This window comes from Tympanuchus pallidicinctus, unplaced genomic scaffold (assembly GCF_026119805.1).
Source record: "Tympanuchus pallidicinctus isolate F22 unplaced genomic scaffold, pur_lepc_1.0 scaffold1, whole genome shotgun sequence".
NCBI classification, from domain to species: Eukaryota; Metazoa; Chordata; class Aves; order Galliformes; family Phasianidae; genus Tympanuchus; species Tympanuchus pallidicinctus.
In genome coordinates this window covers 82636013-82923319 of record NW_026294618.1, presented here as the reverse complement: position 1 = coordinate 82923319, position 287307 = coordinate 82636013, and the positions used below count along the sequence as shown (strand labels likewise).

The window sequence follows — 287307 nt, the reverse complement described above, 5'->3', positions numbered from 1 at the left end:
TTGCATAAAGGCTTTAAGCTATTCCTGATGTCACAGCCACCTCTCGTTATCAGATGAATCTTCCAGTATTTGTTATTCAGATAAAAGTACACAGGGAGCAGTCTGTGATGAGGGTTTTTAAGCAAAGATCTTATAAGAAACATCAACAGCTTCAGGTTTTTTAATTTCTCTTTCTTTTTTCCTTTATTTTTTCCCCTTGGAAAGTTTTATCTTCATCCTGATTCTGTATTTCAAGGTGTCAGTCCTTATGCTATGTCTTAACAAGATAATGTTACTCTAGAGGTGAAGATACTTACAAGTAATTCCAGCACAACTTTCAAAAGAATCATTTCCAAGACTGGTATCTGTATCACTTTAAGACCTCCTGAATTTCTCCTGTGTCTGGTATCTCACAGGAATTTAAGAGTGGCACCAGCTCCAGAGATACAGTTGTCTAGAAAAGTTAAGTAGTGCCCTGAAACGCCACACTTGGCTGCTGCTCTTGGTAGATGCTTTGGAAGTCACTTTCCAGGAGGTCATCCCTTACTGCATGATGTATTTAGACATTGGTGCCCTCCAGAGGTCCCGTTTCCAACCACGTAGCTGCTTTCGCAGGTCCCATTCCTAATACTTGTATTGTGTCAGGTCCAGTGTCACCTAATGAAGCAGACTAGGGTTGTCTCAGGCTTTGAGTATGGCTGGAATGTCCTCTGCTTCCTGGGGAGACAAGTGGGCCATCGCAAGTGTTGATGTAGAGTTGACAGAGAATGGCCAGCCCTGCTTTTCACTCCCTGAAGCAATGAAGCTTTTGCTATCTTGTTGTAGCCAGAAGTTTCCAGTTCACAGGAAAAAATCTGGCTAGTTTCCTCTGCAAGTGAGGCTGCAGACCAAATTCTTCTGTCCTAATGGGGCCTAATTCTGCATCCTCCTTGTCACATACAAGAGAAATTCTACTCTGTTGCCTTTAAGGATGATTGAGCACTGCTCTCTGTAGCATCGAGGTGTTGTCTCTTCAGCCACACCATTAGCAATATGTACTCTGAGCTACTTCAGCTTTGCTTAGGAGACTTTCTGCAGTGCTGTTGTTCCCTTCAGGTCATTTCAAAGGGGCCTCTCTCGGTCTTCTCAAGAAAAGGTCTAGTTCTGATCGTATGTATTTTTAACTTAAATCAGTAATAGCTTTAATTTGTTTTGCTGCAACAAGTTCTGTCTAATAAAGCAGTTTGCCAGTCATTACCACTGATCCGGTAGACAGTGAGTGACGCTCCTGCTCACAGTTCTTCAATCAGCATCTCCACTCTCAGCTCCATCCATCGCCCTCAGTCCATGAGCCATGTGGGTTCTCAGTGTTAAATCACAGCTTTGATTTTCTGTGGTGAGATACAGTGATTAATAGTTGTAATGAATGACAACATTGTGCAAAACCAACTAATCAGATCTTCTTCTTGAAGTTTAGTCACTGTCATGCCTGGGGACAGTGCCTCCCATTTTGCTCAGGCACGCTGTCTATTGTTTGGGTTTCTTAGTGTGATAGAAGTTTGTCATCTATTTGCAAATAGATGTTTCCTACTCAAACACTGTTTCTCCACTTCATCCGACAACAATTAAAAGCCTTCAGGGTTTAGAAATGTTTCATTCTCTTTGCCTTTCTGGGTGTTTCTTTAGAATCTGTTTCTTTAGGGGATTTTTGAACTGATTTAGATGTCTGTGAAGATCACATCTTTGATCCTGTGGGAAGCCTACAGATGGCTGGCAAATCAATGGCAAGGGTGAGCAATGCATGCCCCAACAGCTCACCAACCCTGCACTGTGTTTTGACAAAAGTACTTTCTGCACTTATTCTATCAGAACTCAGGTGAGTTTTGTTTGTGCTAATTACCGTTTTGATTTTTTTGTTTGCAAACTGCAGATGTTTGAGTCCTCCCATTGTATCTCAGCTATTGAGGAACATTTGGTTCCCTATCTGAGCACCATGACGCTTTTTGGGACGCATGACGCATTTTTTCACAATGGTAGCCCAGGGCCCAGCAGTTCTGTTTAAGGGAAAAAAAAAAAAAAAAAAAAAAAAAAAAAAAAAAAGCTATTATGGCACCATCTATAACAAAAATAAGAGGATGGAAATACTAGAAGTGGTTAAAATGCCATCCACCAAAGCTTGGGCTATTTGGATGGGATCAGCTGAGGAAACTGGTTGCACCTTGACCAAAGAAGGTCCTCATGGATGTTTCCAGGTGCAATGTGTGATTTCAGCACAGGGGTACCCTGCTTCCCACTCTAAGAACTGCAGAATACTTAACCTCTTCATTTGCTGGGCTACAAAGAGTAGTGGAGTTGTCTGCCACGTGAATAGTCTGTGGAGATGGACATTGCTCCGGGCAAAATGATACTTCTGTGGCTGTTACATTAGAACTTTGCTCTAGGAGCGCTTTATTCCTTGTTGTGGTGGCTAAGTGAGCTGCGTGCTGAAGAGGTGCTGCTTTTCCCGCTCAAAATTTAGAAAGAATTCAATGCCCCAGAGTGAGAAATCCCAATAGAAGTTGGTGACTGCTGGGTGGATGGAGAGCATATTGCTCCACCAGAATCTGTTACCAGGTGTCTCGCTCCAATTTACAGGAGGGAGATGAGGTTCTTTTAATATCTATACCCGGCGTGAGATTAAGAAACAACGGTTCATACGTTAGTCCAACCAGTTTATTACCAAACCTAATCAAGGAGACGAGGAAGGGAAGGAGGGCGATAGAAAAGAGGGGAAAGAGGCAAGAATTGCGTAAAGCAGGGATGGTCACCAGCAGGATCCAGCAGCGGTCGCGTCGCTCGGCGTTTGAAGGTCCGAGGCAGAAGCAGCAGGGAGGGGGAGCAGCAGCGGCGGGCCTTGGGCAGCAGGCAGGCAGCAGGAGGCAGTCGCGGAGCCAAGCCTTGAGGAAGCAGCAGCTCAGGCAGCGGGCCCAGGAGAGTTCGTCAGCGTGCAGGAGTCACTTCGTGAGGAATCTGATAGTCAGGAATCCTCCGTTCTTCTTCATGAGGAATCTGTTGCCAGAAAACCTCTCCTCATGCTTTTCGGTTCCTCTTTTTATCCTCCTTGTTCTCCTGCCTACGTGACGCGACACGGAGCGGCCTTGAGCAAGAATCACTGAGTACCCGCTGAGATGGCCATCGTGCTGAGGTAAGCCCGCACAAAGGAGCACTTCACAGCTATTTAGCTGCAGCTCACCTCTCTCTCCTTGCCCCTGGCCTTGTCCATCTTGTCCCCCAGACAAAGGGTCTCACAGCCCTTGCCCAGGACTTGTCCATCAAAGCTCTCCGGAGAAAGGATTTCACAACCTTTGCTCAGGACTTGCCTGGATTTGTTCATCTGTGTCCCCACCGAGCTCTGAGACAAAGATGTAAAAGAATATGTGTTACTCCAGCAAGCCCAAGTAATCCTGGACTAATTTAGTAGATTAAAAGGTCTAGATTAGTTGCTGCTTCCGAGCCAGCCCCTCAGAAGACACTATTTTCTGCCAGAGCAAACCGGAGAGCATGGTACAGGCCCAACTGCTATGTCAGACTGCTCCTCCCTGCCCCACCTCAGCCTGACTGACTATTTAAGGCTTATAAAGCCAAAGTGTGGGAGCAGTTACTAACTGGATGAGAAACACCTCAGCTTAGCTGACCCAAGAATGCTGGGTGTGATTGCTCCTTGTCCATAACTCCATCTCTTGTTGGAGTGTTGGAGCTCTTGTCCAACAGCTCTGCCCAGCCCAAGGAGTATGAAGGACAGCACAGCCCCTTTCTCAGTAGTGTGACTGATAGAAGGCCTCTGAGTTGAAACCCTGCAATGAACCTTTATGCCAGCCCCATCCAAGGAGTTCCCCAAGGTTCCTCTCCCTTCGGAGAGGAGCCAGCTATGACACTGTTTGCTTCTTTTTTTTTTTTTTTTTTTTTTTTTAAGGAATTCCCTTGGCTGTGTTTGAGAATTTACCTCAGCGTCCTTTGCTTTCCTCGATTTTTAGTTGATTTATTTTGTTCTTTAGAAAGTTGTAATTCTATCAGTGACTTTTATTCTCTCTCTGCTTTAGAAAGCAGGGGGCAGATGACTGGAGTTTGCTAAATGGTGCTTTATGTGACTGTATCACCCATCCAAATCTTTCCCCTGAGAGCAAGGGGCTCTGAAAGGGTCTGAAAGTTGCAGACCTGTAAGGCATCTGCATCGCGGCTGATGGATTTTCTTGTGCTGACCACATTTTTCATATCAGAGATGAAATTTATCAAAAAATATAATTTCCCTTTCAGTTGAACTTGTACAGCTGTTGCAAAGACGGCTACATGCTGCTACCAAAAAAATACCATATTTTTCTGCTACAGTTTGAACGGGAAATAATTGTGGTTTCTCAGATCCCACTTTGAAGCTGCAGTTGTTTGTAGCAGACTGACTTTAATCGTAGTAATTGTACATGCAGCCCTACTCCAGCTGTGCACTGGGCATCATGAGTCACTGTCCAAAAACATCTCTTGGGTTCAAACCCCTCTTAAGAGAGCCCATTCCAATATCTCTGAATGTTCTCTGCTCTTCTGGGAAGTCTTTTTCTGTTAGCAGTCATGTTACGGTTGTTCTGGATGGAGAGGATCTCCTGGTGTTTGCTGTTTTATGTTGCAGGAACAGGAGAGAAGGAGAATGAGGTGTCCCCCTGGGAGCTTTGACCTGGCTAGTGTTGGGCATGAGTGTTGATCCCACTAAGCAGGTACTCAAGTCATGAGATGCTGTTGTCACCATTGTCATCCCAGACTCTCTCCTGAGGGCCACAGTTTAAACACCCCTGTATTTATATTGTTATAAAGTACATCATGCTTTGTAAATTCCTTTGCATCAACTCGGGTCACTCAATTAAGTGGCAAGGTATTGCAGGTTGTAACTGTAAGAATATACAAACTAAGGCAGAAACATGGAATTAATCTCATGTTACCACGTGGCCTGTAAGAAACCTTGGGGAAAAGCTCATCCAGCTTTCTTCCCATCAGCTTTAGCCATGCTGTAAATAAATTTTAAGTATTTAAATATTTTAAAAGTTCCTTTAAAATGATTATAACAAATGCCTTTTTATTTCATACATTTCCTGCCCACAGAGTGTATTTACATATTACATACAGTTGGAAGGTATTATTAGAGATCCCTGTTCTGGCACCTGAGTCATAGCACCTTTAGCTTGCCACCATAAATAGATATGTTTGACTGAGGCTGCTTGTGGTGGGATGCCTCAGCCTGGGCATCAAAAGTTCTGTTTCCTACTGATTGATGGGGCAGACCTCCAAGTCATGCTCCTTTTTTTTTTACAGCAAAATCCCATTTACCTGATACCTGGCACATGTTTGCGCAGACCTGGGAGCTGAGCCTGACCTTCAGTCAGTTGCTGGCCCCATCAGGTCAGGTGAAAGTCACCTTCAAGTCAAAATATCCACACAGTGCCAAGCTGGCTGAGTGAATTTACTGCATGGTGCTTCCAGCCTCTGCTGGACATGCAGAAGAGAATATGAACAGCCACTGTCCGTCCGGACAGACGTTCTGTGTGTAAAAAGGTAATCCTTTTCCCAGGAGATCCTGAGTATATCTGGCTCATAAACACGTTCCTGCATCTGCTTGGTTAGAGAGTTAGTCCTGGGTGATGTGAATTTCTATAGTTCATCAGATCTGGCCCAGCTGTTGGGCTGCAAGGAAACGTTTGCTGTAGACTCCAAGAGATCAGCAGCAGTCCTGGCAGGTTGTTGAACTTGGGCTCCGTCTTTTGACAGAAAGCCATCTGAACCTGATGCATGACAGGATGTGGTTTCTCAAGCAGAATAGCTGCATTCTTGCAGGAGACGATGGGCAGAGGGAATTTTAATTTTAGCAGTTTAACATGGAATCACTCATGTGCTTATGCAACTCTTAAGTCAAAAGGGAATGAGAGCACTGTCATTCTGCACAACTTTTTGTGGAAACTGTAGTAGCTTAAGTTGTCCTTCACAGAGCTGCCTGGTGAGACCAGGGAGAATTAAGTGTGAAGGAAACCTGCTTGGGACTGACCTGATCTCATGCTGCTGCCTATGGGAAACCTAGGACTTTTGTACCATCAACACAATCTTTGCTGGGTCTCAAAAGAATTCATTCTAGTAGCTTAGCAATCTATACAATGAATGATAAAAACAAAATTCTGTCTGGCAAAAACTGCTGCCAATGTGCAAAAATATCTACCGAATCCTCATGCCATTAAAACCATCTTGTTGAAGTCATCTGCTCCAGACAGAAAGATATTTTACTGAATGCTTTGTTCTGTGGTTTTCCTCCTCAGATTTCTGTGAGAGCACACGTTTCATGAGGCATGTCAAAGTTGTCTCATGGGCAAAACCACGTAAATAACAAATGTGTCAGTTTTTTAACATTTTCTGGAGGGAAATAGCAAGCCATGTTGCTTTAACTGTTCAGGCAGTTCTCAGAGATGTGAGAGAAAAGAAGGATTTTGTAGCATGTCCAAGCCTGGAGTAGGAGAGGTCTCAGCTGTGCCTGTAGCCCTTCAGATGACCATTGTGAGGTCGCGAAAAGTGTTTTCTATGCCTCAGTCTTCAGCTGTGTTTATAAGACAATGATTGTGTATCTGTTCTGGGCTCTGCTAATGAAATCTATAACACAAGGCCCACACGTTACTTGGCTGACTCCTGAGTTCCAGCCAAGAACTCAGTGTGTGTACTTCTGTGACAAGCAGACTTGGTTCATGCTCCTGAGAAGAGTTTACTGCAGCACTTCAGCATTTGAGGTTTCTCTGTTACACTGGATCCTCATCCTTAATGCAGCTGATACATGGAAGGAGAGCAAGCTTTCCTATTCCTTGCCTTAATCCCCTGTGTGGTTGCTTAGGGTGAATCATTAACCAAGCACCTAAGTATGGTGAAGCAGAAATGTTTGTTGAGTGTTTTTGCAGACGGCATGGAGTGGAGGCCTTCTGCAGGAGGAATGGCTCTGCTCTCCTGCAGGAGCTGCAGCACTGCTGCCTGCTCACTCACCCGCTTCCTCCAGCACAGCACCTCTGCTTACACACTGTTGGATTGAAGTTGCTCCTGCTTTTGGGATGAGAAAAAGGAACGGTGGATGTAACCTGGAGAAAGGATTTAAGAGGTGTGTTAAATTCTCCTTTGATTCCTCCTGTATAGCTGCACCTTACCTTTTTCTTCCTTTCTTCCTTTCTTCCTTTCTTCCTTTCTTCCTTTCTTCCTTTCTTCCTTTCTTCCTTTCTTCCTTTCTTCCTTTCTTCCTTTCTTCCTTTCTTCCTTTCTTCCTTTCTTCCTTTCTTCCTTTCTTCCTTTCTTCCTTTCTTCCTTTCTTCCTTTCTTCCTTTCTTCCTTTCTTCCTTTCTTCCTTTCTTCCTTTCTTCCTTTCTTCCTTTCTTCCTTTCTTCCTTTCTTCCTTTCTTCCTTTCTTCCTTTCTTCCTTTCTTCCTTTCTTCCTTTCTTCCTTTCTTCCTTTCTTCCTTTCTTCCTTTCTTTGTGTGTGTGTGTGTGTGTGTGTGTGTGTGTGTGTGTGTTGGAGAAATGACAGTCCTTTTCTCAGAAGCAGCTAATGAACTGGATCTGTCCTCTATCTTGATGCCAACATGCCTGCTTTCCATACATCCAAAACAGCATTTAAGATACCACAGAAAGGACTGTATGATCTGTTAAATATAATGGGGAAAAAAAATGGGATTATTTCCCTTCCTTGATAAATGGGATTGTTTCATGTGAAGGTTTACTTCATGCTCCTTCCACAGATCTTTCTGTTTGCCTTGGGCTGTGATTTCCTGTGGGCAGCAATGAAGGAACAGCATGATCTAGATAAACTCTACTTAACGTGCTTATTCTGATGGAGGTGGATTGGCATTGTCTTTTTCCAGGAGTCAAGACTGAAGAATTACAGAAATACTGCAGTGTTATCAAGTGGGTGAGTGTTTTCATTGTAAATCCTTAAATCCTCTTAATCCCTGTTTGTACAAGATGAATGGAAGCCCTGCGAGCGCCCTTTCTCATAGACCATGGGTCCATTCATACCGCAAACACAACGTCAATACCAATTTCTCCCTTTTACATGCAAGAGCATTTATCTGCCACTCCTCAAACTGCTTTTCTGTGCTGTAAGAATACAGTCGCCACTGCGTCGCTTTGAACAGATGTTCTTGTCTGTGCTTTAACGATAACGGTCTTGGTTTTGTATCAGTCTCACTGAGATGCTATCTGAATGCAGGGCGTTTGGTGTGTGAAGCTGCCTGCTGAATTAGGGCCTAGAATTTTTCCTCCAGAAAACTGTAGTGCGGATAAACCCTATTTACAGAGCTTTACAGAGACTGCACAATCGAGCCTTCAAATTTAGGAGGTGCCAGCTATGTTCCCACACTTATGCAGGAGGTGAGGGGCCCACAGCAGGAATAACAGGTAATTGCCATTGTCAGACACTTTTTTGAGCCCTTGATGCAGTTTGCCCCTTTTTCTGTTAGCTGGCCAAGTGTGGGCAGGTTTTAATATGGACAGACACTTTTCTGCCACAATGAGCCCCCTCTGCCAAATTTCAAAATTCCCCTTCTGAAGCTAGATATCCTCATATAAAAGGTTGTCTGGATTTATTTAACGTGTGCCAAGCAATATATTTTTCCTGTAATAATATTCCTGGAAATGGCTGGGCTGTTTTAGCTAAGGCAGATGCTGAACTATTTGAAATCAAATTCTCAGTGCTGAAAATTTAGCAAAGCCTAGGAACGTGCCATTCTCTGCCACTGACACTGAGGAAAGCTGAGCTCTGTAATGGTACAGAGGGGATGCAGCAGTGTAGGAAAACCAGCCACAAATACTGCTTTCAAGAAATGGTTGGCTGATGGGAATTGAGGAGCAGAAATGGCTTTAAACTGGAAGAGGGTAGATTTAGACTAGGTATCAGGAACAAATACTTTACTGTGGTGGTGGTGAGGCACTGAAGCAGGTTGCCCAGAGAGGTTGTGGGTGCCCCTTCCCTGGAAGCATTCAAGGCCAGGCTGGATGGGACTGTGAGCAGCCTGGTCTAGAGGAAGGCGTCCCTGCCTATTGCAGGGGGGTTGGAACTACATGATCTTAAAGATCCCTTCCAACCCAAACCATTCTATTATGATCCCCTCGTGTGTGCGCCCCATGCACCACGCAGCTGTTGCCTTCACCTTAAGCAGTGAACAGGGGAACACGTGAGCATCAGTTCTACTTCCAGCTGTCCCAAACTGCTTCAATCTGTCCCTTAACTTTGTGTTAGAACCTTCTGGAGCTGTGGGATGGATGAGAAGGCTCCCTCTCTCCATTTTGAGGACCAGCAGTGCAGTAAAACGCAGCACCTGTTCTCCTTCTTGGTTGTATGGAAACCTTTGGTACATAAGCGGACTGTTGGGCTCTGTGCCAGACTGGTTTTTCTAGTCAGAAAAGGTACCATTATTTTGGGAGCAGAGATGAAACCCCCATCTCTAGAATTCTTTGGTATTTCAGTTTAGAAGAAAAATAAATAAGTGAATTAACAAACAAAGACAGTTTTAAAAGAATTGCAAAAAAACCCACCACGTTTTATTATTTGCAGAGTTGTGAATGCTTTTTATGTACACAGCATTTGCGTGCTATGGCTTTGGGCGCAGAGTACTTGAGCTTTGGTGCAGTTCTACTAATAACCTCTGAAGGCAATTTCAGACATTGCTTACCTTTCCCCAGGGAGCAAGAGATGTCTTTGTGATTTCCTGCCCTTAGATACACAACCTGCTCGTAGGCTTGACTGCATCGCAAATGCAGTATGAGATTCATCCCTTCTTATTCTCTTCCCTCCCCCCTTTATGTACTGCTTTGCCTGCTGGGTTGTTTTCTGCCTGTTTTCTCCAAGGCTAATGATGTCAGTGTACATTCTGCCTATCCGTGGCATGTCATTGTTCATAACCAAAGTAAGGGAATGGGCACAGAGCAGTGGCAGTGCTGGGCAGTCCCGACTTACTCTTCCACTGTCATAGTAGGAGAAAGAAGATGTTTGAGAAGAGTGGAGTTGTTCTGTGTCTCTGGGCCCCCTGGGCATGTGAGTAGCTCAGATCATCCTCTTGACCCTTGAATCATCTCCTTGACCTCAGCAACTCAGAGTGATAACAATGAGTGCAAAAGTCATGGAACGGTTTGTGTTGATGCACTGTTCCCTGTTGTACAGAGAGAAAAATTAAAACTGCAGAATGACTAAGTGCCTTTTCAAAGGCCACATAATGAATCAGTGAATGAACAACAAACCCCAGCAGCTCCAGGCCCCCCTTCTCACTGCAGAACAATGCCTCTTTCCTTGTATCAGATATATGCATGGTCTATGTTGCATACAAAATTACATATTCAAAAAAAAAAAAAATTTGCAGATTAATATTTATATTGTAACGATTCCACTGTCCTCCATGCTCTGTAAATAGCAGCATCACAACAAAGTGAATCATTCCTTTTATGCAAAACCTGTCCAGTGAAATAGCTCGTCAGTGCAAAATAAAATTGCCGCAGAAAAGTTTGACAGCTATATTCGTTATATATGTCAGTCATAGAATCCTAAAGGCTTTATTGTTGTTGTACAATGTCTGAACAATCTGCTAGCCCAATATGCCGCAAAGTTATTTTCTCACTACTCTTTTCATTTAAAAAATAGCCACCAATAACTTTTGTCAAACAGGCTGAGACAACTGCATGAACAGCAAAGAAATCTTTAATTTCTCTTAGGTGTTCATGTGCTGCAGGCTCTCCAGTCTTAACTCGCTGCATTGTGCTAAGATAGGCCAGCATTTGCAGTGGATGAGTTTGATCAGAAACATAGGATGTTGAATTACTGCAGGAAACCTTAAGTAGGCTGAGGCCAAAGGGTGCTACAGTGAGTTAGAAAGGAAGGAGTTGCAGAAAAGAGAAGTGAAGGCAACACGAGAGCGCAGTGACTCCTCTTGGGATGCGCTGCTGCATCTGAGATGGGAGGTTTAGGTTGGAGGAAGTTTTTCACACAAAATGTGGTGATGCACTGAACAGGTTGCCCAAGGAGGTTGTCGGTGCCCCATCCCTGGAGGCATTCAAGGCCAGGCTGGATGCAGCTCTGGGCAGCCTGGTCTAGTGGTTGGCAATCCTGCACATAGCAGGGGGTTGGAACTACGTGGTCATTGTGGTCCTTTTCAATCCAGGCCATTCTATGATTCTATGAAAAGAGAAGTGAACGCAACACGAAAGCCTCATTTTCTCTCATGTTGGAAAGTATCAGATCTTCAGGCTCCACTGTGTGAAATCTCCTCCTGTCCAACCTTAGGATGGGCTGTTTGAAGCTGTCATGAGTTATTTTCTGAACTGCAGTTCGTGATACAGTCTCGATCTCCATAGATGAGCCTAGAACATGGAGGAGAGTTTTGTTTGATTTTTTTTTTTTTTTTTTTTCCCCTCACCTTGGTGTCTCTGCTGGACATGTCGGACATCACTTATCATTGAATCTGCTGTCATTGCTGCTGCGGCGGGAAGGGAACCGCGGCTGTTCCCCGAGCGATTTTATTCCCCCTCCGCCGGCCCTGCCCGTCGTTCCGGGGCAGGAGCGGCGGGGCCCAGTACGCCTTCCTGGATGAGTGCGGAGCCGCCGCCAGAGGGCGCCCTGCCGCTCTGCGACCCGGCGGCGGCGGCGAGTCCAGCGGCAAGGAGCCCGCGAGGCGACCCGAGGCCGCGCACCGCCGCGCTGCCGGCCCCGGTAGGCGGACCTGGCGGCAATGCCTCCTCCGCCTGCGTCTCTCCGGTGGCTTCTCTTGAGATGCACTGCTGGGATGCTTCTGGCCAGTGCTAAAGGCTTTTCTGTTGACCTAGAAGTGTGAGAGCAGTCTCACTCTTCTATTTGGGAGTGAACCACTGGGATGCTCCGTGGTGATGCACACAGAGATGTTGCAACAGAAATGTCAATCGACTACTATTTCCTCTGAAAATAACACGGCAAAAAATTTCCATTTTTCCGTTTCTTCAAGAAACACGTTGTTATTTCAGGTGCTGAGAGCTGTGCTGCCCATGTGACATCTCCGAGGTGTGTTGCTTGCTACATCACAGGCATATGTTTGATCACAGACAAAATTAAATATGTTTTTCTAATCCACAAGCAACTTAATGGTGCACAGGAGGTACATATACAGGTCGGCACTTTCCACAGTGTTTAAGGTGTTTGAAGTTTTTGCTGTGTTCCTCCCCACCTCCCCCCACCCCCCAGCCCCATATAGAGTTGCCCTCTTTTTGAAGTCCCTCACAGAACCCTTTTATTTGAGCTGTTAATAATTGGTGCTGGTATGGCAGTGGAATAAGAACCTTTCAGTGCAATTACTTTGTGGTGAGTGCCAAACATCGTGCAGCAGGGTGCCTGTTACCTGTGACAGCACTGAGCCGGCACAATGACCACCTTTCATTTCAGCTTTGCAAAGCTGAAATCAGCCAGGCGTAATTAGGTGATGCTGATGGGACACAAGAGGCTTTCTGTGAGCAGAATGGGCTGTGTTTATCTCACTGTTCCACCTCTGGCCAAGGGCGGGCTATGTAGCATGCAGGTGCAGTGATAAAGACATTGCAAATGCTTTTCCTACTGTGGTAGGACTGGGAACTCCATTACTGCATTTGGTACGGACAGGAAACCTACTCAACACCGGGTATGAAATAAACTGAGCAGCAAGAGGCAGAGATCTGGCCCCTTCTGTGTCTGTGAAGGCATAGGTAGCAGTGACTTGTTGGGGATGAAGCACCCACACTGTGCTTGGCTGCCCTGGGCTTCTCTGCCTGGTGCTAAAGCATTCTATCTTCCCCTGCACCCACATCCTTCGTCTGCAAATGCTTAATGGAAAGTATGTACCTATGCTTTTTACTGCTTTTGCCAGCTAGGAGCTGTTTTCCATTGTCATTCCCTTTCAGTTGTTGTGCAGAACCGCAGTGGTATTTTCTCAGTGTTTAATGTGACCTAATTGTGCACTTCCACTATCTGGGAGGATAAGCTCCTCTGGTGTGACAGCTGCCATGAAATTGGTGGCATTCTGGAGTCTCACTAGCATTTGCAGCTGGGCGCAAGGCTCATGTTCCTTAGTTTTTGCTGTATCAGCCCAGCAAAGCATTGCATGGCTGTGTGTGCAGCCAACTGCTTTGAATTATGCCTGGCAATGGATTGTCAGTTTTCAAAAGAGTTGTAACTTCCAGTTGCTTAATTTGCTCTGGAGAAAGAAAAAGAACGAGAGAAGTTTTCTAACAATCTTCGTTTTTATTGGCTACATTTTGTTTGAAGTAGATGAAGGTAACAAATTGATCTGGAGATCAATAAAGGAAGAAAGGCCTCTATGTTATGCCACCTATACTTCATCCCTGGGGACAGAGTGAATCCTTTTGCCTTCCTGAGCCAGCAGTGTGGGCGCTAGCACCAAGTGGTCAGTTCAGCTCCTCTGGGCCGGCTGGCTTTGGGGCTCTGGCATCTGGCTCCCTGTTGGACCCTGTGCCTGCTGCACTTGTGGTGCATGAAGGGGAATCTGTGATGGACCTTGCTGGAGATGTCCTATGTCGTAGGCCACATCCTCAGGAAAATGAGCAGCGTGGCTGCACGGGTGTTGTCAGACCACTGGTATGCACTGTGCTGCAGGCGTGTTTGCTCAGACCATCAGGCACATCCTTGGGACTGTTGTGCTCATCTGTAACTCAATCTACTATGTTACAGAAAAGCTTAGAGGCTTCAACAGATGCTGAAGTTCTGTTGTGTCCAGCATCATATAAAAAAAATCTAATTTCCAGACCAAACTAACACCATGTAAGCAAGCTTCTATTATGCTGTATGAAGGGATAGTTTAAGATATTGATCAGTCTCAAGCTGAAATGCGGGGTGCCAGTGTACAGATCTCAGTATTGCTCATTTTCAAAGATGTGTGGGTTTTGGCAATGTCAGTGGTTCAACCTAATGGCCCTGCACTGCTCAAACCTCAGCAAGTCTTAGTGAATGTAAGCTGAGAGAATTTCTGAGATCTTATGGTACAGTGAGGAGAGGACTCTGTAGGCTGCAGCTGGTGGAGAAATGCCTTGGGCACCTGCCCTCTTCTTCCAGCAGCTGCCAGCCCCACTGATACTTGCAGGCTGGGCAGGGGAATGCCCTGCTTTATAGGGAAAACAGATAAGCTGGGAAAGCCCAGTGCCAGGAAGGTCAGTCAGAGTTTCATTCCCAGCTGAACCAAGAGGTGCTGACACCAAACGCTAAATGGTAAAGTCAGAAGCCTCAAAGCCAAAAATATGTTTCATAATAGAGGTACCAAATGGAAGAGGAGTTTAAAATAGATATTAGTCTATGTCATATCTTTGAAGCTGGATGCGTGCCCATAGCTGTGGTTCTGAATTGCTTCTCAAGCTGGAAGGCATGTGGATGGGAAATCTTGCAAAATATCAAATCTCGTAGGATTTCTGCCATTTGAAATTAGTCATGTTGCAAGACTTTGGCACCATCAAGTCTTAGTCCTATTTTAAGTGAAGACGTACTTTTAAAACAAAACCAACCATTGGTTTGAATTGGGCCTTTGCACAGGCACCTCTCCCATCTGCTGCAGTAATGCCTGTTAATGGAGCTACAGCTGAAGAGTGGTTACTTAGAAAGTGCAAAAGCAGTGCGTGTCACCAGTGCTGAGCCCCAGCACAGCCACTCCAAGCACTGCTTGTGCCTGGGGGATCTTGAAGCATCTCTAGTACGGAGTGCCTCTTATGCAAGGGTGAGATGTAGTCTACCTAGAAACACCTTTTTCCTAAAAGTTCTGTTTGCAGCCCGTTTATGCTGCTTTTACTTTAGATGCAGACATTTAGAGGAGCATTTTGGTGGCACGGTTGCGTTGTTTTTTTTTCCTAATGTTTCTGTGTGAGGAGTCTGTGGGTGACCTGATGTACTTCATGTGATGTTTCAGAGTTATTTAATGAATTGCAAGAACAGGAAAGTAGCAGTCAAGCATTAGGGAATATCAGAACGAAAGGAATCAGATTAAATTACAACCTGCGTAAGTTCAGTCCCTTGTGCTGTGCATTACAAGGTGTTCTGTGGCTGTGCCCTAGAGAGAGATCTGTGCAGTGAGTCAGTGCAGCTGGACTTCAGAGGATTTAGCCCTGCATCACGAGCCAAGGGCCTGCCAGACTTGTGTGAAATGTGATTATATTTTGTCAGGCTCACGTCCTGATCAGCTTTGGGAGAATATTTGTGGGAATGCCAAAAAGTACATTCCTCACTGTGGTAGCCTGTGCCAGATTCCAGTCCTGAGCCTTAATATTTTGGAAGCAATAGGACTTTTCAACGAAATGGATAAGGCAGAGGACTTCTTCAACCTGGGCACAGCACAGTATTTGTGACTGCTGAGGGGTCTTACCTGATTGTGAATAAATAATGAATTGCATCAAACGTTGTATAAAAATTTGCCTGTGTCTTGGAAAAGTTATAAAGGAGAATGTGATGAGATACATCGGGCAGCTTGTGGTACCACATCAGAGCCCCATTACTAACTGTAATAATTCTTTGGTACAATCTACTTATTGAATGCCTAACGTATCATTGCCTACACCCACAAATAATGTTGGTTATTTAATGCTCAGGAGGACAAACACTAAGTGCAGTTAGGGGTGCTGCAGCCTGTTCCTATCAATATTATAACTTCTGGGGAGTGTCAGCTTGGTGTGCGTTGATGGCTTTGGCTAATATTAGTTTGGTTCAGAAAATCAGCCCTACTTGAGAGATTTCTTGCGCACAGACTTAAGTTTTCATGGATGTCCTTGGGACATTCAGTTAAGCCTTTAAGATAAGCTGCATTCCCTCGCATTCTCCAATGTATTTTAACACACGGTTACTAGCAGTCCACATGCGGCAGTGTCAGAATTAAATTCAGAATTCTGCTGAATGTGGACACAAGTTTGGTTCTATTTTGTTTTCTAATGCTAGATATTATAGCTTCTTGGGCCTTTTCTGAGTAGGCGTTGTATACAAAACTGTGTTCCATATAATCTATTTCTAGGAAAAGTAGCATATTTTCCTACCTATTATAGGGTGTTCTGATGCAGAGGACAGTTTATTTCTAGCTGTATTTTTTCTAGCCCTTTTTTTAGTGCCATCAGTCTTATCCTATGCTATTAGGACAGTAGTTTTCAGCACCAACCACTCCTACTTGTAAAGCAATGAGATCATTTAATTTTTCCTTTTGTGAGAAGTTTTGCAATTTCAATTTTTTCTTGTTGCAAGATGGAAAAAAAAAAAACCAACAAAAAGATTCATAAATCTTGCTGATTAAATGATACATAGTGAATTTTACTGTATTTCACAGAATCTTTTAAAAATGTTTTCAAATAGAAAATGGGTTTTTCCATTGTAGAAAGGTTGAAGTCAAGCATTTAAATCTTACTAAAACTTTGTTATCAAGTTGCAACTTTTTTTTTCTCTGAAAGCTGACACAACCTTTTAGCTGCTCAGCATTTTTAAAGTTGTTTGCAATCGCTCTCTACAACTGCCTGAAAGGAGGTTGTGGCAAAGTGGACGGTTGCCTCTTCTCCCAGACAACAGTGATTGGATGAGAGGGAATGGCCTCAAGTTGTGCGGGGGGGGGTTCAGGTTGGGTATTAGGAAAAACTCCTCCTTGGAAAGAGTGGAGATGCACTGGCACAGGCTGCCCAGGAGGTGATGGAGTCATTGTCCCTGGAGGTGTTCAAGGAACGTGTGGATGTGAACACTGAGGGACATGGTTTAGTGGGCGATATTGGTGATAGGTGGAAGGTTGGACTAGATGATCTTAGAGGTCATTTGCAACCTTAATGATGCTATGAACTCAAGTTGGTTACCCTACAAGTTTATTGTCAAACAAACCTGCAGGGTCTTCCAGGAAGACCTGTTTTCTAGGTCTTTGTATGGGCTGCACTGAAACACTCCAACACAATGTTCTCTTTATAGAGCAAACCGAAATTTGTATCATATCTCTCAACATTTCTGCATTATGAAGTGTGTCATTCCAAACAAGAGCATTCGTTAGAGACTTTGGTTTTAACTCTTCTGTGGTAGGGGCCATGTGAGGCAAGGTAGTGTTCCCAATTCCTCTCGAAAGAGCCACTCAGGGGAAAACAGTATTTCTAATTCTGTAATCTTAACAAAGATTGCTGTATTCCTTCAGAGTAAAATACGCATGACATCTGGAAGCAATCATTCCTTTAAAATCATTGCTGCAAGTCAACACTGAAAATGCACTCAGCACTGAAAATAAAAACTAATAAACAGTAAAATTTCCAGTTATCCCACAGTCTGAATGACCCACATTGGAACAAAGTCATTTCTAGAAAGCCTGAGCAGGATGGGCACACAGCCGGTCTTGGATCCTGAAGCTGTCCACGCTGTGCTGAGACAAAGAAGTAACATTTGTCTGAAATCAGATATCCAGGGAGCTTTTCATTTGATCATATTACAGGAACAATTGTGGTTGCAGGGAACCAGGTCACATTAGCAGACCTTGCTTGTCAAGGAAACAAGCACAGCATTTATGGATTCAGAGTCAAATTGTACCTTTTGGTGATATTGGTACGATAAGGTATGTTGATCTGGCCCTTTCAAAATCAGTCTGATGTAGTATCACCACTGGTCTGGAGAACCTATAGGTAAAGACAAGTGTGGATGGGTCTCCTGGGCTAGCGAGGAAGCACAGATGCTCTGGAGGTGTACTGTGCTGGCAGAGTGGATTTCAGGATATTGCTGAGGAGGTCAGATGTTGAGGCAAATACCAATTGGTTTAGATCTCACCAGATATTCCCTTCAATCTTTACTTGGCAGTATAGAAGATGGCTGGGAGCTGGTTTCTCCTCTTGCTAACTTTAAGGTATGCTCTGATACAGTGATTTCTAGATCAATTTTTCTTATCAATAACCAGGGAAGAGCGCGGGTCCTTACCAGGTTGGTATTGGTCTGATTTCCTAACAAAGCGCACATTTGTCCGGCTGCATGGTTTTGATCTGTCTGACATGTGCCAACTGAAGTCAAAAGTCTCATTTCCCACATCAGAGCAGGTCAGGGCAAAAGCAGAACTATATGTGGTTAAACACCCTCTCCTGCATTGCATAAGATGGGAATCATTTATACAATCAGGAGCTGTAGGAAACTCAACTCTTCAGTGATCTTGAAGATCTCTGAGTACTTACTGCTCTCCAGAAGGATTAGGTGGTAGTGTTGATGAACCTATTTGTGCTGATGAACACTGTGCCCAATTTGCACACCAGCTGGATCAGCTACTTACTTGCAATTCTTTCTGCAACGATAATTTTTTATCAAAGATATTTTCCAGATGTAGCTTATGTCGCTTGGCTGACAAGTCTAGAACAAATCTGATTTAGTAAGCCAGACTGTTTGTACAAAACAAGCTGACTGTGTACCCTAGAAAATGGTCGTTTCCTGCTGCCTGAGTCTCTGATCTCTTTCTCAGTACCTACGATACATCCGTGTGCAAATTATGGCAAGAATGTTACAGTTCTATGGGTGATAAAAGAGGAAATGGCGTCTTGCTAGTGTGCAAGTGTTATCAGCATTACAGCTCTTCCCAGTGAAATTCTTGTACAGTGAAATAATATCAGGTTTGGGTGTCAGAGGAAGAAATTTGGGCACCAGTTCTTAACCTCAAAACTGCAGATTCTGTGTGGGGTAAAACATGATATTGAAATATTGGTGTCACTCTTTGATGGACTGCCAGAGAAAGAGGATCTGATGGCAGAAGGCAACACCTGTATTACAGAGCTATGACCTGTGTGGGCATGGAAGGCAAAGAATGATGTGGGGTATGGGAAGGGTGATAAAGAAAAGGCAAAACTGTGAAGTGAGAAAAACATGGCAGTCGAATTGGAGCTGTTGGGCAGAAAGAGGAGAGGATCTAAAGGAAGTTGAAAGAGCAGGAAGGGTACAGGCTTGCGATGCAGCCTTCCTGGAGGCCAGAGCCAGGGCTCTGCTGTGGTTGGCACCATTAAAGATATTCTAGTAACAGTCTGGAGCAGAACCTTATGCAGGCAAGACGAAGTGCCAGCAGGGAGTCTTGTTGCTTGTCCCCTTCCAGGGAAAGGTAGGGATATAACTGCGCTGGAAAAGGTAAGGGAGGTGTTTTCCCAGTGAAACTGATAAGGGGACTGGAGTACAGGATGGAGTTTGTTCTTTCATCACTGAATCTTTGTTATACAAATGATTGGTTAAAAAGAACTAAAACTGCTTACATTAAAATGCTGCACCAGCAATTTGTTTCTGTTGGCTAAATTCACTTGTTTAGTGGTTCTATAAGCAGTGAGCCATGGGATGACTTTCCTTATTACCCCCTCTAGAACTGGACAAAACCCAGTTGTTTCTGCAGACTCCTCACTATGGATCTTGTTTTCAAGTCTGCTGCATTCCAGTTTCACAGCTGAACAAGCTCAATTTTAAGCAGTGCTTGTCCCCCACACGGTTGTTCTTACCTTTGCATTGTGGTAAGGACAGGTGGCTCAGAGCCAAACTCTTTTCAAGGCTGTGCTGCTTGTTCAGATGCTCAAACAAGGGGGCTGGACTCTTCTGAAAATGCTGGCTGTCTGCTGCAAGGGGTGCCTGGAATGTGGCAGCTCATGAACCTCTTCTTTCTGTCTCCAGCTGTGCCTCAGTGAGCAGAACTTTGCTCCTCTGCTTGCTGTTTCAGTTTCTCAGAAATTCTCACTTACATCATTTTCACATAGCTTTACTCTGGGTGGATAAGCAGCGATAAAAGGACTTATTTTATTTTTGTGCCTTGACTTGAGTGATTCACTCAATCTGATGGCACCCACAAGACTTGATTAAACAGCTATGATTAAATAAACAACAGTGGCTCCAGCCCTACATTGCGGTGCTATCTGCTGATAGCCGAAGTGCTATCTAAATGCTCTTTCGTAGGGGTTTGCCAAAGTGCAAAAGAGGCCATCTGAGAAATGCTGTGCTTGGGTCAATTTTTTAGCTCGTGGGTGCAGCGAAGAAACGGCTTGTCCAGTTCTAAATATACCCATCCTTGACAGACGTGAAATAAGTCCGCTGATTGAAATAGCTGCCTCGTTCCCAGTCTGAGATTTTACTGTATAACATCAGCGCTTGGCTGCCCCTCTGGTAAACTTGGAGAAGAACTAATTTCCATTTTGCTCCTTTTGAAATGAAAGACGTTTGAGGATTGTCATCCAGCAGGAATGTACCAATTCTAAGAACTTCTAAACAAGGCTCGCTTCATAATGAATGGCAGCAGGAGCCTGGATTTATGGTGAGATTATTTGGTTATATGTAGCCTGAAGGAATGAAAAATGAGCAGCCTGAATAAGAAATTTGTTGAATATCTTGGCAGAGAAATTAAGTGGCCCGATTTATGAGAAATACCGAGTTATCTTTCTGCAGGCACATTTGTGAGTGTGATTTTACATCTGTGCCCTTTGAAGGGCGGCTCTTGGTGAGATATACACTGTACCTATTCCTTCTGAAAAGTGATGGGGTGTGTCTGTCTTTATACAGCCAGATGGAGTGCTTGGTGGACTGCCAAATGCCATAAGATGGATGCTGGTACTTTTCTGCTCTTGGCCTTCCTGAGCTGGTGGATATGGAGGAAGCAAGGGCTGGTTTGGGGAGCACAGAGCTCTGGAAAGTGCAGTTGAGGGGACGGGTGATGAACTTAAAGATGGAGCTGTTTGAGATCCCAAGGGAGACCAGGAGTCATTTTATAGTGCCTTTGGCTTGGCATAGACTGCTGGATGGATAGCCCATCCTGTTCTACTGGTTGAGTGACTCCCTCTCCTAGGTGTCCTCCATAGACAAAAACGCATGTGGCTGGTGTCGCCTGGAGCTAGGGACCATTAGATGGCTGGAGTAAGAGGTGGTGATTCCCAGCCAACTTGTGTGAAGGTTAAGCATGAAACCATGGCTGTATTGAAGACTGTACGACTATATGATGTTGATGGTTTCAGTGGAATCCCCAACTTTCCTGTGATTATTTTTGCCTGAATCTATGTAAGGCAATGTGTATACATGAACCTAAGAGCTACAGAAAACTGCTTTTCACTGGCTAAGCATCCCGGAGTTGACAGTTTCTCTTAAATTTTCCATTCAGCTATCTGTACAAATCCTAGGTTATGCATGTGTCCAGAACTCTTGTTTTTGCCCAGGGGAAGCTAACTGGATACAATGAAATTGTTGCTTGACTAACTTCAAAATACAATGAAATTGTTGCTTGACTAACTCAAAAACAAACCCACAGCTATTTTTTCAAGTTCTAAAATAAATAATCATATTCCTTTTTAAATGAATCTGTCACCACTTCATATGATCTTGCAGTTCTGCAAGACACTAAAGGCTTTTTTCAGCATATGCCAATCCAGAAATCAGTGGAAGACATAAGTAAAGGTGAGCATGTATTCACACGCTTGCTGACTTGGGACAGAGCATCTACTGTTTTTCTGAATTGTGTCTTACATTTCAAAGGAGGGGCCTTCGTTTTCCCTAATGGTTCATTTATATATTGCAATGTGCTGAGAGCTCAGGATTATCCCATTTGGAGGAAGAAGGGAGGAGGGCAGGCTACACTTGGGAAAGCTGTTCTCAGTAGTTCTGTTTTCTCTAACCCCATTTTCCTCATTATGATCAGCTAATGCTGACAGACTGGTTCGGAGGAATTAAATCCCATTATATGCCACAGACAAGTCAATGAGACCTGGAGACAGACCCTCCTTTAACATAAGTAAAATAAAGATCCCCTGTGGCTTTTAATTCCTTTTGATTTAGTTACTTAATTGAACCTGCACTGTTCTTTCTTTGTAATTGATTACCACACAGAAAAGGTAATGAGACAGAAAACTTTATTTTCTCTCTGGTGATTTTTATGGTTATCATGCAAATGTTTTTCTTCTGCTTCTTTTTTGGATGTAGACATTCTCAATATAGGCAAAGAGAAATCAATGTTAATTAATTGAAGGCAGTTACATGGTTAGAAGATTGAAAGCTCTTTTGCTGCTGTTTTGTTTAGTTTTTGTTTTGTTGATAACTTAGCTCAGGTTTTGTAGAAAGACAGTGCATTTTACTGTCCTTTTTTCAAAGCTGAAACTGTTAAGATTGAGGACATGGTCCAAAACCCACTGAAGCCAAATGGGTATTGTTCCCTCTAATTTAGTAGCTTTAGGTCATGCTTTGGATGTTCATATTCAAGACATTTATATGTGTATACACACACACACACATACAAACATAGATGCTTATCTGCTCCATGTGCTGTTTGTCAAAATTAGAATTAATCTCTGAGCAAGATAAGGATTTTTTTCCCCCAGATTTAAAGAAAAGCTGATACTCAGTTTTCAATTTTAAAATTTCTTGTAAATCTAATTGCTCTCAGACTTTTCCTTATTTGCTTGCCAAGCTTGTCCTTCTTCCATCTGTATATGTTCCCCTTTCCATTTTCTTCCTTTTTATTTGTTATCCATCTTAGCTACCTTCTGCATGACCAAGGTCACGTGGGCTCTCTTCACCCAGAAGCCAGCTAATGCACCCAGCTTCTCCACCCTTGATGAAGTTATGGATATTTCTTTATGATGCACAGAGCTGGCTGAGAGTTAAACAACTCAAGTCTGAAAATCTTAAGGAGTTGCCAAGTTTCTCCACCCCTTGCCTTTGTTCATACATCTTTTTGCCTTGAAGCAATTTTAATAAAGACTATGCAACAACATTGGCATAGCATGAGCAGCATTATTCCATCTGTTTCTAGGGAAAATGTAAAAACGTGTTAGTATAACATTGAGGCTCCAATTTTCAACAGTTAAAAAATCAGCAATACTGAAGTTAAATGCTGCTTTTCAAAGCTATTTAGCAATTTTCATTGCCTTTGTTTTTTAGGAAGTCGAGTTCAGATGCCTGAGCACTCACTCTTGGAAACTAAGGCTCTACTTATTTTGATTTGGGCAGCCAAAGTCCTTGCTTTTTGTTGAAAATGTTGCAGAACTGCTATGTTAAAGAGTACTCAGTCTCTCACTGAATGCTTGGTATTTGCAAACATTCATCTTAACTTCTATGAGAGTTAGCCTTACATTAGACAGAGAGCTTGAGGATGTTAATTTTAATACTTTGCTAACCCTAGATTAGTATTAAAAAGAGCATGAAAAGAAGTATTCACTGCTTTTTGGAATTAAGGCCTTACCTCTTTTTTTACTTGTCTTTTTTTTTTTTCCTCCTTTGAATTATAATGATACACCAGGCAGAGTTTTTACTGAACCTCACATTTGAACCTCACACTGATGATAGAATAATCTGTCAGTGCAATAGTGATGATTTGTGCCAAAAGTCTCGTTCTAAGAGCAATGTTGGTGCAGTCAGGAAACAAAATGATGCAGCGTGTGTCTTCCTGGCATTCATACCTAGTGAGAACAGCTTTCACTGCCAGCACTGCAAACTCGGAACGGTGTTCACAGGGAGATGCTCACTGACATAGAACAGCCTTACTGCATAAGGTGTAGAGCAGAGGTGTAATCCTGTACAAACTGAGTGACTGAAGAGCAAACAAGGAGAACACAAGTAACTAATGCTACAAACAAGGAATAAGACATGACATATGGTTGGAGACATGAAAGTCAAAGGTAGCCTGCACTACAGTGACCATGAGATGTTGGAATAAAAGGTGGGAGAAAGGCAAAAAGCAGTACCATAACCCTGGATTTCATGCGAGCAAGCTTCAATCCCCGTGAGAATCTGCTTGGAAGAATCCTATAGGATATGGCCTGGAGAGAAGAGGGATTTGGGAGGGCTGGCTTCTCAAGAAATGTCCATCCCAAAAAGCATAGTGGGCAGGAGGCCTTGCTCCTGGAAAAGCAAGGAGTGCCTAAATGAATTCAGAATGTAAAGGAAGTATGTGAGGTGGAAGCAGGGGTAGGTGATCTGGGAGCAGCAGTGTAGAGATGGGAGAGAGAAGGCTGACCTGGAATTGAATCTGGTGAAAGATTGAAGGCCAACAAGAAAAGATTCTACAGGCATATAAGCAGTAAAAAGATGATAGGAGAAACATGGATTCATTGCTGAACAGGGCAGGGGAACGAATGATGTGGAGAAGACCATGGTACTCAGTGCTTTTCCTTCTTGCTCTTTACTTGATTTTTTGGTAAAATCAGCCTCAAGAAATCCCAGGCCACTGAGAAGAGATAAAAAAGACTAGATGGAAGATTAGGTGGTGGTGGAAAAGAGCTAAATTGGGAAGCGCTTACGTTGGGTATATGTACATCTGGGGGTTCTGATGGGTTGCACTCAGGAATGCTGATGGTACTAAATGATGTCATTGCAATTATCTTTGAATGGTCACGATAACTGGCAGAGATTCCTGATGAATGGAGCAGAGAAAATATCTTCAAGAAGGAAAATCTGAGGGACTACCAGACAGTCAGCCTCACCTCAGTGTCTGGGAAGGTGTTGGAAAACATTGTCCTGAGAATTTGGTTATTTCTGGACATATGAAGGACAAAAATGTGATCAGGAGTATTCAGCATGGATTTATGAAGGGGCAACAATGCTTTACTGACCTGATAGCCATCTGCAATAAGATGAAGAGGGCTGGACCACATGATCTCTCTTTCAACCTCTACAATTCTGCAGCTCTGTGATTTGCTAGTCTCCTGCTTAAATAATCATCAGTTTACAGAACAGATTCCACACAACAGGCGAGTCAGCAAGCATCACGGCTCTCAAGTTTTTAACATAGAGTAGTGAATGATCCATTAACAAATCTTAGATAAAATATATAATAATTATGATTAATGATTCAAGCTACTCTTCCACAGCTTTCTTTGCATGACTGTGTACAAGCATCTATGGCCTTTAATTTGATTTCTTTGTCACTGTCCAGAAATGGTTGAATTCAAATGACTGGCTCTTATAAAGATATTCTGTGAAAGTGTTGTGTAGTAGTCAAACAGTTCAAGGCCTCTTTCAGGATGGTCTTTGAAGTGTTCATCTGCTACATTCCACCTTATAAATACACATTTATAATACATGTTGCCACAAAGCAGTGGAGAAAGAAACTTGTTCTAAAGGAACGTGATATCTATGGTAGGTATGGATACCGCACTCTTTATGTGATAACGTTTGCTTGCGGTTACTCTATTTGACGCATGCAGTAAATTCAATACGTATGGTATTGTGTACTCAGGCCCTTCAGGTAGCACAGTTCTTTGGGGCATTAGGGAAACTGACTTTGGATGCCATAGAAGGCTATAGTGTGATGCAGGAAAATATCATTTTGCAATGGCTACTGAGCTAACATGCTTGCTTACAAATAAATCTAAGCACGTGCTGAGAAGCAGCTTCTTTTTCTCCTCACAGTTTCAACTGTATGCCTCCACTTTTGCTCTACAACATGGAGTGTGTGAGCCTCAATCATCCTCTGTGAGCAGGCCAACATCCCCAGCAGTTCTGAACTGGCCATGAGGCCAGCACAGATCCAGCACGCCAGCTCTTGGCAGAGTTTCCCTATGAGAGAGGCCACAGGGGACCCTTCACATCCCCCTGACCACCAGAGCTAGCCACTCTCAAATCTGCATTTTTTTTTTCATGAGGTGTGACTCATCAGAGTCATCAAGTTGTGACCTCGTAAAAATGGCTTTTCTAGAGTGATAGAAACCACAAGATCCCATTACAAGCCATTTCATTTTCAGTGACTAATGGAAGGTCAGATGTAATCAGACGAGAGGAAATTCTTAACTCTTTCTCAGATTCCCTTTTTCCACTTTAGCAAAAGCAAAGCTCACCAATAAATGAAATTCAGCTCAGATGGGTATTCTTTGTATGCAATGTGCCAGTACCTGGTTACACAACAGAAAACTGCCTAATGTCTGTCCAAGTCTTTTTTCTTCCTGCAAAAACTATTTGCTTCTTGTAAAGTATATTTTAGCTACTCTCAAAACAGCTTTATTATTATTATTATTATTATTATTATTATTATTATTCACATTTATCATTTTACAGATCACTTAAGTGAACGTGGTAGTGAGGAAAGTATCAAGATTACAGACTGGATTCCTGGAGCAGATGAGTAGACTTTCATGGCCAGACAACAGAACAAGCTGACCAAGTCCATGTAGCCAATTCTGCAGTCAAAACCAAGGTGCTGGGACTCAGAAGGTTTCGCTTGTAAATTTAACTGCGAGTAAATAAAGAAATGCTGTTGGCCCTATTATTGTAAGTGATTCAACATAGACTGACTCTCAGACCTATGCAGAGCTCCTGTAAAATGTATGTTCATTGTATGCTGAAAAATATAGGGGCATGGGACTCATGAGCAAGGCTTGGAAATTAAGCTCATGACTGACAGAAGGGGCAGTGCATGAATTGGCAGACAGATTATCGAGCAGCATGTATGCTTTGATCATAAAATACTTCTTGATATATGTTGGGGTCACTTCAACCTAGGACCAGACTAAATATATATGCAAGAGTCTGTTGTATGATGGGCTCTGTATTGCTCTTAAAATTGAAGGAGGACTATTGATGGAGTCAGAGATCTACACAGCTGAAGTTTCACTAAGTGACCTTGAAGTCAGCAGGAACATATGTAATATAACGCGAGCAATTATATACAGTATTTTTCTGCCTCTCTTCCTATATTGCTTCCTCCATATTGTTGTATCTATTTTCAGCACAGTGTAGGCCTGAGGGATAACGGCAGATGACTCATGGACCAGACACCAGTGACAGCGCGTTATTCTGTGTCTGCTGGCCAAGTGTTACTGACTGAAATCACTGGCTCTACCTCAGTTCACTGCAGCAAAATGTCTGGTCTTGTTTGGATTTGCTTGAGAAATGACCTTCATTGTTCTTATCCACATTCTCGCCTTATACAATGTCTGTGTGTGTGTGCCAGAGTCACCTCCCCTGCAAGGGTGGACAGATTTAGGGATGCTCAAAATGGCACAGGTAAGTGGGGTGAATTTTATTTTTTGAGTTCTTTATTTGTTAAAAAGCTTCTAAAAATGGCTTATAATTGCAGGTGAGGAGATAACTGTTAGCAACAAATGAGCATCTGTGCAGTTCCTCCAAGCCACAGTCTGGGGGAGTTTAGGAAGCTGTGTAACCACAGGGATATTTCTTTCCCAGCTCAAGTAGCTGATGTGCCTTTATAGGACTCATTTTCTGTAATTTTGCCAAAAGCTGTTTTAAAATCTTTACACATGGCATGGACAAAAAAAAAAAAGACTTTTAATACAGACGCCTCAACCCTACAGGGGTTGAATCAGGATAACGTGATAACATACGTAGAATGTGATGTGTGCTAGACACCTGATATTTTGCCTGGCCTCTAGGTCACAAGGAGATGTTCTCACTTGGCAGCACTGTCCCAGGTCTGAGAACCAACTTCCCTTTCCAAGCCTGGTGGTGCAGCCATCTGGGGTCACCCAGCTGGTGAGGTCTTGCATGTAGGGTAGTGAGAGGTACAGTACTATGATTAGGTTGTGACTGGACTTGACGATCTTGAAGAAGACCTTTCAACTGAGCAATTCTGTGATTCTATGATCATTTTGTATGGATTCTTGCCTAGGATTGTATACCAGCGTAGGCTATGCCATCTCCAAGGACACATGTTATGAAAGTCAGAAGATTATTCTCAAGTATCCACATCTTTAAATGAGCAAAAGTAAACAAAAAGAGCATTATCAGGGGGACTGAGCTGAGTCTTGGAGGTCCAGCTCAGTCATGCTAAGAATCTATATACCTGTCATTTTGCTTTAGTTTCATCAAATAAGGAAATGTGATGAAAACCTAGGAAATGAGCTGAAGTGACCCCTTGCTGGATTAATTGGATACAGTGACAGATCAGAGGCCCCGGTGGGTTCCCCTGCTTAGAACAATGTAGAGCTGATGTGTGTGATAAAACAAACAAATGCTTCCGTCCTATAGATTTTACTGGAGTTCAGATGTTTCCTGCCTGTGACAAGTGATAAGAACAGATTTTTCAGTTTTCTCATTATAAAATCTTTCATAATGACATCTTCCATAGTCATCAGTAGCAGTAAAATATGTACCTCTTGGAAGCCCTAGAGACAAGCATACGAGTATTGTGATAAAACGATGACTAACTCCATTCCCTTCTCTGCATGTTGTTATTGATCCCTTTAAAGGCTCTAATTTAATGACTTCCTTTCTGCAGTACAGGGGGTTGCTGACTGGGCATTTCTTAGTAGCTTGGGTCTAGAGGCTATTTGGCTAAAGATGAATGGAGTTATGTTTTCATTGGCTTGCTTCTGTTGTTTCGTGTTCCACTACCTAGGAGTTTTTTAAAGAAAATCATCAAAGTGAATAATCTGTTCCATACTGCAATTATAAATCCTGAGAAAAGTGAGCTACATCATTTTAAGTACAAATTGAAAAACCTTAATCTGTGGACACCAGAAGATATATCAAGCTGTGCTGGAAGTAGAATTAATCCATTCAAACCCAAGCATAAAAAGGGACTTCAGGTTTTTGTGAAACAGGGCTCAGATACTGCAGTTGGCTTTCTGCCAGGCTTTAGGCCATGTAGAAACTAACTTTTGCACAAAGTCTGTGCAACATATTGTGCAGTCAACCCTATATTAAAATATCTGTTCAAAATCCTGGTGCAAATATGGAGTATTTGAAGGCCTAAAGTAATTGACATCCTGTCAGGAGCAGAAATGGTGACAGTGTTAACATAAAGAATGTAAATTGGATCTTTTCCTGGGACACTGATTTATAGGGTTGAGCTGGAACAGCAATCAAAGTGACTTTAAAATGACCTCACAGTAATGGAAGAATATGTGTTGGAATAAAGAGTATACGTAACACACATAGCAACTCAGATGAAAACATTGATGTGGAGGTCAATAAGTATCTCGCTTCTTGCGCAGTCATCTTGGAGAAATGAAACATATTTGGAGACTGCCTTGAACAATTATGCCCAAAAATCTTACTTTGCCTTGACCTTATCAAATTCATTATTAATGCAAAAATGTGGGGAAAAAAGCTCATTATGATTCTGAATATTAATTTTTTACCTTGGCTTTTCAGCTCATGCAGGAAAATTGTATATGACTCTAAGGAATACTGCAATAAAAAACACAGCACAAGTCCAGAGTGAATACATCCATGAGACACAGTGATGACGAACTGCTTTTAGGTTGGCACTAAGCAGCTGCTCTGTGACAAGATGGTTTGAGAGATGTTTGCTTCAGATCCCGAGGCCTCATCACTTACTGATGTGTAAGTCAGTCCACAGTCCCTATTAAAGTTACGGATCCCTGAATCCTTTATGGCTTTGCTTTATGGCTTTGACTTGAGAAAGTGTACCTGAAGGACTCTTCCACCAAAGCACAAATCCTGGGCACCAAATGTTACATCTGGCTCAGCCTCCTGTTGAGTGTTTGTCTCGTGTAAAAAGGCAAGGCCACTGAGATGCTTGGTGTCACTGCGTGTGAGGCTGTTATCCTAGACATAAGCACCAAACGTGGGTGAGCTAAAGCTGTCCTAAATGTACAAAAACCTAAACTGTTGCAGACTGAGGGTGTGCTATGTCCATCTGTGGCTTAGCAGAACATATCACTCACCACCACCTGAAGCTGACACAATTAGTAGTAGGTGCTCCTTGGAAGGACTAGCACATATGAGATCATTGTGTTTCTTCCTGCAAACAGCTGTTGAACACTATGCACAGCAAACTGGACAGTTTATTTTTTTGTTCTTGAGAAGTGCAAAGGAGAACAGACATAGAAACATACACAAGAAAGATGTTTTTCATTCTAGGTGGGCAGGTGTTAGGAAAGAGCTATAAAGTTGCTGTTTATTGAGAAATGTGAGTACTGTGTATTTAAGTGGATGATGAAAATGATAAAATCATGCTCTTTTCTTCTTAAAAAATGTGGATAACATACTTAGCTGCAGAAATTATAGCACAGATTGGGTATGGGGCATTGGCAGCATACTTTTGTACTGAGCTCTACTACCTCATTTGCACTGAAAAAACTGAGAGTTTACTTTCTCTTTTTGCAGAGAAGGTGTTTGCTTTGCTTTCCTGCTTTTGCTTAACTGGCTAGCAAGTGAATTCAGAGTGAGCAGGTTGGCTCAGGAACAAGAAGGACCTGAAGAGATCAAAATAACAGTAAGTGTCACAAAATTATTTTTTTTATATGTAAAAACAGCAAAGGCCCCATTTTGTAAATTTGTAATTACTCATGGGAACAATGCAGACTTTTTTTCCCACTCTTCACTTTATCTCATGTGGAAGATGTGGCTCTGAGAGTTACACTGGAGTGCAATTGGTTTAGCAGTGTATGGGGATGTGATCTCTGATGTAAGTCATTTAAACAGGTGCCATGTCATATTAATTGCAAACAAAGGGCTTGCTGAACCACCTATCTGGTTGCATTAGTGGAAGTTAATGAATTATTTATTTATTAAGACATGTCCTCCGGCATCTGCACATTCTGCTGGAAATTGTTCAGATGGCAGCTCAGGCCCTTCAGCTGTAGCTTACATCTGGCTATGAAACACAGCACTGGCATCACCGCTGGGGGAAGGAGGCGTAGGGAAGGGTACTGGAACATGTTTCCTGTACTGTTAGTTTTCTAACCCTTATAATTTCTTCCTGTGTCTGACTGTGACACTCTCCTCTTATCTCCCCAGCAGCACCTGGAGCTTTGCTTCCCTCCAGTCAACAGCTGGGAGCTTATTACCTTTGAATCTTACCCAGTGTCACCTGACTACATCATACATTATTCCTCTGATTTGCTCTGTGCTGTTTTTGCATTTCTGTTAGTTGATTCATCATTTTAATGTTAAGCAAGCTCTTAAATCTTGAGCTTCAGGCTGTAACTAGTGAATTTGTAATGAGATAGATCACAGATTATTCTTTAAAACATTTTTCAAGGTTTGTTTACTACTGATATTAAGAAAATGCAGACATCTTTACAGTTATATCTCTTTTTATAAAGCCTCTGCTCTGTATCGTTTATGTTTGTTTTATTTGGTATTCAGCAGGTTCAAAGACAGCTCTTGCTGTCTTGCATTCTTTGCTGCCTCCATAAAGCAGGTCCTAGAGAGCATCCAAAGGAGGGCTATGAAGATGGTGAAGGTTCTTTCTAACTCAGAGTATTCTGTGATTCTAAAAGAGGGGCAGTGGCCAGCAAGGATGGAATCATCACAAAGGGGAGAATTTGCACTTAGTGGGAGGCAGTCAGGGTGCTGGGTGCACTTATCACACTTGCCCGTGTCATACTGCTTTCTCCTCTGCCTCTGCTTTTCCACATTAACTCTGCTACGTGAAGGGCAAGGAAAGAGGAGGTTATTGAACAAATAAGGTGTGGTGCTGAGTTTTCCTGAGGAGATGGGCAAAGCCTATGGCATGGGGCAGGAGGGGCTAAGGGCAGTGGAGCTTTTGCCCTGAAGAACAGGGAACTCCTAAAGCTCTCAGTCCCACAACGAGAAATGATCAGAGAAAGCAGATTTGGGCTTTCACAAAATGTGTCCAAACTAAAAGTGTCTGAGAATGCACCATGTTCGTTGTGAAGCTGACAAAAGCCACAGGCACGCAGCACTAGGCAGGACAAAGCAGCGCCTGAGGTCTCTGTCCATCACAAGTAGCACTTGTGATACCATGTTTGTGTTTGCCAAAGCCTTCAGGGAACTTGCTGCGTGCTCTGCCTGGGGTGGGGAGGGAGGGCACACCTTTGTAAAGTGATTTCGGAGGTTCTTCCAAGAAGGATGTCCTGCCTCTCGGTGTATTTTAAGCCATGTTTGGAAGCAGAAAAACTATTGCAGCTTTTAATGGTTTCTGTAATTTGGTCTGGGCCTTGGTAGTGAGAGTTGGGGTGTGAGAGCCAATCCTGAGCTCTGAGAATCTCTGCTGTGTTGCTCCACAGACTTTACAGAATGATGAGCGCCAAAAGCAGGCTTTGTCACCACAGCAGGAAGGCTTGCATCTCCTGTATTCACAGCTGTCCCCTGGGCATGAGAGTGTCTTGAGCATGGCCCATCCTCACTGTGTCTCCTGAGCCATCTTGTTGTTGAGGTGGTTGCATGAACCAACTAGGGAGTTAAATCATAGAATCATAAAGTCACCAAGGTTGGAAAAGACCTCCAAGATCATCCAGTCCCGCCATCCACCTACCACCAATATCTCCCCACTAAACCATGTCCCTTAGTACAACATGTAAACATTTCTTAAATGTTTCATTATAATTTTGATACTTGTGCTAATCTCCCATGGATTCATGACTGAAGACATCACAAAAGAAAACAAACCTCCTCCAAACAGTTGTGTGTGTATAAATCACCTACATATGTTTCTTGTTCCTTGCTATGCTTGGGTTTCTTTTTAATATAATTCTTGGCATGATGGAAACCATGTTGGTGACATTATTAGCATTGTTGGCCTGGAATGTTTTTAATAACATTGAGTTTGTTGGTACAGAGCGTGAATTAGTTGTCAGTTTTTGAGAAGTCAGAATATAATTGCTGATCAAACATTTAAAATATGATTTGTATTAGCGATGGTTTTCCCCATAAATTCTTTCTTATGTCCATTAGGCAGGAAGCCAAAAGCTGACAGTGTGGCAGCTCTGCTCAGCAGTCACAGTTTGGAGTGCAGCTCCAGGCTTCTATTCCTGACTGAATTTCTCATATTTTTCAGAGGGTTTTTTTCTGTTGTTTTTTTTTTTTCCTTTCTTTTTTGGCAAGAAAAACTGAAAATAAGTTTAGGCCAACCTAAAATACATCTTTCTCCCATTCTGCATTTCCAGGACTGCTGTCAGGCTGACAGATCAGTTACTGCACAGCTCTCTCTATTACACTCTATATAAATCTGTGTTTTCTCCCAGGCTGTTCTCCATCACCCTGCCTTCTTTCATAGCCATCACAAAACGGGTGTGGAAGCAAAGTACTTTTTGCAGACACCTCTACAAAAAGTGGACTTCACCTGTAAAACCACAGAATTAGTGAGAGTAAGCCAAAGCAATTTTTTTTTTTTTTTAACTGAGTTCAGATCCAAATATAATGTTGTAACAGATTAACCTACCCTTCCTTTCTGTTGGTGTTGAGATTATCATTCTGTGAGTATTGTTCCTCTCTTCCTCTGACCTGCACATGCCTCTTTTGACAATATAGTGTGCAAGTGTGCAATTATTTGGGCTCCACTGAAATGCTGGTCATCTAACACATGGAAAATTCTTGTCAGAGAAAGGGGAGGAGAAAGATTTCTGTGGGAAGAAACACCAGTGCTACACAGGAGCCCGCTAGTGATGGGGAGCAAAGAACAGTGATGCTTCCCATTGCATCAGCATCCCAACGACAGAACTTTCTTTCTACAGCTGTTGAGAAGGAAAATGCTGATCCAGTATTAATGATGTCAGATTATCTTAGAACAGTTAAGGATAGGTATTCCCAGGCAGCAGACTAAACGGGTCATTTGGCTATACTGTTATGGCAGATCAAAGCTTCATCACTCTCCTTGTTCAGTATCTTCTGCTAACTCTTAAAATGTGAAGCTTGTTTGTGCCAGTGGCTGACAAAGGAGCCTGGCTTCTTGGCCCAAAAACCCCCACCTCAGTGCTGAACTCCTCAGCAGGTTCCCAGAAGGCAAGCACCAGAGCTGGTTGAACCTGCATGACCAACTGAGCTCTTCAGAGCAAATTCCTTTCTTCTTTTGCTGGCTACATATTTCTCTGAGCTCATTTCTTTGCCTACCCTGTCATCATCTGGAGTTTGCCTTCAAGATAATACCATCAGTGAATGTTTGCACCATGTTTGAAAAGTCTGAAGTACCAATTCAGAAAATTTGTGTGTGTGTGTGTGTGTGTGTGTGTGTGTGTGTGTGTGTTCCTCCTGACACTCTTTCCCTATCCTGGCATGATAATTTTCTTCTGTAGCCTGTTGTCTTGCGTCCCAAAACCTGGTACCTGTTCTCAGATTCATCCATGCCTGTTTAAGTTCTGTGCTGCTGCGAGTATGGCGTGAAACTGGTTGATTATATGCTCTTAGTATTTTCATATTATAATAACAATACTGGCTTCATATGTGCTTGTAAGACCTCTTGAGAGTATCAAAGAAAGTGGGAACTTGCTGAATGCAGATGAAGTTTTGGGAGGTGGATTTGTTCTAGAACATTCTATTGAGCATGTTTAAACTACCAAAGAAGGATTTTTTTGGTTGTGTAGCTGCTTTTTACTCCTCTTCACCCCCTCTCCCTGCCTCCTCAAATACTGAAGATTTAGGGGAAATCCTTGTGGAGATTCTAACTCTTTAGATATAAAAGCCATTACAGTAACAAATATCAGGTCTGTATTCCATGGCATGCAGCTGAGCTTGCTCATGCAAAGATGTATAGACATCAAATCTCAAACAGTAGGTTCTACTTTGGAAATAGACCAAAAATTTTGCTCAAAATATTCAAAAATCTTTTGGCCTTACAGAGCCTTTGGGATCAATTAAGAACAAGAGGTTACAGCTTGGAAAAAGGGATATGATAAAAGGAGGGCAGAGAGCAGGAGTGTTGACTACCAGGGTCCATGATATGAAAGAAACTAGTTATGATGCTGCTTATTCTGGAGTGTGTGCAAACATCCAACAGTAATGGCCTAGCTAGGGCAGAAAGGCAAAAAACCCTTTTCTGTGGTAGTCTTGTCCCCCGAGGGACAGATCACTTTCCAGCTGAGATGAGTTCAAGTAAACTGCTCTTCTGATTATCAGAGGTAGTATTTTTAGTGGATGCAGATGAGCCTGGTTGCAGTGGAAAGAGCAACTGCCCAGTTTTTCTTTTCTGAGTTCATTGCAGCTGGCTTTGGTGACACTCCAAGTTAAGCGGGAAGAGCCAGTGGAGCATGGCATGGCATTACTTGTTTTCCTCATCTCTTAATTTTCCAGGCTGATAAACACGGTAGAGGAAATGCACACACGCAATTAATATTAAAGTATGTGGCTGGAACTGCTTAGCTACAGGATTTCCCTGCAACCACGAGAGCTCAGTTCAGAAAATCCCAAGGCAGCCTCCATGTTGGTCCTTGTATCATCACAGTGTTCCATGGGGAATGCTTCCCTCTAGAACTGGTGTGTCCTGGGCTAATCTGAGTTCAAAAACTCAGATCCAAAACACTTTCCAAAACTCAGATCAAACACTTATTCACCAGCACAGCTCTCAGCACCACCTGTGATTCCTGTGTGCATGCCCCTTAGGGTACTCTTGTTGTGTCCAATGGCCTGCTCTTATTCTGCCTTTGCTCTTCTTCCGCATTAAACCTTTACTTTGTCTCACCATCATGTCTGGATTCTCTTCAAGATATCAACAATCTCTTCCTCATCCTTAATGCTCAGACCTTGATTACTTTCACTTTATTCCCTCAAAGGAAACAGAGGAAAAAAAAGGCTCATGAAGCACTGAGAATCACTGCCAAAGTTATCCTGGCTATGAGCTCACCGGTTTTCAGAAAATAATGATGATTTAAAATATGGTGCTTAGATAGATCCGAGGTTGCATAATGGGTGTCTATGACTTCAGTTCAGATGTTTTACTCTGCTCTTGGATCCTGATTTTCCATTCCCTGACAACTCCTACCTCTGACTTTACTCTTAACGTTTCCTGTTTCGCCCATGTTTGCTTGCTGAGTTGCTTTGGTTGGGGAGAGGACCTGTTTTTACCAGCACCCACACGACAAGTTTTTTGTTTTTTTTTTCCCTCAGGAGATCAGCCAGTTGTGGCTGAAATTTCTCCACCACTGTTGTTCTGAGCTAAAAATAAATAAATAATCATCAGAATCAGTAAACATCCACCTGATGTATTGCACTTCAGTAAAGTTGTCTGTGGTCTGAGCTGAGATGCGGCTCGCTCCTATTTCTGCCCTTTGTGGCCCTCTTCATGCATGACAGCCCAGGTGTACTCCAGGCTCTTGCTATCTGGATCCTTGTGCCCTGCTTATCCAGCTCATGCCGTGGGACCACAGCCACACAGAAATTCAAGCTCTGATGGACATTTTGAGATGATTCCTGCTAGAGGACAACAGCTTATCAAAGGTATTCATTTTGGCTCAGAGATCTTTTTCCCCACTAATTGCTGTTTTGAACCCAAAGCGCCTCCAGCATAGAGAGTGATAGAAAATGTAGTGTACAATCAGAAAGAAAGGGAAAAACAGATCAGACTATTCTTAAAATTAGAAGACTGACCAAAACGTCTCGATGAGCCATGAAAGCACTAATGAGTCATATCACAGGATGGGCTAAGGAGTAATACAAAAAAGCTTCTTGTTTCAATCCCCTGCTTGTGTCACAGTGTTGACTCCTCACTGCTGATGTTTCTTTTCCCTCATCAGCAGGCTACTCTCTGCCATTTTGGATGAGATGATTCTTTTTGGAGGAAAAAAAAAAGAAAAGGAAAGGAGAATCCCTGCCTTGATATTCATCGAGTCAACAGGAATAGCATTCAGAAAATTCTGGTATTGTGAACTGGTTCACCCTTGCTTCCAACGTTGGCTGACTATTCTGAAATTTGATTCAGCAGCACCTTTGAGTTTTCTTCTCCCTTTCTCATTTTATATTAGCAAGTTAACTGTTTTACTTTGAGAAAAAGCTTATATTTCACAGGTGACTTCATCTTTGGCAAACAAGTTTTTGCCACATCTTTCTGAGGAAACAATCTTGCATTACTTAGAAGTTTACCAAAAGAGTTCTAGCTTAAATCAAATTGTAGCAAAAATGCTCTTGTGACCTGAAAATTCAGTGCTGCCATGGGTGGACCAGCTTTAGCTAAGGCGGAGGACTGGAAACTGGGAGAAAATGTGCCAAAGAATGAGGTCATGGCAGAGTTCTGGCATCTACAGTCATGGTTGTCAAGGACCTGAGTCTTGGAGAAGGAAGGCCTACTTTTGTCAAGCAGCCTTGGGGAAAAGACACGCAACAGCAACCATGCTTCTGCTGGAGCTGGGGGCTTTTGTCAGAAATCACATAGATGCTTGGCTGTGAGCTCTCTTGCAAGTGGGCAAGTTGTTCCATAAACATTTTGAGGTGTGCTGAAATGTATTCGTGACTTTCATTAAAATATTCAGCAATGAATTAAGTGCATGTGCAAGACAAATTAGATGTCTTCTTCCATCATCTAGCATTATGGGAAATTGTTTTGCTGACACAATGCAGAAAATGGAAACATGTCTGTCTGTGGGTTTGAGGGCCCAGACTACACTCCAGTCGGTGGTGCTGTGACTGGCATGCTGTTGTGTGGTGCGGGGGGAAATAATGATGACTACGTTTGGGCAAACAGTTTCCATAGTTTAAGAGCAAAAAACAGATTGCAGCTGGTCCAGATTTTTAATTCAGAAGTTCTCTGTGGATTTAGACAAAAGGCGTGTTGATGGATATTCAAGTTTCCCACTGCATGGGAAAGCGGTGTTTTATGGTCATCCTGGCCCACTGGGCTCACCTAGTAAAGCAGCTTACAAGTAATTCATAAGTTTTGGGGTGGTTTCAGTCACTCTTTAATAGCTCATATATATTTTTTTAAGTTACAGTTTAATGACATGTACAGCAATTGTCCAAGACATGGCTTGAATGCTATTAGGGTCATACCCAAATGTTGCCAGTGTCAGATCAGAAGCCTGAGCCAAGCAAAGAGAGACAGTTTTTCCTTCCTTCCTCCTTCTATTTTTCACTCTTTTCCTCATAAATGTGACTAAAAATAATGTGCCCTGCTTGCCTCATTTGCTAAGTAAAACATGTATACCTGCTTGTTAAACTGTAATTTTAGCTTCACTTTGATTGATAGCTCAACTAGGAAAGCTTTGAATTTTCATCTTGTGCAGACACATTCAAATTAGGTGGCAAGTCTGTTGGATGCATTGTTTTTGTACAGACTAGAGCTTCCAAATGACTGAAAAAAAGTTTAAATGAACTTAATGAATTTTAATTTATTTCCCTCTCTTTTTCTTTTTTAGCTGGTACTTTAACAAGGTCAATAAAGTACTTGATGTTTTGGAATGGTGAGGGCATACCTCCTGAGTGAAGTGCAGCCAAAGCTGCAGCTGCAGCTCTTTCTACATTGGCTGGGGGGATGCTAGGGCTGCAGGCAGGACAGCTTGACCGCTGGCTTGGGCTCACGATTCTTGTGGGTAGCTGCATGTGAGGGAGGTGCTGAGGTGGAGTGGCTAGAGAAATGCTGCCACTAAAGCACCATAGGGTGATATGGGACCCCTAAAAATATAATCATCTTAGTGTTTTGTCCAATTGTATGTTCTGGAGCTTCATGTTCTGGAGCTTCATACTTGAAGCAAAGACTGGTTCTTGTTGTGGTTTGGTTTTCTGTTTTTTGTGTCTTCATGCCTATTTGCAGCTGGTAGATGAAGAGCTCTGCATGTCCCCTAGTCCTTGTAGGGGCTGGATCCACAGCCAACCACATGCTGCATGAAATTACTGATCTTTTCCAGCCTTGATAATTCTGTGTTTCTGTGCACTACTGCCTGTTGTGAGCTGGCACGCTGGGCAGGGAAGGTACCTGTGTGACTTTGAATGCTTGCAGTGATGCACCAACGCTTCTGAGACTAATGGTGATTATTCTGTGTAGAAGTGGCAAGGATGAGTTTTTGGAAGAGTGTACCTGCAGCTGAATTCAACCTGGTGTGGGAGGCTGTTTCAGTCTGAACTCCTCCTTTGTAGGAAGACTGGGAAAAAGGAGAGAGAAGGAAGATGGAAGACAAGTAATCTAGATTGAGACTGAAGCCACTACTTGCTTAGTGGTACTTCTAAAAAACTAATTTGGAGCAACAGCGGCAGGATTAAAATGGGCCTGCTGGACCAGTCCAGTGCCCTGCAGGTGCTGAGTCAAGTAAGAAATGTTTACAGAATGCGTACAGCCTTTCAATAGTCAGAGGTCTTAACCTCAGCATCTGGACCATTGTGGTCCAGTGACGAATGGATCCACATTCCATCAACATATTTTATCTCTTGAATTCCATGTTAATTTTTTTTGCAAATCACAGCATTTTGTGGCAACAAGTACCAGGACTAATCCCACTCTCCATGTCAGTGTCAAGTAGCAAAATGAATTTGTTTTAAAGGTTTTAGATAAATCAGCTTCTCCATTGCATGCAGATTTCCACCCAGCTCTGTTGATGAGAAACCTCAATCTACTTCAGATAAAATTAGCTGGGAGACTATAACCTCTTGTTAGCAACGTGGGTAGTAATATCTTCAGATGGTAAAACCAGATTTGAAAGACAACATCTGCCTAAGCCTCAGGCTGTGAAAGCGAGCTTAAAGTGAAGTAAATTTTGAATGACTGTCACTGAACTTGTGCAGTGGAACCTGAGGGAGTATCTCTGTGTTAGAAAAACCTGGTTTGTTGTATCTTGTTTTGGGTTTGCTTGGGCTTTGCCCTCTTTGAGTATAATAATGTTCTGTGTGAAAAATCTTCAGTCTCTCTGGATACACAGTTGATGTCTCCTTGTGTCTTTATATCCAACAGTCAAGCAAGTAACTAAATCCTGATAATAAGTGGGTGAAATCACAAGTTGGTTTGCTTCCTTTCCTCATTTTCCTTGTAATCAGAAGATGAAGTCACTTCAGAAATGCAGAGGAGGCTGTGCTACCATTGGCATGCCACGACTGTGGTAAGCACACATTTTAAATCACAGTTTTAGAGCCTGTTTATGCAGACAAATGTCATGTGTTTAAAAATAATGAGTTTATTCAGAAAGAAAAATTCCCCCAAAAGTGATTAATTAATGGAGACTCATTCTCAGTGTAATAGCCAGCTAGAATTATTTTGGGCATTCTCTTGAAGTCAATTACCTGTTGGAAAATCTGTTCTCTACACCAAGTTAGTCCAAGTTCCACAGCAGAAATAATGAAGCACTGGTATAAAGCCAGAAACAGTAAATTTTTCATAGCTGCTTGTCCATTTCATTGTAATACATCAATAAGATTCTGAGACAGCAATCTGGTTTTTGAAGTTTAAAGTTAAAATAGAGACAAGGCAAGCAGTGGCTTTTCTGACCAGTAATGTAGAGGTGTCATCTATTTTTTGTTAAAAAAAAAAGACCTGGGATGCAATAATTTCAAGATGATTTACATAGTAAAATAGTTTGCTTTTTCAAATGCATATATGGATTTGTGAAAAGTGAGAGTGACAATCCATAGGTGTGACTTGTGACTTGATATTGCAGATGCTAACTCTTCAGCACATTACCTCAGACTGCATTTAGTGTGAAAGGGAATAGCTGTATCATAGAGCATTCTAACAGAATTGCAATTGCTGCTGTTCAAGATTGTCACTGCAGTTATGAAACATAGGTAGATGCTCTGCGGCTCTGCCATAAAAGCCTCTGTCATGGTTCTTTCCTGGTCCTTCAACTTGTACCAATGTGCAGGCATGTAAATCATTGCCACAGTGGGCTGCCCTGCTGGGCTGGGGCTGCAGCCTATCTTCCTTCCCAGTGTAGTTTGGTCTTTACTCCCTACTTTCAGAGTTTCATAATGAAGTTATAAAAACACATTTCACAATGAAACTTGGCAAAGTGACAGCTGAAAAATTATTTTTCCCTAGTCATTTTAAATGCATCAACTCAGTATTCTAAGAAACAGAAGATGAGAGAATAACAGTGTTTAAAAAGTGTGATGTCTCAGGTTGATCCTGATGGAAAGATGTCATTTGTCTTTTGATCATAAAAAGATCTGAGATCCAATAATTTCAAAATATTAATGAAATGCTACATAAGCATCAAATGAATATAGTGACTGGGGCTGGGACTGCTCTTTTCCTGTAGTTCATAACATGTCTTGTCTAGTTAAAGAAACAATATCTAATTGCAGGTATTTATGCAGTTGATGGACTAGAAATGCTTTGGTGAGATTGTTCTTGTCTCTGAAGTAAATTGAATGCATTTTGTAAAATTTTCTAATTATGTATTTACTCAAGGATCTGTTCTGATCTTCAGGGTAAGCACTACAACTAAATGTTGTAGTAGAAAAAGGGGTATTTTTTCTTTTTTCTTTTTTTTTTTTTCCCCGTGTTGGTTCACACAAAGAAAGCTATGCTTTACCATGCAGTATCATGGTTCACCTTTCCACTTACAAAGGTAAAATCCACGTCAGCTGCATAGGAACTTTCAATTGTTTGGAAGGGATTTCTTTGGCTTGCACCATGACTTAATTTGAAAGACATTCTAAATATTAAATTATTTATTGTATTGTTTTGTTTTTTCTTTTTTCAAATATACCAACATAATTGTTTTTGGAGGAGAGACATCCTGCAGTTGTATAACACCGAGTAAAGACTCTCTCTGAGTGTATGATTCTGTGGTTAGGGAAAATGAGGTGAAAAGGTGCCAGGGAGGAGGAAGTGGCTGAGAGGCCCTTGTAGTCTGAAAAAGCACAAAGTCGGATCCCGTGGAGTCCAGGCTGCTGGTGAAGCAGAACAGGGAAGAAATAGAAGCTGAGGGACCATTATACATATTTATTGTCTTCAGAGGACCAAACTTCTCAATTCTAGGGGAAGTACATAATCATTTCCTTCTCTGCTATGGAATTAATCCTACTTCATGCATTTTCTAAGATCAGAACGCAACCCTGAGTAGCAAAGAGGTTTGTTTTGAGGTATATTTAGCTTGCGTGAAAAATGTGTCATTTTTTCATTCTCTGGTTGTGCCTGCAAAACTGGAAGATCTTAAGACCCTACTGACTCACACTGCTGTGAGGCACAGCAATGTTTGTTGGTATTCTAAGGGGTGAATTGAAACAATCATATATTCTAGAGAAAACATGCTTAATAAACCCACACACTCTGATTTGCCCCCAGTAGAGATCCTTTGCAACAAAATGGGTCGTTACATCATGTGAAAACCATAAAATGTATGTTTTTTTGCAGTAAGTGTCAAGTGAGACAATGACAAGTGTTACTTATGGTGTTCCATTTTGTTTTCTTGACTTGTACCTGATGAGAAAGGAATGACTTGGCAAACAGCAGAGAGCTCCCTCTGTTTCATCCACCCAATTTTTTGTTATTGTTTGAAAGTAATTTTCTCAGGCAGATGTTATTTGTTGGCAGCCATACTGTTCTTAAAATATCCAAGAAACATACAATGAAGAACAGCAGTGAAAAAAGACTACGGAAGACACTTGAAAATATATTGTGTTATTTTTAACTGCTTTTCCAAAAGGACTATGTTTTTAATATAATCTGCTTTGCTGAAGCATCTCTTAGATGAGAACTTCAAAATGTGGTAGACAAATTGTTTCAGCATGTCTGTGGGATAGGTAAGGCCTATTAACTCCATTTTACAGAGGGAGAAATCTGAACATCAGAGAGCTGAGAGCACTGTTTTCCAGCTTTCGTGTTACTAAATGACTGTCAGAACTAAGTATTGTATTAAATTTCACCCCCTAAGTCCAATTTAATCCTCTGCCTTTCCAGCAGGAGGTTTATTAGAACTTCAACTTTTCCATTCACAGGTTATAAAATGAGCAAAGGCAGGGATGAGTGTGAGATACAGGCAGTCAGTCTTGAAATGAACAGCATGTCTCTGAAGTTAATTATAAGCCCCTAAATTAAAGCGTGTCATAAATATGTCAGACTGGATGTAGCCTTCTCAAAGTTGCTCAACTTGAAACTGCTTAACCTACCAGCATATCTCTTCTCTAAGTTCACAAAATGTGGGCAAATTCCCCAATAACTGATGACCTTAATATTATTAGTCTTCTGGTATTGTTGTTGTTGTGTTGTTGTTATTGTTTCAAAAAAATTTTAATCACATGTATGCTAGGTATTGATTACTGGGGATGTGTGGTCAGCAATGTTGCTTCATCCAGGGTATCAGAAACTTCAAAAGTACAAAAGTCTAATAAGAAAGTTAAGTTCGTGATGAAAAGAGAAACTTAAAAGCACAGCAGTCCATAAAGGGAAAAAGTCTAAAAGCAATTTTCAGTTCTCTAAATAAATGCTATGTTGGTATGAAATATATATTGAGGTAGGGCTTGCTTAATGAGTTGGAGATGTATCTTAATTGACTTTTGTTAGGTCCTCCATTGTTTGAAAGAGACAAAAACTATGGTTCTAGATACCTTAAACTCTGTTAGTGCTGGTCAGGCTTACACCAACCTGTTCTTCGCTTTTTTTTTATGACATCTTCCTGCTGGATGAACTTGGAACTGCAGACTAACTCACTGCTGCCAGTGGTCCCCGCCACAGCCAATTAGAGGACTGTGGAGGCTGCCCTGACGTGGAGATACTCATACCTTTCTATTTGGTAAGAGTATCTCCAAAACAAATGTTGATGCCATGGTGCCATCCCCAAAGGGCCCGGGTGAACAGAAACACATGCACTTGGAGAATCTACAATTGTTCCTAATGAGGGGCAGAATTAGAGACCAAAAAGAGCCCTTCTCTTTCCTTCCTGTTTCTCAGTCATCACTTAACCTTCATAAAAAGCTGGGAATGGTCACTTTTTGGAGTCATGCTTTACTCTGCCGAGAATCACTAGATCTTTGTCTTTGTATAAAATCAGCTATATTAGTAATTATCATCCTTGCCCACACTTTTCTGCACAGATAAACAGAGAAGCTGAGTCAGGACATGGCAGCTTTCAGTGTTTGCTCTCTGGTATTGGATGTCTAAAACCGAAACTCAGTAAGTGGCAAGTTACTGGGAGGTGTTGCCATTTCTTTAGACATTCATAGAATTGCTGAGGTTGGTAAAGACCTCCAAGGTCATGTAGTCCAGCAGTCCACCTACCACCAATATTTCCCTACTAAACTGTGTCCCTTAGTACAACGTTTAAATGTTTCCTGAGCTTCTGAGGAGACAAATGAAAGAATAATTTGGTTTTGAATGTCTAACATGTTTTATGACTACATCTCTCTAGCACTTTTTTGAAGCTGTGTAGTTCATTTCAAATTACATTATCGCAAAGGCACCAGAAACATGAAGGTGAGCCATTAGCTCATTAGTACCACCAGGAGAAGGTAAAAGAATTAGCAAAGTCTGTGATGGGCAGCCACAGCTAAAATACGTACTGTCTCTATGGAACTAGATGTGCTGCTAACACCAAGAACTTGTAATAATGCGACCTTTTAAAAATGTGTGTTTCATAAATGGAAAAATGAACTAAAGAGGCAGCTGGTGAAGATTTCAAGAAACTGTACTGCTTGATTAAACACTAGATTCATGTAAATGCAGTATATGTGAGTAGGAACTACAAGCACAGAGACTGCAGTGCACCTCTGACAAAGGCAGACAAATGCCAGCTCTGTCCACGTGCACGGCAAGTTACCAGGAGTTCAGTAAATTCCTGTGCTTGGAAAGCCTTGTGCCAGAAAGAAAAAATGAGCTGTGAAGTAATAACGGTGATAACAGCATTCAGTGAGGCAGGCGTAATGCCTCAGTTGATCCTGGCCTGCAGCACCATCACTCCTTGGCAGAACTTGGTGCCTGGGGATCTTCTCAGAAGTTCATTCTGACACTCAAGCTGATCTAGAGCAGAGCTTATTTTTTTTCTTGGCAGTCATATTTGCACAGTACCTGGGTAAGATGAGTACCTCAAAACAATTACGTGAGAATTAATACTACGGGGACGGGTTCCCTAGTCATTTATAAAACCTCTGAGTACATTTGTGCTCTTCTGGCTTACTGTCAAGAAACCTGGACAGTGCTGAGCTTTGTGCTTCTGTTGGTGGCAAGCAACCAGAGAACAGCAAATATTGTCCCTCTTGTGTCAGTAGAAAAGCAAGTGCAAAATGGGCTGCAGGCAGATCAGATTTCATTTTCAAAATGAGCATTTGGTGTATTCTTTCTGCTTTCAACCCAACTCTTCTTGTTGATACTAAGCGGCTGAAATCCCTGCTCCAGCAACTTGTGTCTGTGTAAGAGACTGCTAACAAGTCAAATCGTCTGGGATATGCAGAGTCTGGGCAGGCATCACATGCATTTCTTCTTTTTCTGACCCTTAAGGCCATCTTTCATGCTGCTTCATGCAGCTTCTTTGGGGCACACTTCTTTAACATTTGAATGCTCTAGAAAGACAGACGTAAAGAAGGCGTTGAGGACCTCAGCCTTCTCCTTGTCTTCCGTGGTCACATCCCCGCTGCATCAATTAAAGGATAGAGATTATCCTTGGTTCTTCTCTTGCCATTGATATATTGGTAAAAGGATTTCTTATTCTCCTTTACTGCAATCTAAGTTCAAGATGGGCTTTCGCCTTCCGGGCTTCCTCTCTGCATGCCTTAGCAACTTCCTTGTAATCTCCCCTAGTAGCCTGTCCCTTCTTCCAGAGGACATAGACTCTCTTTTTCTTCCTGAGTCTTGACAGTAATTCCCGGCTCATCCACACCGGTCTTCTCCCCCTACAGCTCGCCTTACGCTATTCAGGGACAGTCTGTTCTTGTGACTTTAAGATTTCCATCTTGAGGAGCGTCCAGGCTTCCTGGACCCCTTTACCCTTAAGGAGCAGAATGGAATAGCAGTCCCATCCTGGTTTAACATATCTCTGAAATTATGGCCTCACTGTGAGAATTTCTGCCTCAAGCACCTTCTCATTTGAGCCAAATATTTGGTGTCCATCTGTTTTATCTACAGAGATACTTGATGCAGTTTTCTAGGCGAGTTAGATGTATGTAAAGCTGACTGGCTTTTGATGGAGCAGACATGACAGTGATTTGCAACTCCAGAGCAGTTTTCTGTCCAGGGATACAGTGATAGATGGAAATCTCAAAGGTGTTGGAACCAGTTGCAGGATGAGGTTCAAGCTAAATGTGAGGCTTGAACTCTCTGCTTAACTTTCCAAATAGGTGTGAAGAGTGTTGGCAGCTGCCACAGCGTTACATTGCTGCCTGCTCAGCAGTGGAGAGGCATACATGCACAGACACAGGCACAAAATCATTGCAAGAGAGAAATTACACTTCACCACACATAATTTAATTGCCACTCACTGAATCATAGAATCGTTTGAGTTGGAAAAGACCATTACAGGTCATCTAGTCCACCCCCCTTGCAAAACAGGGATACCTACAGCTACATCAGGGTGCTCAGAAGGTTGTGATTCTTGATCACCTTTCCATGGACTGCTGAAGTTGTGTGGGTTACTAAATCCTTTTCTTCAGAAAATATGGTAAACTTGATTTAATTGCTACCATGTAGACAGTACCCACTAACATCACAGACAAGATTGGCCAGTGAAGCCTAGGGAAGTATGATGTGCAGTATGATTTTCTTTTCTCTAGGAAAATGCATTCTTTGAACCTAAAAGGTGAAAAAATACATGGTACTAAGCAGCATGGATTAGTGGGGAAATATTGATGGTAGATGGACAAGATGATCCTGGAAGTCTTTTCCAATCTTGGTGATTCTGTAATTCTATTGGGCAGGCTGGGCTGATGGCTGTATATGAAGCAGTGTGAGTCAGAAGTACAAATTAGCAATAAACTCTCAAGAAACACAACTTATATGCATAGGAAGAAAAATACCATCTCATTGAAGTGTTTTGTGAGGGATTAGGAAAATAAGCGAGATACCCGGAATAACTGAATGGAAGAAAATGTTCCAAGAGAACCAGTTTCACTTAGAAGTGTACCAGGTAGCAGCCCAAAACCAAGATCGGCTCAGTGGCACTGCTATAATGTCACTGTTGCCCCTGTCTAGGCAGAGCCCTGCTTTTGTGGGTTTTACAGGTTAGTAAATTTCCAGTTATGTAACTTTTCCTATTTATAAACAAGTCAAAGTGAAAAGGGAAACGCTGGCCCAGAGGATGCAACTGGATAAATGAAATATTAAATAAAAAAAAAGTCACAGGGAATTAAATCAAAATTCTGGTGAAGCCATAACCCTTATCCCTCATTGCTGTAACAGAGAGAAGTGAGACTCAAACAAATGTTGAAAAACTATTTTCTTCTTTCTTTGCAAAGGTTCAGCTACGGAGTGACACAGCCTTATGTAAGAAAAGTCTGGATGGGGCATAAATAAATGCAAGTCACTATAAAGAATTTTCAGATTTTCTGTGAGGATCTTTTCCTTGCAGGGTCTTTGTACTGGAAACGGAAAATGAAAGGGAAAGATTTGCATCAGAATTCTAATGGCTATAAATACAGATGAGATTATGCAAACCACAAGAAAATGTCATTTGCCTCCCTTTGCTTAAATGTGTGGAAAGGGGGTGGTAAGAGCACATACAAGGCGATCTTCACAGGAGAAGTGTAAGACTGTGGTTAAAAAAAAAAGACCAGACACACTACAGACATGGGATCTGTGAAAAAGCGAGAAGGAGGCAGTGATTTCCAATTGCTCCAGCCTTTCAGAAAATTATCACTTCAGTTCAGCCTCTGATATGTGAGGCACGCAGCAATCATGTGTATCTGAGGATGCTGTTCCCTGGCCGTGCAGGCACACGTCAGTCACCTTTGCTGCAATGGCCACCCATATCTGAACACTGGGTTGTAAAACTGTTGCTCCGAGCCCAGGATTATTTTATGGAGCCGGGACAGACAGTCAGTCTCCCTTGAAACCTGTTTATCTATCTGGAAGTTTTAGAGGGTGTTATTCTCCAATTCATGTTGGTTTGGTGCTCTCCCAAAGCTCTCTAATTTTTCCTTTCCTTTCCAGTTCCCACATTTGGGGTTTGGAATATCTCTTTCTATTGGAAAACAGTCATTGGCTTGGGTGACAGCTGAGTCATTCTCTAAAGACTCTTTTTTCTTAAAAGGGCTCTTTAGGTTCTATCCTGACTGTCCAGCTCATAAAAATCTGGCTTCCTTGGATTGGGTGATTCCCATTTACTTTTATGTGGAATGTGATCAATAAGCTAGTAAATAACTTCTATGTCCCACATCGTGTGCAATGTTTGACTTGCTCTCCTTATTGAAACTAACAGTCTCTTGGGATCAAATGACTGTTGCTTTTGTCTTTTTTCCCCTCCCAGATTAAAAACTATGGTCCTGTTCTTAAAGGGGAGCTGCCTGTGGCCATACCGAGCACTTCTCAGGATGAGACCTGCCCAGATCACCTCACATTAAAATTCCATGTCTGAAAGCAGTTTTAGAAAGGAAATGGCAAATCAATTTTTTCTGAGGAGGATAAACAACTGGCAACAAATGTAGGTAGGAAAGGGTAGCAGTTCAGAACATCCTGCAACAGGCTTCAACCTTGGTTTCTGCTTGCTTTCTGCCTCTTGAAGAATAAATGAAAATGTATATAGAGAAATGAGGTTCCTAGAAAGAAGTTCAAATTCCAGATGGATGATACCACCCAGGCACCAGCTGTTGAGGAGGTAACAAAGTCTGCTTTAAAAAAAGAAATCATCAGTGCCAAGATGCTATTGCTGCACTTTGGGGTTTTGCTTCTGTTGCTCTCATCTTGCTTTTAGGGCCACACGTGTCCAGGGTGTGTGTACAGTCCTTGGTATGAGAATCCTCCTCCTGATTACCATTGGATAATGTAGCATGTATCAATATAAGTATTGTTCTTTTAGAAGTGAAACCTTTGTCAAGCAATACCAAGGAGCAATCAAAGGTCACCTGGGCACTGGGAATGTTTTCCGTGAAGGCTGAAGCTCACAACTCTACAAGAGAATCTATGGTGATCTCTAAAGGTGAGAGGTTGCTTTACCTGGGTTTCCCTTCCTTTCAAAGACTTGCAGTCACTGCTCTTTCATATTCACAAAATGTGCTGAGCATGATGTGCTAGGATGTGGTGACCTCTAGGTTTAGCTGGTGGGGCAGAGGTGGGGTGTGCAGCAGGTAGAAGCTCTTTTTGCGTTGTGCTTATGTCATGTGGATGTGTTCTGGGCAGTGCATGCCAGTATCTGCTGACATGGTTGGAGGTCAGTCCAATGTGTAAATGCACACTCCTGTGCAACCACATGTGTGATAGGGTCTCTGGTGTCTTTACTAAAAGCTGCTCAGCAGTAGGAAACCAGGTTCTCTCTGGGTTACCAGCTTTGCTAATATTAGATTGCTGCAAGACTATTCAATGCTAGCAAGTGATCAAAGGCACAGAGCAGACTCCAAAAGAGATAAAGTGAAATGAATGAGACTGCCAGGTTCTCTTGCTGTTGTGACTATCACCAAAAAAATGTTACTGTTTGAAAGAATGCACTTCCACTCCTTCCAGTTCATCTTAGAATGCCCCAAAAATTTGAGTTTGTGAAGAATCGTACATCACCTAGAACACTCTCTGTTGATCCACAAAATAAGTTTTCTCTGTTGTTCCTTAAATGGAATTATCATTTCAAAACAAAACTTTATCTCTCTGTTCTAACATAGTGCTATTAAGCATATCAAATCTTTGTGTGGATTTTTTAGGAAACTTAGAAGCATTTGGAATTCTAACCCTTTTACTCTGAATTAAATGTTTCAGACTGAGCTGAAATAATGTCTGCTTTTCCTTTTTACACTGTTTAGAAAAATATATATATATAATTTTTTGTTCTGACAGAACCAGTTCAGCCTTCCCTCTTCCTTTGGTTAGAAACTTGAAGCTAGGAGTATTTGCCAGCTTTCAGTGAAAATTAATAAATATTCTTCAGACGTTGGGTGAGATCTTTAACTAGATTTGAGTGTTGTAATCCCACTGAACTCAAAGAAACCAGACTGATTTATACCAGATGGTTATCTGGACCTCCAAGGGGAATGTAATCAGCATCAGGGATTAAATTTGCCATTAATACACAATGATCTGTTTACATCAGCAGAATTACATCTGTGCTTCCTCACAGATAAATTTCTTCCAAGTTTCCACTAGTAATGTTGTCATCCTTGCACCGCAGGTCGTGGTTCAAACTGGTAACAGAAGGCCAGGAGGATTTTGCTGGAGCAGTGCTTCAGCCCTTGGGCCCAACATTTAGTCCAGCGTTTGTGCCATCCTGGATTTTAAACAGTTTGTCATCATCTGTTCGTTTTGTGTGCTTGCACCAGAACGAAACAGAATGAAAGGGAAAATCATTGCTTTCATTGCTTGTTTGTTTGTTTGTTTTGATGGGTGAACACAGTAGTATGAAAATGCATACATATATGTGTATGCACACACATATTGATGTCAAAGGAATGTTATACAATAGGGATGCTTTGTACAGCTACCAGAAAGACCACTAGCATGGACAAACTAGTGGGGAAAAGCTCACTAAGCATGTGCACTCATAAGAAGGGAAACTGCTGCAGTTTGTAGGAGTAAAACAAAACCTCTGATTTATGAGCACAAAGGAATTGGAGAATTTTGTTCTTCTCCATTTTTCTCCAGTGACTTTGACAGCTCCTCTGGGTTTGAGGAGATATAGGCTTTCAGGCTGGCGGGGTGCAGTGGTCCAGCTGCTCTCCAAAGCTGATGCTGATCTTTGATTTGTATCCTAGTATTTTCCTTTTTGGACCAGTTAGTACCATTAAGCTCTTGCCTGTCCTAGTTCAGTATGCTGAAGCCTGCATCTCTAGAAATACTTGAGGAGGGCTTGTTCTACCTCTCCTAGATGAGGCTACAGTTCCTCTTCTATCTTAACCCTGAGAGGATGAGTTCCAAAACCTAGAGAGATGTTTGAGCTATGCCTGGACCTTGTGCTGGTGCACATGTTGAGCATCATGCACTTGTCCTACACTTTCATTAAATTTGTGTTTGTTGCAGGTGAGGGATTGAGCATGTCAGTTTGGGTTGGTGGTATTGGTGAGAGTGGATCTTGTCTGTCTGAGTAGCTTGAGCTTTTCTTCCACCATACCATTTAGCCCTTTTCTAGATCAACATCAATTATTCATATGCTTGAAATGATTACAAATGATTAACATGGTGAAAACTGTCTAGGATTTATAATTTGCTATGAACAATTTAAACTAATTTTAGCAGGATTGTGTGGAAACATGGACAAGAAGAGGACCGTAGGAGAGGAGACAGCACTGCTGAAGTAGGGTGGGAAGCAGAAGTTTTCCAGTGTGGGTGGATAGCTGTGGGTCTGCAGCACTAACATAGATATTGGATGAAAGTGAGTTTTAGTCAGCCTTGTAAATATTGTCATAATTCCTGCAACCCACATGGGGTCTCGACCCTGAATTTGGAAACAACTAGATCTGTGCTCAGGGAAAGGAAGTGTCTCATGCCTTCTGGGCCAGCCCTTCCAGTGACTTATAGGGGACCTGCTGTAATTCACTGGACTTTTTGATGCAATACAGGCAGGGCTAGAAAATTCTCACTGCTCTCCTTGCTGAGTGACAAACCTCTGTTCTTGCAAATTGACAAACCTTTTCTAGACCAGGGAAGCAGGCAGCATAGGTGAAGGTGCTTCTCCTGGGACAGCTGTCCTTTAGTTTTCTTAATGTTAACAGTTTATCAGTTGTGCTTGTGCTATAGATTTCCTCTGAGAAGGGAGGGATGTCCCGTGAGGTCTGGCGCATTCCTGCCTCCCAAAGGAAGATTTGGTGTGAGTGATAGTGGGTCCCATGGGAAGCCGTAGCAGTCATGGGAGATCCCTGAACACCTGAACCTGCTGTGCTGGAGGGCAGCAGAAGGGCTGTGCAAGGTGTGCATGCCCTGGGCTCATCCTGCTGAGGTCAGGGGAAATTATGCCCATGGCAGAAAGACTTGGTCTTGATGCGTGTGAGAGTGGAGACATTGCACAGCTGTCTCCTTACAGGAACCCTGGCCTTATCCAATGCTCTGCTGTGTGTGCCAATTAACCTAAGGCTTGCTTTTGACAGAGCTTGCTTGCTTGTACAAGTCCTGCTTGTCCCACATTTCTGTTCGAAATGGCTAACTGCACAAAAGAGAGCTTTTTAAGCATTAATAGGATTTTTGAAGATCTTGACAAAGAAACAAGTCTTTTAAATGTCTGCCTTCTTGCGTGTGTGAGGACAAAACCTTGGGAGTTATTTAAAGTAATATATTTTTAATTGCATCTTCTAGCTGAGAGAGGCACTGGGATCTTCTGTATAATACCTTTCAAGGTGACCTTTGCACAGCTGCGTTGTCTGGACAAGCTGTGGTGTCACTGTTACTAAGGGCACTCATTGGAAAAACAGCATCACCCGTGTTAGGTCTATTTGCTCCCTGTAGAGCCGCAGCACTTAGGAAAGTGTTGGTGTCGCTGTGCCAGGATGTTCCTGTCCTGCTTTGATTTGCCATGGCCTCCTTGTATGGTCTTTGGTGGAGGAGAATAAGGGATGTATGGACAGGTGGGGGCTCCTTCTTTCCTTGCCTCGTGCATGCTGAGTGCTGTACTTATTACTGGCCTCAGGTCTTCAAAATCAGTCTTTTACAGGGATCATAGGTATAAAATCAATGTCTGTTGCTGCAGAGTTTTTCATGTGGTCTTAGAGACTGACCCGGAGACAGTTACCCCTCTCTATTAACCAACTTTATGTACCAAAGTTACTGATGTATGCCAGTGGAGGAGCCTGGTTTTCCTCAGCTGCCATTTTTGGCTAATTATTCACCTCCAGTTAAGGCTATGGAGAGGTAATCAAATGAGAACAGTGCATTCTCATGCTTTACAAGACATGGGTCTCTCCTACAGAAAATAAGAGTCAGCATCAAAGTTTCTGACCTGCAGGATGCTGGCTGCTCTCTGACCATGCTTCCAGCTGATGGCTGCCAAAGAAGCCGCTGGGTAGCAGATTGGTGAGTGAGCCTTGTTCCTGCTGACAGGTGTCCACCTTGCTGTCTCTGCAGCTGGCAGCCTCGATGGTAGGCATGGCTCAGAGCTCCAGGGCTGAAGGAGCAGGAAAAACAAACAGCGCTCGCATAACAGGATATGACTGCCTTGCTTCCATGATTCACATCCTGAGCTGCAATCCCCTGGACTGGTGCAGCCCAGCGGCCAGATCCTTAGCCGACTGATTTCTCTTTGAGGTCCAGGAGGCATTCTGATATTACTGCTATTTATAAGGAAACTACTTCTGGCCTGATTTAATCTGAAATCCCAACTCCTGGCTCTCTCCAGAGATGAAAATTTCTGCGTCATTGAGTAGCCCTCAATGAAATGGGCTTTGTAGCACTGCCAGTTTTACCTAGGATTTTGATGGAAAAGTCATTTAAAGTGGAGGCAGCCTCATCTCCTAGCATTTCTTGCAGAGCTGATCTAAGCATTCACTGGAGAGAGATGTAGTGAGACTTCTCCTGAGAGGTTCATCCAGTATGCACTTTTGCTTTGTGCAAATATCTCCTTTTCCCCATACCCTTTTTTCCCCTGACTTTCAAACCACCTTTGGCATGTTCCGGCTGCTGAATTTTATTGAGGTGCTTTTGGGATGGGACATCTTGGGAGCATCAGTTTCATGCTAACCCAGTGACACATTTTACTTTCTTTCAGAGCATCTGGGTGCAACCCGATAGACTCAGGTTCCTTTTGAATGACCAGAAAATTCCCAGATGCTGCCATACAAACTGTCTGCCACTTCCCTAACTTTCCCAAAGAATGGTCCCCTCTATTTATGGCAAAGGGAACATGTTGAGAAGGAGGAAGGATGCTTGTCATTGATGTCTGTGAAAAATGAGAAATGAGTGTTTGTGGTATGCTCACAATGTCAGAAGACAGCAGCTTTTATCTGATGCATCACTATCCAAACTCAAGTTCTAAAACACGCAGCTGTCTTTTCCCCACATCTCTGCAACCTGGAAACCTGAGAATTTATCCATCTCCCTGATAAAAAGATAGCGTTACTGCTGTTTTTCTAATTTCTTGCTCTTCTTTTAAAAAGACTAAGTCCCTGCAGCTCCCAAGAGTTTTCTCTGAACATGACAACAGTTTTTTATAGCCCATTTCCTTTCCCTAGTTAAGTTTAGCTCCTGGTTTTCTTCTGTCTTATTCCCCAGGCTGATCTCAAAAGAAGTTACGCCTCTTGTGTTTTCTTCCTGCCTGCATCAAGTAGTTTATTATTATAAAGTTTTATATCAAATTGATGAAAAAAAATATGGAGGAGAAAAACAAATTTCCTTTCTGAAGCTCTCATGCCATTGAAATGATCATAGCAGAAGGCTGGATGGAAGTGCTAACCCAGACCAGAGATGATGCAAAGGCAAATCACACGGTCTCTGTAGGGCTGTGGGGTCTGCCCAGACCTCTTGAGAAGACTAATGCCCTGATAAGGTGATTATATCTGCAAAACAGTAACATGGGAAAATTATTTGGGTAACAAAAAGTTCAAGAATGCCCCAGTGTGATTGCACAGCATGGGCTGAAAACAAGCCTGGAGCAGAGCAGCAGATCAAAAAAAGATTTGAGCTCTCCCAGCAGTTTGCTATCTCAGATAATCGTCTTCTATGACATTAATTTCCTTGGGCAAAAGATTAAGCACTTTTGACCGAATTATAGTGATTTTAGTTTCTGCTGTCCTTGCATATTACTGCAATTATCTGTACAGTCTCTCAGCTGCCCTGCTGCCATCAGAGAGCCCAAAAGGTTAATAATGGTTCAACGGAAAATTGCTAGGTCTGTTAAGTGTGGGAGGTATGTCAGTAGCCCATAGAATGAGCATCTCTTATGTTTATATGGAATTAAAATCATAATGTGCACAAACAATGTCTGGTCACCACTTAGCAGGGTTAGCAGGGGCATTTGGTGGTAATTTTTAGATGAAACTTCTGCTGTTTTTTTTTTCCACAGGGTAAATTCACTTCCTCTAGCAGTCCAGTTAATGGACAAGGGAGTATCTTAAAGGTTATGTGCTGCATTACTGAAGAAAAATGTGTCTAAACTGTGGACAAGGTGTGATTAAACCAAGACAACATTCAGACATCCTAGCTACCTCCTGGGCTAAATGGGTAAAGCAAGGAATTTTAATTCCAAAAGCAGAGATTGAGTAAAGGAAAGCTTTATTAATTTTTCTCATGCTGTAATATATATCCTTTCTTAGATTGCACCCCTTGAAAGCAGTACCACAGCCTGCATTACTGCTAGAAGCAGCTCTGTCAGATCTCAGTTGAGGGCCCTGTGTTAGTATAGCAAGCAAGTGTTGTGTGAATCTTGTTTTTGTTTGGCGCCAGCACATGAAGGGTGGCCCAGCTGTGCTGTCTAGAGGCCCTCAGCCCTAGGAGATGCTCTGACACTCACCAGGGTTTCAAAGCTCTGTTAATTGACACTCTAAACCAATTGAATTTAACAAGAGTCTTTCCACTGACATCATGGCTGTGATTTATACCCTTAATACATAACGCATTGTTTTGAATGTGAGACTTAATGCCTTCATCAAGCCTGCAGCTTTCCAAGTCAAGTATGAATAAACAGAGAGAGAGGAGGGGGAAAAAAACACAAACCACAAGACAAGTTTAAGAGATTTCTGAGTATTCGTTAGAGGCAGATCTTGACTAATGCCAGGAAGCAGCGGGAAAGGGTGTCCTTTGTCTTGGAAATGGAAGTCCACAAGTCTCCTGCAGCCAGAACACCACCTCGATGTGTTAGCTTCTGCCCAAAGAGGAACCTGAGCCTTGCGTGCAACACTTGGACCAGTGAGAAGGTTAACGGACTCGCCTTCGCTGTGAGAAACCTTGCCTGCTTACGTTAATTAAATCTGTCAGCCCCTCTATTTTCCATCTATTTTTAGTCTGGTTTTCTAGGGAACTGAGGCTTATGCAGTCACAGTGGCTGTCTGTCCATCTGTTGGTTCCCCCCGCTACTCCCCGTAACTTTCAAACTGTCAGCAAATTTCAGCCAATCTGGAAAGACGAAGAGGCATCTCAGAGACATTACGATGCTTATGAATTTCATGAGGACTGCTGGAAATTTGACAAGGACTTGATTAATGTCCCCTCAAGGCAAAGCTGTGATCACTCAGCCATTGCCCTTTCTGTTTGTCCCAACTAGGCGATGTACAGCAACCATCTGCACCATTGACATGTGAGTGGCTTTAAAACCAGCTACAGCATGTGCTGCCTCTTGCTCACCCCAAAGCAGTGGGAAAGCAAAGGTTCTGTGGGAGATGTGACTGGGGACTTGCAAGGGATGTGAGGGACTGTAGGGTGTCAAATGGAAAATACAAACAAGTTAGAGCACTGTGGTGATGGTGGCAGCAAAAGAGGGATTTAGAAAGTACTGCACTCAGTTTTTCTGGGATGCAGTTGTTTAAAGGAGCGGCAAACACTGAAAAAACTGGGAATGTTGTGACAAGGACTGAGAGGTGTGCTGTGATCCTGAAGTTGAAGGGAAAAGATACTGTGAAAAACGTAAGTTAAGGTCAGCTGTAGTATGAGGGGCATGGAAGCAATCGTTTGGACACTGAGAAATGTTATCTCAGCTGCTCATAGAACAGCTTACTTTATCAAGCACTTTTTTTTGGCAAGGTTAGAACAGGGAATGATTGAACTTATTCAGAAAATATGTTCTCGTGATTTCTTTTGGGCTTTGCGATTATGCTGATAGAGATAGCAGCTCTTTTTCATGATGCATTATGGTCAGAAAACATACTTATCTCCTGTGTTACTTGCAGCACCCATTAGATTTCTTTGATTCCAGGAGTTGGTTTTTCTTAAAAGGATGATTGTTTTGCCCACGCCACTGAGACAGAGCTGCACTGATTAATAGAGGCTTTATGAGTGTTCTTTGTTCTGTGTGAGGAGGAGCCTTCTTTACAGCTATGTGAAAGCTTACACTCACTTGGATGGCAGTCAACATGCCTTGGTAGATGAAGCATTGGTCGTCTGTGTATCATTAAGAAGCTCGAAGAGTCAATTCAGTCCAGACAGTAAACAATGAATTGCTGACCCTTTCAGCTCTGCTGGGGCTAAAAAATACAGTGCACACATCTGAGCCCTATCAGTGGAAGCACACAAGGATTAGATTATTTTGGTGATGGTTGCATTTTTATTGTGAATAATCTGATGGGAGCCTGATGGTGTCCAACACATCCATTCTTGCCTTGTGATTCTTTTACCGTCTGAAATGTTGTTAGTTTTAATGACATAATTATCCTTTATATATTCAGTTAAATGTGTGGGTTGGATTTTTTTTTTTTTTTGGTTCTTTTTTCTTTTTTTTTCTGAGTTATAATTAGTTTCCCTAAGAGGCAGCAGCTTTAATGCTTGGGTAGTTTTCTGAGAAGCTGGGACCGAAAGAAGCTTTTGGGAAACGACAATTCTAGGTCCATGTTTTTTTATTTGGTATGCTTTATTTCAGTCTTTGTCTGAGCTGAATGTTCTTGTTGACTGACAGAAGATGCATTGATTCAGTGAAATTAAGCAATTTCAGGCCTGCCTCCCAAACAAACACATACAAAGAACTTGTATATTTACTAAAAGTAAAGTTATTTTCTAAATTTTACTTACATGGAAAAAACAAATGGAAAAAATGAACACTCCATCCCCCTGTCCCCAGGGCACTAATTGGCCCTGATCTGAATTTTTTTTTTGTTGAACTTTACTGGGATTTTATCTCAACAGAAAATTTTGTAATAGATGTCTGTGCTGTGCAAGAGAACAATATCCTGCAAAGCAAGAGCAGTATAGGTTATTCATTATCAAGGTAATTCTAATAAGATGAGAGTACTTAGTGTATCTTGAAAAAATATAAAGGGAGGCCTGGGGAAAACAGTCATTGGCTTGTAAATTACTATGTTGTCTTCTCCTGTTTTCCTTGCTCCATGGTCAGCCTAAGGCAGCCCACACCTGACTCTAATACTGCTGCACCCACACAGATGTGGAAGGGCTGTGTAGTGGGCTTATATGTGTTATTCATGAAAGCTTGTCACAAATCACACAAGTAGTTGTCGTAAGAAGCTTAATACATGTGGTTATGTACTGATTATGTTATGTCCTGGTATTATGCCATTGTTAGGAAACAACAAAAAACGTTCTTTCATGTGCTTTACAGAGGGCTTGTGGCAGAAATGCACAGAGGTAGAGAGAAATTGTGATTTTGCCTGTAGGTTATGGCATCATTCTGAAGCCAAAAAAAAAGAAAACAACCAACAACTGAGAAAATAGTTTGGAGAGCATATGAAAAGTCTTGTATGATCTGCCTGTGTGGGAAGTTTCATTGTTGTTATGAGGTGGTGATGGTGGTATCACGTTTCCTCCACACCCCCTTACACTGCATACTGGGGAACATCCTCCTCAGAATAAGGGGAAAAGGAACCATCGCTTTTTTGGAATTACTTTGCCCATCCAGTTTCTCCCAATATCAAGCAATACCAGGGCGGAAGATCCAGGCTTTCATCACTTCTGTGAGACCTGGAGCAACTGGTTTCTCTCCATGAAAACCCATAGCAGGTAGAAATGGAAAGGTCCTGGCCGGTCCCTTAGTCTCTCCTCTCTCCCTTTCTACAGTACTTTTGAGAATGATGTGTCCGAGCTAGATTTGCCTCTCTGTTGCAAAGTATTTCCAATCCTCTAGTTTAGATGGAAAGCTGTTCCCAGCTGGAAAAGCTCATTTACTGGCACAGTCAGAGTTATAATTGGTTTGTATAGATCTAGTGCAGCGAAAAAGAAGAAGAAAAAAAAAAAAGAGGGAAAGAGAAGAAAATTCCTTTGCCATTCCATACTTGTTGTTTGTGAAGTTGTGTAAGTTGTCAGTAAAGTGTGCTCTTGAACAATCAGGAGTGCTGTGGCCCCAAAAGACCGTTGGTGGGAGTGAGGAGACACAAGGTCTGTGGCTCTGGCTTGGGCAAAATGTGCTACATAGTTTTCATTTTCTGCATGCATGATTAAAATTAAGGACCAAAAAAAAATCTTGGCTCCAGCAGTGGGAACCACACAGATGTGAACTGGGAGGAAAGCTGATTTTTTTTTGCTGCTATGTCACAGTTTCCTGTGACCAGAGTTTTTTGCAGCACAGGCAAAGATATGAGTTATCTTTTTTATAAGTAATGGGAAAAAGTACAATGTCCAGGATCTCACAGTGTTCTTTCTGTGCCTTATTTTGGGTGGATATAATAGTTTCCAGAGCTCCAAACCCATTGGAGATTTTCTCCCCTGATTTGACATTGATCTGATGATCTGAAAGGTCTTTTCCCACCTTGTGATTCTATGCAGTGTTCTCTCAAACTGCCCCGTGCAGTCCATCCTAAAGCCATAAGGCACACACACACACACACACAGTAAGCCCTGTGTGCTGTGTGGAAGAATACATGAATGAACCGCGTATGTATTTAAATGCTCCTTGTGGTCATGAGATTCACATATCATGGAATCATCATAGAATCTCAAATTGGATTAGGATGGAAGGCACCATAAAGCTCATCTAGTTCCAACCTCCTACCGTGGTCAGGGTTCACACTCACTAGATATTCTGTCATCTTCTCTTGTCAGGGGCCTTATGGATGCGTGCACATTGCCAGGTGATGGGATCAAACGTATATTAGAGATACACATTTCCTGAGGAGGAAAGCAGGCAGCTGGGCAAGGACATTACATGTTCCTCAGCCCTGCAGCTCTCTGCCAACGGATGGAGAAAGTTGTTGGCTGAAGGCTCAGGCACTTCTCATGGTGCCTCAATGCAAGGCTACTGGGGTGAATAGCGTGTCACTTCCAAAGAGCTACATTCGCATTCTGATTTTGGTTACAGAGGGGATTATATATAAAGGGTTTTTAATCCCTTTGGAAGCCTTCCAGTCCCTGGGGATATCACTGCTTAATCTTGCCACAATCCAGCACAGGGTCATTCTTTCTCAGGATAGAGCTTGTTCAGGGACTTTTATGGGGTTTTGTTTGCTTGCTTGCTTTTCAAGTGAGACTGTTTTCCAGTTTAATTTGGAACTGCTTGTGAAAAGTGTGTGCTTTCAGAAGGCTGTTGAGAGATTTTTGCCCAGCATCAGAAAATGCAGCACAGATAAGGAGCCAGGTGTGCAGTGAGGAATGGGAAGCAGGAGGGACCCAAACTAGAGTTGTCATAAGACTTTCAGAAGAATTTCCAAATTAAAATATTTTGCTTTTTACGTGTGTATCACACATTTCTTAGAAGAAGGAGGGAGGAAAGTGTTCGGCAGCATGGGCCCTTTTGACTGTCTCCCACACTGAGAGGCTTGATTACTCTCTGAAAAAGGAATTCACCCAGTATATAAGGAATGACACATGCATCAACCCTGCATGGACCGTTACATTTCAGCTACAGACTGAGCAGTCCCACACTTTTGATACAATGGGAACCTATTGAGTTAAGCTCCAGTAGCAGCACTGAATTGCATATTACTGGCTTGTTAGGATGATCTGTCTAAAGCTGTAGGCAAGGGATACATTTTCTAAACAAGTCTGGGGTGTTAGAATGATACCAGCAATAACAATCTGTAAATTATGATGAGGTTCATTGAGTGAGCAGTGTGTTATCTCTCTGAATATTTAAATTTTTGCACATTTTGGCAATTTCTTTAAAGAAAGCAAGAACTGGACTGTCAGCACTGATTTTAGTTTTGCAATGTTATGGCCTTCTATATATAATGGACACAAAAGAGGTCTTGAAGGCAGCGTGTCTTGTCAGTGAGTTGAAAATCCACTCATACCTTCAGCGTTTGCTTTGATTTAAATGTTTGTTATAGTTAATGAAAGATAGCCCAAGAAAGAAGGAGCAAGTTTCCCAGGTTTCACCAGTTTATTACTTCATATTTGCTGAAAAAAAGAAGCATTTTATATGAATGATTGTGAAGTTCTATGGATAGCAAAGTGGGTCGTGGTCTGTCACTAAGAGGGTTTCACTTCTAGTACTCTTGGATATTAATGTGGAGAGTCTGGCTTGTCTTATTACAGAGCTCTGACCAAGTTTCCAGTTGCAAAACTGCCCAAGGTTCCCAGTCACAAGAGATGTGTCACTGCAAATAAAAACCAGGCATGCTCAAGTCACTTAATAAGCACTATGCGCTTCGTTTATTTAGTTCTCAATGTATTTCTCTGGGCAACATTCAAACTCTCCAGCGCTTGCTAATTAGTTTGTTTTCTTATTGAGATTTGGATTGGCACTAAGGCCCAAAAGGGAAGAATCTAGCTGTCAAATGTGAATGTCTGTAACGAGTGTAAGGTGTGGATGGAAACCACATAGTTGTCACACAGCAGCTATGACATAAAAGATGCTATTGCTCCCGTACCATTTACCATAAGAGTGAGAGATATTTTTGGAGGGCAGAAGATGTGATTATGGGAGACATCTAAATGGAAGCTGTCATTGTATGCTTCATGCACTGAAATGGAATAATGTGCAGGAGAAAGGATGTTAGAAATATTTTAATAAATATCAAGTACGTGGATGAATAACAAAAATATCTCAGCATTAGTTAAACGTGGCTGGCTAGGCTGTGCAGCATTGCTCAGCTGGGGGAGCACAGGATTCAAAGTGGGCGGCAGGGCTTTTCCACCTAGCCCCAAAACCTGCTTTCTCTGAAATCTTGGCAAGTCATATTTTCCTGTGATTTCATGCCCTTTGGACCAGGTATGATCAAGGTATGACAGCAATGTGATCAGCAGCATTTCTAAAATGCTGTCATTGTCTGACATAACTCATAGACCAGTGTCAGATATTGTTTTTAAGTTATGATAGGATCGTGGATAGCTATTAAGTGGGGGATGATAATCAGTTGCCACTGGTTTCATGCTCCAGGCCCTTTGCAGGGATGGCAGACTTTACAGCCCAGGTAGAGACCAGGCTTTTTTTCCTGTGCCTGAGACTTGACCTGGCTGCATTATCCCACTTCTCCCCACACAGCAGTCTTCTGCCCATGCTTTCAGCCTAGAGAAAGGCTCCCACAGGCAGCCTGAAATACTCTGGTAACAAACTTTGGGGTAACCTCTCCACACTAAATAGTTTTAATGCAGTTTGGTGACCATAAACAGTTATTCTAACATATAGCATCTTTGTGCACACCAGCACTGCACCAATGGGTGCCTTCATTCTCCCTGCAGTCAGTACACATGGTGAGCTCCACCCAGCTGCTCTTGCAACATCTTAATCTTGCTGTGACATGGCAGGGACTCAACCAAGTCTTCTGGAGTGCCCTTGAAAATTTTCAAGAGAAGTAAGTAAATCTATGCTTTAAATATGTTACATCACTGAAATTGCCTTGTATGATGAAGGAAGAGAAGGAGTGTGCAAATGACTAGTAGATGGTGAAGGACAGAGAAGAGGAGGCTGATGTACAGCTCATTCAGCCCCCGTGAGTCCCCTGGTTGTGAAGTGAAGGGCTGTGCTCCTTGTCAAGTTGAGGCACAGAAACCTACACCTGAAGCCTCCCTGTAGCCAACAGAGAACCAGGGAGGTGGTGACAGTCATGTGCGTGACAGACTTTTGCAGTCCCCCTTGTGTAAGCACAGAAATACCGTGCTATTATCTCTAGGCCTGCACTGGAAATACAGCAACAGCCCTTTGCCGGGATGCAGTGGGAGGTGTGGGGGCTGCCTCCTGCTCCTTTTTAGCAAGAGAACATCTCTACAGCTCCCCGTACCACCTTCTGCAAAATGACAACCAGCATATGACTTGGGCTTGAAATCCTTGCAGCTGATGGAAAAACAATTAAGATCTCATTAAAATTCTATGTAGGGAGCCAAGAAAAGGAAGATAATGTCAGAGGAAAGGTGATACGTAGGACAGTATGGAGAATTCTCTTAAGTTAAGCCTGTCATTAGACGGGAACACAGAAGGTGATAATTGTACAGTGCATTTCATTCAACCCACAAAGAATAATTAACACTTTCCCTTCTGTCTCTCCTTTCATTGAAATGAATGGATTCAGTACATATGCTCTCATCTTAAGGCAGGAGATGTCATAGTCTGACTTTGTATGTGCAGTGGAATTTTACTGCTGGGTTTCTTCACCTGTTTAGTCATGTGAGGCTCTGCTGATTTCATTAATCTCTTTGTGGCTGTTGCTTTTACAGAAATTATTGACTCAAGATGAAGAAGAATTGGAACAAGAATGCACTTGCTTCCGGGTAAGCACAAAGCTTACACACTGCTCTGACTAAGGAAGGACTTGCCAGAGAGAGCTCCTACCCTGGAAGTGCTGGTGGGGATGGAGCACAATGCAAACAGGCACTGCTTCATCCCGTGCAGGCTGTCAGCAGCCTGGCAGGGTGCTGAGGGTTTTTCCTTAAGATCTATTTTCAGGCTGACCCAGCTGTTGACCGAGAAACCGAAGCTCTTGCAATGGGTGGATCTCTGACCTGCATTGCTGCCCTGACCACCATGAGCCCTGAGTGATGTTATTGTGGCAGCTGTCTTGCAAAGCAGATCTTAGCCTTTCCAGGCTTGCAGATGGCTTCCTGACCTCCCACACTTCTCATGAAATTTAACTAGAGATGATAGTCTTCACTTCCTTTTAAACTGGAGTGAGATATCACTGCACGTTACAATGCAGCTGATGTTCTCCGCTCTATTGGTGACTACACTTCAGAGCTGGAATGAAGGGATTCACATCCATTGCAGCTTTTCTACTTCACAGAAATCAATAATTAAGATTAAATCAGATTAATTAGCTAAAAATTACAAAGAACTCTGATATTCCTGTCAGAAAATGCTATATCTGAATATAACAATAATGTCACTTTACATCCTCTGATTCTTTTGCAGGAGTCCCTATACGAGAAACTGTGCATGCACATGCTATTTACTGAAGTTCTTCATTCAAATTCATATCAAAGACAGCCCAAACAAATACTTTAATCCCTCTCCCTTAGTCTGAGTATCTTCAAAGTTCTGAGAAGCTTGCCTTAGGATGCTTGATGCTTATACGCAGTGTGAGTAGATGGCTGGCTGAGGCTCCCTGGAGCTGCAGTGCAAATGAGGGATCTGCACAGTGACACAACCACCTGTGTCCTTTGACTCTCAGTGTGCAGTGCACCAGTGTGGCTAAAGGGTGCCCTTTCACCCCATGGTAGCTGTGCTTCTTTTTCGAACTCTGGGCATACAAGAGTAGGCAGTTGCAGAATATCAGCTTATTTTCAGGTCTGTAGACACCTGCATTTACACAGCATGTGGGCTCTGAAAGTGCCAAGCCTAGTTCCTTCCAAGTGTTTGCATGAGCTCTTGAGGGAAAGGGGTAACATGCTGTCCCATCTCTTTGTCCTTTGACACAACTTGAGGCAGCAACATCCCACCTTCAGTCCTGATATTTTCACCAAGGTGATGGCATTCTTGGCTGCCAGGGACTAGGGCATGTCTGCATACCAACATCTCCTCTGGCATCTACAGTCCTTGGTTGCCCTGTTAGCCACATGACTGGGCTGTCTGTGCTATACTGTTTCTGTGTGCCCTCTCCTGACCGAATTGCGCCTGGTCCAAGTTGGCACACAGGTAGTTTCTGACTGAAACTGGGTTCAAGGAAGAAAGGATAGAGTTCAGCAGGCTAAATGGGGATATGTCAAACATGGTCTCTCTCATTTCTCAAAGCACTGAGGCTATTCCTGTGCTAAGCATGACCAGCTATAGTTGAGGTCACTTACAAAGGTCTTCGGGCTGTTCTACCCGTGGATGTGTAGCCATTACTCTGACTTAGCCCAATTTATATTTTCATTTATAGACTCTTCATCATCCATCTGTGATTCTTACATTCATCTGACTTACACCAGAAAGCTAAAACGTAACCAAACGCAATAATCAGGCAGGGAGAAGAAGGGAAGGAGGTTCCTTTGGTGCTTTGCTGATGTGGATATGGTTGCTGATGATGTAAGAATTGATATGCTGGTTTGCCCAGGGGGACAGGAGATCATCAGCTTCCAAAATTTCAGAAGTGTCACTGAATTTGCATGCCTAACAGAAAAAAAATTCTCATGCTGGGCACCCAAATCTAGAGGCTACTTTTAAACCTTGTTTTGTTTTTCCTGGTTGGAATGGAAGAAACATTTCTAATATGCAGACCATTCTTAACAGACACATTAACTTGAAATTTAATCATAGTTCTAGCCCCAGATGGTTACTGTGCATCTGCTCCTCCATCTGTGGGAGTCTTTAAGGATACTTGATAGCTGTCCAAATAAGTGCTTAAAAACTGCATCATATAAAGGCAAAATAAGAAGATAGCATCATCCAGAATGATCCCAAAGGCAATGGAAGTTTCAGTGGTGTTTGAAGCCCTCAGCAGTGCCCTATGAATTTCACCGGAATGCAGACTGTTTTATGGCATGCACAAAGCATTACTCATAGCAGGTGTACTCTGAAGATATACCTACCTATTTTCATCAGGAAAATGTTGTAAGAAATACACCTCCTGCTTTGTTACGGACAGAAATTTTACTGCTAGGTAACTTGTAAACAAATGTAAGCAAAATACATTTCAGCCACACTGTATTTATTATATTATCTAGTATACTTCATTGATACTTTGCATGTACGTAGTTTGTTTTGTAATTTGGTTTCAATCCAGCCTGTGATCTTCTCCATATCAGAAGTCCTTGATAAATTGAGAAGAATGCTGCAAACTATTTACAGTCTCCTCCTGTCCTCCCTGTAATCCCAGGCAAGATAAATATAGAAATCTCTGGGGCCGAGATGTGAGATATATCATTGATGAGCACATGTGGAATAGGCCTCGCTCAAAACATAATTAGATCAACTGTTGAATTAAGAAGGAGATGGAGCTAATTGAAGTCATACTTAGGGGAGTCTTGCTAGGTCCCATTCAGTCTTGTGGAGAGTCCAATAGTGATGCAGTTAGAGGCCATGGGAAGTTTAAGATGATATGAAGCTTGGTCCAAAGCTCAGTGAAGCTGAAGAAAATCTCCCACAGTCTGTGAATATTGCATGTGTTATGGGACTTTCTTTTTTTTGAAGCACAGTTATCTCGAATGCAGAGGCAGAAATTCCACTAAACCTTAGCCTTATCCTGCATGAGGGTTATGTCAGATAAAAGGGAGGAAGGATGTGCTTTTCTTCTCAAGGTGAATATAATGACAAAGTTGATTTCTAGGTTATTTCCAAAAGTCATATCCAAGCAGATAGAGAAAGCAGTAAGTCTATCTATATTGGGTGGTGAGACAGGAGAAAGGCAGGATGCCATTATGCTGTACTTGCCATGAGCAAGCATAGGAAGAATAGGAGGAGATGGATATGTCTTTTTGCCTCGTTCTCACCATCTCTGCTCATGGGAAGAAGGCCATCACAGGCAGTTAGAACAGTGCATGTTTTTCACAGATCCTATATGTTCCCTCTTTTTCATAGCAAGTTGTGAGCACAAGGTTTTGCACTTGAGAGCTTTAATCATGGTTATGCTTTACAACTACATGGATAAAGGCCTTATAGAAACAGTCTGTGAACAGGAATCAGGTGTTTCTCTTCACTGTCACCAGAATCAGTGGTGTTTAGGAACAGATCTGCCATCACAGAAAATCACTGCTGCAGCCTGCAAAATCCTTCTTTTTCTAAAATGTCTCAAAGAAGGTCTGCTAAGCATGTATATGATTTCTGGTAAGAACATATGGCAGAAGTCCATTGAATAATAAGCAAAGTAGCTACACGGAAATCCAAAAGAAATAATATGCCAGCTGGGAATAAATACTTTGGTTTGTTGACACCACTGGGGACAAAATGTTAGGGCAAAATGTGGGCAAGATGTGTAAATAATACTGTGAGCAATACTAGGGGATAAGCATCTGTACTGTATGCTTACATTACTAATGCCATACTCAGCAATTCTGTATGAAAATTGGTGCTTGTTATTTAACACATTGTTGGGAATGATTTATGATTTGATTCCAACTCCTAAATGAATTGCAATTATTCTGGCAGTTATTAATTGTGTAAATTGATGTGCTGGAGTTTGTCTCATAGTATCCAATCTGTTTTTTATGGCTGCTATTTTATTACACTGTGATTGGTCTAAAATGGGCTATGCTTGCCAATACTAAGCAGTTAAAAACATGTTTCAATATATTCATTGGCTTAAAAGCAAGAATGGAGGCAACAGTATTTTCATTTATAATTTGAGGGTTTTTCCTCTTCCTAAGAATTTTCTGTTGCTTTCTAATCTGGTTGCTGCAAGTCTGTTATATTGTGTCTAATATAAAAGGAATAATAATAATTTTCTCAATATGTCACAACTATTGGTGATGCATCTTCTATTTAGGCAAGTCTCCAGAGAAGAACAGTGCTTCCCAGTGAGCGGGAGAAGCATCACCAGCACATCATAGCACTGCTATGAGCATTTTCATCTAATGGGGGTGGGGGGAAGGAAGATCTTGTCCTTTGCTAACACTGTAACCTCCTGTTTTGAATCTCTTTCTCCGGAAGGGATGTCTGCTCCAGGGAGGATAGCAGTCAGATCCAGAATCAGTATCACAGATCAAGAAAGCCATAGGAAATAGGGTACTACTAGTCTGCCTTCAGCAAAGTGAGAAGAATAGGACTAGCTGCCCAATTTAAGGCCATTCACCCCCTGAAAGAGCATTTGATCTTAGAGATGTTAGCTCATCTCTGAGGAGGAGAAATTTTTTAAGCAAGGAATGTAAAAGCCAGTCAGAGCTTTTCTAATTGTCACAGCAGTGACAATCTAGAGCTGGTAAGAGAAATAGGAGGAAGTAAGCTACCTGGTTTTAAAGTGGAGCTGGAGCAGATAATCTCATTTTTTTCTGGACACTGCTCATGATAAAGCATGGAATCTATACCTTGTTCACATGGCTGTTTGAAGTTCACCCAGAATGCCACAAGGCCAAGTGGCCACCTGGCTGTGCTGCTTGATGATCGTTAGCAATAGCTTCATGATGACCAGTGGATACTCCTTGAGATCGGTGGATTGGGCTTCCTGCACAGAGTCCTTCCAAGGGCAGGCTCACCACGAGGCATGGCAAGCTGCTGGAACTTTGTACAGTTTTCAGCTATCCTCCTTGAGCTTGTGGTGACAGTGTTTGGCAGAAAGAATTACCTGTGTTTCATCTTGCAAGAATCTTGGCCTTTCCAGAGGGTTCTGGCATTTTCTACGTGGGCTCAGACTGAACTGAGGCTGAGTCAGCTTGATCTGAGACTGTGGTTGTCCGATGCTGGAGATCATCATCTTCAAAGCACCTTAGGATGTACTGACCAAGTATGTGATCCTCAGTCCTTTGTGAGCTTCTCAGAGGTTGCTAATGGTGAACTGATGCTTTAGGTCTTGCTGATTTCCAATTACTTTTCCAATCTAAGATCTCTGAATTCTGTGTGTTCAGCAAAGCAAATAAATGGCCTTAGGCTCCACTGCAATATGAAAAACTTCAGACTAAGCTTCTGTAATGCTGTGTGAGCTTTGCTTTACTCCTGTGCCTGTACCCCGGTCCTCAGCCAAAATTTATGTGAGAAACAGGACTCTGATGTCAGCATAGAGTGCCTTGTGATTATTTTATGACTTGGGTGAACTATTGCTTTGACTATGAAGCCTCATAGGTTTGATCTGCCAAGAAAGGAAAACATACTACGCTCTTTCAAAAGGTTGTGGAGTTTCATTACTATCTTCTCTCTGGAGCTGTGTGGAAATGTAGTAAAGTCACTAAAATGCTTTCCAGATCTTCTGTGGCATGGAAACACCTTCAAGACTGTAACGTAGGATTTTTCTTATTGCCAGAATTATTAGTTCCGATAATAGTAAGCTAATTGATTACTGTCATCAACTCCTAGCTGCAAGAAATGATAAAGAAACTATGTTTCAACTAGTTATCTAATGAAAGGAAAGTATACAAGCCTTTCCATTCTGGGATAAAAGCATCAGTTAGGATAGTCCTGAAAACTTCACTGTGGAAAATTCCATGTTCAGATACTGAAAATGTATTAGAAAAATAGGAAAGCATTGTATAAAATGTGATGGTTTAAGTGACCCTAACCTTACTGGCTGCGAGATACAGAATAACCCTGTGATTAAGTGATGAGAAGCACTCTTTAGGTAGGTGCTACTTATCTCTGATGTCTCCATTAGGGCTGATCATGTCATACATGGCATTTTGATCTCATAACAAATCACTGTAGTATCTTTTCCTCTTGGGACGTACAAATCTCACCCTACTAGCTTCACCATAGAAAAAAAGTCCTGATACAAACAAATTCTCCAATGGGTACATCTATAACTGATCAAAACTGGAGTGTCAGTAAGCAGAACACTGAGAATGTTCTGTCGCTCTTTCATATTGCACTGCATGCTTTAGTTTCCTTTCATTTATATACCTTTTTTATAAGGAGAGGAAATGGGTAGGAGTCTCATATTTTGTTGAAAGACAACAAGACATGAGAATATTTATACCTTGTTGATCTGTTCTGGTGAAGAATAGCATTTCAGTCTTTTACTCTTTTGCCTTGAGCCAAGGCAGGCTCATGAAAGGAACATTGGCATTGCAGAAATGATTCCCACTGGCACAAACTGTCTAGGAAACAGACTGAGGAACTGCTAACAGAGAAAATAAAAGACAAAAGAGTGAATTTGAAATGTCTGGAGGAGAGAACGGAAATATGCCTTCTGCTGAAGGCTTAATCAAGTTTGGCCTGGGCTTTCTGTCTCATGGAAATTTGGATCCCGCTACTCAAGCTTCCAGAAAAGCTTGCCTAATTGTAGGGCACTGTTGATTTCCTGGCTTGTTTAAAAAAAAAAATGAAGGCTCAGTTTGAGGGTTGAACTCAGATGGTAGAACTTCTGCAATTGAGGTAGTGAAGTGAGAGTGGCTACAGGGGGGGATGAGGGAAGACTGCAAATCATGAAAGAGAATGGTAACAAGGAGGAGCTTGATCATCCTGACTGAACGTTTTGGAGATGCGGTCGTTTGAGGACAGGGAATGTGAGGAGACTGATGGTGAATGGGCTGCTAGAAGAACAAGCCCACATACAAAGATGGAGCCAGATTCTTCTGGGATGAGCATAGTGACAGGGCAAGAAGCAACATGCACAGGTTTCAATGTTAAAGATTCTCATCAGTTATTAGGATGTTTTTGCTGAGGATTGGTCAGCATGGAACTCTGGCTCGTGACTCAGCTGTATGACTGAAGAATTCAGCGTGTTTTGTGACAGTATGTCAAATTTTACAGGGACTTGGCAGCTGCAAAATTTTCATTTCTTCAAGATAGAAATGACTTGCTAACTCATATAAATAAATGCTAGTATACTTATCTTCTTCAGCACTGGCATTTGATCCTTTTGACACTTTCATGATGCTTTGGACCTGGGCAGGAGATTGATTCTCTTGAAAACTGCTTTTTCATGCCAGCACTGACCCAGACTTTCAAAGCCTCCAGCTCCCTAGCTGAGCCTTAGCCTGCAGGGCAGAAGCTTCAAGCAAATGGCAGCCAAATGGATCAAAGCAGCTGCTCAGAGCTACAGCCTGCTCTTGAGGGTTGCTCTGGGGACAAAGTTGCCTGTTGCTTCTTCTTTGCAATGGTAGGTTCTAAGCTGTAATGGAGGAACTGCTGGATTGCTGCTTGTATCAGTATTCTCTGGAAAAAGAATATTTCTGGTACTTCATCTGCTTTGTGTGGGAACATGGTCACAGATGTCTACAGTTGATACTACATTATGACTGGGACTCCGATGTGTTACACAGCATTACAAAGTTGAGAGTAACATCTTCAAGAGTTAGGTTCAGCTGTTGATGTGTTTTGTTACCAATGGAATGTATATGCAATGGCTTCCTTTAACTAAAGAATAAGAAGTAGACCTCTCATTAGCTAGATGGACAAATGCCAATAGCAAAGTGCAGATGTGCTTTTATCTGGACAAAAGCCTGTATTTCAGGGTATTCAAAATACAGAATTATATCTTTCCTTTTCATCTCCATAGTGTAGAAGGGAGTTTGGAGGTAATAACAATAGCATCTCAGATTGCTGCAGCAGCTGCTTGTATGTTTGTGCCTCAAAATCATATTGTTTTTTTTTTTTGTTTGTTTGTTTGTTTTGTTGCTTTTTGGGGTTTTTTTGTTTGTTTTTTGGTTTTTTTTTTCTTGGTCTTGGCATGAACAAGTGCACGTTTGTGCAATGTTTGCAGACTGTTTGATTACTCCTGCCGTGCATCGCCTGGCAGACACATGGTGTTTCCTAAATGAATTGCCATTTCTTCCCAGCTTATGAGTGAAAGGCTAAACATTAAGCAGAGACTAACAAGATTCCAGTTCTGAAGCACATTGTAATTCTCAGCAGTTTGTGCTCTGCCATATATCCAACACCGTCTCTTAGGGGAAAAAGCAATATAATTAACATGGGGTAGATTTGGTTCAGTGTACTCCTATTCCATTACAGTATCAATGTATTTGTGATTTTCATAGTATTGTGTACTTTTCTTTTTTTTTTCTTTTTTAATTTGTGTTGTTTCAAAAAGGCACCATTTTAGATGTTACATTTTCAGAAGCCATTGGATTTTGGCTATTTTGGATACATGGGTCAGAGGGAGGACACATTAAGAACTGAAAATTATAAACATGATTTTTTTTCCATTACCAGCAGGAACATCCTCATCTGAGTCCCATTAGAGAGGTAACTGCCTTCATTAGTAAAATAAACAGATATATAATCACAACCAGTCTAAATGCTCGGACTGAACGACCTAATTTAGAAACTTATCTGTGAGTAGTGAGGCCTTTCTTCTATTATCTGAGTAAACAGAACAGATGCAGATGTTTGCCAGTGGTTCTGAGTCTCACAAATTGTTTCTACAGGCTGGCTTAAATATGCTTTATAAATTCACCAGTCTTCACTTATTGTACTTAAGCTTCAAAGCAAGCATGAAGGTTAGAAATGCAATGTTAATACTTACAGATCCAGCTGCTGTAACTCAGACCACTCAAGCAAGAAGAATGACTCAGAAAGAGAAACAAGAGTAGCACATAAAACACCCCTTTTCCTAATAATTTTCCACTGGCTTTAGCCAATCCTGTCTTCCTTCAGTGTCTGAGACATGGTGAAGACAATCATCTCGCCATCATTGCAGAGGTGTTTTCAGTCTCTTACAGATCTAACTATCTAACCAAGGAACACCAAGGCTGCTGCAGTTCTCTCCGTGTCCATGCTTGCCCCATGAGCAGTTGAGAATTAATTCAATTTTTCCAGTTGCCTTTTTATTAGTTTAATTAATTTTCCTCTTCTTTCCATCATCAAACACGCTTTCCCAGATGACAGACAGGTTCTGTGCTGGAGGAAGTAATTTCTTCTCCGTCAAAAAAGGTTTTAAATCCACATTTTCTGAGTGCCGGGTGATTTAGGGGTCCTTGATATTTCAAGTGTTGAGATGGAAACATTGTAAAGTGACAGAAAATATTGTGTATTTATCCTCTGATCCCTGATGCTACTTATTTGAGGTGTCCTGAATTGCCATAGAAGATCACCAATCATTTTTGGCCCAGACCTTATCTCAGACATTCAAAAATCTTGTTCCCAAACTTCTGCTTCCCCACTCAAAAGACTGGCTGAAAGGTGTCAGCTATGAGTTTTAAAACAAACAAACAAATAGTTGGATCTTTAAAACTCCCTGTTCTCTGAGCTTCGTGATTCATGTTTTCCAGTGTAATCCCATAGAAATCTGATTGTTCTTGGCTTTTGGATAGAGAAGACCTCTTGCCTGCCTGCCTTCTTGCCTGTCTAATCCACAGGCTAAGGAGATAAAACATTGCACAACTGAAGGAGCTTTCCCGAATGGGATGTATCTACATTAATTCAGCCCAGGCCTGAGCTCGCCTTTACTTTCTACAACCATCCTAAAACCAACAAGCTGCTATAGAAGCAGTTCTGCAGATCTCATTCAGTCTCCTTTCTGTTTCCTTCCTGAACAGCATCTCCTGTGATCACACACATGACTGCATTGTGCCCGGCTGCTGCTGCTGTGCCCAGCCATTCCGCAGGCTCCATCATCTCCTTGATATCCCTTGATATTGGAAGGGACTGGGGGAGAAAAGGCCGTGCTTCATGTGTGAGGTACGTATCATGTACTGTAAGCTCTCCTGCTTAATGTTTCCATACTTTAGATTTGCTACTTACTCTTTTAGAAGCTGAGAGTGTTAGCACAATCTTCCTCTCTCTCCAGACCCGAGCACCCAAAGGTGCAGTGACTTTTTACCAAGTGTGAATATGAAAAACCCTCTCAATCCTCTCACAGGACCCACAGACATCCCAATATCCCCAGTCAGTACTGCCAATTTCCTGCAGACTGCAAACAGCTATAGACAGGATTCCAAACGGTTAATTTCAAATAGCTCCTTGTCTCTCATCTCTGCACAAATTTCTGTCATGTTGCATTACATGTAAACAACTCAGAAACTTAATGGCATGCCTTTCAGTCAAAAACTGGTATGGTTTTTCCATCTGAGCAGATAAATTGCAGTTAGTAGCAATATAGAATGATGCAATCTGATTAGGGTTTCAATTGTTTTTCAGGATAAAATATTTTATGTGAAAGTAAAGCCAAAATTCCTCCTGGCACAACATTGACTTCTGTGCAAAAATAAAAGACTCATGTAAAATCCATAATACATTATTTTTAGTGTGTTGTTACAGTAACTGACTTTGATAACTTACTGTAAACTAGGTGTCAGATCAGATTCCAGTCCCTATGGAAATGGTGTTGCCAATTAAGTTAGGCAACAGGAATATTTTGCTGTAGAGGAGACACTTCTGAGTGAGTCTTTCATCACCTTGGCATTGGACTTTTGTATTTCCATTTCACGTGGCCCATCTTCTTCCTGAATACATTTGACTTAAAACTTCTTGTCATTCCTTTTAGTTTTATTGCTATGTACTGTAGTGTTGTTCTTCAATTCCGGCTGCAAGCATTGTTCATGTTTGGTAGCAGTTCTATACATCCAGACTCAGGAGCTCAGCAGCATAAACCTTGTTAACTACCAGTGGGATTAATGTGAGGAACTCCATGAAACCCCTGAGAATGCATGCTTCGCTGAGCAATATGTCCCTCAAAACTTTAGGATGGGGTTTACCTCTTCCTTTTTTGGTTTCCAATTCCTTTGTCCTCTCCTTTTGAAAGCAAAATTCTATAAAAATTAATTCAAGTGGATAAAAGCACTTTCTGGGGGTTTTGTTCTCTTCCTTCCTTCCTTCCTTCCTTCCTTCCTTCCTTCCTTCCTTCCTTCCTTCCTTCCTTCCTTCCTTCCTTCCTTCCTTCCTTCCTTCCTTCCTTCCTTCCTTCCTTCCTTCCTTCCTCCCTTCCTCCCTTCCTCCCTTCCTCCCTTCCTCCCTTCCTCCCTTCCTCCCTTCCTCCCTTCCTCCCTTCCTCCCTTCCTCCCTTCCTCCCTTCCTCCCTTCCTCCCTTCCTTCCTTCCTTCCTTCCTTCAAGAATGGGGTGCAAAAACTCTCTGTGGCAGACATACTAATGCTTTGACTTAGTTTCCTCCTTTGAAATGTTTGTGCATTCTTGTCTGTTGCTCTGTCAAAAGAAAAACAACTCCAACAATTTTCTTAAGTTGCTGTTTGTTTTTCCAGTTTGCAGAATGCCATGAGCAAGGGTGACCACTGCTCAGAGAGGCCTGAAGTGTTCTATGATGTTTTGAATCCCATGAAACCACACCAGAGGGGATAAATTTTTTGGTGAGTGTGAACTTGCTAGTGTAATTCCATCCTGTCCATGCTGCTGGACTGAAAATGAAGGTCACAAATATGCTATAACAACTGCCAATGTCTGGTTGTTTTGTTATCAGGATTTCAACAGAACTTCATTTTTACAGGACTAGTGCATTTTATGGAATGGGATACATTTTTAATGTAATATTTGCAATACATTTTAGTATTACAATATTGCCTGACAACGATGACCGAAACAAAAATACCATATGGAAAAGTGCCAGCCAATGCACTTTGAACAAAAGCTGTTCATATTGAACAGGGCAGCATGTGGTTGGGTTGTTTTACATATAGATTACATTAAGGCAGTCTGCCAAACTGTAGATGTTTAAAATCCTGATGTAAAAATTAAGAGAGAAAATTACGTTATTGAAACACTGAGACACTGGTTTAATATCTTTGGAAATTCTTTCCTACAGAAGTAAATTCTTTATTCGTGTCCATTTCTATAAGACTTCCTGTTTATTTATATGTCCCCTTTGAGTGGGTAGAGGTTTTTAGGGTTTGGTATGAGGGGTTTTGAAAGAAGCTGTTTCCACATCATGCATAACAGCATGGTTGGAAGGACAATTACTGCAAGTTCTTCAATTTTTGGGTGTCTAATCCACAAAGGCAGTAGAAACCATTATTGCTCCCCATGTGCTTTGTCACTTGAGAATTGGGCTGTTTTTGGATTTTGATTTTTCCAGCCTATCAGCATTAAACTATCATTCCTTTGGCACATACATGGAATTCTGATCTCAAATGGTGTGCTTGCATGTAGTATTTTCTTACTATGAACAACTTCAGATGAAATACTACTAGATTGTTGAATAATTGTATGCAATTGTGGGACCAATTAATTGGGTGAGTTTAAATCCTTTGAGTGATGAATATTGAGATTTGATGCAGTATGTTCCTCCTATGAGAGTACTCAGCAGTTCTTAAGTCAGAGATTGTTGGGAATATAACAAAGCATCTGACAAAATCAGGTTTTCGTATTAAAAAAAAAAAACAAAAAAACTACAAATTCACTCCTCAAAAAGACTTTTTAAAAAGAACATCAGTGTCAGTTGAACATTACTGGTCATGTGTGCAGCTGGATAAAGTAAATTCTTCTCAACTGTGGTACGCAGATCATGAGAGAACTGGTAGTACCAAAAGCAAATGATTTCATTTTCTTTAACTGAGCTTTCTCAAAGCAATGTGAGTTAACAGATTGTGAGGTGACTGCATGTGGAAAAGGAAATAAAATGAAAGCAGATTAGTGGGTTAACTTGGTATGCCCAAGTTTCAGGCCAACACCTTTCACAAGCAAATAATGAGAAGGGCTCATCTGAAGCAATTACTTCTTTGTCCTCAAAGGAGAAAGTGATAGAACAGAAGGGGAGGAAGGAAGGAAAGAAAGAAAAACAGAAGAAAATGATCATTTCTGTACTATTCACAGATATGCTTACTGTCAGATCTATCATAGTAGTAGTGACATGAGTTCATTACAAATAGAGGCAAAGAATGCAGAAAATGATGAGTTTTGACCCTAAAGGTTGAAATACTCACAGGTTTAGTGTTTTGAGCAAGGCGATGATCCAAAGCCTATAAAACCAGAAGAAAAACAGCCTTTGGCTGCAGTGGGCATTGCATCAGGCTTTCATATGACTAACCATCAGCAGACTTCATTAAGCCAAGGAGGAATAAGCCACACTACGTGTTTGCAACTTTTCCTTCTGTTGAGGAGACATTCCCACTACTGAATGCAATGGAGATGTCCTCACACAACTGGTGGAAAGGGATCTATCTGTGCTTTGCAACTGCTGCTTCTTGCTAAGCCATCACAAGAGAGAGAATTAGTAGAGACTCCATTGTCACATACCCCAAGTCTGAACTCTAATTTATATTTAAACAAGCACAGGAAAGAGCTGAGAGACTCTAAGACCCCAGTGAACTGGGGATCACTTGTTCTAAATTGGAAGGCAAATGTTTGAAGATCAGATTACAAGTGTCTACCAGCATGTTTTCACTGTGTGGTGGGTCAGCTGGAGTTCAGGCTCTGCAAATACCAAGGAGGTGGTTCCAGAGCAGTAAGCACTCCTTAGCACCGGTGGTCCGAAAGTGGGAAGGATTTCATAACGTATCCGTAAGCCAAAGCTTCTTCAACTGTTAATTTAATAAAGAAGAGTGAACCACTGAGTAAGTCTCTGGAAGATAGACTAAATCAGACTAATTTGTTATATAATCCCTTTTTAATGTGAAGAATTAAGGTGACGGCAAGATGGCTGTGTTTAATACTTTGAATAATTACTGGCAGTTATTGACATTGAAGATGGGAGAGAGCAAGTTAATTTCTACTTGTTGTTTTCAACACGTGCCAAACTCTTACTTCACACCAGCAAGGAAAGGCTAGAAGTTGTGTATTCCATATGCATGAAGTAACAGTTGGCACAAATCACTGAGGGGAGAAAAATAAGAGCCACTAAAGCCCAGCAACCCAAACTGTCACTCGCTGACAAATTTTTGACTCTCACTGCTGAAGAAAAAATAACATAAAGACTTCATGTAGAATATTCCACCTACGTAAACCCAGGTTTCTGATCTTCTTTGAGGTAACTGTTTTGCTGAGGAAGCAACGATAGCTTCAGGTGTCCAACCTCTTCCTTTCGTGTCTTGGGAAAGACCATCACGGCCGGTCCCAGAGTGGGATGGGAATGAAGCAGCAGAGGCTAATGAGCATGCCTTTCATCAACTGAAGGCATGAAATAACTATTTTCCATTGCTAGGAATGGAGGTGTTGGATTAACATCAGCTTTGTGGGTAACATCTCCCTGCTTGGGACAACTCTACCTAGGTAGATTGAGGGAGTTTGCATCCTCTCTTCACTGGTACTGCTGGATTTGCTGTCAAACAGCTGGAAACAGCACAACCTTCTTCTGATTCCACAAATTGTGTTATCATGTAGGCACTTGGGCTATGTCAGCCAAAGCATTGGAAGTACTGCTGGGCCCTGATGTTTCTGTCCTCTCCCCAAGGCACCCCAACCAGTCTGGGCGCCACCTCAGCCCCCGTGCCATCAGCTTCTGACCCAGTGAGGTCACAGCAGGGCTGGGGTCCAGCTCCCCACATCCCTGCCTAGCCATAGGCCCAACTGGGTTGGGCTTACCCACACTCCCATGGCCCATGCTTATGGCCTATGTGATGCCCTAGCAATTTTCATGGATTACATGAGTTTTCTTAGGCGTCTTCTGTACAAGAAGACATCCTGTACTCACACAACTAGATGATAGTCTAAGTTTTCCCAGCCACTTTTGGAAGGAAATATGTAAATAAACAAACATTTAGTGAAAGTCAAAATGTGTATGATATGTGTGATATAAAAGCATTATATACTGTTCCTTCTTGTTTCTTTGTCCCTTCACTGTCCTGTAATACCTCCCTTTCTCCTTTCTCTCTCTAACCTGACATCTACTGAGGATGAAATTGTGCAGCCTGGAAAGCAAGCAATGATGCTGGCAAATACATATCAAGAGTTAATTTCAGCAAGTTTCATATAATTTTTTTCCTATTTTGTTGATGACTTAGAATAGTACCTGTAAGACAAAGCTTGCTTGTTTGAGTCACTCTCTCATTTTATTTTTAAAGTAACTGATTTTGCATTTTGACATGTTTCTTGTTTTCAGACTGTGTTGATTTTCTGTGTGGTTCACTCTAGACTTCCTACAACAGACAGCTTATTATCTCGCCTTGTGAAAATCATACTTGACTTCTGGGAGACGTCTATCAAAAGGAAAGAATAGACTGAGAAGCTGGTACTTTCGATCTAATTATCTAGGTTGGTGGTTGTTCAGTGAACCTATTAACTGCTTGAAGTGACTTGCATCTTTACAGGTACGCATAGTCATTCTCTGCACTATTTAAATGGGAAACGCTACAGCTGTTATGTGTCCCAGTTTATTTTCTCTTCAGTTGGTTCCCAAATGCATCTGGCTTCACTCATGATGAACAGTAGAGCCCATCTTGCACCTTCTTAACTAATGACTGCAGATGAGTGTTCCCAGCTCCCCTTATCTCTTATCCTTGACTAACCACCTCAGTTTATGCCTTTCAGTGAAGCACTCAAGCACACTCTTAGCTTTAAGTACATAATTTCATTGAGTAGGGATAGATTTAATTACATACTTGTAGTCTGTGGCTTGTCAGCACTTCAAGTTTCCTAACCAATTGCCGGACAAGTTAAAAGTTAGCAACCAGCCCTGACAGTTCTGCACCTTGGTGAATGGTGAGCTTCTCTGGTAGTGACAGACAACACTGTTCAAGCCTTTCACAATGCTCCAGAGTAGAGATGCATAGGGTCTTGGGCCCAACTGCTCTCTGGGAATGATTCTAAAAACCTAATTGTGACCTAGGAAAAAAGGGACAGGGAAATATTTCTCAACTTTCTCTGGTGGCGGCAGCATACTGTGCTGGGGCAAGACACCATCAGCACTGCAGGAAGCCAAGCCTTTGTGCCCTGGCTGTAAAATCTAGCTTCTACAGCTCAGATGTAGAGGAGTCTGTGCTCTACCCCTTTCAAATCCAACACCACCAACACAGTCAGCCCACACAAATCTGTTCTCTGCTGTGTCTTCTCCCAAGATCAGTTCACCCTTAAGTCTCAAGAGTATGTATGTATAAGGACAGCTCAGGAAATGGAGAGGGAGGAAAATCATCATTCATGGTGTTCAGCTTCTGACTGAAGTCTAACTTAATGAAGTTTGAGCATTTTGTCCATATTGGGATTAAGAGCTAATAAATAATTCATCACAAACGTAAGAGAAAAATAAATAGGCCATGTTCATATGAATGGCAGAAAACATCTTCGGGGGTGGTGCCAAAATGAAATGGAATTCACACCAGTGGCAACGCAGATAAGTTTAGAAGATGTGCATGAGGATGGAAGTGTTGTAGGGTAGGTAGCCTGTCATCTATGTCAGCCTTGGTAGGTCTAAGCAGCATGGTTCTGTGGAGGAGCTCCGTGGCTGTGCTGTCTTGTGCTGGCAGCCGCAGACAAACTGCAGTTATGACCTCATGTCATCCTGGTTAGAAAAAGCGTGACCAGCATGAGTAGCTTCATCTGAGGCCTACACCAGGCTTCACTGTTGATAAGTTGCATAGGTAATGAAGTTGTGGATGAGAGATGCAATCAGCCACCCTGGAAACCATCTTTCTGAATGTGGTTGATATCTTGTGGCACTGCTTTGGATAGCCATGTTGTGCAAAATCCTGGCTCTTTAAAGATCCAGCTGACTAACGGACTAAAAAAACCCACATCATATGTCAGTCTGGGTACGTTCTTGCTGAGAATGAATACAAAGACCTATTCATCACTCCCAGTGCTCTCCTAACAGACAGATTAAATCACTCTCTGGCTGTGAAGATGACAGTGGCCCACTACCTACGGCTGTGTAACAGTTTCCATTAGAAGGCCTTGTTTCTGATTGTTTATGATTTTGCCAGGCTTCAGCTCCTTGAGCTGAGATTTCCCCTGCGATATGTCACCACAAACTGAATTTCTGTGTGTGGAAGGGCCGAAATGAATATTCATGAAATTTCCAAGCTGATGTATCAGTGAAAAGTCACTCAGACACAATTTTTTAGAGATTAACTGTACATTTGCCTTTTCTTGAGTGATCAGGAGAAACATCTGGAGCTATGTGCTCCCCAGTGGTCAGTGCTCAACCTGAAGCTGGAATAGCAGCTAAACAGCCTGGTGCAAGAGGTTTCATATCCAGGTCTCTCAACTTGGTAGATATTCTTGACAGTTTTAATTTTTTCACAAATGACCAACCTTCTGAGGCTGTACTTTGGTGTCCTAATATATTTAATCCAATATTGAAACTCGTGATGTGTTGACAGAAGTTGCTTCTAGCAGACTGAGATTACACTAACAGGGAGTAGAATTTGGGAGGGTGACATCTACTCTTTTATGATTGAGCACATCCTGGGTTTGGGTATGTATGACTGCTTATAGCGCTCTTTATCTTATCCTTTACCTTCTCTTGTCCATCTGTTGTATTCCTGACCAACATTCCTTGTCAAGTGGTATCAGGATGGACTGTCAGATCTCTGTGCTGATCTGAGTACCAGTCTGAAGTTGCTAGCTCATGAGATGAATGAGCTGCATGGCGTTTAGGAAGAATTTTATCTGGTTCAGGGAAGCTGTTTTTCTCCTGCACTTTCAACCAATACTGGCGATGCCAGCAAGAAGAGTTTTCAGGCTAGACTGATTCGCCTCCGGATTAGGTTCTTATACTGGGAAGCTTTTTGGTGACCAGCAACCAGTGGCATGGTTGTGGGTCAGTAGTTGCATCAGATTCAGTGGGCAGATAATAATTTTGAGGGTGATGTGCAGTTTCTGGGAGCAGTATCTGCAGATGGAGCTCAACTGCACTCTGGAGGAAATGTGCTCTCTGATCTGCAGCTGGTATACGCCTATCTCTTTCCCTAAACTGTTTTTATTAGATGGAGCTTTACAAGCCCCCAGAAAGGACCTTTAACTTCCACAGGAATCTGAGAAGGCTTGTGTTAAACTCCTTAGAGGAGTTCTCCCTTAGCCATTGCACAAGCTAGAGAATTTCCAGATCTCAGCAAAAACTGTGTGAGTGCTGTGTTCAGACTGTGTAGAGCTTGCTCTTGCATACCTAAATCACCGTTAAACTAGCTACTCTGAGTCCAATTAGTAACATTGTCCCAGGAACAAAGTGTTCAGCATGGCCTGCTAAAAGGATAAGTTGCTTACCTTACTCCGTGTTTATATTCAGTTTTGCTGTTGTGCTGTGTTCTGTAATGCTATTGGTATGGTGTTAGCAGTATCTTAGCTGACTAATTTAAAGGTAGTTGGGTACCTCAGTAACATGTTGCAATTTTAATAAGGCCTGTGGTAGAGACACATCTGCAGTCAGAACTTGTCATCATTCTGAACTGCCAACATGGTGTAATAAGTCTTTGTAGAAATCCTGAAGCCAGACCATAGGAAATGAATCTGGATCCTATAAACATTTCAGTGGGAGGAAGCAAAAATATTTGCATGACCTGCCAGGACTTTTAATCTCATATGTAGGACGTCACATGGGGGAAGTGGTCTTTTCCCTTGTTGATAATAAAAGCACTTTATATTTTTGCTGCAATGAAAAGATCATGTATTATATAGATCACAGTGAACAGTATTCAGTAAACTGCAGATGTCCTTAAGTTTCCATTATAAACTTGATTTTATTCCTATTCCTGTCTCTGCCAAAATTAGCCTTATACACCTACAACTTCACAGGCATAATCTTATTCTGGGACAGATTTTTTGGAAGAGTTGAAGGAAACTGGTCAAGGTGTTTAAGAGATATGACAGCTAAAAAATGAGATCATCTGCTTGGAGATTTTCCTAAAGACTTTCTGACTTGTCGTATACTGAAAATTCATTTGCCTGGAGTTTCGAAAAAATATTTTAAATCTGTTGGTCTTGGCCAGAAATGGTGCCTTTGAGTAGTTTTAGGCTGTCTGGTGACAGAATTATTTGGTTACTGAAAGTGGTTTCCGCCTCGGTGTACGTATACGTGTTATGTGTTCTTTGGAGATCTTAACTTCACTAGTCAGTGCCAACATGTTCTTAAATTTACAATGGCAAATGTGAGGTGTCTAACAACTCCGCATGCATCCTAAATGTACACATTCCTTTTCTTGGACCAGTCTTAAATGCATGCCCTGCTGCCTAAAATCCTCACCAGTGCATTTCCTGACTCCCACTCCAATCCATGCTGAGGCTGACAGCGTGGTTTTACAGTCACTTCTGCAAAGTCCCTGAAGACATCTCCCAAAGGGACTGGCATTCAAATCTGATTTCTATTCATCTCAGTTCTCTTTCCTGGAACAAAACATCATACCTGCCATGATTTGTGGCAATATGTCAGTCTCCAATGGCTGTGAGCCATGGATGATGACACTTAAGTCAATATTTTTGTGTTTGTGGCTTCTTTCTGTTTTATGACAAAATAAATTCTGGAGCATATTATGTGTTTCTTAAAGAGGATTTATTTCAAAATACATGCTTTTACTTTCTCGAAATTGGGTAATTTTTAAATGTGGTTCTTGAAGTGTGACCAAAGCCAGAAGTAAACTGAACCATTAGATGGTTTTGAAAGCTTCCCCTTAGATAAGAAGCATGTGATATCTAGAAACAGTATAGTTGTGCTACACCACTGCATTAATGTGGTTCTCTGGGATCACTGCTGCATCATGCACTTAGCTTACACTGAAGGTCATGGCTTAGCAATGTCAACAGTAAAGTCTGCCCAGTACATACCACTGACTGTGGGACATAGCCCATGTTCCATAAGACCTTGTTTGCAGTTAGTAGTGTTGCCTGACTTTAACATTTAAGACTTGATCTTTCTGACTTTAGTGGTTTTTTTGTTGTTGAAGTCAAGTCCCTGAGCCACAAATTGCTGAAACCTGTGAATGTATTTGTGAGAAGTATGACCATATGCTTTCTCTATTCTTTATTATTCCATCTGTTCTTGGACACTACTGAGACAAGCTGTTGGGCTAAGTGAGCTTTTGCTTTAACTCGGTGTGGATGTTCTTGCACTATAGTCTCCATCTCAGCAAAAATAGTTGACTGTTTGCTAAAAGCAGGGCTAGGAGTTCACTTTGTCATTAAAAAAAAAAAGTCAGTAGCCTTTTTATTTTATTTATTTGTTTGTTTGTTTGTTTATTCTTGTCTTTTCTAAGAAACAGCTTTAGTATCTTTATGCTTGGGAGCTAGGGCTGAAGACCTAAGTGAAATATTATCTTAGAGTCAGGGCTATGTTTCCATCCCCACTTCTTTCTGATTCAAAGTGTCCACTTTTGGCTCTTGACAATCACACCTTGAATGTGCTGAGGAGAAACTTGTCAGGCTTTGCGCTTGGACTTGGCGGCAGTGGGCAAACTCTGCCAAGAATGAGCAGGAGATTTCTGGTTGCAGACTGCTCTGTCACACAGCACAGGAACTGAATGCAGCAAGATGGTCCTCCCAGCTGTTCTTTGCAACCGAACAACTGACTTCACTGTTGCTAGTTGAGGACTATTAATCTTTCCTTTTAAACATTATTTTTTAGGGAAAAAAAGAATCTTGCAATTTTTTTTCTCATGCTTTTTGGACTTGTGTCCATTTCTGTTGATCTCCTCTGGTTTCTTACCATCTAGTTCATGTATTTCTTGAAGTGCAGTGCACAAAACAGGTCACTGTCTTCCAGTTAAGTCTTCATCGGTGAAGATAAGACCACAAGGACTCTATTCATTGTCTTTAAGACCCTTTTAGACATCCCAATGTCATATCTGTGCTTTATGCAAAAGCACAGCTCTGCCACTCGTGTTCAGACTGTGTTCCACTACAGTCCCTAGATTTTTATCTTATGAACTAGACAGATGAGTATTTCTGCTTAAGCGTGGCATTTTATACTGTTGCCTTCCATCCGGTTTAGATGACTTCTCTAAATATATCAAGATCATTTTAAATTCTGATTCTGCCATTCATAATATCTCCACTTGTATGCCTATTTGCCATACTTCTCTTACACTTCTTCATACATTCATCTTCTATGCCTTCAATAAAAACATCAAATAAAACCAGATACAGGACCAATCTCCACTGAATTCCTTGTAGAACACATCTATTTTGAAATGTTACTTTTTAATTATGCTATCATCCAACCAGACTTGACCTCCTGCCCCTTCCCACAGCAGTTTCATTTAGATCACAACTCACTAGCCTGTTTATGAGGAAGTATTCCAAAGGCTTTGCAAAAAAACCCCTACATTAAATAAATAATTTTGAGTTATATGACACTTATGGCCATTACTTCACCCTCTTTAAGAGTACTAGAGTGAAGCTGATTGGGCCCAGGCAATTTAAAAACATCTAATTTAACGGGTTACTTTCTAGGCAGATTTCTCATTTTTTAGGCTGAAGTTTTAACACTTTTTTCCCTTGTACTCATTGCACTGTTTTCTTGCCTTTTTAGTAGAAAGGGCAAAAAAATTCCATTAAACTCTCACACCCTTAACATCCTCTGCTGACAGCTTCCCCCATCTTTCTTTCGTTTTTCTCTTCAATGCACTTGTAAAATTTCGACAGCTTCTAATATGTTTTGCTAGTTGCACCTTGTGCACTCTTTTTTTACTGACTGTATCTGTGATAGTCTGGGAGAACTCACAGAGAGCAGCCCTGGAAAAGGACTTGGGGGACGTGATGGATGAAAAGCTTTATGTGAGCCATCAGTGTGCTCTCGCAGCCCTGAAGGCTGACAGTATACTGGGCTGCAGCAAAAGAGGGGTGGCCAGCAGGGAAAGGGAGCTGATTGTGTCCCTCTGCTTTGTCCTTGTGAGGCACCATCTGGAGCACTATGTGCAGGTCTAGGCTCCCAGTACAGGAGGGTTTTGGAGCTATTGGAGCAGATCCAAAGGAGGGCCATGAGGATGATCAGAGGACTGGAACATGTCTCCTGTGAAGAAAGGTTGATGGAACTGGGCTTGTTAGCTTTGAGAAGGTTCTAGGGAGACCTCAATGAAGCCTTCCAGTGCTTATAAGCAGTAGAGAGACTGACATTTTACATGGTCTGATAGTGATAGGATGGAGTAAATGGATTTAGGTCAGATGTTAGGAAGAAGTTTTTCACTCAGAGGGCAGTGAGATGATGAAACAGATTGTGCAGAGAGATTGTGGATTCCCCCTCTTTGAAAGCATTCTACCCAAGGTTGGATGCGGTGCTGGGCAGCCTGAGCTGGTGGGTGACAGCCCTGCCCATGGCAGAGGGGCAGATGAGCTTTAAGGTCCCCTCTAACTTAAGCCATTCTACAATTCTCTGATTCTATGATACATACATACACACTTATGGATGACATATTGTTGTATGCTCTCCACTAGCTGACCTAGTTTCTTCTTTACAGATCTCTCTCTCATGCTTGTGGTCAATTAAAATCTTATACATTAGCTGACTTGTGCTGAATTTCCTTACCTTCCTCAAAAGTGGTATAGCTTGCAATTGGTTTCTTATTAGCATTTGTTGAAGGAGCTGACAGCTCTCTGTAATTTGTTTTTCCCCGAGGTTTGCCTTCTATGAGATCTTCCCTACCCATTCTCTGGGTTTATTGACATCTGCCTTCTTGACATATATTGCTGTCAGTCACTGGGATTAAGTAGCAGAGGTTGACACTATTTCATTGCAGAACTGAATTCTTGTAAAATGTCATACCTGACAGTATACTTTGAGTCGTGTGTTACACTGCCCTCTACCTAAGTGCAAAACTGCCACTCAGCTGAGCAAGGTAGTGACAATTAGAGCATGTATTAGCTCTTATATTTAGGATGTTTCAGAATTTAGAAGAGCAGGAACAAACGTAATCGAACTTAAACTTTCTGTAAGGCATAAATAATTGCTCTTATAATAGATCTGATTCAATACAGACAGCTATCTGTGCCAATGAAACATTTAGAGCACAAACTCTTTGTGATGGTAAATAACACAGACTAAAGTGTATAATGAACCTTGTTTTAATTTGTTGGCTAAAAACTTAGAATTGTTTCTTGATGCAGTAGGCAGACAGTGACAATGCCATGGGGGAGATGAAGAAAGTAGGAGATTGTACTTTAAGCCAACGCTTAAGCTTAACATCAGCTCACACTCTAAGTATGTCTCATAATAAGAGACTCTTACTAACATGAGATGCAAAAATGGTGAGGCTTCAGGTCCTACTAAAAACCCCTAACATTTTTTAACGTTGTTTGAGACTACTATTGATACCTCAGCGGTCCTTCTCATAGTGGTCAACAACTAGTGATGGTCAAGAAGTCAAGTCAGGCCTGGTGCTTGCCTTGTAAAGCCTTCTGTTACAACATTGTTTTTACTGACACTGTTACATCAGTTGCTTTACTGTCACTTCAGGCAGGTTTGAGTCCCTAAGCAATGAAAATGAATTAGTAGTAACCAGCATTGTATTGGCAACATGCTCTTGTTAAAAGACAGAGGAGCAGGCCTCGCCGGTATTCGCGATAGTGGTTGATGCTATGAAGAAATCCATTATGAATCACTTCAAGTTGCATACTGCCAAGAACAAGTTTGTGGTGTTGATACGCTATCTAGCGGCTGTAAGGAGGAGAACATCATTCCTGGATTACTGTTTCCACTCTAGCAAATTGCCAATATTAAGAAAATGCTTTAGATGAGATCAGGATTTGTAAGTTTAACCATTTTGTAATGAATTTAAGACATCTTGAGGCTACAAGTTATGAGCCAAAAGAAGATACTAAAGTTTGTGCGAGTTTGCAAACAAAACAGTTGCTGAAAGCATTTTTGGCATTAATAATTTGCACTTTTAAAAAAGGTTTCTCCCCTTTTGACTGTGATCTAGGTGGACCAGTGACCAATAGCTCAGTTTATGAATATTCAGGAATCAGTTAAAGTGTTTTCTTTAGCTGCTGATTAGGTAGTATTGTTTAAGGTTGAAGCAGACAATCTAGATGCTTTAACTAAACAGTGTACAGTAATGTAAGGCCAGATGTACCTCAATGGGGAAAACTAATTCTAGTTCCCTGAGATCATAGACTTGGAAGGGACGAAGACTGCACAGGTTTTATCCTAGTTTTCTGTTTCTGACAGGGATGCAGTTAACACTCAGTATATCAAACACTTCTCCTGCTTTATTATCCATTTATTATCTTAACTGTGAAATAGACAGTACTGTTCTTCAGCAGGTAAAGCAGCTTTTTAGCTGTTGAGAACTTCTGCCATAAAGGCCTTGTTTTCTCCATTAAATACTCAAACTGGAGAACACTGTATGTCTACATGACTTGTACCAACATATTTAGGGTATTGCATGAGTTACAACAAGCACACAAATTACTTAAACTATTAAAAAAAAAAAAAATTAAAAAAAATTGACTCAACCTTTTATCTTTAAGTGCACTTAATTAAATGGATGTCTTTGTTTTAGGATGATGATTAAACACATGATGCTGCAGGTTTCAGGTTGGATATTTCAAGAGCTGTGCATTTTTCTAGGAAAGCAGAACTTTTACTTTACTCTCTCTTAAAGCACTGTGAAATGAAAGGTGCCAATTTTATTCTCCATTTTTGGCAAGCAATTTCTCAATTTATACAAGCTTCTGACTCCATAAAAACACGTTTAAATTATTTGGTAAAAAATGCTATCCATAATATCTGTATTTATCATCATTACTCCTGATACAAGACATCCCTTGCCACATAGGATAACTATTAATAACCATGTAAACAAGACATTTATATAAATACATGCCACATAACTGGTTGCTAGACTAAGCTTAAGCATTCTTCTTAGTCTCTAAGACCACTGCACTTGATAAGTAAACAATGATTCTTAAGAGCTGGACACAGAAGTCAGTTTCTTGGTCCATTGTAATTCCAAAAAAAGCTTATGAAGTAAGCACGTAAGAGTTGCCAGGATCAATAATCTTTAGATGTTCAGAGCCCTTTGTCTCCCTTCCCCTCCTATCCATTAACAATTCTCTGTACTTTCTTCAGATTCAACTTTCACTCCAAATTTATTACCATGGAAATAAAAAATAATTATTTTGTTTTTAAGATGCCTGCTAGTAACACAGATGGGCTTTCTATTGGAAAATTAAGCACATGCCTCACTAGAACTTCCCACATGTTGGCTCCTAAGTGCTACAATCCCAACTTCTTTTTATTGTTTGTACAACCAGCATGAGCCTGGTCACAAAGTAGTTATTACAAAAAAAAAAAAAAAGTCGAACACAGGATCCATTGTGCAAACATTTAAACCAATGGAATAATTTCTTTTACAAATGTGTTTCTCTTGTATAAGAATAATTTTGTACAGAAAATAGCTCTTTATGCACTTTACAGAAATGCTAACATTTAGATTTTCTATTCATGGACAGTGTCTGAATGCAATTTAAGATTTCAGCTATGCTTAATAGTTACCAAATGTCAATAAAGCAGCAGTACATCATTGTACATCACTGTACATCACATCCTTAAACTGCTTGACCTAGCAAGTATTGAGGACAGTGAAAACATTCCTAGAACCATGTTTGTTTACAAACATTCAAGTATCCTTAAACAGCGATTAAATACCTCCTGAAAGTAACACTGTAACTTATGTGTCAAGAAATACGAAATTAAACCTCAACAAGGCAGCATTACTTGCTCTTAGATTATCCTGCTGGCTAATACTTTAAGAACCAAATTGAAAAGAAAGTTCAGTATTGAGCTGGTTTACAGTTAATGTGACCTTCAAAATGAGATAGCAGAAGGTATTCTAGTAGATGTTATGCAGCATTAATACAACATTGTATATGAATTAAAAATACTTTCATTTTCTTAACAAAAGACCACGAAAGGTAGAGAAAAATTTAAAAATAAAAAGTAAATTTGTGAAGGATGAGAAGAAACTGAAAAGTGTACATTTATATATAAATGTGTAAGGGTATGCTAGCAAGTACATATATTAAAAATACTCAATTTCTTTGGAGATATTATTAAAGTCCACACAGTATCAGAGGGACCTCAAACACAAACCACCTTCATCTTCTACAATTGCTGTTTCAAGCACCATACTTGTATGAATATTTGAAATTAGCAAAAAGGAAATGTCTTCTTTATATACAACTTCACACAGTCATCATCTTTTCTTTCTAGGTATGTCATAGATTAAAGTAGAAGACGTAAGCAAACAAGTTTTATACAACTCAATTAAAAAAAAAAGGAATTTGGGTTGTATTTGATTGTATTAAGTATTCACATTTAGCTTAAGAGTTTGCCAGCTGTGGCCTATGGAAATATTTTGATGCTTCCATCATTCGAGATTCATATACGTACCTACTTTTAGTCAAGCGTGGCTACCATTCTGAGATTAGCCAGCCTCTTAACACATGGAGTTTGCAAACAAATTCAACTGGACACTTCAGCTCACAAATACCTCAGCACAAAGGTTGACATGATTAATAAATCACATTATACTGGGTCACATTCCCATTCTGTTAGATGGAGAAACAAGCCCCCTTCAAAACCTTATTCCAGTGATTTTGCAAATTCTGCATAGTCAATGTATCCATCATTGTTCTTATCATCATCTCTTAAGACGTCATCTATTAGACTAATTAGCTCCTCTTCTTTCATTGCCTGGGTATTCTCACCACCTTCCTACAACAACAAAAAAACAAGACAACAGTTAAGCCATCTTTCTCATGCAGGGCACATTTGACAGATTACTGACAACTGGTTTTTGTTAAGCAGCTCATGTTTGATGTTTAATGTGGCACTAGGTGTTATGTAATTATTTATTTCAATATAAGCAAATTTTACCAGATGCAAGCTATTAAGTCTACATTCTCTGCCTTTCAAAACAATATACATTAAGTTATATTCTGAATTGTAATTTTTGAAAGGTCAGTGTGAGATATTGTGTCAGCATTATCTTTCCAAAGCAATTATATCTCCATTTGTCCTTAAATGTTCATAGGCAGGATAAAAATGTGTTTAGGAAAAGATAAAGGCACGCTATGACTGGTTCTTGTCACACTATGTACAGAGGTCTCCTGCACTTTGCATACTCACAGCACTGACATTTTGGAATTGAAAACAGCAGTCTCAGGACCTGCAGCAGCATCACCACATGCTACTTCGATAACCTTGTTTTAGCTTAATTCCAATTTGGATAATTTCCCTTTCTCCTCTTCCCATTTCTGCCAATTGAAGAATCCTCTCTATCAGATCACTTCCACTCTTCATTCACACTGAAGTTTAAACTACAGCGAAGTCTTCTTGAAAACTGTGATGTGATGAAGCCAGGACTTTTATAAGTCAAACCAAATGGGAGACAGTCTCAGACCAAACTGTTGTACTGTAACTGCCCTGAAGGTGTATTGTAGATGCTCTACATCGAACTGCTTTTCAGAACTTTTTCTAAGCACACAAACTATTACAATATTCATCTACCTCTTTGTGGACATGTGATATAGCAGTAGCAAGCTCTAACCCATCTAGCAAATTATTGCCATCGTAATCATGCATTTTGAAGTAATGCAGCTGCAGCTCTTGTGGAGACATCTCAGACTCCGGTTTTTCAATAACTCCTTCTAAATGTTCCATGATGTGGCTATGCAAAAAAGAAAAAAAAAACAACCATGACAAAACACAGTGTTAACAGTTAATTATTAATTCTTGATTTACGTAAAATTTAGTCTTAGATCAAGCAGCCAAGTACATGGATACCACGTATCTCTAAAGCACCCTGCACGCTGCCCACAGCTGAAAGGTATTTTATAATGAAATGAGGAGGGTACAAAGGTTGTTTGCTACGGGTGCTAGATAGCTGTCCCTTTTTCTTCTGGCCTACTTAACAGATTATAGGAAAGTGAAGCAGTGCCCTGAATCTCCTTCTGGCTGCCTTCCAAAGCCCAGTAACGTGAGGAAGATCGCTCCCAGTCAAACGTGAAGCAGGGAATGTCATTGCTGCCAAGTCTCTTTTATGTATGAAGAAGCAAGGAAGAATAAAACTCTCCCCTACCTCTTTAAAACACAGCTTTGTTTATGTTACGCTGATCTAGGTAGCCAAGATGCCTGTAAGGAATGATTCATGCTGTGAACGGGGCTAAAGGTCCAGTACGACCTTTCCATATACCTCACATCCCTACTAAACTTACTGAGCGAATGCCTCATCTCTGACTCCACCCGTTCATACAGCACCGCGAGGACAGAGGGTGCCCCAGGCTGCGGCCCAGCTCACGTAACCCGACTTCAGAGACGAGCAAAGCACGGAGAAGTTCGTACTGGCAGAGCACCTACTCTTTATCCTGCACCAAGTTCTTATCGAGGCGGCCGTGTGAGGACAGACTCTCCGCCGCGGGCTCCTCGGCCGGGACAGGGCCGAGCCATGCGGCCACCAGGCAGAACAGCAGGGGGCTCCTAAAGCTCATGGGGGCCATCGTGGTCTCCTGGAAAAAAGAACACACGCACACATACACTCCCTTAGACCAAAACGGGACGAAAACAGCCCGGCCGAACTCCAGAACGCAGCCCTGCCCGCGGTAACGGGGCCAAAGTTCGCGCTCAGCACCGCGGCGCATCGATCCGGACACTGCGAAGCCAGCACAGCCGTTGTTTACACTTATCCCCCGCCCTCCCCGGCACCCACAGAAGGGGGCCATGACAGCGGCCCTACGCCCGGCCCTGCCCGTCGACGCGGCTACACCGCGACCCGGCCGCGCTACGCACCCGCCGGCGGATAGCGGCCACCGCGCCGTGCCCAGCAGGTGGAGCCTCCCCGCGCCGGGCCCACCACCATCACACCGCCCCTCTGCTACTGCGCAGGCGCGCGCCGCCCATCGGCGGCACCGGACGTCACCGCCGCTGGAATTCCACGTGGAGCGTTCGCTGACGGCCAGGTAGAGCGGGCGGGGCGAGGGCGGGGCTTACAGTGAGGGGCGTGGTTCGCGCGATTGAGGCGGGCCCTGCTTGGCGGCCCTTAGCTCGCCCGGCAGCGCCAGGGGAAGCGTACTTACTGTTCCCGCCCCGCCCCGCCCCGCCGTGTCTGGGCGGCTTCGTGCAGGCCGGGGGCTGCCGCCGGACACGGCGGGCGCGCGCGCGCTAAGATGGCAGCTAAGGGCCCGCTGTCTCACGTGAAGCTGGAGGGGGAGATTGAGCGGTGCCGGGCGGAGGGGCACTGGGGGCAGCTCCGGCTCCTGGTGCAGCAGCAGCTGCTGCCGCCGGCGCGCACCCGGCGGAAAGTGGCGGCGGGGGGCACGGAGGAAACGGGTAAGCTTCTGTGCTCAGCGGGTCGGAGCCCTGCTGCGGCGGGGCTCGGGGGCGAGCGGGGCGCTCCGTGCGCGGGTCACTGTGCTCGGCTCGGCGGAGCGCTGTGCTGAAGCCCCCCGGCTCAGGGCTCCGAACCGGCCGTCTTCTGAGGATCCCGTCTGGGCTGAAGCGCGGGCTGCGCCTCGCCTGTCCGTGGGAGAACCGCTGAGGAGCGAGGCTGTGGCGCGTGGAGCTGGGACTTTGGCTTGTTCCCTTAAGCATAACAGCGGTTTGGTTGCTCTGAAAGCATTACCTGTTGGTTTGCAGCCGTGTCACTCTAGCGCGAGAATGAACTGTGCTGTCAAAGCTATAGGATCCTATCGGGGAGAGATCTTCAAGTTAAAAGGAAGTGTCATAAGGTTTCCAGTAGCTCGAAGTTAGTGCAACTTCTCTTCCCCCTTCCCCCCCCCCCCCATTATTCCTTACTGTCTCTAGGGGTTATTACTATTTCTGTCTCTTGAAGGTGGTGTATTCTTTAACGCTATTTAATTGCTAATTTAACACTATTTATATTATAAAAATAGCATTCTTGAGTGATCAGCTCTTAAGTGATGTTTCTTGTTGGTTGATGTGTGCTTTCAGAGGACTATGGGAGTATGCTGCTTGCAGAAGCTTTGCTGGAAGAATGCTTGAAGGAAAACTTTGCCAAACTGAAGGACTCTGTTCCACTGACAGAGAGGAATGAGCCAAAACTGAGTGAGGCTAAGCAGCATCTGACCAATGTCTTAATCAGAGGAAAACTGCGAGTAAGTGGGCTCTGTCACTGTGATTCCTGTTAATCTGATACTTTTCTTATGCACTGGTTAGCCTGATAGGAAGGACATTGCCTTATCATGTCCCTCTGTGTACCATGCTGTATTTGTAGGCATTACTGATGTACTGGTAATTCAGTGCCCCTTTGCAGTGTCTTTGTTTGGATGGAGTGCATCCAAACAGATGATGTGCTGCAAATATATACTGTTTATTTTTTATGAGAAAGAGGTAGAGCTCTCTGCAGTGTTGGGGCATGGCCCCAGAACAATGTTGCTGGGTTAGCCTGTCTGCTGGACCTCTTGCTGCTCGTGGGCTGAGGGAACTGTGTGCAGCTCCTGATGGATGTGAGACCTGCTGTGAGCAGCTGCTGGGTGTCTGAGTTTGTAGTGCAGGTCCAGTATTACAGCCTGTCATTTCTCTCAGCCTCTGCTAGAGAAGTTAGGTGAAATTGTGCCTCAGGTTTATTTCATGGTCTGGGTACATGGTTTGTAGCTGCACATAAGCTAAGCTGCAGAGCTTTAGGAAAGTTTCAAGATCAACAATTGCTGGCATCCTTGGAGACACAGTTATTTTTACAACTTTAAGAAGTCTATGAATTACAACAGTCTGAAGTTCTAGACTTGTATTACTTTTAGTCCTGAAACTTATGGGCTAGTTATCCTTGAAGTGTGTGTTATACTTGGATTGCTTGCTGTGGCACACATGCTTAGTGTTTTTTTTTTTTTTTTCCCAGGGGTGCTCCTTGTTAACTTCTTGGAAGTCAGTATATTTAAAAAATATATGGTTAGGGAAGGAAGCATAATGCATCCAGCTTTATAGTTCAACCCCAGTAACGGATGGAACCACTGAATTTTCTCAGGTCTTAGTGTTAGGTTTGGCTTCAGGAATTGCAATTACTGTTTCTTTCTTGGAGATGACTTAGCTACTGATGTAAGATTTGGCCTGTATTGATTGAGTGTGTCGAGAAAAGGAGGGCAAAGAGTTAGGAATCACTTCATGCTTTCTGAAGCCCAAGAAGGGTCTGAACATGAGTATTTTACTGAGATTTTTTTTTTTTTCTTCATCAGTTTGTATGGATGTTTTCAATCGTTAGGAAACCAGTCAAATCTTAAAAATGGTAGACATGCCTTCTTTTTTTCTACCTTGAGAAAGTTTGGGAGCTTTCCTGCTCTTTAGTTAAAGGTATGGAGGAGAGGATAGTAGCTGACTAAACACTTTCTCCATAGTTTCAATGCGGGGGATTTATGTGTATGTGGCTAGTTTTGACACTGGTAAGCTTTTGTGTTAGCAGAGGCTGGTGAATGAATAGAATAGGGTCAGCTACTTCAGAGTAGGTCCTTAACATCTGTGGTTTGCTTCTCTCACAAGCTTATCCCAAAAATCACTAGATGCTTAAATCCTTCTTACTCCGACCTGTGTAGTTGGCAAGGTTAAGAATAAAGCATTCTTAATTTTGCGCAGTTTGTTCTTGAGTACCTCATTTGTGCTGTCTGTTATTTACCGTGTATTCACTCTTTCCCCCACCTCCTTTTCAGCCTAAATACATGACCGAAACGATGCTGATCCTTGGAAAGCTTCATTATGTAGAGGGATCCTACAGAGATGCCATCAGCATGTATGCAAAAGCAGGAATTGATGACCTCTCAACAAAAGATGAACCTTTGTACATGCTGCGTCTGGTGGCTGAAGCCTTTGTTATTAAAGGTAAAGGATCACGTGTGTATATTTGAAGTATGCTGTTGAGGTTGAAGTTACATTTCCAAGATTGGAACAGAATTAGGGCAGTGCTGTACCTTTAGAAAATCCTACTGGCTGTGGTCTGTGTAGCTTAATTTTAAAGGCATTATGGAGTCTTAGTCCATGGTTTTTAAAACTGGCTGACTTGCAAAGAAAAGCTTGACATTGGAAATAGTGTGGTAACTGTTGGCTGTGAATCAGCAACACACCTATGCTATGTGTTTTTGGGAAAATCTAAATCAACCATTCAGCTTAATTGGGGCCTGTGTTTTCTCTTACTCAAGTTCATCCACTTGTAAATGTTAATGATTTCTGTGAAATAAACGAGGACATTGTAACCAAGTGTTAAACTCTGGACTAATGCAATATGTGCTTTCAAATCAGGGTAGTATGTTTTTGCAATGTATATCACACGGAATCAGGCCTGCTGTACAAACAGGAGTCTCCTTCCCTTTTTATTCTATGAATGTTGCACTGAGAGATTTTAATCAAAACTGCCTCTGTTGATAGTGAAAGTGTGTTTCAGTTTTGAGTGGGTGAAAGGAAGGCTCTAGTTGGATATTGATTTGGGAGGGGGAAGATCAGTAGCCTTCTCCTTCATTTGCTTTCAGTTTCTTTATAAATGTTGCTCAAGTACTGCTACCTATCTACTGCTTTCTACTCTTTTCAGCATGTCCACCAGCTAATTAGGTGAATGAGAACTCTGTGATGATCAGATACCTTCAACTGGTATGTAAAAGAGTGATGCCAAATCAACCCAACGTGCTGTTTGACTGGGCTGCTAGTATTGCTGATGATAATTGGGTGTTCTGTGAACTCACACATTCTCCTTTTTTTTTTTTTTTCTTTTTTTTTCTTTTTTTTTTTAAAAAAAAAAAAAAAAAAGCTGTTTTTGCTGCCTTGCTTGCTTTGGTTATGTTTGCTGTGGCACTGGTTGAATCTGCTTTGTTAATGAGCTTTTGTGGAGTAGGACTAATTTACCTGTAACTTATACTAATGCTTGCATGGTATAGAAGAGTGAGTGACTACTAGTCCATTTATTGTAGGGTTTTTTGTTTGTTTTTTGAGACTGACTAGTGGTACGCTCTGGGAATTGGATAAGGTCCTTGGTGAGATGAGAGTATAACAAGGTATGCGTGAATGCTGACAAAATGACATGGCTCCTGGAAGACTTCTGTGGTAGATGATGGCCACACTGCCTTATGAAGATGCAGGAGGTGGAGTTGTTTAGCTCAGAGGATCAGGCTTTAATTTTTTTTTTTTCAACAGGTTAGTGTGGAATACAAATATCTTTTTTGCACGTGTTTGTTTATAAACCGTAAGGCGCTCCCAGTATTGCAAAGTTACCTCTTTGCAGTCCTGTTTCACAGCATATATCCTCTATAATGATTACTTTCAGATTAGCCTGGATATCGGGGTATATAGTAAGTCACTTGATATCCTACCAGAGCTTTTGACCAAAAAGTCCAGCAGAATGGAGCTTGCCCAGCTAACTTTGAAGGAAGTGCTCACCCCTGGGATCATGGTTTCAGTATTCTGTGTGATCAACACACCAGTTTTACAGAAACAGGTGTTAGAAACTTGCACAGGAAACTGTGACAACAGAAGTGTGGATTTAAATTTTGTTTTCAAAATGTGTGTGCCCAAGCTACAGCTGCAGGATCAGTAGCAGAACATGAATTTGAATTACTTAAAATTTACTTAAATGTTAGTGTAAGGACTTCTTCCTTTTTTTTTTTTTTTTCATTTGGTGTCTGTGTAGAAGTTCTGTTGATCCATAATGCCTTTGGTTGAATTACTGTTAGCTTATACAAGCGGGAACCTTCTATAAGGTCACTCTTGAGAATCACTGATAACATTTCTGCAGGGATCATTAATGCAACAATCGAAAAAAGCCAGAACCCTATCTTTATTTTCTCTTTATTTCAGGAACTTAAATTTCCTGCTTAATTTTTCATTCTGATCTTTTGTAATGGGAGGAAGGGGCCAGAATACCCATGTTCACCCAGTAACACACCTGAGCTTGTTACCACTTAATGTAAACATGAAGCCATCTTGTTTTTTTGTGTAGGTAGTGCTGTTCTCAAGGATAGTGCAGGAAGGATCACAAGAAAAATAGCCAAATCAGAGCCATTCATACGTAACCATTTTAATGTTGGAGACAAACTAAAACACAGTGAGAAAGAGGATCTGTGCAAATCCAGGATGGGGTAGAAATAAAACATGAGACAGTGAAACTGAGGTTGCTTTCTTAGGGCACCTTTTGAATTCCACAATATTGAAGGCTGGATGCTGAGCTAAATCTGAGTGACCTCTGAAGAATGGTAGCAGGTGGTTGTTTGATGGTATGGTAAGAAGAGATACAAATTTGCTGCCCTACTAATTGACCTGTAGAAGTTGAAGAGCAGGAAAAGTTTCCTTGCTTGCCTTGCTCTGTTGGCTTCCACGCAAATGGAGTTCACGCATGAACTCCTGAAATTGTTTATGATTACTAGGGTTTGAGTTACCAACAAATTGCAGGATAAATGTCGGAAGTTAAGATTCTTTCAGTATCTAAGCTGATGGCTTCTGCTGCTTCTGTTCTCAAATCCCTGCATTGATGGGAGAGGAGTAGCACATGATAGTCCTGTGGGCACTGAGTGGAGCACTAACAACAGTTTGATTCTTAGCAATGACTTAACCTCTGTTATGAGTTAATGGGTGGTTGTGTGTCTCTCTCCTTCTTCCTCCTCTTCTGTGAGGTTAATTCCACCTTAAAACCTCTACTTGGTTTACAGTATGGCAGGTAATTGCTGATGCAAGCAGTTGTGAGAAACCATATTGAGTAATAAAACTTGCTTGTGTATTGCTTCTTATTCTTTTGGGATGCACTGTGGTTTTGTTACTTGTGTTGCCCATTTGAGATATGCAGACAGAACTACAGAACTGCACATGTAAATGTAAGTCCATTGGCTTGCTTTCCCTCTGGCAGCACTTGCTGCAGAAACTACAGTGATCCCCATCTGCTCCCAGTGGATAGATCTCTCTACTATGGTACAGTTGGTCACAACCTAACCCTTTCCAAAGCAAAGTATCTCTAGCCAGGACTTAAGCTCACCTAAATTCCTTATTTGTGGAATAGTTGTGTCTAAATAAATTAGTTTTTGTAGCTATATGAGGGTTATATGTTCCTATATTTTTGTGTTTGGAGGTTTTCATTCCCTAGCTCACATCACTGATCTCTGCAGAAATGTGAATGGAGTAATTTCTTGCCTGATGATATTGCTGCTTCGGGTATTTGCCTTTTTACAGTGAGTGTCATTGAAATAAACTTTGTGTAGACAAGTGAAGTTCATTAAGTTGGTTGTTCAGATAGGAATTTGGAGTTGTGGAGAACTGAAGTGAGCTGCTTCCTGTCATGCTGTGAGTCATTGGCAAAACTGAAAAAAGGAAGTAGGAAAAAGATCTCCCATAGCTAACTTGTCTGTTGACTCAGTCCTTTTCTGTAGTGTCAGAGCCATTTTAAGCTATTCTAGGGTAAGTTTTGTATATATATATTAAAAATATGAAAAAGATGTAATGTGAATTGCATACTTGCGCTGTTTTTTGTTCTTTTTAAACGCTTTTTGGATTAGTCCCAATGGAAATGTGCTCTCACCTCTTTTGTTTCCTAAGTACTTGGTGTGAGTGCAGGGAGGTGGTGCACCAAGAGGTCTGAAGCCTCTTTTGTTTGGGAGCTGCATGGTGCCCAGCTTTTTTTTGCAGCCTGTTGCCAGCCTGAGTCATGAAGGCGTGGACTTAATCGGCATGTGGGCCCTTGGCTGTCATGACTGGCAGTTCTGGAGACTTCTGCAGCACTTCTGATGGATTGTGCAGTGTCAGAGCTGCTGTGGGGTGAGTCACTCCATAGGGAGGAGCTCCTTGCATCCAGCAGGGCTGATGCCAGGCCACAGATGGACTTCCTGTCTGAATCTCTGCATGCAAATCAGTTGTGAAATAAGAATGCAAATAGTTTCTAGCTGCTTTCCTGGGAAGTAGGGCATTAACAGTCCCGCTACCTCTTTGTTTCCCTTTGTTCATCCTTAATGGTTTTTGTGTCTTTACTGCTAATTTCAGCAGTATCAGATCTCTCTGTGTGAGAGACCAGGTCTGAATCTGTACAGTCAGAAGCTGGCAGTGCTGGGCTGACTCACGGCCTCCTCAGTCGGTGTCTGATGCGGATGGAGTGAAGGCCTGGTTCGGTGGCGGCTGGAAGGAAGCTGTGGGGTGATGTGCTTGTGGGAGGCTAAGGAATGCTGAGGTGAATCTCTGCTACGTTGATTTCTGAAGGCTGTTGAGATATTTGAAAACCTTAGAAAAGGAGCCCTATTGTATCAAAAGGTTTCAATATGGAGCTCAGCATTTTTGAAATCTCAGAAAAAAACACGTGGAAAAGATAATTAAATGTTGTGACTGTGAGAAGCCTTGGGGAGTTTGTATTTTGTTACAAGTCAACCACAAATCACATATATAAGAATTTTTTTTAGTCCCATGGCTTGGAACGTTCTGTATTTTGTCCTATACCCTACTTCAGCCATTTGAAGGTGTTGAAGAGCAGTAATGTGACCCTTCTGCAGAACCATAAGGTCACGATGCCAATGCTTCTAGACCGAGCCATGCACGTGCTTCAAGTCAGCCACTGTTCTTTGGAGCTTTCCCAGGAGCTGTGAGTTAGACTGATGGTAGCAGAGCTCTGAGCCCAGCATGTGAGGGCTTTTCCAGAGTTTAAAAATCCATCTGGGATTCTCGGTTTAGATCAGCTCTGTGGGTTTTCAGATTTCTATGTTTAGTCACTTTTAGGACTGGTCTCACACTTTCACATTTCTTGTAAGGTTGTGTCTTTTAAAACTTCCAAGGTGAGGTCAGTATTGCTTGAAAGGATATTTTTCTGCTTTCTCTCCATGTAAAATGTCAATCTCAGATTTATAAAACCGGAACTGATTGCTTGCAGGTTATAACAGTGCTGTGGATGGAAAATGGTGGTATCACAAGTATGCAGAGAAACAAATCTTCTAAGAAATAATAAAAAGAAAGATAGAACTTTTAGTCAGATCATTTGAAAACTAACTTGGTTTTAGCATGACTTGTAGATGGATCAGTTTGTGCCTCATTTTTTTTAATCATCTATTTTAAACTTCCTTTTTGCTTCTTTGTATTTCTTGTTGGTTTGAGAAGTATTAAAAATGTGGGTTTGCATCCACTAAACATAGCTGTGGTATTACCATTATCTTTCATTCTACCTAATCAGAAGGTACTTCACCTATTCGTTCATATGCTTCAGGGAAGTCCTTTACATTTGCGTGTCATTCATTATTTTTTAATACTGTTTTCTACAGCATGACTAATTCTCTAGGTGAAATTTGTATTCAGCTGCATTTGTTTGGAAACTACAATAAAATGTCTGTTTACAAATATCTTATTGCAAAGCTAAGTAATGATAAATCTACTTTTTTCTTGCTCATTAAATAGCTTAAGAAAATATTTTCAGTTAAATGAATTTCACTTGAAACAGACAGTTTTAACTCAATGCTTGTGTAGAGTTAGAAGTGGTAGAGTTGGTGATAAGTGCTTTTTTTTTTTTTTTTTTTTTAATACATAGATTAAAAGTGGAAAGTAACCTTTCCCACTTGGTTTTATTTAATCAAAGCTGTGTTGATTCTTCAGCTTTGAAAAGCTGTTCATTAGATTAAACAAATGGAGTGAGATGAAAGGAAGAAAGAGAGGAGGGGTTGTTTTCTTTTTTTTTTTTTTTTTTTTTTCCCTTTGCCTCATGGAAGAGGGCCTTTAATTTCAAGACTGATTTCAGCATTTCATCAAATTCTAACTTCAGTTTGCTTTCTTTTTTTTACTTAATGCTGCCCATTGCATGCTGTGAAGATAAATTTTGTTCAAATAATTAAATAGTTCATGTTGTGGGCTTAACTCAGTCATACTTCTAAGGAAAGTCCTTCCAAAACCTGCATTTCTAGTTAACTTTAGTGGTGTGGCATTTCTATGTACTTGGTCTTTGTTGAATAAGATGGCAATACCCAAACTAGTGAGTGTGCTGGAACAGTGACTGAAGTAATTTCAAGAACCAGCAGTTTAAACAGTTGCAAGTGCAGATAAGCTGAGTTTAGAAATGCTGTGTAGTTTTGCAGAGTCATAATCTATTTTGTTATCCTCCTTTCAAAGTGAATTCAGACTTCCAATTTCTTTTTGCTAGAAACATGTTTCGTCCAGGTGACAGTTTACAAACATATTGCAGGCTAATTGTATACTTTCTCAGTTTGTCCTTTTTTCTGAGGACATAGAAGCTTGCAAGTCACATTCTCCTTTCCCAGACTAGCATTTAGAATGCTGTCCTGACTGATGCCAAAAAACCCCACAACCATCACATCTGTCCTTATGACTGTGTATTTCTGTGCCCGGTATTGTTCCATTGGCTGATCATAAGAGTTCAAGTTGTCCAAGAATAACTTTTCTGTAGAGCATAAGATTCCCACATCCTCTCCTTTTTGCTGTGTAAGGATATGACTTGTCTTGACAAGTAAGACAAATGTAGAAGAGGATTATTGGAAGGGTGATGACACTTTTCCATGTTCAGATAAATCATTTTCCTTGTCTTTTCTGGGCAGTAATAAGGGAAAGTAAAAGCATGTTGTAATTGCCTGTGTCAAGATAAAGATGATCCATTCCTGCATTACAGTTTGTTAGCCCTGTAAGGAACACTTAAAGTTTTGCTGTGGTACAAAGGGAGAATCCAGCTCTTCCTCTGTCCTTCCACCACTGCCTCTCACCTTACGTACATCCCACCTGCATTGCTGCTTCTGGCTGACAGGAGGGGGGCATCTTGCTGTAATGTATCCATAGAGCAAAAATGGGTGATAGGCTGTAAGGGGCAGGGAAAAATCCTGAGGGTGTGAATTCCATCCCTGCTTACACCAATTCATTTTGGTATCAATATGGCACAATTGTCAGCGTGGCCTGCTTACTGTAGGCTTTTACTTGAGGGATTCTAAAATTTTCTACTCTAATCCAGTTCAGACCAGGAAAGCTGTTATCTGAACATATTTTGACATAGCTGGGACCCCCATTCACTGCTCTGGAGCCTGGCAGCCTTGCAGATGGCATTGCTGGTTAATGCAAGAATGTGTGGTGTAGTCTGACGCTGAGAACTGCCTAACTGAGAGTAAGGCATTTTGTTTGCAGAGCTTGTTTGCACTTTTGCTTAACAAAAACTGTGTCTTTTAAATGCTGATGCACATCAAAGGAAGAGACTTGGTTCTGTACCTCATGTGTGCTTCAAAGAGCTACTGCCTACAATTATGTCAACTAGACAGGGAGCATGTAGTTTATTTGTGCTGACATCAGGGTAGCTGTCTGATAGGCAAAAGCTCTGCTTTGCAGATGCAGGTGCTTTGTTAAGTTGTAGTCCCTTTTTTTTCCTCTTCTGCTCCAAAAGTACATCACAGAATTACAGAGTGGCCTGGGTTGGAAGGGACCTCAAGGATCCTGAATCTCCAATGCCCCTGCAACAAGCAGGACCACCAACTTCCCCGTTTAATACTAGACCAGGCTGCCCAGGGCCCCATCCAACCTGGCTTTGAACACCCCCAGGGGCATATTGAAGTGTACTCTGATTCAGTGACTGCAGTTTTACACAAGAACTTTCTCACTGGTGCTGCTGCCTGGCAGTGATGCAGTGAGGCCAAACAGTACATCCCGGTGCTAGATCACCAGTGCAACCACACTCTGTTGTGCCACATCTGCTTGGCTTTTCTGCTTCTCCACTTTTACCTGCTGCATTTAGACTAGAGACAAATGTAGTTCTTTGTCTGTGAAAGTATGTGGATGATGTTGACCAAGTCAGCAAGTTGTGAGAGAATGCTGCTCTCACCTGTTTGCTGTAGTCCAGCAGTGCTATCTCCTTTTCTGCAGTCAGATGTATCATAGAGTGGAGGTGTCCTGGTACAAGCCAGGGATGTACAAATGCTCCATTGGGGTTCAGAAAGAAAATACGTAGGTTGCTCTGAAGGCAATGCCTTTTATTTATTTTTGTGGAAACTGGAACAGATGCAGAGAACACAATAGCACTGTCTGGCACAGCAAATTCTCAGCTGCAGAGTGCTATTTTTCAGTGTAGTTGCCGCCATTAGATTCTCATTTTTCCAGCAATAAACAAGAGTCTATGAAAATCTGCATCCATGAAGGTGATCCACTGTTTCACAGCTGCTATGATGGCATCATTGCTTAAATGCATCACTCACTACCTCAGTGTGCTCGCATGCCTTGTTCGGTCTCCATAAAGCTTCAGCAAATATTGATGAATGGCAGTGAGTGCCATTTTTCTGCATGGAGGAATTCAGACACTCCTTTGCTTCATCTGCACTTTCATGTCAGACACCATTGTGTGAGACTGCCCTTCTGCTGCCATCTGACATACAGCAACAACATGTAGTGGAATAGTGGCAGGAATGTTCAATCTCTACTGCCTATCACTAACACCTGCCTCTGATGTCATGGGCCAACATCATATAATAGAGGCATTACTTTTGGAGTAGCCCTTGTACCTTGAAGATTTCCATCAACATGTCGTGGATTGCTGATAATGCACGCAGAAGTGAGCAATAAGAAAATGGTGGAGCTGACACTTGTATGAGCCTTTCATTAGTCACATTCCGCAGTCCTTGCTTTTACCTTTGTAATTAGGTCACACCAGTGATGCTTGAAGTCCAACAACATTCAATTCAGTAACTAAAAAATTGAACTGAATCTCACAATACATTTTTAGCAGCCTCTTCTAGGATTTCTTTCTCAATAGCAGGAGGGCCAAACCGCATACCATTGCGGGAGCGCTTGTTCTTCCTGCTGTGGTAAATGGCTGAAATGATACGTGGAAGACAATACTTTCACAAGCTAAAATGTATTCCTTTGTTAGCAAATGAATACTTTGCTTGAGATTTGAAGGAAGAAGTGTTACAAACAAGCCACTGAAGGAAAAACACTGGATAATATGCTATAAGGTGTAAATGATTTCCTTAATAAAAGCAATGTTTCTGAAAAAAAAGTGCATATGGAACAGCTTTTGGAGCCCTCTTTGCAGTTAACGAAAAAGTGGTTTCTAGGATAAGGCTGCAGAAGTGGCATCACAAGAAATTTGTTATCAGTTGTAGGTAAGATTTTGTAGAAAGAAGAGAAACCAGGAGGTGCACAGAGTGATCCAAGGTGTTAACAGTTTGGTAGCTCTGTAAACACAAAACCTTTGAACAGTAGAATTGTTGCACTACTCTGTGATGCAAGGGGAAGTGAGCAGAAGCATCTTTCACTCACAGCCTCACTGGTTTTCTTGTGGACAAAGTGCTTAAAAGAGCTGTTGAACTTAAAGATGTTTAACAAAAGATGAGTGCTCCAAATTTGCTCACCTTTTCTGTGATGACAGATGGCTGTCAGTAGCATGCTGCCTAGCATGTTCTTAAAAAAAACAAAAACCCAACATGTTTTATCTGTCCTTTCAAGGTAGAGGTGATGTTTTAATGACAAGGAAGCGACTGAAGCTGTTTTTACAGCAGATGTTGGCGGATGTTTCCATCATTATCTGATTGTCACTATTTTTTTGTTGCAGTTGCTGAATATGCTACAAAAACTCTTACCTATACACAAGCTTCTAACCCATTTTAAAATTGTCCAAATAATGAGTTTGGGTGGGTTTTGAACCCATTTATTGTTAGCATTGTTTATGACCAACAGGAAAGAGGGAAATATACTAGGTGAATTTAAAATTAAAAGAAATGTAGTTGGTGCAACCTACATTGCACTACTTCCCTTTTGGTCTGCGTGCCTTTGTCAGCTATGGCAGCCATTAAAACTGAGTATGAAATTAAACCCAAGAACCGAACCTTTCAGTCACTGTTATCAGTGTAAACCAAAGATTTTTTTTGCCAAAAAAAGTGCAGAACCACAATCCATCACATGGCTCTCTCTAAAAATATAATTCCTGTTTTTCTAATGACGCAAAAAATATTTTGTACTGTTAGTGAAATTGAAAAATATTTTTAGTTTTCCTTTATCTCATTCTTCAAATTATATTTTAGTAGGTTTTATAACATGCACGTTATATTAGTTTAGAAGTCTGTGTATTATTTATGAATGTACTTATTGGAAAAGCTTGCTCAGTAGAATAAGGATGTATGATCAAAAAGATGGAGACTGCTTTGTTGTCATTTAAAGTCCAGGTTCAAAGATCTGCTGTGAAGCTGTAGAACAACCAGCCTGCAGGCGTCACATCTTGATATGCTCAGGAAAACAGATGTCCTTGGGTTGAGGTGGCTGACTTTTGTGTTGCAGGGAGGTGTGCAGAGCCGATGTGGAGCTGGTCAGGGGGAGGTGACTGAAGTGGCTTCTCACAGCAGTGCTTGCCATCCCCTGGCTACACGTGTGCTCAATCAGGAAGGTTTCCTGGTTTTAGAGATCAGCTAGAGCTGTAGGTGCAAGTCTAAGCTGATAATGTTCTCCTTTGCATAATGAGCGTAACAGTGTTAGGATTAGGTTATTGCATCCAAAAGTTGAATGTCTGGGAGTAGGTGTTAAGTTCTGCTTTGGTGCAGCTAAGCAGCCTTGCAGAGGCAATTTCCCTGTTTCATTTTCCATGTTGTGGATTAAAAGGGCTTTGCAGGGTTTCAGCTGAGGTCACGAGTTTTCTGCACTTGCTGTAAGATGCAAGACTTTTGTGTGGCAGTAATTTGAAGCAATAGCACAAGAAGCTTGTGCAGCATTCTTGCAAAACAAAACCTCTTTCCTCCTGCCCTTTCACAAAATGTAATATAAATATATGGATATATTTAAAATCCAGGGCTTCTAGGCCTTTCCTGCTCCACTTGTGTTTGCACTGCAAGAAAATGCAATTAAACTGATAGGCCAGTTGCTGGGAGGATAAGTCAAGACCCCTGGTGTGAATTATTCAAGCTGCTGTGAGTTGTGGCAGAAATAATACATAGCACTGGGTCTTGCTTATGTCAAGCCAATCCAGACAGCTTCGTTGTCTTGTTGAAGTTTGGGCTTTTTGCTTTCCAAGACATCATAATGTGATCGCTTGGTTGAGAGCTGTGCTCTAAAGTTGGCCTCTTGGCTGACAGTGGGGGAGGATGGCCGTAATACCAATTCTGCAAGGGTTTGGTTGTGCCTTTTAATTCTGCTGTCTTTGAAAGAGTGTTTGGTGCATCTTTGAATCATAGTTCATGTGTGTGTATGTGTTTCAGGAGCTGGTCTTGTTTTGGCGGGGGCTGACTTGCTAGAACTGTGCTGAAGTGGCTGCAGGTGCCCAGCAGAAGACATCCTGTGCTGGAAGGGCTGTGGGACTGAGGGTGTGCAGCTGCTGTGCTGTGGTTGACACCCTGGCTTACCTTGGGACAAATTATTTATGTTCCTGTAGTAACATCACTGCTTGTCCTCAGCTTAGCAGCTCTGGCTTCTGGCCGGGGTAGCCTGTCTCTGTGGCTGTGAGCATAGGTATGTCTTGAGTTGCAGGCTGGAACTGATGCTTTTGACAGAGTTACAAGTCCACCCTATCCCCATCTAGTCCACCTTAGGGTGGATAGGACCTTTTTTGAGTTCCTATCAATGTGCTTGACACAGACATAACACCAGGCCACATGGAAGCCTATGATAGAATGAAAATGATGAGAACTGTGATTAGACTGATATATCCCTCCTAATTAGTAGGACTAATACTGCTATGTGAGGAACTAGTTTATGAATTGGAAGAAGCAGGCTACCTTAGCGTGTTCTTCTCCCTAGCAGCTGTGCAGTCTCCATGTGTTCACAGAGGCTTAAAGACCTGCCTGGGTAGAGCCCTGATGAGGCTGTGCTGACCATTCTTCAAGCAGCAAGTCGGGCTATAAACCTCCCAGGACCCCATCCAACCTGAATTTTGCTGTGATCTCTTATGTCAGTTTGCACGTGTGTTTTCCAGTTCTTTTCATAACGTCACTTCAGAGCGTAGGAACCACATGACATGTTTTCTTCCTTTGGGAAGGACTGGATGAGATGAAGCTGGAAATAAACTTTCCTAAAATGTCCCCACTCAGGTTTTCATGAATGAAAGCAGTGCATTTCAACTTCAGGAAGGAATTTCTTCAGTCTGTGACAACTCTTATGTCCTTATGGTGTGTTTCTTTTCTGGCATAAATGCAAATTTCTTTAGAATGGCAGAAGAACAAGCAAAAATTAGAGAGATAAAGAGCCAGAGATGATTTTTTGGAGAAATAACGGAAGTGGATGGAAGCCTTTCCTTTATTCAAGAAAGAACAGTAGTGCTTCTATACATAGAAAGCTGCTGTCTCTAAAGTAGGTAGAAGGAGTTTATTTTTTTAATGAAAGATCTTTCTTTAACTTGAGCCAAATCCATTAGAAAATGGTATCTTCTGTATGTAAAATGTTTCTGTAATATGTATTTGTGTATATTTGTTTACTTAAATCTGGGCATCTGATTTGTATGAGAAAAATCATGGTATAGGTGAGTTATAAGTTGGTGTTGTCTTAAAGTAACTGGTTTTAAAAAATTCCTTAAGCAGCTATCCAGACAGCATGTAGCTTTATGCTTTGCCCAGAAGTGAATTCAGTCTCAGCAGGAGCTATGCTTTGCTAAGTCCAATGTGACACGTACCACACATTTAGTGGTCTTGTGTGTCTTTTGGGGAATTGAGTTGAATTAAAAATGCATGGAATTCTGCAAAGGATTGTCTTTGCTGATAACTGGAGAATGGAGAATAGTTAGTGGAATTTGTGCCGTCGGGGCTGGTGGCTGTTTAAACAGAGCTATCCACACGCAGCTGCACCTCAAGCAAATCTGTAAGTCTTGGGACTTTGCACTGTGAGAGCTGAATGGACGGCTGCAGAGTAGGAAACTTGTTTTGTCCTTCATTTTCGTCTGCTGCATTTGCTGCCTGCCTGCTCTGATTTTTCTTGTATTTCTGTGGTGAATCTGGTTCAGACTCTGCAGAAAATCTTATGCTCTGATAGCATCAGGTCAGCACATACAGTACGAGCAGGAAGCGCTGTGACTAATTTCACATCATGTGGGTCATTCCTTTTTGCCCTTTGCAAGTGGAAAAATGTGTGCAGTGTAGCATTCTGTCTCCTTTCAGTATGTTATGCATTGCTCTGTGATTACTGTAGCAAGAATTCTTTCTGGAAAGCTTGGTATCCCCATCTTCGTTCTGCTGCACCTCTGTTTGTGTGGCTGTGCGGATGGGTTTGTTTGTTGTCGCTTGGTGCTGGCAAAGGCTGCTTGCTTTCCTCCCCCACATCAGAGCTTAAAGATAGTCGCTCCTTGCAGTGTGCGGCAGCCGGTATGGAAATGGTTTTTGTCAGCCTGTTCTGTGTGTGACATCTCCCACGATAGCTGCCCCCACACAGACGGTGCAGCATCCTGATCAGAGTGGTGACTCTGAAATGCAACACTTTGTTGGTTTTATTTTTGGTTAGGGTGGATGGCTCGAAATTCAGAGGTGAGTTGAGTCAGATCTGAGAGTAATATTTGTAAGTCGATATAGCTTTACCACTGGATGTTTTCTCTTGAGTATTGACTTAACATCCTTTTTTCCCTCTTAGTATGTAGAAACAGAGTGAAGAGAAACTTTGAAATAGTAGGGAAAAAATCTTGACATAAAGCCAGAGGCTTTAAAAGTGGATTGGAGAACAAAATCTGTTGGATTTTCTTCTATGCAAGATGGATGTCAGTAGAAGGGAGGCAACACAGAATGGTTGTTAGTGATAAGCAGCAAGATAATTGTCCCCAGGATTTTCAAGGGTGCAGGATACTCACATGTGCTTCTCCTTGGTGGATCCTGGGGGGTGTGCCATGGATCTTTGATCTGGGACAGGGCAGTGGGGAGCCACCCCCTAAAAGGACATTGAGGTGCTGGAGCAGGTCCAGAGAAGGGCAACAAGGCTGGTGACGGACTTGGAGAATATGCCCTAGGAGGAGAGGCTGAAGGAACTGGGGCTGTTCAGTTTGGGGAAAAGGAGGCTGAGGGGAGATGTTATTGCTCTCTTCCAACATCTGAGAGGTGCTTACAGTGAGAGCGGGGTTGGTTTCTTCTCACTGGTGACAGGATGAGGGGAAATGGCCTTAAATTGCGCCAGGGTAAGTTTAGGTTGGATATCAGTAAACACTTCTCTACAGAAAGGGTTATTAAGCACTGGAATGGGCTGCCCAGGGAGGCAGTTGAGTCACCATCCCTGGATGTGTTTAAAAACCATTTGGATGTGGTGCTCAGGGACATGATTTAGCAGAGGGTTGTTGGTTAGGGTAGTATGGTTAGGTCATGGTTGGACTCAATGATCTTTAAGGACTTTTCCAACCTGAGGGATTCTATGATTCTATGTGGGGCTTCTTCCACTGAAGTAACTGCTCATGTTTGCCTCAAAGGCAGAGCTTGAGGCAGGGAAACTCCTAGCACAGTTACCAAGGGGACAAAATAGAAACTTTGAATGTGAAAAATAAACAAAGCTAAGAACGTCTAGGAGTCTCAGGCTCCTCTAGAATGAGTGCTTCTACACACTGTTCATCAAGGAGTAGCCTGGCTCCCCTTTGCCATGGAGTCCTAAGGTGAGCTCTGTGGGGTGCCCTAGATTATGTACAAGAAAGGTGTGGTTCCTGGTTTGAGCTGCAGCTCTTCACATGGGGCAAATTCTTTTGGCATGTGCTATGGTGGTCCTCATTGCTTCCCTGGAGAGCCTGTTCAAACAGCTCATCCTTTTGACCTTTGTCAGGAAGGCTAGGGTTTTGTATTACATCTTACAAGCTTTTCATTAGTATTGGGTGTTGTTATATACAAAATTTTCTGGGAAGTGCATACTAAACAATCTGTAACCTGTGTGGACTACTGGGCATCTATGCAGTTATTTGATGTAGAAGACCCAGGTTTCCAAGCAGTGTTGTGGGGGATAAGAATCTATATAGATCAGAATAAAATCAGTCTGCATATATATAGCCTCTCCAAAGGGATTTAGGGAAATAAAGGATATAGCAATGGGAGGTCAGGCAAGGACTGGATAATAAGGGATTTTTGTGTAGGGACAGCAGCTATGGGTCTCTATTTATGTGCTGTATGATTGTTAAAGGACCTAATGATAATGTTTCTATGGTACAAAAAACAAATGTGGGTTGGGTTTTTTTTTCTTCTCTTTGGAATAGAATGTGACTTTGTAGTTTTCTTGTGCTTTTCCAAGAACTCTCAGTGTGTCCATGTGCAATTTGCGAGTGCCTAGATTTTCCACAAAAGGCTTCAGGTCTTCCAGTTCTGTATTGTTGTCTTTCTCCAAGTTTCCTCCTTAAAACTGCTGCTATTGAAAGCTTCACTTGGAATAGTGGATGCTCAGAAATTCTCACATCCATTGCTAGATTGTTTCTGAAATAGCTTTTATATTGAATCACCTAAAATTTATAGCCATCTTTGGAAATATAGGCCATAATTTCTCTGCTTGCTCTTCCCTGACAGAGGATTTGTGTGTCCTTTCTTCATAAAATGTTTGAAAGGTGCTGTAGAAGCATGCAGTGGTACCATGTTAGAGCAGCATGACAAAAATGCCTTGCATGTGTAAGAATTTTGTTTTCTTGGGATTTTTTCCTAAAAGCCACTAAAACTGTGGGGAAATCTACATATGGAAAAACGTTGTGGTCAGACAATAAATGGAAGTATAACATGGCTGTGTTGCTCTTAGTGGACTCCAGTTAAAGAAGGTGTTGCTATTTTACAGGTCTGTCTCTGGAGCGCTCAACCAACTCAATAGCCTCACGTGCTCGTCTGTGCGAAAGGGAGGAAGAAGTCATGACTTGCTTTGAAACTGCATGTGTCATTGCTCAAGTGTACCTGCAGGAGCTAGAAAAGGTAAGAAATGTGCTCAGGGTGTTGCCTGGTGACTTGAGTAGAACATCCAGGAATTTTGGCTGCAGAGTGGTGGTGAAAACGTCAAGCAATTATAGATAATGAAGTGAATGAGAACAAGTCTGAAGGCGCCAGGTGTCTTAGCATTTCTGCAGGCTGAGTTTTTTAGAATAAGCAGTTGCAAAACAGCTGTTTGTCTGGTCTCTGCCAGTTTCTTTTGAAAATGTAGAAACCAGTTTTGCCTGCAGTAAAGTACTGAATATTTGGTGTGCTCAGATCCTTATCTCAAGTTCAGCTCTTACTAAGAAGGCTTACAGACTTTATGGAGCAACTGCTACCATGAAGGAGTCCTAGACATTTAATGTATCTGCCATTTATATGATACACAGTACTGGATATTGAGATCCCTAACAAGCTAGAAGTTACCTTTTGGCTTGATCATAGCACCTTAGCTGCCAAAGCTTTGCCATTTCCAGGTAAAAGTGGAGGAACCTGGATCAATAACAAGTAACTGCTCAACCTGATGTTGGCTAAGGATGCTGAGTAAGATGAGTACTGAGCTCTGTGCTGAGCTGTAGTACGTGCCAGTTCCTTGCTGGGTACATGCTTAGGTATGTCTATCTCTGTAACTTTGCCTAGCAGCATTTAACAGGGACACACCATAAGTTTTCACGCTCTGTCCTCTGCCACACACTGTGCTTGACATGAGCAGCAGTGAGGCAATGGACATTATCTGTTATTCTTTACAGCCTTAGACCTTCTGACCAGATATTTATCCTCCTCTCAGCAGCAAGGCTGCTGGTTTTGTTTTCAGTTGTGTTAAAACAAGAAAAATAAGCTTAAACCACACACAGAAATTCAGTAAGTAGCCAGCTAACAAATTGTTTGGTCTGTTTCTTTGCAAGAAAAAGCTAAATTACCTTTTTATTTAAAATGAAATGTAGCCTTTTCCTTGCAAGAGGACCACTTCCTGCAGTGCTAGGCACTGAGAGCTTGTGTCCACCAAGAAGGGAAAAAGTTTTAACGATAATTTGTTCATCTTCTAGACTCAGAAGGATGGAGGATTCCTGATTCACTCAGAGTCCATAGATCCTTTTCATTCCTGGAAATAAAATACTACTTTGGAGAGTATACACAGTGCAATTTCTAGCAGTGAAAGCTGTCTGTTAGCTGATCTGGAAGGTAGAGCTTCTAAGGAAGCCAAAGCAAGAAGACTCAAAGAGGAAATACTGTGATTCTGCCATCAAGACTCCTTGTAGGTTACTAACCCTTACAAACATTTGTCATGTTAAGCTAGGTATCCCCACTTAAACATTATGTTTCTATTTCTATGCAAGATGCTGGCTCTGTTGGTCAGAGCTGTACTTCTGAAGGCCTTGGTATTGATATGTAGCCTTCTGTTTTGTTAGAATGGAAAGTAGCAGATGCTGGGTTTCAAAGCTCACATTGCACATGGAATATTTCACAGAAGTCACTGTATAGTTTATTTTAAAGCTGTCTTTGGAAGGTTTTTCGAATAGAATAGAATACCTCATGAAGGTAGGTTATTAAGTAACCTGAAGAGGAATCTGATGACAGAAGGTAACATTTTATTTTTGGTATCTTGTGGGGAAGTGACTAGTTCAAAGAGGTGTCTGTAATCCCACTGTTTTCTTTCCTCACAGACTTTAAACAACACACATTCAAGGAATATGAAGGGCAGCAACACAACATACTCTGAGTTTGAACTGTCCTACTTCCTGGAAGCAGCTCTACAGAGTGCCTACGTGACTCATTTAAAAAAGGGGTAGGTGGATGCAGATGTTAGTAGAAATAGATAAAAAATACTGCATATTTTGTCTCAGAACGGATGAGACTTACGTCTTCATGTGTTCTCTTGTGACTTTTTTTTGCTGCTGTTGATTTGCTTCAAGTTTTCTCATATCCTACCCCTCCCATCTGCCTTTCCCTCTCATCCTAAGTCCAGACTCACAAGTAGGGTGGGGTTCGACTATTTTATTGTCTTGACTCAGCTCTGTTCCCTGTGGAGATGAGGAGTCTGACCATAGAGAGCGTGTGGAATGTAAATACTACTGAGTTCCTTCTGAATATTCAGCCCCAAGGCCTGGTGTAGAGCTCGGTGAAGTCTTAAGGGTTGTTTTGTTTTAGTTATTGAAGTTCTTGAATGTCTTGATCAAACCTACGAATCTGTGCACAAAGGCCATTGGTGAGAGCACAGCAACCCCTAGAATGGGCGGTATCCTCAAATCTATTTAGCTGATGGAGAGATTGCTGTGTGGGGAGAATGTCCTTTTATCATGTGTAAACAATACTTATACGAGTTCATCTTTCCCCAGTCCTGTGTTTGCAGCAAAGTATCACTTTTGTTCTTAAGGAATCAGATAATGAATTTCTCACTGTTCTGTAGAATATAATTGGTCAAAGTTTTGTAAACTTTTTTAAGCAAACCATCTTTGAAAGTATTTCATTTTGGTGGGTTTTATAATCTTCACACCCAAAGATGTTTTCTCTGCTTTTCTTTTCTCCTTTTTCCTTCTGAATGAAATATGGAGAGACAGAAAAGAAGAAAACGAGAAAAAAAAAATCACAGCAAAGATCATTTTAAATTCTTCTGTATAAAAAAGAAACCAAACAAATTTTGTTTCTGTTGTTGGACGAAGGACTGCTTCAGTTCAGTTTGTTTTTTTCTTTTTTTTCCCCAGTAATGATTTAAACGCATCGATGAATGTGCTTGATGTTCTCTATTGTTTTATCTGTAGCCAGGATTAAAAGCATTTGTATGCAGTGCAATTGTACTTACTATAGCATGTCCATGCAGGGTGCCTTGAGGTAAGCCTTATTTAACCCAAAGGCTTTATTCATTAAGACCAGGTGTTGTGAAATGACCCCTTTAGCCAACTGCCTGCAAGTTTATTTGTAAAGAAGTACAAGGTTCCAGGTGTAAGATGTAGTCCCAGTGATACAGGATACACATGTGGTTTTCCCATGAGAGACGATGGTTGACCATCTGTTGCTCAAAGAGTGGGCTTTACTGGCCCTTTGCCATTTTGGTAGCAAACAAAAAGCTCAGGTCTTGCCAGTAAACTCATTAACTATGTAATAAAATAAAATCTCATTTAGAACATATGGCACTGATGTCCTCTAGGCACCTTTTGAATAACAAATTCACTCATGTTCATTTATTCAGCAACATTTGAAATTAAATCTTCATCACTTCAATATATCCAGTGGGTTGTTTTAGCTATTACTGTGAGCCCTGGTTGCTCTCTTTCCACGTTATTATAATGACAGCCTTTTAAAAAAGAAAAAAAAAAACCAACTGTACAGGAAAACAGTTGGGAATCAAAATACATGTGTGAATTAAGCACCACTTTGATTACATGCTGAATCGCTGCAATAGCAGCAAAATGTTCTCTGTAGCTGTCTCATGATGAAAAAACAGCCTCATTACTGCCGTGGAGCTGACATGGCTGTGACAAGAACAAAGCCCAGTTCATTCTGCACCTCTTCCAGTGCAAATCAGAAGCAAAAGCCAGTGAAATTGAAGGACCGCAGGGAGGAAAATGAGACAAGTGGGAATCCCATGTTTGTGTCTGTGCCCCCTGCTTGTATATTAATGTGCAGTTTCTGCCACAAGAGGGCATAAACAGCTTTGGGATATGTGAAGGAAAAGGGTGGGAGGGTGAGAAGGGAAGAGTCTTTTTCAGATATTTTGTGCGTAGGTCCCGGGAGGTCCATGCCCTTCCCCTGGGCAGCTGTGTACAAAACAGGACTATAGGGGAGCTGAGGTGTCTCCCTCAGCAGATGATCTGGGAAAGGATCTGCTTTGTTCCTGCTGGCAACCTCTTGGAACACGGTCAGGGATCATAAAGTCATACAATGGCTGGGTTGGATGTGACCTTAAGGATCATCTAGATCCAACCTCCCTGTCATTGGCAGGATTGCCACCCGGCACGTCAGGTTAGGTCAGGGCCCATCCTACCTGACTTTGACACCTCCAAGGATAGGGCGCTCACAGCTTCTCTGGGCATCCTGTGCCAGTCCCTCACCACTCACTGAGTAAAACATTGAATTTAATGATCCTTATGTTCCCTTCCAACCCAGACCTTTCTTGGACGCTGTGATGTGACTTCCCTGTGTGCAGCTCTAGACAGCTCTCTGAGGGGACAGCCACCTCTGGAGAGCAAATAATCCAGGAGGCAGAGATGTCCTTTCCTCTTTCAGTGCAGGTTAAAAAGAAGGCACCTTCCTCACTCACATGCACCCATGCAAAACAAAGGTGCATGGTGCTAAGGAGCAAGCTGTGAGGGTCAGCAGGTCCTACAGCTGTGGCTATTCTTTTCCCTCTTAATAGATGCTAACTTAGAAATGCTGTGTTGCTGAAAGTGCATCTGCTGCAGTTGCAAATAGGATTCATCTGTATGAAGTAACAGTTATTTCTGTGTGACTCTTCTAATGGTATTTGAAGTATGCATGGAGTAGCAAAGGCAAAGGAAATCAAAACGTCAGGGCGTTCCAGAGGAAGTGATGGTTTTGGAAGCTCTATGTGCTTCTGAAAATAATACTTACTTTTCAGAAAACCATTAAGAGCTTAGTAAAAATCAGATTTCCTTATGATCCCTCATGCTAGGGACCTGAGATACTTTGGAAAGCCCTGATGAAATTGCCTGCTAGGGAAAGCTTATGCAGTTCTTTCTTTTTATCTTTTCCTGTCATTTTTGCAGAGCCCTCAGTTCCATTTTTTGAAATGTTACAGGCTTCTGTTGCAAGGGCACTTTGAAAGAGTAACTTCATGTACGTGTTAGTGTTACAGTACAATCAAACAAAATTTTTGCCAGAATATTAATCTTTTTCTGAGGAATTTGTGTGGATTTGCTTGTCATTTATCCCTTCTTCAGTCCTCCCGGTCTAGCACCTAATACAGGAAGCTTAGGACACCACAGCTGTTAATTCATAAGTGAGTCTTACTGCCTACTAGATGAGTCTATGAAGGCTGCTCTGAAACTAATGCCTCTTATTTTACTATGTTGGCTCATGATCTCAGAGGTGAATGTTGGTGGTACAGCAGTATCTGTAGAACCTTCCTGCCACTTTGCCATTACATGTTGTTGCTGTGTGATAGATGGCAGCAGAAGGGCAGTCTGACACAATGGTGTTTGACGTGGAAGCGTGTCTGAAGCAAAACTGCGTCAATGAATTCCTCCATGCAGAAAAAATGGTACCCACTGATATTTCATATATGCTTGCTGAATGTTTATGGAGTTCAGACACTGCTGCAGATTTTTATGAGTGTGGCATGCAGACTCTCACTCATTGCTGACCAAAAAAAAAAAAAAAAAAAGGAGAGATTTGTAGCTGAGAGTATGCTCTATCAAGTAGTGCTTTTGTGTTCTTTGTATTGGTTGTAGTTTCCGTGGGAATAAATATGAGACATTGCTTTTGGAGCAGCCGACCTAGATAAGTGCTAAGCTGTTTTCTTTAGTTGGTTGGTTAGTTTGGGATTTGGGGCTGTGGTTTTTTTGTTTGTTAATTTTGGTGGTTTTTTTGAGTCTAGCTAGTTTGACAGGTTGACATTGGGAAACACTGAAGTGATTTGTTGTAGTTAGTTGTCTTGTATCTTTCATAAGAATCTGAGGTCTAGTCCTTTGAATACTTTTTATGCCTGTGCATGAGCTGCTGTTTAAGCTCATGTTTAAGCTCAAGAGGAGAGGAGAGGAGATGTCATACGAGAGGAGAGGAGAGGAGTATTAATTCTTAGAAAGCTGGGAGAGATGTAGGAGCTTCACTTCATAGTGGGCATGGCATTCCCGCTTTTTGTCTGCTTTCCCCTGGACAAGTGACTCTGCAAACTGCCATGTAGCCATCTCCACATAATCTCTTCCATTTGTTAGTGGCTATTTTCACAGTTACTAAATGGGGATAAGAACATGATCTTTTGGGGTCCACTTGGGCTCATTATCTGTATTTTTTTTCCCAGTGATTTTGCACAGAAAACAATGTATTTCTTAATTTTCTTGCCTTAAAATTTTGTGTAGTGTTAACTAAATAATGTGACATAAAAGTGATATGACTATTTCCATTCATATCTGGTAATTACCCTATATTAATGAGGGTATTTCTACAACAAACAAACAAAAAAAACAAAGCAAAAACAACCAAAAAAAAAAAACAATCCATAGAGAACAAAAAACCACAGCAGCAAAAACAAAACAAAAAGCACAGATTTTCATTCCATGCTGGACTGAGTCATTACTCAGTGTGCTCTCAGTTGCTGTTTACACTGATGATTTTCTGCGTTCCTCTTTATTAAATTAGCTGTACTTGAATTCTAAAGCACATTTCATCATGACTTTTAAAATTTCTCTCTTACCACCTTTGTGGCTAAAACCACAGCAGTTCATTTAATGGCCAGGTGCTGTTTCTTTCTGGTTTCTCTTTTTTATTTCTGTGGCATTTTAGCAGTGCAGTAGGAGCCTACAGAATCTTTCAACTCATTATTTCCATGATCTAATGTTGACTTACGATGCCTTGATTTGAACCAACAGTACCTGAGATTTCCAGGTAGTCTGCTGAAGTCATGAGATGCTCGAGTTTTTTTAGTTCCTGATCTAGACAAGATCAAGTGGATTTGCAACGGATTGCCAAGGGCTATGATTACATCCTCATCCACTCGTCTGCATATACTTACTGCTGTTCAAAGACCTACTCTTCTTTTTTGTATTCTTCAGGTTCTATTTTCAAAAATCTCATCATTTGCATGCTTTGTATGTGAAAGGCTTCTGTTAACAGAGCTGTAAGTTAGTTATTGTTATCAGTAGTATTCATGCTTAAAGTGAAGCCTGTGCTTCTTGGCCTTCCAGTGCCTTGGAATGCAAAGGGGAGCTCCCTCAGTGAGGTGGATTTGCCAGCTGCTGGCAGGTGTGCTCCGTCTCTTGTGACTTCTCAATAATGTTTAGTAGCATTCAGAACATAAAAGCAAAGCCTTAGACCTGTAGAACTGGTATTGCTGTCACATGCTTTGTATGTTTCAGAGTTAAGAGCTTGGGGCGGGTGTTCTCAGAGAGGCTGACCACCATGTCCCTGTCTGGCTGTGGTAGGTGCAGGCTGCCTCTTGCAGCTGTCTGCCATGTGCTGCTACTCCTGTGAAGATGTTTTTGGTGTTTGTCTTGTGGTCTGTGTTCAGCCCCAAAGATCTGTGGAAGGGCCAGAGCTTCCCGTTTTTTCCTTCATTTGCCTCAGGTTCATATTCCTTACTCTTCCTTTCCCCATCAGTTCAGAACAGGATGGTCCTCCTGTGAGGCATCGGCATTGTTTATGGCCTTGTCTAAAAGCTGAAAGTTACACAATTCTCTAATGTTCTGAGGAAAACTGTCTGTTTTTTAGCACATTCTCTAGGTTTTCAGTCTCTAACTAAAAGCCAAATGTGGAATTAATTGGCTTTGTAAATGATCACTAATCTTCTTTCTGTTACTAGTGAATGGAATTCATTGATGCTTTTAAGACAAATACCATTATCATAACAAGAAATCTAAACATATGCATTCTTGAAAATGTCATGGAAATGTCATGTACAGCCTTTTTCTTCTTCTGAGCCTCGTAAGGAGCCCAAGGAAGCACAGGAATGGCCCATGTTTTTTAAGTAACTGAGGGGACCAGGTGCTTTCTGTTCAACCGAGGAAATGTCTTTTTGACTCTTCAGCATAAAATAGCCTGTGAATTATTCTGTTGGCTTTGGTGTGACTGCTTGTGTGTAAACATCACCACGTATCTAATTGCTTTCCTTAGTTTAAGATTCAGAAGTGCATGTATGTGTGAGTATTCTTCCCCGAACCCACAAAATGCACCAGATATCTTGGCTCTTTGTTTGGAACATTTGCTGAAAAAAAAAGCTTACAAAAACTTCCTCAAGGAAGTTTTCCATCCGAAGCTGAGAACATTTTTACTTAGGGGAGAGTGGAAAGAGAAAAAAGAAGAGTAAAAACTTGCATTATTTTTTAATCTTCCCTCTTTGCATGTCTGTAGATCACCCTCAACTGGATAGTTTTCAGAAGTCTTTTCTCTGAGTTTAAAACTTAAAGATTAAACTTGGTTGACAGGAAGGCCACACACGTTTGCGTTGTGTGACTTGACGACTGTAGGCCTTAGGATGGCATTTCAAGTAGCCAAGTCTTAAGACAAACAGCATCAACTTAATTTATTTTTTTCCCAGAAAATATTTTGCGATGTTTCTTCAAATATTTACCATTGATTTTAGAGCACAAGAAGATTTGCAGTGCATGAAACACAATCTGTGTAATTACCTTCAAAATTTAAACTGATTCACAGGGGTGGTTGTTATGGTGTGTGGCTTTTTAACAAAACCAAGATGCTGCCTGCACAGAAGATTTTCCTGGAATAAGTTGAAGTGGCAATTTAATATACCAGAACTACCACTGTCTGAATGTCTCTAATTCAGGGCAGCATTGCTCCTTTTCTGTTGGCTTGTATTTGTGTAGCTACCAGCTTTCAGTGAAAGTGAGCTAAGCTGTTTTGTTACTGTGGTGGTAAGGCCATATTCTTAACCTGGAGGAGCTTACAAGCTTCAGATGCTGATATGTCCAGTGTTTAACTGTTCCTCTCTCCATCTCTTTCAGCACTCAGGCACATGGTTAAGATATCATTTGGTGACTAGGCTGGTTTAATTGCTAATGGTGTATGCATAGTAATGTGAAGATTTTTTTTTTTCCAGCCTAGCCCTCTTTCACTGGAGGTTAAGCTGTGCTTGCAGTCAGCTGCTCAACTTAGCTACTGGACAATAAACTCTTTAAACTACTGTAATTTCATTATGTGTCTTGACTACCAGACACAAGATGCTTACGTACCACCTGAAAGTCATCGTCATTTAAATCATGTAAGCTCAGTATAATTCATACCAGTCCAGTCTGAGTGTGTGAAGAGGAGATGTGGATGCTTTTAAGAAGCAGCATCCGCTTTATAAATACGAACTATGAAAAGCTTCCAAATGTGCCCTCTGTTACTCAAATGCGAATGTGATCTTCTCTGAGGAAGCCATCTGGAGCAGGCATGCTACAGTCACTACCTCACTTGGTGCCATTGTCCTCTGCCTCAGAGTGACTCGTCTCAGTGCCGCACAATTGGTGTGAGGGGTTCCTTTCTTGGCTTCTGTGAATGTCAAGTTTGTTGCCCACCTTTGGGTGCACCATCAAAATATCTCCTTTCATTCATTGCTGGTTTGCATTTGCTTTTTGTTTCATGGTGTTTTTTTTCTGCCTTCTCCTTAGCGATATTGTGAAGGGAATGAGGAGTCTGCGAGAAGTATTACGGACTGTGGAAACAAAAGCTACTCAGACCTTCAAAATGGTAAGGGGAATGAATGGGAGAAGGGAAGGTGGGTGTAATGTGCTGTGCAAGGAATTCTGTTTCTTAACCATTGCAGTAGGACAAAAAATTTTCTTTGCTTGACTGCTTGGAATTTTTTGTTTGTTTTAATACTTCTGGGAGTTATATTTGTAGTGATGCACTTCAAAGTGTTATCTAATCTAAACCTCTGAGCCCTCAGGTCTGGACATACGGGTTACTTTTCTCTCACTCTCTCCTTTTTCTTTTTTTTCCCCTTGCAGTACTTTTTTTGACTGTGGTTTAAATAGGAATAGGAATGAATTTAGTTTGACAGTGCTGTCCCTTGTTTTCTTTGTCTCTTTTGTCAATGTGTGCATGCACAACTTTTCAGATTTGCATGTAGCAGCATTAAGTACTTCTAGCATTTGCAACAAATAAACAGCACTTTTTTTAGACTAAAGTGCTTCTGTGTTCCTCATATAAAACTCACTTCGATACAATGTAGTGCAGAGTGAGTGTTATTTTTTGTGTTGTTGTTCCATGTCTTATAAATCCTGAATACCTCTGATAAAGAAATTGTAGAGAAAGTTGTGTGCCTCATTAATTGGGTAGTTTAACTTAGATGGTTCTTTCGTACCTCCACTTTAAGAAATTTTGTCATGAAGTTACTCAGGATGTGATGAAATCAACAGCATGGAGAATAGCAGTCTTGAACGTGAATGAGAAGTTTGCAGCCTTAGAAGCATTGCACTAATATGGCTAAACTTGTTTTGTGTTTTGTTCAGCTTTCTCTGCGTTTTGCTTAACATTTTGAAGATGGGGAGCACTGGGTTCCAGTGAATGGGACTGATCTACATGTGTCTTCTTCACATACAAATGCAGAGCTGAAATGAAATCCCAGACAGAAAGGGTATCCTGAGGGCATTTTTGCTTAGGTTTCTCACATTTGTCTATTTTGGAACTTTTGTTCTAGAAATGTATCTTCTGGTTGCTTTCAGATCACCTTCCCTGCATAGTCAAGAATGCAGATGCACACACCAAAGTTGTTGCAGGGAATTAGAAGAGGTGACTTAATTGTCATGCTCAAATGGTCACATCCTTTCCCAGAGTGAGATCAGGACTCAGGGGATTATTCTTGCTCATCTGCTTTATTGCTATGCTGAAATGAACATAACCATCTGCTGTTTTATACCGTGACAGAATGTGATACTCAACTGCTCCTGTCCCAATGCAACGGCAGAGAGCTATACAACACCCTTGGGGAAGAATGTTATTCCTTAAGGGGAAATTTGAAGATGTCCATCCAGTAGTTTTTCCTGGGATTTCCATTTTACTGGAAGTTGTGTTTTCATTTTCTTGTTTAGTTTTGAAGAGCTGTCAAGAGGGCAAAGGGAAGAATGTGCTTAATTAAACAAATTTTTCATGCATGAAAATGAAACACAATTTTCTTTTTCCTAATTTGTGGGATCACAGTGTTCTTTAAGCATAATGATGCTTTTTTTAGCCAAAGGCAGTAATAACATAAATCACAGTCTTGGCCTGTTCTGGTTTGTTTGGTCTTATTCAAAACAGGAGTGAAGCTAATTTACACAGCTACTGTACTGTATGTTAAAATCAAAGAAAATGCAAGTATGTGGTTCTTTCCTTTTGAAAGGCTTATCACAAACTGTACTGCTTCTTTTGTGTGAAACAGTAAAGATCTTTCTGTTGCTGGCATAATACTCTTCCCTCCATTCTAAGGCTGTAGGAAAAAATACAGGAGAGTTGGCTCCTTGGGGTAAAACTGACTAAATAATTACACACTGAGACAAAAAATGGTACTGGCTAATGTTGCAGTGCCCTCAGCCATTTTGCCTGTGGTTGCTTGCTATAAAAAGCATAGAAAAGCTTAGTTAGAAACAGAAGGCTTTCTATAGGTTGTCAGTAGGAGTGTGGGGAAGGTCTCAGGATTTCCAGGGAGTTGTGTGTGACAATATTTCTTTAAGGCACTGCAGTACATCCAAATCAGTTTGCCATTTGCTAGATACAGCTATGAAACCTGTCTTTATCTGATGTTGAAGGGACAGTGTGTGCTAGTGTGGCTGCATTTTAGACTAACTCAGATTTCATGTGTGATGAGGCAAATGAAAATAAAGAATCTTGCATCAAAATAAGTTATTTTTCTGAATCTGATCACGTGGATTTTCTTTAAACTCAGGGTGATTTATTTAATCCTACAGATACAACAGCAAAAGTGGAGTAATGTTTCAGTTTATCAATCATACTTACTCTGGTATTTAAAAGAGAATGACTTTTGGCAGGCTCATACCATGTCATAGCACGTAAATAGCATAGAAAATAAATATGCAGCAAAGAAAAGTTAAAAGATGTTTACTGGTGTTAGGACAGGAGGGCTGAAGTTTCAGTCTACCTCAGTTCTGTGCTGTGTTTGCTGTGGTGTAGAGCACCATGCTACTGAAATTCCCAGAAGATACCCCTTGTTTTGATTTCTGCGCTTGTTCGCATGCTTATCTATTTACACCGGGGAAAAAAAAAATAATTAGGGGTTTAATTGGATGAGTCTAAACAGAGACAAATGCCAAAGACAGTTTCGCTAAGTCTGCCTTTTGGGCTCAACTTGACAGCTAATAGATATGAGCTAGAAAGCAAGTATTTAAGGACACTCAGTGGTCAAACGAGGGCATGTGACATTGCAGTCTCGATGTAAAGTTCCTAATCTTTTCTCTTCTTGCCACTATTACATCAACAACAAAAGAGAGGGACAAATAATACTGAGATGAGGCTATAAAGAGCTGCATTGACACCAACAGCTGAATGCTTGCTGTTTTAAACCTCTGGGCTGAGACCTGCTCACAAAATCTTGGTGCTGGAAAAGCATTGGAGTACCATTATACTCAAACGTAGTTACATTTGTGAGACTCAGCAGTCTGTGTGGCAGTCAGTTGTCTTCATTCTCTAACTTGTCCCTTGTTGTTAGGCCTTTGTGATATGTGTATGGTTGTTAGGTGTGTGGGGTGTGTGTGAAGGCTTCACTAATGCATCTTTCTCTGTTTACTGATCTCTAGACTGCGGCCAAACAGCTAGGCCAAGTGCTTCTCCATTCCTTGAGTGAAGACTGTTACTGGAGCCCTTTATCTGATCCTCTCCCTGAGTTCATGAACAAGGAAGATCAGTCTTACATTAGCAATCTGCTTTGTCGGAAGCCTGAGCTATACACAGAAGAGAAGTAAGCATTTTTTAATTTTGGATTATTGACAGAAGGAAGAGAGGATGTTTGAACGCACTACAGTATTGCTAATTATGTCACTGATTGATGTAGTAGCTTTGGGAGTTCTTGTTTTTGACTTCTTATCAAAAAGCCTGCTGGAAAAATAAAGCATTAAACCTAGAGTATTTGATTTTTTTCCACATGAAGGTAGAAAATCCAACCAAATAGCTGTCTTTGCTAAGAAGTGGAAATAATCTATTTATGGTTCGAAATAGCTCATCTTGGATATGTTTCAGAGCTTTTAATTGTGTAAACCTGCAAAAAGAAGGTATTACCTAACAAATGAATTATGTATGAGATGTTTCAAGTTACTGCTCCTCTTGTGAAATGAGAAGGGGAGGCTGATAGGATAATTCTTGACCTTCTTCAGAAAAATGTGTTCTGTCTTTCAGTGTTTACTGCCCTCAGGACAACGTAGAAGAGGCTCTGCTTCTCCTCTTAATCAGTGAATCCATGGTAAGCAAAAAAGGAGTTTGTAATATTGATAGCTCAAAAAGAATATCCAGAATTTTCCGTGTCAAGTCTTCTGGTTGATTTTGTGTACAGAATCTTCCCTAAATAAAGAGAAATGAGGACTCTACTATATTAACAGGAAATGCCATTGCTTCCTTTACTGGTGATATCACTTCTATTAAGTGAAACTTCAGTGAAGAACTTGCAGAATTATCAAGAAAAGGAAATGCCTGTGTTCATCATAGCTGCATGCAGTTTCTCTACAGTGCCTCTGCTTTACTTTTTCAAGGGCTTTTTCTGCAGTTAGGAAGGGCTTTTTGTAATTAACATAGAGAAGGCTGGACCTGGGTCTTGTAGCATGCCAAGTGCAGTGGTACACTTCTGTTAAAATCAGAAGAGCTCGTGTCAGTGTGGCTTGTCTGGGCTGATCCATGTAGGAGGAGGATTTGGAGCAGCAATAATACTGACTGCTGCAGCCATCTCTAGGGCTGGGCTTGCAGTTGAGCAATCATATGGGCTCTTGAGCACTGTAGTCTTGTTCTGCTGAGGGGAATACAGGTTCTCTCTGTGCTATCCAGTAGTATGCAAAATGATGAACTGATCTTGTAACTGTTATGGATGAAGCAGTATGAAAATGCTATTGATAGAGTCTGGATTGCTGTGCTGACTTCAAGATTAAATAAGTATGCTTGTATTTAAGTACTGTCTTATAGGAACTGTCTGGAGATAGATGCAAAGCATTTTGATCTGCTGCACAAAAAACCCTTAAATAAACAAAGGTCTGTGGTAGAGCAGCACAGGAACGATAACAGACTGTTTCTGGGGAATAGAACATCTGAGTATCCACCTTCCTCTTGAGTTAACAGTAGGCTTGCCATTGGCTTATCATTTTAACTGCTCAGTTTATTGTTTCTACTGCTGTGGAAGAGGAAATTTTGCTTAATTCATTATATAATGAGGTGTCTTTTCCATTACACTGTTTTGTTGTAAGCTAGTGAATTTTCTTATGTACAGGTTTGTCAGGAGATGCGTTGGTTTTGATTTATTTATTTATTTATTTTTATGTTTTGAATTTGATGAAGCTTACAAAAAATAAGTTAATGAGAATAAGATTTCCAGTCGAGGTCTCCCTTGCGATATAATGTTAACAGCCAGATAAAACACATTCCTTCCTGCAGGGAGTATTCGTGCCAAGTAATAATGATATGGTTCTGTGAGCCTGTAAGTAACATGATTGGTAATCCTACATATTGGCTGGATTGGTTGTTCTTTTGGTTTTACAGTTAAGAACCTCTTAAAATTAAACAGAAGTTGTACACAGAAGTTAACCTGTTTGGAGCTATCCAGCTTCTCTGACACTTTGATTGCTCTATTAGAGCAAAAATCCCCAGAACAGTACTTTTGTCACTTTACAAATCAGAAGGAAAAAAGAGCAGCCATGTCACTGTAATTCTTTTGCTGGACTGTAATGCCAAGGGCTGTTGCACCTACTCATTTCTGATTTTAGCCACTCCAAAAAGAGCTAAGTGGGACAACGTGGGAAGGAGTGACTGAGAACAGGCAAATGTGTCAGCACATGAAGGGGGCATGGAACAAAGACATGTCCTGTGCAAGAATGTTGATCATTAGAGAACCACAGTGTATATATGTGAGAAACTGGCTGAAAGAAAATGCATTTAAGGTGTTGTAAGCCTCATCCTACTGTCCAAAAAACTTTCTCTGACTCTTAGTGGTGCTGGGTTTCAGCTTGTGATACTGTGCTTTTTGCTTCTTTGCCTCTGCTTCCATTGCTTTTGAAGGGTGTAGCCTTGCACATTTTGGTGGAATAAAATGAGAATATATTAGAATCATAGAATCATAGAATCACCAAGGTTGGAAAAGACCTAAAAGATCACCCAGTCCACCCATTCACCTATTCCCAATAGCTCCCACTAAACCATGTCCCTCGACACAACATCCAGCCTTTCCTTGAACACCCCCAGGGTCGGTGACTCCACCACCTCCCTGGGCATCCATTCCAGTGCCTGACCACCCTTTCTGAAAAGTAATACTTCCTAATGTGTGTGTGTATTCTAAAGTGTTAATAAAGTGCTCCTTCAGTGTTTTGCTCACTTAGAGCCTAAATATGTAAAAATCTAGCAGTGTGGTAGACTCTTCCATAGCCTTAAAAATGTTCCAGAATGTGTTTTAACACTTGCAGGAAAAGCTTTTTCCTCGTGGCCCTTTTCTTAGTTACCTCCTGTATTCTATCTGTTCTTTTGATAACAGGAACCTGTTTTCCCAAGCAAAGACATCTCAGTAAACAATGAAAAGCATCCAGTTATTGGGTTTGGCACATGCTCATCCTTTGTGCCAGCTATTATTTAGCTGCCGTGGCTGGCTGCGGAGCTCTTGTGGAGGAATCTGGTGAAACAAATCGGGTATCCTCAAGAGTACCACAGTCAGGGCTGTCTATAGGGGCATTGGAGGCCTTGTGGCTAGGTTCTCATTCCTTATGCACAGCCTGAGCAATGGTTTGGATGGATGGGCTGTTTGTGAGAGGAGAAAAATGCACTCCCTCTAACCTGGGAGGAGGCCAGCTTCTGCTGGCTCTCACAAGCTCAGGCTGCATTAGAATGATGGGTTCTAGTTATGCACTGGAAAAACGGGCCATCCTATTTTTAAACTGCCAGCCCCATTTCTGCCTGTGTTTAACCCATCAAACCCAATGGCACTGTCTCTGGGAGGGCTGAGTGCGTGTCAGAGCTGCACACGGTTCCTTGCCCCCATGGTGGGTGGAAGAGGTGCTGGTTCTGCTGGTCCTGTCAGCACACTGGGGCTGTTGTGCTGCTGGAGGCAGCAGGGGAGGTTTGGCAGTACTGATTCTTAACCGCCGTTCTGTTTGTTTCAGTGTCTGTTCTCAGAAGTGTTGTTGGTTGTGCTGCCCCTTAAGATCAGCTTGAAGTTTCTCAGAACATGGAATGGAACGCTTTCTATTCCTTTTAGTGTGTATTTTTTAAGTTTAAAAAACAAAACCAAACCAAAATAAGTTCTTGATTTGTATTTAGAAATCTTCCCTTCTTGAATCAGAGGTCTAAATCCTTTATTTGGGCCTTGGCAATGCTGTCTCTTACAGCTAGGGATTCTGACTGGTGTGGTCCACCAAACATACCAAATAATGTGACTTTTTTAAAAATCTTTTTGATTCTGTGTTCACTACAGTCATACTGGAAATGAAGCTCCTTGTGTCCAAAACTGATAAATTCTGTTCCTGTGTAGCAAAGATTAGAAATGTCATCCCCATCTTACCTCTGATTTGAATCCCTAAAGGCTATTTGACCTTGGAAAGCCTAAGAACGCAGAGCAGATGGTGAGGAGGGAAGTAAGATAGTGGGACTTGTCCTGTTCTTTTTGCTGGTGAGAGCAATCTCATGGTTCTCAGCATGCCTTTAAAGGAGTAAGTTTCAACACATTTGTATTTAAACACAGAAACAATTAAAATGCATTGGCTCTGCAGTTCCTTACTTTATAAAATAATAGCATCCCACAACTGAAAGAGGAAAAACTTATTGCCTTTATGGAACCTTTCTTTCCTTTCCTTCTTTTTTTTATTATGGTTCCAAGCCCAGTGATGCAACTGGGCAGTCATGTATTTCTTTCAGGATCTTTGACTATAGCAGATAAAGGAAAAAATTGGGGACAGCATTGCCTGTTCTGTTTGTTCCTTGCTTGCTTTGTCTTTATGGCTGCATTGTGCCTCCTTGATAGAAATGGAGTTACTTACTCATTTTAATTGAAGTTGCTACTCATACAAACCAAGTCCTTTACCATGCTCTGCTGTGTTTGTGCTGTGGGTGAGAAACTCAGCCTTCCAGCCTCTTTGTATTTATGGGCTTTTTAGCTGAGACAGTTAATGTGATCTTTTAATCTACAGGCTGTTGCCTACCAGAAATGAGACAGATGCCACGCGGTTCGTACAGGCAGTAAGTTTTCATTCTGTGAGCTGCTGCTCTGAAATCGAGCAAGTTGTGGTATCTCAGTCTGAGCAGATATGGGAGTGGTTGAGGTTTAGTATTTCCTCCTTATTCTGCCTGCTTCCCGTTCTCACAACAGCCTTGTGGTCAACCTCGAGCATTTTCTTTGTGTCTTCAAGTGCTGCGTAGAGATCATCAGTAATGTAAGATGGGAATTCAGCAGCCTTTTACATCTGAATGAGTCTGTGCCACTGCAAGGAGTTCATTCATTTTGTTGGCAGTACAGGCAAAGCAGCCTGAATGAAGACCCAAAGGATGTGGGCTGAGTATTTCCCATCTCTTAGCAGAAGCATCAACTGCATGATTTTAAAGCTTTGTTGTCAGTCTTACACACATAGCATTTGTTTTTCCTCTCTTAATGTTAGTATTGAGTCACACCAATTACATTATTACAGTACACTGTAGAACATGCTGCAGTTCTGTATAGATGGGTTGCAGTGGATCTGGCAATTATGTCTCTTTTGAAAAGACACAAGTTGAACATTAGAATGCCCATGAATTAAGGGGCAGGCAGCAGGCACTCATTAAAGATTTTAATTGCTTTCTTTTTCTTATTTGAAACAAAGCAGGGGGAGCCATCTTTCAAAGAGAGCAATTAAAGGATACTTCATAGCTAATTGTAGTGTGAAGGGACTGCTACATGGAATATGCTCTATTGAGATGCATATGATTGCTTGATGTTTTATTAAGAAGCATATCTCTGTACTGTGGTAAAATTCGATTTTCTGCAGCATAAATGTGTGTGTGTAATAACTGCTGAAGTAATGGCTGTTTGAATTTGCTGTGGGCCTTTTCCTCTCTACAGATACATGTAATAAACATACCATAAATAGGCTGCAGTTATCACGTGGCTGTGGCACAGCAATGTCAGTGACGTACAGCAAATCCCTGTGGATAGGTGGGTTGTCCTGATGCAGATGTGCTGTATATGCGGGTATGAAGATGTAAGCTGTCCACAGCTCAGCAGGACTGTATAGGCCAATGGCTGATCTGCGTCAAAGCAGACGTTCCCTGCTGTAACCTGGCTGGGCCTGTGCAGCTGGAGTGCCTGTGCTGGGCCAGAGACACCGTCATGGGGTAAGCTGTGTGAGCTTGTGGCACCAGCTGCAAGCCCTCTTGGGTGCATGCATCCTGCCACTGCTGGGAGGGTGCTTGCTGTTGTTGGTGTTGTGTCTGTAATGAATCCCAAAATATGCAAACACAGTTCATCACTGGGTTGCCGTGTTCCCCAGATAGAGAGGGATTGATTTTATATTTTCCTCAGTGAATACAAGTCAGTGCTGTTGGTAGCGACCTTCTCCATCCTGCACGTTCTTACAGAGGGTCTCTTCTGCCGGCGTGACTCACCAGCTCTCCATCCTGCCCGTGTGCAGTGAGGCACATCTGTGTGACAGTGGTAAAGGGAAGAATCACACATGGGCATGTCAAAAATGTATTTGTAGCTCTTCTGATTCTGCTTAGAGTGGAGGAGAAAATGCAGTGGGACAAATCAGGGAATTGTTGCTTACCGATGCTCTATTTAGAGATCAGTGTTGGACAAATAACCCTTTTTCCAGTTGTGTTCAGGAAAATTAGTGTAAAGAGCAGAAACACGGGTGTTAAAATAGCAATGATGGAAATGGCTTGCACCTGTGTTGACCAGTGACTGTCAGGATTTCTGGCTGCCCCAGTGATGTTTACACAAACATAAACAAAGACAGGAAAAATGGTGCTATAATCACAGCACCCATCATCTTTAGAAGCCAAAGAAATATTTGCATTTTTCTGGGGATTTCAGGAAGTATTGATTCACACTTCCCTCCTCTTCCCTCCTCTATGTAACACTGCAAAGGTAAATGGTACCCTGAGCCTCGGGATGATGGTTTATCTTATTCGTACACAATCCATGCTCTTTCTACTACTAATGCATCAGTTTGCAGTGAGATTTGGTGTTCTATAAACAGCTCTGCATTAACATAAGGGTTTCTTGATTTTTGAATAGCTGGAATTAGCAATTGAAGATAGGGTCAGTATTTACATAACCATTAAAAATTGTGAGGATGTGACTTGTGAGAATTGTGACTTGATAAATTTGCTCAGTGGCAACTTTTGTATGTGGAAGTAGAGTGATAGATTGTAGCGACCTTCTGTGGCATTGAGATTTAAAAGATGGAACAAAATACGGTTTATGACCTTGTAAAGAACATTAGTCATGCCTATGCATATGTTGTTTTTAACTACTCACTGCCTAGGTGAAGTACAATGTGTACGATATGTTCAGTATGACTGCAATTTTAGAACATTACCTCCCAGTAATACATCCCATTCCTACTTATTGTGGAATTAGGACATGTTTTTGTATCTAGCACCAACATCTGCTAGCAGATGTTAATGGGCACTCATCAGTTCTAGTTAATTTTCTATTTGTGCTAATGCAGCAACTCAGAAATCATAGCTTGGTGCTAGATGGATACCCAAAAAAGCATCAGGCTATAATTGATTCTGATGGGAGGCCGATCAGACTACAGAACATGAGGGTGCTATTTTCTATCCAAAAAAAAGTCATCATTTAAATGATGTAGAAAATCATGTTAATGCTGTTGTATATACATAGGAGAAATCACATGGCAATGAGAATTGTTCTGTATAAGCTTCAACTCTTGTTAAAGTAGTGATCTTACAATCTCTGAAGCTTTCTTTCTTTGCTTTTTTTAAGAGGCTTTTAAAAATTTTATTTATTTAAGTGTCTTGGAGTTAAATGCAAACAGAGCCTGGAGCATTTTTTTAGTTATATCTGCTAAAGACAGATGAGCCATGCTTCTCAACACTGGTTGCAGAATTTTCTGTTTGAAGTTGCTCTCATTGTCTCACACGTCTTGTTCTGAACTGTCTTTTTTGATCTCTAATTGTCCTTTGCAGTAACATGAGAAAGAAACCACTTTTCTTGCTACAAGAAGTGGTATAAATTTTTGCACACGATCCAAACACTGTACTGAGTCTGACCTGTCAGTTTGACTTTAAATGTTTCACTGTATGGCTCTTGGTTGTGATTTGGTTGTCAGTAACTGTGTTTGCTGTTTCAACTGTTATAAAGTGCTTGGAACTGGGTACTACACAGATAATGTAATGATGATACTGTTACAGCTTAATCATACTAAAATATGTGTGGGTTTCAAGGGCTGTATATTCTGGAAATTTTTATTTCGTTTAATTCTCATGTTTAACCTTTTTAGGAAAAAAGAAAAAATCTCCCTGCAATTAAAAAGAAATAACCTCCTTGCTTTGGGGAGGGAATGTTTCGTTTGTGTTTGCTTTGGGTGAAATTGTTGGCAGTGTCCTAATTTTTCTGATCTTTTAGGTGTCAGACCTGAATGTTTTCTTATGTTGTACTGAGCTGGGATGCCTGGGGTGCTGTCTCTGTGTGGTCTGCATTCTCAATAGCATACAGCTCTGTCTTTCTCAGAGGTCAGGCAGGCTGAGTGAAGCCCAGCCTGAGTGTTTGGAAAATAGAAGGAGTTTTCTCTTTACTCTGGGATTAAGATTTTCCTCATTGTCCACAGAAAGCAGAGGCTGGGATCTTGAGGTAAATTTCAGTCTATGACATATGATGTTTTGGAACATCACAATTGTAGGCAAATGAATTAATAAAGAACACAGATTTGAACAAGTTGTCAAAGAGGTGATGAATGTCCCATCTCTGGGGACGCTCAAGGTCAGGCTGGATGGGGCTGTGAGCAACCTGATTGAGCTGTAGGTTTCCTTGTTCATTGCAGGGGGGGAGTTGGACCAGATGGCCTTTGAAGGATCCTTTCCAACTCAAACAGTTCTGTGATAGATTAAGGATAGCTTTGGATTTTTAATTATGGAGAATCTAATCTGTTAGGTTTGTTTTCTAACTTTCTGATTCTGTGAAACAAACCAGATGAGGTATTCATACAGATCCTTTCTGTATGTGCAGCTGTCTTTTTGAGTTTACTTTGAGTGTGGATAAAAATCAAGTCTACTTCTGCATGGGAGCATCTTCTGTATTTTTGTGTATTTTTAATTAAAAAAAAAATAAAAATAAAAAAAACCCCAAACTTGGTGATTTTACTTGGCATGCTATAGGTGATCGGCAGAACTTCTGAAGGTGTCAGTTCTGTTGCTGTATTGATGTCTGACTGTCCATTTATATCTGTACCCAGGCAAACCGGGATGCAGTGATCAGCCGTGCCCCTGACCAGCAGGATGACCGCGCTGTCAGCTTTCGGGATGCTTCTGAAGTCTATGACCTTCTCAGCATCACTCTGGGCAGAAGAGGGCAGTATGTCATGCTTTCTGAGGTACCTCTGGCTTCTCTTTCAACTTCCAGTTGAAATGTGCAAGAGTGACCCCATATAGTCTGTAACTGCTGGTTCTTTATCAGGGAGGAGAAAAATCAAGCATACTATTTGACAATTAGTAGAAACAGCTGCAGACCTACAGCCACACAGGCCAGAACTGTTTGAGACATTAAGCTAATTTTTATGTAGGCACTTGAATAAAGCAGTCCTAATTTAAAGTGTGATGTTGTATGCTAGCAGGCCCCATTAATTGAGAGGAGGAAGATGATGTCATTATCAAAAAAACAACCTGACCTTCTCCACAACTAGTTGTCACTCCTTGTTTGATTTCTGAGCCATGCCAAAGCATCAGTCTTGACAGATATATATTTAAACAACAATAAAAAAAATCTGACTTTTCTCCAACGTTTGTTTCTCAGTGCTTGGAGAGAGCCATGAAGTTCGCGTTTGATGAATTCCACCTCTGGTACCAGCTTGCCCTGTCCATGGTGGCTTGTGGAAAGGTAAATTTGAAATCAAAGGACTTTAAAATGGCAATTTTTCCTCCAGTGGAATGCATCTAGGTTATCTTTTTGAATGTGTTTGATTGTGTTTTGTGTGGGTAGGCGCCACCAGACAGTTTATGTGAAAGGACAGTGCTCCCCTTTGAGACTTTGATTGCACTTCGTGTGTGTGCACTTCACAACCTGTACTGTTCTTTCCATGTAGTGTTTAATCTTCATTATCAGAGGGAAAATGGATTTTACACATGGCTGTGGATTGAAAAGCATTATATTCCTTTCCATTCCATGGTGTTTCAACGTAAAGAGTCTTAGCATAAGATGGCTACTGATGTCTCACTGTCCATCAACTCTGTGTTTTTGGGCAGTTGACTTAACGTCTCTTTAAGTTGTTTTTCCATCTGATCACAGCATGAGTTGGACTGGAAGAGACCTTAAAGATTTTCAAGAATATGCTGATGCTTTTTCTGTAGAAAAACAAAGGATGTTTGAATGCATGTACTTTTGTCATAACACAAGTTTTTTAAAATTAATGTAGTATTTGTCAAAGTTACCAGTAAGCCACTGATTTGTCTGAAGTCTGATTGCAAAAGATAGGCAAAGATGGTACAAATCTTTTCTTAAAAGAAGAGATTTCCTGCAGGAAAAGTAGGTGATTAAAAAAAAAAAAACAAAAAACTGGTTTGTGCTGAGAGTCTCTACCTACAACTGTTAGGAATTGTGAGCAGATTAATGCTGTGTGGTAAAAGACCATTACAGCATAGTCTTATACTGCATGCCCATGGAGTATAGGTGGTTCAGGCGGAACTAAGCAGAGATCACCAACTAACTATCACGAGCCACATGATACCTTCTCTTGGCCTTTCATGGCCTTAAGCAGAATTGGAAACTGTATTTGGAGTGAAAGCTGGAGATAAATACACAGTGTAATACTTTTGCAAAAAAAATTGTCATCCTGCAATTTATGAGTGACAGTAAAGCGTGGAAAATGTCTGAAGGGATTCCTTTCTTTTTATGAGCATAGACAAAGCCTTAAGCTGTTGGGTTAAGAAAATGGAAGACCAACAAGAGAAGGTCTATTAAGAGCATCAAGGATGGCTAAGGGTATAGTTAACACTGTGGAGAGAGGGAAAAAAAAATTTAGCCATGAAGGGAGAGGGAAAAAATGACCAAGATAAGCAAATCTTCAAGAGTTTTTGTAAAGAGGTGTTCTATTCTGTCTGTAATGAATAGGATAAGATGTGATATCTTCCAGTTGCAGCAACCCAAGTTCATGTTTCCAATTAGGAAGAAAAAAAATGAATTGCAGTACACTGGAAAAGACTGCCTGTGGAGCTTGTGTGGAGCTTTTGTCACTGGTAATTTGTGTAACACCCTGGATTACAATTGGATATGGAAAATGATAGCTTGACTCAGTCACATGCACGGAAATATGAAGCTCCTGGAGGAATAGGGGAACAGCAAGCTTGGTGTCATGGTGTAATACCTTGCGTTGGCCTTTGTCAGGTGAGGGCTATAGAAGTTGGGTGCAGCTCCCCTGGGCATTCAGCTGGAGCTAGCACATAGCTGCCCTCTCTGCCTTTCCAAATCCTCTGGATACCTGATCTGTTGATATTCAGGGTGACAATGACTAGATACCCAGTGATGGAAGGCATAGTATCTACCCATAAACTCTCTTGACTTAACTTGGAAGGTTTATTGCCATTAAAAGTTGTGTAGCCTATTTCTGATGGCAAACAGTGCTGTAACCCTAATCATCTGTTCTAGAGCAAACCTGGATTTTAATTGCTGGTAGTTGAGAGTGTATCCAGAGAGTAACTTTGGTTTATTCTTAGACTTGTCTGTAAATGAGAGAGATGGAGCTTGATCTTTAACTTCTAACAATTTGCATGAGAAGTCTGTCCTCTTTATACACTTGCATATCTTCTCAGCTTTTCTAGAAGGTACTGTATACATGAAAGAGCTATGTAAGCACCCAATCTCTGTAACTCTGTCCTATCTTTTCAGATATCCTATTATGTCATGTCTTTTTGCCTGAACTTCTAATATTTAGAAGGTAAAGTGGCCTGATCTTGCCTGTTAATGTAAAAGCTCTCAATTTTCTGAGCCTCCTATGGGGCAGAGGAGATTCCCTTACACAGCAATCTTGCCTGTGCAGCATTTCACTCCTAATCCACAAGTATTCTCTGAGGGTTCCTGTCGTATACTCTGCAATGCGTCATCTTGCTAATGGGAGATACAGCATACATTTTTATTCTTCTTTGCAGCTTGATAGCAGAACAGATTTCATTTACATGAAAGTACTCCAGTGCAGCAGGAACTGCTGATAACAGTGTAGCTTGCCTAGAATGCAGAATGGAGAGCACACATGAAGTTTTATAGGTAAAAGATCTATTTTCACCTATCTCAGTCACAGCCAATTCCTGATCTTATTTCTTGGTAATGAAATCTCACATCCTGCAGTGTTACTTGTTCTGCAGTACAGCAAATTGTGCTCATAAATCTTGGGCATGACAGGAACCCTTTTACTACCAACCTGTGAATGCTGGAACTTGGTCTTTTTTTTTTTTTTCTTTCTTTCTTTTTTTTTTTTTTTTTTTCAAATACATTTTTAGGATTTGCAAAATCTGACCTTCTTAAAAATGCTGTAAAGGTCTGTCTTGTCCCCTGTTCTGTGTGGTGTTGAACTAGCCCAAAAACGGCCAAACAGTGGCTCTTGATTTTCACAAGTAATCACTGTGAATGTTAAGTCAACCAGCTAAGATTGTTACTGTGTGTATGCTTGAGTTTATTTGTTAGTTTAAAAAGGATGTGTCTTAATAAAAATAGGCATGCCACTTCAGAAATTTCTTACAGAGCAGGCAAGGCCTTAGGGATTTATAAAACAGTGAATAAGAAAGCTCAAAGAAGCATAACCTTCCTATTGTTCTTCTATCCACTTAAAGCAGTAGAAATAATGGAGTGACAGCAATTTAACTTGCCTGTGCTTCTCAGAATGTCCCTTAATGAGAAAAATGGTGTCATCTGGTTCTTCTTGTGGTTTTTTGTTTCGTTTGTTTTTAAGGCTGTTCTTGGGAATGCACGTACTGTGTATTTTCCAAACAAAAGGAGCATTTTTTTTAGATTTATGATTGCAGTATGGCCTGAAATTTGAAATACTTTTATGGACAATTTTAGATGAAATGCTGGGAAGGCATAGACAATGGCATGAGACATACCTGCTATAGAAAGGGAAGACTGAGAGATGTCCTGTGTCAGCAAGTGTAGTTCTGTATAGGCGAGAGAAAAGCTAAAATCAGACTGATGCAGAACCCTTGTGCTTCTGCATTGTTGCTAGAAAGCTATGCAGAACTCTGCGCAGATGCTTTGAGTTGCTTCTGCTGGTAGTAACATTCGTAATTTGGTGACATGACAGCCAGGGGTGGAGTGGGCATAGCAGCTCCCTGTGCCTGCCATGCGCAGACTGACCGAGCCCAAGTGGTGAGCACTGTGATAGCCCGATGCCATCTGGCACAGTCCTCAGGCTGTGAGATGAGCCACTGTCCTGCTGCCAGCCTAAAATGAGTGCAGTAGGTTGCATCTGCTTGTCTCGAGACTTTCAAAAAGTAAAAATGACCTGTTTTCAGAAGAATGGCAAAGGAGCAAACTTGTATTTACAGAGTAGAAGACTGCGTACGATGAGAATCTGCAGCTTTTCAGCTAAATGTTTTGCACTGAAGGCCATGGTGATAACCAGCACGCAGCTGCTGGTGTCTGAAGTTGGAGGCAAAATTGTCAGTCTAGGTGATGTATTATAGGCAAGAGGGATGTGAAATAGGGTCCTCGTGCACTTGCAAGCATTTCTCTGGCTTCAGACCAGTTGGATCAGTTACATGTTCAGACTCTTGTCCCTTTCCACACTTCACAGCCCCACACAGGACCCATCCTGAGTCCCAAAATGTCACTGGAGCTCTTTGGGATTAGAGACCCTGAAGTACATCATGGGATTGAATTCTGATTTAGATCAACAGTATTTGATGGTTTTCTGGTTCTGCATCGCGTGGTTTTTTTTGTACTGCAGCTGAAGGGAAAGGTGAACCAATAAACAGTGCACCTTGTGAAAGCACACATAAAGCAGTGTTGATGCTTCTCTTTTAAGTACCAGTCCAAGGGGACAGTATTTGTCTTTCATGACAGTGATGTGCTGTTTCCCCAAGAGTGGTGAGGAAGGATTCTGCTGCAGGGAGAACTGAAATTATTAGGTGAATGATGAATGTACTTGATCTATGAGTTCTGGATGTCCTAGCTGAGCCTTTCAACCTGCAGCAGTCTTAGTCAGCTTTCATGTCCAGTGGATATTTATTGCTAGTATATTCATTGCATGAAACGTTTTCATGCTCAAATTTAATATTTCTGCTCTATTTATTATTGTTTTTTTCATTACTGACTTAAAAGCTCTAGGATTGTTTATATGTTTCCTGACAGCAGAAATGGGGAGCGATACAGTCTCGGCCTTCCTGAGGGATGTCAGGAGTATTTGCTGAGGGGAGACAATCTGCCCTTGCCCCTCACTCTCTCATACTCATTTAGGGGATAAAGAACAGCAGGATGTCAGTGAGAGAAGAGGTCTGGAGTTGGTGGAGAGGCTGTAGAGAAGAGCCTCTGTGATGGGAGTCCAGTGGAGCAGGAGGAAGTTTTCTGGAGGCAAGAGCTGTGCTCAGCAGACCTTGTGCTGGGACTGCCGATGCCTGCAGAACACCATCACGTCAGCCCAGTGCTTGCCTTCAGGACAGCAATTGCATGAGTCCAAAAACAATTGTGTGGTTGCTGATCCCCCTGTTCTGAATGGCTGCCAGTAGAGGAATTGAAACCAGAAGGATGGCACTTTGCAAAACCAAGCAGAGAAACCTGATTTCAACTGTGCAAAATGCTCCTGTCTCCTTTTAGCCTTCTTGTGTTTGCTCATGTTTAAGACAAGAAGGAAGAAAGAGCCACACTTGTCTACCTGAATGGTTCTTAATAACATAGCACTTCAGGAAGCGTCTGATGCTATACAAAAGGAAATAATCGCATCCTCCTTGGCACCTGTGATTCAGCTGGTTTTAGGAGGGAGCAGGCTGCAGCTGTCTCAGAGCCTTGAGTGCAGTCATGGTGCTCCCTTCAGCTGCTCCGCAGGGGAGATAATGCGGCCTTGCCCAGGGCTTGTGCCAGCGGCGCTTCTAGGGCTTTGAAACCAGCCTTACACAGACATGAACTTTGGTTTCTGAGCCCTTTGAGAGTTGCTGATATGTGCTGGTCATAGCCAAATAGAGACAGCTAATGTCTGAGCTGCTCATATCTGTGTTGCACCCAAAAAAGGAATACTTCTCCTTATTTAAAACAGTGCAGCAAAAGCGGATGTCTTTGGTAGCTTCAAGGAGCTTCAAGTTTGACTCAGCCATGTCTGCAATGCCAACGTACAGCTTTCCAGAAGGTTAGAAAGAAAGATATAAATATATTTGATACATAATTCTGCAGCAACAGCAGACAAATTTTCTGATTTAGGCTGTTCCTTCTGTTGGTTTTCTTGCTAAAGCTTAGGCTGGTTGCTAGGCAACTGGCAAAAAAATAGTTCATTTCTCTTCGCATTGCAGGCAGGAACCTTGGGAGCAGCAGAGGTCTCAGATGGCTCCTTAAATAGCATTGCTGGGGACTGGAAGTTAAAATATTGAACAGTCATTGGTTAAAGATCCCGTTACAAAGGTCAGCCGTCTCGGGGATATGCAATAGTTTGGTTTCTTTCGGTGCAAAAGAAAGATCAGAAGTGTATGTGTGTGTGTTGTAGGCAGTGCTAAAAATGGAAAATTCTTGCCTGTTGAGCAGAGTACCTGGGTGGGCTGCAGGGTTGCCTTGAGGCTTAACTCTTTTCGTGACAGGAAGTGTGAAGTAGGGCATTCGTCACATTATTGTGGACAGATTTGTTCTATTAAATCCTAAGATTTGAGAGGTACTTCTAAAAGTGAATGTATGAAGCTGCTTAACTGCAGTGTTCCAGTTTGCAAACCGTGAGGTAAAAGAAAAAGCTCCCTGTATTGGAAGAAGCGAATGTCTTTGGGGAATGTTGTTTATACTGAGGGATTCACAGAATTATAGAAATTCAGTGAACAGCTAACATCAGAATAACTGATAGCCATGTTCTCAATTGCTTTCTCCCTCTTATGTCATCTTCCCTTGCGGTTCAAGATCTCTTATAGTTAGATGGCTGTGAATCCCAGGATAAGGGAGGTACTTATTCTCACATACTGGCAAAACACCCCTCCCCACTCCCAAACATCATCTTCCCCCCAAATCCCCTTCAGACAGCATAGTTTCTATGATCAGGCAGGAAGGTTCTAGGAGTAAAGCAACGTTATTTGTGAAGATTCAGCTGTGTCCTGAGCTGCCTGTTGAATGGGGCACAAGGCTATCTACCAAGAACACCTTCTTGAACATTTTTTTTCTCTCTGGCTGGAAGATTTACTGAAGAGAAAAAAGACAGGAAAGATTTTTTGGAACCTCTGCAAGAGAAAAGCAACTGTATATGGCGTGTCAGGTCTGGTTGGCACAATTTGTTGTCTAGAAATTCTTCCTTTTACTTACTTTTTTTTTTGTCTTTTAAGTATGAAATGAATTCTCTGACATCCTTCTTTTCTTGCTTTGGTACAGTGGAAGAGAAGAGGAAAGAAAGATAAATAGTATTGAAGTGCACTAGGAAATCCAGTATCTGGGCATCATTTACCTAAATGGAGTGCAGAAGCTCTTAAGCCTTTTTGAAAAGCAAGGAAACTAGCAGTAAACTAATTTTTCATTCTGTACTGATTGATCATGTGTAAACATCTTTGAGGAGCATGCTTGTGTACTTTGTTGTATAGTTAGCAAATGGGGAAGAAGAGTATTTAGTATTTGAAACAAGAGTTTTTGGTTGTTTTATTCCCCTGTAGGATTCAAAATCATGGTAGCTTTAATTACTTAGGGGAAGATGTCTTTTGCATCCTTCTTCCCAATAGCTTCCTTGTGTTATCACAATTGCACTCTGTATATTGAATGCAGTGCATGGAGCTCTTTCAGAAGTTAAAACTGAAAGCAGCCATTTGTCAGTGTTGGCAGTTACTTCCCTGCAACTGCCTTTCCTAATTTTGCTTCTCAGCAGAAGGAGAATATTGTTTGCAAATAGATTAGGTGAAGAAAAATCAACAGAGAGAAGAATGGATTCCTACGTAGATACTGGATTTAAACATGGAACAGTAGTGCGGTGTCCTTTCTCTGTTGTTGCAAAAAGCTTAGAGGTGGTATATGAAGGATGGAGATGCTCAACTCTTGTAATAGAGGTTCTTAAGTCCTCCAGAGAGCTCACTCTTTTGTGGCTGAACATTCCCATTAAGTCAGTATTTTCACTCCATAATCTGTTTTGAGGTCTATGCCTTGATGGACCTAACAAAAAATGGAGTCGTCATGGATCTCCTTAAACCTGGTGAGGATCTCAAGGCTGAGAACTCCTGTATTAGACCTTCCATAAACAAAATTAAAACCCACACAAGGCCTTTTTCCTAGTGAGATTTCAGATGAGACCCAGAGGCAAACCCATTTTTTTCCTGAAGTCCTTGAGAACTGACTCCAGTGCAGTCTTTAGAATCCAGCAATTAGAAATCCGAACAGAATTTAATTCTGGCTAGGGTTTGTTTTTTTAAGTGAGCTGCTCTGAAGCTCAGAATTATGAGCAGGAAGCACACAGTCACTTGCAGTTCAAGCTCTGCTCTTCTCAAAACATGCCCCACCAATAAATCCAATCATTATTGCCTTGTAGAGAATCTCACAAACAATGCTCTTGGCTGCCTGATCCACCCACACTAAGTGAAAGAATATGTACATTTTAATTGTCAGATTATTTCATTGTTGCACAAATGCTTTTTCACAGTAAATATTTTTACTAACCAATGACGTCCATGTTCAATACTTGATGTGCGTTCCCAGCCAAAGGCCTGTAATGAGTATCTGTGTCACAGCTTAGTAGTAAGTAAGGTTCCATTGGGAATGGGATATTCTTTCTACAGTTATTCCTTGTCTAACAGTTTCATCTAGGTGTAATTTCTGCTAGGTGAAGTTTTTGAGTTGAAATTATATAGTTCCCTTGAATTTTTAAATGTGGCTGGATAGAAAGGCTTCATGTCGCTCTGTTTCTGAAAGCATTTCTGCTCCCTGGGTTTAATTGCAATTTTTATAAACTTGCTTAAAGTGACATATCTTTGTAAATGTTTTAAGAGCAGCGTGGGAACAGTGTCTCTCCCTTTGTCAATTTGCATTCAGAAGCTCCCAAGTGCATGCAGTAAAGCTGCTCTGCACAGGCAGAGGCGTTTGGGTGTGGACTCAAGGCAGGATTTTGTGCTTAGCTGCATTCAGCAGTGGCTGTTGTGCTGTTGGCTTCTGAACTGTTTCTGGACAGCTTGCAGAAGCACTTCTTGGGGCTGTAGGGGCTGCAGAGCTGGCGTGCATCCTGGCCAGCCTTACTCAATGGTCTGCAAAAGGGGACAGAGCTCAAGAGGAGCTGGCAGGGAGCCAAGCTGTATGGCTTCTCTTCTGGAGTGGGCCCTGAAAGATTTTGCAGCTGTGGCTCAAATTAGAACAGACGTCTCGCTGCTCCAATTTGTGCTGGCTGACATCATGGCTGTAGCCAGCACCCAGGTGCCTACTGCTTTCTCCTTCAGGGAACTGAGGAACCACCACCCTATTCAGTCAGTATAGGATTTCGAAAAGCAGTGGCACTGGACAGGGTATATTCTGTATAAACTTGGGCCTTCCATTTTGATTTTGCCTGGTGGGATAGCAAAGGTTGGAGGTGTTGTTCAGCTGCACACGCACTGGCAGATGGGGTGGCACGTAGTCCTACGGTGCTGCTTGGGTTTTTGGTCTACAAACACCTGTGGGCTGGAGTAGAGGCACAAAGGAAGATGATGTGCTGGGCTAAGACACTTCTGAACAGCAACACACCCACTGGTGGTACTGGAAATATCAGCTTCCGGCAGTGCAAGCAGCCTTTTGTAAGGGGAGGATAAGATGCCCTGAGATACTGTTTGTTCTAAACAAATAGGTGTCACAAAGGTTCATTCTGAGGGATGAGAGTCATCTAGTAACAGCAGATGTGTTTCCATCTATAATTCAAAGCTGAAGTCTTTATTTCTGAAAGGAGTGAGGTAACAGTTTAAATTCCGGTCTTTGCTCTTACGCAGGCATCCTTCTGGCTTTGGACAAACTGTTGAATTGTCTGAAACTGTAAAACAGCAGATATTCCATTACTTGTACTGATGGTATTTGATGGCCCACATAGACGAGGAGCAATCTGGAGAATGTAGGGCCAAGATTCTAGACCATGCTACAGGTACCCAAGCTTTCAAGCAGGAGGCTTCACACTGTGCCACTGCAGAGCCTATGTTCTCTCTTATAGAACTCATCTTTTCCTTGGCAGAACTGCAGTACATCCCTTCTTCCCTTTCCAAGGCTCCCTTACAAGCCAGTTTTTAGCCAAGCTTTGAATCCCTTAGCAAGAGCTGGACCTTCAGTTCCGTGGAGAAAAGAGGAGGCAGGCTGCGCCAGATCTGTACAGTGTGAGGGAGGGGAAGTGCTGATAGCCCGTGGGAGTGTGAAGCTGTCATGTGGAGCTGCCAATTCCTTGGGATTAGAGCAGACTCCAGACCCAGTGGTGTGATTGTCAGGAGGTCTGGTGGGGAGAGTTTTTGTGGGTCAGGGTCGGGAGGAGATGGCCATGGCCTGATAGGAATAGCCATTAGTTTGGTTCTGCAAGCTTAGTAGTGCGTTTACTGCTCTCCTGTAAAAAGTCCATGGGTATTTGACACGGTTAGGAGCAATGGGGCATGTGAGAACAAATTATGAGAAAACTTCCCCTCGAGTTCCCAGGTGAGAGCATTAGAGGGGCTCTGATTAAAGACGAGAATTGGAAATTTCTTTGAAATTTCATGTTTTGAGCATGATGGGGTGGGCTATGAAACTGACAGAGCTGAGCAGACCTGCTCGCCAGCCTCTCAGACCTGAGCTTTCCTTATTCCCCATTCAGCTTTCTGAAATATGGCAGCTGTGAATGGCACTGCTGTAAAAAGCAGTGTTTATAGAGCACATTGAATATCAGAAGGGCTGTGTGACTGCTTGGCTTCATAAACACCATTCATGCATTCATGAATGGTAACCTAACACCAGGAAGATTTCTATGGGCTTTCTTTTCATGCTATTCAGACCACCCGCTGAGCAATGTAGTGCTCTGCAAAACTGCCTGCTTCACCCTTTGCGTGGTGGGATCCCAGTTGTATTCTTTTATGTACTAGAAAAGACAGAAAACGGTCTACAGAAGAGATTATTTTAGCTCTCTGAATATAGTTGGCCTAAAATGTAATGTACTGTAGGATAAGCTCTTTATGATCTCTTCTGGCTTACTAGAAGATGATTGCGTACAGGGGAAACTGTGTCAGAGTTCCTGTGAGTTGGAAGGGCAGCGTTAAAATTACCAGCATGTTAACAGCTTTTTGTGTAGTGCACAGACCGTGCTGGTTCTCTGGTGTATTTCTTCTGAATGTGGGAAGTGTGTGTGTGTGTTCATATGTGCACGTGTGTGTCTGTCTGTATAGGTGAGAATAAAGTTGCTAGCTTTTTGCCCATGTGATTGTTTTTAACCTCATATCACTGTTTTGTATGTTTCACTGAAATATATTGTGCGGACTCCATGACAACGTTGTCTAATCAGCCTTTTTTTATTTCTTCCTCCTCTCTCCCCTCCTCCTTCTCCAGTCAGCATATGCTGTATCAGTGCTCAAAGAGTGTGCTAAACTGCGACCAACAGATCCCACCGTTCCTCTTCTTGCTGCCAAGGTCTGCATTGGGTCACTGCACTGGGTAAGCAAGCTGATGCAATTGTCATTGTGCAATGTGTCTAACGCTGCAGTCACAGTACCATTGTGTAGTTGGAGTGCTGAGAATGGAAATCCATGTTAAAAATCATACACATAGGCACACGTTTTAAAGAAAAGAAAAGTATTACTAATAAATATTGCAGTAAGACAGGAATGGGTTTTGCTGGCTTTTGATCAAAAGGATGGGATAAATCCATAATGGCTATTCTTGAGACTGCCTCTTCAAATGAGTATCCAGAGCTGGATCTGCCACGCCGCTAGCCCCTGGAAGACAAAAGTTAATAAGTGAGTCTGACCCTTGAACTCCTAGATAGCTGAGGTCTGCTGTATGATTCAATCCTTTGTTCTTAAAGTTCCCGTGTCAGTGTTTTCTGTTCTGGATGTGTTAATGTATGCTCCAGAAGCAGAGTGGGAGTTGAAGTCTGTGCCTGTGAAATTCTCATTATCCCAAGGAGCTGAAACATCTGTCAGTCCTGTACTGTTTGGTTTTATTAATTGAATTGCAGCCTGCTGTTTTCACCTGTCCTCACCACGAGGTGTCCCTGCAGTCAGTGAAGGATTATAATTGCTAACACAAGTAAAAGATACAAGAAAAAAAAAAAGCATGAAAGAAAATACCAGAAGAATCTGCTCAGATTTTGGTGACAAAATATTCTTCCTCCTGCTGCCATCCTCAGCATCTCTGTATGGTAAAAATTGGTATAAAGATGAATTTGACTGAATGCTATCAATTTACATGACTGTCAATGAGAAGACTTGGTTATGTATGTATTTGAATCAACTGTAATTGTTGAACTTGTACGTGAGTCAGCAGAAACTGGGAAGCATTGTGTTCTAGGAAAAAAATCCGTCAGGTCTGAGGGTGATGGGGGAATCCTTGCTGACCCACATGACTTATAGAGCAATTTAGCTCTCTTGTAACCTTAGCTCAGTATCTAAGTTTTGACGGCTGAAAGCTATTGTGCAGCTTAAAATAATACAGTAAATATATTTAAATAAAGCCAATACTTTTTTCTGATTCTTAGAGATTTTAAAACTACAAGCGAGTCAGACATTACAGCTGTATTGAAGACTTATTAGCATCTCTGCTGATGGTTTCAAAAGCAACATCAATTTAGTATTAGTCTAAAACATAATGCTGAGGTTTTTTCTCTGTGTAGGCTCTGAAGTTAGAGTTGCTTCATGGGTTGAATTCCTATATTCATCTGGAGTGATAGTGGGGGACTTGGAGTCTAAGAGCTTACCCTATCAATTCTACTGCCTCAATGATTACCAGGAGGAGGGGGAAGAAAAAAAAAAAGCTGGCAGGGACAGTCAAATTTAAGGAAAATCTTTCTGAAACCAAGCTAGGAGCCTATTTTGCCTAGGAGCCAGGACTTCAGTATGACAGGCAAACCTGAGATCTCCTTGTTGCCCATAGTTTTTCAGCTCTTCTGACTTCCTGCTTGGTGAACAAAGTGAGGGGCACTGGAAGTAATAAGGAACGTGTTCTGTGGGACCTGATACTTATAAACAAGAACTGGTTGGGAATGCAAAGGAGAGTAGACTTGACTACAGTGAGCATGAAATGTTTAAGATTAGGATGCTGAGAGGAGGGAACAAAGAAGATAGCAGAATTGTCCATTCAGATGTACAGGAAGTCAAACAAGAGTGACAGGAGCATAGAGAAGTGACCTGGGAGGAGTGTATGAAGACACTGTCCAAGTGAGCAGGGAAAAACTAGAAAAAATCTCAAAGCCCACCTGCAATTGAATCAGTCCACCATTCACATGGATGTTAATTGGCTGGAGAAATGGGCCTACAGAAATCTTACTAAGTTCCACGAAGAGAAATGCACCTGGGGAGGAATAATCACATGCTAAGAGTGCCAACTAGCTGGAAAGCAGCTTTGCAGAAAAGGACTTGGGGTTCTGGTAGGCAAATAGAATATGAATCATCAATGTCAACTACTTCTAAACAGAAATAGTGGCTTCAAAGAGGCTGTGGTCTCTCAATATTTGCTTGACACATGACTTCTGCCTTAATTAGACTTAGGACAAAATTCTGAGAGAGTGTATTCATCTTGTAAGACTCCATGCTAAAATCGAGATCCCTGTGATGGTCTGACATTTAACAGGAATGGTGAAGTTTTAACGAAGGCACTGTGCTAGATACTGGGTCATTGGTGTTTGTTGAGGTGAAAGGACCAGATTTCTGTAAGGTGAGAAAAGAAATGTCAGACTGCTTGTTTTTCTTATGTTACCCTGGTGTTTATGCAACTCTCAGTAGTGAGGACAAAATCTCATATGGTACCGTTAAAGTCTGATGCCTGTGACGGATGAGGGGTTGAATGTGTAATTATTAGCCCAAATTAAAGATGCTGCTTTGCCAGTAAAATAGGCAAAGGTAAAATTTGTTTTTTTCCTTGATGCTTCTCTTCAACATCACTGTGGATCCTCTAGTGCAGCTGGCAAAGAAAGAATGCTTTGTTTTAGAGACATATAGAAAAGAAGGTGAAACTGTACCAGTCACAGCTCTGTCCTCAGTCAATCTGGTATGTCCAGAATTTCTCACACATGGCAAAAAATGTTAAAGCAACAGTCTAATCTTAAAAAAATAGAAGAAAGGAGAGAGAACTGTTTTTGACTATTTCAAAGAAAGGGTTTTTCCCTCTAACAGTTGCTTTTTCATTGTATGGAACACTTTCCAGTGTTTTTGGATCAGAAGTGAGGTTCAATCTGAAATAATAACATTTTTTCACAAGAGCATAATTTTACTGTAGTTATTCAGAAAATAATCTTATAAACTCAAACCAAATCCAGTAATATTCCTCTCTCCTCTTCCTTTTTCTCAGTGGCCTATACTCTATTCTGACACCAAACTTTAATGATGCCATAGAATAGTTTTAATTAAGGGGAGCCAGAGAGAAATCTGAGCATCTTAGCATGATAGGTTTCTGCATTTCATAGTTAAAGGGATGCCTCTGATACTATTGGCAAACTCCACTGTCTAATGAAAACCTTCCTGCTTAGCAGAGCTGTTTTTCTAAATGTCATCCTTACAGTAATTATTTGCATTTAAATTACATGGCAATCACAACAGAATTGAATCATTTAAACTGGAAGTGAACAAATTGATCAATGCCAGTATAAATAGAAGGGAGGATAGACAGGGCACTGGAACAATCTAATGGACAAATATCAACAGTAGCAAATATTCAGATGCATCTTGCTTTTCAAAACATACAGAATGAATAATTTCTCAGTTGGGAGGTTTATCTGTGTACTTCATTGCTAGTTAGGCAGGAAAAGGGCAAAACCAGATCACTGTTCGTACAAACAAAACATGCTGTTTGTATGTCCTACATCTGTCTATTGTGTGCTTTTGGTGTGATGTATTCAATTCATTTATAGTCTGTGGACTAGTTTAGTCTTACTTCAGTTACTAGCAAAAAAAAAAAAAAAAAAAGACAATTTATTCTGTCAGATAAATACAAAATGATATGAGGAACACAGAACAGTCTCCTTCCTAATTAATGTAATGGTCATTTTAACTTGTTTTGCTGACTTTTTACATGGAATCTCCATACACTCTGAAAAACAAAAACCCAACCTAAATAAACTAATTGATACAATTCTGATTTGGAACAGTGAGGATACCCAGATCATGGAAAAAATATCACAGAGCAAAACAAAGTACAAAATGTATGCATTTGTACTGTGCCTGCCATGCAAATCAATGTATACCAGATGTGGAAAAGAACTGGATGCAGTCAGCTTCTGTTGTGACATTATGACTGGTTTATTAACTGATGTAAATTGGCACTACTCCACTGCCATATTTCTAGCACCATGCTGGCTTACATCAGCTCATGATCTGCCCCTCAACCACTAGCTTTCAGAATTTGGCCTGCTTTAAACATCTCAATGAAGTAAGGAATGTTTCCATTTTCAGAATTATAGATTTTCACAAATTAAAGAAAAAAAAAAAAACAGCAGAGAGTGAACAGCAAATTAGTCCTTCAGTTGTTCTAAAGCTTACGCCAAATGCCTTGGAGGACCACTTCAAAATAGTGCACCTATACAGATCACACTTGTCTGGCCAAGGTGCAGTTTGACCTGTACTTAATAAAGCTGATAGCATGCAAATTTTTTAACAAAGTTGGAACTCTGATACTGTATTTATCCCATTACCCTGTTGTGTTTTAAAAGAGTTTTTGTGGTGAACTCAAAATTGCTTTTGAGGTGCCATGCTGCCTGGCATTCCAGTTTGCCAAGATTTCAGCAGAACGGTCTGATGAACTTAAATGTGAACAATTGTATCAAGGGAACACAAAGGCTGTTTGTGTTTAACCAGCTGTCTTCTGGCTTTCCAAAAATTACTATGAAGTTTTGGACTACTGAAGTTCAGAGTGTTATTTTAGATTTTCTTAAAAGTCCATGTAGCTTGGAGTGGAGTGTCCATACTGGGGTTGTCCTGTCTTGATCTGCTGTCAATTTAGAGTGCCACTTTGTAAAAGACTTGCTGCAGTTTTCTCCTTCACTTAGCATTCCCTCTCAGCTATACTGGTGGAGATTTTGAGCTACAACATGAGTTGTTGTTTTTAGTAACTTTATATTAAGGTGCTGGTAGTTTCACTACTCATCTAGGTTCCACAAGACAATTGTGACAGGTGTTGTAAGAATATTAAAAACTGAACACTAGGTGTCAAATACTGACTTTATCAATTTTATAAGTATTATTTAAAGGCATCGATAGTTACTAAGATGCTTTCAATGGAGATGCATTCAGAATTTGATAAATACCCGTGGAGATGAATTATGATCCTAGGATAGCTTGAATCTTCTACGACAGTGGTCTAACAGAGAGTAGGAGGGCATGAGACATGCTCTTACTGTTTTCAGCGGCCCACAGTGTTTGACACCACAGAAATAGTTTGACACCACAGAAATAGTACTGTGGAGTTAAATGTGGGTAATACCACACGATGCCAGTGTTATCAGCTAGCACAAAGTTTTGGAGAGACTTCACCCTATGGCAAAAACTGCAGCACGAGTGCGTGCTGCACCTCACTACCACTTCCCCTGCTTCTTTTGACTTGCAGATCCTAGTGTGGGAAAATGGAGATTGTGTTGTCCGTTAGGGCAAAGGCAGAAAAGCAGCAGGGTAAGGCCAGGTCAGACAATGCATGAAATCTGTAAAGTGTAAGTTGTACAGTGAGGTCAGTACATGATGGGGGCGGGAAGGAGGGTTGGAAGGTTGGCAGCATGGAGATTTAGAGTTGCATGCTTCTGAGGTAACAGCTTATCGTTCATTACTTTCACAGACCACTTAATCCAAGAGTGTTTCTTTCTCTTCTCTCTGTTGTTGACCCTGTCATTACAGATGATAAATGATGTGCATGTGCTTGTACCCAGTCACCTAGGAGCCCTGGAATTGCATGGCATTGCGTAGGTTTTACTGTGGGATGAGTAACATTGTAAGATCAAATCTAGCCCCATTATCTGAGTTATTCCACCTGCTAAGCAGACTCTGTAAAGGACTGACATCACTGTGAGGAGAGGCTACTGAGAAAACAGTGAATGGTGAGGAGCTGCTGAAGATTTCTTCCATCTTTTAAAATAGATTCTCACTGACATCACAGCTTCTGTTACTGAGATAATCCAAAGGATTTTAGATGTTAAAGGCAACCAAGGATTTTATACATTTTCCTTGTGAACAAACCACTCTTGATACACTGGAGGAAAGGATCAAGTATTACTAAGTACAGTGGGCTGGGTTTACATGCTGAATATGTTGACAAGCAATCAGCAATATTGAAGGACCAACAATAGAAAGCATGGGATTTTTTTATTTCCTGGCATGTAATGTGGTTTGTGTTGTATATTGTGAACAGCAGTGGGACAGAGCTTTCTGTTACACAATACCTTACTGGGCACTTTTTTCCTATGTAGTTTTCCCCTTTTCTCTTAATCTTCCCATTATTTAATTTTTCCTGTTCTTTACTGTAGCCTCCAAACCTACAAGCCTGTATAACAAAGAAGATAAAAGCCTAATTCATCTAGATAACAGTATATAGCTTTGTGTGGAAGCTCTTCCTATAGGATTTGGATCTCTGAGATACTTGGGTGTTTCTCAGTCCTGGGGTGTCCAAGCTCCTATTTCACTAACCTTGTCTGCTGTCCTAGTCCAGTGTCACATGCTGTGTTTCCTGCCTCCTCCCTTGTGCACTCCCCTTCTCAGCGCAGTAGAATTCATTTCAGTCATTGCAGTCATTTCAGTGCTGCAGTGTAACGTCAGTTTTGCTTGTCTTCATTTGTTCTAAATCCTGGTGGGAACTGCAGTCCACTTGCAGTCTTGGAAGGTGTAGATTCAGTGGTGTAGGGCTTGAGCTTTTCTAAAAACACTGGGTGGTGGTTGGAAACCAGCTGGGTGGCGATAGGCCAGGCGACAGCACCTGCTGTTCCCCACTCGTCAGTGTGCCTCTGGGCTTGGCTGCAGCACTCACCTGACCTGCGGTCAAATAACAGGAGTAGCTGGATGGAACAGCTTACCCTCAGGGTTGTGCAACTAACAACTACTCTGTTTTCATCAAAGATGATAGAGGAGGTGGAAGGGAAAAAAAAAGAACAGCAACGCAGCATTACAATCTTATCAGTGTCAGCTTGTGGTTTGGCAGCCTTTTTCTCGCCAGGTGCCAGCTGCATGCTTCTTTTCTGGTGTGGGGGAAAAGTTATTTAGCTGGTGCTTCCAAGTGCCTCCTGACAGGTAGTATAGCTTCAGTTCAAAATATGGAAAGTTCCCTTTAGCTTGTTTTCCACGACACCTGCTTTCTGCCATACAGATCTGAGAAGGCAGGAACCTCTCTCTGCAGCCCTTTACTCAAAAAGCTATTCAGTAGGAAGTATTCAGAGGAATTTAGCAAGAGTAAGGGCCAAATCAGAGATGTAGCTGTGTGGGTATAAGACTTTGGGTTTTATTGTTTCTGAAGGAATAGCAAGTAATGATTCTAAGGGAAGTGAATTCAAGCTGTTACAAGCATACTGATGACCAAAGAAATGCCTTTTTCTGCATTCTTGCGAGCTGCTGTTGGCGCTGCTGGCAACTGGTTAATAGCAGTACTTATGCATTGTCTGGTGATGATGTGATCCTGTGCCATCCCTGCTGTCTGGGGGACACCTGGCATCCTGTGGCCTAGAATTTGCTAGCAATGGTCTGTAATATGCAACAATTTTTATCCATGTTCCTTGCCCTCCCAATGCAGCATTGCACCATTTTAAGTTGGAGTCCTCATTTGAAGTGAACAAACTGTTTGAGTTCCCTTCATGTTGAGTCTGGCCACCTGGTTGTGCAACTGGAGTAGGAATGGCTGTCTTCTGCTGTGCCTTTTGTGTCTTAGCTGGCTTCTGCGTAGCTTGAGCTTGCAACTTCTGAGAGTCCCAGAGTGAGATTTCACATGCCTCTCACCCCATGAGGAGAGGGGAAAGGAATAGTAGCTCCTGCTGCTTCAGGATATGTGGCAAACCATAGGAGCTGCAGCTGAGGAAAGTCGTGCCTAGTTGGATCTAGAGGAATTGAGGCCTGATTTGGAGGCTTCTAATCCTCCCTTTCCTGTTGTTATAGCAGAATGCAGGCACCTCATGTGTGTAAGGATCCCCTTGGACACAGCTCATCTCAGCTCAGGCTGGCTCCTGACGCCTCAGTCAATTAAGTGTGTAGAGAAGGATTTTTCACCCGGAGTGCAGGCAGGTTAGGGGCAGTTTGCACTGCAGAGTTGAAATGTTGCATTGGATGATTTGAATGGAAGGTTTTGCTTTCCATGGTTGCTCAGGGTGATTGAAGAGTAGGCAAATGAGAGAAGAGGGGGCAGATGGCAGTCACAGCATGGCTGGCAGGGGAAGTGGCTGAGTGCTGTAAGTAGGAAAAGTAAATGTTCTCATAAGCAGAACCAGCTGCTGAGCTGTGCTGGAGTTTACAATGCCATTTTTTTTTTTTTCAATGCAGCCTTCAACTGACCAAAGTTTGCATTCATGAGAGCCTTTGTGGCTAGTCAGAGTGTGATTAGTGTTAGTATGAATAAAGTTTACAAGAACATTGCATTAGAAGCGCTCTTTCAGTCATTCTGAGAATCTGTGGTTTTAATTATTCGTACGAAATATTAATCTGGCACTCAGAAGTGGCCTTAGATAAGTGGCAGGCAAGAAAACTGAAAGGTGTGTTGCTGATTTATTCAGTGTGGGCCATCATTCAGGTCACCATCAGGTGACCATTCTGAGAAACAATGGAGCAAAATGTCTTCAATTTTAGGCGTCTCCATTTCAGCTCCAAACCTTTCATTTAATCTGTTTGTTTTTTTTTTTCACAAACTCAACCTTCCCCTACTCTTGTTTGATAGTTATTAGAATTCCTTGCATAGCTTTTTTCTTCATCTGATAGAGACTTCTTAGCTGAAGGTGCATGTGGGGAGGAGAAACAATGAAGAAATAGAGTGGGAATAGTGCTGTTTATGGTAGCAAAAGAGGTGCATAATTAAATTTCTGATTGCAGAGATTTCATGCTTTATGTAAAAGTTCCTGAGAGTTGAAGAATTCAGTTATTGTTTCATGGGAAGGGTTTTTTTTTTTTTGGTGTTTTCCCCTCCCACCCTGTGCCGAGTCATGGGACTTTTTCTTCTTCCATTGTCCTAAGCTCTGGTCCAGAATATGCTTTAGTTTGTGGCAGGGAAGTCGGTAGAGCTGACTACAAGATTAAAAAGTATCCTGGAACAAACTTCAGGCTTCCTGTTGTGATTGTGAGCTTAAAGGGTGGCATCTGAGCATCACTGAAGTCAGCAGAATTATTTCCAGTGATTGCAGTAGACTTTGGATTATACTGTTAAAGATGATCCTTGCAATTTGCTTGGTGTTTCTGAGAGGTATTCCTTTTTCAATTAGTATTTTTCAGAGTCATTATTGGCTAGGTAATCCACAACACTATGGCAGTTCATAGTGCTTCCAGTCAGCAGTTTGATGACCAAATACATGTTGGTCCTTGGGTGACTGTTGGCCATTGACTTGTTGGAGATTTTGGAAATTTTAAATTACGGGCCTGCATCTAGTTTGAAGTGTTGTGGCCTCTGGGAGCTGCACAAATGGGGAAAAGACCCAAGCAATGGAGACTGCCTCTTCATCTGCAGACATTTCAGTCTTTTTCCATACACAGATTATCAGGTAAAGACTTCGTTGTGTTTGATGTCATCTAATAAATACCAGCTCTTCTGTTTACGTAGCTGCTAATTCATGTCATCACCTGCATGTCTACAAGGGATGTAACTAGGACTTGACAGGCTGCGGTGTATCAAGTCAATTCTATTCTTAAGTAATATACACACAGATTGCTGCAGAAGGAGAATTTCTCATCTGCCGGTATATTTTTGATTCCAGTTCCTTATGAGTTTTCGATGTCAAAGAAGTATGAGGTGCTGAAATCTGACAAAACTGAGTAATAAGAGCACATTTCAGTTACTGCTGCAGTATTTGCATCTAAAATGGCTGGATTTCAAGCAAAAATGTTTCCCCCAAACAAAGTAATTCCATCCCAGAAAATCGATAATCTTGTCATAAAAGTTTCCAATAGTAGGATTTCTGGGGTAGTGTAGTGCTGTCTGATTGCTGGTCACTCTGATTATGGCTGACAGGATCTGCAAATCTCCTTGTATGCACATGAGGTATTCCTGTAGGTTCTATGCCTTTCAAGCATCGCTTACAGCTTTTGCCTGTACTTGTCTAACCTTGACCTTTCCATATACATCTACAGGCCTTAGTCTTTTCTACGGATTACGGGTGTGTTAACCCTTAAGACCAGAAGTGAGGAGCACTATTCGAAGTTTTAAAGGCAATATAGAGAAAACCTGGAAGTTCTTCCTTTAAAGGAAGACACCTGTTAGAACTTTTTATCTACTGCCAGAATAGTATGTAAGTAGCTAGTCCACTGATATTTAAGATTACATTATTTCCCGGTAGAGAAATACGGAAATAAGATATTCCTTAACCTTGGACATCTGGAAATAGTTTAGGGCAGGTGCTTAAAACAAAACCAAAACCTTTCTGAAAACTGTGGCTGTGTGTCAGGGTCTAATAATCTGGTCTTCTATGTTCTCTTGTCTGTAAGTGCTTAGTCACTTGGTCACTGAAGTCACTGTTGTGTCTCTCAGATGACTGTATGGGTATGTATAAAAGGATAACCTTATTGAAGCAGGTGTAGTAGACATGCAGTTATTGTAGAAATGCCTGAAATTCTCAACCTCTGTCTTCTTTTGCAGTTGGAAGAAGGAGAATACTTTGCTAAAATGGTGATAGACCTGGGTGAGGATGCTGGAGAGTCCCTAGCAAAGGGTTACTTGGCACTGGGTCTGTCATATAGTCTTCAGGCTACTGACGGTGAGTTATCCTGTTTGTCAGGTGTGCTGTATGAAACATCTGTTCTGATTCTTGGGTGCAAGCAGTAGGAAATTAATTAGAAACTTTGCCTTTAGTGGTGGCTGGATTTAGAAAATAATCAGATCCCAAGACAAGCAGGACTGTTCAATTCCTCAGAGAACTGTCCTCTATGGTAATAGAAGTGAAGCTTTTAAGTAAAGGAAGAAACTCAAATCATTGCTTGGGAGATGTTTCTCTGACTGTATGCAATGATTCTTGGTGTGATTCATTTGGATATTTGTAATACACTTATTTCACTTATTTGCACAACAAAAAATGGAACTTTCGATCTATTTTCGTATTTTTGTCACCCACTCATGTATCACATAAAGAAATACAGTCCAAGAACTGGAGGCAGAAATGCCTGCCTTCAGTTCCTGGCATGATACTGATTCCCTGCAGAGATTCAACCTCTCCCTGATGTAGTTTCTTTCTCTGCTTAGAAGTAAACAAGATAAAAATATCTCTCTCATTGGTACATATGGATTGACTAGATACAAATCACTGAAAGTAAAAACTTAATTTTTTAATACTGATTACTTGGTTTTTATGTGATTAGACTGTGCTTCTGTAGAATTGGTGCTTTGTAGCCTGGAGGGCTGAAAGTCCTGGTGGCTGGGTGAGATCTAGATTTGACCTTCATCAGGCTCACAGCTGGGGACAGCCTTCCTTTCTCTGTGATTTCTAACATAGGTAAAAGACCTCCTAATACAGCCTCTTTAAATAATGGCTGAGCTGTTTTGTTTCCTAAGCAGTTTGGCAGTCCAAACCACATGTTTTTCTGTCAGATGTGTTCCACAGAAAGAAATTTCTTAGGGCAAATGAGCCTGAAGCAAAGCTAAAGTGACAGTTCGTATAGCGTTGTGGAAGTGCTCAGATCTTGCAAGTTACACCAAAATTCTGTAAAGCATGTGATTGAGGAAGTGGCCTGTACTCTTCAGTAGTGCAGTATGTTGTTTCTTTTTCACCCAGTCATCAATCAGGCCTTCTGAGAACAGCTTTCCAGCATGGAGAGAAACATGCATTGTTGCTTTCTGTAGTTCTCCATGTCTCTGACTTTGAATAGTTCCCCTTACAAAGGCTGTGTCAAGAAATATATGTCCTTCCTAATCTGAATTTTGTTGTTTTTGGTTTTTTAATGTTGTTTTTTGTTTTGTTTTTAAATAGTTCATTAAACATTGAGTTCTGCTTTATAGCCTAGTTCCTTAGGGCATTTGGCCTAGATTTTGTATGAACTGTCCCTAAAGCTGTATGAGATCCCAGAGACTGTTTTCAGAGATAGGAAGATTTTTGTCTTAAGTCCATTACAGTCTATTTATTATTCTCTATGGAAAGAAGAAGGTTTTTAAAGAATGGAGTTGTAGAAGCATGTATTGTGGTCTGGCTCTAAACATACCTTGGTAAAGCAAAATGGAAATTGGAAACTCTCATGGAAGAGAAGTTTTCCAGGTATACAGCTGTTTAGCTCAAGTGTTGTAGTAAGTGATCTTTGTAACATAAAATAAACAATCGTTGCAACAGTTACCTGGTATGATTTTGTTGTGCAACATTGGAATACCTGCCTTCTCATCCTTGTATCTGTAGCCAGTAGATCAGTAGAACCACTGTGCAGTTATTTGGGAAAAGTCTGAAGCGCGTATTTTCATCTTCAGGCTACATTTTATTAATTCTAATAAAATAGATCATTGTTCTTCAAAAACATGGTAATCATGGATACACAGCAGCATTTTAGTAGCAAAGTCAAATTTACACTGGTGAGACATTAAAAAACAAACAACCAAAAAAAAAAAAAAAAACAACCAAGCTTTTGTTAGTGAAGGATCACAAATAGAACAAGTTGAAAGACAACTACTCTGCCATTATGCTGCTTTATAGTCTTATATCACTGTGTTTGTACCAGTTTGTAGTGATATATGCAGACATGCAAACATCTGTGTGTATATATATGACGTCTGTAGCTTCCCACTTAAGCTGATATTCAGTTAATCATCGTTTTCAGAGACCTTCAACCAACTGTCTTATAAAGGTTGCAGCAGTAATATAAAGCTGCCTTCCAACCAAGGTTAGATTTTCTCTCTTTAATATAATTTCAGTAAATATTTATCATCCTGTGTGCCAAAGGCTGAGGAGCTGTATTAGAGCCCTTCCTTTATGACCACTTTTTAGCAAGTGCATTTAGCAAAGATGAGAAGATAGAATCCTACTGAATGATGATTCAAAGAACTCATGGGAGCATTCGATAGACTCATTTTACAACTATTAGATTTACTCCTGGATGCAATAAGATTTTCTGAAACTTGTGCTGGCTATAAGTATGTAGCTTTGCAGTCCTTAATGTCTAATTATGTGGTTTTGGAAGAGGACTCTATGAAGTTGCTGAAAGATGTGTCCTCAGAGGAAGTCATAGGTGCTTTTGTCTCATTCTTAAAAGCGTATATTTCTTGTTCATACAGAATGTCCATACATCTAAATTTTCTACATCCCAAATATGTTCCCAGTGAGGCAGTTTTCAACAGCAAACCTTTTGCTTCTTGTAATTCCAGTTTTGGTGTAAGCTGCATTGTCAATTTTGCCTCATGAAGGATTCACTAGAGAAGGGAAAAGTGAGATGAATTTAGCACAGGCTGAAGAGGAGAGACAAGTCCAGCATGCTTTGTGAAATAAAACTGCTCTTATCTAATGTCAGTTCCACACATACTGTTAAAGTTCAGTACAAACAAACAACAGTAACAAACCTTCACTCTCTTTACAGAAATGAGAGAAAGAGTGTACTGCATCTCTGTTCTCATTTAGAATTCTGTTACAAGGCCACAAAGTCAGAGACTGAATTGGAAAATTTTCCTGGTGTTATAAATAATCGGTAAACTGTTAATGGTAAATGTTAATCAGTATGCTAATGTTAATCAGTACCAGTTAATGTTAAAAAGAGACATTAAAATTAAAAATGCATTGTTAGTGAACAAACACCTTTTTTGCATCTGGAGATGACGATCAGCACATGCAATCATTAACTGTGATTTTGGATACTGAAACTGCATAACTTGCTGTATTAGTTGTCAGAAATGTATTTTTGAATTCCATCTCTCCAACCCACTTCTTAATATTGTGATTCACGTAATAGAAGAGTGCTGGAAAACACAAACTAGATTATTTTCTCATAAAATTAATGTGCTACAAAAATAGACCTGATTATGCTGCAGTTGCTTATGGTTTTTCAGTCCACAGTATATGGACTGTCTCAGTGTATATTTAGTTTTGATGCTGGCCCTCAGCATTGCTATTTCAGTCTATGCACTCACTGCTTACTATGCCGCACCTTCCTACTAACACAGTTTACCTTCCTCTGTTTTCAAATGTGACTTCAGAGCTTTGTATTTTGGTATCCAAAGGTTGAAAAAATCTGCTGATTTTTAGTCAACAAAGAGTGCTTCAAAGAGTAAATATTAAGCTTCTAAGGTGATGTTTAAAAAGTACTGTTCTTAGAGGAACATCTGAGGTTTTAGAAACTTAAAATCCCCCATGCTGTCTCTCTTACTTCGGTTAGACTGCGCTTTGCTCTGCTTTTATTTTAGTCTAAATAATGTGTTCTGTTGCCTTTTTATTTGTAAAACTGTCACAGCTGAGCTGATGATAGTGACTTCTTGCTGTGTAAGAAAAAAAAGTCTAATTCTGGTAAGGAGAGGGAAAGGGCATGTGTGAGGAGGGGCACTGGAGTAGGAGGAACTTGCACAGGTTTTGTCAACTTGAGGCATAAATATTGAACACTGAGTCATGTCATCTCTGTATTTATTCATCTAGCGTGTACATGTGTTATCTCTGATAAAGACCTAGCAATATATGGGAGAGGAGCAGTAGGAAGAACTTAAAAGATCGCAATAAAGATGTTCCCAATCTGTTAACTATTTCAGCTTACTGCTCTCATGTCTGCCCTCCAGTACCAGTACATTTGGGAGTTTTGTTCATTTTATGCAAAGCTGACTTAAATGTGCTAAAAACAGATTCAGCTGAGCTAGATGTGTAAAGGTACAGTGTTCTTCCAAACTGACCTTCCAAATTCAGCTCCCTGTTTTTCTGCATTTTGATTGAAAATTTTTGCCATATTGAGGTAACGATCAATGGCCCAGCGTCTCTTGCAGACAGATTTTGTGTAAAAATGCACATTTTTCTGCTTTGAAAGAGAGGGAAGAACTTAAGAATTGCTTTTAAGAGCTTCCTCTTAACTCCACTTGGCCTCTGTGCTTGGGCTTGGTCTTGAAGACTGTGTTGTAAAACATTGGATCAGAGCCTGTGAATCACATTTTGAGCTCGGTTTTTGTTTAGCGGAAATACGATTTGATTTTAACTATAAACGTGTTCAGTCATCACTTCAGCTTTCCTTCTCTTTCATCTCTCCCAAAATCACTTAGTTGCTTTTTTATAGAAATGGAAGAACTCAAATTTCAATTTGTTTGGCCAAATCAAACACAAATCTAGAGACAGACAAGCAGATTTGCAACTTTGCAACTGAATGTGCAGTTCATGCTGTGGGAAGTGGGACTCGCATGTCCCACCTCATCAGTGCCAACATCATTTCCACCAAATATTGGTACTCTTACTTTCTAAGCTGAACAGCCATTCAGTCAAGTCATACCAGACTGAGCCCAAAAGTTCTTCTAGCTTTTCATTTTTGTGGTTATTTGGAGGGTGAATGTTAAATCTCTTTCCATCTTCCTCATTGTGTGATGTGTCTCTAGAATTACTTGGTTACATGTATATATATAGGGAATCTTGTAGTTTCCATAAGGAGCACAATCTGACATGTTCTTTCTGGGTGAACGCTCACAGCTGTGATCAAATCCTTTCTAGCATCTCTTCGGGTATTTTTACATGAATGTCAATCATGATTTTCTAAAATACTTTTCTGTAAGCTTTGCCCCTTCATTGTTTTTTTTGTATTTGGCAGTGGACCAGAATATTCAATTTAAGGATATTGAGAGTGAAGTGTTTCCAGCTTTTTATAAATGCTATGTTTTGCATGAAAGCACATATCTTCAAATTTGTTCTTTGAATTATGTATTTTTGTTCAGTTTTTACTATTTAGAGCAGAATTTATGAGGTAAGCAGTTTTTTTTATTTATGTGATTTGGAAAATCCTGAAGATTGCTGTTCCTCCCAGATAGAGCTGATGTTTAGAAGAACTATTGAAAAGCATAGGAGTGAAAAAGGTTTGATGACTGCAACTACTTAGGAAAAATAAATTGTTGTTAAAGTTTCACTTGCTAGCATGTTGGATAATCTAAAGAAACTTATTACCTTTGTACAACTTGTAGAAGAACACAACTCTTAACTTATACCAGTATTTGATTTTGGGGGGGTTTTGTTGCTGAAGTAGATACTATTTACTATCTTTCTTTTCTGGAGCTTACATTGGCTTGATATAGGAAGTGAAATATATTCATAGGTGGATGTTTGCTGAACGATTAACTGCTTGCCTCTTTCTTGTACTGTTGATCAGCAGCTTCCAAATTCAAAACAAATAGAATGAGAAACAACTGCTATGTAAAATCTAAAAACTTAAGATCCAGAGCAAAGCAGCCAACTAGTGTGCTTCTGAACTTTATTGTTAGCTTTCCAGATGTTCTGGATTTAAGGGAGCCCTTCTTCTCCCAAGTTCTTCTTCCTTTAATGATGATGGTATTTTATGATGCTCTGGTGTAACAAGAGATTGATGATTCTTCTCATTAGAACTCAAATTAAGTCATACATTGGATGACCCTAGTGGATGGGATCCTTTGGCAATTAGATGCACCAAGGAGGGCATAAGTGGCTCCTCCTTGCCACTTATCTGCCACGTCTGAAGGAACCTGAATGTTTGTTGTGGTCCAGGGGAAATGCTGTGTTGTCAAGGACTGTGTCATGGAGTTGTAAATCTGGCTTCTGGTATTCCTATTCCACCTGCAACATCGTCCTACATGAAGATGGTGTTGGAGGCACTCTGAGTCAAAATGCCAAGCTAGTTACTGCCATTAACATGTACACTGGGCTGGCAGAGATCTGGAATCTAGTTAGATACAATAAGAGGTTGTGTCTCCTGATCGTTCCACACCCCTTTAGTGGCATACGTTAATAAAAAATACCTCAGGGTTTCAGACAAGAGAGTTTGAAGACTTGTTAATAGAAAAAAAATGGAGAATTAAAATTATTGGAGTTAAAATATTATTTTTGTACTGTCCATTAAAAACAAAAAGGCACGTTTTCCAGCCCTGAGCAGGCACCATGAGATTGCAACACTGTTCATGCTTCTGGTTTGAAGCATGTGTAGCTGTTTTTTATTGAATCTGAAACATTGAATTCAATTTTTAAATCACATTGTATATTGCCCTGCAGCTACTTTGAAGAGCACTCAGGATGAATACAACAAGAAAGCACTTCAGGCTTTGGAGAGGTGAGTAAGAATGGTACTTATTCCTGTATTATGTAGTTGCTTTGATGAATCCAGAATAATTTAAAAAAAAATGTTTTACTTTCTGTATGATGTTACTCAGAAATTTTAAAAATACTTCCATAAATTTCAGCAGTCACATGTCAAAAACATCCTTGTGATGGTGAAATGTGGCAATTATTTGGTTGAATATCCAAGGTAAGAGTACTTGTTCTGCCTCTAACAGCATTGTGCAGGTGGTAGGACAGTTAACATTTATAAGCGTAAATGCTTACAGATCTCAAGTGGCAACTAAATGGAAGCTTATGTGGTCTAAGTCTTGGACTGAAGTATCCAATTCTGGTTTTGTTGTGGTCATAAATGCATTATAAAAAGTGATGAAAACTTGAATTCTTTGGTATCTCCAAGTACAGATACTGTACAGTGTAAGTACAGTACAGATACAGTAGCAAGTTGAGCACTGTACTGGATCCTAGCTGCTTTTCTGATGCTATCCAAAACATTTTTCCTGCAGTGATTGCAAGGAGCAAGTGGTAGTAGAAACTTGCTTTTGCCAAACTGAAACTACAAATGTAATTCTGGATATTTACCCCATACGGATCTGAAAGATTAAAAAGTATATATTTTAAAAGCCATTTATATGGTCACTATTTAGACCAGCAGTATACTTAAAGTCACACCAATTCCCAGGCTCCAATGTAATACCTTCACTACTGCCTAATTTTTCGGTAATTGCAGTGCTGCAGTGCTTTTAAAGTGCATTTATTTTTATGCTTTGACCTTTCCCACTGGCTGTAGCTGGTTTTCCCCGTATCTTAACACTAGCTAGGAAGCAGACAAGCTTCTAGTCAGAAATTAGGTACTCAGATTTCAGCCAACAGGAGTGTTCTGACAGTAACTGCTACTATCTCCCTATATGCATGGGTTTGGTTTTCTTTTCCTTGTTGGGTTGTTGTTTGTTGTTTTTTTTTCCCCCTTGTTTTTCACCTCTTTTTAAGTTACTTCTAGAATTTCTCAGACCACGGTTTGGCTTGTAGCCATCCTTATCAGTGGCCTTTTCAGCTGGAAGTTTGAATGAAGTATTTTTCTAGTACATTTTGAGGAAATTTAATAGTAGTTTAAAAACTCTGTCTCTTTTCTGTTCCCCCTCAGTCTTCTTTTTCTCCAGGCTGAACAGATGCAGGTTACTCAATCTTTATACGGGAGATGCTCCAGGCCTTTGATCATCTTTGTGGCCCTCCTTGATCTGCTGGCCGTGGTCTTTTTAATTAACCCTAGGATTCCGTTGGCCTTCTCGGCCACCAGGGCACACTGCTGGCTCCTCGCCAACCTGTTGTTCACGGGAACACCCAGATCCTTCTCCACAGAGCTCCCCTCCAGCAGATCATCCCCTAACCTGTACTGGTGCATGTGGTTGTTCCTCGCCAGGTGCAAGATGCTACACTTGCTCTTTTTAAACCTCACCGCTAGGTTAAACTAATTGTTCCCTCTCAACTCTCCTGTCTGTCCAGGTCTTTGGTAGCACAGCCTTCTGGTGTGTCAGCCACTCCTCCACATTTGTATCATCAACCTTACTCAGTTTTTATTTCCAAATTCCTTGATTTTTCATTTGCTTATTCTTGGCAAATGAGTAGTTTTGGCAGATTTCTAACCACTAGCCTTGCCAGCTTGTCATTTCTTCCTCATAAAGACTTTTGACTGAGATTGCTTTGAACAGTGCAGTGCAGGTGCAGGCTTTTTTATCATCCCCGAGCACCACCCATGAAGAGGTCAGGAATGTCAGCTTGCTATAATGAACCTTCCTCTTCTCCATCTTTGCTGTGTGCAATGGCTTTACTGCATGACAGAGAGAGGAGCGAGCTTCTTGCATCTGCAACTCGCTCAACGGGGAAAATCCACTGGTATTGGACATGGGCTGCTACATGGCAGGAGCCAGTGTTCAGCATTGCTGCTAGGTTAGGTACCTTAAACTTTGCCTGGTAGTTAGCCTGGTTAAGGGCTTCTCTGCAGAGTGGTGAACTCAGGTTGCATTTTCATGCTGAGCATAGCTGGGGAGGAATGGTTCTTCCCTGTCTGTCCGTTCCTGCTTCTGGCCTTGCAGCAGCCACGCTGAGTTCTGGAGATGCTGCAGTCTTCACTAGCCAAGCACTTTCTGCAATATGAACTATTCCTAGCCATTGACCAGAAGATAATATCTGAGAAGTTCAAGCTGGTTTAATGGGAGAAGCCCTAGCCTGAGACACAAAGGCTCTGGTTCTCAACTAGGCTCAGCTTCTGCCATCAAAACCTCAACCCTCCCACTGAATCTTCCTTTTTCAAATTAGGAGCATGCTGTCAACAGTTAGAATAGGAGCTTGTAGGGTGGAAGATATTTTGCGTTTGGGCAGTAACTGATATCTTGGGCTCCTGATCCTGTTCATAGCCAAAAGATTAGCAGAAATGATGATTACTTTTTGGTGCCAGCCCAACCCTCTCCTATTATTTGAAAAGTGGTAATATAGAAACAAGTTAAACAGCTATCTTGTTTCACCTAAATTACTTAAAATAATGCCTTAAACAGTTGGTGTCATGAATTAAAGCTATTTTCTCCATTAGATATTTACGTTCCAAAATATGTGCTGACAAATGAACATTTAAGTTATATAAACCCTGACAGTTGTATTTTTCACCTGTTTTCCTGTGAGCTTGGCTTATCCAGGTAAGTGTCAGTGTACTTCTTGTCAAGTTTCAGTATGCTATCCCATTACTGGTCTAGTTTTCTATTGGACAGGGCTCAGATTTGTTCTGCTCGTGTGTGAGTCATGGCAACGTAGTTGTAGAAAGTACAATCTAACAGTCACTTTTCTTTTTGTGTTGTGTTGTTAAAGAGCACGGGAATTGGACCGAGACGATCACCAAATCATCCTCTACTTATCGCTGCAGCTGGCTCTTGTCAGACAGGTATGTGCAATAATTAGCAACCACTGAGGCATTAAGAAGGTGGGAGAAGGACAGTCATTGTACAAGATCAAGCCATGCTAGACAGGGTTCATTCCTACCTTCATTAGTAGTCAGTAACAATCAGAATTTGTTTGTGTAAGATTTTTATTTTTTAAAGCAGTAATTCCACAGTGCGTGTGACCCCTGGGAATATCGTTCCCAATGTTTTTAGCCCTAACTTCTGGGTGGTGCCGTTCCCACTCTGAGCAACTTTGTCTGGGTAGGCTGAGTGAGAGGTATTTACTCTGGATATCATGCTGTGTCCTGCCACAGGCTGCTCTTGTTACTGCCTGGTTCTGTATCACACCAGATCTCGCGTTCTCAGCACTGGGCACTGGTTTATTCCATACTTGGGCACATTCAGCGTTAGACTTTGACGGGTGCTGGAGCTCTGCAGTGAGTGGGATTAGTTGGCATTTGAATGCTGCTGCAGGTGTTAGTTCATAAACATTACACTGATCAGTAAATACACTGCACCATCTTATTTCTCTGTCCTTCTTTTTGAAAGCCAAAGACTTTATTAGAGTTGTCTCTATTTATTAAATGCTCTTCTAGCTAGATTTGATATTTCATAGCCTTTTCCTTCTTTGGCAGGCTTTCTGCTTGCTGCATCCAGAGTCAAAAAGTTGGATCCTTTTTACTTTCCTGAGATAATTAGGGGAGTTGTGTGTTCATTTGGTTAAACTAATTGTTCCAGGAGAGCACGCTCTTGATAATGTCGCTTTTGTAACCCTTCAATGAGAGCGCTGTGTTGTGAGGAAGCTTGCAATAAGAAAGGATAATTAAAATGACTTACTTACGTTGTCATCAGCCTACTGCCTGCTTTATGATGCAGTTTGCTCAGGGTCTTTGATTTAAAAATACCCAGGTACCCCTCTTTCTCCCACAGCTTCTGCCTCTCTGGGATGTTGTCTGATTTGCTGCCCCTTTTGCTTCTTGCCCAGAGTAAAAGCATTACAGCTTTTCAACTGCTGCTGAGAACAAAAATACAAATATTCAAAGTAAAAGAGATTTTTGTGGTTATTTGTTCTTCTTTTTACTGGACTATTGCAATTTAACTCATTATGCTTTCTTTTTCTCCAGTTATAGCCTTTTTTTTTTACAGTGCTGTTTCATGTTCATCTTTTCATTATTCTTTACCTCCCCCCCCCTTCTTTCCTTCAAACTCTTGTCCTTATGTTCACTTTCTCCTATGTCTTCCTCACCTGTATGTTCTTATCCTTGATGTTTTGCCAGTGGCCTCTGCTACCCTAGCTGTGTGATCTAAGTGTGTTATGTAGTGTCAGCCTGAGCCCTGCTGTGTTGCTCTTGCTCTTCCCCATCTAGTGAGATATAAATCTTTAACGCATGCTTGGAGAGAGGGAGATACCTGAGATATCTTTATTTTTAGACTGCTGTAAAATATCATACTCTTCTTTTGCCAGTTTACTCAATGATAAAAATTTGGTAATGTGTTTTTAATATGCTTAATTATTTAATGTATCTAATATATTATCCTTCCGATTAACTGAAAGATAAATGATACCTTTTTTTTTTTTTGATAGGTTGCATTAAGTATTGAATGTCACAGGTAGGGTTTCCATCAGGCTATGCTGCAGTACCATACACAAGATAATATCTGATAATACCTCAGCAATCAGCCTTTTTGTTTCCATAGCCAAGGTCAATAAGTGGTCAATTTCATACCTTACCTGTATGAAAAATCTAGGTATCAGCTTGCATAGATAAGAGAGCATTTTCATGGAACAAAGCAAAAGAGGCAGATGACTGGTAGAGTGCTGAATAAAGTTTGAGCCATCATCTTCCTTGGAAGACTAAAATATTTCCAATAGCAGTCAGCCAGCACTGGGTGCATGGAGGGAGAAATGGAAAAATATAAGCCTCCCTCCAAAACACATTGAGAACACGGCAAGAAGGGGAGTGGTTATAGAAAGTTTTCATGGAGTTGGATGTTGAATACTATGATCAACCAGAATGAAAGATGCCGTCATGCTTGATGTTCATGGTATGGACTCTGTCTTAAAGAACACAGTAACTGGAAGGATTCCAACAATTCTCAGAGTCTGGGTCAGCCCCAAGGCGTTTTACAGTGGATTTTTCAGCAAAATATAGTAAAATTCCATCTTCTGTGATGAGAGTCTCACTTTGATTTTCTCCTTATGTGACAGTGCTATCACTCTGAGGTTAGCTGGTGCTGAGGTGGGTTTCTCCAGGTACATCTGGATCATCAGTCTGATGACCACTGGCCAGGCCAGTAGACAAGCCAGGCTCCCAGCTCTGGGCTGCTGGTTCAGCTGCCTCTCTTGTTTCTGTGGTAACAGAATGTGGATCAGCACAAACAAGGTAGCCTGAAGATTTTAAAGCTGACTGATTTTTAATGCCTTGTCTTGCTTTTTTAGCAGGCCAGTTTCTATGGAAATGACTCTAGAGAGTCAGAGCTCATGTTAATTTTAAGTGCTGATTCCATTCGCCTTTTGGGGATGGTGTTCTGTGTTGTGTTTTTTTTTTTTTTTTTTACCTCAAATGCCATGTAAATCAGTACTGGATACATGAAAACAACACATGGGTTTTCATACCATTTTAATATTTGATTTGACCTTTCTTTACATGAAAATAGGAAGGCAAAGACAGCCGGGGCCAGCAGCTGAGAATTAGAGGTCTCACTTATCAATTTCGTCTGTGGGCTGCCAGCAGACCCGAAGTTTCAAGTGGCAATATCCAGAAAACACCTACTGCCTTCCTTCCAGTATATAAAAAACAGAAACAGGAGTTATGAGTACCAGAGAAAACATTTCAGTTGTTTTCTCTGCAGTTTTTATTCTGGTTTCAGGGAGGGGCAAATGTGTTAGCTTTTGTTTGCCTCAGGAGAGGAGCTCTGTTTCCATTTAGTGGCTGCTAACGGGGATAGCTCTGTTCTTTGTCCCAGACCTGCTAAGGCCTTCTCTGCTGAAGAGCAACATGCAGCTTTTCTGTCAAGGTCTTGATTTTTCCAGTGATGAAGAACAACTTGCAGCAAGAATTAAGTTCTGACATAGCTCACAGATTTGTTCATGCCTGCTTTCTGATGGTGTGCAGCAGGTCTGTTTTGAGCAAACATTCTTGACTGTCAATGAAGCTTTCTCTTTTCTCTAATCCTTGTACTATAAAGGCAGATGGAAAGGGATAGCTTTAGTGGTTAATCTACTGCACAACTGATCACAACTGATATGAAAATGTAAGGTTTGAAAACTCATTTGGATCAAATACTTATGAGATCCTATTTCATTTAGCACTCTCAATATGTAGGTGCATTCTACCATTGTGAAATGGTAGAAAAACATCATATTATTTTCCTTTTTATACCTACAGTTATAACTTCCAAATAGTTTTAAGGAAGCATGTAGTATTATCAAAATAAAGCCTATTATAAGAGGCAGTCTAAACAATCCACAGTATTTTATTAGTGCTGCAGGATGCTATTTCTGGCTTGCTGCAGTATTTTTGCTTCCTGATCGATGTGATCTGAACGTACCTGTGTGCCATGCAGAATAGATGTGGTATATTTATTAATGGAGAGACGAATCAGAGAAGGGTAGAATGATCTAATTGCTGGCTCCACTTGGACTTGCTGTCCAGCCGAAATAGGATTACTTTAAGGCGTAGCACTTGTGGGGAATTTAAATTGGCAGCCTACCTCTGAGTTTCAGAGCGCCATCTGTGCTGCCAGCTTCCATCTTTCTCATATTACATAGTTACTTAAATAAATAAGCTTTGGCTTCTTCAATAGATCAATGATCTCTACTTTTCAAAAGAAGTTTGTGTTTGCTGCTGCCAAATATCTTGTTTTTATTGTTCTAGAAATTCAGTTTAAATTTTGTTGTGACTGTTTTGTTGAAAGTTGTTATTGTGTGTTTCCTGTAGTTGAAAAGAATATCCAGAAATTATTAAAGGGTATTTTTTTTTACTGGTGTTGACCACTGCAGCAGGAGAACTGTAGGCTACTAATGGTGTTACAGGGCTAAAGATTTTTGGGGGGCTTGAGTTAGAATAGTTAGGGGTCAGGCAGCATGACTAATGTCCAAAACCTGTCATTTCCTGCAACTCCACAACAGGTTGCTCAAGACCCCCTCTGGTTTGTTGTTTGTTTGTTTGTTTTAGACCTGGGGGTAATGAAAGTCTTGATGGCAGTCTTATTTTAGCAAGCCAGATTTATACATCTCTGGTGTACCTCCTGAACACCTTCATAGACTGGCAGACCTGGACCTACAACAGTCTCACATCTGTTGTCCTGCATCCAAGTTCTCTTGTCATTGACAGCATTTTTACATAGTAATGAAGAAGTGTCCTGGGAAGCTGCTGAAGAATCATTGATGATTTCAGTCAATATATTTACTCTAGCTTTGCAGTATGCTACAATAACACATGACAGCCAGTAGTTCATTAAAGCCGAGAACTCAGTTGTATATCCAAACCTGAACCTAGGCCAGGACACTCAGCAGTGTCACCAGATGCCAGTTTGGGTTTATGTCTGTGGATCAATCACTTATCTGCAGGCTTGCATGAAGGCACCAGTAATTACTGTAGTTAAGTATTTTTGCTTGCTGAAGTGCAGTAAGAGTGAAAAGTCATTTGGACATTTGCATGAACAAAATATGGACTGGTTTCTCAGAAGTATGTCTTGGATCTAGATGTTCCACAGACTATTGTGACTGCAGGCAGTGTAATGGCTGCTCTCCATTGTTATGTGCAACCTCTTCTCCTGAGTGAACTGTGGAGGTGGTGGGAATTTTGCATTGGTGTTACGCCAGGCCAGAAGAAGAAATCTGTGTATTGTTCTGCAAGCTTTCAGGGCCAAACACAGATCTGGAAAGAAGCAAATAAGAATAATTTCTAAACTAGAGGAACTTAGAGAAAATTCTCTATGTAAAACTTACTGGTAATCAAAGAAAAAAGATCTACTAAAAAGTTCCTTTTCGAATATATAGCTTAAGTTACTTGGTCACTAAGATCTTGTGATATAAATGCATTCGTTACAGATGTTAGGTTTTATGCCAAAGGGGACTTGATTCTAAAAGACATGCCACTGATGTGTCTGGACTACTCTGCCCATCCTGGAAGATGGAGTTGAGAATTGGGCCCTTGTAGCGTGTTTTTACAGTGTAAAAGCACCATGGATTAATTGGGTCTAGACTGCTGCTCCTGCTCATAAGCAGTAATTCAATAATGCTGCAGACTTCTTGCTAGAATGTGTGGGTTTTCTCAAGCAATGCAGCCTGTTAATTTTGGCAGACTGTTCAGATAGTAGAACTCTTCCTCATAAAATGCCCAAATAAGATTTTTTCAGAATTTCAAATGACTATATTTGCTCTTATCTTTGGGAATATCTGAAGGAGAAAAATGTTTTCTTTTTATGTCTACCCCATTTCCTTCCAGATTTCTGATGCTATAGAATATCTTCAGGAAGCACTACAGCTGTGCAAAGATGACATGAACTCACTACATCTACTGGCCCTCCTCTTTTCAGCTCAGAAGCACTATCAGCATGCACTGGAAGTTATCAACATGGCTGTTGTTGAGTACCCAGAAAGCTTTAGGTAAGAGTTATTACACATTTTCTTATGTTGTGCATCCACTTAGGAATGATGCTAACTAGCTCTTTTCTTCTTGGTTATGTTAAATCAGGTGCTACTAGTATGTTACTCTGCATGTAGGTATAAGTAAAGCTAAAATATGTGAGGCTTGGTGTATTTTTGTGTGTGTGTGTGTGTGTGTGTGTTCGTGGTCTTTATATAGTAATCCTTGTGTTTGCTTGCTTTTCTGCTGTCTGCTTTTTGGTATTGTGCTGATGGTATTTTCTTCTACATACATTCCTGTACATTTCTATACATCACTTTTCACATGTAGAGGAATGAGTTTGAGACACCTATGATGATGTCTGTATCAAGAATTGTTTTGTAATTTGGTGAACTTCCTGGTTAAAGAGAAAATATCATTCATATATTGACCATTGGTTTGATTTTCATATATGACACAATTTGCTGCAATAACACAACTGGGGGAAAAGAGCAGTTGAGTGTCATAAACTGTAATAATGTGTAGTTGAAAAAATGGTTTGGGTGCCTAAAACTAGGTTTCAACCAGCACAGATTTCCTGGAGCAAGAATTTTCCACTATTTCCACTATGGACACTCGAAGACAGCTAAGGCAGTGGGTGGGTGAGAAAGAAGAAACTGGTTCTATGATAAACAGAATATTTGCAATATGAGGTGAAGCAACTGGTAGAAGTCTGGGATCCTTTCTCTAATACTCATAATCTATGTTTCTGGAGGGGGTCAGAACAAAGAAAACATGGTGTGCAAAGTCAGCTTGAAGGGCTGCTGGGTAGATTGCTTTGTGATGTCTGGCAATCTGATTTCTCTAAAGCAGGAAATAACATCTCCTCTGCTTCTCAGTGCCAGTCTTCATAGAAAAAACTTGCAAGGAAAAGCAGAATGGTTTGTTTCTGTGAGAAGTGTGACAGTGAAAACCACAGGTTCATATCTACTCCTAGATGCAGAGTTGCTAGAATGTGTGCTCTTTTGCTGTTGTATGTGGTGTTTCATGTAACACAACTAGCAGAGGGGCTCATTTACAGATATGCTAGGGTACAGGAGCAAGGCTGGCTTTGTGTTCAGCTGCTCTGAGTAGCCTGTCTCTGGGAGTCTTTCTCTAAACCCACCAACTGATGAGTGAGAGAATGGAGAAAGAATGTTAGAGTTGCAAGAAAGAAAAATGGAAAGAAAAAAAAAAGCATTTATAAAAATGAAAATTAAAAAAGAACAACAGAAATCCAGTGGAGGGAGAAGCAAAAATAATATACATAATATAAATATACAGTTTAAATATACCAAGTATTGCAACTGTTTCAGTCTTTGAAATAAGTGCAGCTTGTGACAGGAGAGCTCTACTCATTGTGAAACTTCTTTGTAGGGAGAGAGAGCTGATGCTATTAACTGCCTTGAAGGAAAATTGTGGTATGTTGAACTACTGCATGAAATAACTATAGATTACCTCATGTAAATGGTACAGGCAAGTTCTACTGCATTATTTTAAAGCTATATTTAAAAGTGGTTGAATCTTCTTCCCAGTTCTCATTGATAAGAACCAGGCAACTGTGTAATCTGGTGTCTGAGTGTTCCTTTACTAATGACAAGTCTTCTTGGATGCATAGTTTGATTGCATGTACCGATATGCCAATAAAAGCAGATGAAAGCTGCTTTAAGGGACCTTAGAGCACTATACAAGGCAAAACATGAAAGTATTACCTGAGTGTATACCCTAAACAAAAGAGAGAATAATACATAAAAATAACACATAAAAATTAAGTTCTCAGTTAGCCCAAACATCTACTGTTTCCTTGGTCTCTTGCTGTATATAATTGAGTTTGCTCCTACTTTTATTTTTTTTTTCCATTGAATTGTTTCAGTATGTATTTTAAAGAAATAGTAATTCAGAATCACATAGTTGGTTAGAGTTCTCTATGCTGCATTGCTGAGCTAACATGCAACTTTCTTTGGTGTGAGCCCCATAAGACTGACCTAAATATGTCTGGAAGTGCCCCTTGATGAAGTGCTTAAACTTACACATTTACTTGACAGTTCAGTGCCCTGTGTGGTGCATTGTGAGCAGAGATAGAAAGACTAGACCCTCAGAACAGTGAGAGATGAACTGAATGTTTTGGATCTAGCCATTGGAGCAGAATGTTAAAGAACAGCTGAATATCCAGAAGCACTACAAGAAAAATGTACTTAGGAAGAGCACTGTTGCTTGAAAAACTGTGTGTTGTAAAAAGTACATTACATTACAGTCTGACTGTAAATGACTGAATTTGAGCACTTGAATGTATCTTGAAGCAAGACAGAAAAAGACTAGATAGAGGAAGAATGGGAGCTACCTAGGTTGGAAACATTGCAAGGTGGTGTCAACCAAAATACGTAGTATGTATGTCATATTTACCATTGCTGAAAAAGATAATATCATAGAATCACTCAGGTTGGGAAAGACCTTAAAGATCATCGAGTCCAACCATGACCTAACCATACTACCCTAACTAACAATCCTCTGCTAAATCATGTCCCTGAGCACCACATCCAAATGGTTTTTAAACACATCCAGGGATGGTGATTCAGCTGCCTCCCTGGGGAGCCTATTCCAGTGCTTAACTACCTGAACTTACACTGGTGCAACTTCAGGCCATTTCCCCTCATCCTGTCACCTGTGAGAAGAGACCAACCCCACTGTTGCTGTAAGCACCTTTCAGATGTTGGAAGAGAGCAATAAGGTCTTCTTTCAGCCTCCTTTTCCCCAGACTAAATGGCCCCAGTTCCTTCAGTCTCTCTTCATAGGACATATTCTCCAAGTCCTTCACCAGCCTCATTGCCTTTCTTTGGACCTGCTCCAGCACCTCAATGTCCTTTCTGTACTGTGGTGCCCAAAACTGAACACAGCACTCGAGGTGAGGCCTCAGCAATGCCAGGTACAGGGGCAGGGTAACTTCCCTAGTCCTGCTCACCACACCATTCCTGATACAAGCCAAGATGCCATTGGCCTTCTGGGCCACCTGAGCACACTGCTGGCTCATATTCAGCTGACTGTACACCAAGGTCCCTTTCCATCAGGCAACTTTCCAGGCACTCCTCCCCAAGCCTGTAGGGTTGCTGGGCTTGTTGTGACCAAAATGCAGGACCCTACACTTGGCCCCATTGAAACTCATACAAATTGCCTTGGCTCATTGATCCAGTCTATCCAGGTCCTCTGTAGTGCCCTTCTCTCCTCAGGCAGATCAACTCTCCCTCCCAATTTGGTGTTGTCTGCAAAATAGAGATAATAGCAGTCTTTACGTGGGAGATATCCCCTGATAAATGGCTGACTCTTACAGAAGCAGTGTGTCTAGAAAAAAGCTTTATGTTTTTGTATCCTGCTGGTGTTGGTATGCTCTTAAAATAAGTCAGTGAATGCAAGTCCACCACAATCTCAAGTATGTTTAGGAGGAAAGAATCTTGCTAGCTTCAGGTATTTCCCATGTAGGTCAGTGATGAGGATAATTATAAGTCCTTCTTAAGATGAATTCCTTTGATTATTTTCTAACTCAAAGGTCAGTGTTTCACATGGGATCAGCTGAGATTACTCTCCCAGGCTTGTCTTAAGGATTGATCTTTTACCTGGAAGAAATAATGTTAGTGAGCATCTCTTGCATCCCTCAGATGATCTACTTAAAATTAAGCATTGCTTATTTAGAAAGAAAGGATTTCCATTTGTAAAGCCTGTATTCGCATCTCACAGAATGCTCTGTGCAGAAGTCCCATAGGTCTGATAGCCTGCAGAAGTTACCACAAAGACTGGATGATATGTTCTTTCCTTCCTGTTTTACTAATGTAAAATTGGTTTTATCGTTCTGACTCTCCCACTCTTTCAGAGACTGTTTTGGTCTTAGGTCATCTTTTAGTTGTACTTGGTTAGTTCCCAGCACTGGGAAACAAAACAATTGTTAGAAAGCTGGAAATAGGCTATCAATTTTACTGATGCTCTATTGCTGTGTAATGGATCCTGGACTACTTATCTGAACCTTTTCTGTTGTTTGCTGGCTTGTTTTTTCCCTCCTACATGGAACCCTACACTACAGTCTTAAGGCATAACTTCCAGCAATTTCTAGTCACTGCCCAGTGTGACTGTGCATGTTTTGTTAAATGATCCCATCTTCACAGCAGTTGTACATTTGACTCCTGAGTTGTAATGCTTTTAAGTGAATAGCCTTGAATATACCTTTTCTTCCTAAGCTATAAGTCACAACTGTGCTTACAGAGTCTCAAAACTCATTGTAAAGAGAAATAACAGAGAATTAGGCAAAAAGAGGCAGGTGGGTTGCGGTTTGATAGCAGTACAGCTGTCAGTTGCAGATGCTTTTGTTCTGTCAATGTACTTGATGCTACAGAAGCAATTACTGTAAGTGTAGTGCAAAGCACTCAGAGGGCAAGAGGTATTAAATATGTATCCTGGATACTACCAATAAAGTGAAGTAAATTTTGCCTGGAGAATTGCTAGTGATGATGTTTTAGCAGAAAGCATTTTTTTGTTGTTTTGGAGGGGGTGTTTGTTATGGCCGGCCTTCGAAATACAGTCATCTTCTAGATTGTAAGTGGTCTACTGACAGCAAGTGTCCTTGACTTCATCACTACTGTACTGATTTTATTAAGGACATGTAAAGTAATCTTCTGGCAAGATTTATATGTTATAGTCTGTTGCAGACTTACTGTTGAGGGAGCAATTATGTGATATGTAAGTGATGTCATTGACCAGGTGCTTCTGCTCACTGCAAAACAAACAAACAAAGCCAACAGCATATAATCAAGATCTCAAGTGCGTTACTAATGTGTCATCTGCAGTTTTTCTATTACTTCTTAGACTATGTATTTTATGTTGAAAATAAACAATTCATGCTTGCTTTGGGCAACATCTTTGGGACACTGGTGAAGTACTACTTATTGACAAACCATAAATTAGAATTGTCTTTTTGCCTTTAGTCTTCATGGAAAATAAGGAGTCAATTGTCCCTAAATTGCTGGTTTGTAAACCTTTGTGTTGTACCTAGTCTGTATTACAGTTTTTATGTCAGCATAGTTGTAGCCCCTTCTCAACTATCTGTGCTGTTTTACCACTTCTCTCCTGAAAGTGGTGGTGGCCTCACTTCGCTTTCAAAGCATGGCTTTAGAGAATCAGATCATCGTGTTTATATTATTCCATTTCATCATTATGCAAGAGGCAATGAAGCCTGGTACATCTTGTGAGCAGTCATGGTGATAAAAACAGCTTGTTAAAATTCTCAGAATATTGTATAGTATTCTGAACTCCTCAAGGACACAAGGCCTGAGGATCTAAAGCAGCAATAAATTCATATTTTTCTGTAGCACATAATCATGTTACACAAGTCTTGGAATATTCAAAACTCTGAGGGTGGAGCTTTGTAAGTTGACTTCTTGTACTTGTGTGTTCGCACCGTGGTTCATGGGAGTAACCCACAAATGTTTTCTGTATTGATGCCTTAGGTGACAGTGCAGAGTAGTAATAAAAAGGAAAGAGTATGTTCTTGGGATGATGTGACCCATCTGTGCTATAAGAATACAGAACATTTTAGGCATCTATTATTCACTTGAACAAGAAGGAGATATATCAGAAGGGTTGTTCTACGTTGAGTTTTTGCTGTACTAACCACTAGCATTTGCTTTTGTTGGTTTGTTAGGTTCCGTTTTTGTTTCAGTAAAATTAACATTAAAAAAAAAAACAAGTGATATATTGCAATGATCATTACTGTACTCTGGGGAAGTGGGAATGATACAGAGCATTTGTATGCCAAATATATGAAAGAAAATTTTTAAGCTAGTCTTCTGGCTCTTATTAATGGTAACATACTTAAAGCTGGAAGAACTTTAGAACTAGGAATCTAGGTTTATTTCTACTTCGGATTTATTTCCACACTTTTAGCTTGTTTGGGTTTGGTTTTTGCCCTGGATAATTTTCTTTTCCTGTATGAGAAGGAAACAGAAAGCACTTTTATGTTATCCAAGGTCAGATTCCCCTTCTGGTGGATTTTAAAGAAATACATGCACCCTTTTCTAAGGATGACAATCTTACCTAAGACAAAAATTTGGTAGATGAGCATGATAGTCTTCCATCTGCCAATTTAATGTAGTGGGAATAAATATCCCCCTATCTGGTTTGTGTCTGTGTATGCCATGTGTTAGTGTACGTCTCAATTCATTTTACAATTTTATGGAGATATTCAGTGATACCTGGGGATACTTCCATGCCCACACAGTACAGGTTTCAGAAAACTAATAAAAGGCATTTGACAGAACTTAGAGAGGAAACCTACTGCAGACTTGCTTTCTTGGTAGAGTATGAAAGGAAAGAGCCATGCTGTTTTAAAAGCAACAGTTTGAGTCTTTCCGTTGGAGGAAAAAAAAAAAAAATTCTTAGAAATCTTTTTTTCTTTCTTTTTTTCTTCCACCTAAGAGTAAATTATTGCTGTTCCAGTTCATTTAAGATCTTTGTTGAGAGCAACAGGGCTTCCAAATACTGTTTTTGGCACTGGTGAAGTAACGCAAGTTCTGCGGATACGTAGGCACAGGCATCACTTTCAGAAAGCAGGAGTATGATTTGAGACACTATACACAAGGTTCTGTACTTAAGAGCGATTTATTTGTGTAAAAGCAGGAAATTCCATAAGGAAATGTCACTAACTTTGTGTTTTAGATTTCAAGCTCAGATTTTGTGGGCTTCCCCACTGATTCCTGCCGTGTGCTCGTTGTCCTGAACATTTTGTTTAAGGCTTAGTGACTACTGATAAGCTAGAGGAAAATAAACCACTTTGTGATAGTAATAACTAGTGAACTTATTCATGGATCTTAAAATCTGTGCTTCTTTCAAGGGTCAAGCCTCAAGAGAATAATTTTTGACCATTCAGCACAGCTGCTTTTTGAAAGAGCAAAATGTCAGTTTTGTATTCATCTATTCAAAATTAATTCTTTTCCATTAGTTCCCTATCTGAATAGGAAGTTGGATGTTTTTCAGTTCCTGCTGGCTCACTTCGGTGTGTTGTATATTCTGCCCTATCAGTTCCTGCCCCCGCACACTTTTCTCCTTGCTAAATGTCATTTTCTTTCCAATGGCTGTAGGGTGTTCTGCTTTATATTCAAAGGAAGTGTTTAGGAGCCCTGACTGTCTATGTTGAATGCCAGAGTATATTGAAAAATAGCATGTGCATGTTGATGAGGATTAGCAGTGAGTGAGGTTGCCACCAGCAACTCTGCTGACTGGAATTCATCTATGTTGTTCACACGTGGATTCACACGGGTGAGGAGGGGCTTGGTGATTGGGATCACTGTGTTTCTGCTAGGCACTTCTGTGAACCCCAGAGGCAGAGCTGGGTAATGGAAACCAGAATGAGGACCTGAGAATGGTAATGGCTGCACAGGAAGCCCAGCTCCAGGCTTTACCTGCTGCCAGGCTTTGTGGGGAGGCTGCATAGGATGCCATCATTTACTAGCAACTAGTAAACCTGAAGATATCAGGTACTGCTGACATCACAGTGATGGCCTTTCTGAACTAAATACTTTTGAGACTGTTGAATTATAGATATGAAGGAGAGAGCAAGATGCCCTTGTTTGGCTATTTTTCATCTTTGTGTATCTGGAAGGAAGAGGAAAGGAAAAGGAAAAGAAAGTATGTTGTCAAACATGCAGATCTGATAATCTCAGAGTGCTTCTTGAGGTTCCCAGAAGCCAATCACCAAAGGTATACAGGAATAGATGATGGTTTTCTCTGTCTTACCAGAGAGTTCTGTTTTTACTGAAACCTTTGAAAATGGAAGGGTGAACAGAAGTCTCATTTTTAGGTTAGAATTTATTTTTTGGAACCAAGAACATCACCTTTATTAGTGTTCACTGAGAATGACTGTTGCTGGAAAGCAACAGATGCTCAGGTACATAAAGGCATGGGTGTCATACTTAGCAAATTGCTCTTTGATGTAATAAATGGCTTTCCAAGAAGTTTGCAATGCAGTCAGGCTGTTTTTCTCATGTTTTTCTCATCTGTTTTTCTACAGATGAGAAAGGGGTTTTTTTTTCATATCCAGCTGGAAATTCCAGACTTGAGTGATTTCTATTGTAAGGTCTTAGGAGTGTTTATCTAATGAGAAAAGCACAAAAGAGATTGATTTTTATTATTTTCTGTGAAAAGAAAAGGGAGCGAAAAGTATTTAGACTTTCTAAAGAACTCATCGGGGAACAGAAACTAAGCATAGCAATTTTTCAGTCACAAATGTTTTTGCCATCTGAAAACAGAGAAAGCCTTGCTCCTCGCTCTCTCAGAGTCACTAGTAGTAATTGCTTCTTATGTGGTAAGTCTGCTTCTGTTGACAATATCATTAGCGTCTGCAGAACCCAGTATGTAAGCAGACACAGTCAGATTATTCAATATTAGTCAATATTCGTGTTACTTAATATTTTCATCTTCTTTAGTAAAGAAAGCAGTGAACGGAGACATTATAATGGAGAGACTGCAGTGTGGAAGTTCTGCATTATCATCATGCCTTTAAATATGGAGGAGGGACAAATATGAGGATGGAGAGCTAGGTAATCTAATCCAGTGTCGTGACTTCTGCTCCATATGTCTCTATCAGCTGGAGAACTGGGAGGAGGCTGGTAACTAGCACCTCGAGTGAGGATCATAGCAGTAAGCAGTTGCACTGAAATTCATAGTGAAATGACTCCTACATATCTTTTTTCCTCTGGAATCTGGCCATCTGAGCACTTGCAATGATTTGAAGTTATTTGGTAGTTTTTCCTGCATTTTCTCAGAACAAAGTCGCTGTCTTTCAGGTGTTGCTACAACATACTGCACAGTAGGGCTCTGAGCCCCGCTGAGAATATGGCATGCCACTGCAATGCATTTGATGAACAGAAAAGCAGCCAGTTGGTCCTTCTGCAGGCCTGCAGGGGAGCTGTATGACCAGTTAAAGGAGGAAGCCATGCCTCTCACCCTGTAATTTACCCAAACAGTTGTTCTGTCCTGTTCAAGAATTAGATATTTGGTGCGTGGAACAGAAAAAAAAAATAACTGTGTGGTTTAATAAATTTGTTTAAGTGGGAAAAGTAGGGATTGCCTTTTTAAGGTGAGTGAGCCTCCTTCAACCCTCTCTTGATTATTTGCAGAGGAAGTGTTTGGAGAGGTTGCTTAGACAGTGGGTGACAAAAATGGCACTTGAGAGGAATGTGTGCCCTCTGCCCACCTCCAGCCTTGTGTGCTTGGTGCCCTGGCCCACAAGGAGGGTGCTTCCTGCCAGATTATGCTGCAAAAGAGATGTGCACCAGATGCGAGACCCTCTTAAAACAGCTGTTGTGTGCAAGGGAGTTCCAGTTGCATGGCAGATATCTGCACTGCTGGAAATACTTCCCACAGGGATCTGCAGCCCAGCTCCTCAGGGCATTGCTGCAGAGCCGTCGTGGGGACATGGGCCTATTAGGGCCATCTGCCCAGCTTTTTGGTCTTGCAATCTTGAGTCTTGTGGAGCCCATAGGCTGCCCTTAGCATTTCTTTGATTAAACATTGACTGTGACTGCAAGTTAGATGAGCAAAGCAGTCTGTGGTAACCAGGGCAAGGTAGCAGATGAGAAAAATGCTGAAGGTTCTCCTGGGTAACACAAACCAAATACATGCTAGTGCACAGAGAAGTGCCTGAGGCTTAAAGATCCTTGCAAAACTCCCACTCTGTGCAGCCTTACCTCAAGCACTATGTGCGGTTCTGGGCCCCACAGTAGAAGAGCATATTACAAAGATGTGAACAGATTAGAGGGCGAGATGAATGAGGAGGGGCTGAGATCCCTGGGTTTGCTGAGCCCAGAACAGAAGAGCTGAGGGGAAGCCTGATGGCGGCTGTGGCTCCACATAGGGAGCGGAGGGCAGCGCTGAGCTCTGCTCTGTGTGACAGCGACAGAGCCCAAGGGAATGGCATGGAGCTGTGTCAGGGGAGGGGCAGCTGGGGGTTAGGGGCAGGGCTGCACCGGAGGGTGGTGGGCATGGAACAGGTTGCCCAGGGCAGTGGACACAGCTCTGAGCTGCTGGAGTTCAAGGGACAGTTGAACAGTGCTCTCAGACATGGGGTTTGGGTGTTGAATGATGCTGCATGGAGCCAGGGATAGGACTTGATGATCTTTGTGGGTTCTTTCCAACTCAGGTTATTCTATGATTCTATGGAATGTATTGGATTAAAACAAACAAAGGCACCTGGTGAAACCACTGGTGAGTGGAAACAGTGTTCCTATGTGGGAATGTTCCTGTGTATCTAAGTGGGTTCCCACATGAGATGGTTCATGCCACCACCAACCAGCTGTGCTGATCTCACTCTTGGGGGGACTTTTGATCAGTGTGGGAGGGCTTTAATCTGTGCTTTTCCTACACTTCCAGTAGGATGTGTTTCTGTGATGGATAATCACACACCTCCTACTTTCCAGAGCTGTGGCTCTCTTGTGTGGAGAGGCTTGTTCAGAGCTGTGCACTCCTATGTTGGGAGATTATTGCTTGGAGAGCGTGGGTTCGTTTGTTTTTGCATCAGGACTCATTCACATAAAACTGCACATTGGAATCAGGGTGCATATACTGAATTGCCTTTCAGTCAGGAAAAGTTCTTTTGTTATTAAACTAGATGGTACATTCTGCTGTTCCTGTAGTGCTAAAGCAGATGGAAGTGTTTGGAATCTCCTTTGTTGCCAAGGGTATAAACAATGTCAAAGGGCTCTACATTGTCAGTTTAGAAATGCCAGCTGGAAAGAGGTTTCATTTTTAAGTCCACTTGAGAAAAAAAATAAGGGGAGGAGCCAATACATGCCCCCTTTTCAGCCTTCACACTGGATGATTTTCTCCTGCAAACTTTCGATAGTAGAAACTACGTTTTTAAATACAGCAGTATTCAATTCTGATGCCATGTAATTGATCTGTGCACGAGCTGGTGTCTCATTTTACAAGTACGGTAGTATGTACTGTGAATCTGGAAATTCTTGGTGTAAGCAGCATTGTAAGTGAGCAACAATTTGGTTTTTTTTCCTCTAACATAGTAAAGCAAGGAGGCATTGTAAAATTGCAGTACCAGGAAAAGGTGGTAGTAGTATGCACAAATTATGTATTCCAGCAGGTACTCATTATTTGCCTACATGGACTATGTCATTAATCTGGGATTAGCTGCAAGATGTGGAAGAGACAGAAATCATGGCTTTAGGTGTCAGTCTGAGTACTGTTATTACACAGAAGAACTAGTGAAGCAGTTCTGTATCCAAACGGCACCTTAAGGAAATCATGTTTCTTTCAGGGTAGGGCAGATGTGCTCTTCAGCACTTATGGGGCTGTAATAAACTGCAAGATGGGTTGCAAATGATGCTGCGAATGAGAAGAAAAAGAAAAAGTGTGTTTCTGTATCATTAAGGACAAAACCATATACAGGTTCTCACAAATGAATGAATAAATTCTGAGTGTTTCCTCTGATGTGTGAACTCTGAAATTAGCACCGCTGAGTTCTGCACTCTAAGAATAGTACAGCATGTCAGCAGCGAGAGAGGAAGGAAAAGGAAAATCAGGAGAAATATGACTTTCCAGCCTTCCGTAACTTTTGAATCGCTTGAAGCTTAAGCTTTGGAGCATACAGGCTATATCTGTCACTGCAGAAGTTAACTAAATAGCCCTGCATCAGCACTGTAGTAGAAAAATTACTAGTGATTGGCTTTACTCCAACCTGAGAGAGATGCTTACCGCAGGAAAACAAGTATACAAACAGGACTGTATTTTCTGTCCTCAGCACTTGTAAGTGCTTATCTTTGCTTGCAAGCAGGATCTCTTTGGACTGATGGCCTTTTAATAAAAAGCATAGTGTCTAGATTTCAAGCAAAAGAGAAGGAAAGCCACTCTGGCAAAGCTGATATGCCTGACTCAAGTAGGGGAAAAATTACACCTGAGAATAGTGTAGATGGCCTGAATCTGACTGGAACATAGTAGCTGAGTGTGAGCATCCACTGGCTACCTTAGGCAGTGAGGACTTGTCATCTCTGTTTCCACTGGGGATCTTATAAGCCACTTTTCCAATAATATACATAGTAACATGGCTGAAAATATTTTCCAGAAGAAAAACAAAAATGTGAAGCTAGAATATATTCAAGGCCAAGGGAGATAGCATATATTTTTCTTGCTGAAATTAAACTTTATCAGACTATGCTGGTTAAAAAAAAAAAAAAACAACTGGCAAAACAAAAAATCGTAGTGCTTCAGTATGTGCCTTTCCTACCAACTGCTCTTCAAAGTACGTTACATGCATTTTTTCCATGAAATTCAAAGGCCTCTCAACAAATGTTATTAAACTTTATTGCCACTTTCTCTTGTACATGACAGCTGCTGCTAACAGCATAATTGGCTGGGGAGGAAGTCACTGTGTGTCTTGTTCTGTGCATGGTCCCTCTAAATTCCTTCTGGCACTGACAACGGCTTTGGTATGTATTATGAACAATGCTGCTTATGCTTGCAGCAGTTTAATAGTGCTATTAAACTGCTTCTCCACAGTATACAGTAATCATCATTAACGCATGTCAAGTTTGGTCTTTGAATAGAGATTGAAACAGGACCGGTAGTTTCTGAAGTTTAAGGCTGTAGTTGCGTGGAGGTTTTATGTAACAAATACCTCCAGCCTTAGTCAGGGCCACTTGTAGTGAGAGTAACTATAGCAACAAAACAAAATTTCTGGCTAATGAAGGAATATTTCCAGCCAGTAGGACATCAGTCTCTGATCCAACCCCTGAAATACATGTATTTATCAGTTTTTTGTGTAATGCTATTTTGATAGTTACTGCCATCTTGTCAAAGATTTTTTTTTTTTTTTTAGAAAATGTCATTTCTTTGCTTTCAATGTGTTGTGGGGTTTTTGTTGTTGTTGTTGTTTTGTTGTTTTTTTTTTTGTTTTTCCATAAAAATCTGTGGAGGGACTTGTTCCATTTTTTCCCTTTGAATGGAAACATTCTGATTGTTTATTTTTTTAACCTGCTTTCCTAAAGAAAATAGTGCAGTTGGGCTTTTTATAACATTGAACGCTTTTGAAAATACTGTCTGATTTGAAACAGATTTTAGTGGAATGGTAGACATCCCGTCAACTAATATTATTGCCCAACTTTCCCAGGAGCAAATGGCTGCATGGGGAAACCCAGACAAGGAGGTGCAGTGCTTTGCTGTGCTGTGTTCAGGCTGGCAGCAGCACAGCAAGCAGACATGGCGGGGACCTGCCACATGGCTCATGGCTCCAGGGGGATGGACAGGGTGGTCAAAGCTGTAGGGAATTAAATGCCACTGGGGAAATGAGCAGTTTATTGCGTTTAATGAAGAGACTTATAAACACATATTGTTTCTCTGTCTTACGCAGTCATTGGCATTCATAAGAGATGACAGCAAAATGAGTAAGGAAGGTAATGAGGGATGCTGCAAGAGGTGATCAGTGCAGCCATCCAAATGCGCATGTTCTGGAGGTGCAATAAAGGCTGGGGTTTTGAGGGGCCCCCAGGAATCAACCTCCTTAGCAGACCAGGGAATCCTAGCCTAAAAGCGACAGCCATTTATGTAATGGCAGGAAGAATTACTATTCCGTAAATAAAATGGTAACATAAAACCTTGGTTAGAGCTTTTCTTTTGCCAAACCGATGTTATGTGAGGAGCAGGAGTACATTTTTAAAAGAATAATGGCATTTGCTGAAGCAAGCTGAAATTGTGGTGCTAGACTCTGGCTTTGCCACCTCAAAGCTGTAATAGCATTTGGATAGTCTGTGTGCAAGTCCTGTCCTTATCCCAACTTAATAAACCAAAAAAGCACTAGTTTTTAAAGAGATCCTTGATCCTATGCTAGCTTGTCTGAATAATTGTCATTTCTAAAGTTCAGTAATTTTCTGTTCAAGTGGGTTAGCGACACTTTAAGTGCACAAACCTCCAATAAAATTAAATGTATTTTTGCACTGGACTGTACCTCCTCTTTCAAGCAACAGCTTCTTGCCCCTAATAATTCCCTAGCCATTTAGCAGCAAGGGCAACATGCAAGTAAATTGAGATGTGGAAAACAAGGGAAAGCAGAGAGAAGTGTAGACTGTTACTTGGCTTTTTGAAGAGCATAGGAAGTCTGTCTGATGCATTTGTGTAGTTTTCTGAGGTTGTTCCTGCATAGAATCATAGAATCATTAAGGTCAGAGAAGACCACTAAGATCATCTAGTCCAACTGTCAACCCATCACCACTGCCCGCTGACCCATGTCCCTCACAACAACATCTACACGTTCCATGAACAGCTCCAGGAATGGAGCTCCACCACCGCCCTGGGCAGCCTGTTCTGATAGAATTAGCAAGTCTGGTAATGCCCCTTTTCTACATAGTGAGAAAGGTGTTCGTCTATCAGTAAGCTGGAAGGAAACAGTCATTCTCTTGCAAAACTGTGTTTCCTGGATAGTATATTGCTATAGTAAACCATATCAACCCCAGGCCCTGCCTCTTTCCGATAACATTCTCTTTGACCTTGCCGGCGTCCTCGTGATGTATCACATGTTTTGTGATCTGTCTGTACACCAGTGAAAAGATGGGGCAGAGCAGCAGTTTAACAGGGAGTAGCATAGCAAACGTCAGATTAAGCTGTAAGAAAGAATAATCTGCCCAGCTCAAGTTGGTGAGATGGTTGTAGAGAGGCAGAACGTAAAGGCCAGCGCTGGAATTTTACCATATCATATGATTTAACACCTACGTTCATAGAAAAATGTGACATGGAGTCTTTAATATCTTCAGTTAATTAAAACTTGGGGCTTACACTTCATCTAAAATGATTTAATGGCTCTAACAAAATATGGGAGCAGGTATTAAAAAGGATGAATCTTAAGGGGATGAATGTAATCTTAAAGACCCAAATAAAAGCAATTTAGTTCAATGTATTAAGGAAAGCTGGCCAGATATTACTGAATCCATCTCTTTCATTTGATGGTTGGAGTTTTTCTTTTGCTCCCCCTAAGTCAGCTACAGCACTAAATCCTATAATAGAAACCTTCTAAAATTAGTAGAACTGGCTGAGCTTTCCATCTTGCTGCACTGTTCTGGTTAGGATTATTAATGAAAACCTGAACTTTTGCCTTTCTTTCTCTGTTTTATAAATTAATAATAGGATGAGTTAATGCAGGCGGTAAGTTTCAGGCTTCATTTTATATCATATCAGCTTATGTTGTTTTCCCAGAGTATTTAACCTTGTGGTGTTCTGTAGCAGCTTTAACACTAGAGGTTTGGTTTGGTTTGGTTTGGTTTGGTTTGACATAAGTGCAGAATTGTGCTCTTGATTTGTGGTCCACAAGTTAATGCTTGTGGATTGGACCAGCTCATCTCTTGGATTCTCTAGAACAAAGATCCTAAAACTGTAGATCACAACTTTGTTCTGGATTGTAATAGTGTTAGCAGATAGCATTGCAACAGTCTGAAGTAGGTCAGAAGCAATTGTGGCTTCCAAGGTTGCAAGCCCACCATGCTCATAAAAAGTAATCCTAGGTGCTTTGGAACTGGCCTGCACTCTAAAATGCAAGGAAAAAAGTGACTAAGAATCCAAGCAGAATGGTTATGTTGTTTCTTTGACTCTGTAATTTAGACCTCCTTCCTGAGTAGCAGTAATAAGCAACAGAATTGCTCATTTGACAAAATGAGTTGCAGTTTGATTTCTATTTATGGCAGCAAAAGAAAAATTTGTCACATGAATGTGTCCTGAGGCACAACAACCCATGGGAGGGGAAAGGGATGTATGAGTCCAGTGCCCTGGCTTTTAGTTGCAAGGGGAGTTTTGCAGTGTAGGTAGAGAGGAGTGATGTACCTGAATGAAACCTCTTGTCTGCTGCTGCAGGTGCATGAAGCAACACGAAGCGTGGTGTTTAAAAGACAGGAGATGGTTCACAGTGGTGCAAAGCTGTACCAAGCTGTGCCATGCAGCCGCTTCAATGCAATTAGTTAATTTAACAAGAGAGCACATGCAGCTTAGGGGATAAATGTTTCAGTGGCTTAATCCATTTCCCAGGGTTGTCTTTGCTGGAATAACTTCAACAAAACTGTATTGTGAAGCAAACCGAGTAGATTATGTTTTACAACTTAAATAGTATCTAAATGATAACTTTTATGGGCTTGGAAATTTATGTGCTAGGATTGTTGCCATGCAGTGGCTTTGCAAAGGTGATATTTTTGTACATCAGGCTTCAGATGCCCATTGGCTGTAGTCCTGAATATAGCGATCAGAATTTGTATCCCTTGGAAACAGCAAACCACGCTCAGAACAGATGGTAGTCTGAAATACATGGATCTGCAAGGTTTACTGAAGCAGACTTCATCAGATTTGAGTGAATTAAGTGCATGACGTTATTTACAGTTTTCAGTAGAGAAGCTTTAGTACAACTGGAATGACACTAAAAATCCTGCACTTAGAATGACTGAATAGCAGGTATTACCTGGAAAATAAGTTTATGTGTGGAGAGACCTGACAAAGCTGTGAGCTTGGCATAGAGTGGGAGCAGAAGGGGAACATTTAAAACGGGAAGGCCTATATCTGTATCGGACAGGCAAATGCAGCTACTGTGAAAGTTTATTATAAATAAGGAACAAGGTGGAAGTAAAAAAGCACAAGGAGCAAATTCAGTCATGCCATAAGGAATCACAAATCTGACCCATCAAGGAACCTGTCAGCTTGTAACAGAGACCATGTTTCTCTGAATTTTAACCCATTCTGTGTCTCATTCATGCTAAAAGTGCCCTGAAGTTCATGTGGTCATGCTTTTAGTAACTTCTGCAGGGATTCCTGGAGAAAGATACTCAAGGCTATTGTTTTGAATACTCTGTGTACAGGAATTGACTCTGAGGACATAATTCTCAGTATTGTACAGTTAGTGTGTTGGAATTTATGCTGTTGTTTCTGCTCAAGAAAATAACTTGTGCAGGCTGATGCAGGATTTCCTTGAGCCACTGGATAGCAAATATCATAGTTATCCTGAGCAAGGATGTAGTTGTGCAGTGCTGGGATTGCACAAGTGAAATGCTCTCACATCCTCCTCAGGCAGCATGGCAGTAAGCTGTACCAGCTCTGTACGTCACCCACTGACATCCCCTCTCTTTTAGCTGTTTCCCTAGGTAGCCATGCAGAGTGGGCTGTAGCTGAGTCAGAACCACTGGGTACATGAAAGCATTAATTCACTGCTGCAGGTTTGAGGAGCTGCTTCACTCAGGCAGCATCCCTCCCTGCCCCCTTTTTTTCAACCCCTCCAAAGGCCCTTTTATGTGGTAGGTGGACTTGATACTTTCACATGCTCATGCCCTTTCTCATACCTGTAATTTAGCATAATTATGACTTGACAAATGCATGCAGTGTGCTCTCATCACCGTTCAGTTTGGTACGTATATCTAGTGAAGTTTTCATAGCTGGCTACTCCATTTCTCTTCTGCTTGGGGTCATCTTGTGCTGAAGCCTGATAAACAGGGTAATTACATGAAAAAGGATTACAGCTCCAAATCTTTTCCAGTAAGGCTGACGGAAGCTATTACTTCATATTCTGTTAAATGGCACATGGTAATTCTAAACACCTTCTGGATTTCTAAGGAATTGAACAGAATCTATTTAAGAACAAAGAGCACTGATTTTTATCTGTATGGTTCAATAGTTTTTAAACCCTTCTCTTTACAACAGGATTTAGTTAACGGCATATAGCTGCAGTCAAGAAAAATAAAAGTGTCACATTTCTCTCCAGATGCATCTTGGTCCTGGGGATCTGATGCAAAATGTCAAATTTCAGGTGCACACTGTGTATTTGAACTGTGCTTCCTCTGGATGTCATTCCCTGAGGGAATTAATTATGGTAGGATATATCACATGCACAATGACAGACTCTGTTAAGCCTTCCCGAGGCAAAGCTGCCGATCAGGTCAGTGAGAGCCTGAGTGCTTTCAGTTGCACTGGAGTGAATAAGGAGTTCTGTGCAGTGGCTTTTGGTATCCTTTCAGCAAGGTACTTCAGGGCACAAGAGTGCAAGTACAGTGCCCTTATTGTGATGGGAGCAGGGAGGAACACTGCCCATGTGTTGGATGTATTGGTTTAGAAAGGAAGGGAAATAGAAATTAAATTGTGCACTCTGGGTTATAGTTGGCTTTCATGATGGCCTCATTCAAGAGGGAAAATAGAGGCATACATAAATGCAAAGCATTTTTTATGCCTAATGGTTAAAACACAGTGCAGATATGATACTGTTATACTTTGAGGTTGACATCTGTTCCTCCCCTTCAGACTTATTTCAAGGAAACATTGGTACATGCTGCTAGCTTATCAGAAGGCACAGATTATAAATACACGCTTCTCACTTATCCCAGTATGCTCAGTTCTCTTATTCTGCAGAGAGCTCTGTACTGAATTACCAGGATACATGAAAGAGAATAAATGTGGAGATGTCATTATGTCCTTGTCAGCAGGAGCAGGTGCGACAGAGCTCACTCCAGCTCCTTTCTGTCTCCTGTCTCGGATGGGCTTGAAGGTGCAGCGTCTGCCCCCAGGCACCTCTCAGATCAGCTGCAGGGCTGCATCACCAATCAGCGTCAGCAGCCCCGCAGAATAAGCCAGGCATTTCCATGAAAGGCTTCTCTGCACAAAGGAAAAGGGAAAATATAAAGCTTTTCCTCATGAAAGGCTGGGGCTTGCTATTTGTCATCGCTTCTCTTCCTTTCCTTTTTTCAGTTGCAGTATCCTTATGGAAGAACTGAACAGTTGTGTTTTTTTGGTGAGTCACCGAGAGTCTTTCAGGCAGTTCATTCCTTTTTTTAATTTGTGGGCTAGAATTCAGAAAATCTATGGTTTATTTAAGGGATAAGGGAGGAAGTCAGCTGGTACAAACTGATCAAATTGCACTGACGCTGTACTTCACTTCTGGGTTTATCTGAGGTGTGCTGGTTTTAGGGAGATGAAGACAGCCTGCCTCAGCTTTTCTGACTTGAAACTTGACTGCCAGATCCCCAGTTAGTATGAAGAGATGAAAATCATTCGTTTCAGTTGAACAGAGCTGACTCCCTTTGGTTCTCTGGTCCTGATTGTTCAGTTCCTTGTAACTGTTTCACTGCAGCTGTTAGCTCCAAATTATGGAATAGAGTTCAGTTCTATAAAGCACTATGGTGTTAAAAATACGTGAAGATCAATGGTTGTGAAGTGCTGGACCATTTCTCCAAAAAAACAAAAGGTCTCAGTTACATGTGGATAAAGATTCAAAAAAGGTATCCCACACCACTAATCCCATCACCTGTACTGAACTGTATCAGTGAGACATTTTTTCAACAGCCGAGCTTATTTTACTCTGTAGTATTTAAGTTGTATTCACGATTGCTGACTGAGGAGCATTTTCAGGCTATTACTGTTAAGAAGGCCAAATGTCACCATTTTTGAATGCTTAGAATATAATAACTATGCATGTTTTCCCTCAAGGATTTTCTTAATCACACATGCAGTGCTTGAGATCTGTAATACTGTGTCATCTTTTATCAGCACATCTGGAAGACCTGTCATGTTGGGAAGATACTAGATGTAACAGATACTGTAGAAAAAGAAACCATTAATCTGATTTAAGGTTATATCTTCCATGGATTATCTCTTTTTTTTTTTTTTTCTTTTTTCTTTTTTTTTAAACCTTGGCTGTGTTTCTCATCTTTCTCTTGAGGTTTTCTGTTTTTGTTGGCAGTTAGTGAAATTTGTAGAGTATTTCTGACAGGCTGAGAGACAATGCTGGCATTTCTTTGTTAGTCAGGAGCAGTGACTCAGCTTATTTGTACAGCATAATGCGCACCTGCTGGAGTCGTATGTGCAACATTGAAGTTTGCTGCAAAGCTAAGAAATGAATCTTCACTTCTACAATAGAGCCTGCAAGATTCTGAACTCTTATCTGTGTTCACCAGGGTTATATGGGGCTCTCTCCTAAGAAAAACTTGTAGTGAAGTAGTAATCAAGGAGTCAAGCTGTGAATATGCATTCTGTAAGTAGGCTGATGAGTGTAGTCTTTTTAGGAAGAAAATCTTAAGTACTGTTTTATGCTTAGTTATATGTTTGTGCTGAAAAAACAGAACTATTCCAGTTAAGCAGAAATGTCTGAAGGGCTTTACCCATAAGTCAGTGTCTATACGTACACAAAAGAAACTGGATTTATTTGGAAAAAAAACACTACAGTTGGACTGTATTTCCATTGTGCATTTAAATCATCACGTCACAGAATGGCTTGGGCTGGAAGGGACCTTTAAGCCCACCCATTTCCAACCTCCTGCTGTGGGCAGGGCTGCCCCCACCAACTCAGGCTGCCCAGGGCCCCATCCAACCTGACTTTGACACCTCCAGGGGATGGGGCATCCACAGCCCCTCAGGGCAGCCTGTGCCAGCACCTCACTGCACATAACTGGAAACATACAGTGCTGATGGTGTATGTCTTAAGTTTGGTTTTGACACTTGGTAGCAGTTGTAGAAATGTATGAAGATAGGACGTCATCCTGTTGTTGCCTATAGTGGGAAGGTAACATGATGAAAAGCTGCCAGTCTCAGGTCTGCATATTCTCAGACTTAACACAGATTAGGAACTACGAGACCTGACCCTGCAATTAGCTTTGTGCAGAGTGAAGAAAGGAACTTTGGTAATACGTTTGCAAAAACAAGCTGTGGTAAAGAAGCAGGCCAGTGTTGCCATGAATGCAGTTTTATCATTTTCTTAAGTCAGAGTGCTGTGCAGCACCAAATGGTAAGCACAGGTTTTGTTGGTTTAACTGAAGCTCACCAGTTAAAGGAGGAGTGAAAGTGCAGCAGCACATTCCATAGCACTTCTGACTGCTGAAATCTAGCCCTAGGTCTGCCTTAAAGGTCATGCTCCTGTGTCTTCCTGCTGCTGTGTTCAGCTGGCAGTGGTGCTAACACAGACTGTAATTACATCATGGCTTTGCTTTGCAGATGTAGATAAATATGATTCCTGCTGGTAGCAAAATATCCATTTCTTTCTCTCCGATTTTCTGCAGTGAAGTCAGCAGTTTTGTGTCTACTTACCACAACATGGATTTGTTCTAGATTCTGTGGGGCTTTCCCTGAAGTAAAGGAGCGTTTATCTGCTTGCTTCATTCCTGCAAGTTCTTTCACCTTTCTAGTGTGCCTTTGCCTTTTTTCCCAGCTAGCAGTGAAACCTTCTCTCCCATAACTCACTGAACATCTTCTCACAAAAAGCACTGTTTCTGAGCTGTCATACTGTATGGTGGGTTGCCATAGTCAGAACACAGGCTAAAACTTGCCCACACACACCTGAGAGTCAATATCCTATAGTGAATTCCTTGGCTTTTGGCAGATTGATTTCCGTTGTCACCTTCACTGAGAAGCGCGGGCAGTGAGCTTGAAATATCAGCGGACAGGCTCTGGCCCCTCTAGTGTTACTCATGTTTACACTCAGTCCTCTGTGACTCTCATAATCTTTCTCCTCAAAAAGAGCTCGATCCACCAAGGTCCTTAAGCACATGCTTAGTTTTAAGTGGAGGAGTAATTGACTTGTTGATTTCGGCAGGACTACTCATGCTTGAAGATGAAGACCTTTTGTAAGTGCTTTGTTGGAGCAGCGCCAAAATGGAGTAAATCATATTGCCCTAAAGCAAAGTGATAGAAGGAGTGAGGTCTATTTGACAGCACTGCATAATGCATTTTAAAAAGAAACAAATGCCTTGTTTAAACTAAGCATATTGTTCTTATAGCAAAGCTGAATTCTGTGTGGTTCTCTCTTCCTAGTACAGTGGGTGTGTGACGCAGTTTTTCTGTTAGCTCCAAGCATCTTCGATATGGAAGATTTTGTTAATGTGTTAGGTTGGGTAGAAATGTTCTACTAATCCTGTGGGGAGAGTTCTGCTTTACTATATTTTGTTATATAATTTATACAACTGTGAGCATGCTATCACTTCTTACTACTTTGACACACGGTTAATTAGAAAGTATTGTACTCTATCTTAGTGATGCGACACAGGATTCAGACTTACCTTCTCAGGCAGAAGACGTGTACTTGGTCACAGTTTAAGGTGACTTGCAGGCTGATGTTGAATGCAACTTCAGTAACCACAGTCCTGATATCCTTTCCTCTAAAAGCTGCCTAAACTGCATCTCCTAGAAGCTTTTCTGAAAAGCACAGCAGTTGAGAAGTGTAAATGAAGCATCCAGTTCTGCAGTCTTTGGGGAGAGGAGGAATTGGCAGCGTAAAAAGTACTTCGACTTTGTCCTGTAAATGCTCTTTTCTTGTCTGGCAGGATCTCAGCTTAGCAATTAGAGAGCCTAGGCCTTGTTTCCTTTTTCATTTCTGTAAATGGAGAGTCCAGTGGTTGTGACAGCATGGTAGCTCTCAGTTCTGCCCTTCTAAATTAATTTCCATTTAATCAGGACTGGCTGGATTTACCCAAGGGCACATCTGATGACATCCTGAAGGCTCAGGCCCAAGAGATGAGAAAATGTTTTAAAAGTGGTGACAGTTATGTGGGGTCCCAACCTCCTTTCCTTCCTGTCCACAGATTACTCTGAAGTTGCGAGCACCAGCATTAATGGATTAAATATAAAAGACAGTAGGAAGTGTTGATGAATAGATAGTAGATAGTAGATAGATGATGAGTAGATGATGAATAGGTAGTAGATAATGTTGATGAATAACCTTTGCAGAGATTATTCCCGCTGTCTATCCTGCAGGGAACAGAACATGGCTCTTGCGTGTCATATGGGCCATATGATGCTGGTCCCACTGTCTGCCCTGCGTGGATGTCAGGGGGATATTCTTTACAGAGAAGTGGTGAGGTGCTGGAACAGGCTGCCCAGAGAAGTTGTGGATGCCCCGTCCCTGGCGGTGTTCCAGGCCAGATTGGATGGAGCCCTGGGCAGCCTGGTCTAGTATTGAATGGGGAGGTTGGTGGCCCTGTATGTGGCCGGGGGGCTGGAGATTCATGATCCTTGAGGTCCCTTCCAACCCTGTGTGATTCTATGATTTCTGAGTGCAATGTAGTGCACCAAGGTTCCCAGTACACTCCTGAAATAGCACTGCTAAATGCACATTTTTGTGTGGATCCTGGCGTTTGGAGGCTTGAAAACTGTCCTTTCTTTTTCTAGGTAAGTGTCGAGTGCAATGGCAATTATTCCTTGTAGCTGGGCCTTGTCAAAACAAACAAACAAACAACAAAAAAAACCACAGTAATTCACACACACACGCAAAAAAAAGCAACCCAACACTTGCAAACTAAACCTCAGTTTAAAATCTTTCAAAATGTTCCAACACAATATCTAGTATGTAGTCCTAATGGAAGAAGTTGATATCAACACTCCACATAGCAAGACTGTAATCTCCTTTTTCTATTTAGTGTAAGGGTAGTAATTTGGCTATGCAGTCAGTTAACATTCCTTAAAGCACTGCTGTATCTGCATGATGGAAAACTCCATCCAGCATCTTGTGACAATGCAAGTAAACAGAAAAAATGGGTGGCTTAGATCTGATGACCCAGGCAGGTCAGATAATCCTGGTGAGTTCTGCCAGACTGTGACTTTGTCACATCTGTAGTGAAATGCAAGTGCTATGACCAAGGTTGGTGCTTTTTCCTTCATGTCATAAAGTTAACATTGTTTTTGGTGAGTAGCTTTTAGTCAGAAATTTCTTGTTTTCTGATGAGAAGGTTTGTGGGGATCATCTTGGTTTTTACCAGTGTACTGTTCTGTGAGCTGAGCCAGATGCTTTCATTCTCCTGGCAGTTTGCTTTCAGAACCAGAAGGAAAAATTCCTTTGTGCTTAAGAGTTTCCAGATTTTGCTGTAAGCAGTTGTGAAAATTATCTTTGTCTTTACTCAGGCTAGATGTAGAGTGAAATGCATGTGTTTTTTGATGACACAGAATCATTTTGTTGCCAGCTCCTCATCAGGGCGAGAGGAAGGTCAGAGTTCCTTTCAGATGTGTCACCCAGAGGATCCTATATAACACAGAGAAAAAAGAGAAAGAGCAGGGCTTTCATCACCTCTGCTAACAGCTAGCTCGATTCCTGTGTTCTTAACAAAAAGCAAAATATTGCAAATCTAGGCTTCAAAATGAACATTCTAATTGAAAGGAAAGGAAAAAAAAGAATGCTGATCACTCATTTTTGTGCCTTGGTTTTTGGGGTATAGCCAGATATGGCTTAGTTCTAGAGAAAGATGGAGATGAAGACTTTCAATGCTTTCTTTTCCAGCAAGTAATTGTGTTTTTTCTTCCAGCAGACTATTAGTTGCTTTGTTGTTGTTTTTTAAGTGACAGCCTGCGTATGTTTAGTGGATTAAGGGGATTTGTTTCAAGGCCTCCTTCTAAGTGTAAGTAGCAGTTTCTGGGTGGGCTGTATTAATTATGAATCATATTTGCACTCTGCATCACAAGTGAACCTTACGGAACTGAATGGCCAAATAGGACTGGCTGCAGACGTGTTTGTTTTGGAATGTTTGGATCCATGCATAGTTTTCCTCCTACGCTGTGTGCAGGAACTTTTTAGGTGCCTTTTACTGGGGGGCTAAGTTTAGAAAATCACCTTCATAATGTGAATGTTAAATAGGTAAGAATCTACCTCTCTGGAAACTGTGCTCATCCTGTGCAGTCATAGCTTGTGGAGCAGCAGTAGCTGAATTACTCTTGTGGAGAATCTGGGCTCTGAACAGGGCATTCTTCTAAAGAGGGGTGTCATCTTTGAATCTGCTTGTTTTTCCGGGCTGAGGCTTGTGGTTCTTGTCTTTATTTTTTGTTGATATTGGGGGGGAGGTGGGGATAAATGGGCAATGAGCCATAGGCAGTATGTCTGTAAAAGTATATGACCAATTTATTTTTGTAGGGAAAGTGATAGATTACATGGCACAGCATGAAGTTATAAAAGGAGGTTGCAGTCAGCACTGCTGGCATTAATTTAACTAGAGAATGTGCCCTTAAATGTCAGGAGACTGCAAGAAGCACTGAGTTATTTGAGAAGACAGCAACTTTGATGTTGATGTTATCAAGTAGAATGTAGAAGATTAAGAGCAGCTTACCAATTTTGCCATTTTTTTCATATTGATAACATGGCAAGGGCTTTAGCAGGTGCTAAAGGGAAGGTTAATTGTTACGATAAAAGAACTTGAACTAATTGGCTTGTATAGGTGACTCACCATTGTAGCTAAACTCAGCAGCAATAAACTAAACAGCTAATTCGCTGTGAAGAAACTGCAGTTCTAGATACAATTTCTCTTTGTACTAGCAGATAAAACAAGACCATACAATCTGGGTTATAAAAAGAATACAAGCTGTAATTATATTTATGCTATCACAAAATGTAGGAATGGCCATTCTTGATCAAACTAAGGGCTTCTCTGTCTTCAGCAGGACATCTGGTGAATGCACAGGGAAAAGCATGCAGAAACGTGGCAGTGGGATGATCCTTCCCCTCATATGTTATCCCTGCTTCTGTCAGCTGAGTCGTTCTGAGGCTTTCTGCGCCAGACGTTGCATTAAGGCAGAGTTTAATGCCTCTGATGGGTCTGTCATCCATGAATTTGTCTAATCCCTTTTTGAACCTGTTTATGTGTTTGCTCCCAGATCGTCCCCTAGCAATAGGTTTTGCATTTTACTTTTGCATTGTACAAAAATACACTTCACTTGCTCATTTAAAATCCACAGCTTCATTGCTTTATTGGATACCCCCTACTTGTTCAATTAAAACAACACAGACTGCTTTTATTTCTTATTTTCTTCACACTATTTGTGATTTTATAAGTCTGTCATCTCTTCTCCCAGTCTCTTTTCCAGGCTGAGAAGGCCACTTACTTCCATGCACCAAAAGCATTCCCAAACTTTCATAATTCACCTCATCTTCTCCATCCTCTACCTAGATCTGTTAAATCAATCTGTGTTCTGTATCCCCTTGTAGCCTCCTTTTGCATCTGCTACCTTAATGGGGAGGAAGCAGATTCAGAGAGTTCAGTGCTGGGGGAGCATTGTTGGGCCACCTACCCACTCAGGTCATGGCATCCCCCAGGTTTTCATTGGAGCTGGAATGGTATATTTCTTTGTTTTTCTGTACGGAAAAGGACCGTACGTAATGCTGAGAGGTAAGGGAGGGTAAGCTAGGCTGTGCTTCCCAGTGGCACTTGCTGTACCAACACCCCATTAATCTGTCACTGGATAAACTGCATTTGCTGTCCTCAGAGCTGTGACCAGGACTCTGGTTTCTTTCTCCAGGCATAAGGCTGTAAACACACACAAACAGACATGCACATGCATCCTGTCATTTAATGAAGGACGCACGCAGGCTGCAAACATTAGTTGCAGAGGTTCAGTATCTTCATTCTAAGGTCGATAATTGTCTCCACAAATTGGGACGTAGTACTGCTGTGCTTGGTGACAGAGTTTTGTTTGTCTGTTTTTCCTTTGTATGCAGATTCAGAATAAGTCAGCAGTTGTGTGTGTAGGTGGGCAAAGTCTAGGTCAATAAAGAAAGACTTTGGGAAATTATGGCCTTGATCTGGTAAATCTCAGAGACGTTGATTAATTAACTTCATTAATTGACAAGCTCTGATGAACTGAAAGGGCTAAAAGCAGCCGGTGAATGACAAAACATGTAGATAAGTGATAACATAATGCTCATTATTTCTAATTCAGTCTCTCAAGCTCAAAATCAGTGGAATGTGGTGTTGTTTGTATTTGTATCGATTCTCGCTTGTGATGTAGTAGAACAAAGAGATCCCATTGTGGTGCTGTAAAAAATGCATCATTACTACATTTAAAACTAAAAACTCCATTTTAAAGAAGCTTTAAGAACTCTTAATTAACCATTTAATAAATTTACTGTATTTTTAGAGCATCTGCAAAGTCAGTAGGTTATTATTAGACATAGCATCTCACAACTTCATCCACATTTATAATATGGTATAATAGTGAAACCTAATTTTTCAAGCTTTGCAAATGAATTTATCTAAACAAAGTCAGCTATATACAGATTTTAATTTGAGCTAATGTTGCTGCGATTGATCAGTATGTTTACTTGTGGCAGTTACTTGACCTTATGGCAGGGGAACAGAGACTTTTGATACTGTCCACGTAAGTGTTAGAAGAAAGCCTGTGTTGAGAGGGAACTTAGAGTCCAGTATCAAGAGAGTAAGCACTGGTTATTTTCCACTGTTGCTGTTCCTGAAATTGCACACATTACAAGAATGACTTGGGGTTTTTTTCCTCTCTTTTCCTATGATTACTTACCTGTAATTTATGTATTTACTTTAGTTCAAATCTCTGTTTTCATTTTCAGAGGCTAACAGAATTAACAATGACTATATTGATAATCTTAGGGCTATTTTTAGATGTGGAATCTCTTTAAGAGTCTGCTCTGTTTAATATTACAAGCATCATATGAAAGTACAGTAAAATGATACTAAGAAAATACAATAAAGTGAGATCTTTTGCGGATCTTTTGTTTATGCACTTGAGAGCTGTGTGCAGACACTGATACAACATGATACCCGTTAGATTTATTTGTTGCAAGAGTGCTATCTCTGTAATAAAATGATAAACTTGAGGTAAAAATGATACTGTGCCATCTACTTCATTGGTCTCTCTGTATTTTTATTTATCTAATTTTACTGTCACAAAACTTACTAGGAGCTGAGAAATGCAAACAACATATAACATATATAATGCAATGATTTTCTTTCCAGCTTGCAACTGTCATGTTGAATTCCATTGTTTACTACTGTTGTCAGTACAGCCTGAATCCTTTTGCCACTTATGTTCTTCCTGTTTGCCTTTTGATTTTGTTCATTATATTATTGCTTGATAGCATGAACAGCAGTGTTCCAGAGTCTCATTACCACAACAGTTAACTATGCATGGTATTTCTAAGATCTGCTAATGTTACATTGCAGTGACGCTTGCAAAGATTGTGTTATTTCTTTGTTATTTTTTTTTAACCTTTGTGTGCCTATGTCTTACAACTGATGATAATATTCTGCTGAGACATTGTTATGTTTTTGTTAGGGATTTGCTCTTTTCCTGTATTTCATTAGTTGTTCTTACTCTTCAGATAGAATTTTGCATCTTCATCCAAAGAAGTTGATATGTAGTCACTGTAAAAGCAGCAGAATGATGGAAAAAAAGAATGTAATATTCACCTTCATAATGCTTAATTACAATATTTAAGTATACTGTGTAGTGATTTTGTGTGCGGATAACTAAACTATCTATATCCATACAGGTATGAAATGAAGGAGGAACACTGTTAATGTATCCCTTCTGCATAGTAGTTTGACTGTTAACAGATTATTCATTCTTATATGTTCTATTTGATTAGTATTAAGAGTGTTATCCTTTAGCATCCATGAGCGTGGTGTTGTTTGGGGATATAATACGAGTATTTTCTTCTCAAGGCCCTCTGGTCTCCTTGACCACTACTCTTCTGCTGCAATGGATGTCATACATTGGTTATGAAGGTCTTTCACCTTGAAAGTTTGGATGGTTTAAAAATATTCTGCACTTGTAAAATAACATCGATAGTTCATGGTAGTAGGTGCTTGGACTGGTAGAATATTTTTCGGAAGTGAATTGCCAAAAGGGCAGTGAGTGATGGTGCAGGTCCATTCCTCCGCTGAACAGACTCCAAAGAATCTAACTTGTGAGCCTCTCCATCAAGCCCATAGCTTCAATTTGTGTAATACCATTGCCTTCCAGAAGTTACCCTGTCTTGCTGAAAAAACTTTAAAGAATGTACTCTATACACAACGTAGATGCTGCAAAGGTTATTTGCTTTCATAATTGCATGTTTGCATTTACTCACCATCTTCATTTGATAAGTTTCAGCTTCCAACAAAACCTTGAATCTTCTGATTTTCTGTTAGATCTAAACCTCACTATTAAGTACATTTTCTCCATTGCAGGCTGAAGCAAAATATTTTCTCTGCTGTTTCTTGGTTAAACTAAATCAACTAAGCTTCTTGAGCCTCTGATGAACTACATTTTGGGGGGCTCAGTGCACTAGTATAACCATTTTCTGAACCTCATCCAATTTGAGTTGCAGGTGAGAACTAGACACTGGATACTATTGTAGTATGTGTCTTGCTGATGCTGTGAACAGGAATAAGAAATTTTTTTTACATGTTTGTAAAAGACAGTGTTAAAAGCCATTCTAGCAGCAAGTGGTGAGTTGTGTCATTACTGAATGTGTCTTCTAACCTGAGGTTGACCTAATTCTGCTGAATTCCCATGGTCTGTGCAAGTGTGTATTCTCTAGGTACAAGAACAGTAGCTGTTCTTACACTATGTAGTACAAAAACATACCAGGGCTATCAGCTGTCTTGCCTAGGGGCACAAGATGATGCCAGGTGGAGTGAAGAGGAAATATTTCTTTCCTGTGAGGCATTACGTAATTGTTTAAGTATATTAGGTGCTTTGGATTTTTCCCAAACATATTGTCTGATATTTATTATGTAAGTCATTGTCACAGGAGGATGGCAGACTGAAAAAGCATTCTGGTTTCTGTGTTTTGCCAGTTCCTTTTTATTTTGTTTTTAATGCTGTCCACAATAAAATGAGATTCAATGTATGCTTCACCTTGTTGGCATTGTAACACGTTGCTTTTAACATGTCCTGCCAACTTTGTGATATAGATCTGACTGCAGCTGAGGAATACTGGTAATCCTCTCATCTCCTTGTCGGGAACTAAAGTTGAGCCAAATTAAATGTTTTGTGTTCCAGTGTTTTCTTTTAGAACTGGACATACTAAGAAAGCAAAATTGCTGGCTGCCAGAATCTTACTAGAGTGATACTGATTTTCAACATTTATGAGGTGCTAATAAAACAGAAGTTGTTCTTTTTCATCTTGCAGCTTGCTCTTCACCAAAGTGAAGCTGGAATGGATTCATAAAGGACCTGAGGAGGCTCTGGTGACATGCAGACGTATGTTGCAGATGTGGCAGATGGCTTATAGTGTTTTACAGCACAGGTAGGCTTTCTCCACTGTCCAGCTGTTCACAGTGGGGATGTAGCTATCTTCTTTAATTGTCCAGACACTTAAATTACTTTGTGAAAGGGATAATAAGTAATAATAATATTCAAACAAGCAACAGAAGTAGATTTTTAGCCACGATTAAAAAAAAAAAAAAAAAAAAAAAAAAAAAAGAATTTGAGTAGTGCTGAAAGAGGTCATAGTTATGTTCTCTTTCTGTCATCTGCTTCCCCTCCAGAAAAGATAAGAGTTTAGAAAGTGTGAAGGTTGACAGTTTGAATTTTCTTCCTTCTCTCTTCCCTTGGTTATTTTCACAGTCGTCATACCAATGTACAGTCCTTCCCCCCTTGGAAATATCCCAACACTATACTTACCTCTCACTTGTAATGTTTGTAGAGGTTGTGTCTGATGGAAAATACAACATGCTTGACAGCAACGGTCATGGCACCCAGTTGATAAAGAAGTTTTATTGTTCCCCTGTTTGTGAGTACATTTACACAGGCTTTATAAACACCAGAATGGTGGTACAGAATGATGCATGTCTAGGTACAAGCTGTCCTTAAAGGATTCTTAGTAATTCCGTGTTGGTTTAGCTAATGAGCAGCAGACCACACACTACATATATTTACACAGCACTAGAAATAGTCTCTTACATGCTGGAATCATTGATTTCCATAGCCTTAGTGTCTTTAGCTGATGATTCAATCTTGTATTTTTCACATGAATAATCTTTACACTCATGAGTCGTCCTCGTGAAGGTGATCAAATCCACACTGAACATGTAGAACTGGATGTGACTTACTGTTGCAAGCTGGGGGGGGTTGCAATCTTGAGACTGAAAAGGGACTGAGTTGGAGAACAGACAAATACTTCAAGCATTTGGATTGTATTTGGATCTCAAGCTGTGCTTTGGCTGTTATGTTTAAAAGACCAAGATGTGACAGCTTTAGGGGCTTTTGATAAGCTTTAGTCATAGAAGCCTAAACAAAACAAATTGCTCTGCTTTTGCTTTTAGGACCTCTAATGTGTATTTCATTGCTATTCCCAGTAGTATTTTTTGGCTTTCTCAAAAAAATGCTTCAGAAAACATCTTGTATTAGGAAATAGTGCTCGAAAAGTAGCAGAAATTAACTTGGTACCTGCAGTTTTTGACTGGATTTAGTGCTGCAGGAAGTACCTTTTTTAATGCAAATTGCAGCACTATCAGCTAACAAATATTTAAAATATTCTGGGTTGGGCTTTCAAAGGAACTGAAGGGGAATTCTTATCAGTGGGACTTGGAGGCAGCCATTTGTTAGGGCCTCTTGGAAAAGAAAAGCCTGTTTTTATATGATGTTGAGAGCTGTTACACTCGAAACTCTTTACTAGTTCAATCAGTAGCTAATCACCCACAGTTAAATTGCAGTTCAGTTGCGTTTGGTTGTATTGTTTGGCCCTGGTTTCTCAGCTGCACAATCTTACCGTAACTTTGTCAGTCTACACAGTCTTCTAGGTAGGGCCCAGTACTTTCTCCCTACTTTCTCCCCTGGCAGGTATTTATGTACCATGCTAAGTGCCTGTCCTTTCTGTAGTAATCTAATGCCTAAATCAGTGTTCGGCCCTGTGCCTAAACACTGACCTCACGGTGACTGCTGCATCAAAGCACCATGTTAGTAATATTATAAAGCAAAGCTGGCAGGTTTGCACATACCTCTGCTGTTCCACCAGCATCCTCCAGCCAAGGCAATGACACTTGTGCCTGTGATGGCTGAGCAAGACAGAGGTGCAGGACTAAGCATTGAATTCTCCCTTCTATCTTTCACCGCATAATAATTTCAAATGGGACATCAGTCTGGAAACCAGTATGTAAAACGGGGAGGCCTAGTCAAGGCCAGACTTAGATGAGCAGTCAGTCGCCGAGAATTCATGGTCCACTAACAAAAACTGTAATGTTTGATCCCTAAGCCTAGTAAGAGGTTAATTAGCTATTATAAATGCGATTACCAGTATGACAAATGACAGTAAGTGGCTTTCAGTCCTAGACTGTTTGTTGGCAAGGGCAAGATTTGGTTTATCTTCTGCTGTTGTTTTTTGTGATTACAGCACAATCGTATTTAAAGCCAAATCCCAATCCCAAGGTAATTCTTCTGCTGGATTAATACAAATTCAAGGGAATCCTATGCAGTCTGTACCATAGGGCTAATTAAACTGGCAGACTGGGCATCCACAGCAATCACGATTCTGTGACAGCTCCTTTCCTGGAAGGAACATTATCCAAAAGCTGAGCTACAGGGCTTGGAAGTGTGCCAGTAAAAATAGCCAGGGCAGTCACTTTTCCTTTTGATATTTTGTCTCTTAATGGATGGTGAGAGGAGATATCATCACCATCCGTCTGGTCCTAGAGAGGTGGCAGTCCTTTGGTGACAGGAAGGCTCAGGAGATCAACACTAAGTGATTATCATTAGATACAGGGTTATTATTATTTTGGCGTTCCTCTTTTGAAGAGCTGCTGTGTAAGAACAGAAGTCTAGAAGAGAAGCAGACCAAATAGGCTTCCCTTCATAAAGTGGTACTATGTGGTAGCTTTTATCTTCTTTCTCTGTTGAAATAGAACAAAAGTGAGAGAGGAGATAATCTTCTTGAAATAAAGGAGTTTGGAAAGTGGTTGGTCTGTTTCAAAAGGATTAGAGCAGCACACTCACGAATCCAACTTCTACAGAAAATCCCAAGGGGCAGTGGTTCTTCTGTATGCGGGACATGGGTAGTTGGCCTTTTCTTATTTGGTTTTTTAACTGGCAACACATTGCCCATCCAGTAGTTGTCAAAGATTGCAGCAGTCAAATAAACTGAAAGCAGCACACAAACTGGAGCCCTTGCTGGTCGTGGTTTTTCAGTGACCGAATTTCTCATCCATTGCTGGGTAGGTGGTGTTAGAATGACATATTCAAGAAACACCTGAAGTTTTCAGTTCCAGGAGACAGTTAGGTGAGATTATTGCCTGCTTCGAGGAGAACATTGTCTCCCTGCTGAAAGGTGGCCAGATAACAGTTTTGTTTCTTTACAGTGGCTCTGAGAAAGGAAGTAGTGTGACCGAAACACCAGTGATCAAAAAGCATAACGGACTTCATCTCACGCTCCCGGATGCTCATGATAATGATTCTGGTGAGGAAATGATCTGTGCTTTCTCATCTTAAATACATCAGCTTTCTGCGCATGTGCATGTAGAGAAACACTTAGGAGGGGAAATTCTTACTTTTGAAAACATATTTTGAGTGAGTCTCGTGCTTTCAGGTTAGGGAATTAATGATTGTTCGAGAACTGGTAAAACTGATGTCATGTCCTCAGTGCATACAGCTGAAGAGGATGACAAGTTCTTATTCCATATGTGGCTTTTATTAAATCAAATGTGTTCAAACATGTGGAAGAACTTCTTTACATAATAGCGATTGGAGCACTGGAACAGGTTGCCCAGGGAGATTGTAGAGTCTCCATCTCTGGAGATATTAGAGACCCTTCTGGACATCTACCCATGCAACTTACTGAAGGGTACCTGCTTTAGCAGGGGTGTTGGACTCAGTGATCTCTTGAGGTCTCTTCCATCGCCTGCCATTCTGTAGTTCTGTGTGTTTAACCCCCGTTTATATTCATCAGTGGTTTAAAAAGCATTACAAGGGTAAGTCTTGAGCCTGCAAACACTCAAGCATCAAAACATTAGTCAGTGTGTCTGCTCTTTTGTTCACAGTGTCAAGCCCTGAGGGTTTGTATTTATGACATTGTAATCTTCCTGGTTCTATACGCATATATTTATGTAATTCTTAATCTGTTTATTTCCTTTCCCTTGTAATATCCTTTGCTGCGATATGTTTCTATATTTTGTGTAAGTCTGTTTTCTCATTGTATGTGTGAATCACTTTTTTGTAGTTCTTTAGATTACTGAAAGAGAAAAGACCAAATTCAACACAGATGGATGAAGAGAGTTTATCTAATGAATAAGGAATGAATAAGTGCTGCTTGGCATATTAAAAGTGATGGAAAAGGGAGCAAATGTGAATGTTTTCTGGTGGTTGGTGCAAAATCATTTGAGACTGTAATCACTTGAAGATTTACAGAAGCATCCCTTATGATCCCTGATGCCGGGCAGACAAATCAGCCTTCACTCCCTGGGTTATCTCCTCTACAGTACTGTCCTGGAGGCAGCAGCTGGGCACATGTCCCAGTTGGGGGCCCTTTTGGAGGAAGCAGGAGGTGAGGCAGCAGAGCGCTGCTCCAGCCGCGCTCTCCCCTCGTGCCTCCCAGCGCTGCAGCAGAAGGGAGGGAGGAGGCCTGGTGCTGGCAGCCTGCAGCAGGCTCCAGTTTCCGGCATGCAGCCTCCAGGGAGCGTGCGGCAGTATCACTGCAGTGCACAGTGCTCTGTGATCCCCGTGACCGAAGGGAGATTACTGCAGCTGGGTCTGACACCGGCCTCCCCCTCCTCGGTTAGGTCACAATGAGATTATTTGCTGTGCTAGAATTTTAGGTTTCCTGCCAGGAAGATTAATTCCTCTTTATTTTCTTCATCTTCCCCTAACTGAAGCAGCGTTCCTAACTAAATTCACTGGTATCAGTCAGCTGTCTTGCTATTTCATTCTTTTTGTGATTTAGTCTTATCTAATAATGTTCTTGCCTCAAGTGATTTAGGCTGGGGAATTCTACATTTCTTATAAGACCAGTAAATCTATGGAGGTGCATTCCTATTCTCATAGTAGTTTTTCCATAAATGTAAAATATTTAACTTAGTCCTTCTTGGTCTTATAACAGTGCTGCAGCAAAATTATTTAGGTATGTTTTTGCAGGGTTTCTATGTGGAGCTCATCATGATGAAAAATTTTTTTTAATCATTTCTTTCAAAAAATGTGTAGAGGGCTTTGTTGTAAAACGCAAAGTTTATATTCTGTCTGGTGGAGCTGTTAAAAAGACAAAGAAAATGCACTAAAATAACAAATTGAGGTGCTGTCTTCTTATGCCAACATTTGCATGTATTTTCAGGCTTGACATTTAAGTTCTGTGAGACAGGTTTTGTGGGTTTTTTTTAGCCTATAAAGTTCTACATTCCTTTAGGAATAGGCATTCTGAGCCAGAAGCTATTGCTTCTGGCTCTGGAAGCATTCCTTGGCCTGAGGTCACTGGTATATGCACCTGAGGGTCAGGTCTGTGGCTAGATGCCTTTTGTCTATAAAGGCCAAGCCAGCAAAGTCCTGCCCTTAAAGGGTTTATTGGAGCCTTCCTACAAGGGCTTGCGGAAGTGAGAAGAAATAGCAGTAGCAAACTGCTACTGTTTGGATTTGGGCTGGAATGGAGCCTTTCCATGTACGTGTGTACTGAGAGCAAGAACATATCTGTCTGAGACTGTGCAGGGCTGGGGACAGATCAGCTGATCACTGCCTGGTGTGGCTTGCTTCCTTGTTTAGGCTGGAATGGAAAAGAAATATCAAACGACTGCAACATGAAAAGGAAGCCCAAGTTACTTAGCAATTTACAGCAGAGGCTCTTTGCATATAACTGCCAAAGGCAGTAAATTGCTAAGTAACTCAAGTTCCCTTTTTAAGGCTGCACAGGCTGAAGCACACACAGCAGTGGACAAAGATCAGTGTCACACTGCAGGCTCTCTGCCTTCAGCAGCTACCTGCCTGGCTAAGAGGGAGAGGAGAAGCTAGCCTGTGCTTCTTCAAGTTCCTCATAGTGATGTTCTTTAAAGCCTTATTTGTGAGGAAAGGATGTTTCATTAAACCTGAAATGGCTGTTCAGCCCTGCAGCAACACATGAACCTGTCCAAAATGCAGAGTTCCCTCATAGTGACATCATCCCCATGCATTGACTTGCAAGGAAAAGAGGATTTCCCCAAGCGGATGTGAATAAGGCACAGCCCATCTGCCCACTCACTGCAGTCAGAACAGCATTAGGTATAGGTGCTGCACAGCTCTAGAAAGCCTCTCTGAAAGAGGACAGCCTTGGCAGAGGAATGTAATGCTGAATGTTGCTTTTAAAGCAACCACTCTGATCAGGAATGCTAATACAAGAATCTGCTTAGGCTGACTACCAAGTCCACGAAGCCCATGCAGTTTGAATTTGACCATGTGAATCTGCCCTAAACAGCATCAATAATTGTTCACATGGCAATTTTCATGTTGCCTCTCTGCTGGGGATGAGTGCCTGTTTGTTTTCCCTGCATTAAACAACCTCATTCTGCCTGCGAGTTCCTGGGAGCCCTTTTGCAGTGAAACTTCTTCTAAGTGGAGGGAGAGAGATGAGCAGGAGTGGACACGGCAGAGGGAGGAATTCCATACAGTGAAACAGGCAGAAGAAGAGTGATCTGTTAAATAAATTGTTACAATAAATTCTCCATACAATGTGGAATGACTTTTACGCTACTATTGTAGCCATAATTACTGCATTACTGCACTGTCATCTCTTGGAACATTAGGTCAGGAATGTCTTTGAAAATATGCAGGAATGTTAAAAATGCATTTAGGAGGAGCACATCTGCATTTTGCAAGGGAGCTGTGGGAGGCGTCTGTGCTGAGCGCTGGGGAGCTGTTTTGAAGTTCTGCTGCTGGAAATGAATGACATTGGTTAGCAGTGAGATAACAGGACAAGCGTTTCCCGTGGCAGTTTGAGGCAATTGTGGTCTCTCCATAGAGAGTATGCTCTCAGAGGCTTTGGCTTGTATAAAAGCTGTGGGCAGTGTTCTGCCCAGTCTGCATAGTCTTTGCAGAGGAGCATGGGGTGCACAGAGGCCTGGAAAAACTGGAGAGGGCTGAAGCTGAAGCACATCTTGACAGCTGACCATCACCTATGGGGGGCCATGGTGTCAGCAGGCCTCTGTGCTGGATCTTTCTTCAAAAGACTGCTTAACGTATATATCCCGTAACAGGCTTTTGCACTTCTTTCCCATGCTCAGAGCTACCACAGCTTCTCCAAATACCTGTTACTGTGCTCTTTCTGGAAGGCTGCTGTGAGAGAACATGGCAGCCCAAGTGCTTTAGTCACAACAACTCTCTAGAGAAAGAGCTTATTAACCTGAAAATCACATTAAACCTATATATACTAAAATATGTAGTTCTCAAAACTTCACGAAGCCAGCTCTGGAGTCTCATTTCATAGCTGCATGCTTTGTGACTATCCTCTTGGTAGTCCTGCAAAAGGGTGGCTCACCAGTAAACGACTGCATATTGCACTTGAGAATATGGTTTCTGTTTGTACCTTCTTTCTGGAATCACCTTTTGATGTGATGTTTTGTTCCCTGAGCTGTGGGTGTGAATCCTTTGTTCTTACATAAATGTTACAGCACATGCTAAAGGTTAATGTAGTCGAAGCACTGAACTCTCTGCTCCCTGAGGTTAAGTGAAAAACCACGCTGTCTCTAAACCAACAGGACAGTATTGATGTCACTTGAAATCTGCGTTCTTTGAATGCTGCTGACCTACTCTGTAGCTCTGTACTAGCATTTTACATTAGTGAGCCACGTTCTGCAGTTGTATAGTGATGGTATGCTTATAAAACAGGTTACTAATAAATATTCTTGAGAAATAATTTGATGATAGAATTCAACTATCCAAATGAGCAAAATACAGTTGCTTCCTCAATGAAGCTGATAAGCAGACTTTCATAAAATTACTGTCTCTTGATTCACTTGCTTGAGGTGCAGCCCTTGGGTAATACAGTCTTTTCAATAAAATAACCTTTTATAGGGCATATTTCTCCAGTTCAGAATTCAGTGTAAGTCTTACGACACAAAACGGGCTTTCGAGAAGACAATCAGACCTGCCTAGCTAATGAGCCAAATATGCTGAAGTATAGAATACACTGCTATTCTTGTTTGTTTGGTCCGTAGGATCACAGCGAGCCTCTTCCCTTGCCGCATCAAGAATGGAACAAGCCATATCTGAAATAACAATGCGGAGCAGCATGATGAAGCAAGGACCTATGCAGCTGTGGACAACTCTTGAACAAATCTGGCTACAAGCTGGTAAGTTTTGGCATTCATGGACAACCTGGAATTCCTTCACTTTCCAGTGGTGAATAAGATGACATGGGTATTAAAGGAATAGTTAAAATCAGGGCTGTTTCAACACCTTACACCAACAGTAAATTTGCCCATCTATCCCACTTGGTTTTTGAAATACTGCTTGGTTAAATGTTAACAAATAAAATGTTGGAGTAATGTGATTTTTCTGCTCACCTCTATTTTTCCGTAACACAGAAAACTTCAAGTATAACTAAAATATGTTTCTAAATGAGGAGAGGAAGCAGTTCTTCATTAAGAAATGTCATTTGATAGTAGCAATTAGTTTCATTTTGCTGAACATGATTGGGCAAACAACCCATTACATGTTATTTAGGCTGACAGCATTCCAGTTTTTCCTGAGTTTTAAGTGAAAATTATTAAACAAGAAAAAGTCCTCCACTCATCTTATTCTTGGCTGCTTGAATCTCCCAAGGACTTGAAAGATTTGCACATCACTTTGAAACACATTGTAGCAAAGCTCAGGTAGGGAAAGGAGAATATTGAGAAGGAACTCTACCCAGTGGTGACATCCAAACTCATGAAGGAGTTTTATTCAGGGCCCTTGGTGAGGAGGAGAGTTGCACAGCACATTCTACCATTTGCATTTCAGGACTGGTAAAAGGAGTTCTGACCCTGCAGTCTTGCTTTTAAGAGACACGGTTTTTCTTCCACCATTGTGAGCCTGAAATAACGTGAAATAAAGTTCTGTGATTACTTCTTAGATGTCTCTGCTACCACATGCAACAAGAAAAAAAGCAGAGCACACCAGAACGTTGCTGATAATTTACTGTTACGTATGCAGAACTTGTCAAATTCTATCAATTATCTACAATTGACAATTTTTGCATAAAACCTGGTAGTCTCACGCTATTTCTCAGCAAAGACTTTTATAGCTGTTTTTATGGGGCTCTTTTCTATCAAACCAGACCTCAATTCTGGTTCAAAATATGTGACATTCTGTTTGCTACAATCTGGCTAATTGTTAAGAAAAAAAGAACTTACCTAATGGAATGCGTCATCCTTTAAGTTAATCACGTGTTATTTGCTTAGGATTTCACTGCTGTACTATGGTCCTCAAAATCACTAGCAGAGTTTTCTTTTATTCCATTTATGCTTCTGATTTAAGGCTGAAGAAGAGGCTGGTGGGATTGGAAAAAAAAAAAAAAAAAAAAAAAAGGAGTTTATTGTGGTGAGAAGTCAGGTGTCTGTTGTCCATCATCCTGCAGAGAGCTGGAGGCAGTTCTTATTTTTACTGCTGTGTGAAAAGACAAAAGTAATAAAGGCCTAGTGCTTGCTGTGACCTCGCTGTGAATTGCTACAATTACTTTTCAGCGTGCCTTCCTCAGAGATGTTAATTCTTTTAGGCAGAAATTATAAGCTGTAACTTTTCTGTCCTGTTGGCTTATTTTAAACTTTGTTTTTCTTCATATTTAATTTAACTGGATTTGAAATAGGATCAATGTTTTGACAGTATATATTGTGACTGCTTTGAGATTTCATTACTGAGACCAGTTACTGTTACGGATGCATCTTTGTGGTCTTGGTGGGCTTAGTGACTCAAATAGCCCAAAAAAGCATCACTGGCCCTCTGTGTCAAAATCTCTCCCATCAGGAAGGAGAGGAAGACAGGAATAGTTACAAGGTAATAACTTCCAAAATAGAAATATTTTGTAAACAACAGCTAAGGTCATCACATGCTCTTGTGCTACAGCTCACCACAAAATTAACAGCTGTGGAAAGCAACAAGCAATTAGCATAACCTTCTGATGCCTGCATCTGGACTCACTTCATGTTTATGAAAGAGCCACATCAGTGTGCTGTAGATTTCTATCAGGTTTAGCTGGGACTTGTCCTTTTTCAGTCAATGACTCATCTTGTGACTCTAGGCAAGTTGCCTAGCTTTTTTATACCTCAGTTTCCTATCTGTAAATGGAGGGAAATGTTTGTTTGCCTTTGGGAAAAGACTTGCATGCTGCTGTTTTTACCATTATTAACACTTTAACCTTTCTAGTGCTAATCATAAATCTCCAGATAAATCGTTACCCTCATACTACAGTAAATTAATAACAAAGCATCTATCTTTCTCAGATACAGGGAGGATGCAGCTGGTCATGTGTCTGTGTGCGGGTGTGGTGTGGATGCAGAGCACCAGGCTGTGAGCCTGTCAGTCTGGGTTCCATCAAAGCCATTCCAGGTCCCATACCTCTTCATATCCCAGGGCATGAAAGCTGATGAATCCAGGCAGAGTTCTCTGGGCCTTCACTGAAGAGAGCTGCTCTAAGCAAACTATCCTACATATATGTGAGGCTAGTTTTGCAGTCCTCAGCAGCCAGATTCCACTAAGGAGCTAGTGCACAGCAGCGCTAGTGTGTGGTAGTCATCAGATGGTGCCAGTATAGGGGAATGGTTACAGCATCACCATCTACCCTTTGCTGCAGTAGGAGTTCAGGGCCAGCATGCCTTTTGCACAAGCATCTTCAGTCTCTTGCAACTGGGGAACTTTTGTTTGTCTCCTGATTCATCTCTTATTTAGCACATTCTGTAATTAGTGCACGAGAACATTTGCAGTTAGCAGCTACTGAAGGCAAGGCTGTCAATTCTGCCCAAATAATGACTTTTTTGTGCTGTGCTAAAAGTACTTGTGTATAAGTGGGCATAGACCTGTGGTTTTCATCTGCAATTTTTCTGGGTTTATGAACAGCCACATAGAAAATAATAAAGCAGCAGCTTTGAAAGTGCAACTGCAAAGCCTGCATGTGCTGCACCATTGTTTTTTGCTTTTCCCTGCAGCGGTGTTTCATGAACTTCATCTTGGCCATTTGGCAAGCTAACTTCTTGTAGCTTCTGGTAAGCATCCAAATCGATGCATCTATGGTCTCTAGAACAAGTCCTCTTCTTCTTTTTCACACATCCACATAAAACTAAATTGTCACTGTTTATCTTATGTCTACCCATCTCTTGTAGGACCAGTGGGGAGTGCAATGATCCCATCTGCATCAGGGAACTTAACACATTTCTTTAGAGGGCTTCCATACCTTCCTGTCCCCTGCAGGCAGCCACAGTTGGCTTTGGAAGAGTAAGGGGTCTGTTGTCTTCAGAGGCAACAGAGGTGGACTTGGAGAGGTGTGCTTTGGGAAATACTACAAGGCATGCTGTTTTCAAGTATTCTTCAGCAAGGACTGTGATTAATACAGCTTGTCTGGTCCCTTTTAAAAATAACCCCCCCTGCAGCTTCTTGAAATGTAATGGCTTTTTAAAAGGGTAGAGTCATCTCATTAGGTTTTACATTAACAAGCCTAAACATTATTCTTGGCCCAAGTCTGAAAGCAGCCCTGTGTCAGGGCCCTACTTCAGGGAATACTTGGAGAGGCAGCTCCCAGCAGTTCACAGTTCTGCTGTGGTGCAGCTCCAGGTGAGATGATCTTTATGTGATCCATATGCCCATTTTTTTCTCTTTTTTTTCTGCTTTTCATGACTGACAGGTTAAATCAGGCTTGAGAAAACTTCTGTGGCATTAGTAAAGCTTGTTAACTCCTTCCACTTCTTGGAGCAGAAGGAGCTATGAGAATACTAGAGTTTATTGGTGATAATAGTACCAAGACGAATGTAGCTGGTAGCTGTTTCTGTCCCTTTTTTCCTTTACAGAATTATGCCAGTACTCCTCCTTTCTGTTTAAAAAATACAATCATGCTGTTTGGCTAAAGAAAATATGTTTGGAATGGTTCAGATTTATGACCAAAACTTACTTTCATTACGCGTTTTTACAAGATTGCTTTTGACCTGGAGAGCAAAGTGAGTCAGTTCTGAAAGTAAATAGTTTTAGTAGTTTTAAACTCCTTCGGTAACAAGTGATTTCTTGCCCAAAGTATGTGTGAGTGTATTTCCAGGCAGTAATAATAGTATACTCTGTTTATGTGGAGTATTTTAGAATGCTGCAAACCAGTTTAATAAGAGTTCAAATACTCCAGCTCCCGTTGCTATATTATTTTAAGCTTTACTTTTAACTACAATGTCCACTTTGTTTGTCTTTGCCAGTACTTTATATCTGACAATTGAGCTTCTTGACTAGCCCAGTACTTTACCAAATATGGCCACTCACAGCAAAGTAGGTCTGGTAATTTGATCTTAGATTGGCTAAATGCCTGCTAAATGCAGCCTGCAAACCTTACCAGGTAGACCTAATGCTTATTTCAAGGAGCTTTTAAAGAAAAATCACCCTGATAACTGTTCTGTGTAGTCACAGTGGGCTGGAGAGAGCTACCTGCTGGCTCACTAATGTGCTAGAAGTTTAGAAAAAAATATTCTCATGAACACGCCATAAACAAGAAATGTAAAGAGAGCCAGTGTAGCAGGGAACAGTGAGCTAATGGAAAAACATCTGTTCCCCTGAGTTATGTACAGCAGAAATATTTTTTTTTCCCCTTCACAAAACGCTTGTGATTTATTTATTTTATTCAGCGTGGGCCAGTTCCTGGGAAAAAAACTGTGTTAGAGGAGATGGGCTTTGTTCCACGAGAAAAAGTCGTAGGAGCCAGTGGGCTGGAATCTGCAATCCCAACTGGCCCATGGCCACAGCCACACGTGGGCAGGGGCAGCCCAGGGACAGCAAAGGGAGCAGCTCACCAGCACAGCTTAGGTTTGCACAGCTTGCAATGTGTAATTAAATGCTCTCCCTCTCTAAGCTTTTAGCAATCCTAATCCGCCCTCAAATTATAAGCTCAGATATTAAAGGTGTTTATCAGGTTTGGGAGACATCTTTATTGATGTTGCAGAATAGCTGAGGTCAGATACTCTCCTGCAATACAGCAGGAGTTATTGATGCAATTCCAGTATTTTACTTTTTCTTGGGTTTTTGTTTTTAGTGTGTTTTTATTTTTAAAGTTCATTGAAATTTTAGAGCTCCCCCTTTATTGTTCAGATTCTTGAGCTCCATGATTTTTTGGCTCTTTACAATGATACAGGACAATGCAAGAAGCTGGAGGCTGGTGAAGGGCAATAGGAGGAAATGTTTTACCACGAAGCTATTACTGAGAGAAGTAAAGGTGTACTGCAAAGGACTGATCTACAATGTTTACTTACTAGGAGGGATTAGGAATGCTTCATGCTGGAGCTAGAAATGGTGAAGTGAGCTGGTTTGGTTCCCTTTGAAATATTACTGATGCAGTTAATAAGCCAGCAGGGTTCTGCTAGAGTTCTGGTTTAGCAAGCTCTGGCCTGGTCTTCTAATGCAGGCTAAAGATGGCCAAATTCCCCACGTCTCTTCAACTTAGTGTCTTCAGGGAGATAGTAGGTCTTCATACATGCTCTGCAGGTTGGTTTTGTTTATTTCTTATCAACAATATTAATTAAAGAATTAAAGGAGTCAAAAGCATTCTTGGCTGCTTCTTATCCATACTGGACATTTTGGATTGCTTCTCCTGTTCCTGAGGCTTCTGGATGTTTCTTGTTGCTTAGAGAAGGATGTGAAGCTTTGAGACTGATAATCCATTTTTCATGGGTGGTCTTCAAAGCATACGTGGCATTTCTCGATATCTGGGCCATGCACGTTCTCACGTATGTGAGCTCTCACTTAGGAAAGCAGGCAGCAGCTCCTTGTTAAGCAATCTCTGGGTCCTTTGCCAGTGGATGGAGAGGAACCTGCTGCACTGCCAGCAGTACCCACAGTATGGCAGAGAGTACCAAATACTAGCATTTCTCAGCTGCTCAGCACCTTTTGGGCTAGTGACAAAATATGCTTGGTCCTGAAGAAAGCAACAGGACAATTATCCATATGAGGGACAGAAGATAGGAGTTTATACTTAACTAGGTTGGAATTTAGAAGTATTTCCTTTGACTATAGCAGTAATCAGTGTTATAAAAGGGGATACAGAAAAAAAAAAGATGCCTATCCAATAGTATTTTGCTACCATTATCAATGGTGGCCTTATTGCCAAAAGCATTTTTTGTTTGCTCCCAGCATTTTGATTTTGCTCTCCCAACTCTCCCAGTTGAGAAGGAACGATTCTGTCACCAGTGAGCACCATCCTACTTCATATAGAGGAACCAGGTGTCTTGTGGCAAGTTTCGTTGTATTTCAAATGATTTTTTGCCTGCACCAATAATTTAGCATAGAGAGTAACTTGTGATGGTTCTGCATCTTTTCCAGAAATGCTTGCTCTAATGCTGCATTTGTAATTAAAGAAGCTCATTTGCCGTTTCAGCTCCTGGGAGACCTGCAGCTCGGAAATTTAAAGCAGGTCCCTGGGCTCCAGTTAGCTACCAGCTTGCTTGCAAGAATGACTTTTAAGAATGTACATCTCTTGCCTCATTCAGAAGAGCTAGTGGTTGAGCTCAGGTAGATGGGGTTATGTTCTCCTTCATTTCTGTATTGAAGGCTTCCTCAAATGAAGTGATTACAGTTGGGATACAGCATGAATCTTCAATCTGATCTGCCTGCAAATTGCTGCATGCATGGTTGTGTCATAATAAGGGACGATGACTGAACGTCATCTGACAGCAAGAAAAGACAGAGGGAGAACCCTTTGTCATGGTAATAGCTCTGCATTCACTGATGAAAGAGCTGTCTCAGAGGAGTGGGTCTTTCCAGCTGGCTGTGGGCTGCTGCAATAACAAGTATTAATAGATCCTGCAACCAGATGGATTCTGTGGAACAAAAAACACCTCTCCACACATCCTTGCAGGCTGTCTCACCTTCTTCGGGTGTGAAGGACTGCTCCCCAGTGTGCCATCCTGCTGGTCATCTGGCTACGTGGTGTTGGCCATGTCACACAGTAGTATTTTTGGGGTAGGTGAGAGCTAATTGGGCTGACACAGAACAGTGATGTGGAACAGTCTGCCTGTGGGAGTAAGTGCTGCATCTTGGATAACACTGAACGTGATTCACAAGGAATGAGATTTTAACTCCTGGGTGTTTCGCACTGCAGAAGCATGTTTCAAATTTATTTTATTTTGTTGGCTAGGATTACAGTTGTTGCTGCTTCTGTGGTGACAAGTATAATCACTCTTGACACTGCTTTGAAATGCTTAGGAAATAGGGAATAGAGTCAGTGTTCAAGGTGATGGCAGACAGCTCCATTCCTCAGACTGGCGCTGTGATGCAGACATGACTAGATTACACTGCCTTGCTGCTCAGATGGACTCCCCTACAGAGCCCTGGCAAGCCATTTATCTTGGAGACAAAAAGAGGAGCCGGACTGCAGGAGGCCCAGCTTTGTCAGTCTTCTGCAAGTGCTCCTGGTCTGTGTATCTGTTACCTGTCCTTGGAGAGTGAGTAGATGATATTCTTCTGGCAGTTCTCACTTGATTGAGGGTCCTCACTATAGACGAGCTAAAGGTGCTAGTAGGCACAACCAGAAAAACTAGGAGCTAGTGGTACGTAGTCAGAGGCGTGGTGTGCTCACATGAGCTGAAGTCAGCCTTAAGGCTGGTGCATCAGGTGGAACTGGGATCACAAGTCGAGACAAAGGAAGTTGAAGCCACAAGAAGAGATGACAGCAGAGAAGGATGGACAGTACTGCAGAAGAGCATATGTGTGAACTTTGAAGTGGATTTGGGAGCTGTGTGAAGCATAAGGTGGATCTGGGACAGAAATGAATCACGCTAGGCTGGTTCTTGGAGTCAGTTGGATAGCTGCTCAAGGTCTCAGTAGTTATGGCAAAAATGCTTGTAGTGCACTGAGGATGATTATTTTTGTGCTTTGTAGCACTGGGAGTGCCTTTAGTAATATTTAGTTCAAAACACTTTGAAAACTTACTTAAACATGTATCAAGATGATGTTAAGTAAGAGATAGGAAGAAAGCTTGTAAAAGATAGCCTTTGAATTCAAAGCTGCAAGGAGTGGCAGCACTGAGAACAATGTAATCCAGCAGCTTGAGGTTGATAGACGGCTTCCCTGAAGCAGTGAACCTTTCATGGCAAATCTTACATCCTGTATACCTGTTTCACCCTGAGGAAATGCTGTCTGCTTTGGAGAGGCATCGAGTACCACGTCTCTTATATGGAGCTGCCTTGTGAATGCTGCTTGTTTGGTCAGGTCATGTACATGATTAGGTGATACAGGAAGATATCCTGAATAGCCAAACAGACAGGAAGCTGCTAACCCAGGTAATGCAAAGGCAGGCATTTCAGTACTTCCAGCACTGTTAAGGAAGTGGGAGTGGTAATCTGTGATAAATCCATTGAATCCTTGGTTTTTGGCTTTGATCTCTGCCTCAGTTCTTACTCCATGTTGCGCAAGCACATCTTGTTCATCTGTAAATGAAATGAGTATGCAATAGAAGTAAAAAAAAAATGAGTTTACAGAAAGCACATTTTAGTGCAGGCCTAAATGATTTCCCTTAGTGTTTATTTTTAGCTGGGTGGGTAACCCAGCTTGTGGTTTGTAACCCACAAGCACTTCTCTCATTCTTTTTTGATGCAAATTAGGCCTCCCACACCATTAAATCGTTTTTTACTGACTATTGAGCCTGTGAAGAAATGGATTGAACTTTAATATGCTACATTACTGTACCATAAAATACAATTTGTAGATCTTATTCAGATTCTGTGTTGCTGCACTTCCTCTAAATAATTGTTATTACCGAAGAAGATTTACAGGCACCGTTGAAAGAAAGAATAAGTACTCCCTATTTTCTATGCATTGAATCACAGGCTGTGCATGATTTCACATCTAAACCACCTTGCTCCTCATGCTTTTTTGAAATTAAACAAGTCACATTATGCTGTTAGTTGCTAATAGAGATTTTAATACAGCAGCAGCGAGAACTTCTGCTGCCTTCAAATAGTGCCAGGATTTCACCTCTTCTTTTGCTCTGCTAGGGCTGTGCTAAGTGTTTATCTTCAGGCTGTGAATCATCACTTTGCACATCTCCATCCTCATTATTACCACATGTATAGCATCAGCTGCTGCACAGCTCTTGGCAGGAAAATGCTCTGTTCTTTGGGAAGCACAAGTAAAATGCTGTCCTCCCACAAACTCTTGAATAAGGTTGTGCGCATACTCAGCTTGACAAGATGGATGGCCTTCCTTTCTGCTATTAGATGGCTGCACCCTCCTGGAGCCGAAGAAGGGGATGCATACTGAGATTTTGTAATGATTAACCAGACAGAAATGTATATGAGTCACTTTTTAAGTACATCGCTCTTACCAAGGAGCTGTTGTGCTCATGTTGACAGCCTCAGAGAAGGATGTTTATCTGAAGTACAACTTTGGGAGGGCTAAGAAATCTTCCAGCTTTTTATCGATGTTGTCTCACTCTGCTCTCAGGAGGAGCACTTAGATCTGGGTGTTAAGCCATGCTGCCACCTCAGTGGACATCATGGTCAGCATGCCAGCAGCAGAGCTAGCTGTGCTCCCAGGCTCACATCTGATGGGCTGAGGAGGAGCCTCTTCTGTTCAGGCAGGGCTGGTGCTGGGATGCTCTCCTGCTTGCCTCATGGCCAGCAAGCTCCATGTCAGTATGCCAGTTTTCCTAGCACTCCAAAACTGTCAGTTTAAGAGCTGTACAAGAGACCTTATTTTTAAAGCTACTTTACTCCCGCACAGAGTCTTTCTGAGAGCATACCTTTGAAAGTAAGGGCATTTAAGGTTGGATCTAAATTCAGATTTGTTTATCTAACTCTGGAGCCTGAATTTGTGATTTCAAATTGAACTCTAGAGCTGTCAATACCTACTTTACTACCACATCACTTAAAAAAAAAAAAAAGGGACTTCAAATTTTTCCAGTAATAAGGGATAGAATGCTAACAGGTTATGGACTAAAGGGTGATGTACAAAGAGAAAATTATTTTATGTACATGCATGGATATACACACACCTGCCTATAAAAAAAACAATTTCCCTTTTCATCTGTGTGTCGATGAAAATGGAGTATCACTTCTGAAGCCTTCTGCTAGAATTTAATGCATATGAAATCCTGAGAAGTTCTAAAATCTAACAATGAAATACATTTAGAAATTTGTTTAACTTAAGAAAAGATTTGATTAACAAACAAACTGACAGTCAAACATCTCAGTGTGCCTTTGTAAGAAAAATGCCAGCATCATTGCTAAGAGATGAGAAAGCAAATTACCGAGCAGTCTCTTCCAAAAGCTGCTTTTAATTTCTGTAGAATATGTGTGAGGAGGTAAGTTTGTGAATATGCAATATAAATAAGTCTCTGTGATGTAAGCCTTTGGATTTTAATGGAGACTTTGAAAACTTCAGAGACAGCTATTTCGTAAACTAGACAAGTAAGCAGAGGAAAAACACTTTTAATTATTTTTTCAAAATATGGAAATACTCTTTTGAATAAGTTATTTAACATCCAGCTTGGTCAGATGTGTTCTATTACTCTGACATGTTTAAACTACTCAGTAGACAGTAATGGCTTATTCTGTCCTCTGTTTCCACAGATTACTTGGAAACACACTTGATGGCTCCAAGTGGCCACCAGCCCTGCTTCCTCAGAGCTCAGTTCAGCACATGTTTACATCCCCTCTGAGGAAGCGCTCCGGTGTATCACCAAGGCCATCCTCTCTCAACATCTAAAGAGGTCCATCAAAGTCTGTGTAAAGACTTTAACATTACAGAATATCCATTTACTGTCTCCACTTTGTGTTAATAAACACTAAATAATCATAATAAGCACTGTGCAGGATGGTGACCTCGTGGTTTAATATGTTTAAGGAAGATGATACATAGTTAAAATGAAGAAAGGTGTCTAAATTATTTCAACTAATGGTAGGGTGTTTTTGTGTTATTTTTTTTCAGCTGAACTTTTCATGGAACAGCAGCATCTCAAAGAAGCAGGCTTTTGTATCCAGGAGGCAGCTAGTCTTTTCCCCACATCTCATGCTGTACTGTACATGCGTGGGAGGCTTGCAGAGATGAAAGGCAATTTGGAGGTGGCTAGGCAATTGTATGATGAGGCGCTCACAGTGAATCCAGATGGAGTCGAAATTATGCACAGCCTGGTGAGTTTGCAGGGGCTCAGCTCCATTATCGTATGTACATTCATGATTAACTGTAATAAGATGGAAGAGGGTTCGTGCTTGCTCTGAATGCCACTGTCTTCCTAATCCTTACAGCAAGTGACTGTTTCGAGAGTAAATGGGGTAGCCTGAACATTTAAGATTAGATCAAATCTTTTTAACTAATTAGTACTTGATCAAAAATACTTGAATTGACAAATGCTGATAGTTTTGGAAATTCTCTGCTTGATCGTCCTTACTACTTTTTCTACTACCTGTTATGCATTTTAAATAAGGAATGTATTGATGTTAAGATCTGAAATAACAGCTATATAGATATATATGGGGTTCGTAAACCTTGAGCCAGAGTCATGTCTACTCACATGAAGACAAACTATGAGTTTATGATAAAACTATTGTCTTAAGCTGAGGCTTAACTCCAATCTTTTATAGGAGCAGTGACTCCCTATTTGATGCTCATGGGTGGTTTTTTTTGGTAGCATTCCTATCTGACAAATGTTTTTTTCTGTTGCACCGTCCCTAAAACACACTTAGAGACATAAGGCCTATGCTTTCAGGTTGTTGTTTCTATCAATTTATTATTATTATTGCTATTGTTATTTTTATACAAGATGCTGTGTAGAGACTTAAAACCCACTTAATTTATGAAATCAGAACTTTTAATTGTATTTCATCAGTGATGTATCTTGTTAACTATAGCCCTTATTGTGTCTCTCTTGAGTTTTATAAGACTTTCTTGACCAGTTTAATTTTTACAGGAACTGTGTATCCAGGTGACTACTTTATGTCTTTGCTAGCAGAGCTGTATTCTCTGGTGTCAATTTAAGCATGATAAGGTTTGCAGACAACTTCAAAACTGAAGGGCTATCAGTGCACAGGAGGACAAACATACAGTGAAGTGATGATCAAGAGAAAGTAGTAGCTCCTACAGGCAAGGGAGGAGAAAGCTGTAAGAACTTTTGTTCAGTGCAAAACCAGTAAAAGAATAGCTACTGCATTTGTCAGGAGGAGGTCACAAAACAGCCATGCACATACCATACTCATATGCTTAATGGAACAGTAGAATTTACTTGGTTGTGATCCGACCTTTGCACAATCTAGAAAGCCAGAATGATATGCTTTGCTTAGTTACTGTCATGATTTCAGACAAGTAACCAGTATCAGGCAAGCCATCGAGTTAGATGCCAACCTGGTATAAATATATCTCATTTTTGCCTTACTTCATGAGCAAAGCCACATACTGTGTCATCTCATTTCAGTTACTTGCAATTTTCTGAAACTGTAGTCATTTGGAATAACATTTTCTGAGATGCTCGGTTTTCTTTGGAAAATGTCACCCAGCATGGCTTAACTCTTTCTGAAAATGAGGCTAAAGAAGAGGCTTTAAAGGTTTCTGTGATGTCTTCTTTATTGAGCTGTGATGTTCCCACTTTCTGTCAGATGTGAGTGGTTTTCATAACATATTAATGTGCTTTTCTTAAGAAAATCCTTCCAAGGTCATCCAAGTTACAATCTTTAATAAACACATTTTGTGTACGCTTAGTAGATTAGTGTTTCTAAACTCTGTATGGATACTCTTTTCCCTCAAGACCAAGTAAGTTCCACCATCTCTTAGCGAAGGTATGGGACTAAGATCGAGGAAGAGGCAAAGAAGACAGAGAGATGCAGAATTTGAGTGTAAGGACTAAATTTATGAACAAATAGGGAAAAGGAAAGGCATTATAGTTACAGAGAGAGAGAAGGATGGATAGTAAAGTAGATGCAATAAGTGCAATAAGGTAGATGATGCTGATATGGCTGGACAGATGAGAAGAATGAGACTGGATTAAGAAACCAGGCGAGACATATGAGGAACTGAACCTGTGAGAGTACTTCTACTCTACAGCTCTTGGTCTCCATAAAATCTTTCTGTTCTGGTATCAGTAAATATCAGTGAAAATGACTTGTATATCCATGTTCCTCATCTCCTTTAGCTTGGCATGCTGGCAGCTGATGATTTACACCTGCTAGCTGCAATATCAAAAGGCTGGTCTATCTCTGCTGAGATGAAGCACAGCAGTAGATCTAGGATGCCACGTAACGACTTTCCTTTCTGTGCTTTTCCAAAAGTGAGGAAATTGCACATAGCAAGTTTGAAGCATCTGATGAGCACTATTGAAAAGTCTATACAGAAATTAATCATTCTGCCTTCAGAATAGAGCTTGAGTAACGCATGGTAAACAAGGCTTTTAGGGACTATGCATTAAAAAGAAAGGGCAAAAGTAAAATATTGAGAGGCTGCTAGCTATGTGAATGTCTTGTATACTGAATGAGACAGTGTCCTCATGGAGAACTTAGATGAGATTTAGGTAATTGAAGATGCAGCGAAGCAAGTGGTGAAGAAGGTGAATTTTGCACCTCTTTGAGACCCTATATTCCCCTATATTCAGCACTAGTGAGGCCGCACCTCGAGTACTGTGTCCAGTTTTGGGCCCCTCACTGCAAGAAAGATATTGAGGCCCTGGAACGTGTTCAAAGGAGGGCAACAAAGCTGGTGAGGGGTCTGGAACACAGGCCATATGAGGAGAGGCTGAAGGAACTGGGAATGTTCAGCCTGGAGAAGAGGAGGCTCAGGGGAGACCTCATTGCTCTCTATAACTTCCTGAAGGGAGGTTGTAGTGAGCTGGGGGTCGGCCTCTTCTCTCGTGTCATTAGTGATAGGACCAGGGGGAATGGCTTCAAGCTACGGCAGGGGAGATTCAGGCTGGACATTAGGAAGTATTACTTTTCAGAAAGGGTGGTCAGGCACTGGAATGGATGCCCAGGGAGGTGGTGGAGTCACCAAGCCTGGGGGTGTTCAAGGAAAGGCTGGATGTTGTGTTGAGGGACATGGTTTAGTAGGAGCTATTGGGAATAGGTGAACGGTTGGACTGGATGATCTTTTAGGTCTTTTCCAACCTTGGTGATTCTATGATTCTACGATTCTATGATTCATCAAAAGAAAGCTGAATACCCTTCTGAAAGGTATGTGTTAGATAAATACTAGCCATGCTGTTATTAAAAAAACAGGTTCTTGGATATAGCTGATTCTTCCACCTACTTGAGGGAAATGTGTGACTTAGGTTAGGCCAGAAGCCAAATTGTATTATCAACTAGGTACAAGGGACTTAAAGCTATCCAAGCTGAATACACAGACAGCTGACATTAAATTCACATGCAGTTTCAATGCTGGTCTCCAAAAACATTTGAGCACTTAGTTGTTACTGTGTAATGATTTAGGGAAAGTGGAACTGGTTATGAGAGCTACTGTCTGACTTAGTGCAGTTGCCATCCAACTGGCCTAGTCCACTTTAAGGGAAAACTGCTGTAGACAGTGCTGGTTCTCCCTGGTGTACCAGCATCAATTAGCAAAGTAGTCATATCTCTTCCCCTGGGCTCCCAGAACTGGGTTGTCAAAGCTATATTTGGAAAGTTCCAACTTGAAGAGTGTTGCTGGCTGTAAATGAAGGGCACAGATGTAGCGATGAATACGTCTACTGGGTGTCAATAACTTTTACTCAGGGCAGAGTCACCACCATAATAAACACAAGCTCTTCCTGCACAGCTGAAAACAATTGTGTTTTACTGTGACCGTAGGTGTATACAATAGCTGTCAGTTTGGTGTGCTTTCCTTACAAAGCTCCCTTCTGCGTGGGAGCTGCAGGTGCAGCAGGAATGTGCTGCTGGGTGTCCCTGAAGAGATGGGCAGCACACTCAGCCTCACCGCAAGGCTCTTGGCAGCTCTGGTGTTTGATACTGTGGTAAGCAAACCACGGGCACGTAGGAAATACTAGACTAGGAGCAGTGCTGCTTCCTGCCAGAACTTGCAGTTTGTAAGTGGTGTTGCAGGATCCTTAAGCTCCTGCTGAGAATCCATCGATGGCCTTTACAAAGTAGATATTAAAGAAAGCTCTCATTGAGAAGTTACTGTCATTGGGAAGAACATAGACAATCAGGCTTTGGGGCTATTTGGAACTTATCAAAGAATCAAATTATTCCTGTTGAAGTATAGAGTTATCATTTGGTTTGATTTGCTGTCAGAAACAGGCTGGCTTGATACCTAGAAATTGTACATGCTATAGGAGCACAGCTCTCTTCAGGAAATAAGCCTTCCACATTTCTCCTCGTTCATACATTTCCATCTTCCCTCCCTTTCTGTAAGAGTTCCATTCTTGTCAAAATAAGATTTTCTAGGGCCTTTCCTGCAAGAATCAGCCCTGTAGACGGGCTAGTGGGATAGATGTCTTCACTGATGCACAAGGAAGAGCTTGTCCCTTACCCCCTCATACTGCACAGTGACTAGACAGCTCTGTCACATCCTAATCAGTTTGCCAGCATATTTCAAAACCCAATAGCAAATGCTTATTTCTCTCATTACGTACCTAATACATAATTCATTACATACGTAGCTTTGAGACAGTGGTAACAAAACTGTCGTGTGCCCAACCAAGTCAGAAAATGAAACATAAGCTGCAACAGATGACGCTCCCTTATAAAGCAATATATGACTCTATCTACATGTATGTCACTGAGGAAGAATGTTGAAGTTTGCTAGTTCCCACTAATTGGTGCCTTGAGCACCATTCTCCCTTTTGATTCAGAGAAGGGAAAGGAAATCAATGCCAGCGTGTTGAATTTGAGTCCAAATGCTCAGTATGTAACACTGTAATACAAACTAAAAACATTCTGAGATATTCAGAAGACTCTTGCCCAGCAAATATCTCACATAGCAGAGATGTTTCACAGAGCTAGAAAAAAAATTAACATTTTAAGGGAAGGAGAAGGAGAGACATGTATTTCAAAAGGAAGGAAATGAGCATTTTCATCTCCCTCACTACATCAGAGTTAATGAATACAACCTGGGACTTCCTGAAATAGATGTAGGTTTTATTTGTTTAGTAATCCACAGTACATTACTCCTTTGTGAGCTTGTCCTGTCTGGAGCCTGTGTTAGTTTTCAGATTCGCAATGCCCTTCAGCAAGGAGGCTCACGAGTCTGTTCTCTGCTCTGTAACCTTGTATGTCAAATTTTGTATGTTCCTGCTGCAGCTCCTCCCAGCCACACTGATCCATTTCATGGTCCCCATTCTTCCCGTGGAAGATATTGCGCGCCATCATTTGTTATTCATCCCCTGCTGCTATTACTGATTTCATAGATAACTGAGACAGAACTGATCCCATTTCTTTCATTATTGTATTGCCTCTCTCTACACTCTTTACAGTTCTTTCTTAGATGAGAAAACTTAAGCAAATAGCACACTTACAAAAAATACTGTGTTTAATATTTAGCTTAGCTTCAAAGACAGTGGTGTAGATTCAGTGTGTAAAGAAAACACCATATTATCCTTTGGTCTTCTACTCATGTAAATTATTACCGATATGCATTTCCATACAAATACAGCAGACTAGTTCAATTGCTTTGTATTAACCTGATCTCATTACGGAAGCTCTATTTCCATCTCCTGTGCCTGTTGGGGCTAGTTTTGTTGGCTTTTTTCTGAAAGGTCAGCAGCTCTAATGAATGGGCTGTGATTTATGATAGCAATGAGCAGTGTAACAGTGTTATCTTGGGTCCTTGCAAAAATGTGGGTGTCCGGGTCTGTGAATACAGCATAACCAGCAAGCGTGCGGTTCTGGTCTTTGATAATATTTATTCCACTTCCCAGAGACATCCTTTTAGCTGATGGAACACACATTTCTCTCTCCTAGTAATGCTAGAAACAGAAGAACATGACTGAAAACCATTCTTTTGTTTATTATGGTCCTTTTGCATACAATAAGTAGCTTACTTTTTGTTAGATTTCAGCATTTAAAAACTATCCAATGCTTTGTTCAAATCTTCTGTTCTTAATTGTTCAGCAGGATGCAAGGGCTGAATAAATAGAAACAAACTTTACAGAGAGACTTGAACTGTTAAATTTGTCCTTCATTGTGTACTTACGATGCAATTTCATGTTCACTTTAGTAGCATAGTCAACCTATTGTCTCCAGACTCGCACTTGGAAGCATCAGGATAATTTGAAGACTACAGTCTCCACTGATTAGAACATGGAAATGAATTATTTCTGTTCATTTATTTCATTTTAACTCCCAGTATGGTGCATGCATCCTTGTTTTCAAAGGCATCCGTTCACATAATAAAAACATGGCTTGATTGCTTAATATTTTTAAGGATGACATGCGTTCTTTCCTAGGGGATTTGCATCATGCTGGCATGGAGTAGTCATATAAATCACAAGACAGATTCTCAGCAAGGGTAGGTGATCGTAGTTTCATCATACCCCACGGTCTGTGTGTCTCACATGGTAGCCAGGACAACTAATTAAAAGCATTTTTACCTTGAAAGCTGAAGTTAGAATGCTTTCTGTGTTTAAATGTGGGAACAAAACAGCATCATTTTCATATTAATGTGGTTACTTATCATCTAAGGAGCTGCTTTATGTCTACAGATAATCCAGTTTGTTTCTTGTTTTGTAGATAAGTATGCCACAGTCTGTCTCCATTTTCTAGTGGCATTTCTTGCTCCATTTTTTTTTTTATATAGTTGTGTACAGAGAATTGAACATCACAATTAAAATGCATCCCTCTGCAGTTAGGACTACTGTGCATTTGCCCACCTAATTGTAATGAGGTGGATAATTGTGCCTAGAGATGCAAGGAATGACCTACTTTTATGTGTTCCAGAGATAGTTCTTTCTAGCTGCATTGGATGGCACCCTGCTCTTGTTTGGCACAGACGATAAGCAGAGATAGAGACCAGGTAAATTTCAGTTGAGAGGACAGTTGTACTATTTCTGTGATAAATTCTGAGCATATTTTTCTTATCACATCTTCTGCATTTACAAATATTCAAAGTGAATCCTTGAGGAATTACTGCCATAAGAACTTGAATTTGAGTAGATAATGACTGCAGAATGAATTTCAAAATATTCTTTGCATCTCAGAGTCGACCAAATGTTTTGGTTGAGGTTTTGAATACATGGATCCGCTTACTTTTCTTAAACAATGCATTTTGAAGTTGGAAGTACTTCACAACATTTTTCTTCTTTTAAACACCTTTGGTTGGTATCACGTGTGTTTGTCGCTTACAGACTTCATGCTTTTTTTCAAAGCCCTTCAGGCCAAGTGCTTGCAGCATAGTGCAGCAGGGTGGGTGCTCCCTCTCCCAGTACAAAGCGCCTCTCAGCCCTTTTCCATTGAAAGCAGCCCAGGTAGCTGGAGGGGGAGCTCTGATGTTCAGCCCCTGCACGTCCAGCTCCTCCTGTCAGCTGTGGTGTGTCACGCTTTGCTCTAAACCTCTGTAAAACAGGGATGAAGCTGCTAATCTACTTCATCTGGGGTTAGAGAGCTTAATTAATATCTGTGCATACTTTCAGATGACAGGCGCTCTATCAGCACAAAATCTTATTTATTCTGATTATGTATCTCGAGTCCTGTGGTGCTTTATTCACTCGGGCTTTTGGAACCCAAAATATTTTGAGTAATGTGCTGTAACTGTTTATACCCTCCTGTCCCTAAATGTGAGCAGTGCTGAAAACATTATTGTGGCGGGAGTGGGTTTTAGCAGGCAGATCTGTGAGCTACTTCATCCTCTGCTAAGGATTTGTTTTCGTTAGAGGACTCTGCCTAGCCTGCGTGTTGCCAGTTGCCCTCCCTTGTATTGATAAGCACAGCCATGCTGTGAAGGACAGAGCAAAAGAGAGCGAATGTGAATCTGAAGACTTTCTAGCACAGCCCTCTTCTCTTCCTGGGGATAAGATATGACAACGCCTGCAAAAAATAGCTTTTTGTGGGGGGAAGGAGGAGGGTGCTTCCTTTCTGCTCTGACAGTGAATATATCCTTCTGCTCTACAAATTCAGCGCAAGCAGAACATCGTTGTGCCAGCACAGCTTTGCAGTTTCCCCCGATGAGAAGATTTGGGATTTTTAAGGAGAGGGATGACAGACCTAAAGGTGGAAAAAGCATTAGAGTAGACAGTCATTGCAGGCCTTTCCAAAAATGGAGCAACCTTGAACAGAGTGCCTTTTTTTTTTTTTAATTAAGTAAGTAATAGTGACAGCCAACGGGAGATTCTAGCAGCCCAAAGGAAGACCAGTGACGTCCGCTGTGATGCTGCTTGGAGAGCTACAGACTCAGGGACTCTTTTAGGTCTTCCTAATACAGTGTGTACAGGAAAATACTGGAAGGGTGAATTACAAAGCTGTTTGATAAGTCTAGTCTCCAGCAGGATGTTTTTGAACTATGCTGCTAGTACAAAGCACTCCAACAGTTTAGCCCACCCCATAAGTATTCCTCAATTGGGAAAATCTCTGCATGCTGTAACCAAGTTTTCTCACGGTCTTCTATTCAGTACTGCATTTTTCCAGTGCATGTGTAGAACCAGCAAATGGGGATATATAGGTGTAGAGGAGGGAAGGCAAAGGGAAAGAATTGTAAAGGATGCAGAAGAGACTGCTTACTTTAAAATAACAAGGTAAAGCATTGACCAGAGACAATTAAATCACTTGTTTTCTCATCCATTATTTGCTGTCCACACAGCTGTTCACCAGATTGTTTCTTCCTTTTCTGTCCAGCTCTGCCTAGTATATTTCTGCAGATGAGCCCAGCCTTGTTTTGCCCCAGCAGGCTCTTTCAATGATATTTCTTCGCTGTTTGATCCAAGAAAGGCAAAATTCTCTACAAAGAATCTGAAAGAATCCAGTGGTGTTGAAAGAGTGTCTGAAAACATCCAAACAGGCAATTCCAAACTCCTCAGCAGTTTGGAAAATTCAACTCCTTTCCACAGGGACTTAGTGTAGGTTTCCTGTTTTTCTTTGTGACATTTTTTTTACATGTTGAGAAGACTCCTCTTGTTCCTTTCCTGTCTTTCTTCCCCGTTGCTGCTATAAAGCTCCACTCTATCACTGAGCTGCTTTTTGATATTGCTAAGATGACTGTTGCCTATTTTTTTCCAAAGTGCAAAAATATAAAGGGAGAGAGGGAAAACGCTGTCTAGAAAAAGAGGATGGAGAAAACTATTCCCATGATGGTCCTCGTGTATGAGCTGAAACCCAGTGTCCAGCTAAAAAAAGTCTTGCAGGCCCATCTGCAGTCTCTTCTTTCAGTTTCCTTTTTTTCTGCTGAAGATATTCTATTCCCATAAGCATTTTGTAATTATTTTGTGTTATTTCTTTTTTAAATTAGATGCGGGGTTTCAATGTTAGTAGGGCTGACCTCCATTATATACATATATATTTTTAATGAGTTGTTAAGAGGCTCGTGTGTATCATGGAGTGGAATGATGAATGTAGCTGGAATGGCTTAAAAAATAGCCAGCATTGTGGGAGCTGAGTTCTATTGACAGTATCAAGTCAGCCTTAATAGCATAGTTCCTTATTGAATGAATCCTCCCTGTAGGAAACACTGTGACCTTCCTGTTTGTGTGCAAGATAAAAAAAAAAAAATCAATGTTAATCCCTAGGGAGGAAAAATATAAGATGAGCAGAACAGCTGAGTGAGTCTAATGAGAATCAGATGGCAAGAATGTTAATTTGGAAAGAGATACTCATATAAACTGTCCAAAGACACAATGCAGTAGTTTCCATCTATCACCAACTGCCATGTATTCTCCTCAGATACCTATCTACAAGACGTGATTTGATGGATTTGCAGCTCTTCTGTGTTTTTCTGACAGAACGACAGGAGATTTTGAACTTAATCACCTTTTGGTGGGGAGATTTATGACCAGTGCTGCTAGCTGAGCCTTCCCTCAAGAAAGGCAGGGCTGGAGGCAGTTGTTGGGCACAGCATGCCAACTGCATGTGGGATCTGCATAATCAGAAACAGGCATGAACATCTCTGTCTTGCGGTTGTTTTCTGGAGTCATGCAGCTCACTGGCATTGTCAAATATAATGTTTGCCTAAATCCTTCTCATTATTAGTATTTTTGGAAGTTGGGTGGGTAGTAATTTTCTGTCTTGCTTTATTTAATAGCCATCAACTTTGTAAAAAATAAAACAATTGGTTTTTATTTTTCGTCTTTAATTCTGAGGTGGCAATTTCATTTTAACTCCCTTTAAGTGAAAAATTACATTGCCTTTAGCTTTGGTCGCTTCCTCTACTTCTTGCCCATAGAAAGGGATTTCTGTGAGGCTGATGCAGAGCCCTTTTGTTAGGCACTGTCTCTGTTCTTCCTTGAAGATCAGAGAAACTGTGTAATTAAGGGAGTGTTTGTGTTTGTGTAGGCCATCTTCCTCTTCAGATTAGTCATGTGAGGGTCTCCTAGTGCAAGGTTTATGGCAGGAAATGAGGTGAAATTACCTTGACTTGTTCCAGAGAAATTACTGCAATAATGTTTAGCCTGATTCCCTTTTTGCTTGCATTCTCCTGTCAGCATTCATTTTAATACAAAGAGTAGGCTTGTAAAAACATCACTTTTCCAGCTGCATTGCTTAGTGGGCTGCATGTGCTTTCCAAGATTGTCTGCGGCATCAGAGACTGAGAATAAAAATCAGCTGTAGCACAAATGGCAGCACTGCAGTAGTGCCAAGCTGTACAGTGGAGATCATTTGTGTATGCATTTTTTTTTGCCAGCCTTGACTAAACAAAGATAAGAATGCAAATGCTGCAGCAGAGCTTCCCAAACGGGGTTACTGGAGTGATAGCCACTAGCACTTAGCATTGCAGTAATAGATACCAATTTGGAAGGATGTCACTGCCTGTTGCTCCCCAGTGTCCTAAGAGCAGAACAATGAGAGGAAGAGGCAGGTCCGTGGAGTTCTGTGTGAGATTTGTTCCTGAAAGGCATTCATCAACAAGGGTTTGATTCATTAGCTTTGTACTGTGTGCACTTTGCACTTATCCTCCTAAAGTCCAGCTAATGTGACTCTGAAGGAGAGAGAGGGCCCTACTGTGTGAGCCTGCGTTAAGTTTTGTAGTGAACCACACAAGCCCGGTATAAACTCTGAACTGGGTGGGGAAGAGGCCTCCATGTCAGCTAGTTTTGAATGTCAGCGTGCATGGTACAAGGCTAATTGAGATGCACAGAAACTGCCATGTGCCTTTCCAATCGCTTCTAGACGAGATGTACAGTATTTGAGTCAGCTCGGCAGCGCTCCAGCTGATGAAAGCGCTGGCGATACCCGACACCAGTGATGATACGTGAAGTGCGCTCAGTGTCTTAGCACGCATGGCACGAGGCGCATTAGAGTCACACAGGAATTCAGGTGAGGAAGGGCCTTCCCTCTGGAGGTCATCCGGTCCCACCTCCAGCTTCACACACACAGCAGGTTGCTCAGGGCCGTGTCCCGTTGAACCTTCAGTGTTTCTGAGGGTCGGTGTTCCTCCACTTCCTGGGCCTGTGTTTTGATGCTACATCGCTCTTTATGTTGAATTTTTAATCCACTGCAACTGAGCACCTCTGAGAAAAATCTACTCCCTTCTTTATTCCAGTTGCCTGTTAGGTAGCTGGAGATGGGAACTGGATGTCCCAGAAGAGACAGAGGAGAAGGCAGAATGTGATAACTCCAGACACTGTGCTGGCCCTGCACTTGCCCTTCACCAGTTTGTCATCATCTTTCTGGCACTGGAGGCAGCACTCCTCATCCAATGGCACAAATGCCAAAGGGAAGGAATAGTTCCTTCAGTCTGCTGTGACGCATTAACTACTGCAGCCCAGTATGCTGTCAGCTTACAGCACTGCGGGTGCTCCACCAGCTTGGTTCCCCCAAGGTTTCTGTAGAGGAGGTTTCTCCCCAGCTGGCATCCTCCTGTATGTGGGGTTATTCCATCCCAGGTGCAAAATGTCACCATTCAGCTAAAGCAAATCCTCACCAAGTTTGGTCAGTGTTTAAAATAGAGCTGCCATCTCTGTTTTGGTATCAACATAAATATTTTTCAGTAACTCACAGTGCCCTTGGTACAGATGCACGATGTTCAGTTTGTGTTTTTTTTTCCCACATCCTAGACACTGAGGAATGGTATTGACTAGGGCAACATGAACAAAAGCAGAGCAATTCCCTGCTAGGAAATCACAAGCCACAGACAGCTATTAGAGTGGGACACTTTCAGTAGGAGGGACCCTGATGGGACCATGTGGTTTTGTGCTTTCAGTGTTTGTAAGCAGTTGAGCTAGAATGGCCCGGTCATCTTTTGTGCTCTGAAGCAGGGAAGTAAATGCACATGTATGTGTATGCACACACACAAACATACATGTATATGTACCTCGGAGATGCAAGATAAGTATTATCAGCTGATTTTAGCAGGCTGTGATAGAGTAGGGTTATGAAACTTAGATAGAATGAGCATGTTGTGCTTTTCTTGCTCACTCTCTTCTGTTTGGAGCTTCTTTTGATAAGGGCCAGGTCCTCAGTGCCATTTGCTGACTGGGCTATGTCCCATGGTAGAGTGGAGTAAGAAAAGGAAGAGCCAAGACTATTTTTTCTGTTGCATAAGCCAGGCAGAAGCAGGAGGACTTTCATTTGTTGAAACCATGAAAGCTTGCTTGTAAGCAGGTGGTGATGCTGAAGCTGGCAGAGTGGAAAGCTCAACAAGGGCAGTGCCAGATGCCTGAAGTGAAAAGCTTCTGGGAAACTACTGGGTTTACCTCTGGCATGCCTGGGGTCATGAAAAGCTGCTGCTCCATTTACTGGCATACCTGATACCATTGCAAGCTTAGCCTTATGGTTTTGATCTGTCCTTGCATTACAAGCAACACCTCTCCCTTCTTCACCACTTGTCAAGCCAATCTTTGTATTGCAGACCTTAACACCTGAATTGAATGTGACATGAACCAGCTCTAGAGAGTCAGTGTATGGCTGAAATATAGCACTCTTGCAGCACATTCACGCATAACATGCCAGGCACGCCACACCTATTTGGTAGCTAAGGACGAGCTGTGGATTGCATTTGAAATAAATTCTGAAGCAGCAGTGAGATTGTGATTATTTTTTAAAATGAGAAGTGGTAGCTTCATCCTTATGTAAATATTCCCCTGTGTAGCTTTCCAAAGCAGATGATGGCAAGCAGGTTTGGCACTTCCAAGTAACTGCATGGTTTTTAATAAGAGAGCAGTATTATTCCCTTGCATCTAAACAAGACCTGCAGAATTTCTGAACTTTCAATTACAATCAATGTGCCAGATTGGCAGGCAATGGTATTTTCTCTTTGCGTCTGTCACTTTCAGCTCAGCAGAGCACAGGAGTGACTAATACAGACAGATGAAGGTAAGTCAAATTAAACACGTGCCGCAATGAAGTATTCCTGAAATCATATATGATCCTGTACTAGGAAGGCTGGCACAGTCAAAGATCAATGTTGTCAAGGCTTGTTAACATACAGCCAAACCCTACCGCATTTAAATCTTTTGTGAGCTGAGACTATGCACGAGGATAGTATGGGACAGGCTTCTGCCAGGTACAGGCTGATACTGGGTCTCCTTTCAGCTTCAGTAAGAGATTTTGCACATTTTTTGCATGTTATGAACAAAATTGCTTGCTGTATCTTTGGCATGAGGCTTGTAGATCATTTAGCATCCTGTTTGCCTGAAAAATGCCTTCCCTTCAGAGCAAAAAAAAAAAAAATAAGTAAATGTATAGAAAGGCTGATAAAACCTACAAGTTCCAGAGATTTCCAAACATCAGAAGTAGCAGAAATTCTCAATTTCGTATTCCTTGCTGTTATTTCTAGAGTACTGCAAATAGAGCAGATGAGCAACATTGGAAGCTTGGAACTGCTTTTCACTAATAATAAATTATTTGAGTAAATATGAGATCTGTTAATTTTAATTTTCTGCAGTGTTAAATTACCTTTCTTTGACTATCACCATAATCACCATTAGATAGAATACTATCTTAGCTCTCAGGTAATGAGCTGTTACCTATTATTTGTTGGCTGACACAGCAGATGAGCAGACTGGAAGCATATACCATTTTTAATTTTAATTGACCACTTTGAATAGTGAATGAAGAACAATCAAAGGAAGTGGTTTAGAAGTAACCCATTGTTTGAAATCAGTTTTCCCAAACTAGCAAATATAAATTAGCAGCATTAAAAATAGCAGCATCACAAAGTAAAAATGGAATGTAAAAGATCCTTCAGCCGAAAGATAGCCTTTTTTTAAAATTTATTTTTAGCTTGGTCAGCTGTTCTGAGTGATTTTATCAATGTAACTAGTGTCTGGAATAAGAATGCTCACATAGTGCACTATCAGTGCAGGCAGATATACAGGTCACAGTATATACATGTAGCACAAACCTTTTCAAATCAAATTCATTCAACTGAATTTCTGTAAATAGATTAAATCTCGATTGTCCTGCACTACTCAATTTCTCCCTCACTAGCTGGCAGCCCTGTTGGAAGAGCTGCCCTGCCATTTTTGCTTACTTAGAACCAGATCTCTTGCAAACTTTTTCCATCTCTGTGGTCATAGGCCCTGTCACAGCTTGAGAAGAACCAGAGGGACTGCTCCTCTGCATCTCGTATTAGAAGAGACTTCTGCTGCTCAGATACCAAAGAGATGATGGTGAATAGGGAGAGTTTCTAGTCCATCATAAGTTTGATATGAATCTTCCACTCCAGTACTGTCCAGCTTTCAAGACAGGACGGGTGCGGGTACAGACCTGGCACCCAGCAAGGATTCATTGAAGTCAGAATGGCTACATCTTCATTTCAGGAAGTTATTTAAGGCTGGAGAAAATGAGAGGAAAATCCAAGTGCGAAGAGATTAGGAGAAATGGCTTTGCTTTAATCAGAACTTCTAGCTGGGGAAGAAAAGCGACAATTTCAGTGAATCTTTAACGAGAGGCATCTTTATCTAGGAAGATATACTGTTAATAATTTCCAGGAATCTTCAAAATTGGGAGGAATTATAGTGGCCTGGGAATCTATGGCAGCATATCCCAGTGCTTGGAGCGAGTAAGAAAAACCTGTACTGTGCCTTTAGTATTGCTCAGGCTTTTGATTTTAGGATTTGTTGTCAGCGAAGGGGTCTGGGGAGGCAGTGATGTAGGTGTGGAAATGTGACCCTTTAACAAGAGCAGGAGAGAGACTTTTGATCTCGCCTCAAAAACGTGAAAACAGGTCCAGCATCCAGTCAGCGTATAGATTTGAAGACAAACAAAATTCTGCTGCTGTAAAGTAGATGGGCAGTGTATAGCAGGTGTAAAGTTAGTTTGAAAATAATACATGGAATGATTTTTATCTTATTGTGTGTTGTATTTAAAGTGTTTGGAAAATTCCAGTTGGTGTGTCTACGGAGGAAGCAGCTTTTCTTTGAAAGGCAGCCAGCACAGCCAGCACTAGCTGCAGGGACTAAGTTAGAAGTAGCTTTTCCTTTAGGACCAGCTCCCTGGCATCCTCTGATCTTTAGCCTTTTCTGCTACAAATTTAGATCAGTGGCAATATTGTCACCTCTCTTTCCTCATCTTTACCCCTCCCTAGACAGCAGCAAGTGGCAGAACACAATGCAGGCATGTTGCTGGCTGAAAAGCAGCTAGCGGGTTGAAACTGTGCAGCAGCTTGATCTGAACATGACCTGCTGTGGCTTCCTTCATATGTGTTGTGATATACTGCAGCGTGAGGCTGTTTATGAGCAACAGAGCCTGTTTATGTATTCAACATTGTCCCTGCTATCCTCCCTACTACCACCACCCCGAATCAATATTCGCATCATGTGTTTGGCACAGGCATTTTATGCTAGTTCTGTCTGGAGTTATTTTGGCTTTCCACTGACCTTGCAAATGAGTTTGCCTCGCCTTTCCAAACCAAGTGCTCAAGTATACCTTTGCAGGGTGTTTTCAGCCCAAGCTAATGCCAGTGCGGGAGTGAAGAGAAAGAAAACAGCTGATTTTTAGATCTAAGTGTGGCCTTTCAGTGCCACATAGATTTCTGCTGAAGAAAGTCCTGCAGCTGCCAGCAGCTTGCCAGCAGCAAGGGCTGGAAGCAGAGCAGAGGGGGAGGGATCTCTTCCTGCTGGGCCAGCTCCTCTGAACAATAAAGCCAAGTGGGTAAAAGCAAAAGACATGTTAACTGAAGCGAGCTGAACTGTTCCTTCATCAGTGCCGGAGGCTGACTTGCTTTATACTGCATTTAGTTCTGTCATTTGGGGCCTAATCATGCACTGATGACAGGAGGGAGACTTTCTCCTCCTGTGCTTCAGTCCACCAAAAAACCCTAGGCCTTAGCATCACAAAACCAACGTAGACGCTCTAGACTTTCCTTTAAACCAAAGGTTTGAACAGAGGTGCTATTATTTCTTTTGAAGTTCCAGTTTAAAAACAAATAAAAATCCGGTATCTCTCACAATGAAGTTGGGACAGTTAGGCTGTACTCTAAAAACCACAAAATGGAAATGATGTGCAAAATCCTCCTACAGCCTCACCCTATTACAGCTACTGAAGATTTGCCAACGTGTCCTCACTGGAGCTCTCTCCAAGGATTTAAGAGGTCCTTGTGTGCTTGAAATTGTCTCCAGAATACCTGAAACCAGAGGCCTGGATTTCCCCAGAGCTATCGGGCATCGTTTTTATTTGTTTTCATCTGTGCATGAATTTCTTTGAAATTACCCAGCAGAGCAATAAGAAGGGATTGTTTTTAATCTTTAGAGATGATAGCATGCTGTTTTGCATCAAGGACATTCAAAAACAAAGCATCAGATAAACTGTATCAGGAGAATTTTTTTTTTTTTTTTTTCAACCTCCAGGCTTTTCTGAAAATAAAACCCATTCTGCATAGAGCTTGCTGTTGATGAGGCATCTCCAGGGTTGTTTTGTCATCCCGGTAGCATTAACACCTCTGTGCTCAGACAATTTGTGTATGTGCGTGTGTGCAAATGTGGCAGCGTTGTGCTGAGAGCCGCGGTGGAGGGCGGTCATCGTCCTGCAGCGACAGCTGGACCTGGCCTCGAGCCAAGAGGAGCTTAACACAATCAGAAGATTTGGGCGATACCGCCTGGATTTTACATCACCTCCTGCAGAAGAGGGTTGCTGCAGTCCAAATTCAGCGCTCCCCTTACCCTAGTGCTGCACAAAGAGCTGGCTTGAAACCAGGCGGTGTGTTTGTTGTGTTACGCAGGACAACGCAGTGGATGACGGGGCACCTGCCATCCAGGTTTCAGTTAATATTAACAGCAGTTATTTATGTAGCTGCAAATCTCCCATTTCTCTCATCCGAGGTCTCTTCTGCGATATCCTTCTCTGCCTGAATGAATGAGGTTATAAAACACAGTAATTATAAATCTCATTGACTGCCTCGCATTCAAGGGCGTGTTCCCTCCAAGCATTGCTGTGAAGCGTGTTACCCAGGAGACTGTCCTGTGCAATTCAAAACAGCGTTATTCTGACCCAGTGAGCTCGTTGGAGGGGAGAACACTTGAGATGCTGACCTGCTGCCACAGTCCAGTAAATGCATTTTTCTCATTTTGCAGCAGGGCAACGCCGCAGTACGACAAGACTGGTACGCTCAAATATTCTTTTGAGGATGACTTACATCTCAGTGACAAGTGCTGGGTCGCTGCAGATGGAACAGGGGAATCCAGGATTGCAGTTGGGGACCAGAAGCCCTGCTGGCATCCTGCACAATTTCAACAGCCTTCTCTGAACCTTTGGTTTTCTCAGAGCTTTCTGTCAAAACCTGAAGTATCTCAGGCAGTATTACACTGTATCAGTAAAACCCTTTATTCACATGTCCAAGTGGGGCTGTGCTACTAAGACAGGCTAAGGAGAATTTAATAAGTGACAGCTGGCTGTTCTGCCTTACACTTGCAAGCCATAGCATGCTTCAATACCATCCTTTCCCCATCGATCCGAGCATAGTCAGAGTCTGTACAGGTGCTTTCCACAGGGGTTTATTATCAGCATCAGTCGTGAAGCCCTACAGTCCAGAGAATACACAGTGCCCTGCCAATCCCCCGCCCTCTCAAAGGGATTGTAAAACCTGAGTAGTCTCATCCTCTCAAAAAAATAAATAAATCCCTACCTAAAAACAAAAAACTTGAAGAGAAAAGAAGGCTCTTTCCAGAACTGTGCCAGCTCAAAACATGGCTGTTGCCATCCATTTTCTCAATTACTGTCAGTTTGCAAAAGGCACACAGTGCTTTGTGGTAGCCTAGGCAGATGCATCATCTTTGTGCTCAGTAGGAGGGGGAGCTGAGGTGCAGCGGAGCCGCTCCCAGCAGGTGCACAAGCCAATTGAGTTTAATTAGAAACATTCTGCTGAAAATGTAAATGTTTTACAAGTGCATCATCCCCATCAGGGGCTGCTGATGGAGCCTGTGTTTTGCTAAAGCTCTGACACACCAACAGCTGCTGGTGCCCCTCTTCCTTGCTCACTGCAGTGCTACCCGAGCACATGGGCAGTGGATTTATGTCATGCTCCTGCATGGTATGTCTTTTCTACACCACCACTGCCTCCTTGGGCATCTTAAAGACACAGGCTGGTTCATCTGCCATCACAGTGCCGCCTTCTGCCAGCACAGAGGTAGACCCACCTCAGTAGAGCAGAAGGGCTTTGTGAGTCACAGGAATGGATGCAGGCGTTGTGCCACTGTCTAAACATCCCCTCCACTCCATATGGATTTTAAAAACTTGATAGTGTTTGTGGTTGTTTGGGGTTTTTTTTGCTTCGATCTGTGAACAGCACTGAATTTCTCTTGTGTCTGTGTCTCTGTGTGACTGCAGGAGTTAACCAGTTAATTACAGTCAGTCAGTTGAGTTTCTCCACTCTCCTCCTGAAAATGATGAACAATTGATTTTAGCTTCTTTCTTGACAACCCAGTATTTTTCCTCAGGCAGTTCTCAAAAAATTTCTTCTCCAAATATGAAAGCTGTCATTAGACCAGCACCAAGCTTCACTGCCATGGTGTAACATGAAATAACTGGTCTGTAGCACAGGCAGCTCTGCTTCCATTTGAGCAACAGATACTCTACAGAAATAAATTCGTATTGGATTTTGGTTGCTAATCATTTGAAGGCACCCATTGGTTCTGGAGAGGCTGCAGCCATTTTTTCCATTGTCTTCATGTAAGTGATGGGCTTGTGAAGCCATATCTTCAAAAGGAGGTGTGTGGATGTTTTAAGAAATCCTGGTCATGATTTCTATAGATAATAGGCTGCCTAGAGGCAGTCCTTTAATAAAAAAGGTTCAGCTATTTCTTCCCATGCGTGGCTTAGACAGCCCTGTATTGCTTTAGCATCAGTCAGAGCTCATATCTGGCCATGTTCCTGCCAAATAGTGGCTTCCATGGTGCTTTGTGAGGGATGAGGGCTTCTCCAAATGGTATTGTGCAGCAAGATAGTTTCACTGCTGGGTCAGTTCTGTACAAGCCACATGTGCAAAGATTTCTGTAAGAATAACTTCTTTTCTTGGTATACCTATGATTCAATGATTACTTACAAATCTAAATAGGAAATATTAGAGTATAAAGCTGAATATCTTAATTGTATTCTAACAAAAACAATTGCTATTATATTTCAGTTAAGTAGTTTAAGCTTAGGTTTCCATCTATAAAAGAGCATTGTATCAAATTAGACATCTAACAAGCTATAGAACTACAGCCAGATCTGGGCAAAATATGCTCATGGCTTGGATGAGTAACAGTTCTTTTCATGCTTGACTTCAGAAAGATGGCTGCTGTAGAAGTGTCTGGTGTGCTTATTACATTACAATTAGCAGTTGTTCCTGACAGATGTCCACATCAAAAAGCACTGGTTGTCTCTTGATAACAGTTTCAGGGATACTGTAATAAAGTAGCTCAGGCCATTTCCGGGAGACATTGTCCTCTGCACCAAAAGCACAGCCTCGCTGCCTAGGTTAACAGCAGGGAAAGTCAGATTGCAAATCAGTATAGCAGAGAATTTATGTGGAAGTTTACGTCATTTCTGACACTACAGAAATAAAAATTGCACTTTTTTGTTGGATAGATCTCTTAGCCAGCGTAGACAAACCTGCTGAATTTCAGCATTTTGTTTACTAATGAACTATATAAACAATGTAACAGGAGACACTATGCAGACGGACATTGGTGGTATTGCCTGTCTGGGGTTGGATGGCACACTAAGCAAGGGAGGGGAAAGGAAAGATTTGTAAAGAAGGGGACAGTGATATAGCAGCACCTCATATGGCCACATTCTAGTGAACAGAGTTCACAAATTCTCTTATTGCACAGCAATAGCATGTCCCAAAGCTTCTTAAAATGTTGCAGCCAAATAAGTTGTATCATTCAGATAAGTCAGGGGAAAAATATATGTTCTACATTAGTACTGAAAAGAATGCAGTGCAAACTGTGACCTAAATGAATTTCTCTGCCTGTGATCCAGAAGTCTGTCTTTTAAACCTTCCCATCATGCAACCCACTGCAGTTAAAAGGAGGGCTTTTTGCCCCGAGGTATGGCTGCACAATGATACGCTGCGGCTGGCAGTGTGAGTTTGAAACATTTGCTAACAGGCAAAGGTCTGTGGGAGCAGACATGAGACTAGCAGGTGGGATTTGATAGCAGAGAGTTTGTGCAGCTGCCAAAAAATCACAAGCCAGATGCTGGAATTGAACACATGCTGCCTGATAGCGCGATGTTCTGGGGAAAACAGCAAGGCTACAAGTGTCTGCTAGTGAGACCAATTTGATTCTGTTTCCACTGCTGCCTTACCTGGTCCTTCTCTTGTTGTCAGATAGGTCAGAGTGTCTCCTGTGCACAGGTAAGTGTCTGGACATGGAGATGTACAGCTCTTTTTCATTATCATGTATCCAAAAAGTGGCTTACCAAATCAGACTCCTTTTCCCTCTCCAGAAACTTGCTTCAATCCCTTACTTACCATCTGCGTTTCCCTCTCCCTCTTCTCAGCAGGAGCTGCTAACTCTCAGCTACCGATTCTCCTCACACATTCATTCTGCAAGGTACATTTCTACTCTTGCTCCTCAGATCATGCACTTCCCCAGACACTGATCTTCCTTCCTTTTTCCTCCATCCTTGCTTCATTGTTCTCTGAAAAGCACCAGCAGAGAGTGTGAATGCACTGAAACAAAAGCGAAGCAGCAGCCCAGTTCTCTTTTACCTACAAGCACCCTGATCAATAGGAAGCTAGGACCAGCAGTGTGTCCAATCCAGTAAGGGCACCCACTGACCGACCAGAGGCTAACCTGCTCCCATACCCCTTAGTATGAAGGAGCTGGGCAAGGCCAGCAACTTGCAAACCAGGCTAAGCACTTCACCCTTTCTGCCCAAAGGAGGAATTTCCTAAAAATACATGTCCTGACATACCACTGAGCCACATGGCACAGTGAGTGCAGTCCTATTTTCAGCCTGCTCTGCAGGGTGACATAGCTAGTTACACCTCCTCCCAGAAATGGCACGTCAGCGGTGCAACACTTGCTGGTGGACCATCAGCAGGACTCCTGTGGGACACTGCTGTCCACTGGAATTCCCTGACAAGCAATGGCATGCTCGTTGCACACAGATCAGTGGTTACAGGAAGTATCCCCCAGGCATGCTGAGTGTCCTTAGGACAGCTGCCTCCTGCCTGTCCTACAGCAGTGGTACTGTGCAGGTCACAGGGAGGTGGGATGCTGGGCTGGGGAGGAGAGAGGAGCCATGGTCACAGCTACTTCTTGTCTGGCCTGAGAGGAGCTCTCCTAGTGCATGCGATGCCTGCCTGACACCCACCTTTTGCAGCTTCACCAAGCAGTACTGTGGTAAAGCAATAATATTTGGCCTTGGAGATGGTCAGTAGCATCCTTCCAAACCATGGCTGATTAGCAGATTCTGTTTTCCCAACACTGAGGCTTATTGCAGAATCCCAGGAATGTTCCTGTGCTCCAGATATCCCAAAATAACTGCTCTGTGCTCTCCGTGGGGAAAAGCAATCCTTAGAGCAGCATCTTAACTCTTCTTTTTTTTTTCTGTGAAGCCGCTGAGCTTGAGGGAGAGAACTTGTCTTTGTGTCTGGCCCCCGTGGCTCCCAACAGGATAAGGGAGTATTTTGGACGCTCATATTAATAAGTTTGTATGTCAGCTCACTCACTGTCCAAGGAATTGTGAACACTTTGTTCTCTTTGTTTCTATTTGCTGCTGAAGAAAGCTTCCTCCTCCCTGCAAATCCAACTAGCTAACTGGCAGCTTCAGCAGCTGAGCCATTGGAGCAAATCCCTGTCTGTGCAGCAGGATCCTGGTCCCCAGCACCACTTAACAGAGCTGTTTTGCAAGCCTGTTGCCTGCTCTCTTTCTCCACAGTTGCCAGGTTTCCTTCCTCCATCCAGAGGAGATACTACAGCCATCACAAAGTGATAAGTGGCTCTCTGAAGCCCAAGCCATCACTTAGACACACTGAGTAGCCGTTTCCTCTCCTGGGGGAACTGCGCATTTCCCTCATCAGGTGCTCGGGGTTGGTGGAAGGAGCAAAAGTGATCCATTCTGCAAGCACAGATATGTCAGCAAAGGTCCATTAGTGGGAGAGCTGGTGTTCTGCTTCCCTGAGGTGAAGTAGTCTGGTTCCAGGGAATCTGTAGCTCTTGTTTGTATGTGGCAGTCACTTGCATTCCTTTGTTGGGGTAAGTTATTCTCCATGTCCCTAAGGTGCTCATTACTGCATTATTCAGGGTGAGTTTATGTATCTTGGAGACCGCAATGAATTTCTGAAAGACAAGTCTCAACAGTTTTTCACTGATCCCCTCTTAAATGTGTGCAGCATTTTAGAGAAGACCCTGAATGTTTCTGAAATACCTTGAGTTCTTGGAGTGGTTCATTTACCTGTGGAGAACAAGACTTGCATCCAGGCCTTAAGATGTTGTCCTTGGCCTGATTGCTCCTCTGTAGCCTGTTCTGCAGTGGATGCCTCTGTGCAGAGCTCCATCCTGACTTTCCAGAAGATTATTAGCTTTCACTGCCATAGAATCATAGAATTGTTTGAGTTGGAAAGATCTTTAAAGGCTATCTAGTCCAGCTCTTCTGCAGTGAGCATAGATATTTACAGCTAGCTGTGGTTTTCCATCTGCAGCTGTCTAGAAACCATGTAGCTCTTCTGATCAGTATTGCCCTCACAGTGTCTTTTGTGAGATCAAGTTAAAGCCTAGAAATTGTAGTAGTCAAGTTGCTTGTCTACAGATGAACTCACAAATTATACTTTGGAAGGTGCTCAGGGAATTATCAGGAGGGAGAAGGGATGGAACTATGCTTCAACCTTCAAACACTGTTTTTCACAAACCAGGAAACCAGTTATAATTAGTTTAAATTCTGTGCTATTTAGCTGCCTGTTATCACACCAAAGACAGAAGAGAGTGATAGACTGTAGTACTCCAGTATATAAAATAGCATGTACTACAGTCACAGAATGTATTTCCTGCTGGCAGATAAGACACAGCTCACAAAGTGGGACAGGAGCTAGCAGGAATCCCAGGTTTTCTGCAGACTGTCCCCCTACACCGAGCTGACCACAGTCAAGAAGGAAGCAGGAGTTCCTTCTTGCCAAACAAATGGAAACATATAAGTTTCCAGTGTCACTGGAACTTAACATTACGTGTAATACTTAGCAAAAGGCTTTGATAATTATCTTCTCAATTAGTTTCTTCACTCAGTTCTCTTTTGAACATGTAAGAGAAAACACAGCTCTCTGTAATACAGCAAAATCTCTTTGGAAGGTCATAATTTTTGAGACACATTGGGTTCAGGTGGTAGCTGGACATGCTGCTGCTTGGGTGGGAGGCACTGGGGTGATGGGGGGAATTGGGAGCTGGCACACAGCAGCACACTCCTGCCCAGCTCTCACTCCATTTCCTAGCAGCTACGCTAGCCTAGCACTGGGTCTGCATTCCCAGGCTCCAGCCATGGTTAAGCAGAGGATGTCATTAATAACTTGTTATCCCAGAGACCGCCAGTAGCAGAAAAATAAGCAAATTAAGTTTTTGTTTTTACATATCTCGGCTCTCCTGCCAGGAGATTCTGCTGTAATCTGCATTGGCATGCTGTGGGCTTGGATCAGCCGAGGTCTCAGTGTGCTGCACCCTTCCCTGGAGACGTGCTAAGTGCAGTGCTTGCTCTGGCAATTGGTTCAGGCAAACTGTTCTGAGGGACTGAGCTTCACAGGGACCCACAGCAGAATGGAAGCTGCTGTGCAGGACCTGTCCATGACCTGTGTTCAGACAAGATTTGGTCTGTCCAGAGAGGCAACGATAACAGGCATGGGAACAGAACACAGGAACCTGCTTGCTGTCAAATAGAGGTACAGGATCATTCCCCCCAGGGGAAGGTGTGCTCAAATGTTGCCCTCATTTCTTTAAAACATTTGCTAGAAGTTAGTGCACGCACCCTGGTCACGGAGAGGCAAGTTCTGTCCCCTTCTCAGTCTGAGAGCATTTAAGCCTGGGACTTCTGCCTCCCAGAATGTGAGGCCTGTTCCCATTCTCTGAACTGTTTCTGAATATTGTCAAATTACTTAGCTTGAAATGCATTAGTAACAATGAACTAGAAGCAGTCTAGAGCAACTGCTTTCTAGTCGAATGCTGTAGCCAACATTACCTACTGTCAGCTTCCTGCACATATATCTTACAGCTTTTCTCTCATTACTGAGGCAGATTGAGATAGATGGTGCACATTTTGAAATACTTGAATGTACTTAGGCTGAGTCTCACTGACTTCTGCAAGGCTTTCTGCCAAGGAAGTGGGGTATCAGTGTACACTGAAGAACAAAATTGGGACCTTAAATTATGAATTACTTGTTATAAATTTCTGTCAGTTATTAGGTTTGGACCTTCTTGTACATACTCTTGCAGACAGCACTGTGAGGAGGAGTCCTCGAGTCCTAGCTGATGCTACTGTGTGCTCTACTGCAGCATTACTATGACAACTGCTATGATCAGGGCTTGGAGAAATCTTTCCTTCTCTAGGAAAAAGGTGTGTGAAACAAGTGCTGCACTCTGTTAGTCTCAAGCATGTGGTCAAGACATCCTGCTAGATTTCATTGCTTGCTTCTTCATCTCCATGTAGGTTTCTCCGAAGGAGGAACTATCCAGAGAATATTCTCATGCAGCAAACAATTATTTGAGTGAAGTTTAAGTGATGACAGTCCAACAAGGCAGAAAAACATTACTGTCTTCATGCTCCCTAGGCTTGTATGAGCCTCCCTGTGAAGAGATCAGAGCCTCCTGGTTTGAAATGCTGCCTTAGGGTTTGCTTTTTATGTCAATAAATGTTTTATCACATCTAAGCTTCAAACACAGTACAAACATCCCTGCTAACATTTGATGAACCTAAATAGAGGCGGCCAGCCTGGGCAGGAGGCAGCATGTAGTGTGGCACTGTGCTTCCCTCCTACATGGGTTGAGGGCTTGCCATGGCCTTGCTGAGGGGCCCTGTGCAGGGCTGTCTCCTCACAGTCATGCGCTGCCTTGAAAAACAACATGGGCAAGCTAAGGAAGGGCATGTTCCTCTCTTCACATTGTCATCTCTTTGGATCTTCTATGACTCTTAGTCTTTTTTGTCTCCCTGGTGATGCTGCCCTGCCAAACATTAGTGCTACCTCCATATGATTGGTTTGACCCATCTGATGGGCCTGAGACATCTCTGCCTTCCCTTGGCTGGGCTGTCCCTCTTGATGCTTCTTGCAGTCTCATCTCTTCTCTGGGCCCACCCTCCTCTGCAGCACACAACAAGGCTGAAGGGAGCTGTGGGCAGCAAGTAGCTGCCTGTCCGCCCTTGGTGTCTCAGGCACCAGACCTGAAATCTCCAGGTCAGATCTCCTGAGTTGATCCCACAGACAGTGCATGAGTGCTACAAATCATGGCGTAAACTCTGGTGTCTGCTTTTCTTAGCGCTGACCAGCCCTCCCCCCCCAGTGTTTCTTCATTTTCCCATTCTGTTTGCCATGTTTTGCCATGCCCAGCCTGCCTCCATCCCCTCCTCTGCTCTGTCTGACAACTGACACAAAGCACTTCAGCATCACTGACTGACAGGGGATGTGGTAGCTTCAGTGAGGGAGTCAGAGAGGGGGAAGGCAGAGCAAGAAAGGCTGCACTCAACAAAAGAGACAGCAGAGGCACTGGAAGAAGAGCTTCTTCCTCCGGATTTGAATCTGGTCACCCTTTGTCACACAGCAAATTAAGATGCATTTGGTAATTCAGTGCATTTGGCGAGCAACCCAGACTGCTCACACAGCTCCATGTATTCCTACAGTGTATTTTCAGAGAATAAAGCTCAGATTTACAGCTCAGATTCACTACAGCCTGCACTGAATCAGCAAAATGGATGGTAGCTCTCCTGCACACTGGCAGCCCCTGCCCGACTAAGTGACAGCTTAACAGAAACTTACTGCACTGCTCACAGCTGAGAAAAAAATCCTGGTTCCTCAGAAATGCAAAGATCGTGAGTGCAGGGGGAAAGAATGAGGAGAAATCAGCTGGTTGCACGTCTGCTCGTGTTCTGGGACCTAAGGTTTTCAGAGTTAATCTCCATCATTTTCCAAAAGGATTGTCTGATATTTCGTGGTTTATGCAACAGATTTTGCTTTCAACTTACTCTGATTGCTAAATAATTACAGAAGTGTCTGTTGCCCTGTAGCAGTGCACGTTCTTCCTTTACGTGAGGCTGTTATCAGCAAGTGCCAAATGCATCTTGAAAGGCTCTTTGTAGGCATCTGCTGAATAAGCACACTTTTGACTGAGCCCTTTTCTCCAGCATGCCCAGGTCTTGCCAGCTGCTAATTACCCTCATAGTAACCACTACTGACATGTCCATATTACAGACTGTAGTAGGCACTCTGTAGGAAGAACAACCCTTTTACCTTGAAATCCATTAACTAGTGTACTAGCAGTACCCAGCAGCAAAGTCTGCATTTACTCTGGTAGCTTGTTAGGGTATTTAGACAATAATGGACCACAATACTCTGCTCAGTTGAGAAAAGCAGCAGAGACAATTAACTTCGGAGTTTAATGCTCATGAAGAAGAGAGAAAGAGAAATTGCATTCAAGGTAATTATTAAAACCAGTATGTAAAGGACAGTCTAGTCCTCCTATGCAGATGGTCCAAAAAAGAGATAACCATGCCAACAAAACAAAGAGCAGCCTTCTTGGAATGAAAAAAAAATGTTTTGCTGGATGTCTTTTTCCAGTGCAAGCCAGAGTACAGAGGAAAGAACAAATAAATCTGTGCCACCTTAGTGGAAGGAGAAATGCTGCCAAGACTTGAGAGAACTCCCTGCTGCTCATCAGGTGTTTGAGCTAAACATTTGCAAAGGAAGTTTTGACTTTCATTACTAAAAATAAACTCCTCCTTGTGCACGAGGCTTGTTTTGTGGTCTTCCACAATGTCTTTTCTGAACTATTTTGTGGGAATTTTACAAGCTAACAGCTTCTAAGGAGGTTTCTTGAAAACTAAGAAAATAAAGGCACTGGTCTAGAATTTTAAGACCTAATGAATTAGGACTTCAAGTGGGAGTTTTGTTCATTTTCTTCATTAATAGAAATTGAAGAAACCTCGCAGTTTTGCTCATCTGGCTTAGACTGAAATATGGGTCTCCTCTCTCAAGTATCTATTTCTGGGTGAGTATTACATCACTGACGGCAGTGAAGTCCAGTCCAGCATCTTTATATGTGGTTTAGTTTATGCTTGGTTTGGGTGCAGCTGAGATCTGAAATACCTCTGGAAAAGTTTCCCAGGAGCACCTCTCCTGTGATGAAATTAAAAGAATTAATGTAGGCATCCAGCTACCAGTGCAAGGCACCCTAAATCAGATGACTAAATTCGCTGTCTCCATTCTGCCTTTATGCACTGCTGGACTGTGCCAGTTTCATTTCGCCATCACCCTTCACTACAAATGATTTTTCTCCAGTTCTTTCAGTGCCAGCTTTTAGTCTGGCTTGAAAGCATAACCTTCACTACTCTGCCTCTTGTTTACAAGATTTGAAGTATGTCTTCAGACCTAAAGAAGAAAATAATTTAATCTGCACAAGTTGCCCTCAGGCCTCCTTGAGTGAATTAGCATTCAAGCTCTGTACAGCTACATTAATGCACCTAGCACATGAAATGCCTACGTGTGGTTAGCAGAGGACTGGTGCGAGCCCTGCTGACATTCTGCCTACAGGAGCTCAAAAGCAAAGTAATTGCCACACACCCTTTGGGCTGGTTGGTTTTTGGTGTTGGCTTTTTTTGTTTGTTTGTTTTTTGTTTGTTTTTTTGTGTATTTTTAGTTGGTTGGGTTTCTTTGGTACTAACGTTATGCTTGAGTTTAAAAAGAAGCTGATCCTCGTTGCCCCTGAAGGTCTGATTCAGTGCTGCCAACACTGATGGAGAAGACCATGCTTAGAGGTGCTCGCCAGCTTTGGGAGGAAAATAACTGGGCAAAACCAGAAGTGCCAGTGATAGCCAGGAGGTGGCAGAGGAACCAGGCCACTTTGAACACTGGTTTCTGCATTCATTTGGCAAAATCGCAAGTACAGACCAAAGCAAGACAACAGAACCCAGCCCCACCCTCCCTTTCCAAGAAGAAGGGGATGGATGAAACCCTTAATCACTTTCCTGCTTGTATTTGTACTAATTGCTCATCTTCCTGAGATCTGACTTTATGAAATTATGCATGCACACCAAGCAGATGAGTTTCCATAGAAACTCAGGAACTGAACTTTCATTAGAAAAATCTTGTAAAAAAATATCTTCCAGATAAAAATGCAAATTGCCTGTCAGTGGGTGGCTTTCTGAATTTATATATCAATTTTTTCCTTTGCACTGTAGGCAGATTCCAGCTGGACCTACATAGCAACAACATGCAGGCATTGTTTATAACAAGCCAGACTCCATGGGGAAATAAGAAATTCAGTAGCAAGGAGAAGCTCTCAAGCTCTCAAATACCTTAGGGAAACAAAAAGCTGAAGTGCTCAGTGCTGTGTGTTAGTGAGGCCTGGGGACGGTGCAGCCTCCAGCTCTCTGAATGCTGGTGACATGCAAGGAGCAGGGGATAGGAGAAAGAGAGAAGAAGCCCAAATGAAGAAGCTCTGCTGCAAACAGAATTAATGATGTTCAGTCTGTGTTTTAAACACCTAGCAGCATCTGCCAGTTCACTTAAGCCTCATGGAAAGGCTGACAGTGTCTGCTGCTGTTCACTTGCAGTGGAGGAGTATGTCTAAATTCTAAATATCTAAATGGTTTGGTGGCACTTGCAGCCTGAGTTGGGGAGCAGCCTGACTTCTTGGGGTGAGGGCTTGGGCAGTCTTTGGCCCAACCATTTGTGCATGTCAGCAAGCAGGCATATTTAGCTCCTTTAGCAAAAGTTTTCTCATGTCAACGGGAGTCCTTCCACTGGCTTTGGAGAGCCTGAGACCACCCTCTCTGCAGATTCACAGATGTTTTTGGAATTCTTGAAAGCCCTGAATACCAGCATGCGACATTCACATGCTCTGTGCTGCTGGTGGGCTGTGCTTCAGCATCATCCCCAGGTGAACGTGGTGCCCGGGTTTTGCATACAGCTCCTTCTCCCAGTGCTGCAGGGACCACTGGATGAGGCACAGCCAAAATAAGATGCCAAGTCCACACTGGGGAGCCATAGAAGGAGCCTCACCGGCTTCTGCTTCCAGTCCACCACGGGTGCTGGAGCACACAAGGGCACCGAGCTGCACGAGCACCGACGGAGTTTTACGAGGAGGTGGATTTCATTCTGGCATTGCTGAGAGGCGCGAGATGTCAGTTAGGGAGGGAATTCCCCTCCTCATTGGAGAGGGATGACAGGCAGCAGCTGCATGGGCTTGCAGCCGGTGTGCCGGCAGGGCTGTGGCACTCTGGGAGCAAGGGGAGACTGTGGCAGGCCCAAAGGGCTTGGGCTGCTCGGTGTCAGGGTGAGGAGAGCGGTAGGGCCCTGGCCACCAGAGAGCAGAAGCAGCTCTGCTCAGTCAGCGCAACGGGAAGAGCTTTTAGGAAGAGTGGTTTTGTGGTTGAGGACAAACATGAGCTGAGATAGCTCCTGTCTATTCTTGGCTCTGCAGCAGACTTTCTATGGCCACATTACTTTCCCGTTCTGTGCCTCATTATCACTGTCAAGCAGGTGACTCAAATTATATTTGAACAAATTCCTTCCAGTCTGTCATTACATGCCAGTGATCATTTCCAGGCAGTTACCTCCAGGGAAACCAACCTGTCCCATGGAAGCATCTCCCTTCTGCCCGTGTCTACTTGCAAGAGAATTCTATCTGTGGCCTCGCTGTTTTCCAGCAGAGAGAGAAACCTGAAGGGAAAACATCCCCACTGAATCCCTGAATTGAAGTTTGGTTCTGAATTGAATATTCAAGTCAAAGTTATGTGCAAGAAAAAGGCAGTGAAACTTGCCACTGCATTGTGTATATTTGATCAAACACGTGTTTCTTAATTTTCTCTGGTGAAGCAGTGTTCTTCTGTCAGTGTTACTGATATCACTGGCTAGCAAGCCTTAGTCATGCTAATGTACTTTGCAGCTATTGGCACTTTCTGAAAAGCAAACAAAACAAGACAAAAATCTGCATTGATTCTGAAAGTACCACCATTCTTTCATCAGAAATTTAGTTTGGGTTCTAGTTGCAAGAGTTTTTGGGTTTCTTACATCTTGAAAAGTAAGTGGACCCATTAAGGGCAGAGCTTATACTTCTCTTTATATATGTATGACTGACTGTGTCCACATATGGCTTAGTCTCAGGAAAAGCATGAAGTCAGGCAGTCATCTCCCTTTACAACATTTCTGTGTTTGCTAAATAAAATTATACTTCTGTATGAAAAAGATTCCCAATACTTGCTATTTGATTACTGCACTAATAATATTCATGATACCATCCCTTGAGTTATTCTGGTATAGAAAGCTTTGAATTGGTGAACTCTTAGACTGATACACCAATGAAAGGAGCACATGTATACCCTGCAGTCCCTCAGCCATCATGGAGGACTGTTGTTTCTACACAGGAGATGGACAACAGAGCTGTGAGTTCAAGCACCGTATAAAACTTGATGCTAAGAGAGACCCTTACGAGTTTTGAAGTCCCATTTACTTGCACTGTGGTGGTTGCTTTGGCAGTGTTGTGGGTATTTGATGTGCCCTGCTGGGACATCCCTCACCCTGTAGGATGAGGCCTTTAACCACACCCTACGTGAAGCTGCCCAGAGGGGTCACCTCATAGTGGTCATGGCATCTGTGAGGGTTGCAGCACCTGAACCTACTGAGCTCTTGGCAGGCAACATGAAAGTGCTGACAGCTTCTTCCACAGGCCACATCTGGGTGGGACTGGTGAGGCATCCATCCTGGTGTGTGCACTTTGAGGAGGAAGCAAAAGAACGCCACTCACACATTGTGGCACGCAAAGCCCACGTGACCATCTGGGCTCAGTGAGGCTGAGTGCTGTGTAATTAAATGGGAGCCTGGCTCATTAGATGCTTCGTGGGTTCAGACGCATCTATGAGAGCCCTATAGGAAAACATGTTCTTCCTACCACTTCTTTCATCCTTTACCTCCTGTTCCTTCCAGATGGTTACACCCACTTGTGTCTTTTCTTACCCTAAGGACAGCTTTTTAAACAAGGTTCCTCTGTCCTTCTCCCCCACGCCGCTTTAGGCTCTGTATTGGAGTGCAGCTGATGGGAGGACGGAGCCCCGGTGATGTTACAGCCTGCCCCTGGAAGGGGCCTCATCCCTCTAGCCCACTTTGTGCTGAGGAAAGGACTTGCTGTACGGTCGGGCTGTGGGAGCTGAAGGACTTTACCTCCGTTGGATTTTCCAGACATGCAGGAGTTAATTTAGCTACTGGTGTAATTGAACCTATCTGTGTTCCTGAGGATTAGAAGCTTGTATACAAGGGAGGGATGCTTAAAGGGCCTGTAGCCTTTCCCCACGTAACTGGCATCATGATGGATATCAGTATACCATACCGATATGTGCTCTCCCACTAACACAGCAGGAGTGCTTGCAGGGCTGGATCCATTGCTGCTTAGTCTTCACAGCTGTTGTTTTAAATTACGGAATCAAAAGGATGACAATCACAAAAAGCAGAACTTAAAAGCTGGCTGCTCCCCTCATTTCTCCTGCAGTGCTGGGAGGTCCTCCTCAGATGGCAGGGTGCCTGCATGCTCGGGACTGCCTGGCCTGCTGGGAGCGTGGGCTCCTCCTGTGCCAGTGCTGTTGCTAACCACTCGTCTCTTGTTTGTTGGCAGGGCCTGGTGCTGAACAGACTTGAGCGGAGGGAGTTGGCACAGAAGGTCCTCAGAGATGCCATCCGGATCCAGAACACCAGCCACAGGGCCTGGAACAGCCTAGGGGAGGTCTTGCAAGCTCAGGGGAAAAACGAAGCAGCCGTCGAATGCTTTCTTACTGCTCTGGATCTCGAATCCAGCAGTCCTGTCGTCCCGTTCACTGTAATACCCAGAGAGCTCTGAAGTGTCTTCATTCCATGGACAAACACTGAATAAACAAACAAAAAGATCTGCAGCAAAGAAACTGGATTCAACAGAAGTGCCACTGTAACCTGGAATTGAGCAAAATAATTCTAATGTGGGGCTCAGGGGAACATGTTTAGCTTAGACGAGCCTAACTGCAGAGGAGTTTGCAAGAGGCAGAGAGAGATAATGCCTTTTTTTTCTTTGCAGGTGCCTGGTTAACCCCTGTTCAAGTTAATAGCAACTTATAGCAAGACTTATTTCAAAATGTTGGTTTGAACTGATTAACTGTAGAAAAGCTCATGCTGGAATACAGTTGTTCAAAGCACTTGCACCTTTCAGTTTTCATTAAGGATAAAATCCCAAAGCCAAAGATAAAGCTTCCAAGCCCTGAGCTAAAGCCAGACCAGCTCTGAGCAGGAGTAAGTGCACCAGCAAATGTACCAAGGTTTATTTAAGCACATGGCTGCCTTCGCACAGACCTGACAGGATAGGAATGACAATTAAATCATAGAGACACGCAGTATATACCATTTACAAAATTATTTCAGCTATTATGATTGTCTTTCCTGCCTTGTCTTACATGCTGCATATACTCAGTATATATTTATATATATTTAGTGTGGCATTTGCCTAGATCAATTTAAATTAAAAATGCCTTTTTTTTTTATAGAGCTGCTATAGCAACACAATTCAAAAAAGCAGAAAGACCAAAGACCCATTTAACATTTGTCCTAGTGTTAAAGGCATGTATGTATCTCCAATTACATTTTTATTGAAAGGCCTCTCTTGAAGTATTATAAACTCTCTGAACTTCATTGTTGTTAATCACCTATTCCATCACTTTTAGTGAGGAATGAAGTGATTACCAATGTTTAGTGCCTGCAGTTTGTGCTCTGCTGCAGTGCTGTCCCTGGCACTATACACATTCATATCTGCCTTCTCATGATATAACAGGCAGCAGCAGTCTGTTCAGGGGAAGCATGCTGAAGGCAGCGTGCATATATGAAGAACTGCTTTTCTTCTACAACCAAATGCTTGGATTTTCTGCAAGCATTTCACATCAGAGTCAGGGAGCTGCACCTTCAGAGGGGCGGGCTGATGCTGAGCACCGTGTCAGATGAAAGAATGATTTAGAGCTGTCTGAAGAGCTCCTAATCCACTTGCCTCTCGCTGGCTGGCATGGCCAGGCTGCAAGGCAGCTGCCTCACCTCACGCTAAGCTGATCCGATCTGCACAGCCCTGTTTGACAGGCCTGTTGCCCTGCAGCACAGCACACACGTGCCAGCCCCACAGAAAAGGGGATGCAGAAATGAGCTGTGGGTGCTTTTCTATGCAAAAAGCTGGGGCCAGGTGCCCATTTCTGACCAAAGAATGTTTGTGACTTTTTCTTAAGTGGATTTGCACTGAAACATGCTGCGTACGGTAGTTATGTCCAGTATTGTGGTTCTTTCCAGAAATCATTATATCCTCAGGCAGCAAATGAACAGGAGTTACTCTTCCAAGTCCTGAAGGCTCAGGAGCAAACCTGACATCAGCCATTTTTACAGTTGTTTTGGAGCTATGTTACCCAGCCACATCACTCATTTGCAGTAGCACCAGCAGCAGAGGAAGGAGTAGGTGTTGAAGTACCACAATTAAATGGATTTGTGAAGCCAGAAAGACACAGCAGAGACAGATTTTGCTGTGAAGGATGCTCTGAGTTGACTTTGTGCTACAGGTAGGAGAAGAGGGTGCCATTGTTGACATGGCATGTAAATTGTTATCGAGGTGTTTTAAACCCAGTTTCACTGCTCGAAGCAGTTTGACTCGAAGTAGTAGGTTTCAGTAGATATAGATAGATTGGTATTGTACTCCGATACTTATTTCTGGTCCACAGTTCCAGCATGGGAGTGAGCCTTCTGTACAGCACAGAGTCACTGTGGTCTGACATCACCGCTCTGCTTTGCAACATCTGTCTGTCAGGCACTGCCATAGTAACGCCTGTGTACCAGACAGCCATTTGAGTACATGCTGTGCATGTCTCTGTGACCGAGGAGCTGTTTGCAGAGGTCTGCAATGCGTCCAGTTCGAGCCCTGGCAGGAGGTACCCATTTTCCCAGCAGCAGCTGAGAAGCAAACTCACAGGCCTTGTTACTGCTGCATGCATGGTTTCCATGCAGCCACCAGTGTCATGTATCTTACCTCCAAAGGGAGCCCTGGCTTGATGATATTTAACTCCACAGCAGTCACCTTCCTGGGAGAGCTGTGTGGTGTGCACCAGCCATTGGAACTGCAGTGCTGAGAGGCTGTGCTGGAGGTGTGGCTAGGAGGACATAGCTCCCATCAGCAGCAATAGGAGCTACACTGCTCAGCACGCCACAGCCCCTATATCAACTGCAGGCAAAGTTCTGCCTCAGTGCTGTGTTTGGATTCAGCCCTGAGATTTGCTGGACATTTCCCAGCAGGTACGAAGCACGTTCACTGGAACTGTGTTGACATTGCTGGTACATTTCTGTATACTTCTTAATACTGACATGTTTAGAGCTTGAGATCATGCTGACCTGAGATGCTCTGCACAGGGCAGGAAAGAAGGTGGTATTTACTGACTTGTAAGTGTTTTTAGATAGATCCTGTATTTGTTCTTTGCTCATACTTCCAGGTACAGAAAAACAAAGACTACAAACAAGCCTATGTATTGTAGTATTTATTTATATAACGACATTGGTATATCTAATGGATCCGTTTCTCTGAGGTGATGAAATAATACTCCTTTGCATAGCAGGAAACCCAGCATCTTACTGCTCAGGGTTTTAGACTAAGCACATGAGGCTTATATCCCATCCCTCATCAGAATATTGCAGATGATTATAAATAATGGAAGTTTAGGGAACAGCAAGGGAAGTACTGATTCTGGAGCCTTAGCACTGACTGGAGTCCAACAGTTTTCTCATTAGTTAGTAAGAAGGAGAGTAATATTGTATCGTTGCCTGAAGGGTGCAGGTAGATCCCAATCCCTTTCCCCCCACTACAAGGCTTTTTTTTTTCCTTTGAGTTGGCAGGGTGCGCACAAAAAGAATGTAATTAGCTCCTGTTTTGCTGTTGCACAGTGAAGGAGCAATACTTTGCATTGCCTTTAATCAATGAGGTTTGCATCTGGTCACAAAAAGGAATCCGCCTGTAGGTGGATGAAAGGAGAAGCCCCACAGCCAAGGAGCAGCCCCCTCCCTGCCTTAGCCCCCATGAGCTGGCACCAGTTGGCGGTGTCTGTGAGAATTCCCCCAGTGGAGGCCCTGCCCTCCGGTGTGCTCACTGTGCAGAACACGGCAGCACTGCCATATTCCTACACTGCGTGAGTACCCCAACCCGTTTCTATTGGTAACAGTTCACGCCACTGATTATCACAACGTTTCAGAAGTGCTAATTATCTTTTCTTGGTAATGACTAATAAATCCAAATGGAGAACAGTCCTGGAGGGTGTTTACTTTAAAATTCACTGGCTGAGAACCAAAGTAGGCACGGCACTGACTGCTGCAGCTTGAATTGCAGCTGCTTTATCCCTGAGAAGTCCCGTCTTTGGATTTTTGGAGAGCCTTGGTAAAGGTGGAGCTTGGCTATTTTATTTCATTTTAGTGACAACAGGGCAAGAAGCAATCCTTTGGGGTGAAAAGAGATCGCTGACATGATCCTTTTTCCAACCAAACCCACTGAGATTTGATAGCTGCAATTCAGCCGAGGAAGGGAAGGCTCCCCAGAGCAGTGGTAATTGCCTTTGGCTGCATTGTATTACAGGCACACTGGACAATTATGCAAGGAGTGGGTGTAGCTGCAACTCCTCTCCCTCCCTGTGCCCCTTTGCTTTTGCTGACTGAACCAATCAGCCAGCCAGCCGTTCCCTTAGCCTGGCTGCAGGCAGTGGTCTCTCAGATACTAGGTTGTTGTTTGGTTCTGCAAGATGTTAGCTCTTTCTCCCCCCAGAAACATACCAGTCTGTAGCTGAAGGCGCTGGAGGGGACCACAGCATGACACCATTGCATAGCACTGAGTGCTGGCTCAGGAGCCTCTTTGACCCGGACAGAGAGGCACTCTGCCTTTGGCACGTAAAAGGTGTTTCATACTCAGCAGTGCCACCCGAATACTGTTAACATGGTTGTGGCTGTTGTTTTTCCATGTAACCTAACATTTTTTCTTGTTGTAAGACACTCTCACCAGATGAATAAAACTGATCCTGTGGAAAAAGAAAAAAAGAAAAAAAAAAAAGAAAAGCTCCTAGTGCACAGTTATTTCCTGCTGATTTCAGTACTTCTAATATATTCATTCCACTGCTATTTCAGGCCTTATGAAACAACTATTTGGTACATTAACTGGAACCTAGTGTGCCCAGCAAGTTACCAGTTGCAAAGGGCATTTTGGCCTACACCCTGTAGATCATGGGAAAGCTGAGAATGAGCATGCAAGTAGACTTCTTTCAGAGAGGACCAGAGCCAGGAAAAAGGATTGTGGCCTCAGTGTTTGAATTTATGCAGATTTAAGCAAGCATCATGCTTTTCTTGTACTTATTCCCATAAAAATAAACTCTAACATCAAGGTCATATGCAAATACGCCATCAAGTTTAGGGGCTCACCTTACTTTGGCCATGATGCCATTAATCATCCGTTTGCTACAGTCAGTTACTCCTGTGGCTGTTTGGAAATAACTGTCTTCATTCAAGAGCTTCCAGAGCATTCACACATCAGTCTGTTGGGCAGGATTCAAAGGGCCTTCTTAAAAAGCCAGGGCCTTGGTTTCATACCTGGATTAAGGGAAGGGATTTTGAAGAGCAGCTCTTCATAGCTGGCTGCTCCGGGTTCTAAGTGCATTCAGTACAACTCAAGCAGGACAAAGTTTCTCTACAGCAACAGTGGGGTTCAGTCCTTTGGTGGTTGCGACAAAATCTTAAAAACTGGAAATGGAAGTCATTGATTACATAGATTTCTCCAAACTGGAAAGACTAACTCAGATACTGTGCTGGAGTCCTACCTGGTGTGACACAGGGATGTTCAGCAGTTCCATGAGCAGTGAGGGAGGCGATGGGAAGCACTGCTGCTGCCCATATGCTCACTTGCACAAAAGCAGCAACATTGGCTCTGTCTTCAAACACATCCCTCAGGAGGTGCCACATCCCCCTCAGTGTGCCTGAGCCATTCTGTGTAACAGAAAATAAAATGCTCATAACCCACTGATCTTTAAAGACTGCTACTTGAGAAGGTAGAAGTAGGTATCTATCGCTGGTTTGTGTATTTGTCATTTGCAGCCACTGTAGCATTTAACTGAGCTCTGGCTGTCCAACCAATTTCTTCTGATGTCATTTCCAAAATTAAGAGCCGCATCTCAAAGCCAAAAACATCACAGGTCCACCAGCTGAAGGGCCAGACTCAAAGATTTTCTCAGTGCTCCAGGTCGTGCAAGTGTTGAATTATGGAGGAAGTACCCTTGCAGGTCATTCCTCTGAGTCTGCTGAGCTGGCCCCCTCCAGCTCTGATCCCGTGTAAAGCTGGTGTAGCAGTTGGATCCTTTGGCTGGAAGGCAAGCAGGTAAGCAGGCCAGGATGGGGCACTGGGCAGCCTGGTTTAGCATTAAACGAGGAGGTTGGTGGCCCTGCATGTGGCAGGGGGGTTGGAGATTCATGATCCTTGAGGTCCCTTCCAACCCTGGCCATTCTGTGATTCTGTGACAGAACATCTCACATTTACAGAGCAGAAATGACATACGGAGACGTGTCCTAAAGAAGCAAAAGAGGAATCACGAAATCGTAAAGAAGACATTTTCTTTACCAAAAATTTCTCGCAGAGGCAGAGCCCAGCATTACCAGCACTTCTGACAGGAACACACAAAACCAGATTGTGGAGCAGATCCTCGATGGCATCCTGGCTGCAAAGGCTGCTCTGAACCTGAATTCTCCTCCTCGCACCACGGCTGGGGAGCCAAAAGCATTGTGACAGCGCCAGGACCACTCCTGCAGCATGCCGGTGGCAATGCCACTGCCGCACCCAGCTCTCACTAACTTTCAAAGGGCAGCACAGTCCTTGAAGCAAAGATCCATTATATCATGTGTGGCAGATCAGACATCTTTTTCATTAATGCAGCTGCCTGCGCTACCAGACTTATGTCTGGAAACTGGCATGGTCACAAATTAATCAGCAACAAGCAGTCCTCTGTGTGGCTGCGCCGTGAGAGAGGCCAGCACACGCCGGCTGAGCGCGTGGTGCCAGCTGCTGTTCCAGAAGGACGGGAGTTCAGGGCTGTAGTGATTTGCTGGGTGGTGTGGGTTAGAGGTGGTTCTGTCAGTGCATGTGACATTGTCTGGAAGGGACAATTAGCAAATGGGCCGCTGCCATGCGAGGGGGTGTGCAGCCCTGAGTTCCCTTCTGAGCTGACAGCAAAGAGAAATTGGAGCTGTTATCTCATGTTTCCGAAACAGGAAGCTGCCAAACCAAGAAAGCAACTAATTCATTTCCCAGTTACAATGGTGCTGCTCTTACACCTCCTTGGAGGATGTGAAGGGTTTTTCCGAGGGCAGTGAGAGAGGCACCACATCCTCCTTTGAAGAGAATGGAAAACCAAGCCTGTTGGCAGCTGAGAGGACCGAGAGCTGTTTCTCTCTGCAAAATGGCTGACACTGCTGCTACTGGGCTTGGGGCCTTGCGCCTGCCCCAGGGCAGTGCTGCCTGCCTCTGGCGGCCATGTCATGGTGGGAATGCGGCCATGTTGTGGTGGCAGCACAACACCGTTCCCCCTCAGTCCACACTGTGGGCTCATGCCCTGCAGCTGTCGCCTCTCCTCTATGGCGATGGAGCTGAGGGCACTGGCACAGGCTGCCCGGGAAGGTGGTGGTGTCCCCATCCCTGGGGGTGTTCAAGAACTGTGTGGATGTGGCACTGAGAGACATGGTCAGTGGGTACGGTGGGGGTGGGCTGGGGTTGAGTTGCATGATTTAGAGGTCTTTTCCAACCTTAATGATTCCATGAGGGAGGCCCCCACTGCCATGTTACATCAGTGCAGGCTATGTGCCCTCCTCCCCTATATCTATCTATCTATTTTATCTATCTATCTATCTATCTATCTATCTATCTATCTATCTATCTATCTATCTATCCATCCCTAGAACAACATACACAAGACCCATAGGTTGATGCTGCCAGGAAGGCACAGTCAGCTCAGCACAGGCAGTCATCTGGACCCTGAGTGCTGCTGTGCTGAGGGGCTCGCTTACCACCGAGCCTTTTATTTGTGGATTTTTTCTCTTTTTCAACTTCCCATCATCCCCTTTGGGTACTTGCAAAGCACTTTCTGTACAAACTGCTGAGCGAGAAGTAATAAGCTGAAAGAAAATCATTTGTTTCAAGCTACATTCCAAAGGAAAACTTCAGAGATTTTCAACCAAATAGAGCTTAAAAAAATTTTCCAATTAAACAAACTATTGTTCTGACAGGAGTCCTCAAGCACTATCTTCAATAACTCAGATTTATATGACCAGAAGTTTTGAGAGAATTGCCAGAAGGGAGAGCATTTTGCAACAAAAATTCAAGATGTTTAATCCTGAAACAATCTACAGAGAACATTTAAATTTTCCATTTTGTCTCCCAGCCAAGAACTATTCACCGAAGTTATCTCAAGTTTAAGCACAGCTCCTGTTCTCTGGAACTTTTCTTCTCAGCGTATACTGTGCTTGAAAGAGTTCAAAAGTGCATTCCAGTCCCACCCCTTGTTCCTATATGTGGCCAAAGCTCAAGTTCCTGCTGTGAAAGCTTCTCTGAGTGCTTCTGCACCACACACTACATCCCACAGCTACAGGTTGTTTTCTAGCAGTCACTGAGAGCTGCTGGGTAAACACCAGCACATACTGCTTCACAAGGTGGGATTGCTCCTGCCAAAATAAATATGGACCAATACCAAGTGCTTTTGGAAATCCCATCCATGTACACATCTGCAGTTCAGGCGATGGTGATTAAAGCCTGGCCTGCTCAAATGCCTACTTGGACACACTGCAGCATCACACACAGCCACTCCGACGCAGTCCCGCCTTCCTCTCACTGCTCAGCAGCAGCCTATTACAGAATCCGTTAGGTTCTAGCGATCCCTAGGAATTTTCCCACAGGTATCTGGATCTGCAGGATACACTTCTGTAGATTTCCATGTAGGATATGACCTTTCTGAAAGAGACATGTTTAGGGCCCCTCGCTAGTTAGCCGCAGGCACCTCCGGGATCTGCAGCTCTCAGCCTGAAGACCAGTGACTTACGCATTTTCGTCCAGATCCTATTAGAGCTTCTTAATTAAAAGTCCTCTTTGGGGACCCAAATTGAATTGGAAACCATGGTGATCACTTAGGTCAATCATGCACAGAGATGATTGAGTTTGGGAGGTTAGGTGGGAGATGAGAATGTGTGTATGGAGGAGCTTAAAGAAAAAGAAGAAAACAAAATCCAAGTGTCCGTGAAAACAAGGAGCGTGCATGTTTTGTGAAAGAGCAGCTAGAGGATATGTCTTACATTCACTATGGAATTAGGGACTAAAAGCTCTTTTACACTGCTGAGAAACTTATTCAACTCATACCTCTCTGAATATCTGATCAACAGATCTGACAGTGGATCCAATTTCTCCAACTCATGTATGTATCTTTTCACTCGTGTTGATGACTAACAGGAGAACCAAAATGCCAGCTGTGTGTCCTATCATTCCACATGAAGGAATGGCACTGTTACCAACTTACAATGGAAACACAAATACTCATCAAGAGACAAGGAGCTCTGCAACGTCACTATGCAAAAACAAAAATATAAAGAGATGTTCAGTGTCTGGGAAACCTTTCTGTTCAAGACCTGACTCTTTTTTTTACAGTTAGGAAATACACATTTGTGATAAGAGAACACTGGTAAGATGCACAGCGTTTTGTTTTAGCTTCAAGTTACTTAACTGCAGGACAGTGGCCTCTGTTTCAAAATGAGGGCTGATCTGGTTTCACTGGAAGAGCAAGTCTAAAATTCATGTTTGTTTTTTTCTTGCAGAAAGGATGAGGTGCCGCTAATCTACCTTAGTACCATCTTGTCCTCTCTTGCCTCTACTGAAGAAGGCTAAGTTGGTGCAATGTATGTTCTTGCAAGCCTCTGCCAGCAATAAATAACCTTGCTCTGTTTGTCACTGCAAATTACAGCTTTTGGATCAGGAGCTTTTACAGAATCCACACTTCAGTTGATCAGCCCATATGTGAAACACTTCATATTGCTCTTGAGAAATCTCCTGATCTCAATACGCAGAGTTAACCTGTTACAGCCTACAGCAATAAATATGAGTGTTCACATCATTCACAGGAGACTGAATCTGTTGATTCACAACCTCGCTAAATTAGCAGTTTCTTGCAAGCTATTTTCTTGCAGCAAGTGAAATGCCTTCACCTTGCATCCCCCCATGCTCCTTTTCAGACCTGCTCCCTTCTCTGGCAGTATTTGTGACACCCCTGTACCCAATCCTCCTTTCCCTGCCAGCGAGTATGCTGCACAGCGTCTAGATAGAAAGGTTAAAGGATTAAGTGACAGATGACGCTGATGTACAGAAGCAGCAAATACTGGTTTTTTCCTACTTACTCTGTCACTCATTAGTTACAAAGCTCAGTGATGCTGACTGTGCAAGCATGCTCCAGGACCAGCACCACCCAGGTGCCTCATTTTCAGGCAGTTCAGGGCTCCAGCCCTTTGAGGAGGCTTGGGGCTCAGCCAGGTTAACACTGCCTGTCTTTGCATTTCAGTACAGCATGGCTTGTGCGATTGGTGCAATTACTCCAAGCAGCCTTTTGCTGACTCTTTCCCCTCAAGGCCAAAGTTTTCATGGCATTTCTACCACTGTCACCTGGAGTGTATCAGTAGGAGTCAACAACCATCGTCCTCCACTAATGTGCTCTGCAGGGTTGTAATTATAGCTGTGTAAGATATAAGGGTGATAACACCCGGCAAACAATGACACGCATTCTCCCGGCAGAAGTAGAATTAACTCTGTGTCACAGGAGCAGCATCAGACCCCACAGCTCATGAATGCAGCATTTTCAGGGAATATCAGTCCTCATCAGAATTGCCATCTGCTTTCATTTCCATGAGCATGTCCCTGAAATAAGTCTGAACCAGTTTTTCTTTCCATTGGTTTTGTTTTGCAGCCCCAGGCCTGCATGATGTTGCCAGCAGCACGCTGCCCAGCAAGTCACCCCGCTGACATGCAGCCGCTGCTCCCCATTACCCGTCACACCAAGCGGGACGGCCATCGTGGTGCTGCCGTTGAGGTACCACAGAATTGGCAGTGAGCAATCACCAGCTGAGCACAGAAACACCATATGAAGCCTCAGGGATGCATTGCTGCTCAGAGCACCTCCCCTCCTGCACACACACAGCTTCCTGCAGCGGCGTTTCTACACGGGCTGCTCAGCCCCGAGCGTGCTATTCCTGATGCATCCTGTCTGGGACTCCTTGCAGAATTAGCAGAGCTGCCATGTTCCTGCTAGCAGCCTTCCCGATGGAACCCTGTGCAGTCTGAGCATTGTTCTCTAACCAAAGCAGAGCCTTTGCCAAAGAAGCTGCTCTGCTCCCTCATCTCAATTTGCTTCTGGAGAAATATTTTCCCCAGCAAAACGTTCACCACAGAGCCCTGTATGAGGGCGGTGCAGGAAAGCTTCCTGCTTGCCATCTACATTTACCCATGGAAACCAAAGCCCTTCATCTTGTTTCCTTTCATCTTCCCTTCCCCAAAATAAGCTTAGCTCTGCATTGCTCGGTTCTGGTTTCAGAAGCCTTTGCACATGGCAGGTTTGGGAGAGCAGACAAGAACTCACATTTTACTTTCTATATAATTAGCACCTTCAGAGGCAGCCTTAATGTTGTAACATTAATTTTCAAATCTGGAGCATGTTTGCAGATAGCACAGAGATGTTACCTCAAAACAAAGCCATGGCATTAATAAACACGGTACCGGGAAATCTGCAAAGGTTAAGTGATTTTCTTCAGAGTAATTCATTCTGCTAATGAGTTTGCTGCAGACAACGCTCTCTGTGTGCGGTTATTGCGTCTGTGTCTTTAATTTGTGTGTTGGTGTCATTCATGGTGGCGCAAAATAGATTTCTTTGTAGAAAGTGTCCTGATAGATGAAGGGAGGCTATAATGCTCTTCCAGAGCTTGCTCGTTACAGCATGCACTGGCACGGAGTCCAGAGGGAGAGGAAGCCATTAAACATGAAGCAAAACAATTGCTGTCATCCTCCAGAGGGACCAGCTTTGTAAATGCTCTCGTTAATGCTATGCAAAAGATGCGAGCATTAAGGTAAAATTACAGTGATAAAGGGAGGCCAGCACCTCGTCCTCAGTTCCATGAGATGTGTTTGGGCAGTGAGAGCTACCTGCTCATCTGTCCTCCTCTCCCATCTGCAGGCGGAGCATCCCTGAGAAACAACCGTCCCTGGCAAGCAGAAAAGACAAAACAAAACAAACACGTTTCCAGTGTTTCCTATCCACAAAGCTGAAACACTCCCCTGTGTGTGTTTTCAATTTAACTAAAATAGATCACTGTGTGTAAACAGCCACTCTATCTGCATCATTCATATTTGATGGACTAGTCAGTACAAGAGATACTTTTATCCAGCCCATAAGTGATGAGAAACCAGACGCCTCAGTGTCCTGTGCTCCTCTCAGTTAACACGAGAGGCAACAGCTGCTATTCCGGGCTCCAGCACAGAGCGCTTGAGGTAGAGACAGGAAAATTGGGGATGTATTTGGAGAGATTGGGTACAGCAGAAGTAAATGCCACGACCAAACCTTCCCAGGAGAATGCAAAGGAGAGAGCTCTTACAGCCCGAACGTTGATGTTCTTGGGTGTTAGAGGCCATAAGATACTAGTATTCCTACCAGGTTAAGCAGTAACTTACAGAAGGGACAAGGCATGATCGAGATGCCTTCATTGGCACCTTGACATTGGCAGTAGAGAGCAAAGGTAGTCCCGAACCCTGCAACCAGAGATTGTAAAGCACACACTGAGTAATGAGGCTGTGCTACAAGAGAGGCTTTACATATGATCTCGTATGCTCACAAGAATATGAGTAGGCATTTAAACCCATCCTTCTGCCAACCTTCTGCCTGCAGGAGGCACAAGCAGCCAGCTGACTCGGGGACAAGCTGCACCAAGGAGCTGCACAGCAGGAAGGCAGACTTTTTCGGCCTTCTCTGGGCTCCTGGCGTGACTCAGATGCAGGCATGTTGGTTGTGGCAGTGAAGCACAAGAAATTCCATTTTAACATGAACTCAAACTTCTTGCAATGAGTATGGAGAAGCACTGGAACAGGTTGTCCCAATAGGCCATAGGGTACACACCCCTGGAAACAGCCAACAGTGCATGGGACCAGCCTGCTCTCAGTGACCCTGCTGCAGAAGGGTTTGGGCCACAAAGCCCTGCCATGGCGCCTCCAGACATCAGGTGTGCCATGAGCAATTGAGATGCTGCCGCTGTGTCTGGGCTCCAGCCTGGGCTGTGAGCTCTGCGCCAAAGAGAGAGCTGATGGAAAGAGCTGTAACTTCTGCCTTCTCCTCTGGGAAGCGGCACGGGAACGGTTGTGCAGAGGTCATTTTAATATTAAGCCAAAGCTCCGAGAAGCACCAGGCAAACAGCGCTGTTCTTCCAAATAAAGCGTTACTAACTGCCTGGATATAAAATGTTCTCCTCCCATTTTAGCCGGGTTGGTCCTTCCTCGCTCCCAAGGGAATGCAGTCATTTCTCGGGCATGTTTTCCTACATGCTGCTGGGAGCTCCAAGAAGAGCCAGCGCTTGCCCTGGGCCTGCAGCACGGAGCCTCTGAGGACAGCAGGCACAGGGCCGAGCAGGACTCAGGCCTTCAAACCCTGCTTTAGGGCCAGCACAGCCCCCAGCTCCCAACAGCCCCTCGGTGGGCATCGCAACTCGCAGCTAAGGTGGGAAGATCGCTTCTCCCCGTTACTAAGAATACAGTCACTGGAAACACTACCCCCCGGATCACTTTAATATGCATCACACTGCCACATATACTTTATGACTCTATTTGCATCCAATGTGTCGAGTCAGTTCAATCCTGGTGCTGCTGCCAAGTTCATGCAGCTCTTAGCTCCTGCCTCTCGCATGGAGGAGGAGCTGGCAGAGCACAAGAGCTCTGTGTGAGCCTTCTGCTAGGAGCAGCAGCGTGGCTCATCACCTCCCCAGCCACATTGCTTGGAAGCGCCAGGGACAGAACAGAGGGTGGAGAGAACTGCTCAGGAAACAGGAGTGAAAACAGGTGACCTATGGCTATGGGACAGAAGCAGGTTCTTTGTTAGGTGAGATCAGCCCGAGCTGTGGACGTGGTCTGTGCAATATAAGCCATGTGGAACCACCATCAGAAGGTTTCCCTTAGCTTGTGAGGTGAATCAGTGACTGATGGTCACCAGGTGACAGACATGAGGTGACTTCTGGCTACAGAAGCTGCATGGATTGCATGCACAGAAGCAGAAAGAGCTATTCTATTACATACTATTAAGATTGGAAAAGACCACTAAAATCATCCAGTCCAACTCCAGCCCATCCCCACCGTGCCCACTAACCTTGTCCCTCAGTGCCACATCTACCTGTTTCTTGAACACCTCCAGGGACGACAGCACCACCTCCCTGTGCCAGTGCATCACTGTTCTTTCTAGAAGAAACTTTTCCTAATATCCAACCTGAACCTACCCTGGTGCAACCTAAGGCTATTCCCTCTCACCCTAAGTAACAAATAAGAGTCCCTGCCTCCCTCCATATCATCACCCTGTAAAGGAGGCCCTGTAGGTCAGAGGGGCTCTTTCCGCACCTAATCTCCTGGCAAGGAGCATGGCTGGTTGCTTACCCTGCTTACTCTGCAACTCTGCAACTGGCTGAATGCAGGGAGGAACATCTTGCACGTTCTGATAATTTGATACTGTTCATGGTTAACAAAGATTAAGACTATGTTTGGGGGCTCTAGACAAAAGCACGACTGTTTTACACACCCCTCTTCTGAGCACCCGAAGACCTAAAAATTGAGCACTCAGGGACTTATATATTCCTTATCTTGAACTATTGCTAAGCAACAGACTTCTAACCAAGGACATGTTTGTGAAACTGCCGGGCACATCCTTATCTGCTGAAGTGCAATAAACACACCTTTCCAGATTATCTCTGCAAGGATCACATATGTAGCAGATGATCCCACTGAACAGAAGGTTATCAGCGGTGGAGGCTCTTTCCATTTTAGCAATGCTAATAAAGCGATCTGGGCCTGGGTGAATCAAAGACTTTTCACTGCAGAAGAGGTATCTTTGCATACCAAGTAGGTTGTTGACGGATGAGCACACAGCAGGGCTCAGAGCAACGCGGCTTCATGACTGCTGCTCCCTCGCGGAGCAGAGCAATGTGCGTGTGCATCCTGCAAGCCCTGGGTGTTCCCCTGACACCACCAGACGTGCACTGACTGAAGAACCCTGGGTTGGAAAAAAAGCTCACGCTATCTTAAACATGACTTCAGCAATCACCTCAAGGTCTGCCAACCCAGCTGTTCCATCAAGCAGTTAACAGGGCAAAGCTTAGCACGATTATCCTGCCTCAGAATGGATTGCATCTTATGGTTCAAGGTTGAACCATAAGTGATGTAGCATGGGAAGTTTTCTCTTCCAGCAACCAGGATGCAATTTTCCCCAGTATCAGTCACAGTGTGAAAGCTGGGCTGAAAAGACAGGCGGGTGCACGGGCTTCTCTAACCCCACTGCATCCTCCAGCCCCACAGTTGGCAGAGGTGTTCAGCAAGACTGTCCTGAGGAGCACTCACCATGGTTTTCTGGGGCTTTGGGTTCTGTCCTTTCCCTCGCTTCTTTCATGAGATGAGATGACAAGATGAATTTCACTTTATCTTTGGGCTCAAGGGAGAAAGAGCAGTTTCTCACACTGAGCAGGGCTGGATGCTAGAGGTGCAATAAAACTCATAGCACCTGTTCAGAGCTACAGTAAAGGACAGAAAGCCCTTCAAACTGGAGGGAACATAAAGCAAAGAGCATAGAATAATGGAATCATTAATGTTGGAAAGATTATTAGGATCATCTATTCCAACCATCAACCCATCAAAGTACATCCCTGCTTAGGTCAGAGTGTAATCAGGAGCACTGGTCCTGCACCAGCAGGAATAAGCCACTTCTATTGGTGTTCAGCAAGCTGAAGGAGCACAGGAGATTAAAATCCTTCCTGAAACCCTGACAAGAGGCAACACACTTCTCACATTATCCTTGTGCTGATAAATATTTGAAAGCAACTACAAGGAAAACTCAGCCATGAGTCCCCTACTGCCTTGAAGGCAGCCATGTCAGTATGATGGGAGCCACAGTCCAGACAAGGAGCAGCAGGAGGAGGTTGGAGTCACCAAGTTCACTGGTATGTTCTGATTTCCGCAGAGTGCTTCTATTTAACATCGATATTGGTTTATTTTAAAGCTAGCAAAAGATGCATTTTCTCTACAACATGGGAATAGCTGTATTGCAGTCTGTGAGGTTTGTTTTCAAAGGGGAGATGAGGGAACATCTGAACCACCTCACCTACTCATAGGGAAATCCTAGGGTTGCACCAGCATAAAATAATTGGTTGCAAAATTGCTCTATGGGTCAAATTGCTGCCTTGAGATATTCATCAGCCTTTTCCTTCCATTTGTTTGGAAAGGGGACAAAGCAACCACTTCTCACAGCACCTCATTAACTCAGGCACAACAGGTCCGTTCACAGCAAAGTAATGTGAGAGCAAAGGACAGCCATGGAGCAGGCACCAGCCAGGGTCTGCCTTTGGTGGATAGTGGCTGAAGGGTCGGTGGTGAGGCACAAGCACTGCTGTACACCAGGAGCTCCATGGACAAAGCAAGTTAAAGAAACCTTTCCACGTTCCAAAATTAAGGAGTTGCACATAATTTATCTGCCCAGAAGGGCGCATAGGTTTAACCAGACTCATCTACATGCATCTTGCCCCTGTCATAAAATCATAGAATCACCATGGTTGGAAAAGTCCTCTAAGGTCATCCAGCCCAACCATATACCTACAACCAATATTTCCCCACTAAAACATTTTCCTTAATATCACATCTTCACATTCCTTGAACACCTCCAGGGATGGTGACTCACCCACCTCCCTGAGCAGCCTGTTCCAGTGCCTCACCACTCTTTTGGAGAATAAGTTTTTCCTAATATCCTTTCAAAGCCATCTATTATATAGGGGGAACAACAAAATCCTGCTGTCACACACCTCTCATATTACCATGTGCTCACAACACAGAAGCGATGACACCCATGTTCTCCCCTAACATAAGGCACAAGCTTCACCCGGCTTCCAAAGGAACAGCAACCTTTAGAACTATTCAGAATGCTAGAGAGTTCAAAGTTCCAGCTGGGATTGGTTCCCTCTGGGCTAGGCACTATAAAACCAAAGCAGTCTTTCCCATAGTGTTTGTCGTCTTAGCAGGCGACGCTTGGGCTTGCTAGCAAAGAATGCAATTTGTCCATGATAAGCAACAGGGCACAGAATGGGGGCTAAAATAACAGGGGTGTTTCCTTACTAGCTGCCCAGAACTGCAGGCCAGCCTGGAAGCATGCACATCCCAACAGCAAGTCTTCCCCTACCCGTTCAGAAGCACCGTGCTGGAAGAAATACCAACAGGGCACAGGCGGAATTGGTTGGTATGCACAAGTCCACACCATTTCCAATATTTAAAATGGTTCACGTGCACAAGTGCCACTCCTCTCTCCTTAGCTAGTTACTGATTACCAGAGCCAGTCACGCCACTGCGGATAAATCCCTGCTGCAAAGGCCTTGTTCGTCCCTTGGGGAGGAACATTTCCCAGAGCCACCTGACACAAGGCTCAAGCCTGCTCTGGGCTGACCCAACTCTGTGGTGATAGTTTGAAGTAAGACATGCTAGAAGATGTTGCAGCTCTCTGCTTTGATGTGCCTCAATCAAAGGGAGATGTATCATGCCTGATAAAGGCAGCTTTCCCACCCCTGCATTTCTCCATTTGTCTTCACTCTCCTTGGAGGCGACTCCACCTACCCACTCCAGCCTCTTTTTGCCCATCTTTCCGTAACGAAGAGGAGCAACACAGCAACAACAGCTTTCTCCTGGGCATGGGGCGGCCTGAGGAGGAACCACAGCCTCCAGATTTCATTTCTTTCAGTTTATCCCAAAATAGCAGGCTGGGTGTGGGCCATGTTGACATCTGCTGAGGAAACCATGTCACCAAAGAGGGCTGTAAAGCAGCATCTGAGACAAGGAGGACTTTTTGTCTCTTGGAACCATATTCCCACCCACGAAGGGCCAGACTCGCACACAGTGCTGAGAACACAGGTTCTTTGCTCTCACTCCTCTCTCCTTCCTTCCCCTTTCTCTGCATTAACTACACCCCGGGTAGCAGGAAGCAGCACAAAGTAAGCCAACCCAAACCCCACAGGCCAAAGCCACAGACCACTAAAAAATGGCAGCTACTGACATTCACTGACACTTGTTTGAATGTTTATGAAGACCAAACAGTGGATTTGGGAATAGTGAAAGTTGAACTGTGTGGACAACATTTCTCCAGCAATGATGCCATCATAGCAGCTGTGAAACAGTGGGTCACCTTCACTGGTGCAGGCTTTCATGAGCGCAGCATGCAGGCTCTTGTTCATCACCAGTAAAAATGCTCAGCTAATGGTGATGACTGTGTTGAAAAACAGTTATTTGTAGCTGAGAACTTCCTCTATCAAACTGTGTTGTTGTGCTGTAGTGTCTGTGAAAATGAATAGGAGGCGTTACTTTCAGAGTGGCCTACATAGTTATAACATTTTAAATTTCAGCAAGAGCAAAAGAGATGAATACCATCCCATGAATAATTTTAACACTGCTTCAAGAAAACACCTAAAAACAAATGAAAAAGAAATAAACTTAGCATGCATATGAAATGTTCACTCTCAGGGATCTCAGAAAAGAAAGTGCTTGCACCATGCACTACTGGCCTCCAGCTGGGAACATGTATGGTTTTGAAAGCATTTCTGAAATTTTAAAGCCAGAACATGGAAATAAAGGCCATTCATTCCTTCTCTAAAATGGCTGAACTGGTTTTCCTCAGACACCCATGCATGAAGCCATTCTCAAAAGGAAACTATCTATAGCAGCTTTCTGTATCAGAAAGTTGTAAGCAAATGTAAAGTGCCAGAGATGGAACAAAAGGAGAACAAAAAACACTTCAGCAACCTTAACCAGCATAGAGTGCCATTCGTGCCACAGCCCAACACAAAGACTCTTAATGCATGCACAGCCCTCAGAACACAAGAATTCCCACTGAAGTCAATACTTTAAATTATTCTTTGACCTAAGTACAATCCTGAGCTAAGGCCAGAAAGTAAAACCATACAATCCTGGCTAAGGGACACCCCAAGCAAGCCCCAAGGCCAGCAGCCAACTCCTACCACCATAGAGGGCACCCAGCTGGCCACTCTATGGCCACATGCACCCCCTGACAGTGCTGTTTAGGACAGACAGGTGAGTGGTGAATCGTAAGCACAGTGGGGTGAGAAATCGTGCCTGAAGACAAGGGACATTGCCTTCCCCCTCATATTCCTCCCCATATTTCACATGCTGAAGGAGGTGTGGTGCTCATGACCTGAACAAGCAGCAGTTCATCACTGCTTTGGAAACCACTATGTGGGTGTATAGTTTCCAGGCCCTGGTGTTTCCTGCACAAATGGAAAACAAGAAATACCAGATAAAGGAGGGAGGAGCAAACAGAAAACTCCCAGATTAGGGCTGTTGGAAAAAAAACTTCCTTCAGGAATAGTGTTTCAAAAATACACTTGAAAGCTCCAAATAAGAGCTGAACAATTTTGTGCCGTTTATTGTTCACTAACAATTAATGCCTTTGAATAGTCATTTTCATCCTGAGGTTTTAAAAGTAGTCTTCAGAGGAAAAGAGTGTCATTATCTCTACATTTGTGTAGGGAAGTCAAATGGAAAGACAAAATGACTTGCTGTGGTCATCATGCCCCCTCTGCTCCCCTGAGAGTGCTGCTGAGCCTCACTGCCCGCAGCAGTGGAAAGCCCAGAGAAGAAAGACCAGGAAGATCTCCAGATTTTACACATTTACAAACATAGTAAACCTTTTTTTCTGTATTGTTTGTTTGGTTTTTTTTCCCCCCTCAGTTCATTGATTTAAAGGGAAGCACAAACATAAATCACTGCAAAGTGAAGGGCTGGGTGTGAGTTGGAGAGTGGGAGCTGAGATGACAGACAAGCTGGCCATGGACAAACTCAATGAGAGTAGGTATCTAGGGCAGTTTCCCTGAAACCATCCTGTGACATGCTTCTCTTCTTTCTGTCCAGCCTGGTTCAGCAGCCTGCAGCTGCCATGGATCAAATTTAATTGTTAACAAATGTAAGGAGCAAGGAGTGGGAGAGACTATGGCTGGTCTGCACATCTGCAAGTATCCACATAGGTTGTTGTAGTTCTTCTCAGACTCCTCCTCTCCTGACAATGAAGTTGAATATCCTTACTAAAAGTTGGGTCCCTCTGTCTCCCTTCTATCTTGCCCATCTTTCTCACATCTAAACTTACCAGAACAATCTCTGAAGCTCAGCTGTCACAGCTGGCAGCCACGGCCAGCATGGCTGGGAGATGCCACCACAACTGGGCTGAAACAAACACCTGAAGGGGCTTGTACCGCTGCTCAAGTGACCAAGTGCCTAAAGTGTTTTTCTCCAGCTGACATTCCTCTACAGTAAGAGTGTCACCTATCTCAGTATTAGCAAACGTTTCCCAAAATGAGCCTCTGCAATTGTTTCTCCCAGGGGTGACCACAGGTGACTAACCTCAGGCTGCTGCCACATGCTGCTTCTCAGACAACATTTCAGATTACTCACTGAGCTGAATGGTAGCATCTTGGGTGATTTGAACAGGAGCACATGACGCAAGATGGTTCCTTCTTTACTAGCAGAAAGAAGAACAGCATGGCAAATAACAATTATTTCCCATTTTGGGGGGGATATTGCTTTTAAAAATGTGTTATCTCCTTTGCAGACCATGGGCAGACTGTGGAGCTCTGTGCACCTGAGGGCTCACAGCATATCACCCTCTGTGCGGAGCCATGCACCAGTCTGGGGCTCCTGGGCTCTTGGCTGATTCACTAAAGCCAAACTCTTACATCAGTTACTTGCTTTTTTTATTAAAAAAAGTTATTTTCTTGACTGCAGCTGGTGAGGCCAGGGTTTAATTTTTTTGGATTTGAAAGGATCTCCAGGCCAGAGCTGGGGTTGCTGAGGCAGTACAGCACCAGGACCTACATGCTACTGGTGAAGATTCATCATCAGTCATCTGTGACTTAAACCAGTTCTTAAAGAAGTTCCATCTTCCAACAAAGAAATAAACTTTCTCCCACAGGATTTGCAACCACTCAGTCACTGAAGACCTGTGCTAATACAGCGGGAGCCTGGAGTGAAATTCAATATGAAATAATCATAAACCATCTAAGAGGTATTATCCACGCTGAAAAGTAATGCAAGTAAGCAAGCACAAATAAGTAACACTGGATTTCTTTTTAAACTGCTCGGCTATAAATGTGCAAAGTCTTGCATGGAATACTTCTACATCTACATTTTTCATGTTATTTTGAACGTTATGGGGCTGTAAAACAGAGTGTCATTGGAATAGGTTATTGAAACAAGCTAATGGTCTCCTACAGCTACAGAAATTAAGAATGAAACAGAAATGTATATTCATTTTCTTCTCCAAGGCAGAAGTAAATGTCCTGTGATCATTTTTGTCTCCAACGGAAGAACCACTGAGCTGCATTTAGTGGTTTTCTAAGTAACATTCATAAAAGAGAAAGGATACTCAGAGGCACTGAGTACAGCTGAGTATTGCTGGCTGGCCCCAGAGCTAGCTGAATATCCAGATCCCCAAGAGAATTAAGAGATGCTTGATAAGGAAATCATTGTGATTCCTATGCTTGGATAAACTGAGAACAATCTCCCTCCTCATTTACATTCCATTTTCACCATTGTCTAATTAGACTCAATCCCACTGTCACCAAGATTTGTCATCTGTGGATATATATCCTAAGTTATCGTGTTAACCAAATTGTATGCGTTTAAGATACTTTACATAGAAGATAAATGGCATCAGGCAAGTGATGCTGAGTAAAAAGTAGAGCAACCAAAGATCTTTTTTTCCTCCAAACCTGGTCAGATGGAGCAACAGATTACAGGAATCACAAGTGCCAACCAAGTTGCATACTGTGCTGCAATCACAATTCACAATTCTGTGATCCTAGTGGGGAGTTCTGCTTCCCTGCACACAGTGCCTTCCTCGCAGACAGAAGTTTCCAGATACCACTTCAAGGTGCCGTGATATTTACAAGCCTAGACCTGCCAGGTTCTTCCTGCAGAGTGAAGGCTGAAGCACTCCTTAACCTTTGCAGTTTATGAGAGGCCCATTTGCCACACTGTCTGTCTCTTGCTGGGTGTTCAGATTTTGTCACGTCTCTTGATGTGCCTCTCAATTTAGTGGAAGACTTGGAAGATGAATGACTGTTTTTTCTAATACAATATCAAGATAAGAACAATCCAGTTGCCTTTAAAATGTTCTCAGATCCATTTTAGAGAGCTGTTGCCTCTGCTTAAGAGGCAAGAAAACTGGAGAGCATAGATATTAAGCAACGTGCTCAACGTTAGGCATTGTGCCAGAAGAAGGACAGAACCCGCTACTCAAACTGAGATGCGTATTTCCTACCGTCTCTGTTCTGGTGTCAGCCAACCTTGGCAATATGGAACAATATTTTCTCACATACAATTTTGCTCTTTAGCTCTTTTTTTTTTCTTACTCCCATAATCGTTTCCTTGAAGGGTTTCTTCTGTAATTAACAGCGAACATTTTTCCATTCCTGTACAGATGGAAAATGCACTGGAATAGAACGGGATGTTTTAAGTTCATCATCTGTTCATCTCTTGATAGAGATCAATATAAATTAGAGATAAGTCTGTTTATCCATATTCATTTTCAAAAACCAGAATGATATGCAACAGATTTATAATTAAGCAGAAGTGATGATGTTGTACAGCTTAGTTTGGATTTGCTACCATCTATTAAAGAGGTAGCTATAAAAAAAAAAGCAGATGTTACAATTCTTTTCTCCTGGCTGCAATTTGCACGAGAACCCTATATCCTAAACAAGATATGAGCTAAAAGTTTAGAGATCTGTAGGGCTAGTGTTAGACTTCTAAAACCATTCTGGGTATCCTGTTGAATTCAAAGCTTCTCATGGATCTCCTGCCCTGTTGCCTGGATGTGCATTTCTGCTGTGACAAAAGCCAACAGAGCCATACCACCACTAGGCCAATCTCACAAGCGAGCTGCAGCAGGAATCCTGCACTGCATCACCCTGCCAAATTAATGCAAGCCCTCAGCGCACACAGCCTCCTGAATATACAGGGGAAGTCAGAGAGGCAAAGAGTGGCACCTCTGCATGTCTGAGGCCTGCAAGTTGCAAGCTTTGCTTTCATAGCCTCACTTTGCCAAACCCAGGGACTGGGACTCCCATGGACTTTGTGGGAGTGCTTGGTTGAAAGCAGGATTTGGCCTAAGCATATAAAAACTAGACTGCATAAAGTAACACAAACTTTGAAACTTGAAGACATTGACAAACACTTCCATGCTGGAGGCTGGCCAACATTTCACCCCTCTCTCTTGGCGAGGACATCAGAGCACTCCGGCCCCACGACTCTTTCCCAGCTGTCAGAGCTGCAGGAGAAACCTTGTCCTCTCTGAGCACAAAGGGTGCTTTGCCATCATCGTTGGTGGAGTCGGGATTTCAGGATAATTTGTATTGCATTCACAGTGTAGTCACCAGGGTAATTCATGAGGCAGAGATACCAGGAGATAGCTCTCACATCATGGAAAAGAACGGGCTCGGGTTAAAATCAACATTACCCAACTGCTGCCATGGAGAGCTGTTTTCGCCCGTTATTAGCCACAGTGATTGAGTGTCTTGGGTGACTCACAGACCTTGTGTTGCCCATCAACAGCAAAAGCTGAGTGGGGTTAGATAAATGTATTTTTTAACATACAAAGCTTGAAATAGCATTGATAGCTGCAATGTGAATCATCTGGATGCACTGAAACTTTGCTTGTTGCTACCCAGGTTTTTAAACAAACAGCTCTTAAAAACTACAAGGCGGCCCCCATCAAGAACAAGGAATGAGCACTGATGCTGATGGAGATGTTTGTTTAATGCATTCAGTTTCTAACCTCCTGGCCTTACAGCGAGCTCCACACCCAGCACTGCCTTGGTGCAGCCAACAGGGAGAGCATGCAACTAAGGAAAACCGTTCTGATGTGTGACAAATTACTATTTTTAGAGCTAAAGGGAGACAATTATTTTTCACTTCTAGGGTCTCTTTAATTCCCAGTTGTCTCTCTACAAAAATATCTTAGTTTTTGAGCTCCACATACTGCTCACAGCACTTCTACTGATGTGAGAAATTTTGAAGAGGGAAGAAACTAGTTGTAAGTAATGGTATCAGAACAACCAGGGATTTTTGAAGAAATGTGGTTGCTCAAAGTATGCTGGGATGTTAAAAAGGCCTAAATACATCATTAGCATCTCTAGGCAGCTAAATGTCTTGTTTAACACCTGTCCTTTAGTGTCTGGGATTGATTAATGGGACATTTCTTGTGAATAATTCAATGCTTTTGAACAGTATTCCAATCACAGTTGATTATAAATGAACACTTGTTGTAACTGATGCAGATAATCATGCCAACACTACAGCAAATACATTACCAAGCATTACATATGGATACTATAAGGAAATAAGAAGCTGAGAATTCCATCATCTGGCAACGCGTTGCTATCGAGTAATGCCTAAATATTTCACCACTGTTTAGACTGCATTCAGATTGCATAGAATAACTTGTTCCTGATAAACTGGTTCCTTAGGTATCATTAGCAACATAAATGAGCCACATTCCCTTTGTTAACAGTTTAAACTCTTGCTCGGGATACTGGAAATCAAAACTCCTTCCACGACTCCCATTATAGGCCGCAGCTCCCTTCCAGCAAGTAAAGAGCAGGGGAAAGGAGTAACAAATTACTGATAAATAAGTTCATGTTTTTATACAGGATCAAAGGAAAACACAACTGCTCACAGCACTGCAGACAACAACTTGCCTCAGGTTTCCCTCCTTTCTACGACTGGCAGAGCTACAGTCCTCTTGCCATTACTTGCTTTCTGCTCCCCGCACCATCCTCACATTCTGTGAGAGCCTGCAGAAAGGAAATGGCTGCTGTCCCCAGAGCTCATTGCTGCCTGCTGTGCTTTTCCAAACACAGTCCTCCTGCCTTGCTGCCTGGCCACCAAGAGCTGTTGTGGTGCTCAGCAAGATTTTTCTGCTTGTTTCCTCACAGCTTTTTAACCCATAGCTTTTTTTAATGACTGCATCAGAGCAGGACTACACACAGGTATCTCATTATTGGACTATATTCTGCCACTACTTTTTTTTTTTTTAATTTGCCCATGTCACTTTAAAGGCTTTGTATTATTAGGCTTGTTACACTCTAGTATAAAACTCACACATTATTTAAGGATCCCCTGTTATTTCAGGGTGAAAGGAGAATTACTAGAAGAACTAATTAGGAATGTTTCTTCTGAAAGGAAAGTCCTACCCAGATCACTTGTTTGCAGACACAGTCACCATAGTAAACTACTCCATAACTCAAGTTTTCCCTTATGCATTCCTTTCTTGTTTTCACAGGATCACGGAATTGCAGAGGTTGGAAGGGACCTCAGTAGATCATGGAGTCCAACCCCCTCTCCAGACCAGGTACCCTACAACAGGTCACACAGGTAGGTGTCCAGATGGGTCTTAAAAGTCTCCATAGAAGGGGACTGTGCAATCTCAGGGCAACCTGTTCCAGTACTCCAAAGGAAGATTTTTGGCAATCAAATGCAATCTAGAAAAAGGCACTTCTAGTCGTGTGTGGAAGTTGATCTCAGCAATTAAATATATAGAGATATGTAGTAAATCTGTGGAAAGGAAAAATGCATAGATTAAAATAACCCTAGAATATTACTCTAGCAGAAATGCTAAGTCATGGCTTGAACCAGTGATTGAGCACCTGGTGGGAAGGCAGGGCCAACCTAGGAGAGCTCAGGTGCATGCAATGTATCCTGAGTGACCAGAAGGGGTGGAGCCAGGATCCACCCCATCCCAGACCTCATTTAAGGGTTGGCAGTGGAGACAAGAGTATCTCTATGGTGATTCTTATATATCTGAGGCTTTCTTAAGGTAAGCTAATTTATTATTTTTTATTTTATTTTATTTTTCCCCTTTGTTTTTGTGTCTATTGTTGCTGCCTTTGGGCTTGTTCTTATTTGCTGTGGCCTAGAATTGTGCTTTCTGCTATTACTGCTACACATTCCATTATGTTATAGTAGTTTAGCTTTACACAAACCAACTTCTACTAGTCAGTTCTGAGTTTTTATCTTCTGTAAAAGGCTTTCATATTTGTCTCCAGAAATATAACCTTTTTCTTTAGTAGCTGTGGTCTAGCCTAAGCTGCTTCATAACCATTAGTTATGATACTGTATATTTATTAATTCACATCTCTTCCCTTCCTTTTTTTGATTGTCAGTTGTAGCCAGGCATAAAAATGAAGCCTTTGTGCAGTCATAGCCTCCTGAATTTTTTTCGTGTGTACTTTGCTTTGTTTGTCTTTGGGAAGGATTATGAATTTGAGGTGTGTAGAGATAACAGGACAGTTCACCCAGCCATCACATTTTGACACTTGATAATTTTTCTAAGGGAAAGAACAGCTGTTAAGAAGATGCTTAGTGGCAGCATGGTGATGACTCTAGGCCAATCCACAAACCCCATAAGCCCCATTCAAATCTAAAATGCCATGAGATGCTCAGTAAAAAAAAATCGCATGATGCCCCTTCTTTACAATCTAACAAAGAATTAGCCTTCATCAGCTTGAATATCTGAATGCACCATCAAATAGTCCTGTTCTCTAGTGCGAGAAGCTTACATAGCCATACGTAAAGACCATGTAGGAATGTTTGACGCATAGCAAGTACAAAACAAGACATTTTTACAAAAGGGATCTTATTGGATTTCTTTCTTATGTATTAGCTAGCTTTCATGGTACAGATGTTCTTGTGTCAATAACTTTAAGAGATCAGATAGATTAAAGTTGGTATGTCTGAAAAAGCAGGTGGTGAGTTAATTGCAGCACTGGACAAGATAGAGAAGAGGTTAAGAAGTACAGGCAATACAGGAAAAGAGTGATAGAGCTGATAGATAAAACAGGACAGCAGGCTTATGAATGAAACATTTGGAGAGCTGAAAAGTCAGCTGACCTGTGACGAATAAAAGACTATGCATAAAACCATAATATTAGTTTGCATAATATGGATGGGAAACAAATAATTTTGCTTCTCTAAAGATACCTTATTGAGGTACCTTCTTAACCTGGATCCTAGCTTAGAATGTTATTAATAGATTTCTCTTAGCTCCACAAGAAGTTTGAACTCAGATGGCTGCAGTAGTAGGTAGGGGATGTGCCAACCATCAAACTAGCCAGCGTATGCCTCAGCCAGTCATTACAAATTCTGCCATTCTCATTTTGCATTCATTGCGTTCAACTGTGTCATTGAGGGGTCATTGTTCTAGGACAAGCATTCAACTGCAGGTGATTAATAATACTTCTTATGTATGCTTCAAAAGAGAGGGAAAAAAAAAATGAGGTGGGAGGTACAGAACACCATTCTCCATAGCTGCTGACTGAAACGGATTTGTCCCAGACAAGCAGAAAATCTTGCCGTGTCTCCTAACTGCTTGCTGGTGATATTGCTGTAGACATCTGGCAGATCTGAGTGTCCTAAGAAGAGGATGAGAGGAATCCTTTTGGCTGGAGGTCACTGTGCCACATGGGACTGGTTTTGTCAAAGAAAAGACCGATTGGATAAACGCTGCAGGGATGAAATTAATTCTGCTTCTAGAAATGAGGAAGAGTAAAAACATTGTCCAGCCCTGATAACAGAACCCTAGGGAAGTATCAAGATGCCTGTAAACATGAGTTGGGGAGTGCAAGCAGATGAGATAGCAGGGGAAAGCCACCATGGATGCCATCCAAAACAAGTCAATGAAGTGGTAAAACAAATACTGCAGTGTCCAAGCATTGCAAGACAAAACAACCATCAAAGCTTCACAGAGAGACAAGCGTGCTCTAGGCAGAAGTTTTATTAGAATGACAGGCATAACTGGACTACAGAAAATTGAAGGGATGCTAAATGCCAGAGATAGAGCCTGCAGCCTGCTGCAGTGGTAGAGATGTGCATTTCTGGGGTTGTAGGGATTCTGACTCCATGAAGCTGTACTGCAGCTCAGATGCCACATTAGACTAGTGATTAGTAGTGGGGAAGGGAAAAGCTTCAGCAAGCTGTTGGAAGCCTGTGACCTTTCTCACTGAGCTAAAACAAAGTGTTGCAAATTCCTTGAGTAACTGCCAATACCAGGTTGGACACGTGTTAGTGTGGCAAATCTGACCTGGGGATGAATGGCAAAGCAAAGGTGATTATAGGAAACGCATTTCCCAGCATGTCCAGGAGGTCCAAGAACCCCAGAAGAAACAGGAGCCATTAATCTTGACAGTCACAAACCATTGGGATCATAAATATTGAAAGACTTTCCTGTTTTAAAATAGAATTTATATTGGAAATGTGAAATATGACCAAATATTCTTGTACATCGAGAAGCTGACATTCAGCAATAGATGTGAAATTGTTCATAGCACAGAGTTTTCTCATGACAATACCAACTGGAAAGTAAGACTTGTGTATATTATAATGTTTATATTCAGCATTAATATAGAACGCAGAGCCCTTGCTTCTACAAAATCCCTTCCCTGACTGTAAGTGCATTTTAAGCCATTCACAGGATGTTGCAGTGCATTTATGAAAATTGAAAAGTGAGACCCTGCAGGCAGCAGCACTGTGCTGGGGCCTCGTTTTGTGTCGTCATTTTTATGATGAGATTTAGAAGTGGAGCAGTTGCTTATGAGATTACTGGGGTTTCACAACCAAAACCCTTCATGTGGTTGCTGTTTATAACTAGTTGCTAGCTTGAGGTCAGCTGAAAAGGCAAGGAACAATTGCACAGCAAAATAAATAGAAAGTGTAAGGCTGTTCTACAAAACAGCAGCCAAACAGATCCCATCTGACACTATGGCATACCAGTTTCAGGCTGAAATTCCAAGGCTGGAAGTACAGTTTTAAAGGGTGCTACACATAACTTGTGCATCTGTTTTACAGTAATTTGCAACCTGTAACTCATTTAAAAAGTTGTTTACTCAGAATGGCTCTCCTACTGCAAAGGCAGCCTTGCATAGAGCTCTTAATGAGATCCTAAAGGATTTTCAAATGAAAGTTTAGCATCTACATATCACAGGGCAGAGTGCCTCAGATAATTTGTATTAGTACACTGCTTCACTATTCTTCCACGTAAACACTGCAGAACTGTGCTAATGCTTATTTTATTTCTTAACAACGCTGTTCTGGAGCGTATCTCCTTTGAGTAAAGGCTGAGGGAGTTGTGCTTGTTCAGCCTGGAGATGAGAAAGCTCCACAGAGAGCCCACTGTGGCCTTCCAGTAACTGAAGGGAGCTTACAAACAGGAGGGAAGATGGCTTTTCACACAAGCAGGTAGTGGTAGGACAAGGGGGAATGGCTTTAAAGAGAGAAAATTTAGGTCATGTGGTAGGAGGAAATTTTTAACCGGAGGTTGATGATGCAGTGGCACAGGCTGCCCAGAGAAGCTGTGGGTGCCCCTTCGTTGGAGGTGTTAAGGCCAGGTTGGATAGGGCTGTGGGAAGCCCAAACCATTCCTTCTGGAACTCTAGATGTGACAGATACAGCGTAGATAACTTGCTTTGCACGATAAAAATCCTCTTTTCATTTCCATCCTAGTACCTAGAAGTGAACAATACCGTGAAATTCTTGGCTAGTAAATAGATTCAGCCCCAAAAGGGAAAAGGGCCTTTCTACTGTGAGACATACTGCCAAGACCATGGCTGAGTTATGCATGAATTCCTTACAGACAAAGGACTAAATGTATACAAGCATTAACTGTGCTGATACTGCTTTACTAACAATATCAGCAGCTGCAATACATTGCCTGTTCCAGTAGGAGCTTCTATGCTTACATTTGTGCATACATTTTCCCAGAGTCATGCATAAGTTGTATTTCAAAAGCTCTTGGGAGGTTTGTGTTAATCTGTTTATAATTTATATGTATAAATTTATAATTTATCAACATTAGCTGAAGTTCCCCCTTACTTCTATCCACTGCAAACCTCTCTTAGCCAGCGTTGCCGTGCCTTTGGAGTTCATAGAAGTCCTTGCAAGCAGTATGTTATCCTTGAAGTGCTGGCTATGCCAAGCATGAGAGGGTCCTAAGAACACATTGAGGGAAGCAACACCCACATTTTCATATTTCAGATGACATCCAGCTGAGTGCTCTCAGCAGCGTTGTTTTCATTTTTCAGTTGTGGTGGGGGAAGAACAATCTGCCAGAGCTCAGCCTACTCACAGCCTTCTCTCTGCCAAGTGTGTTCCACGGGGAATATGTGGGCAGCAGCCTGAGCTCCCCAGATCTGCTGTTCAGCCAGCCCTTATGCGCCCTGGATTTGACAAGGGGCTGTACGCAGGACAGCAGTGCCACAGTCAACCTGTTAGGGAATAGCAGTGCTCGGTCCTATTTGGAGCATATCATTTTTTTTCAAGCACAGCACGTGTTTTCTGTTCAAAGCAAAGCCTGGCACCAAGGCTTGCCTGGTAATGAAGGTAGCCTTGAGTGGATGTCCAGCAAGCTTTGACGTGTCACCTCTCTTTGAATTATCACCTTCCTTGAGTTCAAGCAGCCTGCTGGCATCACTTGCTGTTAGACCAATGGTTTTCCTTTTATGGTTTAGAGCTTTTTCTAGCTAATTGTGAAGAAGGCCATTTTTAGAATGCCTGGTACATGCAAGCATCACAGCAGCGAGCCCTTGCCTCTGTCTCCTCATCATGGCACTGTTTGCTGCCATCCTTTTTGTAGTACATTACATTCTATGTTGTGAATCATTTTCATGCAGAAATAGAAAACGCCAATGCTTCTGTGTTCATTTCATAACAGAATCAAAAGTTGGCACTCTGTAATTAAGGGGCCAGGTTTAGTGGCATTGTAACAAAGGGCTGCACAGACAGGCTTGAGTGGCAGCTGCAGAGAGATTAAGAGACCCCTGAACAAATGTTTCCTAAAAAAAGAAATAATTGAATTCTGGTCCTTAGGGAAGATTCAAAATAACACGTGTAGTGCCAGGTTCAAAAAAAAAAAGGGCTCAGATAATATAATAATAATGCTGTATCTAAAGGTAAAATGAAATGCTCTTGTGCACAGTGCTAAGTTGATTATGATCCCTGTGCTGTGAATGGGGGAATTAAGAGCCCCAGAATCAGTTCACGCTGATTCAACCTGCTGGAGATGGGAAGGCAGATGCTGGGACCTGGCAGCATTTTGGCCATCTCGTTGCTCTGCAGACAGCTTCTGCTGAGCTGTTCCTCCTGGACATGAGCCACTCCAGGCCAGGAGCAGAGTGCCAAGTCTGGCCCAGTAATCCTGCTGGATTACTCGGGCTTGCTGCTACTCTAATATGGCTGCTCGACTTCTTCCCTAGCCCACAGCTTGGCACCTGCCTCAGATGTGGGCAGAGACAGCCCAAGCCTCGTGCAGAAGATCACGAAGGCATCCCCTTAGGTGCCTGACTTGGGCCAGGACAAATCTTCATTTTGTGACTGGGGACTTGACTGCTTTCCAGCTGCTCAGTGTGGCTGTTATTTAGTCCTGCTGGAAGAAGAGGCTGTGTCAATACTTTCACTTCTGATTTAGCAAGTTCAGTCAGGTAAGCATAGACAGCAGCTGTTTCATCTTGTGTAATAATCCAGCAGTAGAATAACTTAAGTATTCTTGAGTGGAAATACTTTTTTTTCCCCCAAACTGAAAGTTCTATGATTAGAGAGTCATTCAGCAAGGTACAGAATGCACAGAGGTGAACCACAGCTATCTCATTGCTTGGCATGGCCTTTGTGTTGCTGGCAATTGAATAAATTACATACGTGACATTCTGAAGGAAGAACTAAAACGGAGCTTCTGTGGCCTTGATTTTCATCTCTCGCAGTAAATCAGGAAGTGTATTACAGAAGCCAGAGGAATCATGTGATAGACTGCTGCTACCACAGTGATTAGGATCAGCCTTGGTGTGGTGAGAGCTTGAAGGCATTTAAAATTTTATGCAATTGTAATTTAAGCAAGAATGGAATTTTATACATTATGCCTGTGCCACATTGGCATGCAGTCAATTCACTTGCTACTGCTTTAAAGTGAATATGCAGTTTCAGCTTGGAGATGAATTCATCCTTGCTGTGCCTCCTTTGAACCTGACAGATGCTCTCAGTCCTTTCAAACCCACAGAAGAAAACCATATTCTTGCCCATTTTTATGGGATGTTTAACAGCAACAACAACGTGGATTGCTTTTCAGTAAGCACACCATTAATTGTCTTCAGGATTGAAAATCAGGAGAATGCTGATGGCTTTAGTAGCCTTCCTAATGCACCTTGGCCAGAATCATGTAAAAAGGAGCTCATGTGTGACCTCCCTTCCAGCAGGGCCCTCGAGGCCATCACAAAGACACTTCATGCAGTACAGCTCTGTGTGAGCTGTGCTTAGAAGATTGATGCCCTCATGTTCTACAGAAGCCACAGGTATGGGGATAAACGGTCATGAGGGTAACAAGATATCACACACCAGCTGAGAGGAAGTTACTGTTGATTGTTAGGGTGGTAGTAGTGAGCTTGTTATGCCTTTCTGCAGTTATCTGAGGAGGCACTGTCCCATAGTTGTGGTTACCACACTGAAGTTGAAATAGGAGAACATGGTCAGTGCCTTTACAGCTTCAGTGTGAAGCCCACTGGCTCTGCCTACATTTAGAGGCAGAGGTGCAGGCACACATTCTGCTCAGCTGGTTTTGCTGCAGACAGGGCAATGACCAAGGCAGGACTACCAGCAACACCTGAGCTGATGATCCAGAGAGCACAGTTGATTTGAATTACAGACATGTGCTAGGCATACACAGAGCTCCAATGCCTCAGCTGGCATAAGGCGATTTATGTATGTTTTGCATCTCAGTTATGCATGTGTGCTTTAGGAGTGGAAATCTTCATTTGCATAACGCTTACTGGAATGAAGTAAAGGCTTGAAAACCTTGAGACAGAAGAATGAAACAAGTTGTGTTCAAGGAGAGAAGGTTTAGATTGGATGTCAGGGGGAAGTTCTTCACACAGAGAGTGGGGAGATGCTGGACCAGGCTGCCCAGAGAGAATGTGGAGGTGTTGAAGACTGGGTTGGATGGAGCCCCAGGGAGCTTGTTCTAGTACCAGATCTGGAGGTTGGTGGCCCTGCCTGTGGCAGTGGGATGGAACTTGATGATTCTTGGGGTCCTTTCCAACCCCAGCCATCCTATGATTTTTAAGAAAGAATAACTGGTACTATGTTGACTGTTCCAGATTTTGCAATGGCTTCTATTAGTTTTTACTACATAACTGTTTGTAATTATGAATACCAACATGCAGTACAAAAGAGTTTACCATAAAATGAAGAACTTCTGTGCTTGATTGGGTGTTGGGCTTTTTCTTTTTTCTCCTTCAAAATAGCTGGATTTTAAACAGTTCTGGGCAGAAAATACTGTAACTGCCACGATACCTACCAGGGCTACAAGCCAGCAGGAACTCTCACTTTCAAGATACAGAGTGGGGATGTTATCTAATGATATTTACTATTTCATGCCCCATTGATAAATTCTGTGCTAAAATTTCAGCACAAATTACTTCTTATTCTAGTTCAGCATGTTTAATTGAATGGGGATGAACCTGAGCATATCCTTAAAAATGACTATACCCACACCTACCCCAAAAATGGTGAAGATATTGAGGGCTTAGACCACTGAAATCAATTTGAGACTGCAGTGCCCTTTAGTTGAAGTGTATAAAAGAGAGTGACAGGTGTACTCCAGTGCTGAAATACATACATCAGTCTTTCCAGCATGTGATTTTCATGTGATTTACTTACTTGCAAACTTGGGAGCTAGAGAACTGAGAATATTTTCTGGTGTGAAGTTAATAACCTGGAAGGAAAGGTCAGTATAGTGAGGAAGGTGACAGGACCTCCATGTTACTGGTTCTTCCCAGGTTTCCCTACACTGGATGAAAATGATACAGTGGTAAAATCCAACTCACAAATACAGGAGGGTTGGACTAGATGATCTCCAGAGATCCCTTGCACCCCTGTAATTCTGTGGGGGAAAACAAAAACCTCACAACCTTAGAATAAGAACTTAATCCTCAAGTGTTGAGGCATAAATAGAAGAAACTCAGATTTGACCTGGTGCTTTTTCTGCCTCATGATGGATATACATAGGCACTTGTACATGTCCTGAGCATCCTTCTAATCATCACCTGAACCTGAAAACCAAAACAAATGTCTGTTCTTGCAAGGTCGGGAGCTTTGTACTGGGCACTGTTTCCAGATCCCCATGGTATCTTGAGTACAGAGATTCAGGACAGAAGTACTGCCCAACCCAATACAGAGAAGACAATTTTAGAGCAGAGTTGAGAGCAAGTGAAGAGTCCAGTGCCTCAGCTTCAATTTGCCAACAAATAGAGCAATCCACAGAAATGACCATGGATCAGAGCACTTCAGAATTGCTGGAGTTCAGCAAAGAACTAAACCCACCTGCTCCGTAATTTGAACAGAAAAATAAGAACAAGGCTCAGAGGCAGCAGCAGCAGTGCCTTTCACCATGGGAAGCTCAGAAATTGACGCAGCTCTGTCTTGTGATTGCTTGCATTCACTGGGACAGCTGGGCAAGTAGGCAATGAAAACCTTTTACTACACCACTCAGAGCAATCTTCTGGGGAACTGAAAGATCACGTATATGAAAAGTGTTGAAACAACATTACTTGGTATATTATGTTTTTAAAGCTCAGGTGAAATGGATAATTCAGGTCACACGGATCCAACAGTCACCAGAGCCATTCCCCACTTACATCTTGAAAGTGAGCTACAACTGCCATCACTCCCTCATTTATATCTACATACCTAGAAGTGCTTACCTAGTCTTCACAACACAGGGCACCAGGGTTTCTTCCTTGTGCATTTCTAATACAGTTTGTATTTTCCCCATGAAGTCTACTGAAGTAGGAAAAATTCTAAGCAGAAAGACTTGGCAACAAAATACTAGCTTTTGGTTTGAAAATGGATACTCTCCTGCCTCCTCCTTTAGAATTGCATGTGGCCTTCACAGGATTGAGCTGGGCTGCTTGAAGAAAATTGCATACTGTGTGAACTGATGGAGTGTGTGAATTGAGTTTGTGTAGTTTATCCCCCAAGACATTATTGCAAATGTGAACAATCATTTCAGTTTCTCCTTATGTTCGTTAAGCACTCCTCAAAGACTGATGAAAAGGCAAACTGACATTAGATCCCAATTGTTCTATCAGTGAAACCTTTAAACAGGGAGGAGAGTAGCTTCTTAGAAAAATTATTGAAATAGCTGATCATAAATAGCACTACAGCGTGACACCATTATAAACTAACAGGAGTCTGCTCTGGAAGGACTCCAGGCTCCTCCCCAGAAGCATGTCAGGTCAGCAGTAAAGCTTTGCCTTTCAGCGTAATTGGCAAAGCAGTGCACCTCTGCCCACAGAGGAAACAAGGTGCAGCTCTCCTCATCCTACAGTACTAACAGTGGATAACTATTGGCATTCCCAGTGAAAACATCCTTCTAGTAGGTACAGAAGAGAAGGTTGCATTAGAGCTAAAAGAAGAAATAGATTTGAACACTGGCTGTTTTTTCCCCATGCTTCTGGTATTAGAAATATAACTGCACCAGGTGTTTTCTGACTACTCCGTGTTTGCTTAAGACTGTTATTCAGCAAATGACTGCAGCAGCTGCTTGCCTACACTTCATAAACTGCAAAGAGGTGCATTTCCTAAGATGCAGAATAAAGTCTTTGAATTGATGTAGATGTTTCCAATTTACTGCAGTGAGCAATGACTTTTTTTTCCCTGAAGTACTAACGTGGCAGACAGACCATCAGAGGCAGCAAAGAAACTAAGACCTTAAAACAAAGCCCATAAAACAAAGCCCATACAATTTCTGCTGAAATTCAATCAAATTTCATCCAATTGTTTTTGTAATTCAAGGATTACAGCAAAATCATGATACTTCTCTTCCGTAGCCAAACAGAATTGATCAGACCCTTGAAAATGAAAGCCATCATCAAACCTGATTTCTACCAGCTAAATCCTCAATCTGCTGCACAGTAACTTGAGCTACTCCACAAAGGGCCTCCAGCCTTGATCTCATGGAGGTTTCTTCAGCATTTATTCTCCTTGGGTGAAGCATTCTTAAGCAAGCAAAATCTGCCCAAAGGTTTTCTGTAGCATCCATTTCAAAGCTCAGCAAAGGATCAGACAAGCATTTTAAAAGGTTTCTTGAGATGCTTCAGGGGAGCCATGGCCTGTAGGGATCCCTAAGCTTGGCCTAGCGAAACTTTAGTTTCACTTTAGCTTTAGTTACTTCACCAGATGCTGTCAAACAGTTGTGCATGGAATGCCTCTTCTTAAGCTGCTTTTACTTACTCTTCTAGTCCTGAAGACTTCAGCTTAAGGTATTCTACCTAGACTGCATCTTCGCAGTTTCCTTAACTTTATCTCAGGACTCCCAGGTTTAAGACACTGAAATAAACACTCTCCCTTCTATAGCTCAGATTGAGAAATCGGTGGCGATTTCTCTTCCAGGGAGCAGCCAGCAAAGAGGTATCACTCTCAATTTAAAACAGACATTCACATCATCTGAAGAGGACGCTACCTGGTATCAGAATCATACTTCTTGGCAATCAGAAAATTGGGGTTCTCATCTCCATCTCAGTACAGTTCTCACTCCAGCCACAGATATTAAATACAGAATGCTACGTGTAAGCAGAGAAAGATAAGGAAATACTTCAATGTACAGATTTACTTACACAAACTCTCCATTCTTTCTCTTCTGGTTCCCTTCCTCAACCCCAAAGATTATTATCTTATTCTCTGTCAAGCACAGATTTATTATGTGTGCCCATATTATTTTGCCATCACTCCTTTTGACAGAACAGGACACTTTTTGACTCTGATTAGCCCAGTATATTCATTCAAATCATCATCTTAAATACCTACTTCTCTCACTTGGTGAAGACTGAAGTGCTTCTCAAGATTCACTGTGCAGAAGTTCTCAGCTAGTTTGGTTATTTAATCCAAAAATCTTTATCTTCCTTATTCATTAGCTGCCCTCAATTTACTGGCTCTATCTTAACAGACCACAAGCTCACCAGCTCCTATTACTTATCCAGTTATGCCTTCCTCCACCAAAAATCCACAACTCCAGCTGACCAGGGAAGTATTTTCAGAACTCACAGCCTTCTCAGTCTTGAAATACATAGCATCTTCTTGCTTCCTTCACCTTCTTTTCACCTAACTGTCGGCCTGTTTGACATCTTCTGCAACTACTAGGAGGAGTCAGAGACACTAACATTCATCAGGCTACAGCAGCAATTACCCATCTTCCTTTAGATAGTCAGCAGATTCTCCCAGCAAAGGCAGCACACCATAGCAGTCCTCCTGCAAAGCCAGAAGGCAGCACTATGACTCCAGAGCCATTTAGATTGCCACGGACAAGGTAGTCACTTCACACAAAACCCTGTTCAAATAAGGTCAGGAACCACTAGCCCAGAAGTTTCAGTTAAATTTTGAACATGCAGAAACTCTGTACAGCATATGGAAGTGCTCTCCTGTTCAGAGAATTTGTACTGATTGCCATTAGCTTCTACTTACTTACCATCTTTACTTCCAAAGACAGGCTCCTCCCATTCTACAGAAAGTACGAGAAAGAACTACAATCTCTATTTTCCATTTTAACTACAAGACTTCCAGTATTTGACCTACAAACTTCTTTTACGTATCAGTAACATGAACACTGACATTAGAATCAAGCCTGCTCTTTCATTAG

The 287307-nt window shown here is 42.0% G+C and overlaps 2 protein-coding genes and 3 long non-coding RNA genes across 12 annotated transcripts; 3 read left to right on the top strand and 2 right to left on the bottom strand.

The window, feature by feature from the left end:
- Positions 1 to 5129: 5129 nt before the first annotated feature.
- LOC128083812 (uncharacterized) lies at positions 5130 to 48543 on the top strand. The gene is made up of 8 exons (XR_008208197.1): positions 5130 to 7105; positions 7737 to 7906; positions 25964 to 26176; positions 26635 to 26911; positions 29021 to 29220; positions 30004 to 30107; positions 47881 to 48228; positions 48430 to 48543. It is a non-coding gene; the product is annotated as an uncharacterized LOC128083812 (long non-coding RNA).
- Positions 48544 to 72563: 24020 nt separating this feature from the next.
- Positions 72564 to 83001, top strand: LOC128084157 (uncharacterized). Its single transcript, XR_008208500.1, has 3 exons — positions 72564 to 72684; positions 74203 to 74307; positions 77991 to 83001. It is a non-coding gene; the product is annotated as an uncharacterized LOC128084157 (long non-coding RNA).
- Positions 83002 to 87419: 4418 nt separating this feature from the next.
- MCFD2 (multiple coagulation factor deficiency 2, ER cargo receptor complex subunit) lies at positions 87420 to 91730 on the bottom strand. Of its 2 annotated transcripts, XM_052688409.1 has the most exons (4): positions 91602 to 91730; positions 91173 to 91321; positions 90324 to 90483; positions 87420 to 89528 (listed from the first exon to the last, which is right to left on the bottom strand). In XM_052688409.1, the coding sequence occupies exons 2-4, from the start codon at positions 91310 to 91312 to the stop codon at positions 89397 to 89399; spliced, it is 432 nt and encodes a 143-aa protein (XP_052544369.1). In that variant the 5' UTR covers positions 91313 to 91321; positions 91602 to 91730; the 3' UTR covers positions 87420 to 89396. The 2 variants fall into 2 exon arrangements, with proteins under 2 accessions (XP_052544369.1, XP_052543537.1); XM_052687577.1 differs by lacking the exon at positions 91602 to 91730 and having other exon boundaries at positions 91173 to 91468.
- TTC7A (tetratricopeptide repeat domain 7A) lies at positions 91705 to 252771 on the top strand. 7 transcript variants are annotated; one of them, XM_052684050.1, is made up of 21 exons: positions 91705 to 91771; positions 92763 to 92926; positions 94469 to 94637; positions 110430 to 110560; positions 112222 to 112343; positions 119839 to 119917; positions 122962 to 123122; positions 123557 to 123620; positions 131794 to 131931; positions 132351 to 132434; positions 143220 to 143324; positions 153621 to 153738; positions 160144 to 160201; positions 163066 to 163138; positions 168590 to 168750; positions 194147 to 194302; positions 198636 to 198752; positions 201799 to 201896; positions 206605 to 206739; positions 217529 to 217731; positions 249882 to 252771. In XM_052684050.1, the coding sequence occupies exons 2-21, from the start codon at positions 92777 to 92779 to the stop codon at positions 250101 to 250103; spliced, it is 2544 nt and encodes an 847-aa protein (XP_052540010.1). In that variant the 5' UTR covers positions 91705 to 91771; positions 92763 to 92776; the 3' UTR covers positions 250104 to 252771. The 7 variants fall into 7 exon arrangements, with proteins under 7 accessions (XP_052540010.1, XP_052540755.1, XP_052538412.1 ...); XM_052682452.1 differs by lacking the exon at positions 91705 to 91771 and adding an exon at positions 91900 to 92141 and having other exon boundaries at positions 194150 to 194302; XM_052681689.1 differs by lacking the exon at positions 91705 to 91771 and adding an exon at positions 91900 to 92141.
- LOC128083707 (uncharacterized) lies at positions 143446 to 149892 on the bottom strand. Its single transcript, XR_008208274.1, has 2 exons — positions 149492 to 149892; positions 143446 to 143605 (listed from the first exon to the last, which is right to left on the bottom strand). It is a non-coding gene; the product is annotated as an uncharacterized LOC128083707 (long non-coding RNA).
- Positions 252772 to 287307: the final 34536 nt, after the last annotated feature.

Bases quoted from the DNA above. Each gene is read 5' to 3' on its own strand.
- TTC7A (XM_052681689.1), top strand. From the start codon at position 91,979: ATGGCAGCTAAGGGCCCGCTGTCTCACGTGAAGCTGGAGGGGGAGATT. The intron at 153,739-160,143 runs GTGAGTTATCCT...ATTGCCCTGCAG, and splicing joins TAGTCTTCAGGCTACTGACG to CTACTTTGAAGAGCACTCAG. The intron at 160,202-163,065 runs GTGAGTAAGAAT...GTGTTGTTAAAG, and splicing joins GCACTTCAGGCTTTGGAGAG to AGCACGGGAATTGGACCGAG.
- MCFD2 (XM_052687577.1), bottom strand. From the start codon at position 91,453: ATGCGCCGCGGTGCTGAGCGCGAACTTTGGCCCCGTTACCGCGGGCAG. The intron at 90,484-91,172 runs GTAGGTGCTCTG...TTTTTTGCATAG, and splicing joins AACTTGGTGCAGGATAAAGA to CCACATCATGGAACATTTAG. The intron at 89,529-90,323 runs GTAGATGAATAT...TTGTTGTTGTAG, and splicing joins TATCACATGTCCACAAAGAG to GAAGGTGGTGAGAATACCCA.